Source organism: Falco peregrinus, chromosome 6, assembly GCF_023634155.1.
Source record: "Falco peregrinus isolate bFalPer1 chromosome 6, bFalPer1.pri, whole genome shotgun sequence".
Lineage (NCBI taxonomy): Eukaryota > Metazoa > Chordata > Aves > Falconiformes > Falconidae > Falco > Falco peregrinus.
The window spans coordinates 39,424,099-39,712,456 of NC_073726.1; the positions used below are offsets into that span (position 1 = coordinate 39,424,099).

Below are 288,358 nucleotides of genomic sequence, written 5' to 3' on the forward strand. Positions count from 1 at the left end.
GTTTGGTGAGGCCATGTGTTATCCACTCTGTGCTCTGCCTTCTGACATCTGGTGGCAAAATCTCTCCATTACAGTGCTCGCTCTCAGTTCTTCAGAAATCCCCCCGACACTTGTGGGTGCTTAACGCCGGTGAAAGCCAGGGCACTTGTGGATAAGGAGGTGATTCTGGTGTCTGTCAGGGAGCAGCAGACGCGTCATGAGGCTTAAAGTGGGAGAAAAACATAGATTTATGTAGCAGGTTTATCACTCTAGCAGCAGCAGCTCTCCTAGGCTATGTCTCCTGTGCAGAGTGGAGACGCCTGATATAACTTTGAACCGCTTGGAAAAGCGAATTTTTTCACTCTGAGGTCTGAGCACAACCTGCTTCCAATTGCCAAATCTGCCTGAACTGCAGCTGCTATGGATGTGTGCGCCCCAACCACTAGTAAAAATGCTCATTTTGTTCATTGAGAATACTGAGTTTTGGGGCCACAAGCGCATACAGAAACGATTGGTTCTAAAATATAGGGATACATTTTTAGAAGAGAAGTATATGCGATTAAGCATTGGTCAGAATGAAAATGTCAAAATTATTCTTATGACCATACAAGATACATGCTCAAGGATCTAGGGCTTCCTCAGTTATTGCTTACCGTCCTTACATTGTATTTGGTGTGGGTTTCAGAACATAAGCATCACCCGCATCCAAGATCAAGCCAAGATGCTTATGTTATATTTACCATGTCCCATGGGTGAGAAATAAATGGAAATTTTCACTGACTTGCTATGTGAGGCAATCTGGCAGGCAGTGAAGTTCTTCAGGCTGGCCAGAGTTAGGCAGTTGGTCCCTCGGGGCAAATGTTTTGGCATGATGAGGGATGCCAGGCAGGGCATATGTCGTGCAGGGGGTCAGGTGGTGACATTTCTGTCCATCCACATGTGGCTGTGAAGCATGGGTAACCAGATACTGATTTCACCTCAGTCAGGTGACAGTGGACTTAGTTGTAACACCAGGGAGGGGCACAGTGAACTCTTCTGAAGCAGGGCCAGGGCTGCTCGGTGCTCTGCCACCATGCAGTCCAAGCTTTGAATAAGACAAGGTTAATCTGAAGGACTGCTGGACTATCCCCTTCAAAGGAATCAGACAACAAGAGCCACAAAAAGCAGAAAAACTCAAAAGCACACATCCTTTAGCATTTCCTCCCATGTGGTTGATGAAGGAGGAAAGGCTTGAGAAGGAAGGAAGGGTTCAGTCAGTCTGACTTCCTAGCCCTGCACATCTGGAGATCTAAGTGGCGGTAATCCTCTCTAGATACATATACTTTCCTTTCATATTTATACAAAAAGCAATTACTTCTATTCAGATGATTAACTACGTAATTAATTAACTCCACATCTGTAATCTCATTGAAAGGTATAGCTACTCTAGGAAATGTAAGTTTTCACATATTTGGAGTGGGGTTTTTTTGATTCTGCATTAATCACACGCAGTTTGTCCTCAGCCAAGCCGAAATGCTCTTTGGTTCTCTTTTCTAAAGAAAAAAAAAAAAAAAGTGTTTCCTTTTGGTCTTGTTTTTGAAAATATCTTGATATCTGCAATTCAGAACATTTTAAAATTATCATATTCTATTTTTGTTGTGGTTTCCCTCTCTCCTCCCCAGTTTCAGGCCATTTTGGGATAAATACAGTAGATAATATTCTAAATAATAGTACTCCTTTTGGTCTTGACTCTTGGAAAGCTCTACTCTTGCCTGTAGTCAATGTGCAGAGAAATGATCTCAAAATACATCTTTTTGCCTTACTATTAAAACACTATTAAATGCAAAGACTGTAGCAACCTTTAGAGCATCTTTTAATGTTTTTTAATGCACATACACAAACCTAGTACATTCTTGAGTGCAATTCTCTTTTATTTTTCATCCTCTTATTAAAACATAGGTGTTTAAGATTCAGAGGAAGAAGGATTTTAAATCATAAAGTATACTGAGGGACAGAACAACTTATTCCTATTTAATGCATGGTACCCTTCACTAAAATTGCTGAAATTTGAATTATACTATTTCAAAGAGTGAGTTGTAACTATAAAACAGGTGTAGTATTATTTCTGTAGAAAAAATAACCCAGGTAAATTCAGTGTCCTTTTTTTTTCTTTTTTTTTTTTCCCCACAGCAAACACCACATATGACAACACCCTAATTTATCTCCCACCATGAGGGAACTGAGTTATTGGGCTAATAAGCTTTGACACCTTTTTTACCAGAATTTGTGATGCCTGTTTTTAAAATGACACTACACAGATTAGAAAAAGCTATATCATGAGATAATAAATGGCAGCATGAGTCTCTACAGTGAAGTCTAATCTTTCTTGTAGATGAGTTCTCAAGTCTGCCAACACATGTTGCCCTGGGTAAAGAGGTTTCAGAAAAAAGTAAGTATGATTTGCTTTGTGAAATCAGCTTGATCCCTGCTTACCTTTACTACTCTTGGTCTGCCTAACCTCTGTTTTCACAAGGTCTCTTTTTTAAAAAATGTAATTTAATTATGTAAACATAATTAATTCATTAAAATAATTCAAAGCATAATTTTGGAAATAGTTATATTTATTTTTAAATTAGATGGAAATCTCTTAGATAAGAAGGTCAGCTTTTTTCCCCATTTTATCTTTAATGTAACCTTTAATGTAAAATTGAAACAATATTAACATGCATTTAACCAGGGATAAAATATTTATTCATTTTGGAGTTCTTTGTAGCACGACCGCAAGAGCTTATGCTGTTTGATACACGGGAATATAGGAACTACCATGTTGTATCAGATTAAGACAAACGCACAAATGAGTTCTATAATACAGTAACCAAAATATAGGCCAGATGTGTGCAAACACTTTTTCTCCTGTTCGTTTCTCTCCTGATTTCTTTCTCTGGATGCCTGATTTAGTGATTGTTTCTGTTTCCTGCTCTGAGTCCCGAAGATGTAGTTGGAGGGATAGGGGTTTTTTTGTTTTTTTTGTTTGGTTTTTTTGTTTGTTTGTTTGTTTTTTTCAAATGGCTCATGTTTTTCCTGGATATGGTCTGGGGCTTTTCCCAAGCTCATGAATACTACTTACTGTACCTCCAATAAGAAACCAGCACTACACTTAATATTCTTGTAATTTACACCTTTGTTGTGAAATAGAGCCCTGTAGTCACCCCCAAATGTTTGGCCCATGGACTCTTCCTCTTGATGTAATAAAGCACAGAGCTGTTGCTTATTAAATATTTAATGTAACCAAGCAAACTACTTGTTAAAAAGAAAATTGAAGACTATTTCCAAGAGGTGGAGAGGCCAAGTATTGTTCTACATTTGATCTGAATTTTTCTGGTGAATGAAACAGAATAAGAAGAAAGGTCTGTGTATGATATTCTGTGGTATAAATTCATGAGATATATATATATATATATTCATGATATAATGTGTAAACAGCATTCATCCCAGGGTTTCTTCATCTTTGTTTAACTGTTTTGTTGGTGAGTTTGGGGGATTAAGGTATCACCTGTTATAGGGGAAGATCAATAGCGACCACTTAGGCAAAGTGGACATACAGTAGTCTGTGGACCAGGTGCATCCAAATGCCCTGAGGGAGTGGGCTGCTGTCACTGTGAGAGACCACTGTCTGTCATCTGCAGATGTTCATGGTGACAGGAGAAGGTGCCAAATAATTGGAAAATGGTAAATATGCCCATTTTCAAGATGGAAAGAAGGAGGATGTGAGGAACTACAAGTCAGTCTGCAAGAAGATTATGGAGAAAATTCTCCTGGTAGTAATTTCCACACACATAAAGGACAAGAAGGTGATGTGGAATAGTCGATATGGGTTTACTAAAGGCAAATTCTGGCTGACCAACCTCATTGCCTTCTACAATGACATGATCGGCTCTGTGGGGAAGGGGAGAGCAGTGGATGTTTTTTATCTTGACTCTAATTAGGCTCTTGATATGGTCTGCCATAATATCCTTGTAACCAAACTGGGCAGATATGGGCTGGATGGGTAGTTTATAAAATGGGTGCAAACTGGTTGAATTGCAAGGCTAAAAGAGCAGTGGCTGGTCACTAGTGACATTCCTCAGTGTTCAGTACCGGAACCCATGCTGCTTACAGTCATCACCAACAATCTGGATGACAGCAGCAAACACCTTTAGCAGGTGACACCAAAATTTGGGGAGCAGTCAATACACTGGAGGGCAAGGGTGCCACTCAGAGGGATCAAAATAGGCTGGAGAAGTCAGCTCACAGAAATTTCATAAAGTTCAACAAAGACAAATGCAAGTCTGGCACCTGGGACAGAATAACCCCATGGAGCAGTACAAATTTGGCACTGGCTATCTAGAAAATATCTTTGCAGAAAAATGCCTGTAGATGCTGGTGGAAATTGAACATGAGTCAGCAGTGCATCCTAGCAGTGGTGAAGGCAAGGCATACAAGAAGACTGAAAGCTGTGTTTGTTTAGCCCCTTTAAAGAAGGGAAAAGAGAGATCTAACTGCTATGTTCATCTGCTTATGGATGGTTACAGGGAAGATGGAACCAGAGGCTTCTTGGAAGTGCACAGCAAAGGGATGAGAGGCAATAGACACAAGAGGTGGAAAGAGGAGTTCTGAGAAATTTGGATGTAAGGAAGAAAAGCCTTCATGATGAGAATGGTCAAATGCTAGAAAAGGGCTAGAGAAGCTGGTAGTCAGAATCTTTGCCCTTGGAGATATCTGAGCAACCTGATCTAACTTCGAAGTCAGCCCACCCATGACTAGGATTTGGATCCTCAGCGCAACCAGACCTCCAGAGATCACCTTCAACACTTTTTTTCTCTGATTCTTGGCATTCTCTCCTCTTAAATGAAAAAAAAAAAATTCTTGTTCCCAAAATTACATTGAATATGGACATGTATCTGTTTTTTTTTTTCATCCTGGAAGACATCATTACTCTATGAGCAGCATTTATGTTAGCACACCTAAGAAATCCATGTCATTTCATACCTTAGGAGAATGGTGTCAAATGGTAAAACCCCCCATCATAATCACTTATGCGTTGTAGAAAAGAAAGAATGGTTGCTTCTGTTATTTTTTACAGTCAGTTTTTCCATTTTAGGTGGAAGCTCTGAAAGATCAGTGATGATTCCAGTATGCTAGCTAAAAACCCTATTTCCTTCAAAATCCAATAACCAGCATGATTTCAATAAATGACTGTGGGAGACTTATTAAAAAAACCCAGAATAACTTTGCTCCATTGCCTTTTCATTTTCAATCAGTTTTCCAAGAGTCAATTATGTTTATTTTTGTATGTCAATATCTGGAATGTACCAGAGTTTTTAAAGAACTTTAAATTTGGTGGACCAGATTCTCACCTGTGATAAAAACATGAGTGTTTATATATATAACTGTGTATCTGTATACACATTGTAAAGGAGACTTTTACGCGCTGTTGGACTGTCCCAGCTCACAGAATGTCAGGATGGTAACCCCAAATAATTTATACGAGCTGGCTTTTGGAATCTATGCTTCCTCTTCTCCAGCTTTAGGGGATGATGATAGAGGAATGTTGTAGGATGCTGCTGCACATCAGGCTCTAAGCCACTGCATATCTCCTTACATTGAGATATTCCTGATGAGCGCTGTGGTCTTTGTCCCTTATTTTAGTACCTGAAGTTCAATATCAAGAGAGATGGAAGACCCGAGTAAGAAGCTAATCTTTATGAATAAAATGAGAAACCAAGAACCTAACTGCTAAACTGAAGAATAGTGCTGCAACTGGCACTTCTAGTTAGTTTAGGTTAGTATCATGGTGGGTGATGGGAAGGGAGGAGTCTCTTGAGAAATACAAAAGAGCAGAATTATTGGTAGACATTAGCAAACTCATCGGTTCTTAGAGACAAAACCTACATGTGGCTACCAAAATATAATTTTTTTCTTTCTCTTTAGCAGCTTAGAACATGCATGCCTCTGAGTAAAATCAGTGTTTTAAAAAAGATACATACCAGATTCACAGACATGCAACTATTTAGAAACAACTTCTTATTTTCCTGATTTTTATGCTGTGCTGTTCACCTTGAAATGGAAATGCCGAAGTTTTTCCAAACACTATATCTGTTGCACGTGCCAATACCCATTTTCATATTTTATGCTTTTCTTTCAGCACATGGAAGAGTTCTACAGATTGATGAAAAGTAAGGAATAGTGACACTAACTTAAAAATGAAACAAGATGAAGGAAGAAAGAGAGAACATTCATATAATAATTCTGTTCTGTAACTGTATTGTGTTCTAAGACCACAGTATTCAGCTGGGGATTTTCCAGTCAGAAAGATATAAATACAGGCTGTGTAGGACAAAGACTGCCAATCTGGTATTTCCAGAAAACAGTAAATTTATCATATTGTGCATGTGCAGCATGTACAAATGCACCTTTGGTGATGAGTCAGGCTTACTAAGTAAACACTGTAAAACCAGCTGCACTGTATAGGTGCAATGGATCATTTCAGTTCTTCCCAGGAGTGTTGGCCAACTGTGAAAGCATGTGAAGAAGCTTCCTGAAAGCACGTCTTTCAGTATGGTGTCACACAACCTGTGTGTGAGTACTGCAGATTTGTTCAGATTTCAGATGTGCAAAGTGATTGTGTGCAGCAGCTGTAAATAATGGTATTTTCCAAGATTTGCAGAGACAAAATTCCTGGTTTCAAAAGATCTCAGATTAGCTCCTGCTTTGTCTACCTCTTTTTCTTCCATTGTTTGCATGTGACGGGTTTGTATTGCTTTAAATGGATGATAATATTTCCGTCTTCAGATGTGTTTGCCTGATTTTTCTAACAGCAGGACACCAATATGAAACTACCCAGTATCCTCTGGTCTCACAATGAATAGTCAACATGAATATAATGACACATGCAGCGAATACATGTGTATGGGCTCCTATAACTGCAAGGTGTTTGCTACATCTAAAGTGCAACAGCTGCTCTAGTTGCATTTTAGCTGCTGTAGCTGTGTTTTCAGTGTGCTTTGCTTTTAGTCCAGTAACAATACTTGTGGTCCTACACTGACCCATGCAACTGGAATGAATGGTTACCCGTTCCAGTGTGTATTCAGGATGCCATGCCATTTTGCACTGGTGGGGCAGGAACATTCAACCCCTGTGGATTCACGTTAGTTTGGGTCTGCCTCAGTGTACTGAAATTACATTGCTGGTAGCAGCAAGGTCTTGGTTGTTTCAGTTCCATCTGCATTATTTTCAGCTGTCTGCAAATGTGGAAACACTGTTACTGACCAGGGAAATTGTGATGGTATTGTGTCAGCTTCCAATGAATGAGATAAGACTGCATTTGTCTTTACAAGCAGCAGCCTTTTAATTTGGCTGCAGTCCGTATCCAGGCCTGTAGGTGTACTGCAATGCTTGCTGCAACAGCAGTTGTGACAACCACATACCAGCTGACTTTTTAACTTGCCCTTTCCATCGCAACCTCTTCATATTTCATCCTACAGCTGCATCACTGTGTGCAGGGGAGTCAACGCTAAGCCCTCCTTTCGCCTTTTTTTGACTGCATGGACCTTTAGGTCTCTATTTGCTTTGAAAAAAAACCCAATTCAAATATTCTACAGATCCTTACTTACATGGGAAAACTCTAGTATGAACAGTGCCAACGGGGGAAGTATTTCACTTCCCCTTTCTGTTTCTCAGAGTTGACTATCAACATCGTGTAAAATGTGACGACAGTAAGGACTCAACAAAAGCTTCTCTTCAGAAAGCTTGCTATTATACTAGCTGGTACAAATAAAAAATAGGCAACGGATGATTAAGTACATCGGTACTTAATGCTGCATGTGCTCATCCCCATTTAACCTAGGAGCGGACAAGGATTCTAGCAGAAAACTGAGAACTTGACTCTGATACAGCTGTAATGAATGCAGCCCTTGCTCACCTTCTCAAGCTCCCACCCCTCCACTTGGGTGCATCCCCTTCAGACAGCACCGAACCGCACTGAAACAGACGTGCGGGCCGCGCTCCCACATACCCTCACCCACCCACCCTGCCCCGTTAACCAACGGCCGTGGCAGCCGGCTGCGACCCGCCACCCGCCCGCATGCAGAGGCGGCGGCCCTCAGGGCCCGGCCCGCACTGCGCGGCGCTGCCACCCCCGGGCAGTCGCACGGGCCAAGCCGTCGGCCCCGCCACCCGGGCACCAGCCGGGGAACCGGGGCTGGGCCGAGGCCGCGGCTTCCCCGCCGCCGCCGCCGTGCGTGGCTCCCTTCTCCCTCTGGAGGGAGACACAGGCCAGCTTTTGGCTGCCGGCGCCGCCACCGCCCTCCTGCCCCTGCCCCTGCTCCAGCAGCCCCGGCCCCGCGCCCCCGGGGGCGCTGCCCGGCCCGGCCCGGGGGCTCCCTCCCCGCCCGGCACCCGGCCTCCCGCCGCAGGGCAAGCGGGGTCCCGGGACAGCGGCGGCGGCGCCACCTGCACCCCGCCGGGGCCGCCCCGGGGCCGCGGAGATGCCCCTCCGCTCCCCGGCCACGTGCGCCTGTGCGGAAACTTCGCACCCCACGCGGCGCCGCTCGGGCGGGGAGCGGAGCGGAGCGGAGCGGCGCGGAGGCGGGGGCCGCGCCGTGCTGCGGAGGCAGGAGGCGGCCCAGCCCCGGTGTGCGTGGGCCGCGGGGGAGGCGCGGGAGTTGCCGGCGGAGCCCCGCTCCTCGGTCAGACAGAGCGGCGGGCGCGGGGGCCTGGCACCGCGCACGGGGCCGGGCGGAGAGCAGCGGGCGGCCGGGCAAACGGCGGGGAGGAGGAGGGCATCCCTGCCGCCCCCCGCGCAGGGCGCGCCTGGAGCCGCCGCTGCCTGTCCCGCCGCCCGGGGCGGCCCGCGCCCCTCCGCGGTGCGGTGCGGTGCGTGTATGCTGGGCGCGGGGCGGCTGCCGCTGCTGCTGAAGGTGAAGCTCTCGCTCTCCAATTACTTTTCCCAAGAGGGAGAAGGAGGGAGCAGGAGGGGGAAGTCGTGCGGTGTGTGAGGCGCAAACCAATCAGCGATGCTCTAACGGAGGGATTGCTGCAGGACGCGCCGGCTTTTCCTCCCTTCCTCTGCCGGCGGGGCTGAATCGGGACCGCGCGCAGCTGGCGGAGGGGCGGGAGCCGCACCGGGCTGCAGGACTTCCTCACTCTCCGCTTTTCCGATACCTAATCCATACTTCGTCCTCTTAATAATATTATTATTATTTTTATTATTTGAATACTCTGTCATCGTGCACGAGAAACACTTCAAGTCTTCCCTCCCTCCCCACGTACTTCACCCTTCCTCTGGCATCCCTTAGCCGGATTCCTGCTGTATCCCCCGAGAGGCGGGGCAGACCCGGACCCCGCGGACGGCTGCCTGCCCCGGCGCGGCAGAGCCGAGCGGAGCGGAGCGGCGCTCCATGCCCCGGGCGCTGGCGGGGCGCGGGGCGTGTGCCGGCGATGCCCGGGCGGTAGGGCTGGAGCTCCCCCCCGACGGGAGGCGGCCGATCGCTAGGTGTTTCCAGCAGGGAGCGGGGCTGCAGGTAGGTGAGCGGAGCGCTCCGGGGGCGTGTGTCTGCGTGTTTGTCTGTGTCGGCGCTGGTGAGGGTGGAGGGGTGCCCGGCTGGGGGGTGCCCTCCGCGGCCGGCGGAGACCCCGCGGGACGGCGGGCGGAAAGCGGCCGCGGCGGGGCCAGGCGCAGGCTGTGCGGGGCGGCTGCTGCGGGCTGCTGCTCTCCCGCTGCCCAAAACTTGCGGAAAGCCGGGTGTGAGGGGGAGCTGCTCGGCCGCCCGGGCGCGGCTCCCGCCGGGCGCCTGGGGCAGCCGGCTCCAGCCCTGCGCCGGGCGATCCGCAAGGCTGCCCCCCCCCCCCCCCCCCCCCCATTTAATTTGGTTTCATTCAAACCAACACTTCAGCAGAGCCGTGGGGGGACAGGGGAACCCACCCATTTTTCAGCCCAGCTACTTGCACTGGAACGGTGGCCGCTTACTCGCAGAATGCCCGGGTACGGGGGGGTTTATCCTGCCTCGGAGCCCGGCCGCGCTACCGGCCGCGCTACCGGCCCCGTTACCGGCCGCCTTCAGAGAGCGGTGGAAGGAGGTGCGTGGAGTCCCTCTACGAATCCTTAAAACAAATTGCTATAAAGAGGCGGGTCATGGCTTAATTTCTGTCTGTGTGTGACGCTCCCCAGGTTGTGGTGTATATGAAACGTATCTTGTCCATCCACGTTGCTTTCTTCGCATTTCAGTGAAATCACTTACCTGCTAAATATGTGGCAGGTTCCGTGTGCCAGGGTGAGAGGGCTTTTCCCTTATTCCACCCCATTTATAGTTTTGGAAGAGAAAGTTTTAAAATAACCTCCTTTGTTGCTGTGGAGCTGTAGGATCGGACACCAGGTTTTCTATGTGAAGAATAAAGAGCTATAGCTTGCACTGCCCTGTTAGGAGTTGCTGTGCATGGCTCTTCTGAATGTTTCATTCTTACCAGGAGTTAACATCATTGCTTAAAGCATTTTAAATTATATGTGTAGTTACAGTTGTCTCTTTCCAGGTTTTGCTTGGAGATGATCAGTATTTTTTTTAGAGCACTAAGTACTTTGCTTCCACCCACCACCCCCCAGCAGACACCGGCTCAGTATTTAAAGAACTGTGCTTTGCCTCCTGCAGAACTGTCAATTTAAATAATAAACATACTCAACCCCTACCCCTGAAAGCCCTGTAAAGCATTCAGGGTCTTAGGGTCTTCGCACAGCAGTGGATACATTTAAATTGCTATTGACTAAATGATAATTGTTATCTGGTTTCTCTGTCTTACCAGTTTCAGACATTAGCATTCACCCTGCCATATGTTTAACACTTTAAAGCTACTTTATGGGCTGATCTAAGTGAAATCAACTGATAAATCAAGATTCTTCTCTGTAGTGTAGGGTAAACACTAGAAAAATAGTAGTTCAGTGGTACTGGGAATGTAGCTTAGCTGAAGTTGGGAAAGAGCATACCAAGGCATTTTTATCAGGGGTGGCAAAGGTTACATCTTCCATTATACTTTTTTTGCAACGATTGTGCAGTCATTTCATACTGATGCTTAAACTGTTTTGCGCGTGTATAATTAACAGTAGTAAAGTAATTCATATAAATGGCATTATTAGCATTTTATTTCAGAGAGCTGATACTGCTGAGGCATTAGTGAAAGCTGTCTGTTCTTTGTTTTCATAAAGTCCCCATTTCCAAAACTACAGTACTGTTATTTTCATAAATGTAAACTGCCGAAGTGCCGTAATTTCAGTGGCAAGCTTTGCTCAGTTAGCTGATAGCAAATCAGGATTACTATTCACTGGTTCCACATGTTGTTTGAACATAAGGGGGGGCTTTCATAAATGTGGTATTAATTTTAGATATGCTGCTGGTAGTGGGTGACTTTGAGATAAAATCTTGATTCCTGTCATGCTGTTTTAATCAGGGAATGATGACTAATCTGGCAGCATCTTTTATCATACTGGACATACGGGGTAACCTTTTTACCTGTCTCTTCTTACGATCTGAGGGATCTCAGCTTTATGTGTAGATGCTTGTAATGCACTTGATAATTCTTGTGGGGAATACATGAAAAACTTGTTCTGAACGGAAGTAAATAGATGTACAGACGGATATTGGGGATTGCTTTACTGGCAGGTTGCAAAGTGATGATTCATTGAATCTACCTAGATTTACCTAAAGCAAATAATACTTTACGCTGAATTGTGGCGGCAGAGAAACATGTAGCAGCCAAGAAGTTTCATGGTTTCATCACATGTGGTGACAGACTTGATAAAGAACATTTTTACAAATGTTTTTGGTGAGGAAAACATACCATGGAATTTTTCAAGCTGATCATTTTCACACTTGTATTTATTGCTGTCTGTGTTGCTACTTACCAACGTGTGTAAACAGTGCATTAGAAATACGTTGTGTTAATTATGTTGTATGTTTTACTTACTATAAATAAGTAATGGAACAATGCTAACTAGTTATCACGCTAAAGGAAATTGCTTTTTAAGACAAAAATATCACATTATCTAACACTCATCTACATAAAAATGTGATCACCATCTTGAAAAATTATTCTGAATGATACAACTGTGAGTGAGCAAGCAGTTCTATGCCCCTGTTTTAACTTCTGCGGGATTTTATTAGAAATGCTTCATTAAGTCACATTATTCTGCAGCTGTTTGTTCAGTGAAAATTAAAATAAAAATCAGGAAGTTTATCCAGCAAAGCAGTATTATTTCCTTTGTTAAGTACTGAAAGTTCAAACAAACAAAAAAAAAATCCATTAGCATCAGTGTGCCAGAAGCACTGAGTACATCCTATTTTTGTGATATATGGATGGCATTTGCTGATGCAATTCATCAATGTATTTATTAGTCAAACGTCGTCAAATAAAGAGAATAAAGTAAACAAAGACTGCATGATGATACAGAGGCTAAAGCAAGGGAAGACCATGCAAATCTAATTAGTTAGTGTTCACTGTTGTATTTACAGTCTATGTTTAAGCATCTTATTTAAATGCCCTTCTGTCATCGATTTTCTACTACAGCTCCTGATAATTCAGGTAGCAATAGCTTTTTGTTTGAAAACGTATTTTCCGTGTACCTTTTGAAATGCTGAATGGTAAAGGCATTGAGGCAAAAGTTGTGTTTGGATTAATATAACAGAAGGGTCTTACGCAGGCAGAGCTGAATGCTGAGCTGTCCCCATTCACGAGCATTTCTGTACTTTAAGAGGGGCATCCCCAACTGGTGTGGACTTTCATTGTTCCGTTGGAGTAGTTGAAGCTCTGACATTTTAAACCAGCTAGAGTTGTTCCATTTTCCTTAGATCACTGAATGTAAGTGTGCACTACAAAAGGATTTTGCTTTTTTTTTATTAGGATGAGAAAACATTTACATAGTATACTTGGCAGAATCCACTCTAAGTGCGTACCTTCACATTTGAAATACCTTTTAAAAACAGAGGCACACTCTTGGAGCTATTTGAACAGGAAATATGGCCCAGTGATTTGGTTTTGCGAGCCGTTGATACATACTTCAAAACATTCCTCTTCCTAATTCAGGTAAGATTTATAAAACTCATCAGACGTAGGACTGAATGTAGAAACAGCAACAGTAATCTTGATCATTTTTCCTGGTGACAGCTACAGAGCTATCTCCTTTTGCTCTTGGTAGAACTTCGGAAGACAGTGATTTTTGTGCATTGATTCTTTATACACCCTTGCCAGCCACTCTTGCTTACCATATGTAGTCAAGTTATTTATCAAAAAAAGAAGACAAAATAAAAATGGCCACCTAATGTGCTTTTTTACACTGCTAGTGCAAAACAGTCACATTTTTAAGGTAAACAAATCAAGGCATATTTAGAGAGCTTCTTTCATGCAGTGTGTTTTGAAAAACGCTGTGGAGAGAGAAGAGAGAAAATAGACGTGCTTTACAGTGCTAGTTGTGGCAGGACACTGCATACATAAAATGGGTCAAAGTCACTAAAAAAAGCTTTCTTAGCTCTTTCTTCTGTTCAGATACATCAGGACACTGTTTTGTAGAATGCATTGTAGCTGTAGCTATTGCTTAAAGTAACTAGAAGATGCTTTGTATGTATTTGATCCTTAGTCCTTGCGGGAGTAAGCAGTTATAGGAGTAGCTCCTGCTCCTGTATCTTTCACTGCACGGAAGAATCACTTAAATAATTTCATGTGTAAAAAGTGGGAAATAGTCGTGTGTCCCCCCCCCCCCCCCCCCCCCCCCCCTTGTTTAAAGCTTATCAGACCTTGTAATCTGTACTATGTTAATAGCTTACATTTGCCAGCAGCCTCACTTCACATCTTGCTGATCTTGTAATATGAAACTTGAACACAGGTCTCTCGGCACCAGGACAGCATTGTATGCAGCCACCTCTACTGTGAGCATCCCTCTAACAATGCCAAGAGAGCCGTAGTGCAGGGTAGCACACACTGCTTTTTTTGGACTTGCGTGTGTGCTAACCTTCTATGCTTAAATTATGAATTGGAGCTAAGGCTGTGTAAGGTGCTTTGGATTGACAAACTTCACAAGTAAATAAATGCATAAGTACAGTTCAACAAACGTATTCGATTGTATAAACAGAAAACTACTAAGAAATGGGTAAGTGTGAAACATTTGAAATAGATAACCAAGTTTTTAGTTTTGGTTGTATGCCAGCCTCTCTCTGTATGGAAGATTTCTTGCCTCTGTTGCAATATTAAGATCCAGTATTTGAAGATGACTTACTAGACTAGAAAGACCACTGGCTTGATCCAATAAAGCAATTTCCTTCTTGAAATGCAAGGAGGCAGTATTGCAGTACTGTATATTTTGACTGACTTACTAGAACCAAACTGCAATTGCTTAGTGTACTGGTTTTGCTGTATTTTTCCCTTTTAAAAGCAGCATATAATACATTTCTAAAATAAGTCTTTCAGTAACATGCAGTCTCACACTAGCTCTTTTAGATACAGGAGCACAGACCTGACAAGTCTCTCGCATTCGCAGTGATACTCTTGTATTGTGTTTCTTCCACTCCCTCACTGCTGTTTCTGCATCCCATATTGATAAGGCAGAGCTGTGGCCTCTGGTCCATCTTGCCACAAACCAGTTAGCTGTGCAGCATGTAGCCTTCTGCTCATCTCTGTCTGACATGTCATGTCATGGGATGGGCAAGAGGGTATGGTGCTGCCCGTCAGTCACCAAAAGGCTTTTCATGCTCATTTGAACATCTTTATGCAGGACAGTCTTCCTAGTTATGGGCTTTCCCTGTGGCTTCTCCCTCACCGTGTGAAACTACATGTATGAGAGAACCTGTCCCAAAGCCTCTGACGTGCAGTCTCAGGCTAGGTGCCACCTTCTGCCTCAGGACTGTGCAAATGGGAGATCTGTGAGTGCTGCATTAAAACTGTGAGCTGTACATCTCCTTTCGATTGCAACTTTTTTGGTGTTTGTTCCCATTTAAGATATCTGTTTGGCCTTTTGAGTTCTAGGCTCAACCATAATTTGTTGTTGGCTGTTATGTCATTGTACTTAATGGCACTTGCAAAGTAACACAGCTCGATGGCTCTGAGGAGAGATAATGCCTTTCTGTGGCATTTGTGTGTAGCAAACTGAAATTTGGATCTTTTTCAGTAAGGGATGAGAGTCAGTACCATCTGAAGCTTGTCTCATGGTTTACCTAAAGTGAGTTAGTAGTCTTAGTTTGGTTCTTACTGTAGAACTGTCCAAGTTAGAAAAGTCACCACTAGCAAAAATTTAGGATGTGTGCCTGCTGCATGCACAGAGAGGCAAAACCTGAGGTCTGATCACGCAAGGCGTTTCTGCTGTAAGTGTGTGGTTTCAGTGGGACTAGTCAAATTAATTATGTGCTTGAAGACTTCTGAAGCGAGCCTGAATAAATGTTGCTAACTGCTTAGAGCAATCCCTGTTGAAGGCTTGTAGGTGGGGTGCTGTTGGGATGACTGGGTTTGTGTCTGTATTCCGGGTATGAATTTAAGACCTGAGCTTTGTTTCAATGGCTTGTCAGTCCTACATCTTTTATAAACGTTCAATCCTCTTAAATTCAGGACAGAGACTATGTAACAGCAGGTAATTTTCAGAAAGATGCTACAAGTAGCTTCCCTGTATTATAGTGTTAGAAACTATAATTACAATCATGTAAATTTTCAAATGTGATGTTACTGGTGTGTCGCTAAAGTGAAATATTACTTTCTGACAAAGTATATCAGGCTATGGTACTCCTGCAAGAAATGAGGTCATGCTTAAAGTTTAATTGCAGAAAAAAGATCTGTTTTAGTACCATCACAGGAGAAGAATACCTCCTCTGGACTGTTACGTGTGTTTATTCAGCTTAAAAAACATTTTTTTTTGATCTATGTGTTGTAACAAATAAGCTGTACTTAAATAACATGGGAAGTTTTATCTTGAGGTCTGGTAACAGCAGCAAATAATGTGAGATAAGTTCTGGTTTATAAGCTTACTGGAATCAAGACAGAAGAAATACTGTATTTGTATGCTAACATAACATGCTATAAATTCAGATACGATATTATCAGCCAATATGCTTAATGTTGCCTGACACTTCTCATTATATGATCCTGCTTTTTTCTCTTCAATCTAGAATCATGAGGGCTATCCCTTGCACTGGAATTAAGGTAATACTTAAAACACATCACTGCCGAAGTGTCCAAAGCTTCATAATCAAGGCATTGCACTGATATTTGTCGAACAGATTTTCAGAGAGATATGGCCATGAGTCCAGGTGCTGGTGGAGCTTCTGATTTAGGAATTATTCCTCCCCCCCCCCCCCCCCCCCCCCCGCAGATTAATTTTCATTTGTGGTAACAAGATTTTATTATTTTCTCTTTATAAACATTATGATTTCGTTGTTCTGATTTAACCCTGGTAGGCAGCTTAGCCCCACCCAGCTGCTTGCTCACTCCTCCTCAGTGGGATGGGGGAGAGGATCAGAAAGGCAAAAGTGAGAAAACTCGTGGGTTGAGATAAATAGTTTAATAGGTAAAGCAAAAGCTATACTCACAAGCAAAGCAGAATAAGGAATATATTCACTACTTCGTATCAGCAGGCAAGTGTTTAGCCATTTCCAGGAAACCAGGGCTCCATCACGTGTAGCACCTACTTGGGAAGATAAATGCCATAGCCTCAAACATCTCCCTTCCTTCTTCTTCCGTGCAGCTTTTACTGTTGAACATGATGTTGTATGATATGGAATATCCCTTTGGTCAGCCGGCTCAGCTGTCCTGCACCCCCAGGCTTCTCACTGGTGGGGCAATGTGCGAAACAGCAAAGGCCTTGACTCTGTGTGAGCACTGTCCAGCAGTAACTAAAACATCCCTGTGCTATCAACACTGTTTTGCTCACAAATCCAAAACACAACTCACAAGCTACTATGAAGAAAACTAACTCTATCCCAGCCAAAAGTAGTACAGTCTCCATTCCTTATTTTTTATGGTTTATGTAATGTTCAGGTCCCACACTACCCAATGCATCCTTATTAATCGCCCTCCTTCCCTTCCTGCCCTTTGATATGTGCACAGATGTCATTCCCTTAGTCTATGGGTCGCCCCTGTGTAACATCCATACAATGTGCATTGAGTTAATTCAGTCCATGACTTGGGTTCTATCTGTTACGCTGGTCACTCTGGGCAGGAGAAGTGGTGTGTTGTGTGGAGTTATTTGGCACCAAAGCCAGCTCAGTTTGGGTCACTGCTGCGCTTGCACTGCTTCTTGTGAGGCTCATCCTCCACCGGTTCGGGTGGTTCCTGCTATGGTACTTCCTATTAACACGCAACTCAAATCACGGGTCACAACAATTTACATGTATATCCATTGCCGTCTGCCATAGGCCAGGCCATAGGGTTTATAACATTGCAATGAACCATTCCCCTTGCCCCTGCTCCAGCATGGACTTACCCACAGACCAGTCTCCTCAGGGGCGGTACCTGCTGTAGCGTGGACTTGGCCACAGCTGCGGTCACTTTGAGGTGTCCCTGCTCCAGTGTGGCCTTATCCATGGGCTACAATTCCTTCAGGGGTGTACCTGCTGCGTTGTGGCCTTATCCGTGGCCACTTCAAGGTCATCAATCCAAAACACAGCACCTTACGAGCTACTATGAAGAAAACTAATTGTATCGCAGTGAAAACTAGCATGTTGGTAGAAGTGGTTTTGGTTATTGTATCCCAGATTTTGTTTCACCACACAGATCAGCTTGTGGTAAAACCCTAACGAAATAAGAGAATGTAACCCTGGATAACTTTCTTCCCGTTTTAAGCTCCTTGTGCTTTATCTGTGAATCTGAGCCCACGTGCTACATCACTTCATGCTTTTCACTTTGTGCTTTTAGATTACTACGAGGTTTTAAGGGGCTTTAGCCCTCACGTTTGTGCAGGTTGGTGTGGCATGAGTCTAGTTGTGGGCATAGAAATGCACAGTTTCCTTCTACCATTCTGGTCATATTTGGATCCTCATATAATTGTTTGGGTCGCTGTTTATGTGAAAGTGTACTAGGAGAAAGTTTCAGCTTAGTTCAGCTGTTTTGAGCTTCTTTCCCTTTGAGGCTGTGTTGTAATGGTTTAGTTTTGGGGTTTTTTTAATGGTATAATTATTCTTAAATGTTTCAGAATTTATTTGGAGTTGCTTTGATTTATTGCATTATTATAAATGTGTATTTGACATCTAGTAAATACACAGTTCATGCTTTTAGAAAATGAAGCATGCTTTTAAAATCATACTCAGAACAATGGGTGCATAACAGTTACTATGTTTTCTTATTGGAAGAGAAATTAAAAAAATCATAATTATTCACCTATATTAATTCTACATAAACCCACTCTTGTGAGAAGAGTGCTGACACAGCTGTCGCTATAGCTTTGTGAAATCACCCAGTCTCTTTAATGTAACACCTTGTTCCTATTCCCACTTTAAAAACTGAACTGCCAGTAATGACACTCATATTCTCCTCTTCTTCATCATCCTCCCAGCTGCTCATAACCTAACTTTTTCTCCTCTAGCTCTCCTTGCCCTTCCTTTTCTCTTCACTGTTCACCTCATCTGCATTGGTGTCATATGATCTTTCCGAATGTCAAGTAAATGCAGACTGCAGTCAGCACTACCAAATTGCTTTCCTGCCAAAAAAGTCTCTTTTCATGTGCCATGACCCATCATCTCACAGTTAGCTGCAAGTCATTCTGATTCCCAAATTTACAATGTATTTTCTATTTAATGAGCTATTAAACTTTATGCACTTTTAAACTTCATCTTTTCTGACTAACTGCATTCCTCCTGATAATTATAGCTTTAGAAAGAAACAATTAATTTGAAACCAATTCTGCAACAGTAGTGACATTATTTAGATAGCATTCCTCCACATTCATGCTCTAAGGATTATGTCATTATAATTATGTTTGGAAACTCCTTGAGACCATTATATCAGTCCAATAGTAGCCATGTTGTAATCAATAATATAGACAAAGACTACTGCATATGCTATTTTAATAAAACACAAAATAAAAATAGATACATGGATGGATGAATAGTTAATTTTTGCTTTGACTAAATAAAACCCCAATCAGTTTGTGCTCTTTCTCCACCCCAGGAGAATGTTTTGAGTAAACTTAAGCACAAACTCAAATGTTATTCCATATGTATTGCATGGATGTGGACATTTTGGAATTGCTGTTATTCTCATGTATTCTTTTGATAATGTTAATATTAAATTTGTTAGAATAATTCTTCACATTAAGTGGTTGTCTAATAAAAAGTTGTCAAAAATTGCAGATGACTCACGATGAGTGAGTTCAACCTTTGCTGCTCACAGGTTCCATTACATCCATGTATTTATTAAACCCAATAATAACTACTAGTTCAGGCTATATAATGCTGGTTTTGTCATTGTAGTTAATTATATCTAGTTAATGGATACAAACAAAATGTCTGTGCATTCTGCCAATAGCTTAGCTTGTAGTATATCTCAATAACCTTTCCATGAACTCTAATATTTTAATTTTTCCTCTGCTACTTAGAGTTCTGCTCTAGAAAAATATGGAAATGATTGACAGCAGGAAACTTTATTCATGACCCTGCCATGGCAGTAGGTAGAAATGTACATTTTAGAAAACCTTCATTGTTCAGGTTTGAACCTAATGTTCAAGCTGTGGTAAAAGTAAGTCTCTAACAGACTTCCTTCATTTGTTGCATATCAGAACTTGTGCCTGGTTCTCACAGTTACTTTGTGGGAATAATATTGCAAATGTTCCTGGGGGAAAATTTCCTTTCACCTTTGTAGCTGAGGGTTGTGATGTTTATCCTGTGCTCTGCTGGATACTGTAAGTTAACAACTTACCTGTGCCTTATGCACCTCTGCACCCCCTTTGGAGTAAATAGCTGAGTATACAGATAAGTAGTTAAGCAGATAGCTTTCCTTCTCCCCTCATTTCTCTCGAAGCTGGAACTTTTTTTCAGCACTGCTTCAGTTCAGCTGCAATCCTTTCTGGTTTATTGGCATAGTACACATGACAGGCCTAATTCTGTCAGCTGAAATAAAATATTTCTCACTAGTGAATGATTAAGGTGATTCAAAGCCAGATTTTTAAAGCAAAACTTTTTTGATTCCCACAGAATTCCTACCTGTTAAACAAAGGTAAAAGAAAAGTCTGTGTATACCCAATCCTACCTAAACTTTACTATTTTATTGGAAAAATTAAGAAGCTATGATTTAATTCTGTGCCCACAGCTATTCTGAGTTGCATACTTCAGTCTCTCTGTGTCTTTCCTCGAGCAATCGTTGGTAATTCACGGCTTCCTTCCTGGGAGACAGTTTGTAGCTGTCTGGTTTTTTTGATTTCCATATGTATTCTGGTCTTGACCAGAAGATCTGTATGACTTTTATCTAGCACCTGGAAAAAACATCTTTCCAATTACTGGCCAAGCTGTAGTGACTTGCAGTTACTGCCTCTCCACAGATATATTTCTTCTTCTTTTTATTTACAGCCAGTACTCCCACTTGTGTATACAATACATTTACAACCCCAAAAGTTCAACAATCCTAAAAAGGTTATGAACTTATTGTATATGAATAACTGTGTGACAGTCAGAAAATTAGTGTATATCACTCTATCAACAGAAACTGTGAGATAAATGTGCATAATTTTGCTGTATATACAATGTATATACAATGTATGTGTAATACATTCCTGGTTCAGCAGTGGGCTGTGGAGTTCAGATCACAATAATGACACATTAGATTTAAAGGTACATCTTTCTCTGTTTTACCACTTTTGGGGTGGTTGTTTGTTGGCTAATTAACATTTTCTCAGTTGGCCTTTGCCAAAGCATGAGTCAGGCCTACCATAATGGTTGCAGGTATTAGAGTAGGGGTAGTTTCGGAGGTGGAGGGGGTTTTGGAGCTCTGTGCATAGCGATATGTTAGCTCCCACAATGTGATTGTTTCTAGTAGAAGTTATTGTTTGAAAATCCTTGTTCTTTACAGTCACCTGTGTCAGGAGACACCCTCGTGTCAGGAGAATTCTTGAAATTAATTCATAGTCCATGAATTGGAAGAAGTCTGCGGTTGTAGCCCACTGGAAAAGGAAATAGCATAACAGACAAACGATTTCTCTGCTTTGTTTTTATTAGCTGTTGCCGAGGTTCTCCTGGTGTGACTATGGTCTTGATAAAGACATGTAGTTTTTACCCAGTAGCTCTTTTGTGTGAAGGACAACAGACATTTTTCTGTTAAGGAACTTCACTAATGGCCGGAGTCAGAGAACAAATGGGACTAGATGCTAACAGAAGAAGGAAATGAGGAAAAAATACTGCTTCGTACTTTGATGAATGCTCTGTCATGTTCTTTCTGTTGGTTGGTGGTAGCCAACCTTTCATGTAACACTGTTACAGGAGAACTTATATAATGCTAATTCATGCAGTTGTTGAGCAGTTGTTCCTGTTTTGGAGGAAAGAAACTGTACATGGCCTCTGTCTTCTGTTCTGTTTTTATTTTGTGCTCTTTTCACATTTGTGGAAAACATTTCATTAGTGTTTCCCAGAAATGTATAACCATACATACACTGGAGAAAGGCATGAGGCCTTTTCATTCTTAACCATTGTAAATACTTTTTAGCACTGAAGAAGACAAAAACATAATTGGGGAAGAGGAGAATGATGAAGAGATTGTGCATGTCTTTCTTTTTTTTAATGTAATCAATCTTTAACTTAGGCTTCTGTCCAATAAACACTTTATTTGAAAAATGAAACTGAATCTATTGTTTCATTAGGGCTTTTGGGGATTTCCCCCCCCTTTTTTAAAATTGTGATTGATGAAATAATGTCTTTGACAAGTAACTATATAGTAACAATTAAGAACTTCTCTGTACTTAGAAATACATTCTTCTACAAAAATTGGTTAAGTTAAATGTGACTCACCCTAGTAAATAGTAATGCCAATTATTGTAATACTGGTGTAATAGGAAAGCACAACTCCTTGCTTTTCTTTTTACCAGCATAATAATTTATGGTAGCAATTTCCTCAAGTGTTTTAATTTACCAGTTAAATTTCCAATGAACTTGTCATGATTCCTGAACTAAATCTACTTTTTTCCCTTTCTTTGCCATCTGAGGGTACTTCCACCTATCTCTGAATGCTTTCATGACCATATCCCTTTATCTCTCTTTGAGCATAGCCATCATTTTGCCATTCTGTAGTACACACTGACCTTCAACACCAGGCTTCTTTGGCAGATTAACTGATCTGCAACCAGGATTGTATAAAACAGACAGAAAAAAATTAAATCCAAAGTTATTTTTGATACTAAGGCTCAAATATAGCAAAATAAAAAATGGATTTTAAAACAAGGGCTGTCCTTTCTATCTTACTTTTCAGTTCATCTCTTCCATTTGGTAGCTGAGGTTGTTTGGCTTCAGCAGTTACTGAAAGATCTGTGTAATACAGTAGTGTTTTCAGGAAAAGTTAAAGGGCTTGAGCAACAGACACCAGAAACAGGACAGAGATGCAGCTAATTTTGCAACTGCTAACAGCCCTGTCATTGATTTTGATTTTTAAAATAGCATCATATCCCTTAACGATTAACTCCATGTGTTCAGTTTCTCTGCTAGCCGTCAATACTGTAAAGCTTTCAGGCTGAGCACCGCATCCCTCCTTTTTAATTTCAGTCTTGTAGGTGATGAAGCAAGTTTAAAACCTGCTCAGATGGCCTAGATCTGTCAGAGAAAAGAGAGTCAAGCCCTTCACATACCTATTGCAGATACTCTGAAATTCACTCTATGAATCTCATGTAATAAAAGCTCTTTGGGTGGCTGATTTTGATTGAAAAGGTGAAGATGGAACCACCTTTCAGCATTTTCAATGCTAGTAAAACTTGTAGTTGGAATTTACCTTTTTACTGATATTAGCAAGTACGGAAGCTGGAGGACAGATACAATTCTGTTTTACCACCATCTTGTGTTACCCGATTAGCCTGAATATCTTTTTCCCAGCAATTAAATTTTATGATTTGGAATGATACGGCTAGATGTAACTGTAGTCTTGTATGTCTCATTATGTTTCTTTGCCTGTTCAAAAGTATGGTAGTAATTTTACTTTTTGAAGTTATTCTTTTTAATCTTGAAACCTCTGCTCAAAAATGTATTAAATCCCCTGGTGTTTGGAGAAGAGTAATAATGGTGCATCATCAAATAAAATTCCTGAACCAGCATACAGAATCTGAAAAGAACACCTTTTTAGACATCTCCCTTTTTTTCTAACCCCCCCCCCAAAACCAACAAACCCAACCCTCCCAGAAAGCACAAGCTATGCAAGATCAAAGGCAAATACACCTTTTTTTGATTCATTTTGTTGTTAGATAATGAACCTTTGCAAAGCTGCATTCAAAGTTACAATGTCCTATTTTAATGATAATAGAAACTCCTTCTTCAGAGAGTTCAGAGATGTGCAAAAGGTAAAACACTTGTGTGTCACCTTGTTGCTGCTTTGTGAAGTCTAAAGAAGAATCCATTGCTGCTTGGTTTTCACTGTTTTGTTGTTGGAAATTTAGTCATAGCCTACCAAAAAGGACAGTGGAGGCAGGATTCAGCATGAGATTGACACCTAAAATAGGTGTTCAGTTGTAACTATCTCCATGTGAGGCAGTTGCTTTAGCTTCGTAGTCAAGGGAGATCCAGGGTAGGGTTCGGGTGCATAACATAGTTTAAACACTCTAGAGTATCTTGTCTGGCTTCCAAGTGCTACTTCAGATGGGTGAAGAATCTGACCTGAATCAGATGTAAGATGCCTTGCATCGTATCTGCCAGTCCCTTGGGGATCTTAGATGGTTCTGGATTGTTATGTTCAGGCACCTGAATCCTCTTTCTTATCAATAGATGTGCAGAGTGATTCTGCTTGCTCTAAAACAGATACCTGCTTTGGGTCAGCTGAATTGTACTTCAAGTCACAGAAAGTTGGTCAAGTTGAATAACTTGCCTTAAAGGTGTGTTTTAGCTATCTGTAGTGAGTATTTTAATGTGTCAAAATTTCAAAGATACTTTGATGGGCGTTATAGCACTGTATCAGATCTGTGACATGTCAGACATCATGTTTAGTCAACTGAACAGAGTACTTAGATTTCAACGCCTACATTTAAGTGTCTTATTCTAGAACATATTGGTACCTATGTTACTGATTAACAGGAAGAATAATAGCATCATATACAACACTTATGAAATGAATTAACCTTGGAGGCCTTTTCTGCTAAACCTTTTGTTTTCATCTTTTTCTTTGTCATTTAGTGATGTAGTCTAGTGCAAAATCCTAACGTGAAAAAATACCTCAGTTCCCCATTGAAAGGCTGGATCTTCAGCTCAGAACTGAAAAAATCTCACAAGTCATGAGCCTCTTAGTCAAACTGGGTAAGCTAGATTTAATGTTTCTGATAATTCTGAGAGAAATAAATATCAGAGAATAACTAAAAAGTAGGACTGGAAAGGGAGATTCTAGCTTTCCTTCTAAATCATAAAGAGCATGACATTAATTAGATTTTATTTCTCAGGTCAACTTTTGTTGCTGAGAGCATCATCGAGAAGGGTAGTTAACTTCAGAACATGCATTTATTGGACTATGTTGTAATAAGGGGCAACGAAAGTTTCCACATGAATGAATAAGCATATACTGAATGCGTGTAGAAATCTATTTACAGTGTTTCAGAGCAATAAAACAAATGAGCATTCATGAAAGAGGCATATTCTGTATTAATTATTTTGTGACAGTGGCACTTAGCATAGCTAGTCAGGAGTGAGGTGCTGAACAAGTATAAAGCAAAAGTTTTTTCTGTCCTTTACTTTCATTCACTTGCAAGACTGACCCCTGCAAGAGAATCTTTCAGTCCTTATTGCAGCTGCCTGCCATTAGGTCTGCAACTGTAACTCAGAATATTGCCCTAGCTGTGGGAGGGGTCCATGTGCCTTGACCTGTGATAAGTGAGAAGTATATAATTTCTTACATCTGCTAGTGTTTTATCAAAATAAACAGTGAGAATGCTATAAAGATTTCCTTTGTGGTTTTGATGAACATGAACAACTTGACTGTGATTCGTAAGTTGCTTTAGTTTGGGCTCTTTGTAGAATATAGGTCTACTGGGATCAGTCCCCAAACTCCCATCGTGCTCATTGGAGCTGGATAGAATTAATCTACGGAACTGGAAGAAAAATGACGACAGAAAACTAAACAAAGCAATGCTCTGTTCTTTGTCTAATGGGAGTAAGTAATTAAGATACCTGCTTTTCTACTGCTTTGGTTATGAAACTCTTTACTCCACAATTACAGAGAATTTTAAACATAGAAGTTGTTTTGCTTGTAATTTTTGTTGTGAAGTGATTCTTAGGGTAGGCAGCAACAGCTGAAGTCACTAGGTAAACAAAATGCTTGGGCCTCAACCCTGACATCATTAGGCAGTGTACCTTCTCTCCTCATCCCATATGCCCCTCTTTTTTTCTTCCCCAGAATTCCTGGCTTCACTTCTCACTATCAGCAAAATAATTGTTGACTGTATTTTAATTTGCCAAGGGTCTTCAAAGCTCTTCACTATTCCTAGACTATGAAGAACCTGCCTTGATTCCTCCAGTATCTGTATTTGAGAAGGTCTTGTTGCAGGACACTTGTATTAGCAGAACATCAATATCTGACTAATTAGAGAATGAGTAATGCAGTTTTCTAACTTTAGAATTAATTGCAAAACACATGAATGTTAATTATGGTTGGAAAGATCCTAAGTGCCATTTTATGAAGAGTTCTTATAATTTTAATTGCAAGAAATGATGCAAATAACCAAAGACGTAACATTTGGAAAAAAGATTTCTCATGTTACTTGTAATACAGACATAAAATATTTCATGGCAGGTAGAATTGTAAGTTCCTGCAAGAATTTGAGGATTATACTTCTCTCAGTGAATAAATGTTATTCTTCTTATGTACTTACCTGCCTTCTTTTATAACCTCCCCCAAAGTAAAAAAGTTTTAAAATTTGCTTTTTAAATGCTTACACCATGAAAAAAAACCCAAACATTTTGCAATTCCTAGTACATTATTTGTGATAACTTGGATAACTGTTATTGCCGGTTTCAAAACTAGTGACCTAATCTGTCTTCAGATATTAGAGTGGATAGATACACTTAGATTGATGGGTACAGTTTAAAACCCTAGGGCCTCTCTATAACAGAAAGAATTAGCATCAGCAATCTGTACAGCTGAACTGGTGGTGAACGCTGTTTAGGTAAAAATGAGCGAAGGAGGAACTTTGTTCAGCCCTGGTTCAAAGTGACCATTACATGTAGTGGACCGGGTTTTGACCAAGCCATAGGCCTGCATATGGCGGGAATGCCCATGAGCTGTGTGGTAATGTCTCTAAAGCCAGACATCTAATGGTTAGTAACAAGGCAATACTACATCTGTTTTGGGCCTTTTTTGTTGTTTGTTTGTTCTGAGTTCATACAAATGCATATCACAAAACCCAAGTACAAACAGCTGACCAGCACTACTTGTGCAAAGTGGAACATTTCTGCTGAACCCGTTTCATTCCACTCTCTATGACCCTTAGAGGGGGTAGAAGTACTTGAAAGTTCTAACACAGTGTGCTCTAGAAGGAGCACACATGCTGTACACATGCATATATGTACTTGCTGTAAACAAACACAGACTTTGAAAAAGAACAGAAAATAAAACTGATTTATCTACTTTTTGATTATTTACATGGTGGCTTTTATAGGACCCATATTAATCAGGATACATATATACCGTGTTTGTAGTGAATATGTCAAGAATCATTCAGTTATTTCTCCATATTAAGCAGATTGCATTATTATCTTAGGTTCACTATTTGCATCACATTTGAAGCACTAACTTTGTAGCTTTTGACAGGTTTTATTTCAGTTGCTATACAGATGTATTTGTAATCAGCCCCCATTTTTGTAATGAAAAAGGAGGGAGACAACAGAACTTTGGAAAGCCCTTCTGAATTGTTTCACATTTTGTTTCCTCACAAGCCTTCCCAAATGAGTGTATTAGCATCACTTCTAGAAGAATTTTTGCTACTTTTACTTAGTTCTTCATATGGTTTCATTCTTTTTCCATAGCAGAATAGAAGAGAGCGTCAGAAGAACTCTCACTAGAATCTTGACTTTCATGCTACTTCCACTCTCAACGTAGACGAGGCAGTTTGCTTTCTGGGGAGCTCACCTGATGTTTTGTAGTGTCCAGCTGACCTGCTGGGCTGCATCAGCAGTACCGCTTAGTGCTAATGGGAATGAAACTTCAACATGAAGAGACAGCAGATTTTACCTTGGGTGATGGGTCTTTTTCAGAGCCAATAAACCCAATCTTCCTACCCCCTCCAGCCAAAGCATGTTTTGAGCAGGGGGACATTTTCAGCTGATGCATGCCCATGGTACTTTAGGTTAGGGATACAAAGTCCTTATAGCTTCCCTTGACCTCAGTTATAATATGCAGTCCTGCAGCTCCAGGTGGAAACTTTCTATAAGCACAAATTAAGATCACATGTGTAGATTTTGAGACAGCCTGCATAACTTACTGTCATTTGTTCATGTAAAAAGATTATGTGCATACAGTTCAGCCCATATGCTGAACAAACACCACTGTATTTTAATCAAGTTCCCTAGTTAAATCAAATTTAAACTACTTGTTAATGTATCTGCCCTGAGGAGTCCTGACTCAGATCTGTATGAAACCCTTCTCTACACCAAAGAAGTAGGCATTGCCAGGTCAAAATTTTGAAAAATTTCTGGAGATACAGCTTGCTACAAAGGCAGTCAGGAACTCCTGGAAGAAGGAGATGAACCTTAGTAAGGTTTGTATTCAAGTAGTCTACTCAAAGAAACTAATCCTCATCTCCAAACAATCTTCATCTAAACAATGTTTTTGCATACCTTTACTATAATGATATCTGCAGTGGGTTTTATTTACAAAGACTTCTGCAAAACATTCCTGAGAGAAAATTTGCTGATTGCCAGTAACGTGTCTGTCATGTGTTGAATTTCTTTTTTCCCCTTTCTTTCTCTTAACATTTAATTGAAATCTTTGGCTTCAAGCCAAATGTGATTTAGAACATGTTTAGGTCTTCATCACTGAGCAAGCTGTTGTAAGAACTGCATCCTCATTGCACAAAGGATGAGTTGGCATTTCTAGTTTAGATTATTTAGTTCAGTGATTGTCGATGGACCTTCACCTTTGTGCTTTAGTTAGAAAGCTTAGTTAGCCAGGAGATGCTGTCGTGTCGGCTACAAGCTTAGAATCACTGTGGAATTTGGATGCTTGGGAGAGCTGTTATAGCTTTAAGATAAAAAGATGTGGCTCTGTAGTGCAAGAATTGATACTCAATGCATTTTTAGTTGTGGCATTCACTGTTTCAAACCCTAGTGAAACAATCTTGAAGCAATAATCAGATTAGCTAATCAAAACAGAATTTGAATCACTTGTTCCCGTCTAGACAAAGCTATCAGGACAGCTGCATGGTGTTCTGAGGACCAAATCTGAGTTATCTGCAGGTGCTTTTGATTGGTCTGTAAATATGCCTAAGCTTGAGCTGCAGGCAGAAAAATTTCGGCTGATCAAACTTGTCTATTTTCCTGTAAACAGATTTTGGCTCTTGATACGTGTTGATTTTTTAAAAATTCGACAGAGGAATGACCTTGCCTATAATTACTGAAAATGCTTTATTTCCACATCATAGTTTGGAGAGCAGTTTTCAAAACTATGGAAAATAAAAGCTTGAATAGCTATGCAGTTATTGTGATGACCTGGACAATTTGTATTGGCATCTTTTAATTTTAAAGGAAAAAGTATCTCCTTTTACAAATCTTACCTCACTTAGACATTCTGTTTGATTTCATGATATTGCTTTATTGTTGATGCTTCTGTATATAGGAAAATTACCGTAGTCTGTCAGGGATATACACTGTGTGTCTCAGATCAGGTGCAGTAGAGCATTGTGGAGCCCTAGTGATCACTTACTCAAATTGGAGCACCTCATCTTGCAGGAATATTGGTAAATCAGGCTTCATTTGTTTTTTTAGGTCTGGGCTGAAGGTACTGTTTTTCACCCTTCAGTTTGAAGGACTGAAATGTCTCCAGAAACAGTACAGAGAAGTTGGGTGTGAAACTTACTCTTTGACATGGGACCAGTTAAGCTTGGAGGAAAACATGGGAGACAGCACCCTCCATTTGGCTGCTGCTTGAGGGTAGCAGACTCTTGGAAAAAGGATTGGTATTCTGAATAAACACCGAACGCGGATGAGTACTCCGGCACAGTATGCAACTCTTGTGCTCTGAAGCTGAGTAAGTGCTTTCAGAATCTTTATGTAGTCAATTAAAGTTACCCACTTCAGTTACGGTGTGTCTTTCAAAGGGCTTATGGAGAGGCAGCATTCATGAGATGGGAGTTCTGTAGAGAAAGGTCATCCTCGTGTTGTCAAAAAGTGTTTTATAGTAAACATGAGGGGCAAGCAATTGAACCTGTGCATCTTGAAAGGAGCACTAGAGAGAGGAGCATGACAACGTTGAAAAAATATAACCAATGTTTTTTAGCTCAGAGCTCAAGACCGATTTCTAGAATAAAATAGGTCCTTAATGGTTAACTTGAAATAGTAAACAAAACATTAAGGATGCCTTTGTTTTTCTGACCTTTCCTGCTTCATACATCTCAGCATAATGTTGTTTACAATGTAAATAACTAAGTATTTTAGGAACAAGAAGCAAGATCTCAAGTTCTGGAAGGAGCTGAAAAATGAAGTGAAACTTTTGGCTGCCCTTCAAAAGCTTCAGATCCACAAAATCTTAGATCAATGAGCTTAGCTCATCTAGAGACTTCTCAAAGAACGTGTTGTATGTATGGGTCTGTGGCCTAAGCATAGATGTTTTCTGAACTGTGCCTGTGAAAAATGGATCAAATACTAGATTTCATAATCTGCTTTCTTTGATTGCCTGGAATAGAAGAATGTTCATAAAAAAATCTTTCATTTCTGTTTTCAAAATAAATTGGCTGTGATTCTAGGGTGATTATTTAAATTGAGATTTTTTGGTAATGTCCTAGAAGAAGTAATACATAGCTTTTTTTTCTTTGTTTTGGATATTTTGAGGACTTCTAGATGTAACTGTCAAAAGAAAAGTAGCATGCTAATATGAATGACCAATAATAGCTAATGTTGATTAGATTTTTTTCTTGCCTGTTGAAATGCTATGGCTCACCTGCTTTGATTGTTACAGAAGGGGGAAAGAGTCCGCTTCCCTCTTGAGTGTGCTTGGGATATTTATTTACAATCCAGCGTCTATTCAAAATTGTAATTTGGGGTGTGGGAGAAGTGATTTCTGAAGTGATGGATGACATTTGTGTGTGAAGCCAAACAGATGACAGAGTGCTTTTCATTGTCACATTGAGAATCGACTGAGAGTTGTTGCAAGGGCAATATGACAGAAGTAACTCTGGCACTGTAAGTGCTGGTGATGGTGTCCAAATTCATCTAGCTGCTACTTTGGATGTGTGATGCCCAGGACTAGGGTAATGGTTTGAATAGGCAGCGCCAGCAGCTGGAGGGCACAAAAGAAGGTTAAAAACAGTCGTAGGGGAGCGGAGGGAGCAAGAAAGCTCCAGTGTCTAGTACATCAGTAGTTTTTGCTTGGAAGAGTGTTTCAAAGTCAATGAAATTTATTAGTAAATAGACTGGAAAGGGGTGGCAGACGACACAGTTTCTGTTTGCAGTGCTTTTACTCCTGAACATATAAATATGTAAGACTTGTTTTGACATGTAAATGAAAATTAGTCTAAAGTCCTAGCTGGCTGTAGAATTTGCTAGGAATTGGACGTGTGGAAGCAGAGGTATGCGTGGCTGTTCCCTTCTTCCTCCCATAGACCACTCATGTCAATGTTCAGCTGCATTGCTCGCTCCTCATGCAGAGCTGACCTTGTTCTGGCTGGCCTTGTACTTTCTCATTTCTTTGCTTGTGTCAAAGCCAGCTGGTTCTCTCTGTGGAAATTCACAACTAGGACCCTTTCAGCAGATGTCTACATGGCTTCAGCAGCTCTTTTCCTCTGCCCTTCTGTGGCATCATAAGACTTTTACCCTCACATTACAAACTGAAAGCTGGGTTACTCAACTTTCTTGAAATGTGTAGCAATTTGAAGGCTATTTATAGTTGGACTGCAGAGCATATGGAGTGTGCATAGCCAGAATATTTATGACCTCCAGATCACTGCCCTTTATTCACTCAACCTCCAGATTTATGTAAGGCATTGTAGCTTTTTATTTTTGAACAGGATCTGTCCTGGTGCATATTGCAATTATACAAGAAGTTTTTTTCCTGGAAACTGCAGGTAAGTTAGGTTGCTTTCCAGCAGCATAACTTCGCAGACGTTTTCACACCATTTATAACAAGATTATAACTGTGAGAAGGGCACTCTTTGCTCAATGTGTAAGGAAGAGTGAAGTCAGGCTTAGGAGATGGTATCACCTGCAAGATGTGATGAGAAGTCAAATAATAGCATTGTCAAGGGCGTACAGTGAATGACATCTCTATCTCTGCCAGCTTAGGTAAAAACATTTGTCAGTATGTACTTGCTACAATTCCTTATTGCAAGAGAAGTTTTGCTTCTTTAGCAAAAGGCAGGCTCAATTTATGCCAAACCAGGTGCTGAGACCTCTTAGAACACCTTGCCTGTGCCAGTGAGCAAGCAGAATTTTGCATGGCTGTTCAGCCTCTAAGAAAGGCTGGGCAGCTTACCCTGTAATGTCACGGGGACAACAGTGGTCTCAGCAAAGCTTTCTGCCTTCTACAGCTCAGATTCTGTCAACTTGTGCCATTCTAAAAGACCTCAGACTTAGGTTTGAATCTTCAGGGCTCAAAACCTCCATCAAGGCCTTTCTGACTGTTCTACTTGCAGAAGTGACGAGACTTGGAATTCTTTGTACAAATACAAAGCTGGGCCCATCTTATTTAGACCTGTGTTTCATTTCAAATAAAACTTTTGTTTAAGATTTCTTAAAGTTGGCAAGAATCTTGACAAAGCTTCATGTGGCAGTCTTTCTCTGAGTACTTGCACTCTTCTGAGAGAAAAATAGCTTTGTAAATGGACAATAAACCCATCAGCATGCTGTAGTAGTGGCTCTGATTTTTTTTGATGAGCGTATGATTTTGATGGGCATTTAGAGAGTCTTATCTGGTGTTCACTAGAAGGTATCTGGGTGGAGAAATGATCTATATTAGGGCTTTTTATGAGATCTTGTTTGCCCTGTGTAGGGATACCTTCTTAAGAGTATTTTTAAAATAGAAAAATAGACAATGGGTGAAAATTGCCCAACCTAGGTAGAAGCTAGATTCCTTTTGTATAAATTGACTGAGATTCCCAATGAAAGTTAAAAGTTAAATAAAATAAAATAAATAAATAAAAAAAGGATTAACTACTACCAGAAAGTATCAACTCTACTTAATTTCCATGCTTTTGGAATTTGTCAGTATTCTGGTAGAGAACTGGATAAAAACTTTTTCCTTTACGTTTTCCTCCAAAGTCAGAAACCTGGTTTGGACTTCACCATGAGCTTTCTTGAGAGAACAGATGTGGTGACTAAGGTGGCCTTTTGATTGTGGAAGGTGCTTAGGTTCAGGTTCACTTTACGTGATCATTCTGGAACAGGAGACTCTTTGCATAAAATTGTCAAAAAGGCATTGTGGAAGGACTTCTTCATTCCCTGGTTAGTTCCCTGCCATCTGCTTGCAGTGTTGTGAGCATCTCTAGTTATTTATTCTTTCAGGTTCACAAAAAATCCTTCCAAGGTGGTGCCCTGTGAAGGTTCTGATTTTCTTCAGGCACCTGGTAGAGCATGTTCTCTTAGCTGGGGATCTCACTCAAACTCCAGGAATTGGAAATGATGTCACGACTCCTAGATATTTGTCTTATATGCTTAGCAATGTGGGTTGTAAGGAACATATTACAACATGCTTCCAAGACTGATTAGACCAGTAAGACACACAGGTGCAACAAACTGCAAACATTAACTCAAACAAGGCAACACTGTGACCTACTGTTTCTTCACGTAACAAAACTAGAGAACAAGAACATTAATTACAAAGATGGGAGCCTCGGTGTCTGTTGGGAAGAGCCCTGAAATGTTCTTGCTCTCCAGATGAGTGTGACAGGCAGGTGGCACTTTGTAACTCATAATGTTTGGGGGGATCAAGCTTTGCAGCAGATCAGCCGTCTTCCATGCAGGACTGATCAGCTAGGGTTCAGGAAATTTTGAAGTGCCCTAGGTTGGACAGGGTGTTGACAGAGAATGAAAGAGACCCCGAAGTTCATGTGGGTAGGAAGGGAAAGGAGAAGGGAGCCAGGCTGGGTCTGGCAGGGGGGCAGGAGGCATTCTTTGCATGGTTTGTGCCTGAGCTGCAGAACTGCTTGCTGCGGGACATTGTGGACTCTTAAAAGTTTACATTGCTTCAGAAATGATCAATTCCATGAAGAAAACACCACCAAATTCTTATTTAAAACAATAATGCCCTCTCTGCCTGAGGAATTAACTGAGATGCAAATTACTAGAGGTTGAGAATGTGTTCTGGGGAAATTATCACTGCATATTTACTCTGTGAAAAGCTCTGTATAAACTTCTTACAGGGCTCCTGCTGTTTCCAACTGTTAGAAACTATTTACTGGTGATGTGCTTTCAGTCTGACCCCGTACAATGGCTCTCATGAGCAGGCAGACTAGGTTTCAAGAGTGAGAAACCTGTGAAGAGTAGATTGCCCTCTGGTAAGGGGAAGGACGCTCTCGTGTCAGGTCTCTATGGATTATTAAGTAAAGTAAAAATCCTTAGAAAATATGTGAATTGTGAATGATGTATTTTCTTGACAAGAGAGGGTGGCAAAATGCCTTTAGCTTTTTACCTAGTAAGGATGGCTCCTGGTATAATTACAGGTGACTTGGACCAAATTCACTTCCTGTAACATTTTAGCTCAAGATTTGACTCTGTAGGAGCTGTCTCATTGGAGGACCTGTGAGCTTGTGATTTGGGAGAATTTGTTTTAAAAAAGTCTTTTGTTTCTCTGATAAAGTGTGAATGTGAGGAATGGTATGGAAGCCACACATGACTTCACCACTAACTAGGATAAAAAGTGTTGTGTCTCTTTATTGATGTTTCAGTTGATTTTCTCTAGTAATAGAAGCTAATTTTGAATTATTTTGAAAGAATCATGCCAAGCATTTCTATTTAATGATGGATTTTAAACACAATGTAAGATGCCCATTTAAACTGACAAACCCTTGCTGTTTCTTCACTGTAAATGTGATCCACAATATTTATAATTTCTTCAAGACTTCACATTGATCTATTTTTTGAGATTCCATAACTGAGATCAAAACAAACTCGCATCAGAAAGTTTCAGCAGCAATAGTGGTAGAAACGTCCCACTCTAGACAGAGGTCCCACTTGAGAAATACAAGGCAGGAACCAATTTTTTAACAGAATGTTTAGGTTAATAGAAGGTTATCAGTCTCAAAAAAGGTCTCACAACCTTACACTTAAGTTTCTGTTGTGTTCAATCAAAAGTGGATGGCACAAACTTTTCTAAATACTTGCTTTTAGTGAGTGGGGTTTAAATTTTGGGTTAAGTTCTAATCTTTTTTATTATTATTATTATTATTATTGAGAAGCTCTTACTTTTTGTGATTTGCATATAGCTAGTCTAAATACACATCTAAGATTTCATTATATCTAATAAGATTCAAAAGTAAGCAGTCTTTAAATATTTTAAATGTATGCTTGAGACTTTTATTGCTGTCTTTGGGATTTAGCCATGCAGCTCTCATCGAAATCTTCCAATGGACTTGGGAAATCAGCGCCACAGTAGTGACCAGAGCATGCTGGTGTACCTGTGTGCATTTCTTATTTATGCATACCATGACAATATTACTGGAGTGGAATGACTTTTTCCTATTTCAGTCTTCAGCTATGAGTTCCCTTCAGAGCTACTTTAGGCTCAGATTTTTCTCCAGGCTTTCACTGTTTTCAGTCATGGTTTTGGTTTGTCAAACATAAGATTACCAGTGAGGTTTGTCTATAGATGTCATCACAAGAGTGCTATTTACATGTGACATTTTGCTAATCTTTTATGAGTCATTACACTTGTTTTGACTTTCTCTCTGTATAATCATTGCAGAAGAGAAAAATACCATCGAGTGTAATGTTTGCCTCACCTCTTCTACAGCCTTTACGTGCCGCCCTTAAAAAAGGGAATGATAGAAAAGATCAGTGAACTACTGTATGAAATAATGTAGCACCGGCATTTGGAGATTGTAATTTACACAGTATAACCTTTTTATTTTACATACCCTGAAATACATTTTCACCTGATTTACAGGTTCAGTGAAGTTGTAAGGAGAGGCTGCAACGTGAAATGGGATGCGAGCTGAGAAACAGATTTGGTTGGGGATAAAAAGGGATTTTTGAAAACATTAAAATGTTCTTATTTTTTAAGACAAACATCCATGTATATTTTTTCAGGAATACACAGAATGTTCTAGTGTTACAGAAACAAAATTACTTGATTTTTACTTTGAAATGAGATTTTTCTTTTGAAGTGACCTGAATTCTAAAATGATTGAATAACATGACACCAAAACTATAAAAAATGCACTTTGGAGTCAGAAGAAATTTACAAGTTTAAACAGAATTTTTGTAGTTCTTTTTTGTTTGCTGAACAGAAAACTTTTGTTTTATTTAAATTATTTTGGCCTCTTTCTTTTATTGCCTCAGCTGCAAACTCCAATGTTTGTAGAGACCTACTGAAGGATGCTATTTGATATATTATGTGGGGCTTGGCCATTTGATCTTATTTTTTGTAAATACAGTGGGATTCTTTTTCCATATGTGTGACAATCACATGTCATTCTCTTTTGGTACTTGTTCGTAGTGATGCAGTTGCTTGGGAACTAGCTTATATACCCTGGTGTTACTTTCTAAATGAGTTCTCAGGTTCTGATTACCAGCAGTCTTTTGACATCTGCTACTTTATTCCTGGAGGAGGAGGGGTCAGAAGAGTCTCTTCCTTCCCAAAGAACTGTGCTGCATGCTGAAAAAGAGAGGTTTGGGGAAAGTTCTCTTCCTGTTTCTCTTCATTCACTCTGCAGATGGGCTTGTAATATGTAATACCTTGCAGTGCACAGTAAAGTATTTCCATCAATGTCCCATTCAACAGTTATTAAAAATAAATATATAAGTCATGGTGCTGTACCGTGTTGCACACCTATGATTACTTGTCTTACCGCCTAAATTCTTCAAAGTTTCTCATACAATAAGTAAGATGTGAATAATTCAACCCTGCTATACAGTTTTCTGTTAAAAGTACTAGTAATTCAAATAAGCCCAAATTACCAAATGATGTCACTTTGTAGAATCCAGATTTTTCTTAACATTATTTTGGATTTAAGGCAAGTTCCACAAATCTTATGATCAATAATTTTACATAGTAATGTTTTTGTCTGTGATCAAGAATAGATCCTATGGGATTCCATTAGAAACAGCACCACTGGAGAAAAATGGGTTAAAAACTGATTAAATGAGAGATTCTCAAAAAATAATTTAAGATGTGCAAAATTGATTTTGTGTAATGCATTTTCATCAGTATGTCAGACACTGCTGTGTCAAAGGCCTCATAGATGTCTAACTATGCTGTATCAACTGAATTTGAAAATACTCAGCTTCTGAGGATGTATTTCTAATCTATAAGAAATGTAATTAGGAGGTTTTTAATGAGACTGAATTTAATAAAATCTACTTTCTGATTGAGGACGTGATCAAATATCTCTAAATCACTTCCAAGCAGACACACCTTACCATGGCAGTTTGAGTCCTGTAGCTGTCTCTGTTCTACGCAGAAATAATAGAGAGACCTTTTACTTTTCTTCATGCATTGCTTCAGCCTAACTTACTCCACCTTAACATGAAATAGCATCATGTACTGAAAACCTGTTATTATTTTTGGTGAGTGGCATGCTAATTTTAAACATGGCTGTAGGCGGGAGTATTTCATATGGTGTGCATTGGCTAACCTGTATTGCATGTTCCTGTCATCTGCCTGTTTTAGCAAGCCTCTTACCTAAGATTGTTTTGAGCCCGGAAGATTTATGGCAGACTCCTACATTTCCTTGTATATCGATGTTTCCTGGCATAACCTGAGCTACCACTAATTATGGATTGCTCTTCTTGTATTCTGTTTACAGAGAAAACAATCGGGGACAATTTATAAATTATGCTTATAAAATAAGCATACAAGTTACCTAAACACTTAGAGCTTCCTGTACAATTATTTTCAAACATGCGCATGAGTGTGTTTGTGAACAGATTTAGAAAAGGCTTCCACTTGGATACTTGTATTTACTGAATGACAGAATGAGATGCCTCTGTAGAGGGCGGAAAAGCAGATATATTCCTCTGCAAATTATTCAAGCTGACAGAAGAATCACTGAAGAGACAAAACCTGTCACATCTTATATGAATTTAGACTGATATCTATGTGACCCATCTGCACCCGTATCTGTATTAAATGATTCATAATACTTATAGACATTCTGTTTTTAACTAATCTGTCTTCAAAGCTTTCTGGTTCCTTGTTCTCTAAACTTGAGAAATTCTCTGAATTTTCCTTACATAATCCTAGACATTTTGAAGAGTATAAAGCTGTTGATTACAGAGGCTGTATTCAATTGCTCCTTTTGTCTACCTTCCTACCGAGGCATTGCCACCAAAACCCGAAGAAATATGGTTGTAGTTCAGTACAATAGATGAAAACTATCTGCAGACTAATGTTTTTCAATGATTGCTTCGATATTGTTGTGTCAGCATTGCTATTCTAGCATGAAAGATAATCTCATCCTTCCTGAAACTTCTGACATATTAATAAAAGCAAACCAAGGGAAAGGGAAAATGATTTACTCTTCAGAAGGCTCTATATCTTGTAAGTTCTGTTTAATTTATGGGACAGTTTACAAATAAAGATAATATGCATCTGTATAGACCAGTCAAATAGTTTTCAAGTAGTAGCCTGTACAATTTGTTTAAATACATCTACATAGAGTACTTTCTGTCACTAACGTAACCTGGTTATAGTTTCCATGGTGGGGCACAATGATTGTTAAAAATTCTCAACATCTTAAGTTGTATCTTATTATATAAGGTACGTGGTTAAGATTATTATTTTTATCTGTCCAGTTGTTTTTTCACTTTTCTCTCTCCTTAATTTTTCTGGTTTAGAATGTGGATTTGCTGCATAATCTCCTGTTTCACAAGAGTGTGGAAAGCAATTAAGAATACTTTTGGAATGGTTTGGCTCACAAAAGCCTTCCCCTGAGATAATTTCAACATGCTGAAAGCAAACTCTGATTCTTGGCAGCAGAAAGAACTGAACCTTTTAAAAAGCAGGCTCCCGGTAAGCACAATTAAGTTATTCGACCAAGCGGAGGTTGAATTTAGCCTCTCAAATAAACAACTCTGCCAGCTGCATCAGTACTGCACTGGTCCCAAATTCCCACTTCTTTGATCTGGCATGGCAAATTCATGAAGAGGAAAAGGCGAGATTCTGCATTTATTTTATAGTCTGTCAGATGGAGTATAGACTGAAGCCAACCTCTGCAGTTCCCTGTAATGTCAGGGGGACTTGTGTGGAGATCATGGGGAGAATAAAACATTGGTCCCTAAACTTATTTGTATGTATTGTTACTTGGACTTTCTGCTTCTCACTAGGCCAGTCTTCTTCCTGCCTTTTGATTTCTTTTCTCCATCTTTTTCTACTTTCTTCTGTGCTGAGACTCTTACTTTAAAATCCTCTGGTGTTGTTTCTGTCCCCTTCTGCTGGATTAGCTCCTGTGACAATATTACAGGCTGTGCCTGTGTGACAACACTTCAGAGGGAGCAGTAAGCAATGAGATGGCCCCTGTCACCAAGGCATGGTTTCAGGCTGTGTGCAGACTCAGGAAGCCCAAGCTGCCGTGGTGGATACGGTTCTGCTGATGTTTGACTGCTTATTGTATGGTCAGAGGAACGGGAACCTGGGTGACGGTGTCCCTCCAGGTACCCTGCAGCACCAAAACCAGGCAGAGGAGGATGCACAGCTGCATTGAACTGTTCCATTCCAAATTGTACAGCTTCTGCTAATACCATGATCAGTCTTTGTATGATACTCATAGAAAAAGAATATCCATAAATGAAATAAGCAGTTTGTGCATTTAGTATTTCTCATAATGCTAAATTCTCACTACATAATTCTCACTGTTTAACAATGTTAAATCCTCACACAAAGTATTATATCCAAATATGCAAAAGAATTAAGCGGCACTGATGCCTGCAAGGCTGCAAAGGTGTAGGAGAGGGTTTTGGTTCTTCCGTGGCTCCTTTCCACCTCCACAAATAGCCCTCATCTTGGACAAAAACCCTCTCCATTTTAAGTTAGCTAATTTTCAGCTAAACGAGCAGAAGGAGAGATAGAAGCTAGCTAAGAAGATGGAGAAACCAAACCTTTATTCTTAAATATAAGATTAATAAGTTACTTACTTTTGTTACTTTGCAATTTGTTTCCATGCCTGTTTCGCAGCAAACGTGCTGATTTTTCTTAGGTGCTAAGTAATAGTAAAGCTAGGTCTGAGCGAGCTGTCATACAATAAAGCTTTCCACAGAGGAGGATGTGGTAGATCTAAGCTCCTGCATACTGGGACACCTTTATACATGCCTCTTTGAGAAGAACAAAAATTCAGCAGAGTATACCTCTACAAAAGTTACACAGAACTACTGTAAGAGAGTGTGTCAGTGCAGCAGAGGACAAGTTGTCAATGAGTACTTCGGAAATCCAAAAATTGTTACTATATTTTAAAGATTTATTACTATTCCGTTGCTCCAGACAGCTATCTTATTCCTCCCACAGCTTTTCCTAGTCAACGACCATAGTGCACATCCAGAGGGTAGTTCAGAGCATCCACATTAGGTGCCTCCAGCCATCCTGCAGATGATCTATACTTTATCCTCACCAGTCTTCAGAGCTAAATCTTTTTGTTAAAGGGGACTGCTGAGAATGCCTTAAATTTTGAAGAGGATTTTCTGTGTCACCTTTGTGCCACTCTAAAATAGTGACCACATCTCTATGAGAGAATGCCCCTCATTTCATTCGTCTTTTGCGTGTGTAAGAGGAAACCTGAACCCGCCAAACTTCTGCAGAGCAACACCAAACAACGTAACTGTGAATTGAGTCTTTTTCTATAATTCTATTTAAGAATCAGTCTAAAGAAACCTTGTATTTTTTTGAGCTTTGTGGTAAATTGCATGCAGAAAATGGAAGTTATGGTGGCAGGTTCATATTTCAGATCTTTCTTGTTAGAACTTGTTATTCTAAAGAGGCCCCCTTTTTTTTCCACTTGCTACATAGATAAGGAAATGTAAGGATAAAAATCCTGGATTTTTTTTTTCTAAATTATGTCGAAAGCTGAAGTTTGCCACATATAGAAATCTTTAAGTTTTATTTTGAGTATCCAATGAATGTTTTATGCAGGATGGAATAGAGTAGCAGGCCATCTTACTCTGATGGGACATGGAAATTCATATTTAGTGGCCTTGACTGGCCAGAGCTACTGGTATTTCCATTTGATTTCTGCAGCCCATACAAAGAAGCTGACCTCATCCCCTGTTCATCTTCACAGCAGTGTGTTTCTTGTGCTCTGAATTGCTGAAATGACCGTTACAGGGATGCTTCAAGGGCATGTTGTAGAACTGGGAAGAGAAATCTGATCCTTTTTCACTAAGGACAAGGATTAAGTGAGAGTTTCAGAGAAGGGAGAACCAAGGCAGAAGATCCTTCAGATCCTAAGATGAGGTTAATGAACCTCACCAGCAAATTCAGAAGGACTTAGCAAAATATTATGAATAATCACTCCATCATAGGGGACCTCTCAATGGGAGCATGAGAGCAATCCTGTGTACTTGATCTCAAGCATCGACAGCTCACATCTGCTTACCACCTGTCCAGGAATGGGAGAGGATCTCACATTTAAACAGTGTACAGTCATGAGGGAAATGCAAAAAGATGAGTTTTGAACTGTATTTCTAGAAATCATATGGCCCACATAAAAGTACTGTAAATTGGATTATGTATGTACTTAAGTATTTTGTGTCCAAACATCGTTTTATTCCATGTATTTGTCATGGGGATAAATATTACACAGAGAAAAATGTCTGAGGTCTATTGGCTTAGACACAAGGATGCAAAGGTAACAGAGCAAATATGCTGTAATGTTGAGTTGAATATTAAAATGTTTACCTGGTTTAATTTATTTCTAGATTGTGATTATGATGGTGACTGTGGCCTAATGTCTTTTAAAAAGTCAGAATGCTCCAGATAGTAAGAAGAGGATTTGCAGTTTCCAGAATGAGTGAAAAAAAAAGTTTTTGAATTAGTGAAGATTGCCATAAAGCTTACTTTAGTTTATGTAGAAAGAGTTTCTTAATTGCTCATATGTAAGATATATAGTGGGACATACAATTCTAACATGTGTACCAATAATTCTTTAAAAATTTTGGTTGCTAATAAGTGTCATAATAAGGAAACCCAAGATGATTAATGAAGTCAAATTTGTAGTGACTAATCTTTATGAATACAACAAAAAAATGAAAGAGTAGTTTTGATCTAATCTTGGAACAGAACAGATGTGCACCTTGGTAGTGCAAATGTTCATGTGTGTTCTTCCCCTTGTAGTTGAGAAAATAACTAAAAGAGTCATTTGAAAAGGACATCAGTTTCTTTGAGGTTGGTGAATCCTTGACCTGTGGAATATCCAGATATTTTTGAGGGTTATCATTACTGTGCAGCTGAATTATCTGCATGAGTGTTTTCAAAATAGCAACAAAACTTCATTAGGAATATTTGGCAATGCATAAAATGCCAAAATGGAAGTATTTGAACACTGACAGTGTATCCTTATTTGCCTTTATTAATGCTAATTTTAACATGGATAGACATCACTCTACTTTCAAACTAATGGAAGTTACTTGCTTCTAGTTGATTAACCATCTTCTATGTTGAAAGAGATTAGAGATAGGTTATCACTTAGTCTTAGGACAATAAGATCACAGGGTAATTCAGGGAAGGGGGCCTCAGAAGTCCACTCCTGTGAAAAGCAGGGTTAGGTCTGAAGTCAGAGTTGTGCAGAGCTTTATCTAGTCTTGTCTTGAAAACATCCAGGAGATATAACCTCTCTGGACAATCTGGTCCACTGCCTGACTGCGCTCAGGGTGATTTTGTTTTTTCCTTAAATCCACTCTGAACCTCTCATTTCAGGTTATGCCTGTTGTCTCTTGTCCTTGTGCCATGAAGAGCTTGGCTCCATCTTCTTGTTAATCACCCTGTAGGGACTGGCAGGCTGCTGTTTGGTACCCCCAAAGCTTTTCTAGGCTAAGCAAGCCCTGGTCCCTCAGCTTCTTCTTGTAGGACAAGTACTCCAGTTCTGACCACTGTGGGGTCCCTCTGCTGAGCTCCCTCCAGTTTGTCCAGGTTATTCGTGTATTGGAAACAGATAGATGAGGTCTAGTGAGTGCTGAGTGGAGGATTAAGGGAGAATGATCTTTTCCCTTGATCTGCGGGCTGTGCCCCTGCTAATACAGCCCAGGAGGCTGCTGGCTCTCCCTCCTGCCCGGGCACAGGGCTGGTTCATGCTCAGTTACCCACCAGCTCTGCTCCTGCAGAGCTGCTCCCAGCCTGTCCCTCCCCGTCCTGGGCTGCAGCAGGGGAGCCTCCTTCCCTGAGGTAGCACTTGGCTTTTCTCCTTGCTGCGTTTCCCAAAGCTCTTCATGGCCCATTTCTCCGCTCCCTCTGGTCTCTCTGAAAGGCAGCTTTGCCCTCGAGCATATCGGCTGGCCTGGCCCCTCACCGTTAGGTGTCACGTGCAAACTAGATGAGCGTGCACTCGCTGTTTCCTCCAGGGCACTAATAAAAATATTAAGCAGGATAGGTCCCAGGCTACACCCCTGTAGTAATCCATTTCTTACTGGCCAGGATCCTGGAGTCCACGATTGCATGGTCACCTCAGCCACCGCTGCCACCTGCTATCACGTCCCCAGGCAGCTCTGCCTTGTCGGTGAACAGCGGATGCTGGAGAGCATCACCCTACTTGGCCCATCCAGTACCTGTATCAAGTTCTCCCTGGCACCTTCAGAAATCATGACTGCTTGTGTCTTGCCGTGATGTCCTCTCAGCAGATGCTAGGGAATCTTGAAAGCTGTATAATGAAAATCTTCCACCACTTCTTTTAATCTACTAATACAGTTTCAGAATTTCATTTGTCAGATTTTAGACAAGAAAATATTAAGGCATGCCCATTCAAGGAAATTTTCTTTATAAATCTGTAATAAATGTCCACAGATATGGTGATATGAATGTTCTGTTCAATATTTGCTTTTGTGTGCTAGGCAGTGATTGGCTCCTTGTGATTTTTGTCTTAAGATTTATGAAGGTGGGAATGACAGAAAGCTACTTTTCATGACTGAATGCTACTTCTAGTGCTTCTACAATATGCAAGAAGTTTTTTAGGATATGATTATAACAGTTATGATAGTCTGATGTTGTGTGCACTGAAGTTTATGTCATAAGATGTTCATTTAAGTGCAAGTAATAGCAAAGAATCAATGACAAATCATTTGTCTGTAAATGTAACTTTTCTCTGAAAATGAAAAATAGAAAGGAATTCTATTCAGTGGTGTAGATTAGCTTTGAGGCCTGGCCTTAGATTTTGATTTTGTTGAATGAAATTATGTTAGCCAATAATCATTACTTACAAGTTGAAACTAGAGGCCTGGGTATGGGTTGTTGGTGTGAGGAGCAGAGTGCAGGTGGGCTGAGCAGAGCAGGTATGCTGCTTCAGGAATCCTGTGCCAGCAAGTATTCTGTCTTCAGATCCTAATGCTCTCAGTTCTTGAAACCTTGGGGAACAGAATATGTCAATTCCTGCCTCAAATTCAGCAGTGAAACTAATGTTTTCCTTATGTAAACAGACTTGAATAAATTACAGATACCAGCCAAATATTGATTCTTTTAAGTCTGAGTTTCAAATTAATTTTAGTTGTCCCTGTAAAGAGCTTTATGAAAAGATTTAAAAACCGAAATGTATTAGAGCAACTAACATCGAAAATAATAAATTGAAGCTCATGATAATGTAATTGTATATTTGAGGGCAGCAAAATATACATTGGAGAGAAACTACATGATGCCAATGGCATTTCTGTTCAGAATCTCTTAAAACATAATATTATCCATAATTTTTTATTCATAAGAGGTTGTCAGGTTGTCACCATATTCCCTTGTCATTCTAAACAATTGTTGGATTCATTGCAGTTGCTAATTTGCCATTTTTTAATAGGAAGTTGTTACTGCTGGCTAATAAATGTTTCATGTTTGGAAATTTGCTTCTTTTGCTGATCTTTTCATTAAGTGAAGTGGCTACTTAAAGGAGGTTCTGAAGAACATCAGTTTTTCACAGGGTGATAGTTACATTATTAATCTTGTTAAGTTAGATAATTAAGGGTTTTGAGTGTGAAGAAGGCAAGCATTTAAGTAGTTTTCAGGGTTCTTGGATGAATATGTATCTTGCAGAAAAGCAACAGCCCCAGTGAAAGTCTGAAGAAGGCTTCTAGACCATCATGTCTTATGAAAGCAATTTACTTGATTTTATAAGAACCTATTTCATACAGTAGTGTTGTTGTAGAATCTCTTGTTCCACTATAAGCAGAACTTCGTAGCTTGCCACTAGTGGCTCTCTGAGTTGGTAGGGTGCATGTTTAATGTTTTCTTTTTCCTGAGTATAAGGGTGTTTCAGCTTTTGGGCCAAGCTAGTTCTTTCTGAGAGAGAAAAATTCAAGAGGCCAAGCTGATGACAAGCCACACTTGTACATGACACTACTTTATGTGCTAAATTGTTCGTACAGCTTCAGTATTGACTTAATTTACCCTTCACAAATATGCACTCTCTGTTAATACGTTGTTTACAATGTACTAATGTTTCCCAAAAGCCCACTGAAGTAGAGCAAATTGGCCCATTTCATTAGAACAGGATTCTAACTTTGAATAATTTTATTTCATGTCAAATAGCTTTTCAGCTCTGCATCATCAATGTAACCAGTATTTATTGTTTTGTAGAACAAGTTGTTGCTGTTTCCCATTTGTCATCTTTCTGCCTTGCTGACTCACTGTAGCCTTTATTCTGCGGTGTCAAACCATTCACACTCTCCTAAAGGGATTGCAGCCAAATGTAACAATTTACCTTTATGTTCAGTTTCCGGTCTTTTTAGGTATCTTGGGTAAGTGGAATCATGCAAAAGAGGTGGCTTCAGGATACCACCTGAATACAACTTCTGTCTTTATGCAGAGAGGAGTAAGCACTTTTTTCATATTTACTCTGTTCAAGGGAGAAGAAAATTATGTTTCATGTATTTTTACATGGCATACAGGAGCTGTGGGCACGCTGTTGCTCCAGGTGTATGGCCAACACGCTCGTAACAGGCAGTACTGTGCTTTGCAATGACTTCCAGTCTGGTTCTGTGTCTTTGCTTCCTTAGGTGATTGTTTATGGCATCATTTTAATATCTTTTGGAGGCGGTACAGACTCATCAGATCTATGTGGAGCAATTCATATGCTTAAAGCTAAGAACTTGTTTAAAGGAAATGAAGAATTATGACTTTGTTCAGGTGATGGGCTGATGTGTTCAGGCAGCTTGAGGAGACGTTTTATGCTAGCCCCGCGCTCCCTGTGCGTGTCTGATGGTACGGTGGGAAAATACGTGATGGAGATTCTACGTGTAATGAATATATTTTACCACTAGATGGTGTTGTTATATGATATTAGGTATTTGCTTTGTGCGAGGGCGTGCTGAAGGGAAGAGGATCTTTAATGCTGTTAGTCACGTGGGAAGGTGCCAATGGCTGCTTCTGAGCAAAGTGCAGATGGCCCCAGGAATAAGACTAAGCAGGTAATTAAACCATAAATTAGGATTTTTTTTCCTGTAACTTGTAGGCTTGTTTGAATAATGCAAGTCTTTGCAAGTGAGTAACCTCAGTGTGTATGCTGACAAAACACTGGAAAGTGGGGAATGTCTTCAATTGCTATCACTGTTTTCCACGATATTTTACGTGTTGTCACCCACTAAGGATTTGATTTTCATTAAACACACATCTGCTTGGCAAAGAATATTTTTTCAGGAAAGGTATGAGAAGGGAAGATACGTGTATAAGCAGGAACATGAGAAGATACCACTTTTAACCTGTACAAGGCAGTGATACTCATGTGCTACTCATCTGCCACTGAATTATAAATCCAGGGGGGAGGAATGCGTGACATCCCACCATTTGGTAATGCCATTATTATGCATCCCATTTCTTAAAGAAAAAGATAACAAGAATTACCAGCTGTGAATTGTTTGGGTTCTTAGGATGCTTTGTTCTGCAAAGTACCAAGAAAGTCTGCATGAACTGTTTTATCTCACTGTTGTGTGAAAGGCATTATTCACTTAGCTTGCGATAGGGAAGCACTTCTGAACACAGCAAAACAGACTGCTGCCTTCATTTGAAAAACTCTACACAAAAAATGGAGAAACATTCTGTAGTTTTTTTATAATGACTTTGACACTGCCTTACAGCTTTGTTTTCTTAAAAATATTGAGAGAAAGCATTTTATATTTCAGCTGGTTTGGAGTTTAAATTGCTTTTTCACATCAGGCTTTGTTTGAAAATCTGCTGATTTCCTGCTTGAGTCACAGGCAGATGTATGGCAGGATCTCAGCGCTGTGACTGACGTTTGCGCTGCTCCCATGTTGCTGCTGGGGCAGTGGTACCCTGCTGCAGTCATAGACCAGCCTCTGTTTTCCTGGGAGCTATACGAATCCACAACAAAATAAGGTACCTGCTCCAGAGTTCATATTAGTTCATGTATTTAGAAACAGCTCTCAGTACAGAAAGGTGGCGGTCAACTAATATTTTTCATTTTCATTGCTGAGCCCTCCCAGAGTCCTCCCCAGCCACCAGCAGTTCATGCTGATTTTAGGGGAGACACGTGTACAGAACTCAGTGTCATAAGGGGAAGGGAGCTTTTGATCCTTGTTTCTCAGTAATGCTCTTGTTTTTTTATTAGACTTGCAGGTGTGGCATGTTTACAATCTATGCAAAACTAAAGCCTGGCTTTTCAGCGTGCTTCCCTGGGTGGATGGCTGTGGGCTTGGGAGCAGCTGTTGGCTGCGTACGTTGATCTCCTTCTTCTTCTGGCATGTGGTGCTGCCTTGAAGGTGCCATCCTGTCTGCAGTAAGCATCTGCCAGCGGGTCAGGCGGGCACACCCCTGGTGCTTGTCCATGTCGCGCCATCCAGCCAGGATGCTCCAAGAGACGCAATCACCTCATGTGTTACAAGTGAGGTAAAAGATGATTTAAAGGACTGGGTTCCCAGCGGGTATAAACCACTGTAGTTCTTATCCCAGTGGAGGACCTGGCAGAGGAAATTTGGTATCAAGGTCAGCATAATTGCTAGGCTAAGCTGACCTGCAGATAGCAAAGTCTGAAACAGAAATGCTGCATCATGCAACGTTGCCACACAACCTGTAACAGAAATATATTTCATATAAAAAGTCATCAAGAATATTTTAAAAGCACAGGAAAGCTACCAGTGTTGTAGAATATCATCATACTCATTTCCTGCATCAGTTCCTTCTTGCATTTTCTTCCTTGTATAATTTTCCATCGACTGGATAGTGCTGCTTCTTTTTCCCTGGATTTCATTCTGCTTCATGTTTCAGTTAATTTCATGATGCTGTATATAAACATTTGAGAGCAAAAATAAAATCTACCTTTCTTTCGGTGTTTTACCAACTTTTGAGATAGCTAGTGTGTGTTTTCTTTAACAGTTTTCTGGTGTGAACCCTTGGAAACTGGTGAAGCAGTTTTGTTTTCAGTGGGGGAATCCAGTATTTGAGATTTTCTTCTACTGTTAATATCAGAGGTAGATTGTAGCTGGGGAGGAATGCCTGATCAAAGTCTTTAGCTATTTATGGCTATGTATCTGTTCTTTAAATGAGTGATTTTTGGATTGACATTTCTTTTAACTTTGTGTCTCTGATAAGAAACAGGAATAGGTAAATTTTAACCAAAATAACAACTAATATAATGAGTGATTGCACTTGTGTTTAATATAATGGTGCAATTCAGTTCTACAGAAAGACTTTCAGGAAAAAATATTGAAAGTATATTGCAAAAACCCCCGAACAAAACAAAACCCACCCAGAAAGATTTTCTTTAATCCTTTTCCCCTTCTAAACTAGGTTAGATAAACATAGTTGTACATGGTAAACATGAAACTTACGAAACTGCGACCTAAGAACATTCAACACAGGATTTCTTAATCTGCAGGAAAATGCATAGCTTTTAAACAATACTAAACTAGACAATAGTTGAAGTAATATGTCATCAGTATTATTTTAAAGGGATATATCCCAGGCATATGCAGTCCTGGTAATTATGAATCAGGTCTTCAGTGACCTTTAACATAGGCATTAAGACAAAATCCAGCAATCTCAGCGACTTGCTGGCTACCCTTATTAATTAAGGCTGGAGAGCACACTTTAACTGAAGAAAAGGAAAGCGTAATTTCCTTATTTTCCAAGATTTGGTGGCAAATGCTGGAGAAAATTATCAAGAAGGACAGCAATTGTTACAAAGGGTATTATTTGTTGAAGAGAAAACTCACTTGCAGCCAGTCTGTCTTACAGAAACAGTTGTGACCCTCTTGCACAGATTTCTTAGGGATGCTCAATATTGGATTTCTGTTTTACCATGCTCTGATGATAATGCTAAGCTGTGCATATCCAAAATATAAATTAAACCTGTTAGTAATCGTACTATAGCAATAGTCTAAAAATCTTAAATCATCAGATTGACTGGTGGAAGGACCTCAGGTATTGCCTCTGACTTCTAGTTTGATTCAAACCTTCCGTTTGCTGTTAGTATTTCATAGCTCTTTTGCTCAACCTGCCAAAAAGGAAGTTGTATTTTCCTCTGGTGTGTGTGCACTTAAAGTGTACCATGTATTCCCTCTGCAAGTTTAGCTACTGTGTTATTATAGTGATAATATCAACAGCTTTGATTTATATTCCTTTAGCAATACTACCTAACTTCTTGTTTGCTTTCTTTACTACAACTGGATACTTGGCCAAAGGCTTTAAAGGGTTTTTCTTTAATAACTTCCAATCTCTTTTTATGCTGTAGAATCTTTCTTTTGGTTGATAGTCTGTCAGTTTGGTTCTTTGTTCCAGGGCTTGTCAGTCTACATTCATCTGCATTTGCTTTTGGCAAGACCAGGGTCTTAAATGATAGAAATCTTTTCCTCTTCAATTCTTGTTTCTGTATGATGTGTTGTGGCTCCTCATCTAATAACACTTACAGACTTTGAAATCTTTCCCTTCAACACTGTTGTTCAGGTCTTTTAACAGGAGAAAAAGACAAAACGGTAAAAGAGAGGTGAAAATAAGGCATTCGATGACACATCTCTGGCTTTTGTATCATCTTTTTTCTGTATTCTTGTTAGCTTGTTTATGTTCAAAATTTGACCAAAATTCTAAAATTGATACAACCTTCTGGAAAAAAACATGCACTTTGTCCACTAGATTATCCATGTCTTTTGTTGTAAAAGGCACATCTCAGTCAGGTGTATTTTTTTGGTCATAGCTCAACATAACATGTAAGTCCCTTCCTCACTGACTAAAATGCTGGAAAGCATTTAACAGTTCTGTGGGGTGAATGGACTCGTTAAAAAGCTGAACAATTGCCTGGAGGTATTCTGGTGCCTCATTTGAAGCCTGTTTAGTTTCCTGGCAGAGACATGCTGTGGCTGCTGCAGGCGTGGGGCACTGGACTCTCCGGTCCTTGCAAAATACTCGCAAGAACAGCGCTGGCGTCCCTGTGCGGTGCCCTGCAGCCCTCCTGCTTGCGGGGACACCTGGCCGATGCTGGGTAAGAGGTTTTCAGCTTCATCAGCCTTGGCACCATTCCTCATCATGCAAAGTCTCTTCTGCCAAATGATGGGATTTTGGGGGTAATATAGCAGGGTGGGAGGCAGAAGCTAATCGGGTAGGGAGCTCAACACCTCTGATTTTCTGGGGAGGTATCAATGCTTGCTTGGGTTCTCTAATGCTTATTTTGTAGATGCAGCTCTTACTGCCAGAGCCATCCTAAACAGAAGTACAAAACCCCCCAGGTTCATTTCTCACTGTTTGGAAATGTTATCTTTCGTAACACAAGGTGTTAGAAAAGTTTGCTGAGTGACATGTCCAGTATCAAGAGCAAGACAATAATTATCCTTAGGTTCTAGGAAGGTACTTTAAACACCTGAGGACAAGAAGGGGTATAAACATCTCTTGCTAACAGGTATTTCCACTTGAATCTTTTACAGCCCTTCTGATTTCTGCCCTTTGGCCTCCTTCCATTTTGGATGGATGTCCTAGTCTCCCACCAGAGGAAGCTTCACACTGTTCCATCATACTTTTGTCAAACGATTCTCCAGATAAAATGTAACTGACATTTTTTTTCACAGCTTCTTTTTCACCTTGTCAGAACAGTCAGAGCAGTGATCAAACCATCAAGCCAGTGGCATGGAAACACACCATGCTGGCATTTTTGGCATGGCCTAGAACATCCTTTTCTAGGGAGACATGTGGAAGAGACATCTAGGGGTAGAGATTTCTTCCCATCCCTTCCTGGAGAGATGGCAAGGGACATTGAGGGGGGCTGTCTGCGAGTGGGCTGTCTAGCTTGACCATCACATAGAAGGCCTGTCACAGTTTGGGCCTCTTCCCCATATTTATCTTCTCTCACCATGCACCTCGTTGTTCACCTTGTGTCATCTGCCAGATCACCTCTTGGGGAGAGCTGCTTTCATCAGTTCTTGGTGGGAGGGTTGTGCAGAGTGTGGACAGTGCCCAGGGCCAGTTAGTTTTTTTTGATGTTGCCCGGTTTGTGCTGGGCATTGGATAAACATTGTCCGTCCTGCTTGTTGTTCTACTGCCCTGTTTAATTTCCTGTCTGTCACTCTCTGTTGTCACAGGACCACATGGACAGGACTCCAGGGGTTGTGGAGGTGGGCATGGCGCCAAGTCTGTGATGAATTCGTTGCTTTGGCTCGTGTCATCATTAGTTCAGTGTGTGGTGTGTTTTCTGCTGGATCTGTTCAGTTTGGTTGACCTAACATGTCTCATTTGTGACTTTGTCATAAAAAGGTACCTGCTCCATCTCCTTCTTGAACTCGCAGGGCTTAACCTTTATTTTTAAACTAGATTTGAAGATACTGTGTTACACAGTGGAGAGCAGAAGGGCGAGAAGGTGGCTGATAGCTTTTTAACAAACAACAGAATCAGAGAGGAAGGTTTTATCAAGGACTCTGAGTCGTGTAATCTGTCCTGGCCCAAGACAGGATTAGCTGAACACAAAGTATCCCCAGCCACGTTTGTGTAGCCTGTTCATTCATAAAAACTTGCAGTGTTTGCGTTGGCCATCTTTCCTAGGGCTTCATTAGCTTTTATCACAGAAAACATTCTTCATGCCAACAAAAAGAGGGAGGCAAACAGCAGGGTGGCTTTGGGTAGTTTAGACTGGAATCTGAAACTTTCAGGCATGAGGTGAGTACTGAGTTACTTGCTTGACTGAAAAATTATCCCCTTAGCATGAACAGAAGTCTGGAGGAGCACTGGTTGTGGCTGTAGTTGAACCTGCATGAGAACTTCTGGGTTGTGGGCTCTGGAAAAAATGGTGGGATTGCTGTGATGCCTGTGTGCCACGGCCCTGGGGGTGCACTGGGGGTTGAGCAGGGCTGACATGCTCTTCCCCCATTGCAGTCCCTGCTAGGCAGCACAGCACTGCTGCGTGCCAGGCCCTGCAGGCAGCGGTGAGGAGCGTGCCCTTTCTCAGTGGAGCTGCTCCCTCTTTCCCACCAGCCCCCATTTTGCAAAAATCAAAATGGTATAGCTGTGTCATATCACTTTCCTCCTGCCCTTCTATCTCCTGTGCTTTTCTAGGTGTCTTGAAGGGTGTGGTGTGTGTGTGTCTTCTACACGCAGAAGGAGGGCATTGCCCAGTTTTCCTTGAAGTGCCATGGTCTCTGAGTCTCCAAAGAAGTTAGCTGGGCTGGAGAAGTCCTGAAAAATGGTACACAGATTTATGCAGCACTGAAGTGCTGAATTTTGTAGGAAGGGAAGAGCTGGAGGATGAGGGTAAACAAGCTCTTCTCTCGCAGCCTGTGTTGTCAGTATATTTTTATGGAGTTGAGATTTATTCCAGTGTCAACCTCGTGTGGCTGTATGTAGTGGGGGCAGGATGCAATAGCCTGTTTAAATAAAAGCTGTTTGGCAGTGTAAAGCCACCCTTCTTTTTTTAATCCTTAATGAATGTTTTGTCTTTTCATACTACTCTTTCATTGTTAGCCTCTTTTATGCTGTTCATCTGAGTGAACCTGTGCATGTTAATTTTTCATAGGGGGAGAGAGTGGGAGATAAATATTTAGTTAGAACTTCCTTTGTTTGGCAATGTACAGAACTATGTGTCAGTTAAGAAACAAAAATATTACAGCTACCAGTCCCTTGTGAATTTTTTTATTTTTTTATTTTTTTTAGCTACAGTCTTTGCTAGCTGATTGATGTTTGTTCCTGAAAGCAGCTGGAGAAAAGCCCACCCAGCCATTAGGGTGCTTGGCATGTTGCTCGGGCACACGCTGCATCATACCCCCCCACTACCCAACAGTCTGCCCCAGAGGCAGCATCAGGGACCGCTGGGGAGGGAGGCAGAGCAAAATGTCTAATGTGGCATCCTAGGGCCACCAAGCAGTGGTTAAGGTTCCTTCTCACTGATCACATGAGGCTGTGCAGGGAGTTTCTGCAAGCTGGCAATTGCAGAAATGATTTCTTATGAGCACAGTCCTTCTGCTGGTGTACAAACACAGGCTGGGTAAAAGGAAGATGCTTAAGAATTAAGCCATACTGCAACAGAGAGCTTTCCTTGTGAGAGTAGTACAGAGGAAATGCATAAAGCAGTCAACTGACTGACTGAAGAATCTTCAAACAAGGAGAGATGTTCGTACATAATTAAGTCAAATCTGCAATGTCAAATGCAACCAGAGATTTTGATATGTGTTGTAACATACTAAGTAGAAATCTGAGATTCTGAAATAGTCTAAAGTAGGACTGCATAGTGAGACTGCATAGTGTAGACATACTGTGTTTCTCAAGACACTTGGAAATTATGGCATTTTTTTAATGTTTATTTCAGATTTTCTGCAGAGAAATGCTTTAACAGATGGTAATACATAGTCAAAGAGGAATTTAGTGAGAAAAATAAAAAATATTGAAAATAGAAGGGCTTGGTATTTTAGTAAGAAAATCTAAATACGATACCATTGGAGGAAGGTATGATTTGCTTAAAAGAGGAAAAAAAAATATATATTTAAATACAAAAGAGGAAAGAACTTCAAATTAAGATCAGCATTGTGCAAGGCAGCATTACAAGTAGAAAACTGAGAGGAGACATCCTAATCTGTTGAAGTCTAAAAGGAAAACCATTAGCAAAACTGGCATTACAGTGATCTTTTAAATTAGCTGTAGGCTTTGGCAAGTTGAATGATCAGACATGATGTTGAGAGGGAAAAATAGCAAGTTCTGACTACCCCGTGTTGGTGATTTCTCTCAGCTTCACCCCCAGAAATTATTTATCAGTAGTGTTAGAGGGTGTCCTCTGCAAATGTAACTAATTTGTTTACCCATTTGCATGATCAGAGGATCAGGTCTCATACAATGTATGTGTTCTGTGTTTGCATGCATATATAAAATAACCATTCCCTTTATATGACATTGACGTTTCTCACAGTTTTATAACGATCGTAGCTTTTATTCCTGGCAAAAAAAGCCTGCCTTGCAGAGAGTCAGACAGAATAACTGTGTCAAATAAGATTTATTTCAAGGAATATAAATGCAGCTGCCTTTACTCACACAAAAGTAAAGACTTTAAAAAAAAAAAAAAAAGGAAAAAGAAGAAAAGAAGCTTTTACAAACTCCATTTGCTTGCTTTCTCACCTGACCAGAGCTCAGAGCCAGCTAAAGACTCCCACTGATTCAAGCAGCTGCAAAGACTAAATGAAGTTTATTAGGTGAACACTTTACATTGAAGCTGGCCAGGAGGTTTGTGAAGTAATTTGAACTCTCAGTGTGTGCATGTGTAGTACTTAGGTAACAGTATTTTACCCATTATCACCTCAGAAAAAAAACACCTGGGAGTTGTGGATGTTTGCGAAGTTTATTTAGACAAGCTCTCATGGAGGGTTAGGGGCATACGTATGTCTGGATTTTCGCTTTTGTATTCTCTAGAAATCTTGGCACATTTTGAATACTTTATAAGTGTGTCTGGGATTTAGGGACACCTGATAACCCTAGCCCAGATGCCCCTGCTCCAGCTGTTGCACATCAACATTTCATAGTAGCCTCATCTGGGGCAGTGGACATAGGAACAGTCTTATTTGGAGCCTCTGAACATGTGTGCTGTGTTGTAGAGCCACACATTATATGTTTGACACTTCTGGAAGGTCTTCTGAGCCTGGACATGTGGCTTATGCATGTATAATGGTTCTGATCCCTCTCTGAAGCCTAAGGCTTAATGTGCTTGTGCTTTACAGTACACACGCATTTCAGCCTGGGCAGTTCTGTATGTAGAGATTGATTCTGTCCCCACTGGAGTCCTCAAGCATTGTTGTCAGCTTTGGGGGTCAGATTCAAGTATTGTGTTTTCCTGGATAGAAATGTGGGTTTTTTTCAGGTTAGTCTTTAATTTAGTGTGGCATGGCAGTCCTGCTAGCTGGGCACTCAAGTTAACAATAGTGTTTTTCAAGTTTGTACATTTGTTTCTATACCTGGATCATTCTTTCTGGTCAGTATCTTTCATATGCTTGATCCCCTTTCTAACATATCTCTTTTTCTGGTATTTTCTCAATTGACATAGGCGCTGCTAGTAATAAAAAGCATTCTCTTTTCCCTGCTCAGCCTGTCCTAAGTGGCCTGCATTTTTCTTGACCTGGAAAGGAAATACTGAAATAAAAGCATAGTTCTGTAATGAGTTAATGTGCTGTAGATTCATTACTATTTTTGCAGAAATTCTTCTCACTTCATTAGCTTGCTCTCCCTTTCCACCCATTTTTATAAGAATTATTATGAAGCCAGAACTTGATTAGTGCTGCCTTTGTCAATTCAAGTTATTAATGATTAGTTAATTCTCTCAAGGAATCCATTTTTACTGTGGCAGTATTCTTTTTAAGCCAGTGAATCTCATGTTCAAACATTTTTAGTACTTACTTTTCAATTATGTAGTCACAGTAAAGTAAAAAGCCGCTTAAATACTCCCTTAACGGTGACTTGTGAAACAGGAATGATTTATGTCTGATTTTCACAGCTCTTAAAATAGTTCACAATGTTACACACTGTATGTGATGCAACTCAGGAGCAAAACAAAAGAGAAATAAGTGGGATTCTAGTCTTAACTCTGAATATCACTTCTGTAGAGGAACAGAAACAAGCAACTTACTTAAAAATAAGCTCAATATTTCGTCACGAGTAGTGAAAGCGCAAAATTACTAAGGTGATTTCCTTGTTAATAATTTAAGTCTTTTCAATATTTTTTCAGCTCTTCATAGTGTTTGAAGAGACTTTTTCCTTCTAGAATTTGCAGGTAACAGTATGAATTGTATGTCTAGAATGACCTGACCTAGTATGTAAAAATAACTGTACTGTGCTAAAAATGACTGGAAATTTAAATATGAATCAATGGGTACAAGATGTAGGACAAAGTAAATAGGATAGTTGCTGGTCGGGTTGTCTTTTTCTTACATCTTTGTGGAACTACAGTCAAGAACAAATAAGTAATGTGTACTTTTTGGAAGTTTAACGCTGCACTTTGTATACTGTGTGTGGATGTTGAGAAGAAAGAAAAATAAAGCTCCCTGCAGAATGTGCATGAGAATGTGCGTCAGGTCTCCAGGGAGTGTTTGTATGGCTGTAGAACAAACTGCGTAGTCTGGAGAAGGACTAGGATTCATGTCTGAGTGGAATATTTTCTTATTAAGCCTTTGCATTGCAGTGCAGAAATACCAGGAGTGTCTCATGAGGATACTCTACAGATGAGAGCAGCTGGAAGTGTCTTTGCTCACAGCACTAGGATAGCCAGTCTCTTAAGAGAAGGTACAGCTGTATATGAAGTATAACAATGTCTGGGATAGTTTCTGTAAGACCTACTTCTTCTCAGGCAGCCTGACTGAGTTAAAAGATGTGGAGACAGAGCTCGTGATGCTTCAGAAGCTCTGTCCTCTGCCCTTTCTCTGATGACATTGAAGTCTCATCAGAGCTGAAAACTCCAACTAGGACTCTCTGGAGCCACTGCTTAAAAACACAGGGCTCTCAAGCTCCCTCAGCTGGCTTTGTGTCCTTTTTTTTTTACCTCACACAGACAAATTAAGTAAGTAATTAATTGCATGTTTTTGCTCCATACTGCTGAATTACCGGATCAGATAATGAAAGCTATATTATTTTAGATCATGTGCTTGCTGGTATTGTTAAAAGTACTTGATTTCCACATTTTTTTCAGGGCTTTTCATATCCCTTCTACAAGTTACATGCTTACAATTCCAGCTTATAATTTTTCATTAATTACTACTCAATATTAAGATTATTCTGCTGAGAACATTTGTTGGTCTGGTAAGGAGTGACTTTGTAAGTGTTCTGCAGACAGGGAGAGTATCATTACTGAATGGGCTGATATGCTGCTAATATTTCCTTTCTATCCGTTGCTTGCTGGCTGTTGATGTCAGTTTTTTTGGCTATACCAGCTAAACTAAACTAGCAGAATTCTGTACTTGCAACAGTTGAACTCCAAGTACTTATGTAATCTTCTGCACCTATTCTTCTGCATGTTTTTATGCTATTCACATGCAGTGTATCGTGTATGAAATTTCATTCATTTGACGAATGAAATGACCAAGTTTCCCACTCAAAATCTATTAGCCTGGTAGACTCTCTGTACAAGTAGTACTTTTGGTGGTAAATTTGTTATAGGATAGTGGTGATATCCAATAGGATTTTAAATTTCTGGGGTTTTATGTAAATCCATTAACTACATCTAGGCAAACTTACATTGTGGTGTCATTTTTTAACAAAATGCTGTTAAAACCACTGGAACTGGGTTGACTGTTTCTGAAGAATGGTTCTATTACTTAACTGGGCTTTGGGGATTAGATATACTGAACAGCAAATTTTTTTTCTTTTTCTTTCTTAATTCATTTCTGTTTCATGGTTAAATAGACTATGTGCTATCTGAACCAATTCAAATTTCCCAAGTATTCCCAATATGCTTTTTATCAATAGCTATGCTCTACGAAGTTATCTCTGCTTTTTAACTGCTTCATCACTTTCTTTCTAGGTGTTAGTTAGGATAAAGTTGTTCCATATTCAGAATTTTTCTTGATTCTGTCTCCTTTGTAATGGTCTTTGTTTTTTTTCCCTAATCATATTTTAAAAATAATTTCTTCTTCCCCTTTCTCAAGGATTAACTCATTTCGTTTATATTCTCTTTTAATTTCTCTTGTGGGTATTTCACAACTATGCATATCGTTGTCTGTATAAACCACCAGTTTCCATTTTCAGCAGGGTTTCTTTTTATCCTCAAACCAATCAATCTCTCTGAAGCTGAACTGGCCTTCTTGTTGAGCACATACAGAGTAAAAATCCTGTCCCTATTGAATTCAGTAGGAGTTTTGTCATTCATGTCAATGACTTCAATGCTTCACTCACAGTTAACATGCATTAGGTTTTAATTATTATGCATTTTAGGCACCTCCAGCCTTCTTCCTGCTTCGTGGCTTTTAATTACTTCCCAGTGAGCACACTATTTACTCCTCCTAATTCCACTCAGCTTGTTTTTTCAAAGCGTACTTTTTCTCATTGCTTGTCAGTACACAGGAGAAGGATGATACCTTAGGAAAATATAAAGATAGCCAAAAGGGAATTATGGTAAACATTAAGCATTCCTTTTGCAAATAATTCTGTGAAGGCAACATGCTTATTAATTTTGATGAGCTTCATGGGAAGCATGGACTTCTGCATGCCGCCCAGTAAAGGAACTGAGCCTTATGGATCACGATTATCCCATCTCCAGCACAAAGTGGTAACCTGTTTAACAATAGTCTGTGACACACCTTGTGGTCCTAAGATAAGGAACTTTAAGCTTTTTTGCCCTAGGGAACACATAGTAACAAAAAAGATTAATAGCAATTGCATATCAAAGTAAGGCAAACTGAATTTGTGGTCAGCTGCTGTTTATCAATGTGTTGATGACAATATCATGTTTACCTAAGGACTGTGGCTTTCTAGTATTTATTGGCTTGCTTCTTTTTAACCTTTTGAATACTGGTTAGAGAATTTTGCTGATTACATTCATATAAAAATGATCCGTGTCCAAAGAATTCATGGCCCCATAACCTCTGTGTATTAAATAAACCTGAATCACTCTATTGTTTGTGAAATTTCTCAGAAACATAGAATCATTTAAGTTGGAAAAGACCTTTGAGATCATCACGTCCAACCATTAGCCCAGGACTGCCAAGCCCTCAACGTACTACCTCCCTAAGCACCACATCTACATGATTTTTAGATACCTCCAGGGATGGTGATTCCACCACCTCCCTGGGCAAGCCTGTTCCAATGCTTGACCACCCTTTCACTGAATAAATTTTTCCTAATATCCAATCTAAACCTCCCCTGGTGCAAGTTGAGGCCATTTCCTCTTGTCCTGTCGCTTGTTATCTGGAAGAAGGCACTGACCCCACCTGCCTACAGCCTCCTGTAATGTCTCTCTGGAATCTCCTTTTGTCCAGACTAAACAACCCCCGTTCCCTCAGCCGCCCCTCATGAGACTTGTGCTCCAGACCCCTCACCAGCCCCGTTGCCCGTCTCTGGACACACTCCAGCGCCTCAATGTCCCTCTTGCAGTGAGGGGCCCAAAACTGAGCACAGGATTCGAGGGGTGGCCTCACCAGTGCTGAGTACAGGGGGACAGTCACTGCCCAGTCCTGCTGGCCACACTGTTTCTGACACAAGCCAGGATGCCGTTGGCCGCCTTGGCCCCCTGGGCACACTGCTGGCTCATGCCCAGCCGGCCGCCAGCCACCCCCCCAGGTCCTTTCCCACCGGGCACTTCCCAGCCACTCTGCCCCGGCCTGTAGCACTGTGTGGGGTTGTTGTGACCCAGGTGCGGGACCCGGCACTGCTCCTTGTTGAACCAAGTTCTGAAATTGCAGATTAATTAATCTAGTAAGAGAAAGAAAATGGTTTTCTATGTTTATCTGTGCATCTCATGATTTTATGGCTTATTTCTTACATGGGATAGTATCTGTCATTTTCTGCAAGTTTGTGTATTATCTTGAAGAATAAGACCTGGTCTTACTGATTTCTGCATGGTCTGACCTCCAAAGCTCCTTCTTTGCTGCATGAGACAGTACTCTGTTGGGTGATGAAAAGGACAGCAGTAATGGTGCTAAATTTCTTTGAGAAAGCTGTTCTACTACAAAACAGAACTACTGGGAATAGCAGCGCAGTGTCATGATCTGGCTTTTTGATATGACTTGCAAAATGTAACTGGTCAGTAGTATCTGTGAAGAAGCTGTATGTGCATCTGCAGGCTGCTGAAAGGGAGATCATCATACTGCACTATGTTAAGTGCGTGTGTTTCTTCCATGGTGGAATCGTGCTAAATATATGGGACCTGAAGCATCAGTATGCTTCTTAAGAAATAATGTTAAATAAAAGTACTAAGAGCAGACGAAGAGAATATGTTGCCTGTAAATGTCTAACCAGCAGTAATGGCATTGATTCGTGGTCAGGTAATAAGTATAGTAGTCCAATGAGGTTATGTTCTTTTTAGAGAACTGACCAGTTTCAAAAGGTTTTGTCAGGATCAGTCCCAGAGAATTGAAAGGTTTTCTGAAATCAGCATATATTTTTCAGACTCCAGAATACAGCAAAGTAATTCTTGAAGAAAAATTTCTTGTGCAGTGATGAAAGCAGCTATCCCCTTGTAGAAATATTGTGTCTCTCTGAAGTATTGCTGGTGAGTAGAGTTCCACTTCATGCAGCCATTCCATCATCATGGGGTGTCCTGTCCCTGTCCTGGACACATATTGGAAGTAGAGAAGAAGGTACTCTGACAGTCCAATCTAAAATTAGTTTTGAAAACAAACAGGTGACGATAGCTAGCTTAGTAGTGGGCAGGGCAAGAATGCATCCTCATTTGTTTCTTACTGTGGCTGGTGTTCCCAAGCTAATTCATTTTTTAACAGAACTAATCCGCTTTTGTCTTCTTGTCTTTGCAGAATTTGAATTTTGACAGTCTTGAGCCATACATCAATCACTTTGCCTCTTAAGTACTAAAATGTCAATGTCAATATTCTGAGATTTCATCTTTCTCTTTGATGTCTTTTCTGATTGGTAACACTAACTGAGTTCTCAGAGTTGAAGTCATTCTCGAGTAACAGCTAGAATTAGATCATTGCAGAATTTTGTAGCTACTGTTATTTTTCTGATAATTAAAGTAACATGGTTTCTTTTTTTCCCTAAAGGGGAAAGGTGACTTAGCCTCTTCATCCTTCCCTTCCAAACCTGGGAAAGATGGATTGTTTAGTTTGCTTGAGGCCTGTTTCCTGGTACTGAGACCATGGCAAAGAGGTTTGAACAAAATATTATGGCAAAGAGATTAGGGTTAGTGTTGTGGCAATTGATGCTGCTGTTTGAAAGAGGTCCAAACCTTTCAGATGACAAAAATGCCACTGCTAACAGGAGCCCTTTCATAGCTGATATAATAAGTGGACGTTCTTAATTAGATACTTCTTTTGGTAATGGTAAGAACATTTTTCTAACTCAACAGTTTACATTGAACAGTTGTCTTATCCCTCCCTCTTAGATTCTGTCTGGAATTTTGGCCATTGGCACAAGAGGAGCAGTCAAGAGAAGTTTGGATTCTGCTGCTCTGACATTTGCTCTGAACTTGCTGCTTCTTCATTTTCTTTTGTGGAAAGCAGGTGCTTTTCCATCTTCGTGCCAGCATGCAGAATTGGGATGAAACCCCCCAAAATCTTGTTTGCTTTGAATGTGATAGTTGTTTCCTAAGTGTTGCTCATCCAGCTCCTCTGTCATAGGCAAGAGTGTCTTGTAAAGGAAAAAGAAAACTCACAAAAAGAATCTGAAGCCACCAACTCAACAAAACTCCCTCTTGACAGAAAACACTAATGTACTTCTTATGTGCTTAGCTATAGCTAGGGGAAGCAATTTTGAGTCTCTGAAATTCCTGTTTGCCTCTTCTAAGGTCTTTCTGGTATCTGCTGTTGCTGTGTGTGGTGAGGCAAGCTGCAGATCCACTGTTCTGAACAGATGAGAGAAATAGAAGGAGACTTAAAAGTCTCTGGATGTTGCTTTTTGCTTTAAAGAAGTAATCTGGTCCTCCATCACCAGCTGGTGAGGGCTGTGTTCTGCATATGGGGGAGCAAGGGGGAGCTTGTAGTGCGATGTCTTGTTTTTCAAAGGCTTTGTACTCACTTTCTAGAATTTAGATAAACTTACTGCTCTGATTGTTGCCTTCTGGGACCTGAGGACTTCAGAATACTTTACAGCTAATGGACTGGCTAGAAATTATTCTTGAGAGTGGTAAGAAAATATTTTATCTATTAGAAAGAAGGAATTTGTTACACAGAGGTGAGATAGGGCAGGTATAGACCAGCTCTGTCATTTTGTCTAATCCCTTGCAATTACTGAGGCTTATTGCAATTATTTCAACAGATGTCTTGCTCAGAGGTTCCCGGAACAGCTGCCTCATAGGATCTGATGTTTGCAGAACATCTGCTGCACAGATAGTCAAAAATCATTGACCAAACAAAGTGGTTCCTACTGCTCCATAACAAATGCTAAGTCAAGACTTGCAAAGCAGTGAAAGGCCCAAAAGTGGCAATTATGATGACACGGTTAAGAAAATAAGAGAGGTTGAGGAAGTTGCTCATGTCCTGTGTCTCTGAGATGACAAGGATTTAGCCAGCTACAGTTCCTGGGTGATCTCAAGAGGCAATCACATTGTCAAGACTCCAGTGGTCCCAGCTGATTCTTCTGGAGGAAAAGTTCAGATTCCTTCTGATGTGAAATCTGGGAGTCACTTGAACTTGCAGTGAGGCAGTAGCCTCCATGCTCCTTGATCATCTCTGTTTTGCTTTTACCTGGAGGTAAACTCCAGTGCTTTGGGGGGGGGTGGGGGGGTGGGGGGGGTGGGGAATTAAGCTGTCCCTCAAAATGATTCAAAAGTCATACAAAAGTTGGACCCAGATCCCTTGATGTGCAGTGTTTTAACTTCCCACCATCTTTCTACTAATATAGCATCCATCTTCATTAGTGTGAGCTATCTGTGGTTGAAAGCTGTCAGAATTACCTAGCAGCACAATTCCATTTGAGAAATTACTAATACCAGCTCTTTTATACTGTTGTTCCAAGTCTAGATCCTTGGTAATGAAATGAGAAAAACTTGTTGGTAATGTCAGCACTTTAGTTTGCTTATTGCTTGTTTGTATTTTTTCCTGAAATTTGTGAAGCTATATGCACTAAATTCTGCTCACAGAAATGTATTTTCAGAGAAAGACTGTTTTGAAGGAAAGAGTCCCATCTAACGCCATTTCTTTGGCCAATGAGCTGGGACAATACTGCATACATATAATTCCATATACTGCATATCATTTTACATAATACTTCGTTCAGTATCCGATTTTTCTTTTGCATGGAAACAAAATAGTATATTAAAAGAAGTCTGTCCTATTTTGTTCATTAAGTTTCTGGAAGTTTAAATACATCGAGGAAGATTTCTTTGAAAGTATACACTGGGGAAGATATTTAAAATTAAAATAGGCAGTTATATGGCCAGATGCAGGCCTCTGTTAAATTCTGTTCTGTTAGCAAGAATTAATAAATCCTAAATGTTGTTTTAAAAAACTAGGATTTATTTCTGTTTGTCAAGTCAGCAAAAGAAAGTTCCCATGTTGATGCCACAGCAAATGAGATCATGTGGTAGTGAGGTGGCAGCTTCTTCCTGTACTGGATTTAGAAATGACAACAGTGATGATTAAAATATAAGACAAGGGTTTGTTCAGGTCCTCAGATGATATTCTGATATAGGAATAGGAGTTACACTGATGTAAGGCTTCTTACAAGATTTAGGCATAGCTAAAATGAGTAAAACTAATTAATTATATGTTGGCTTCCTTTTTCAGTAATGGGGGATAATCAGGTGTTTTTGCATGTTTTTCATAGTGTTTGTGATCTTGTTTCTTGTCATATTAATGCCACTCTGTAGTAGGAAGGAAACATTAATTAGTGTATAATTTACAGTAGGAAAAGCAGGGGCTTGGGTGCTTAATAAATTTTCACAGAGGATTTTATCTAGTGCTGTTTGTGGGATTTCCCAGTAGTGCATCTTAGTGTGGTATGTATGTTTTTTACTCTCATCTCAGTTGATAATAGATTAAAAGTGTCCATAAAGAAGTATTTTGGTGGTTGTAAAAGTCTGATCTAAGGTGTATGAGGCAGTGCGCAGAAGCTTTAAACGAAAAGACACCAAATTCAGAAGGGCTTTACCATTGTCCAGTTCCAGGTGGGTAAGTCACACACTTCAGTGATTTTATGGTCCCCAAAGTCACCATGTTGCCTAACTAGAATAGTAAAAACATTCCTTAGGATAATTTTTTGGCCCAGATTTTTAAGAAGGACATGGGATTTTCCCTGTCTTTCCCTTTTAAAGCATGATTCTACAACTAACCTATATGTCACTTTGTCAGTGCTTTTGCAGGAAACGGCCCCAGGTGCCACCATTGTATCTATCAACGTGAGAGAGAAATGCTTCTGGTTTCCTGTCTTCGCGACAGGTCACACAACCTGATACAACCTGGGGCCATGGTGGGCCGCTGAGCACGGACCAGCCCTGTGCCCTGGCAGCAGGGACATTCAGGAGCCTCCTGAGCTGTGTAAACAGGGGCACAGCCAGCAGAGTAAGGGAAGGGTAAGGCAAGAGTCTTGTCCTTGAAGGATGGGGATAAGTTTGTATTTTCTCAGGCTGCAGAAGCCTCTGAACCCATCCACTTCTTGCTGATACCTCCAACTATGAAGCAATATGAGTTTTCCCACTGAAACTGCAGTTTTTGGATAAAAATGGTTATGGCTCATTTGCCTTGGCAAGTTTTCTTCCATTACTGTGTATTAAACTTGCTATAGACACTTCCCAGATCACACCTCTGATAGGAGTGTGAAAGCTGTCTATGGAAGCCCTGCTTCTGTCTTGCAACTTGCATTCATTCCAATTATGAATTTTATATCCTGAATTATTTACAGTGATCAGTAGTCATTAATGGTCGGGCTACATTTTCCTAAGTATTGTCGATTTTCATCAGGAAGGACCCTCTCCGAGAAAACATGCAACATTCTTAATGTCTTCAGTGAAGGTAGTCTCCACTCTTAGTGGTTTGTCTGCATTTTTGGTTGTCAAACACTGCTCATGGCTTCAGTCCCCAAGAAATCCATGGAGCTGTTTGTTTTGCTTTGGGAGCAGAATGTCAGCATTTAGTGAGAAGAAATACAAGGTGGAAACAGTTTCATTAGAAGGTGTTAGATTTTATAGTTCCTTCCTTAAATGTGTCAGATTAATAGGAAGAAAGTGTTTTAAATGGTTGACTTTAATTAGAAGAACAAAGAAGTCTGCCAAAAACAGTAATCCATTTTTGGTGACCAAGTGTTTAAGTCATTTAGAAATTATTCCATTTATTCTTAATTATGTTCTCATTTATTGAAGTTTAATCTATTTGGAAAAATACCAGACCTAATGGTATGCTTCACAAAGCACAAATTATGTGGCAGAATATTTTAAATAATTCTTTATTTTTTAGTCTCTCCCTTTTGTATTACATTCTGCAAGGCTTTTAGCATCATTTGATACATCTGCTCACAAAGTGTCATATTGCTTTTAGATTTACCATTTGGTAAGTATTTGCATCTGTTACAAGGGGTCCTTTTTACAGTCTCTGTATCATTGCCAAGCTGAGACCTTGATCAGCAGTAAAAACACAGAGATGCTGATTAATGCTTTTGTCATCTCAAGGACTGATTACTGTAATTCACTCTTTTAGGGACTTTCATCCCATGCTGTTAGGAAATTGCAACTGACACATTATGCTACCATGAGGATTCTCTTAAAAATGAGATTATTTGGATGTATTACACTGATTATTAATGTTAAAAAAATACCTGACTTTGTTAGTAGAAAATATTCATATTAATTATTACATGTATTTGGGGGATCGTAGAGCATTACTAGTGTGAGCCTATCATGTGAGTAATCATTTTGCTGTTCTGATCTTCCCTATAGATCATCCAATTTACTGAGCTGTCCTGATGAAGTCTGTTAAGATTTTTACATTATCAAGAGAGTAAATTATCTACTGATATTCTTTAAGCTGAATTTGTGTTCTTTTTCAATCAATGTGGAAATGCTTTGTATTTACTTGAACATCTGAATTGCAGGTTTTCCTATTCCTGTTTTCAATTTGCAATGTATAATAATGGACTTGGGTGAGTCTTTCTGAAAGCTAATCAATCACAGATTAAAATTCACCAAATTACAGTCCAGATTTAATGATAATTTTCAATATTAAAATTTCATAGAAGACATAAAAAGTGTTATTTTTCTCTGGCTATTAAAATGTTTGACAGAAAAGGGAGAAATAATTATCTATCTTTTTTTTTCTTCCGAGCAAATCTCTTTTTCAGTGTTACATAGGTGAGAAAATCCTGTTTTTTAGCTGTCCTAAGCAGAATAATCAGAGTGGTTTTAGCAACATGTGTAATAGCGCTAACCTGTTTATGTATGCCAGTCAGCACTGTCTAATTAGCAACCTTATGTTAGTGAAGTCTTTTTCCCTCTAAGAGGAAGCCTGAACCTGTAAAAAGTCATTTTAAGAGGTCAGTTTCAAAGGAAGAGCAGCTTATGCTTTATATTACAATGGCTAAATGAAAGCTTTCCATTCTAACAGATTCTTGTGTACCTGTTTTTTGGTCACTTAAAAAAATAAAGGTCTACAGCAACACACAGGGTGTGGATAAGCTGAAAAATCCACTTCAGTGGTTCCGGTGGATCAAACTTATTTCTGGCAATTTAGATTTTAGCCTGGGCTTTGTAACATTTCACTTCAGTCTACTGTGGCTGCCTAAAGAAAGCATCTTCCAATGCATTCTCTTCCTATTTGAAACATATTCTGTCATATTCTTGAGCAAAGAGAATATACAGGCAGACAGGCTCCAAAAGTTGGGAGCTGAGACCTGGTTTATGCTGCATAACTATCACCTAGCCTTTTTTTTTTTTTACCTGGTTCCTCACCAGCTGAAAACGATGGCCGTTTATCAAGTCTGTTGCATGAAGAGGAAGACATTATTTGTACTGAAATGGAGAAGGAAGAGAAATGTCGGAGCTGGGTTTGTCTTTGAGACTTGGAGAAAGGGCACAGACTCAGAGCCACACACAGAAGATGAGGTGTTGCTTTGCAGGATTCTCCTCCAGCTTAAAGCTCTGAGACAAGTTAAAGGATTTTCTCCATGAGATGCTAAAGTAGCCAAGGACTCTAGAATATTTTCTTTTTGTAACCTTGTTTGCAGCCTTGTAATTAAGAAGTTGAAATGTCTTATTAAAATAAACATGCTTTATGTATAAAGCACTGTGGGTCTCAGGTAGGCTGATAGATGTGATAATTAATATGAGTTAAGCAGAATATATAGGCATTTTCATCTGCGCAGATGTATATACGCATCTTGTGAGCTTGAAGGAGCTGCCTCATCCTGTGAGAAGCTGACACACAAATCCTGAACCACCATGGTGAGTAAGGCAAAATAACTTCAAACCAGATAGGCCTCCAAACACAACTGAAGTATTTTCTTGTCTTTTATCAGACATATTTAAAACTTACTGCAGAAAGTAAAAAGGCTTCTTGGGGGGTCCTTTGACTGGGTGGTTGGTGCTTTGGTGTTTGTCTGCATTTATATTTCTGGGTTTTAAATTCTTTAGGGCGTACATCATATTCGTTTACCTTTAGCTGAATGCTGTGTGCTCTTCCTGGAGTTTAATTATGATATTTGCAAGAAGTCATCTCTTCACTAGGGAAACTACAGCTTTCAGCCAAGTTAATGTGGAGCTCAGCCTATATATGAGCTGTGGGATTTGAGCTGAGGACATCATGTTTTTGTGAATGTCAAGATGTGTTATCATAGATATATAATACAAAATATTGATCACAGATGCACCTTGGTCATTGCCTATTTTGGGAAGTTAGTGCCTTTTGATGTGTTTGTTTTGTTGTTTTCTAATTTAACAGCATTCCTGAAACCATCAGTGTTGAAATAAGCAAGTTTCCATGGCCCAACACATTGAAAAAACTATCTTTTTTTCGTTTTAACAACTGTTTAGAAGGGAAGGATTGAAAATTTAAGGAGTTTCTGCATTATAAAGTTATTTTGCCTTACCTTATAAACTATATAAGGTTAATATAAACCAACATCCTCAAGGCTTCAGTAAACATATCAGATTTCAAAACATTTATGTTGCTGAAATCTGTTAATGTTCTATCAAAATTCTGGAAGAAGTTTATTTTATACCAAATATCTGACATAGTTCTATTTATTATAAAATGTTTCTTGATGTTCTTCCTTTATTTTATAAGTGTAATCTAAGAAAAAGGTAACTTTTTAGCTCAGGTACTGTGGTAATGTAATGATATATGAGAAAGTTTTGGGTCTTTTTCCCCACATAAAAAGTTTAGATACTAAAGAGAGTATGATCCATTCCAAGTTATAATAAATTGCTGCATAGATAGATATATGCAGGATAATCATTGTAGAACTAGTGGAAACTTGCCTCCTTAAACAGGCAATTTGAAGGTCTGTTCAAATAAACTCTTCTTTCAGGCCGTATTTCTTGCTGCTGGCTAACTTGCTAAGCTTCTTAATTTCTGCTGCAGTCCATTAGGCAGCAGTGTGTGTTTCCAGTGACAAAAGCCATAGGCTTGACTCCCCGACAGTAGCAGTGTACCAGTGCATGCCATTGCCGCAAGGGCAGAGGATTGTGGCCATTAGCTCTTCTTTAGCGTGTCCAACTTTTTACTGTTAAGTCTTGGTAGAACTCCTGTATTGCAGTTTATAGCATTGAATTAAGGAGACAGGCCTTTGCTCTGACATGCTGAATCTTACCACTTTGAATACTGGAAAAAATAGGTAGGGAATTATAATGACAAAAGAGGTATGCTTGCAGCTGCGTAACTGATATAAAATTCCTCTTCAGCTTACAAGCATCAGTGGTGCTAATAAATCAGTTTTGTACTGATAGAGGTGATGTTTCCCAATGAGGAAAAGAGGTGGTGCAGTAGATAATGTGCAGCCGCCCCTTTTTAATGGAGATCCCAGTTTGTGAAGGCCGGCTGCTTGAGCTGGAGGAGCAAGTGTGGCCTGTATTTTACTTTTCCACAGTTCTCTGCCTCACTAAGAGGTTGTTCTTCTACCCCCCGAATGCAGAATGATTTTTGTAGCCATTGGTGCCTTTGTAGACTTGATAGGAGTCTGCTGTGTTTCACTCAATGTTGAGATTTATTTAGAATATATTCAGACATTTAGAAAGGTATAGCGTGCAGCCATGGGGTTCTTAAACAGCATCTCTTTCAGCGTATGTTATATGAGACTGTTTGACAGTATTCAGCAATTAGTTCTAACTAGTTCTAAAATGCAAGACCACATTTTATTCTAAAATTATACTTTTTAACCCTCATGAAAATGTAAATCACCTCTTAGGGACTGGCAAAAGCAGACAAACTGGGTCCCCCTTGGTTCCAGTGCAGTAGAGTTGGAACGGCATTCTTCAGCAAAGGGATCTCGTGTTTTGCAGTTCACTCGAAGTTGTTGAACTTCATTGTATGCAGGGCAGTCTAGCTGCTTTTGCAGATACATTAAGGATCCAACAACACAGGAGCAGTCCCTCTTTCTGTGGCTGGGTAGTTTCATTATTTATTTAGTCTTGCATTAGGGCTGACAGGGCTGTTCTCGTACTATTCTGTTTTTTGCAATATTATATTTTAATTGATACAAAGGCATCTTATTTTATAGTAAATATAGTTACCATGTTTCTCTAATGCTGTCCAAATATTCCTGTATCAAGTAAATACAGCTTTGAAGTATCTTCAAAGTTGCTTATAAATAACAAAATTGTCACTTTATTCTTATAAAAGTGTGAAATAAAAGCTACTGAAGTGTTTAAACAATTTTTAGTGTTTTCTAATATGCCAGACAATCATTTGGATCTTGGTGTCCTTGAAGTAATACTTTTTTCCTGCCATCATTTTTGCCATTTGTTATACCAGGATTTATAGTTGAACCATGGCAGCCTGAGGGCTATGAATGTCATCAGGCACTATAGATGGAGCAACGGGGTTAGGAAGCTTGCAATTTTTAATGGAGTTTTAATTTTTTCAGAGTAAAAAAAAAGCATTGACATATATAATAGGGCGGTGATTATGAGCTATTAAATGAAAATGAATATAAAATGTTCCTACTGGAACAAGGTAAGTTCTGGGTAGCATGACTCTTTCCTAGAACTAGCACTTCAGAAATTTCTCACATTCCTTTTCTAAGGTGATCATGGTACTGTCAGACCTGTCTTTATTTACCCACTTTTAAAGTTTATTTTAGAAGTTGTCGGCATGAGTATCTCTGGGAGTGTTCTTGGAGAAAAAATAAGCTAATATTTTGGGGTGTGGATCAGACATAGTATCAGAACATCCTGTTCAGTTTTCTTTCTGGAAAAGACATTCTTGAATATGTGTGTCTCGATTTTTTTTATCTTGAATAAAGCAGTTCTGGAAATGATGGGGCTTAATTCTTTTGTCAGTTGTCTTGGATTCACTAGCACTCTCTTTTGTAAAATTAATACTAATAAAAAGTGACTTAATTATCAGGACTTCCGACTGTTCAGTAATCCATTGATTAGTCATATGACAGCTTTCAAACCACTGACATGGAAAACACTGGGAGGTCAAAGAGATGTCAAGCTTCTGAGTTAGTTGGCTCATTATTAGCAAGTGTACATTAATTCATGATGATGTTTCTATAAATACCTTAACAATGAATGAAGACAATCAAGTGAAACAGGTTTTAAACAGATTAATATAACATACTGCTTTTTGAATGGAGAACAAATCCGAGACAAAGAAGATCAGCAAATCTTACCATGGACTTAATATGACTTTGGATCAAACCCATTGGGGCTCTGAAGTTGTTCCCATAGAAATCACTCTGAAACTTTTAACTGACTTTCCTGGAATCAGCAGCATCCATAGACTTTATTGTATTTTGACATATTTTTTGGATTGCCAGTATAACTGGTGCATAATTCTTAAATCTTACATCATTAAATATCTTATACCTTATGAAAGTCTATAGATCTAAAGATTAGAAAAGCTCTGCTATCAAAAATAAAAGCAGTCCAAAATGTTTTGTGGGAGGAATCCATTAAAGTTGTTATCTTCTAAATACTACAGTTTGACTCTATTGAAGCAAATATCTATAATGCAATGGATAAAATACGATTTCAGCGTATATGCTGAAATACAAACAAATAAGGAACATGCATAGCATGAGAAAATTTCAGGACTGCTTTACTTATTTGTGACTATATTTTCTAAGGGACTCATGTACCACTCACTTTCAAAACCAAACCTTATGGCTGGAGTCTCACTTTGCTTGTATCCAATGAAATCCTTCATTTGCCTTATCTCTGTATGGGGCTCACACGGAGGAACTTCTGACTTGTTAGTAGGGTTGACATCTGAGCAGGGGATATAAGAACGGTTACATTCTTTTAAAGTGCAATTTCTTCTACCCAGTGGTTAGCTTATACTTAGCTTCCATGTACTGGATAATAATCATGTTCCAAATACAGTTCTGACTGATCTTTGGTTATTTACAGTTCCTTAACACTATCAGCACATTCAAATCCTTGACCAAATGTATCTTGTAGTAAGACAATGCATCTGACTCTGTCTGAGAGACAGAAATAATCCATTTCTGTAGCCCAGGTAATCATCTGCCACAGCACATATCAGTGAATGTTCAAGAGATTGCAATAAGTTCTTGTTGTGATTTTTAATTTGTTGTTACTTACTTCACAGTGGTCAAAAGTATGAAGATAGACATTTTACATAACAAAGTCATTGCTTTGGCAAAATAAGCTAAAATTGTGCCATGAGGCAGCTGCAGAGTGTCATAAGGATGACGGGAAGAAATGTTGAATGAAATGACAGTAGGTTGATTTTTGTGATGAGGTAGTTTCTTCTGTAGTTGAGAGCATAAAGTATTCTTTGGCTAATGCACTTGACTGGGACTCAGGAATCAAGCCCAGATCCTCCAGATCAACACATTTATTGTACAGTCCTTAATGTAGGAAATCAGGACACGAGGGGGACAACTGGATCATCAGGTAAACTCCATAGTACAGCATCCTTCCTGTAAACTGATTCATCTCAAGGGGAATGCCTAATTTCCCTGTTCTTTGACTCCTCGGTTGTAAAACAGGATTAACATTTTCCATCCTTATAGGAGAAAGGAACGTGGGAGGGTATCGTTATTAAATACAGCATTATGCTCAATGGAATGATGAAAGTCAGACCAATAAACAAATTAGTAAGACCTGTTAATAAAAGGTAAGTTCAAATGAATCAAACACATATAACGTCATGTCTGACTGTCACAGTTCTACTCTCTATGCCTTTTACTGAATTACTGGATTTGGGTGGTAGTTTTAAATTAATCTGTGGGTCTTGCTATACATTGAGAATATGAGAACAGCTGTACTGTGTCAGTCCAGCCTGGGATTCCTCGCTGGATGGAGACCCTGTGGAACAGCAGAAAACCGGACAGGTTTTCAGAGTTTCCCTGACTGCTGATTGTACCTTTGCAGCAGACTGCATTTAGGGACTTTTTGAATCAGAGGTTGCATCTTTGTGTTTAATAGACTGTCATAGTTTTCTTGCATGGGTTCCTCTAACTGAAGCCGTATAAACTTTAGATATCTACATGTCCTGTGACAGTGATTTCCGTACTGTTTGCTCTGTCCGAACATTGCTATTTGTATTTAACTTTGTCTTATTTCATCTGATACTTCTTAATTAGCATTTATTACTAATTATGAAAAAACAACAAATTGCCTATTCACTTTTCCATGCCTCTGCAAACTCATTGTTTTTATATTTTAACTGTTATTTTTCATAAAATCATGTATTTAATTCCCACTTCCAGTTTCACTGGAGAGAACAGAGTGATCAGGTACTATTGAATCCTGTCCTGTTAAGCTGCACAGCTTTTTTGACACAACAGAGGAAAATGCAGTTTTAATATTTCAGTAGCTGAAAGGAGACAGTTCAAAGAGTGTAGGCAAACAATAATGAGAATGTGTTGACAGTGCATGAAATCCCTGATGTGGATTGCTTTATAAAATAAAATGATTTTTCAGGAATGCAAAGGTGGCTGTTAAAACCTCCAGTTATAAGCCCTCAGGAGGAAAAAAATCATCCTTTTGGTTTTAGCATTGCTCCCCAGCTGAAAGAGCGATGGATGATTTTTGATAAACATCCTGTGGTGCAAAGGACCATAACAGAGGCCATCTTAATGCTGGTAATCTGCACTGTTTTTTTCTGATTCTTTATTCACTCTTCATAAAAAATTAAAATAGATTAATAGAATGGGAGATTTTTAGAAGAAAGGAGTAGGATTCAGGAAACAGAATTGACAAAACTGATATTTACATGGTTGTGTAATATTTATCTGAGAAGAAATAGAGTATTACAGACCTTTCCTATGCCCCACTAAATAATGAATTGCTATCTGTAGAGTGAGCTCCCCAGTGGAAGCAATGGACTTATTTGTTTTGCACACCTGAGGCACAAACAAGGAATGAAAGTGTTCAGTTTGATTCCATGTTACAGACACAGTTCTGCGTAGGCTGTGTTGTACTGTGTGCTGTAGGAACATGAGAAAGCAGTCTGCCTTGGAAAAGTTGGGGCTAAGTCTTGTGCAATTTGTGACAAAGGAAAGGGTCTGTTTGTGGCTTGCTGCGGTCCTAGATGAGGTTTTCCAGCACTGCAGAGACCATGGCCTGTGAGAAACCTTCCTAGTGGGCTTGGGAGGGACAGTTACGTTGCTTCCTGCATTCCCAGCTACTCAGAAAGCCATCAGCCATGTGCTTTATCGTAATGAGAAACTGTTTTCTGTAAAGAATCTCAAGTCCTCCCATCAGTTGGCTGGGGGTCATGGTAAAGAGGGAATTTAAGTAAACCCCCATTCCAACCCGATTGCTTCTAGCGCTTAACAGCTGATGGATGCTTGTGCTTCCTTTCATAGAGAGAGAGCTCAAATAATGAGCTCTTCTTTACTAAAATAAATAAGCCAGATACTTGAAAGTACTTGCATGAAAAATAAATACTTGTTATTAAAATAGCTGGGAGGTGGTTGCAGTCTTTGACTTGAGCTTATATTTATGGCTGAGTTCCCTAGATGGAGAACTAAGCTGAATGACTTTCTGATCTTCTGGGGACACCTCTGGAAAAATAAAGGTGAGATGTTGGGGCCTCCTTGAAATACGGTCACACACGAGACCTCACAGTGTAGCCAACAAAACCATTCCCCAGCACTTCCAACTCCAAACAGGAAATCATTGCCTTGGAAATATTCATGAGTGTTAAGAAAGTGTTTTCAGGGGAATAGCACTGGTTTTATTGCCCTTAAAAACTGACAGCCTGTCAGAAGTGTGTAGGAACGGTATTGCAAGCATGAGTGTGTTATTTGAGTGATAGTCTCTTCGAAATAGTAGCAGTGCTACATCCTGCAAAATTCACTGCAAACCTCCAGCATTTAATGTGTGAAGATGCCATTTCCATTACGTATTCATTGTTTTGTTAGCACCTGCCTGGTTTTCGACCCCTAAATGTTGCTCAACATTATTAGGATTTAGCTGATGAAAATGGTGAGAAATTTTTGTAGTGTCATGAGTAGACAAGCTCTAAACTAGATATCTTGCTCAACATGATGTCCTTGTTCATCTGAGTTCTTTAAACAATGCTAGCCCTTCAGCAATCATCTCAGACAGACACAAATACTACAGGGAACTCAGCTCATAATATTTCTGATGTTAAAAACAAGCACATAAAGCATTTTTACCTCTTGGCGATTTGCTTTGCAGCAGACTCAGTTCACCACTGTAAAGTAGTTTTATGTTCTTTTTGTGATTTCTCAATATTTACATGTCTACTTCACCATGCATCATATTCATAACTTAATTGGAAGATTATATATTAATGGTACATGATCCACCTTTGTTAACACGGTATCTGAGTATTCCAAAATTTTACTTTATACTGTAAAAGGATTATTTATTTTACTATGCCTTCCAGTTTTATGGATGCAGTCTCCATGTAAGAAGACTGACTGAGTTCCCAAAGGACCTGTAGGAAACTTATAGTTTAGAGAACTGAGGCAGATTCTTCTAAATTTGCAGCTGTTGGCCCAACCACTGGACTCTTTTCTTTCTGTTTCTGTTTCTGAAGTGTTTGTTGCTTGAGACAAAGGAAACTGAAATGACATTGCTGTTACAGACCACTGTACTGAAATTAACTTACAGGGAAGGATTCATAACATGTGACTCAAATTATTTCTATGTTTGTATCTCTTGTTCACAAGGATGCAAATATTCTTGCTTTTGATAAAACACCACGGAAATACAAACACAGAACTATTTTCCTTTGAAGCATACAAACAACCATCAGGCATCCAGTACCTTTGAAAATGTGTGAATAGTGAACAATTAATTATTTGAAGGAAAAGGACGTTTCACAAGCTGAGAACCCAAGTGGCTGGAACTGGCAAAATCTGTTGCTGAAGAAGTACTGAGAAATCTTGGTATAGAGGAAATGGGAATTCTTTGGAAGTCTGGATTTCTGTGCATTTATTGATTGTAAGAGACTAATGTCCTTGATATCATACTTTCCCTAGAAAGATGGAGAGGCTGGGAAAAGTGTGTGCACAAGTATGAGAGAAAGATTGTTAGGTGCATCGGTACACATAATTAAAACATTGCAGCTGTTCCATTATTATTTCACCTTCAGATATAACTGTATTTTATAATACCTATTTAAATGAGGCTTATGGCTTTTAGGATCATAGAGTCATAGGTAATTCAGGTTGGAAGGGACTTTAGAAGGCCAGCCAGTTTCTCTGCAGCCTTGGCTACTGCAGGGGTTCTTCCTTCCCAGTGGCAGTGCTTTCCATTTCTCCTTGTTGAATTTCATAAAAGTGCTTCAGACTCCTGACGCCCATCTCTCCAGCCCCCACCTGGGTCTCTGAATGGCAGGGCTACCCTCCAGCATGTCACCTGGCTCTGCAGCTTGGTGTCATCTGCAGACTTGAAGAGAGTGTGCTCCATTACCTCCTCTGAGTCACTAATGAAGACATTAAGCAGGACAGGTCCAAGGACAGACACCTGCAGCTCCACTTACTGGCCTGCAGGCAGGGTATGACCCATTAACCAGGACTCTCAGAGCCATGCCATCTCAGTAGTTTTTTATCCATCTGGTTGTCCGCCCCTCCAGAGTGTAATGTCCTAACATTTATAAAGGAGTGGGAGACAGTGTTGACAGCCTTCCTAAAGTTCAGGTAAATGACAACCCCTGCTCTCCCAGCGTACATATGCAGTCATTTCCATCTTCATTCTTTATGAAACTTTAATCAGAAAACAAAACTATGATGAAGTTAATATGCACATTTGGACAGAGAGAGGACAGAAGCAGTGAAGGTGTAGCGATGGGCAGTTCCTTTTGCCAACAGACCAGCAAATTCTATTGCCTGGCTGCTTCAGTCCGGCTGGAGAAACCACATGTGGGTAACAGCACTTAGCACTTACATAGATGCTTAACTGTTGTGCAGACATTAAACATATAAGGTTAAGGGTTGTGCAAATGATAATTCATCCTTCTACTCAATGTTGTTGGCTTCCTGAAGACAGTATTGATGTTAAACAATGTCCACAGAATATATTGTTTAGTATGTGTATGTGCAGAAGACAGCAGTGGCTGTACAACTTTGTTAAGTTGTGAATCCGGCTACAACACTACTAAAGTTGTGGTGGAGCAGAGATAACCCACACTCAGAGAACTGCTTAGCTACACACTATAGAAATCATCATAAAATAGAGATAACCTGCACTTGAGGAATTGATTAACTTGTCTATAGGTGGTGTGATCTTTGAGTAGTGACATCATATATATATGATACAATATATATATATATATAGATACAATAAGTATGATACAATTCTCTTGGCATATGCTTGAGGAGATAACTTGCAATAGTAACTGCAAGATTAAAAAGACAACCCAATTAAACTCAAGGGAAAATTATAGGTTTTCTGCATTATTGAATTACCAGGAAACAACATACAGCACTTTGAACTAGAACATGGATTTCTCTTGAGCAAAAAAATTAGTCATTGTGTAAAGAGTTGTCTGTGCCACAGTATATTGGGATTTCAAAGATGGCTTTAATTCTGTACAAAGAATTTTCTTCTCAGAAAAGATGAACCCTTGAATACTTTCCAGAATGTTAAATCCTCCCAAAACAGGGTCCAGTCAAAGTACATTAATCCGACACCAAATGCCATGATATTTAACCTAAACAGACTCCTAAAAACAACATGAAAAGGAATCATCTGAAGGAAGGGATTGTGCCTGCTGATACATAGGATGATCTAAGTTGTGACCGGAAGAAGCAAGGGATGATTTCTCCTTTTACCCCCCTATCTGAGAGGCAGAAATGAATGATCCTTGCAAGAACTGGAATGAAATAAGAAGGGAAAAGTGGCATGTTGAAAGGGATCTGGTTTATAGCATCGGGATGTGGAGATCTCTGCTCAGTGAACAGCAGTGCTACCTCAGTGTCAGTCCACAGTCACTTCATGTAATCTAGAAAAAATATCTGAGATTCCCTCAAACTTGTGTGTAGCCTTCTATTATTACCCATAATTTTTATTTTTCTTTGCACCATGTCATGTGATGCCCATTTGCTGGGTTCAGGTGAGTTTTCCATTCAAAATGTCAGTTTTGTTCTGTATAAATGTGGTCCCAAGGCGGTGTGAGGTGGTTATTAAAGAGCAGTGCGGTGGCTCTGCAGGGAGAACGTGGACTTTGCCACACTCCCTTGCTAAGTACCTGTCTCTTGTATTACTCTTCACCACTGACTGTGCATTGCTATGTGTAATGATACCCTGATTTCAGTACAGGTAATGTGTTTTGAAAGGGAAAATTAAACAAAAAGTTACACTTCCGCTTAATCAGCCTGCTGTAAAATTCTGGCTCACTGGGACACAGGCATGTTAAGAGTGAGATTAAAATGTATATCCCCTGGGTAATGTGTGAGAGTGGCATTTGGAAACTCTTGTATGCTGTAAGAGTTAGTGCTTATCAGCTGGAAATGTTCTGTATGTCCTGATGAAAGCTAAATGCTGAAGTAGTGATGGGGTTTCTTTTCACTGTGTCTGAAATAAAGAAGTTCAAGAAAAAATGTAATGTGGGTTAGTGTATGTGTGGATGATGTCGTTAATTGTCTTGGTGGTGTGCAGACAGTACTTTACAGTAATTCTAGTACCACTAGTAGAATATTAATAGCATGCTGCTTTGACCTGCTATCAATCATTGTGATCAGCATATAATTTGCATAACTTCTTGCATATAACTCACTAGATTTTATGCTGCTAGAATCACAGATTAACAAAACGATTGCAATAGCATTGCTCCAGAGAAAAGGATCACATTTTTTTCCCTATTATTTTCTAAAATAATTTATTATTTTATTTTTTAGAATACTAATATTATTTTTATCAGGATTAGTAGCAAATCCTCGATGGACCATGTCAATTCTAGGTAACAGCTCCCTGTTAGTCTCTGTCATTCATATTAATTCCACTTTATTTAAATTTACTGTGACAGGTTTACTTTGTGGTCAAAGCTGTGTACTTTGACTATAACTGTTAAAATATCTAGCATAGTTAGCATTGACAGTAGACAGCTTAAATGCAATAGTTGAGAACCCAAAACTAAACGTAAAAGCTATTGATCTGATGTCAGTAGTTAAAAGTATTTGAAAAATACAGCTGTAAAGATGTATTAAAAATGTTATGAAAGCTTCTGACTTGATTGATAGCTGGCACAGCTAGAAGGAAAGGTTTCCAGGGTAAGAAGTGTATCCAGTGTGCATCTACAGTGATTCAAAGTGTGTAGGTCTTAGATCAGAGGCAAAAGACAGTCATAAAAGTTGACAAATAAGGGGGGTTGTTTCTGGCCAGGAAGAAAACTTGCTGGTTGTATGTTTTTCCCAGACAGCTCTGTTGGAGTTCCAGCACACTATTCAACCACAAGTTGATTGTTTTTCAAGTCCATTTTTATTATTTACCTTGGCTTTCTCTGAAGTAACCTCTTTGCGTAGTTCTATGCTCAGAAACAAAGACTGAACATGAGAGTTTTTAACCTTATCTGGCCTCTCAAGTTTTGGGCACACTGCAGGTCTCCGAACGCTGACCCTTTGCTTTGGAAGAGATGAGCTTCCTGCCCATGGGCTGATCCTTGGTGCACTTGGTCATGACGCTGCCTCCTGTGCCCAGACCTCATAAATAAGAATTTGGACCTGTTTTAGCTATATTTAAATTCTTTCTGTCTCTCTATTGGTCTGAGCAGCTTTTTTTTGCTTGACAGTTAGGAGTAGCTGTTCTTGCGGACGGGTTCAAACCTAAAAATAACAGAAAATGTCACCATATCCCTAGAAGCTTGATCATGAAGCATCAAACTCAAGAACAGCTTTTACACTGAGTTAAGTAGCGGTAGGGTGAAAGCTCAGTGTGTATTTATTACTTGGCTTTGACCCCATGTGTCTAGATTTTTACAGAGGAGGTTGTGGGTAGGTAATGCATAGAAATCCAGACTGCCCACAAATTTCTTTCAGCTTCAGTATGAGGGAAAATTATCACTGCCAGAGTGTTTTTCTTCCTAACTTCAAAAGAGTATAATGTACAGCAAATTTGATTTCCATTGGCCCACTGTAAAATTCCTGGTTGTGCCAGGTCACTGAATCAACTTCAAAGAATGTGTATGCTGAAGATAATCACCTGCGAAGTATTTGTTTCTTTTTAGTTGAAAGGTTACATGCATTTGCATTGACATGGCAGAGTGTAAGTTAATGCAAGCGCTGTTACAATGTCAATACTTTTTTTCTCTATTTATTTATAGATTCCAAAAGAGCTATTACAATTCTCAGTAGAGCCATCTCCTAGAGTTCGAGTGACGCTGAAGCTGTTTCGTTGTTAACAAACCTTCCTCACAGCCAGGCTTTGACATCATGAGAGATCCCAAAGAGCCTTTTTGCTTTCAATAGAAGGTGTAATATTATTTTTCAAATATTTGCTTTTTTAACGAAATTTTTCATTTAAATGGAATATTTTCCAGTATTAATATCGAAATATATATATTAAATAAAATAAAACAAAGTATTCATGTAAAGAGATATTTTTTCACGTATTACAAAAGACCTCTCCTAAAACAATGCCTCTGCATGATTCCTTGAGTTCTTGAAAGGGATTTGTTATGTCAAACTTGCTTTGCACTGGTTGATAGTAGACATTTTACAGTATAGGCAGCTATTTTTGGTGCCTGGTAATGAAGGCGATTTTATAGTAGGCCGTATGTATACTTCTGCTGCCCTTATCCTTAACTACTCCCATTTAATTGGGAGCTTGCCAGACTCTCACCTGTCAGTTTCACAGTTTCCATAACTATTATTGACTTAAGAAAAATTCTGGGAGAAAAACAAGTAGATTTAATCCCAATGTATATGTATGAACTGAAATATATGAACTATACATGAATTCAAATAGCCACTGGCTAAACATAACTTGCAAGAATATTGGATGGAAAAATGTTTCCTAGAGGGGTTTAATCTAGACTGTATGTCCCCAATAGGGTTATGTTACATGTCTGTATAAAACTGCCTGTTCTTTGAATGAAGGTTCGTCTCAGAAGCTTTAATATAATTAGGGACTAATATATGCAAGTCATAGAAATTAAAGATTGAATTTCAGTCTTAGTTCTAAAATTCTGGGATTTTTAATGAAAAACCTGTCTTGAAACTTTTTAATATACTTCCCCATATACGTATACCCCATGCAAGAAAATTAGTTCAAAGCAAGTATACTTCATCTCTAAAAATTCTGTAAAGGAAATACTCTGCATGCTATAATTTTCTGATATATATACATGAAGGGTAAATGAAAAATATTCCTCACTGAATACACCATATGGCTCTTCCAGGTATCAGCTTCTATTTCCAGGTGTTGCAGCTGTTACTCTTAGGAGACTGGGTGGTGCTGTGATGGGACTACCCTGAGACACTGAGGCACCAGGCAAATCTCAAAACTTCATACAAGCCTTTACTTAGGCTCAACAACTGGAAATCAAGCATTAGTCAAACAAATTAGCCAAGCCTTGGGTACACAGTATTGTAAGTTTAATGTTGTGTTTGGCCTTGATGACCAAAGTGTTTGGTGGTTCTCAGCTGTCTGAGGTCAAGACATGACTCAAGAGCTCTTTGGTGAGAGAAACTGAAGCTGAAATGGGTGTCTCCTTTTTTCCCCAAGCTCCACTTGCATCAATGCCATCTGGATAAACATCTTCCATGGATCAGGACAAGTCTGGTCTGAAGGATTACCTCATCTTTCTGCAGGTTCCAGGTTGTCCAGGCAGGTGTTATCCCCTAACACATGTCTGTCCTGGTCTTTCAGATGGGTGTGCATGCTTGTAGACTGTGCAGGTTATCTGATACCATCAAGTAGCTGTAGACTGACTGCTGTTATCTTAGTTTTACTATTTTTATGCAACAATGCCAAGCAGGCAGATGTTACAAAATAATTCACCTTCTAACCTAAATCAGTTAGTCTTGTGGTATGCATGGGTGCAAAGCATCACGTTTTGTCTTGATATAAGGCAGGCTTGTAATATACTGGTAGTGAAAGAAGGATTGTTTCACAGACCCTCCTGCTGCCCAGGGCTAGACTATCATGGTATATTGATGGTACTATGCTGAATTTTCACTTTCAATTGGACTTTTAGCAATCATACTAAAAAGGAAAAAGAAAGAAAAAAACATACACCAACTGATTGGGCAGTGTTTTCTTTATATGACTACAATTTTACCAGGGAATGTTAGATTAAATTTGTTTTTTTGTAAGGCATCTAGAGATGAGTACCAATGAAGGAAATAGGTGTGACAGCAGTCAGTTTAACTTCAGAACTCAAACTGTTATGTCAAGATCTGGTGCACACAGTGGATGTGAAACTTGTGCATTCAGAGTATAGTAAAATAGTTTTTCTTAGTATTAAATAAAAATTCCATGTCTTATAACTGAGCAAAAGTCTCCAGTCTGCTCCCACAGGATTCACTATTAAGCCTTAGGACTTTTTTGTCCTATTTTGAAATATTACAAATACTACAATATCTTCTTTGCTTTATAAATCAAAAAAAGGGATAAATATAAGAAAGAAATAATTACAGAGTATGCTATTTTAGAACATAAGTGTGTGGTGGTTTTAATCATTAAAAAATCAAAGAATGGGTCTGTATTTGTATCAAGATGGATTTTTCATTCAAACAACGATACATAGTTTTTAAATACAGTTCTGAATACTGTAATAGCAGAGATTAAAGTAATATAAACTTACGTTTTTTAATGTAGAATTTCACAGAATTCATACTCTGGATTTGCAGAGATCTACTTTACTGACATAATTAACTTTAATTCAGATCCAGTATTAACTGAACCAAACGTTATTAGCAACTCCTTAGAATATAAATGCTAATTTAATAAAGAATTATGGAGTTGTTTGACTTAGCATGGTCATCCTCTCTGCTGAATTTTCTCATTTGCTTTCAGTTTGCAGATTCTCATGGCACAAATCAGGAATAGGTCATGCATGGTTGCTTAGTCGTTTATTAATTTGTATTATAACCCATTTACTTTGTTAATAGGTTTGCATTTGCAAATATCATATCCCATTTTGCTGAGGAATCATCACCACAGCAATTCAAGAGTAGGTCTGTTAAGGAACCAATAGACATGAAATCCTGTGTAATCTTGCGAAACGTGTTTGTCATGTTTTGTGATCCAAGGGAATGTTTTTTGTTGTACTTTTCTTGTCTGTTGTTCTGTGAAACCTGGGCTGACTACTAGACTGTATCTTTAAAGGTGGTGCTATCATTTGTCAGGACTTTAGCTAGAGAACATTCTAAATGCAAAAGTTCTTGCTACATGTAGGCCAAATAAATTTTCTCTGCTGTTATGTCATTTCTACCAAAAAAGCAAAACAGTGTATTATCAGAAAGAAAACAGCTGTAGAGTGGAGGAATCGCTGCATTGCTTACTGTTTAAAAGCTTTCTTAAAACACCTTGCGCTGCATTGCTGAGAAATGCAGATGTTGATTTTGCATAGTAGTGAGAAGCTCGAGGTTGTTACACACCAGGTCGTATATCTTGTGGACAAACATTCACTGTGGCTTCATGATGTACAGCTGTGCGGGACTGGTGGGGCTGGTGGTGCTGCAGGGTGCTGACCCCTGTCTTGGTGCACAGTGAAGCGGGGTCCGAGGGTCCCTTCGGCTGGTACTCCTGGGCACTGGTACAGTACAGTGAAGGGCGGTAACTATCTACTTCTGAAAATGACACCCTAGTTACGCAGAGGACACAGTTACCAGTTTAAATGCTTTAGTGTATTTAGGAAGAAATCTTATTTTAACATTCAGAATTACCAGTGTTTATTAACGAGAAAAAAATATTTAATTTCCTCTTTTCTTACGACAGAGAAATAGAGTCATATTGTATGATTTGAGCTGATGTTGGTCTTCCTTAATGATTATTCACCAGCTCGTGAAAGAGGCTACGGAGTATAACAAGACCAGAGTATGCTCGCTCAGCACTTGGTCGAAGGTTTATTTGCAGTTCGTGCTGCACAGATGGGTAATAGTTTGAAAGAGCAGATGGAATTTAAGGAACAGCAAGTTCAGTGGGAAAACTACTGTATTGAAGAGATGGAAAAAACTGAATGTACCAACAGCTTGAGAGAGAAATACTGAGATCCAGCTGGTTATTACACAAATTATTTCACCCTCTCCTAGTGTATGAACTGTGAGAAAAAATGGCAAATATTTTGCAGGAATTGGCTGCTTCCTCGCTATTCTCTTTTACAAGAAGTCCTTCAAACCTAATTAAAATACACTTTTTTTGGATTGATTGATGTTTTACTGGGAGTTCATGGAAGAGAGAGACAAGGTTCTATCTAAAAAGCAAGGCAAAGCTAAAGGACATGAGTAGAGCAAAAGCAAGTGGTTGGAGATTTTAACACCAGGGTTTGTTAATCCCAAGAGAGGATTGAAAAGCCAGCCTGGCAAGAAGAGAAGGAAGGACCAGTGGGAAAGGAAACCTGCTAAACTCATCAGGTCCTGCTTGCGTTGAGTGCCTGCTTCTTGGGAGGACTTGTTTCTGTCCCAGTCCTTCAACAGCATTTTCTTTGTGCATCCACCTGGGAAAGGCAGGGCACAAAAGAAAGTCTTGCTACTCTTTCCCAAAAAGAGGAATAGGAAGAATACTCCCAGCTAGGTTTCAGCCACCTACTTCTTTCCCTGAGCTGTGTCTGCTTGTCACTCCTTTTGCATTTACCTGCTTCCCACTAATGCCAAAATTGAGTTGTGTCTGTAGCGATTTAATCTCATGCCAGTGCTAAAGTAGACTTAAGCTCTTGACTCATTTTGTTACCTGTTTATTCTAAACCTTCCAGTCTTAGCTGAACAGTACAATCTCCCATCATAGTTGTAGAATCACAGAATGGTTTAGGTTGGAAGGGACCTTAAAGAGCATCTAGTTCCAGCCTCCCTGCCATGGGCAGGGACACTTCCCACTGCACCAGGTTGCTCAAAGCACCAACCGACCTGGCCCTGAACACTTCCAGGGATAATCAAGTAACTGAGCTTTCTTCTGATTTTCACATCACAGTTTTTTAGAAAAGTTTCATTCAATAAACAAGATCTGATAAGCAAAAAAAGTAAAACTCAATGAACACATATTTTTTGGAACATTTACATATTTTATATTATTCTTTCAGCTTATTGATTTTCTAATATTTCAATAATAAGTATGCGGCAGATGTTTTTAGCTAAGTTATCAAAACAAAGAAAATTGGTTTTGAAGTACTAAATTCTGTATATATGAAATTCCAAGAATAATGTGAGATCCATCATTCAGGACAGGAAGAGAAGCCTCAGCAATAAGTTCATTCCTTCAAGCACTGATTTAAAAAGAAAGAGAAGACTAAACTTATATAATCAGATGAATTAAGACTATAATTTATCGCTGTGCTCTGATTTATCTCCTGCTGCTATAGATTGTTTCATAAGTGAAGCCACTATGATGAGCATTTAAATTCAATTTTTTTTAGGTCTGAATGTTTTTTTCCTCAAAGTTGTATGTTTCTATATATTTAAATCCTAGTTTATTAAAAAACCCAAAATAACTCAGAGCTTTCAAGGTTATTTGCTGACTATAACCAATTTTCTATGCAATTTTAATAAAAAAAAGATATATAATAATTATAAAAGCCCCAGACAAATAATTCTGCATCTAGTGTGGTAGTGGTCTATTTCAAATAAACCTTCTTCATGACAATGTTTTTGTGGAGCCCTGCTGTAGGAGTTGAGGGTCTTTCTTCATAAATTAAAGGAAATAAGTGGTACGTTGTTAATGATTTTTTTTTGTGTCTATTGGATCCAATACTTAGGAAGCAAAAACTTTTCTGGTTCCTCTCTCCCCATGAGATGGGCTATTTCATCCAGAAGCACACTGAGATTTACATTGCTAGCTTATCATTCTTTTGTTTCTTTAAATTTATAAATAGTGGTTTGGGTTTTTTCCCCCAGTTTTGAGGTAATACTATTTTTGTGGGTTTGGTCTATTGGTAGTATCAGTGTCCTAATTGATCTTTGATGAAAAAAAAAAAAGGAATATTTTAAAATATCAATTTTTCACACTGAAAAACTGGGTACCATGATTCACGGAGTGCCGTGCTAAGGGAGTTACCTGCCTTTAGTACATAGGCTGGCTTTGTCCACGCTAACCTGAGCACCTCCGTGTGGGAGCTGTGCAGACATACCTTTGTTAATAAAGACAGCTTCCTTTACTGCTTAAGAGACACAGAACTGTCTGGAGCTAAACATGGACAGCGTTAGATCCTGCTGCCTCCTACTCCCTCTAAGTGTTGCAATGGAAAATTTTCTTCCTGTACTGGTTGAAGCTGTGGCTGGTTGGTGGTTTTGGTTGCACTTCAAAAGAAGACCCGACACGGGGTTGTAGGGTTCTGATGGCTCAAAGCAGAAGTGGTTTTATGTTAAACATTATTGTGCCTTGCAGAGTAATGTACGGAGGTCCCACAGTGTGAATCTACATCAGCCTGATGTTTAGAGAACAGACACATGCAAATAACATTCTTTAGCAGAAGGTGATTGACGTGATCTCATTAGTATTAATAGATAGCACTGTCATTTATCAATTCCTGTCATTGGCTCATAAGGAAATACCAAGGAATGTCTATCTATGAGGTGACTGAAACTGGCTATTCACACTTTGGTAACAGCTGCAGCAGCAGCTTTATAAATAGAGAAGCTGGTCTCCACAAACCTCTGCTCTATGTACCTGACTTTAATCAGGGGATTGGGTTGAATGAGGATAAAAATTCCAGCAATGCTTTTACGTTGCTGGGCTTTTGGCAGGTCAGGTTCCCTGTATAGCTGGCAGGCGGTGTTAAGCAGCTTATGAAGGGAGTAGAAAGCACTGATGCTGGTTAGCCATCCGGCTTCCACCCTTGGTGCTAGGGACTACAAAGAGTCAACCTTCTCTTTTGGTTATGCAGCTCTGTTACAGAGCACAGGAGCCCAGTAGTAGATGGCATGGATGGACAGAGTTGCTCCTGTCTTGCCTGTTACAAGCACAGTACCTGTGACTGCAGTTCCCTTGCTCTATAGGAGTATTGGTCACCAGTGACGATAGGTGTCTCTTTCTGTAAGCCACACAGCCTTCCTGACTAATGCGGGTATTTATGATTATATATATATATTTTAAATGAGGAAGAGAATAACATGAGCAGTTTCTCTCCAGTTTCTAGCCTATCACTTCAGATTTTAAATAATCTTTCATTTCTTTTCATAGTCTTTAGCAATAGTGGAAGACTGACAAAAGAAAAATAGATATGAATATATGAAATATAGAGGTACATTCTTTGCCCTTTTCCCCTTGGTGGTACAATATCTCCTAGTTCAATTTCTAAAGTCCTGTTTTCACCTTGCTCTCTCTCTATCCACAAACAAAAAATAACAGTCTGTGCTTTCAGCACAGGCTCAATGTGCCCTTAATGCCCACTAGTGCAGAGGAACTAAATTTAAAAGTCATAGTTCTTATTAATTTCTTTAAGCATAGAAAGAAAAGGCCCTGACTCCCCAGATGGAGTGAACTAACAGTCAAGAGGGTGTGTGAGAAGCCTAGATGTTGGCTTGTCCTTCTCCTTTCAACCAGCTGAACAGTTTCTGTCACGTTTGGTTCAGACTTGAGGGCTATGGCGAGGAGAGGCCTCCAGCGAAGGGCATGGCAGGGCTCTTGTTTTTGAGAGCCTTCGCAAGAAGTGTTGAGATGCTGTCACTTCAGTAGTCTTGCTTTGCTAATGTCCCCCTTGAGCACTGAGTCCTTTGGGAGAGGACTTCTCCATAGGCCATTAGATTTTTCCTTTTCCTCCTGTGTTTTTCAAAGGGGTGTCAGGGAAATACTGTGTGTCTTTTTCTGTCAAATCTATTTTTAGTGTCTAGTCTTAGTAGCTCAAAACTTACACTTTTTAAATCATTCCTTGGTTTCTGTTTCTGCAGAAGAAATAAGTGCATCCTACTTGAGCTATGTGGTGTGAAGCTTCTGCCAAGGCATAGACAAAAACATTAAAAACAAAAGGGATAACTTTTGGTTCTGATCATCTCTGATACAAGTGCCAACCTTTTCCTCAGTCAAATTTTTGTAATTAAGTGTTTTAAGAAGAAGAAAGGTTATATATACTTTAAAGTAATTTGATAAATCAAGGAGGATGGAAATTCAATGGGGTTTAAGTATAGGCTTTGAGGATGTCATTAGGGATTTCACCGAGTAGTTTTAGTGGAGTACAAACAGTAGATGATGCAGTTGAAGGGGTTATATAAGGATAACTTTATATGCTGGATGTCCCTGGAAATAAGGTTTTAAAAAGTATATCAGAGATAAAATAATGAAATGTGAAAATCATAGCAAAGAATGAAGTATTTTAATGAGATCAGCAATGCATAGGTAATTATATGTAAAATAAAGTAAAATGTGTTATAAAGCACGTAACTTGTTCTTTTAAGACTAAACTCAAATCAACACATCGTTAGCAATGGAAATTAATTTTTCTGACAGTATTTACAGTGTTCTTAAGGTTCTGTGGTTCTGTCACTGAAATACTTCAAGTTTTTATCATATTCTGTTCTATGTTCTGTTATGTAAAGAATTTAAGAATATAATTTTATTTCTGCCCAGTTTTTGAAAGAAGCAATAGGTAGATGGCTCTAGTGCATTCTGCTTTGCTGCTCTTTAAAGATTTTGTGACATAAATGTTTTTGCCACCAAAGCTACAAAAGTTTTAAAATAGTCTTTGTTATTTTATTGATCTTTATGATGTTTATGAAACTTCAAATCATTGTGGTGCTTATTGATATATCATTTAAGTTCCCTTGTCTACAGGGAGTTTGATTAAACAGAGTAGTTTTCATTAATGCCAAATCCTTTATAGATTTTAACTTTCTATAATATTAGAGATTACTGGGAGATTAGCGTGCAAGAGCTCAGCTTTTCACTGTTTACAGCAGAAAATGTTGGTCCCTTTGAAACACATCTCCCTACTGATATAGTAGGTATGACATAGCTGGAAGTATTGCACTGTCCAACCTCACTGAAAAAGACTATGGGCTAAATAGTGTTTCATGAATTTATGCTGCCATTCTGGGATGGTTTGCTGTTTTTTGATAATCATGTAAGTTGTAAGAAAGTTTACGAAGTGAAGTTTACAACATAACTGATAAACTTAACACCATTATTATGATTATACGTGTCTTCTGCCAGGTACTGATTTGCCATAGCAAAGACCAGGTTCAAGGGGTTGTTAAAACACTGCACAGCCTTGTGCTTTACAAAGCTATATAACGCTGAGACCTGGGAAACTGAGTAACACTACACAAGCATTTGGTGAGACACTTCCACTTACCAAATTAAACAGGCTTACAACCAGTATTTTATTGGTTAGAAAGAAAAAGGAAATGTAACATCATACTGTCTTAGAAACCTCCAAAAGATAAAGTGAATCGTCCACTAAGGAACATGCAATAATTCTGCCTTGTCCTCCTCCGTAGTGGGGGTGGTGGCTGCCTTACTGAGCGAGCTCTGCACTGGTCTGTGGGCTTGGGAGATCCAGCTCATGGCTTTGAAGTAGCCTGAGTCAGCAAACCCAGCCTACCTTTAGTCAATGGTGAAAAAGACAACTACAGAGAATGATTCATCATCTGGCCATTTTGGAAGTGTATTTCCCCCTGATTTGACTATTTTTCTGTACTGGCTGTATTCATTTGTTCTATCTTGATTACATCTGCTATCCATTACTGACCCTTTTCTCTCTCTAGTCTTTTGGATATTTTATGTGATCTAAATCTAATTCTGCAGTGCATCTGTGCTGCTCTGTGGAAAGGGATGTATCACAGGACGAGGACCAAGTCAGTAGCCCAACAGTGAAACCCACTCGAGTAGAGAGGAGGTACTGAGGATCCAGTCCCTGCTTCTAAGGTTTACACATAAAACTATTGCTGAGTATTATGCACTGGGAGCTGAGACTGGAATCCAGAATTGGTGCTTGCTGATTATTTGCTCACTAAGGACTGTCAGGAATTTGGATGCAGGGATTTTGTAGATGGCCCCTTTTGACTTTTTTATTAAATGGTGCTTAAGGCCTATTGTTGATTCGGCCACCAGACTTTTTGGGTGATTCAGGTAGGCATTTCCCTGCAGGCTGCCTGCATTTTTAGGTAATTAATCTTCTTAAAGTCTTATGTGCCTCCATTACAACTCATAAGGAAATTAGTACATGATACAGCTTTTCCTGATCCAGTTGTGGGTGTATATTCAAAAGACATTTTCTAGAAGAACATTTAGCAACAAATACCTATTTTCATGCAAATACCTTCTGACTGATGCAATAAAAGTTATAATTCCACTCTCTAATCATTGACTTGCTCTTACAACAACAGGATTGTGCATCCAGACATGACATCTCAAGGTCAGCCAGTCTGTATTGCTAGACATAATGTATATGGTGCTTACAAAAGGGGTCCAGTTGTCCTTCCAAGTACCAAGCGCACCTGTACATCTGTTGAAGTCAGTATAGTAACTCCTAACAGCAAAGAAAAACGAATTTATCTTCAAGTGCAATCTAATTCTGCTACTCCATCTTTAAATTGTTAATTTTTATTGACTCCATTTTAATTACACAAACAAGATCCTCATGAACTTTTCTGGGGTGATTCTTTATAAAGGACTGTAAATAACATTGATTTTTTAAATCACAATCCCTGGGAAAAAAGTTTTGAAAAAATTCCTGTGAACATTATTATTTTATAAGAATGAAGAAAATCATAGCTTTTATGTAGACCAATTTATTTATAGTCAGAACCAGTTTTCCTTAATCAAAGAGCAGCTTTACTTCTTACTGCAGTTTTTAAGTGTGTTTTTGACATGAAAAATATGTTACAGGAAATAATAAACTATCTTGTTTGTTACTTTTATGGCACAGGAAAAATGCTTAGAAAAAGAAGAGTGTAGTTTACCAATTGGAGAATAAGAAAGCCAGTAATTTGTATTCACATTTCTCTGGGCAACCAAAACAAAATGGCCACATTTCTCCAACTTTGAAATGGTACAAAATCCAAATGTTTCATAAATTATGTAAAATGATAACAGCTTAGTTTTTACTAATAAATATAAATAGTCTCCCACATGCCTGATTTATTTCTTCATTCCATACCACTTAAAAATTATCATGGAAGAAAATGTTCCTAAAAATATTTTTACTGTGTAAGACCACATACCACTTGTCTGACCGTCTTGAAGTTGCTTTGGACAGGACATCACATGTGACTTAACAGGAAATTTAAAGCATGATAACTTTTGCTGTGCAAATGTAAAATTTGTGTGACCTAAATACTTAAGAGACCATTAGTAATAATAATTTTTATCACTAAAATGGTAATTCTTGCGTGTTCATAATTTATTCCTGAACATCTAAGAGCAGTTCTCAGAACCTCTGTGTCTCATTCTCTTGGAGGTGTAGTAGCGATAGTTGGCAGCTCAGTATCGTGTCATCCCACTAAAGCAAAATTTAAAAAAAATATATGTGGTAGTAGAATGGAATTAATGCTTTGGTCTGCTGAAAGATAATTGCTCAGAAGCCATGATCACACAGAGGAATATACAGTGCATGTCTCTGGTCTTTCTTGAATTGTTTCTGTTGATGTTTTATTTTCATTTACACAGAAGCAAACTCAAGTCGAAATTCTTTCAAAATGTCAAATATGTAACAAAATAGACTTTAATCATTGCTGAAGTACAACTAAGAGACAAATATGTCACAATCCATTTGCTGAATATGCAGTGTAATTCAATCTGCAGTATTTCTTCTATTTAACTCTGCACTGTGACCTCTGTGAAAACCTGTAAATGGCTCTCCTGTGTCTATGGAGATTACTTTGTACTAGCCACCTTTACAGCACTGTGTATTGCTTTTGTACCCCAATTGTTTAAAATACCTCTCCCAAAATAACACTAGAAGAAAGAAACATCTGACAAATCCTTGCCCTAGAAAGGTTAGAAACCTATATTCATTCAATTTTCCTAGCACGCCTTATCTTGACTGGACTGTGCAAATGGTTCTTTCCGACTCCAGGGTGCCAGAGTGACAAAACAATATACCGAAACTTAATCTTTTTTTCTTATTATGAAGCAGTTACAGCTATTGCACAGTTAAAGTTGAAGCTAGCTTCCATTACAAGCCTGATCTACAACTCCCATCAACCACTTGTCCCCAGAACAAGCCATTCCCTGTGAAATTTCGCGTCACATCTCATGCAGAGTTAAATGTTTCTATTGAAAACTAAGGAAAGAATACAGAAAAGGACTTTTAAAGTTACAAAGCTGATTCTCTGCTGCCGTGAACTAGTTTTAGTCATCATAAACAATGAACGTGTCATACACTATATGTGTATATATTATTAATGGGATTGCTAGCCCTGCCTATTGTCAGATTCCCTAATAAGTCCTGTCATAGGACCCCATTTTCAGTTTCTTATAGCTTTGATAAATGTTTACTGTCTTGGGATTTTATTTCAGCCCAATGGCTGTGTTTATGTGCAGAGGTATGTATAAAATGTCAACCAGCTCAATGAAGTTAGTGAGAAGACAGACACTTGTGCAGCAGATCAGCCTGTAGTTTCTGTAAAATATTAAAATATGTGGTTTTAGCTTGTAAAATGAAATGTAAATGAGACAAAAGAAATGAAAAATGAGGTCTCAAGAACCATTTAGAAGAGGGAGAAATGTACAGGGATGGTCAGGTTTGTGGGTAATGTCCTGGCAGAGAACAAGCATTGTATACTACTTGGTGAAGCTGATTGCAGATTCCAAAAGGCCCAAATACATACCTGAAGGTAAACTAGCTTCCATAAATGTTCAAAATGTTTAAAACTTGTTAATAGTTTTATGTTTAATATCACAGTTGTATAGTATGATAGTAAGTTGCAGAAAGGTGTATTTGTTACTCCCTCTCTACCTGCAGCATGCATTGGCATTGTTAAACTACTTTTTTTTTTTTTTCTATTGCTTGATCAAATTATTCTTTTAATTTGACTAGGAACCGGTTGTGTTCCAAAATGTAGCCAAATGTAAAAAAATGCTTTTTGAAATTCTTGCTCTTCTTTATCAAATAATTTTCTTTTGTAGAATAGGAGACTTACACCTTGAATTCAAAATTTTCAATATCCATGTTAATAAGCTTTACTTTTTTATAATTACAGAATCTAAATATAGAAGGGGTAGACAGATTTTAATATTTGTCAAATTTTAAAAAAATAGTTATAAAAAGTGTTAGAGCTATTCACTCGATCTTAGATGCCTTACAACATTTTTTGCTTCTTTTTGTAACTCATTAGAACGAGCCTGTTGGCTATTGTGAGGTGTTTCTTTCATGTGGGAGTTTCCCTACGTAACTGACAGTTTTGCCCTAGAATAACGCTCTTTTATTTCAGTAACATATATCTACAGAACAGGCTATAAGATGTGACAAACTGATGTTTTCTTCTGAAGCTCACAGTCTTCCCTTGGATTAGCTGCATGAGAACAGTAAAGCTCATTTTCAGTCCCGACTTAAACTCAGTAACAAAGAGCTTTTGCACTTAACCCTCTGTGCCACCTGCCTTCTCATGAACAACTTTTCCATGATGAACATATGAATAAAACTCAATTTCATTCTTTGAAATCTATTCCATGTTGAACTAGCAGAGCTCTCAACTTTTAGCTGTTCAAGAAATATCAAATATCTATCATCTTCACACTTCTAATAACGCATATAGTTATTTTGCGCTAAGGAAAGAAATAAATCACATGTTATATTGTAATACTGATGAAAACAAATAGTAGATGCTATGTCTCCCATTGTGCTTGGAACTGATATGTCATGAAAATTATCCAAATAACAATAAATACACCAAATTGGGTCTTTTGTAGAACTCAATATACAGCTATACTGTGGAAGTCTAATTACTGTGATTGATAATAGCAGCCATTTATTGCACGTCTTAGGGCAGCTGTACAATGTGTAGTGCTTGAATTTTGGCCATATTAATTCTTAAGTAGAGCTCCCCACTGATTTCTTTGCACTGTTCTATTTAAAAATTGATGGTGTGAAAGCAGTCTTACCAGGGCTGAGGTAAAACCAGAGCTCGTAACTTTGTTTAGAACTATAAGGTGTAACAGCCTGTGATCTTCTTGGGATGAGACCTCTGCCATATAAATGTCAAACTGTAGTTCCTTGCCTGGGAAATTAAGAGACCTGACTTTTTCTCCATTAACTTTACTATTCATGTACATGCCAGTAAAGTGGTATGTTCTTAACAATGAGAGCACTTTTTAAATTATTATTATTCTTTACTTTTATTGAACTAATTTATATCTTAAAAAATGTTTTGCCGTGAAAAATTCTTGTTCCATTATGAAGTCTAACTGTGAGGATGTAGTAAAAGATATGTGGGAGTATGAATCTTGATTTCCTTAGTGCATTCAGAGATCAATGTGTCTTTCTCAAGATTTCAAAAGTTTGAATTAATTCAGTATTTTCTTTTATAAATTGTAATCTTTGTTAATTTACTGTCCTGTATTTTCATTGCTATTTGTAGCAGATAGTCCCAGTGAAGCTGGTAGGTGTCTGACAGTGAAATGCAAACATTCAACAAAAGGCTTGATTTTCTTGACAGCTTCTTTAGATAATCTAAACATTTCCTTTCAGAACATGCATAACTTTAACAGTAGAGCCATGAAAGCCTCCTGGGCAAAGAATTAATTTGCAACATTGTAATAAAAAAGCAGTGTGTGTGTCAAGGGTATGCAGCTCTTTTGTTAACTGGGAAAATTTTACTGCAGTGTCTGTCTGCAGCAGTATACTCGCAGATCTGTTCTGCAGGAAAGGTGCAGTCCTCTCTTCAGAGTACAGATTTGAAGGATGTTTTTCAGACTCTCAAGGATGTGATGAAGAGGAATTTTAAAAATATCTTTCTAAAGCAGAACTCAGGGTCTTTGTTTATTTTTCACTAGATGGGGGACCTCCCATAGTCTTCAGTAAAGCATTTTCTCTAAGGGAGGCTGAAGAAGAAGGGACTGATGTAGAGTCACTGACAAATGACATAAATACAGCTGGTTCCCTCTTTGGGCTGGGAGAACATCTAGTGACTTTCTAGTCTTGCCTTTTCAGTGAAAAACGGAACATTTCCCAGTGGGATCTGGGTCAAGATTTGTGTTTGTACTGATCTGAGGTTTTAGCTACTTCAGTATTTAGACAAGATTATTTCAGTAGTGTTTTGGAAAGGAAAAATACAGGCAAGGCTGTCATTGGTTTTGGTACAGTGAAAGCTGTAATCATTGGTTTGAGAGGATCCCAATGAATCTACACAGGAAAGCAGTTCAAAGGGTAAAGCATAAATTAAAGGAAATTGCTTTGCATGTAGCTTTTCTCCATATCGCTAAGCTAGAAACAACATGTGAATCGTCTTAATTTTAAGTGATTTTTAAGCGCCTGTATGCATGGAATAGGAAGAATATAGACATATAGACATATAGATGCATATATATATATACGCATATATATATGTATATATAAATATAAATACCTTTAGTTAAGATAACAGGCTCAGTTTTGAAGAAGATGTTTGAGTTTGTAAATATGGAGTAATGGCATCTTAGTTCCTAATATGTAGGCATATAAACCATACTTTTTTCTATGAAGATATTTTGTGTGGCCTAAAATGTTTTTCATATATATCTAACAAAAAATACTTTTAAATTTATTCATCCATCAGAGTTCAGCTACTCAGTGCCAGAGGAGATTGGCCCCCAAATGTGCTCCCAAAATAAGGAGGGGTCAGTTTAGCTACCCTTTACCTGTTTTCTCTCTTTTCCTCCATGCAAAAGAAGAAATATTAATGCTGACTGAGCATTTCCACATTTAGCAAATAAAAGCCAGCTTCTATTAGTCAGCTTCATCATGCTGTGCATACGAATGTGATCAGAGTGGTGATTGCTGCTTGATCCATCTGCGTGTGTTGTGATTCATGCTAATGGAACATGCAGATGCTCTGATGAAGAGGAATGTAGTGCAAGGAATTCATTTAAAAGATACCATCCAAAAGTTTCCTGTTGTTTTTGTCCTTGAATATTTTTGTTTGACTCAAATAGTGACAACATAAAGTCAGCTCCCTAGCGGGATGAGTCAACTGACGGCAATATACCAAACCATAGTAGCAAATGAGACCACATTGTGCAAAGCCCCATCCAGCCCCCATCCAGCCTGGCCTTGAACACTTCCAGGGATGGGGCATCCACAGCTTCCTGGGCAACCCGTTCCAGTGCCTCACCACTCTCATAATGAAGTATTTCTGCCTTATAGCTAATCTAAGTCTACCCTCTTTCAGTTTAAAGTCACTAACCCTTGTCCTGTCACTGCATGGCCTTATGAAAAATCCCTCTCCAGTATTATCCTTTTAGCAATTCATCCTAATACTTATCCTATCCTATCTATCTTAATGTCTTGTAGGAAATCCTAATAAATATCTCCTAAATATTCAAGGCAGTTATTTTATATATATACATACATATATATATGTATATATATATAGAATATAACATAAATCTTGATTAACCCATTTGGGAATGCTGGTATGTCTCCAAGCAATATTAAAAGTTTTGCAACAAAATTGAAACATGCAGCTTCTGCAAACAGTTGTAGCAACACATGTGCAAAACAGCTGTGCTTGCTGGAGAGTCCTGGTGTGAGAGGGAGAAAGGCTACCCTGCTGCAAGGTAGTGCACGAGGTGCCCTAGCTGCTCTTTCCATGGTCCTGCAGAGCGTTTTGCTTTTGACATGACCCAAAGAACTGGAAAGGAACAAGCTGGAAGCTGGAAAGCCGGTTATCTAATTCTGAGCTCCTTGCATGACCACCCCTGCCAGCAGCACACAAGTGACTGCTGTTACAGCTGAAGGTCTGAAAATGCAAATTCTTTTAAATGTGAACTGTAATCATTAATTATATTGATAAATAAAAATGCCTTACTGTGTACTAGAATAAGGCCAATTTCTGTCACAGTCAATTTGATTTGACATTTTAATTCTGGAATTATTTTGCGATATTTTAATTTCAGCTGTTTTTTCTTTTTTTTTTTTTCTTAACTACTAATAATATTTTAAAATATTACACACAGAATAGAAACAAAACCAGGAACTTTATTTTTTTTTACAAGGCACACAAATTAGTGGAGGTTCCTTACCTTTATTTTATTTGATTGAATGACGGTAGTTCTTTGAGCTTATCAAAGCAGACAGTCTTTAACAAAGAAGGAGTGGGGTGGTGGAAAATTTGCACTATGCAGAGGAATGGGGAATGCTTGGCAAGAGGCGTGTTCTTGATTGACCAGGACTACTGAAAATATGACATGTATTGGAAGAATCACAACCCAAAATAATTGTGGGTTTGAATTAAAAATGAAAAGCTCTTGTGTTTTGATTCAAAATGAAATACTTTGATTTTTAAATGGTTTAAACTTATAAAAAGATATTTTTGTAGATGCATTTTGAAGTGAAATAGTCTTTAAAAAGTTACAAATTGAAGCAGAAGTTTGTTTAAAACATTTTGATTTATTCAACGTGAATTCACAAATGGGTTGGTTTTCTGCTTAGGGAATGCACTGCTAAGAAGTTTTTCTGGGAAGTTTCATGGAGCTGTAGTTACGCTACAGCACATTTTTCATCCTGTGTACAGCACATATAGCTGTCACATTCCAAAGCTCATGGTAAGAATAGACTCAGTCTAAATAAAGTGATGAGATTTTTATAGCTGCCATTAATTTTTGTGAACTCTTTTTGCAGTTGGATGGCCAAATATTTCTTTCTGTATTGATACGTGCAGACAATTGTAATAAGCTGACCAGTACAGGATACTAAAGGATGTGTGAAAATGTGTTCTTCAATCTAGGTTGTGTTATCGCCTTGGTATTTACAACTCCCAAGTATCCTTAGGATGGGAAAATGGATTGTTTAGTGAAACAGCAACAGGATTTGGAGACTTTCACCTCTAGGGCATTGATTTATGTCCCAGGCTAGGCTGGCACTGTCTGAATGGAATTATCACCTGAGAGCTTTTGTTTGGTCTATGTGAAATGAAAGTCTTAAATTTGTAATGGACAGCTGTCCAAATCACAAAAATACCAACTCGTTTTGCTTTAATTGTGGTCTTTCAAGTTTCAATAAAGAGACAAAGATTAAGTAGACGTTAACACTTCCCTCATATCCCTGGTGAGTGATCTTCTCTGTTAAGGCACTTTGTCAGGATATATCCTTGACAGTCAGATACTGCCAAATACCTGTTTAATCAGTAATGAAAAAACCTTAAAGACTCAAAAACCCCACAACACTAACTCTAAAAAGCCATAGAAAAGGTTCAGGGTGAGAATTTCTCCTGTATAGAAAACTTTTATTCCTCAAAGACTTGTGGGGCCAGCAATCAAACTCACAGTCACCTCAAATGGTTGATTATCATGTGTCTGATTTCAGTGAAGAAACAGTAAAAAGTTGCATGCATGAATCACATTTATATTTTTGTATTCGCTGCACTGCAGACTGATACAAAATAGAAGGTTCACTGGATAGAAGTAATTCATGCTGTAATATGGGGAAAGTTCTACTCCAGATTGGCCAAGCAGGATATTAAATACAAGAATATTACCTGGCCCACTGAAGAAGGGTTTGCATCTTGTACCAGCTAGTTCATAACTTACTGGAAAGAATATTAAAACTTTGTTCTGGATTTGCTGACTATGAATCCCCTTGGGGAGAGAGAAATTGAATCTGACTGGAGCACTCTGTGAGAAAGAGTAATTACTGAGTAGCTGTAGAAAAGGCTGTTCCATGAGAGGCAATGAATGCAACTTACAACATGGGAAACTGAGCTTAGATAAGATTTTTTTTTTTTCTCCAGAAGGATGATCAAACAGTGTGACATAGGTATGTAAGCAATGGGTGGTTTCAAACTTCAGATGTTTCCAAACCAAAGGATAGTCATCTAGTGATCCCTAAAGCCCAGGTGCTGCAAGAGTAGGAAGCACCCAGATTCCCCGAATATACAGCTTGAGGAAATCCGAAAGGGAATAGGCTATGTCTCCGTGGGGGCTACATAGGTTAGAACTTGTATCTGAGGGCTATGGAATGACAGAAGTATCTTCCAGGGACAAGCATTAATCAGGAAGATTCTCTGAAATACATCAAGTAAGGGAGGAGGTTCCTAAAGCATCATCTAATAAAACCAGGAGACAATAGATAATTAAAGGCTAATCATTTTTTTTTTAAGGTGTCATGGCAGCTCTAGCCCCTTCCTAATCCTTCTTGTTAAAGTACATGCCAACCTATGTACTTGTGGCCATGTAGCTGCACAGTCCCCTTCACTGTTTGCAGGAAATTAGTAAGAGTACCAGTGTGAGATCTTGTGGAAGAGGAAGGTGGATTTATTTTAAACACTGTTTTAATTCATATTCATTCTGTCACAGATTTCACTCATTCCTACTCTCACCCCCACATACTCAATAGCATTGACATAGGTCTGTTGAAGTGGTTTGGCCAACGTGACCTGGTGTGACAGAAAGGACATGAGATGCTGGCTGCAGAATCCTCATCACAGCATCTGGACCAAAACCAGTGTTTTGACCAGGCCTTTTATATCCTTCAGGATCCAGCAGTTACTATGGCATGACCTTTTGCATCAGAATTTTGCTTACTTCAATCTGTCATTAATTTTAGGCAAGTTTGCTGGATATTGTTTATGTTTCCTGATTTTAGGTATCTCAGAGTTGCAACCTATTGCCCAGCTGGGCCTGCAAGAAGAGGAGCATCTAATCTGATGTGCTGCGGTCTTGCTGTCCTCCTTCTCAAAGTGTAGAGTTTTGAATACTGAGTCATCTGTGCTGTGGTCTTAACAGAGCACAAGCCCCTGTCTTGATGGAAACATCACATCCCTGAGTGTTTCATTGCTGTTACCTGTGTCCTTGGTTGTTAGTACAGGCCTTGCTTTCACCCCTGTTCTGCTGTTTCCTCTGATGCTTTCTCATGTATATTTGCATTCCACTTCATATTTGCATTCAATATAATGTTTCAGTTCAGGGCACATCAATTTCCTTGGGCAAGAAGGCAAAATAGAGGAAAGGGTAGGAAAATCGAAATTTTTAGAGGTCTGACTTTAAATTTTATATGTGCCTCTCGTATGTGGGAAGGGATTATCACACTATGAACAATAATGGCATTTACTGAGCACAGGTCTGGGGTGAAAAGCTTAATGCTCTGCAAAGGGAATTGGTCATGAATTTGGGACATGACAGACTTCCAGTGGACATCAGTGACATTTTGTTAGTAGAATGGGAACAGAATAGCAATAATGTTTCACATTACAAACCAGAAAGGAGACCTTCTCCCTACACTTGAAAGATACTGGATTTTTTACAGTCTTTTCTCTAGTTGATTCATTTTACCAATTAAATCACATCGTATAGATGCAACTACACGATATTTACATCACCATCTCTTTTTATTGTGTAGGCTACTAAGTTGATGATTGGTTCTTTGCAATTAAGTTGTTTATTACCTCATTTGGGTATTTTTTTCTTCATCTTTCTTATTTGCCAAGCCAATAAATCGCCTTATTTTTATGAAAGCCAGCTTTTAACATAGGCTGGTTTGTTGGTATCATTAAATGACTGTTGCAGTTGTATGGAGTTATACAGTGTAGTTTCAACCTTTAGTGAGTAAAATTTACTACATTTGCAAAATTTTGTTACTGAAATCTGTTACTAGCTTCATCAGCTGGCACAGCAGTATACTAGAAAAAAAGAAACTAATTGCCTTGGAGTAGTGCAGTGATAAAGTATGTGGCATTGTCTTTTGGAGAAAACAAAGCTCGAAGGGAAATACACTATGGCTTGTGGTGCCCTTGGTTCTCTTTTCCTTTCTGGTTTCCTCCAGATTCAATGTTGAATGCTGAAGTGGTTGTTTATTTAAAAATGCCTTGAGGATCTTTTTAACTGTACAGCTTTTATAGATCTAAATGGATTTTCCCCTGCAGATTTCCTCTTCCATAGGAGTTTCCCCCTCTCCCTCCCTCCCTGCTGAAAAACCTCTTTTTAGAGGCAATGCAGGAGCTGGCAGGGCCAAGTGGGGCTAGCGAAAATGATTGCTGCAGCAACAAAATAAACTTGGCCAGGCAGCTGGGGCTCCTGTAAATTGTATTTCAGAGGCAGTAGGGTTGGGTGAGTTTCCCAGGGCACTGGTTTGCACAGGCGAGGGGCAGCTCCTTGGGCTCAGTGCTGCTGCTGCTGCCGCTGCTGCCACTCAAATACATTTGCCTCCTTATGGGGCTGTGTCCAGGCTGACACTGTCAGCCCACGGCCTGGGCTTCACTGGGACATGCTGGGAGGGAGCAGGGGGGTAAGGGAAGGGGCAGGGCTGTGATCCTATGGCTCGATTAAAGCAGGAGGGATGCACTGCTTAGCTGCTGCTTGCTGAGCAGAGGCAAGCTGCTCTGAGTGTGTGTGTGAGGGGCTGGTTAAGAAGAACTGTCACTAGGAAAACTCCAGCCAAGCTTCTGGCTACATGGCCTGCATAGAGCATGAGCAGGGCCAGCCCTTGCCTGTTTGCCAAATAGGTGCTTCCCTTACTGAGCTTACTGATAAAAGACCTTAATCTCCTCCTGGAGTTGTTGTCAGAGCATTTCCTGATTACACAGAGGTACCTTAGAATAACTGTTAATCATGTTCTGCTCTCGGGATGGGCTCTGTGCTGCTCTTGTCAGATTAAGGGGTAACAAGATGATTGCTTTCTCCCTGAGCTACTCATTGGACTCTGCTTATTGAGACTGCCATTGCCACTTCATTTGATAGCTTTAAGCAAGCCTTTGAGTCGCAGCCTGTACCCATCTTTGGTTTGCCTGGGCCAGCAGGTGCAGGGACGTCGGTTGGGGCTGGTTCTGTGGGTGCTGCTGCTGCAGCTACAGCAGGGCCAATGCCAGCCCGACAGGCACAGTGGCTGCTCCTGCTGCTCTGACCCTGCTGAAAATGAGTGATTTTGTTGGGCAGACAGCTACTGTGGGAGGTTCAGTTACTCCTCTTGGTGGTCTCCGTTATCCCTTTTAGCAAGGTGTTTAGATCCGTATTAATGCAATGAGGAGAAATGCGCGGTGCTGCCCCTGGGAAGGAGACACCCCTGCAGCAGCCCAGGCTGGGAGCTGCTCTCCGGGGTCCTGGTGGGCAGCTGAGCATGGGGCAGCCCTGTGCCCTGGCAGCAAGCATGGCCAGCAGCCTCCTGGGCTGCACAGCCAGTAGGTTGAGGGAAGGGATCATCCTCCCTTATTCAGCACTTATTAGACTTTGTCTCACTGTGTCCAGTTTTGGGCCCCCCAAAGAATGACCCAAACTGGAGTGTGTTTAGCAGAGGGTCCCCACGATGGTCAAGGCTTGAGCATTTGCCCTGTGAGGAGTGTCTGAGGGACCAGTGCTTATGCACTGCCTAGTGAAAAGGTAGCTGTTGGGGGACCTAACGACAGCTTACAGGTAGCCCTGTGGAGGTTGAGAAGATGGCACCAGGCTCTTTGGGAAACTGAGATGTAACAAGCATAAGCTGAACGTAAGGCAAACAGTTGGACTTGGTGATCTCAAAGGTCTTTTCCAACCTAAATGATTCTATGATTCTATGAAAATATTTCTTCCACTATAAGGCTGCCCAGAGCAGGTGTGCTGTCTGTCCTTGGGGGTGGGTAAAGCCCTGAGCAACCTGGTCTGAGCTCAGAGCTTTGAGCTTTGAGCAGGGGGCTGCAGCAGAGACCTCGTGCTTCCTGATGTCCCTTCCAGCCTTGCTTGACTAAAATAACCTTTCTTTTGCTGATGGAAAGGGAAGTGGGTGAAGGAGGATGAAGAGAGAAGCTGTGCTTGCATATCCCAATTTTTTGCCTAGGCCACAAGATACGGCTTTGACACAGTATTGCCATTGCCTGTGGCTTGCACTATTCTACTAGTCTGCCAGACTGATGCATTTCTGAGGGATTAACCCTGTGGCTGGTTTTGTGGAAGTCTGTTTCTCAGAGGATTATTGACAATCTAGAGGAAGCCAGGCACTAATGGACTAATACAACATGACATGATTTTTTTACTTGTATCCTGCACCAGTGTTGCAACCCTCAGGTCAAGCAGCGTTTCCAAGAGAGGACAGCTGTTGTCATGGCTGGGACTGACTGTTTCTGTGGGTTTGCCACAAAGAGGGTGGTGGTTTTTCTGTGCAAGAATTTGCCTCCAAGTCAGACTATCCTTTTGTTCTGTTATTTAATTACCTGACTGTGCTGTATTCTATTCATTATGTGAAACATTTTTGTTCTCCAATACGTTCTTTCGCATGCCTGTGGCTCAAAAACATATCTTTTACCTGATCCAATACTTAGCAGTTCCTTTAATGCTTATGGGTCATGGGACATTAGGCACCAAATAAGGGCTGTCTCTAATAGTGCAGAATGAATGGTCCCCCTGCTGCAAGGCCTCGCTTATCACTGTCATAAAAGAAGCAAAACAATATAGCACGGTGGGCACTGGCTTTTGCTGCTCAATGAAATCAGCAAGGCACTTCAAGAGGTCCTTGCCGCTGTGTCACAGGTGTTACGGACTATGTGATGAACTGCAGCTCTTTTTGCAGGGATATGTGAGTACATGGCTTTGGCACCTGTATCCTTGTGAAGCTTCAGCTGCTACCGCTAAAGGCTGGGATGAAAACACAAGAGGCTAGGAAAGGAGGTGGCTTTATTTTTTATTATATAAAATCTCTCTGCTCAGAAGCCTTTTGATTTTGATGAAAGAAGAGCTCATCACATGTAGATCACTGTCCTGAAATTCAGAAAACAAAGTAATAGGTTAGATTTATTTTGGGGGCTTTTAATTTAGTAATGTTTTTCAACCATCCTAGGAAACAGGTTATGCTATCACTTGGATTTGCACTAGAGGATACAGAGTTTATTTGCTCACGTTCCAAATGTCTAGCCTGTAGATAACTTTCTTTAATTTTAATAATCTATATACAGAGCAGAGGAAAAAGACAAAGTTAAAATTGTAAGCTTGCATCTCAGTCTCCGTTGGACCTTGTGTAGACACTGATGCAATTTTTCAGTGATAGTTGACCACATTAGCTCATAAACAAGCAGAAGTATCTAGTTATGAACTGTACTAGTGTTACCTTCAAATTGCTTTCGTACTGGTTTTGAAATCAACTTCATTTGAAAAGTTTTATCAATACACATGATGTTAAATGTGAGTGGCACTGCACACAACATTTTCCCTTTAATTTAGATTAATTTTATTTGTATGAAAGGTTGCCTTATTTCATAGTTATCTATGTAGTTGAATTTTTAATCTCTCCCATCAATTAAAGACAAACTAGTTTGTTCCTTTACTTTGAGAAAACCTGTGATTCATTATATAAACAGCAATAAGATACCTGTATCTCAGCAAAAATTCTATTTTTATAAAAATTAAATTTCAGCAGTGAAAAGGTTTGTTGGAATTGCCACTTGCTTAGAAAGATGTTCTGCTGTTACTTACTGTGCTTTTGTATACACACATTCACAAACACACATGGTGCAGTTTTCCAACGCACTAGTGTTACCTGTTAAGCTTTCACCAAACATGGGATGTGAAGTGTTAATAAAGAATGAATCTTTTACTGTTTCTTAGTATTTAAGTATAGAGCTCACTGCCTTTAGTTTTAGAGGTAAGGTTTGAAAATGTTGAACTCTTTGAACATCACCTTATCTTGGAGAAATTATGCAATTAGAAGCCTAATATAAGATTCATATTGTGTTCTAATACACAGCAAGAAATACCAAGAGTTGCTTAAGTGCTATACACATCAAAATAAGAATTAAGTATCAGATAGACAATGATATTGCAATATGAAACTCAGTTATGACTGTACTCTGGCCTATAGATTGTACATGTGATAGAAAAAATAGTATTTGCAGTTTAATCAGAAAAATAAAGATGTCACTTGAATTAAAACAAAGATTTTTGAACAAGCAAACTGAAAAGATCACATAAGACTTACATATCAAAACATTATCAGTAATGTACAAGATAGAGTAGATCAGAGTAATTTTCGATGAAACCATTTTTACTTGGAAAACATTGGTGGGACTGAACTTCAAACTGCTTGTGGGAGATAGCTTTTTGATTAGTTTCCTGGTTTAAAATGCTTTAGGAAAAGTTGCAAAATTTGCCATTTTACAAATGAAGATTTTAGTCTTAATTGAAAAAATTGTTTTGAAACATGTATTTGTTTTATAGTAATATCAGCAATGGAATGAGAATTAAAAAAAATAAATATTTTGACTTGCCAAAGTATGCTTTCTGTTGGCATTTTCAAGTTGCAAAATATTTGAAATTTTGACCTTTATTTTCCTGTCTATGAGACAGGAAAGCTGTGGAAATCATAAATATTTTTGTGTGGCAGGAAATTAGTTCCGCACTGAGTTCTGTTACAGTACATGAAAAGAGAGAGCATGCAGCTACCCTAAGGAATCCAGTGAATACACAAATACGAGTGGAGCTTGAGGCATGTGTGGCCAAGAGAGGAGATGGCCTTCCCAAACTGCTTAACCTTTCCTGTTTTAATATGCCTAGGTATCTCTTGAGCAAACATGAGAATAGGCAAATGATGATGGGAAACAACCAAGGGGAAAAAAAAGTTTTGAGTGTCAGGGGCTCCAAAATGGATTGAGCAGGCTCAGGAATAAGGCATAGAGCAGAGCATGTCTGAGAGAGCCTGCCATTTTTGGAAGACATCTGGTGGTTTGCTCAGCAAGGTTAGCTGATGAAGGATCCTTGCCATTATTTTCATCCTCCTGGTGGTGCTGATGGCCAGCATACCAGATCCAGGAGGATGAGGTAGTGTAATGAGTTTGTGGGGCCTCAGAGGGAACATAAGTGGAGACCTATGCATCCAGAGTGTCAGCAAGAGGATCTGGAGAAGCTGCAAAAGGGAGAGTGACCTGGAGCTCTTGGGGTACACGTGTGCTAGGGTCTTCCTTTTGCCAGTGAAGGCACATGAATCAGGAATCTATGAACTGCTCCACAAACAGCATGTCTGTGCCCACTGCCTTTGGAGGATTTTCCAGATGATGTCCTGGCACGCCATCACCATGGGAACAGGTCCGAGCAGAGACTGGCCCTCCTAGGGAATTACTCTGCCTGTGAAGGGGAAAACAAAGTAGGAACTTGGGATAAATCAGTGTTGTTTGGGAGATAGGAAGGGACAAATAGAAATGTAGAAAGTCAGGTATCTCCCAGTCGGGTAAGCTAGAAGATATGCCAGGAGACAAATGTATTGTAGTATAGAGAAAGTAAAGGACATAAAGAAGGTGGGGACACTGTAGCAGGGAAGGGATGAGAAATACAAGTATTACAGCCATGGCAGAACTCCCTAGACCTACTCAGTTAAGTACAGAATAATAGAAAATAAGAATCAAAAGAAGTCTGCTAATCCAAACCCCTGCTTCACCTAACCATGCATACTTAAATAATTTATGCTACTGTATTTCTGGTATGATTTCATGAGAAGCATTCAGCATCATTTTAACAAGTACTTATTGCCTCAAGGGTCTTTCTCTTTGGAGAGGCACAGAGTAACTACCTTCAAACATTGGTTTTTGCTTGTCTTGCAACAGCCTCCAAAATTATCTCTCCAAGTGAAAGTGAAATTGAAACAAACAGATATCAAATTAATTAACTAAAAATCTTGAGAAAGAATACTTGCTCAATATAATACCTAGAGAATTTAAGCTGTGATCTGAGTGAATAACTGAGAGAGCAAAGAGGATTATCATACCACAACAGAAGTGTAACTGCATGAAGAGTCTGGGGTGAATTCTGCTTAGGCAGAGTATCTCTGTTTGTTGCAAGAGAAGAACTTTCTCTACTTTCTGCTTTTTATTTTATTTTGAGTATTTCTGCTTTTTAGATTTGATCTTCATCAAATTAAATAATATTGCCTTTATAAAGAAATAGGAAATAGTACCAGGTTGCAGTGTTTAATATGCCAGAGAGATGGATCAATGGCTATTGCAATTTCCAGATTAATTTGCATTCTTCTGCTGACTTAGTCTTTGGAGGAAGGGCAGATTTGCCCTTGATTACTAGGGGGTGAACAATTCACAGTGAATAATTTATTTGACAAATAACTTATGACTTAGAATAATTTATTTCCCTAAATAAATTCATTGTATGTTGTACAGGGCTTTTAGGTGAATAATTTTCATTCTATAGATTATTCATAATTGGTTATACAATTTCCATATTTACATAAATTTGTATATTGAAAACAAGATAACAGATCAAGTTATCTCAGTCTCTTTACCCTGCTACTGAATGCCCTGCTATGGTAAAGATTTAGCAAAACTGGAAAGCTGTAAGAATCAATAGAAATTCTACAATTTGGGGCCAAATGACACAGTTTTCATTTACTACTTGCTATTACAAGTATGTACATTTGCTAGCAGACATTACTTTCAACTTGTATCTGGTCAGCATGGACAAATGGTTATTGCAAATATGGAGCTATCTGTGTGATATATTTTCTGTTTATCCATAGATGGCTTAAGTACAATGTTTACTGCTGGTATTGAACAGCTTTGCCAGTAGTTTTGGCAGCTGCTTGTAGTGGCTGAAGCAGCAGTAGAGTGATGGAGAGTAAAGACAGCTTGTGGAAGAGGAACACAGAGAACAACTGTATCTGCAAGCCTGTGTCTTAGATCAGTTTTATTCAAGACAAAATACATGGCTGGAGGCAAGCATGGACTGGTGGGTGACAATAATGGTCTAGATCTGGTATTATTAGTAGTGGCTTCCAAATTTGAGAGTAACAAAGTACTTCTTCAAGATTTTTGGAGCTCAGCATGAAGCCATATACCACTATGAGAGCTCTTAAACTATTAGTAATATGTAGTAATACTGTCCAGAATTGCTACCATTCATAGTACTGTATAGGTAGTAGTTAAAGTATAGGTAGATAGACCGTATAAGCTCCTGGGATGAATATATATATATTGATAGACAACCCAGTACTCAGGCACTGGCTCAGGCATTTGTAGATTTGAGAATGTGGGATTGCAGATTTATGGTAGCTGCTGATAAAATCGATTTTTCTCTTTACTTCTGTCCCAGACACTTGAGTTTGTTAACAGAAAGAAATAATTTTCCATTGAGCTGCAACGTCCACTGATCACAGTAAAAGACTGAGTGGTCTGATTTTATTATTTTTTTTTTTAGGGAATTCAGTTCTTTGTTTGGTGGACATTAAAGTGGTGTGATTATTGCTGCTGTCCTGGGAGGCTCAGTTGACCTTTCACTATCCTAACTGAGAGGCTCTCTTGTTACACAATTGGGTTGAGGAAGAGAGTTGTTTAACTGTTACCTGCATCCTGAGCAATGGTGCATTTGGGAGACTGTAAGGCAAATGGTGCTATTTCTTGACAAAGACAGGGTTTGCTGAACAATAGTTCCTGGAATTATGGCTGTCTGATGTATGCTACAAAATATCTGGCAGTGCAGAGAAAGCCTTTACTGCAATTTGAAAAATAATATTTGGAGACTTTCCAAGATTTACAAGTGGCCAGTGAGATACTGATGCAAAATTACAATCCCTAGGGATATCTCATCAGAGATATTTTGTATTCATGTTTTCAGAAAAAGAGATGACTTAAAAAAATCAGTAAAATTCCTTACATTTATAGTTCAGATTATTGAAAATTTCAGGGATTAGTTAATGAGTCCTTCATGGACTATATCATAAATTTGTAACACGTGCATAGATGAGGTTGTCATACATAGTCACTAGATGCCATTCACTGATGTCACCCAAATATGACTGCAGTGTGCTGCAAAGCTGAATCTTAATATTCTTTACTTTCTTGACTATTGCTTGTATTCCCAATGTTAATACAGACAAGACTAGATCGTATATAAAATGGACTCTGCAGGCTGCTCTGGAGAAACAGAAGGTCCAAAAATGTTTTTAGGTTGAATGGTTGCTGACGCTGGTGGGGTGTTGCTACAAGGGGTCTGCACAGGTTACTGATTATATTTTGGAAAGTTCCCTGCATTCAGCAGTACAGGACCTGAAAGCAGTGCTGACACAAAGCAGAAGATTGAACTGTAGTCATACAGTTTCCTTTGATTAATGACCACACTTTCTGAATTTTCATTGTTGCTTTACCTCTTTTATTTCCTCATCACTGAGACTCCTTTCTCCCCATCCTCACCTCTCTGTGCTTCAGTGTTGTCTAGCCTTGTTTCTTTGGGAATCTGAGGAGTTCACCTTTTTTCACTCCTTTTCAGTTTTTCTCTTTCTTCTCCTAAAACAGGCCAGATACTGGGAGTTTAGGCATTGAAAGAATGTCCTCAGCTTTCAGGTGTCCCTCCTGCTTTCCCTGTGATAGAAGTGCATAAGGGAACACTGCGCACTGTCCAGTGATTTCAAGGCTTTTTCAGAATGTCAGTAATTTTTTCTATCCATCTTCCCCAGAAATATCTGATAACATTAAGGGAAAATGTCCCAAAGAATCAATTCTCCTCCCCTGAAGATATTTCTTTTCTGAAGAAGCAACCAGTGATGCTACAGGGAAAGTTACTCATGAGTCTGAGAGACAGCTGTACTTTTGTTCCTGTTTAGTTGTGGTATCAACTTGAATTGACCGAATGTGCTTGGATTGGGAGCTGGACTCGATGATCCCTATGGGTCCCTTCCAACTTGAAACATTCTAGGATTCTGTATCTCTGGAGTTCTGGCTTAGCTTTGCTGCAGTTCCTGTGGAAAGCAAGAGAACTAGCAAGGAAGCAAGTCTGCTTTCTGTTTTGTTCCATGTCACTAAAATTATCCCCCCCCCCCCCTTTTTTTTTTTTAGTGTATAGTCTCAGTTTTCACTCTCTACACCCTTTTGAACCTTGTTGGTGTGAGTTACTGCTTTTTTACTTTTTTCCCCTGAACTAAAGTACCCTGAGGTGCATGGTTTGTTTTCTTATTAAGAAAAATGAGCAGTTAAGGTCACAGGTGGTTTGAGGGGAGCAGGTGAATAATTGCACTTGAAAGTCTGCCAGTGTTTTATATTTTGGACAATGTGTAGCTAATCCCTGTGGTCTCAAAGCAAAGAAGGCACATCTTTAGGAAAGCAAAGGGAAGCTTGGATGCTGATGTCATTAACCAGAACAGTTCTTCCAGCTTCCCTGCGTAGTTGGAAAAAGTATCCGTTCTGGACTGCGCGACAAGGTTAATTTACACTGTAGTGATTTAAGCACTTATAGAATAATTTCTATGACTAAAAATCCTGAATTTACTGTGAAGGAACTGTCTTGCAGCAGCTGCTGAAGTTAGATATTTGCCTCGTTACAAAGAGCACAAGAGAGCAAGCTGACTCAGCTCAATTTGTTTATTGATTAGGACTACAGTCTGTGACCAAACAGACATAAAGTTGTACTACCAATTCATCTTTCCTTTGTGATGCCTCAGTGACTGAAACAGAGAATTCTCTGCATTCAGTTTTACAAATCATATTTATATCTTGTTTATAAAATGTAGCACTACAGTTTCCAGCCTTCTTCAGCTGCTTATTTAAAAAGTGAAAGCACAAAGTATTACGTTCACAGACCATCCATGTTTGGTATCTGTTTGGCAATCTTGAAAGGGTAAATATGAAAGCACAATATGTATAAATCATCTGGCTAGTACAAAATGAAAAACTAGCCAGTTTTTTAAAACTCTGGACAAATAATGGTCATAGAAAGTTCAACTAAATTTCTTGATATGAATCCTTTAATGCTGTGGGGTTCATGTTCATAATGTGCCATCATAGTCTTATAAATATTTGAATCGTATTGAATTAAAATAAGGTTAGCAGAGAACAGCCTGAAGGACTAGTGAACATTTAAGTCATAGGAGCTAACATTGACCTGTGATTTTTTTTAGCAGATTATTAGTGGTACATTTTCTTGCATTTCAGACACAATTTGTTCCTCAGGTTTACGCCACCTCAGTTCGAACAAGAAGAAAGAAAAAGTGTGTCACTGCTTTGAGAAACTGAAATGTTAAGATAGTAAGGTAGTAAGTGTTCTTTTGGGTGGGTGGTGAAGGAGTGATTCTCATTATGGAGAGTTAGTTTGGAAACTGGCAAGTTAGCACCTTGGTAAGGCAACATTATGAGCATGTAATGCAAGAAGTGGGCATGACAGTGGGGGACAGGGAAGAGAGAGACCTATCACGGATATGTTTTCCAGGATTAGCAAATAGCCAAGTAACGACTGAACCAATAGTTCATAACAGATTTCCTCTATAGCATGATTGCCATTTTTAGCTGATAGCAGGAATGTTAGAACTTGGACAGACTACTAACTCCTAATGTAGCAGCATCCACCATGCATGAAGAGCCAGGGTTATAATGGTATGAGTCCAGAGAGGAATAATTGCTGGCAGTGACTCTTTCTTTGAACTCCTATGCTGTACGCATATGCCATTCTTTTACATTTCTAGCATCCTCTTGGATTCTCATGTGATGAAGGTGGCTTGATTTCGTAGTGATACCTTTTGACTGTTTAGATTCCTGTTGGTATTGGAGTACTGTCACCTTCTGCTGACTTGACATTTTCTCCAGTAAACTGTAGCTCGCAGCAATAGCCTGGGAAAAAATTCTTATATGTGTCCTCTTACATAGAGGCCAGTGCCATGAGCATTGCTGGTTTTAGAAGATAGCTAAAGCTAAAGCATGTAAGCTGTTCTGCATTCTTTGGTGTTGATCTGGTACTTCTAGATGTCCTGGGATTTGATCTTGCCATGCCTTTGTCTTTGGTAAAGTTTAAAAAGTCTTCTCAACTATGATATATCATCTTACTAATAAATGACTTATAAATAATGATATTGTGTATGGACTGTGGTCATTTCAATATGTAGAAACTGAAAGCATTGAGAATTTGCACCCACCGTCATGTAAGCAAACCCCATGTTTTGGCTTTTATTAAATCACTGCTTGGCCCGGTTCAAAAAGAAATAATTTTTGTTAAGTATTTTTTTGAAGTTCTTAATTGAACAGGACACCTTATGTACTTAAGTTAAGCTTCTTGCCAAGTGAAGACCAGAGGGCTTTCAAGGAGGCCTCTGGAGCACTTCCAGAGCAAATACTATTGTGAATATTTCTTTACTCTTGGATTCATAATGTAGCTTCTACTTCCCTTGAATATTCCAAGACAGCTTTACTTCCAAATATTCACACAAAAAAAGAAAAAATGGAAGGGGGTGTAATACTATTGAACTGAATTGCTAGGGTACAAAAAGACCTATAAGTAATTTTTTGTCATATCCAGTCAGCTCAGCTATTGGCCAGTGTGATTCAGCCCTTTACTTCCAAGTAGTTCTATTATTTGGCCATCATAAGAAAAAAACCCAGAAAATGTCTAACAGACATAAGATTTCTAGCTAGGAATTGGAAAAGATAAACTAAAAATTATTTATCTTATTAGCACATAATGAAATTAGACAGGGTTATTTGATCCTGTATTTTTAATTGTTTAAATGTCTTAATGCCAAAATGCATAAAACTGTGCCAGAAGATCATTCTGAGGCGGCAAAGTAAGCAAGAAGAAAACAGACATGAAAATGATCATTAAAAAATATTTAATCAGCTGTGGTGGGTTGACCTTGGCTGGATGCCAGGTGCCCACCAAGCTGCCCTATCATTTCCCTCAGCAAAACAGGGTGGCAGAAAAGAAGGTGGAAAAATGATTGTGGGTCAAGATAAAGGCAGTTAAATGAAGCAATAGCAAAAGGCATGTGTGTAGAAGCGAAGGAAACCAAAAGATGTTATTCACTACTTCCCATTAGCAGGTGATGCTCGGCCACTTCCCGGGAAGCAGGGCTTCAGTACGCATAGCAGTTGCTCCAGAACATAAATGTCACAAACAAGGAATGCCCCAACCCCCCAACCCCCAACCCCCACCGCCTTTTTCCTTCTTTCTCTTAGCTTTTGTATCTGAGCAGACATCACATGGTATGGAACACCCCACTGGTCACTTTGGCTCAGCTGCCCTGGCTGTGTCCCCTCCCAAGACCTTGCCCACCCCCCAGCCTGCTGGTGAGGGGGGATGTTGCAGAAACATCCCTGATGCTGTGTGAGCGCTGCTCAGCAGCAGCCAAAGCGCTGGGGTGTTGTCAACACCTTCTAGCCACCAATGCAAGCACAGCGCTGTGGGGGCTGCTGTGGGGCTCAGCCAGACCCAATACATCTAACTATGTAATTTTGTGAAAAATTCCTTTGGTCAAAAAATGAAATTCAAATTCACAAATAAATTTGCTTTCACAAAAATCACAGAAAATTATTTCTCACTTGCATTCTGAAGAGAGGTTTCTAGGAAGATTGTTCATCGAAGCTAGTGAAAGATTAATCTGCAATGAGATAAGAGGGGAAGGTCTTCTCTTAGACTAATAAATGGTTAAATGGGGAAAAAATAGGAATAATAATTTTTTTTCAGTAGGGAAATATCAGTGGTGGAGTCCAGAAGCATCTGTGCTAAGTCTGTCTGTTCAAGATGTTCATAAATGATCTGGAAAAAGAGGTGACTAGCAAGGTGACAAAGTGTGCTGATAGTAATCTATTCAGTGAAGTGAAAATGGAAATTAACTGAGGAGAATTGCAAAAGATTTCACAATACAGAGGGACTGTGTGATAAAGTGCCAGATGAGATTCAGTGTTGACAGTGATGCACACTGGGAGAAAAAGCTAACTTTACATACATAATGATGGGCTCTGAATGAGCTATTTCCACTCAAGGCAGAAATATTGGAATTATAATAGTTCTGTGGAAAAGTAAGCTCCATGCTTAGAAATAGCCAATGATCCAACAGTGCACAAAGGCGGCACATAGAATGAAATGAATTGCTAGGAAAGGAATAGAGAACAAAGCAGGCAACATCATTATGGCACTGTACAAATCTCTGGTCTGTCTTCATCCTTAACAATTTGTACACTTCTAGGGTTCTAGTCCTGAAAACCATATAGAAGAATTAGAAAAGGTAAAGAAAAAGAAGATGCAACTCATAAAAGGTGTGTAATGGCTTCTTTAAATACATGAAACAGTAACTTTCTATGCCCGTGTACTTCAACCTGAATGAAACATTTGACGAGCCCTGTGCTGAAGTTTTCTATAGGTAGGAAGAACTTATCACAGAATTACCATTACATGCTTTATTTTATACTGTTCCTTAGGTATAATTTTTTCATGATTGCCAGAGATAGGATATTGAGTTACGTGAATGTTTGCTCTGACCTATATATGCCCTCTTCTTTATGTCTTGTTCCTATGAAAAGAAACAAGATGAAACATTTTCTTGTGATTCCACGTTCCCTTGTCAAACTAAGAGTGGACCAGAATTTCTGGACTGAAAAAAGGTTATGCCTTTCTGTTTATCTGCCTATATATCTGCACGATAGTTATCTTAACCTTGACAGTACAATCTGTAGAATCGGTATCGTCTGTTGCATTCTTGAAAGGGAGACTTTTCTCCTCCAAGCGTGACATGATAATAACACATACTGGGGACTGAAAGCCAATGAAGTGCATGTGTAATACTATCTTTTACCCAACCTCTAGAAGACACTTTGAAATGTGGCGTTCATAGTATAAATCTACATTTCTGTTTTATTTGCCTATGACTTTACTATTGTATATTATTAGTTGCAATTTGACTAGCTCACTGTTGTATTTGAGATTTGCATTTGAGATTTCCATTCAGTTAGAAGATTCAACATGAATTAATATTGCACAAGTTGAATTAGGAAGAGGACAAAGGAGATACTCACAATCTTAATTTTCTGCAAGTACACAGTAGTCTGTACAAAGGCCTATTTTAGTGTCAGTAGTGTTTAGTTACATGAAATGAGTAACACTGTTTAATTTGTATATATTCTTAGAGGAAAGTAAAACCAGCTGTCACTGAATATTTATGACCTAGGAAAATTAAGAATTTTGCTGATGAGAGTATTTATGAGAGAAGTTGTTTGCAGTTGCAGTTTTTCTGATGCAATATACTGTTTTGGATGTAAACTATTTTGTAATAAGTTCTTGTTTAGAATAAGAAGGTCCACACATGGAATTAATCTTGTATAGTTAATATCTTGATAATAAATACCTTTTCCAGTTAATGTTTGTTTCCTAGCTTTTGAAATTAACTGTTCAATAATCTTGCCCGTATCTTGAGTAATTAGCAATACAGTGATATTCTGTATACCTTTCTGTGTGTGTCTTGCAGGTTCAGCTCCATCTCCACATTTGAAGTCTGAAACCCCAAATGGAGGGATGAAAAGGGCTAGTTTTAAATAAGCATACTGGTATAAAAGGCATCTCTGAAGTAAAAGGGAGAGAAGATAATCAGACACACATTTTCTTTCTGGAATAAAAAGTAAATAGAAATGACACACTAAGTCATGGTGTAGATGGGTGGGAGCATTAAGTCATATAAGGTATCCTCTTCGTTAAAATAAATCACAGATTTGCTAGAGGCTGACATGACATGCCTAAGTAGGGAAAGTTTTTATTATACTACATTACTGAACACCTAGCCTAAATGCTGACTGAATTCCATAGTCTGTAGGAATGCGGGATGAAATGGATCCTTCCCATTGCCTGTTGTCAAATTTCTACTTGACAATTTCACATGGATGCCTGTGTAGTTCTTGTACTAAAAGAGCAAGTAAATGAGCATTCCCTACATGAATAATCAGGGACTAGAGAATTTCTAAAAGCAAGAAAACACAATAATGGTTATAGATTTCAGTTGCTTCCAAATATGTTGTACAAAAAAAATTAAAAGTTCCACTGTACTTTTAACATGAAAAAGATGGATTGTGAGAAAGATAAAGTGTAAAGAAACTAACTGAAGGGAGCAGCAACAAGGACAAAAAATACTTGCAGGTAACCTTAATACATTTAAATAAACCATAAACTTAAGTACTAATTGGAGAATACTTTAAAAATACTGAAAACATTTTAAATGGCAACCAAAGAGAAGCTGTTAGAACTCACAGAAATGCATGTCGTATCCAAATGAGGAAAATGGAAATAAATAAAAACTTGGCAGTTTAAATATAAAATTGCAATGAATCAAGCACAAAACACTTTGAGAGAAACCTACAAATAACTCCCCTGCCCCCCCCCCCCCCCCCCAACTGGAATTGGGAACTCTGCCAGAGAATGTCAGTGATAGCTAGGTAGATAATCAAAGTCATTGAACATAATAAGGCCATTGTGCAGAAAATCTGTATTAATTTTATGCATTTATGTTCACTGCAGAGAAGGTCAGGAAAATACTTACTCCAGAGTTGCTGTTTATGGATGATAAATCTGAGGAACTGTCTCAAATTAAAGTGTCAATAAAAGATGTTTCGGAGCAAGTCAATAAAATGAATACTAACAAATCACCATGATCTAATGGCTTTCATCCAGATGCTCTAAGGAATTTAAATATAAAGTTGCAGAGCTACTAATAGTAATATGAAACCTACAATTTTAAATGAGTAGAAGGTGGAAAATGCGATGCCAATATTTAAACGGGGTCTCAGGATGATCCTGTGAATTACATACCAAGAAATCTGATTGTTGCATTAAGCAATTTGATGTAAGTTATTATAAAGAACAGAAATAGTGGACATATAGATAAAGATATGCAAGATATGCAATAAGCACCAAAATGGCTTGGAAACTAGAGGGATGTCATGAGTCAAAAGTCTAGAGTTCTTTGAATGTATCAGCAAACATCAGTAAGGGATATAGATGATGCAGATTATATAATATAGTTAAAACTGTGAAAGAGGTCATGACAAATTCCTTCAACAAAGACCCATATTGCCACCTTATTAAAAGATCGCTAGTTAGAAAGCAATGCTTTGTTCTTCTAGTGTAGTGAGGTTACAAATAACTTCCTGCAGAAGTCTGTGCTTAGCCTGTGCTTTTCAGCATATTCATAAATTTGACTTTCACAAACTCATAAATTATTCAAAACCCGAGATGAGTATTGTAGTGACAAAGTTTGCAGACAAAATAATGTCTAGTATTTAAAACAGTATCTGATGAGATTTTGATGGTAGAATACTGAGTTACCGGGTAATAAAGTGGCAAATGAAATTCAATGTCAATAAATACCAAGTGATGCATGCAGAGGAAATGGCCTTAACTACACATACAGAGTAATGACCTCAAAATTAACATTACTATTATCATTTAGCAATATTAGAATCACAGCAGATACTTTATACAGAATGTCACCTCAATGCTGAACACTGAACAAGAGAAGTAGGTGTTGAAAATTTAGAGGTAAGGTTTTGAGAACAAACACTGGAACTTCATTAAACTACTGCAGTTACATGTTGCACAGTCTTGTTTGATTACTACATGCAAGATTCACTAATTCTATCACATAAAGGTGTAGCAGAACTGGAAAGGGTACAGGGAATTTAACCAAATATGAACCAGAGGCATGAGCAGCTGTGCTATTAGAAAAAACAACATAAATTAGGACACTTTCCTTTGGAAAACAAACAGCTGCGAAGAAATGTGAAAATATGTACAAAATAATAAATTACCACTCTTGTTACACTACAACTAAGGAGCACCAACTTAATTTAGCAGTTTAAGACAAAGAAATGGAAGTGCTTTTTCCTACAACTGATAAGTAAATTCTAAAAGTCACTGCTATAGGATATTTTAAAAGGCAAACACAAAGATGGCTTCTGAAAGCGATGAAACTAAATTATGGAAAATAGGGCATTTATAGTTATTATTTTGAATGGTCTTGCTACTACATAAATCCTAGTGAGTCCCTACACTGGTGTCTGCTGAGGGAAACATTCTGTGTGAATGCTGTCCTCTGTTGGTGATTTTTCAGTAGAGGATGCTGCGCAGACTGAGCAGTTCTAAAGCTGACTTGTCTCAAAGTTCACAAATGAACATGAAGGACCTCACTCTCAACAGCTTTGTGCACCCCTCCCCATGCAGTCACTAGCACTTACGTAAAGAGCATCTAATGTACTGCCATTCTTCTTTAGAAGTGTAGTTTTTTGGCTGCTATATTGTTGTTTTTCTTCACAGTAGCTTGTAAGTTGCTGTGTTTTGGATTTGTGACCGTAATAGTGTTGGTAACACAGGGATGTTTTAGTTGTTGCTGAACAGTGCTTACACAGAGTCAAGGCTTTTGGGCTTCTCATACTGCCCCCGCCAGTGAGCAGGCTGGGTTGCACAATAATTTGGTAGGGGACACAGCCAGGACAGCAGACCCCAGGCGACCAAAGCAATGTTCCATGTCATATGACATCATGCTCAGCATATAAAGCTAGGAGAAGGAGAAAGCAGGGGATGTTCAGAGTTATGGTATTTATCTTCCCAAGTAACCGTTACGCGTGATGGAGCCCGGCTTTCCTGGGGGTGGCTGGACACCTGCCTGCCCATGGGAAGGAATGAATTCCTTATTTTGCCTTGCTTGTGCACGCAGCTTTTGCTTTACCTATGAAACTGTCTTTATCTCAACCCAGGAGTTTTCTCCCTTTCCCCCTTTCCCATCCTACTGGGGTGAGTGAGCGAGTGGCTGAGGGGAGCTGAGCTGCTGGCTCGGGTTAAACCACCACAGGCAGTTTTACAGTACTGACACACATGTAATGATGTTTCCAAACAGGAGTCTTGAGTCCAGTATCTTGTTTTCTGTAATGATTTAGGTATTTAGACACAGCGTTCATTGCATAGGAATCCCTTCAATAATGAATCCTTTTAGCATTGTGCAAATTATTTTTTAATGGTTCAATGTACTGAAGAGCAAACAAATTAATTTTAAACAAAAATATCTGACAGCATGGTATAGGTTCAGATTCAGCATGCATTTCATAATTTTACTCCAGCTAACAGAGTGTATAGAAGGCAGTGCTTTCTTGCACATTGAGAGATATCATGTATGTATTGTTTACTTATAGGGTAATATTAATACTTAATTATGTGTGAAGCAGTGACAAAGCTGGGTAATTATGCTGAAAGGACAATGTAATTATCCAGGCTCAGCTCTCTCCTCCCTTTGAGAAAAGGAAGGGAATAGAAAAACGGGAAAGTTTATAGCCTGACAGCTGTATTTTATCTGCAAGAAATTTCTTCTGTGCTTGGACTCTTTTTAAAGTTACCGAGGGACTTGGCCTTCAGTCTCCTCTGTGGAATGTAGAGGTACTTAATCTCCTGCTAAATGAAGTAACTGGAGTAACAGAAGCTGTCCAGCTGCAGTGGCATGGAGCTATATTCAGGCTGGCTGCTCCATTACATACAATGTACAGGTCTATCCCAAGCCCTGGGACTGCTAGTTCCAGAGAGACAGGTGAGACTACAGGCAAGGTAATTATCTTTTTTTTTTTTTTTTTTTTGAGTGCTGCTTCAGCAGAGCAAGGTTTTCACTGTGTTGCTTTTAAATTATAGACATCATCACCAAGAACCATATTTGTAAATACATGCCATTTACAGGGGAAATACTATGTTTAGAAACCAATTGTCTTTACGTAAAAGTATTTCATTCTTCTGTCTTTACACCTGTCCAAAGCTCTGGCATTCTGGAGCTCTCCTGGAAGGATATCTAAATTACACATTCCAAGCAAAGAAGGGATAAGAGGCATGAGAAATAATGAGTGTTCACCACTACTATGTGTGGTTTTGTCCATTAGAAGACAAATAGGCCTGCTGTATCCATGTGCAGATAGTTAGACTGATTTGAATAAGAGTTTTGTAAGGTAGATTATGTAAAAGAAATTTCCATTGATCTTACTTACAGTTTGTTTTTCCTAATAATAATTTCAGAATCAAAATTTCCAATTCATACACACTGGTGAAAGAAGATGCTTAACTTCACACCTGAAACCTAAGTGAAAGAAAAACCACATCTGCATCTGTCAGCGTCACAAATTGTGATAAAATGTTTAGGAACCAGGACTGATTTCCATGTGGGTGCTATTTTGCATTGCTTCTGTCCCTGAGTATGAGAGAACATAAATTAAGTGAATACTGTGCTTGAAAAAAACAGACCTGTTTATGGTAACAAATGAACCCCTTCTAGATAATGAAAGCAGCTGTATTTTTAAACCGTAATATTATATGGCATAAAAACTGGGAAGACTATTGCAATGCGTTTTTCTTCTTGGATTAGGTCTATATTCCTGGAAGGAGTGTCTAGTCTGTAGAACTTGCTGGTAGTGGCAACTCACTCGTGGATTTTGTCAAGGCAGAATCAGTGATACTTACTATTTTAGTGAATAAGATCAACCTTATTCTTATGGAGTAAAATACATCCTTCTTTAGGATGCTGAATATCTTTGCAAAATAAAATAAAAAAATCAACATTTAAGAGAAGCAATAGATAAATGACTGAGTCCTTTTTCTAGGAGTGTCTGCTTTGTGTCCCAGATGATATTTTCAGCTCCTGTAGGCAGATGTCCTTGAGCTACAAGCATCCGTATTGTGATCATTATTGTGGGAAATAAAAAGAAAGTGTTACCTGCCAGACTGCCTCCATTGATAGCCGTGAAAAATGGAGAAGGTTCCTGGCTGGTCTGCATATTTTCTGTGTCCTTCAGAGGGTAGGAGGGGAGGCTGACTAGATCTAACTGTGTTTCTGGAGAGAATGGATTGTGTTCCTGAAGTTTTGCATGTAGTGGTTTTGGCCTTCCAGGACAGAATGATCAAAACTAACTGAAGTGTTTGGATTTATTGCTCAGACATAGGACTGGTCCACATCCATTATTGCTCCATTGCAGTGTTATGGTTGTACAGAAAGAACAGTACTGAAAATGAGAATGCACTTTGCCCTGTGAGACCAAAGTATTGTCATGCGAATTCTCAAAACTCTGAACTGAGGCTTGAACTGAAATCTGACAGACTGATTTCCACATTGTGCCACACCATGGACAGCTTTGGTTTCTGTGTAACTATGTGAGACCCGAGTCTAGGCAGAAGGTATATTTTTGTTTTCTGTTCAGGCTGTTGAGGTAAAGATTTCACAGTTTGAACTGGAGATGGTGTATTTTATTCCAGTATCAACCTGCATGCATTTCTTTGCACTTAATTATTTAGGTAGTGCCTTTGATTATTTTCTGTCTAATTTTAATGGTGGCATTTCACGTATATTTTGCTGAAGTTGATATTTTCCTCTTTGATACTTGTTCTTTTGAATGTTTCATTCCTAAAGCAGAAGCAGCAAATTAAAAAAAAAGTCAAGGATAAAATCAAGCAGTGAATTTAAATCAAGGATATTTGCTTTTTTGACTTAACTGTTGAAATATTTTTCTCTTAAAAAGAGAGATTTTATATTTTTTTTTTGTAGGTTACAATTTTTTGAGCCAGCCACAAGTCCAAAGAACCATTCTAGGCACCTAGGAAGGAACCAGTGCATCCCTTTCCCTGATTTGCACTGCCTGTTTTGTAGTAATGGCCAAAATTTTAGGCATCTGCTTAACTTCGTGCCCAATGAATAACTTCCATGAAGCTGTTGGGAACTGTTTTTTAAAATCTGCTCAATAGGTTGGAAATTCTGTGGCAGTTCCCCCAAATATAGAAGAAACCAGCCTCTGGTATTGCTGTGCTGAAGGGCTAACAGAGCTGGCATGTCACAAACACTGCCATCCTCTACTGCCCAGCTGGGGCAGGTACCACTTGTGCAAAAGTTTAATAATACCATTTAAGATGACAATAAAGTTTGACTTTGTAAATAATGGGCTTGTGGTGTTCTGTGGTTAGCAGGCAGATGAAAGCACATCTCACTTCATCTGAAATCCATACCTGGCAGTTTTGAAGACTGCAAGTCTTTTTCAGGCAAATTATTTTGATATGCTGTTCCCTCTGGGTGTGTGTATGTAAAGACGTGCTGTAGCTGAGATGGCATTGTTCTCTGGACATACAGGTTGTGGCCGTAATCTGGCACTCGTCAGATCTCCTGACAGCTTTATGCATGGCTGTTTACATTTACAGGACCTAATGCATTCTGAACATTTAATTGGCTGTGTGGCTGTTCTGTCTTTATCATTATTTTTGTATACAGCTTTTTGTTTGACAGAATATTGCTATTCTAACTGCTAGGGAAACTAACTGGTAATAACTGATTCTATTACCAGGCAGTTCATTTGCAAAAGACCAAGAATTAACAGCTTTGCTATTTATGTGGCACACTAATTTTTCTGCAAAAGGAAATCCACATTGATGAATAATTTAAATCTCAGTCTCCCTGAAAGCCTATAATCACGTGCCCTACAGAGACTGGAGTACATTCTACTGTGAGCATTGTGCACAAGATTAGTAGCTCCGTGGTGGCAATGCTGCTGTAACAGTGTGAATTGCACTTTTAATTTGTCTTCCCTTCTGACAGAGCATCTCATTATACTTTACAAAATCTATTTTAAATGATATTTTTTATATTCTCGGTTGAAGGATATTTACATAAAAAAGGTGAAGATTAAATAAATTGTTTTAAGTCATATCAGCAAATCATTTTAATGAGAACATCCTTTCTTCTTGCATTTGGAAAAGAATGTGCATTTTATTCCCACCATGTTTAGTTCCAGTCAGTCAAAACCAGCAATGACTGGATACATTTTTTTTACAATACAGTCTAGATGTGAAATGTGTGATAAGCCCTACTTTGTGTCATAAAATTATGCAGGCACTCTAATAACTAACTTGTTAGCTATCTTGAGGCTGAAAAGCATTTCATACAAATTCTTTCATAAGACGAAAACTTGATTTTTTCACAAGCAGCACTGAGCAGAAAATTATTACTTTTTGTTAATCAGATTAAATTTTGAAGGGGCATACAAACAAGGTCCTTAGGCACACATTTTAAGTAACAACTTTATATTTCTTTCACTCCTTTTTGCCCTATTTCTTCTTTCTTAACTACATTACTGAAATTTAGGAAGCATAATAGCCGATCTCTTTAATGGCACGTCATTATCTTCCCATAGGATAATGCATACTGTTCATTTTCTCATATTATTCATTAGTCCATTGTATTTATTCTCTCCTAGTCTTTGTGTAACTATGTAATGAATCAGACTTTTACTATACGAATGAATAACATTTTGCAATATTCAAAGATCCCAATTAATATCAGTGACCTGTTAATTTGATGGTTCAGTTGTTGGTAGTAGTTCATGTTACTTGGACACTATTTGTTATAACTTGTTTATTTCTCTGGGCATCAGCTGTTAGAGTTAGTACTGTGCTAAGTACGGTGCAAAAGCCGTGGATTGACAGTCTCAAAAATATTGCAAACTCACTGAAGAGTGATTTGTTAACAGCCAATGGCTATTTATATAAGCCTTCTGTGTGACTAGGGTTATATTTATGTGAAACAATTGTATTTAATACTTTCTGTTATAAAATATATGGGGCAGGTCCTTGAAGGTAGGGGAAGGTTTAGGAGGCTGTTGCCACGACACTTTGCTTCTAGCAATTCTTTCCCTGCAGAATGTACCTCGTGGGCCATAGCTGCTGGTGTAGCTTTGGCTGAGGGCTGCCCATGCCTTGATGGGGCGGCAGGAGCTCTCCTTGCTGGGGGACAGAGCTCTGAGATCAGGTCAGGGCAGACAGGCTGCTCCCACTTACGTCCCTAGCTGTATTCCTGTGCTGTGAATGGGTTGGCAAGAGGTGGTTCTACTACTTTTTAGATTTTTTTTTTTTTATTTGCACCCAAGTTATTCTAAAATATTTATTTACAGTTATTGATTATTGGCAAGGCATGGTGTTTGGGTTCAGATCGAGATTTGAACTTCAGAGAGTGCTGGGAGATACCTGGACCTACATTTCTGATTTATTTCACCTAGTGTTCTTTTTCGTATTTCTTATTTGCCAAACTATAAAAAATGAGTTTATGTAAATTCTTTATTTTTTACATTGTTGTTTTAGGTCACTCTTCATTTTGCAGCACCCATAGATTTAGCGTGACATTTACAGTGGGATTAATTTTAAAATGAGTTTTTATTGTACATCTTTCTGAATTGTATTGCTGTAAATTACCCATATTTAAAATTAATAAGGGAAGATACGTATAATGAAAGGGTAAATAATAAAGTTGAAAATGGACACCAGTGTTTATTAAGACCTTGTGTCTCCCAGGACCTGAAGGCGTAGTCCCAGTTCCACAGATACTGGAACATGTGCTGAGTTTTAGATACAAAATGTTGTCCCATTGCAGAGTTCTAGGCTAGAGTGCTCAACACTTGGCATACCTGGTCCCTAACTGCCTACATGATCATGAGCTGATCTTCTGTGTGTATACTGAACAACAATTAGACTTCATAAAGCTATGCAAGCATTTTGGAAAAGAAGTCTCACTACAGTTTTAAAAACAACTTCCACCATCTGCTTGGGAAAAGCAGTGGGTCGGTTTCTTGTGAACTTGGCAATTAAATATGCTAAAATATAGTATTAGAAGGATAAAATGTTTGCCGTACCTATTAAGAACAAAAATGAAAATCCAGCTAAATAACACCAAAATCTCAGATGAAGAGCTGCCATCTGGTTATCAGGTAAAAGCAAAACTCTTGATACTTGTAAAACACTCCCATTGGAATAGATTTTTACTGAGGAATTTTAAAGCAACAGGAGTTAAATTCTGATTAGAAAAGCAAATTTCTTATTTCAGGTCTTTTAAAAGCTGGAAAATATTCAAGTCTGTATATTATGTGCTCTTTTATTCAGACTGTGTTTTTTTGGCTCTTACGAGAACAGCAAAAACTGCAGAAATTTCAGCAGTTCTCTGATCTTACACAGATTGAGGTCTGCACAGAGACACAGTAGACTTAGTGTTCCAGCTCTTGGAACGAAATCACAGCTTTCCTTGAGTGGAATGTCATTTCTGCTTCTTACAGTAATAAAGGAAAGCTAGCAAACATAGAATACCTTTTAAGGATATGTCAGGACTTCAGGTATTCTGGAAAATGGCACTGAGAAATAGGCTTGCCGCTAAATCTCAGTGGGGTGTTCAGTTTCCAGAGTTAGTGCCTTGGGGCATTCCATCAGGAATAATTTCAGTGGAGGACTCTGTGTATGGCAGAAGAAGAATACAGTGAACATAATGGTCACAAACACACACCCCCCCCCCAGTAGCTGGCATAGGTGTGCAGTACATTGCTCCTGCTCCTGCCGAGAGGATGTAGTTGTCATAACTGTGTGAAAGGAGGAGATGTCAGCTGTTGAATATACTCTTGCTGGGTAAGTAAAGGTCTCCATGGGTGGACTTCATCCTATCTAGCCTTAGACTAGAAAAATGCAGATCTGTCTCTCTACACTAGCTTCTCTAATTCCTTTTATAATGAATGGAGGGAAACTTGCAATTGCAGGGATGATTCAGCAGCCTTTAAGATACTGTGAAGCTGCTGTGAACCAGCCCCTCAATCTGCCTTTCCCCTCCATCAACTGTAAGAGAAATGTAGACATTTAGAGACCTAATCTCTAAATTATTTTAGCTAAAACAGGTGAATCTCAGTTTATGTGGCTAAAAATACGTTGGCTGTCTACCAAGAGCAGACTAGGGAGTGGCTGAGGATTCCGCTACCTTTTCAGCACTGTGCTTGCAGACTGTTTCCAAACTGTTCTTTCCTGGGTAATATTTAATTGCTGTGATTAATAGGACAGAGGTTACTTGTACGTAGCTCAATTTGGTGACGTGTCCTTAAGTGTTCTGAACCAGTTTACCTGAAGGTGTTCTTGCCAGTCCTAAGCTACTGATCCTTTCTGGTGGTGTGAGACTCATAGTCTTATGTCCCTTAGGGAAGGAAGTGGAGTAATCTGTTGTTAAACTCAGCTTTTCTTCTGGATGTTCAGCCCTTGAAATAAGTTTCTACAGTCTCTGAGGTGTCAGATGTGTCTGCACTTACAGCCCTGCCTTCCCTCTGACTTACAAATTCTGATATGACACTGAGATCAAACGACCTGCCCTTGCCTTGGCTGGGAGGGAGTGGCAATCTTTGCAGTCAAAATGTTGGTGCACATCGTAGTCAAGTGTGTCAGCTACTGAACTGAACAAGTGCCCTGATAATATCTCTTGTGTTTTAGAGATTATCTGCATTTTCTCGTGGGATTCAGAAATGATTTTGTTGCCCACAATCAGCAACAGATCTCATTTCTTTACTTAGAGATTATTTCTTCAGTGTTTTGGGGATTACTCTGTGGTTATCTCTTCAGTTTAGCTGAGCCAGATGTCTTATAAATACATCTAATTGCATATTTACAAACATGGCATCAGCTTACTTTAGTGAAGACACACTGAAAATTTAGATATTTTAAAAGTGACTGCTTTCATATTGTTTGATATACTGTGCATAGAAGGTCACAGCTATGAAGCTCAACTATATCTTTAATAATTAATCTTTAACAAAAAGAGAGGCTTTTAGGGGGAATAAACTTGCAAGTAATGTCTGGGTGCTTATCTCAAACCTGCAGTGTGTGTCTGCCATGTAGGTTCTATGCAGCCTGATGGACAGTAATTTTTCTCTCATGAAGTACTGAAAATTTCTGCAATTTTTATATAAAGGTGACAGGTTTGTAGTCACTGGGTCTGTTGTCAATTTATGTTAATGCTAGTCTTACACTCAATGGCACAATCAAAACAAGTAATTCCATTTCCCTAACCCAAACTACTTTCCTTCTATCTACAAATTATCTAGATAGGTTTTCAGATAAATGATAAACATACGCATCAACCAGTAAGGCACATTTAAAGATTTGTCCTAAATACCCTCTCCTTGCTAAATGGATGTACAGAAAAAAAATTATGAGCAAAATCAAGTCAAGGTATTTGCAGAAAAGTTGAAAAGTTCAGATTTATTTAAGGCATGTTAACACCGCTTATGTATTTTCATGGAGAGAAAAAGGATCTTAGAATTCAATGTTCTCTTCTTCAAATTGTGAAAATCCAGTATTTTGTCTCAAAATTAAATCTTGCCTCCCAGACAAGGGATATGTATGCAGTTAAAATTTTAACATGAGAGATACCAAAATTCTGCATGGTATGAGCATTAGAGGTTTACATTACAAGAGGTCGACTGATATGAACATAGTACCTTGCTAATGAGGAGTCTCTTAAGTCTGTGAAGAAGTCTCATTTGCTCCATGCCCTGTACACCCTGGTGGTTATTATGGTGGAAGCAGGATCAGTGCTCTACTCTTTCCTGGTTACTGATGTTCATACACTGTGAGCCATTCTGCACTGTACTGAATTAGTGGGTACATTTAAGAGGGTAGGTAGACATGCATGACTGATTTCTTTTTTAGTAAGTCTAAACACTTGGCTCACCTTACTTTGACAGCTTCTGGAAAGCCTTTATTAAAAAAAAAAAAAAGAAAAAAAGAAAAGCATAGATCTTACCTTTTATGCTACTGAAAAAAGTGCTAGAATGATGAGAAATACGGTTTCTTTCACTTTTTTTAATATAATGGCCATTATAAACTTAAATAATTTTTGTAATCGCACTGAATATTTTTCAAGAATCAGAGTCTGAAGAGACACTGAGTAGATTTTAAATCAGCATTGCGCGGCACACTAGATACATCATAGGCTCATAAATAGAGAGATGAATTATTTCCTTGATTCTTGGATTATAATGACATTTTGGTGTGATGTCTTTTTTTGATGAAGTGTAGCTAGGTGATTTTTTTTCTGATGAACTGTGAGGTAGGCAGTTGCTTTCTACTGATTCTTCTATTGATAGAAAAATAGTACTTCTGGGAATGTCAATTTGAATAATTTCTAATCATTCAGATACTTTGATTTCTTGGCATGCATTATTGAACATGTAGTTAAGGGATATTTTTCACACTTTTTTTTTTTATTGTGTAGCTCTAAGAGCTTTTATTAGTGCTTGAAGTATGCTGTGCACTGACTTTTAAACTATATCTCCAAAATTTGCTTTAGCTGTAGCCAACTAATTCATAATTCCACAGGTATTCTAGAATTCCGTAAAAAATAGGGGAAACTGCATATGGGCTTTTACAGGAACTAAGTTAGCATGTATATAGTATCATCTACTGTTTAGGGTACATTAGTCAGAAATCAGCAGCTGGAACTTAGTCTTTAGGTGTCGTTCTGAGAGATTGCAGCGGCTTCGTTCAGTACTATCTAGTGCTTTCATGGCATGCGTGTTTCCTACCTTCTTCGTTCACGCATACTCAGATACGATGGCCATAGCTGTGGTTATCTGTAGATAGTAAATTGGTCCCCAGAAGCACTGAGAAAAGGAAGTAGGACGGATAGAAGTAGGACAGCTAAAGAAACCTGCAAGGCAGATTCATCATAAAGCTCCCTGGTTACACCAAGAGACTAAAATTTTTCTCTAACTGTGCAGGGCAACTTTCCTCTTCTACTTGGAGGAATTTGAGTTCACTTTTGCATAATTATGCCATTATCTTAATGACTGCAGCATATAGTTTTCACTTCTGTCTTGCACAAGGCAGAGCTGAGCCTTTACCTGAGGTCAGTGTCATAACTACCAGAGCAGAAGGTCTTCTGAGATAAGTCTCCTGCAGTATGTCCTCACAGTACTAGTACACTACATATATATTAAATAGTCTTTCAATCAGGGAATGACTTTTTAGTGTGATGGCTGCCTCATGCAGATCATTCAGCTTTCAGTGGAATATAGGTCTTTCCTGTCTGTTTTTATGAATATTTATCAACTCCTCAAATTGGAACACCTTCAACAAAAGAACTTACAAACTTCTATAATTCAAGAACAGATTGTGACCAAAAGCTGAACATGAAGTGTGTTTCATTTCTAAAACTCCCATCTTCCAATATGTAGAAACCATATTCTGCAGTATGTCGGGACATTCACATATGACTCCAAGCTAACAAACTAAGGCACAGCTTCTAAGACAATATTTTTTTATCACTTTGTGTAGATTTTGAATAATGTGGTTTTCACAAATGGCCTTAAAGTTTCATTTCACTTGCATTGAAAAATACTGCTTTTGGGGTTATAAGAGCTCAATGTTTTGTATTTAGATAATTTTCAGAATCAAGGATTTAGATGCAGTAAGATTAAAATAAAACGTGGAAATACTGAAACAGTTTCAAGGTTGCTGGCTGTCCACCAAATTGCCTCACCAGTTACATTGCCCCATTGAAACTGTTCCCTTTGCTTCCATTCTGCCCTCTGATTTGCACTTGTTCTCCCCATATGCATTACATTGTTTTCATGGGACTGAACAAATATTATGCCTTGTGGGAATATTCTATCTCCAATTGCCAGAGTCCAAAGGATAATGTGCTGGTGGAGGCAGTGACCACTACACACCCAGGGCAATATACATGTAGATATGTACAGGGGAAAGGGCAGAAAAGGTGAGGTTCTGTGGAAGCACAGTATCTTCTCAGGACGTCATTTGATATTCATCAAATTTTCATTTGATAAAACTAGACTGCCACAGCTTCTCAAATATGGTGGATAGTGGCCTAGCCACTACATCCACCAGTTCCCTCAGGACCCGCAGATGCGTTTCATCAGGCCCCATCGACTTGCACACCTTCAGGTCCCTTAGATGGTCTTGAACCTGATCTTCTCCTACAGTGGTGGTTCTTCATTCTTCTGGTCCCTGCCTTTCCTTTCTGTGACTTGGGTGGTGTTGCTGGAGCACTTGCGGGTGAAGACTGAGGAAAAAAAGTTGAGTACTTTTTTTTTTTTTTTGAGTATGCCTTTTCCATATCTCTGATAACATGGTCTCCTATTTCCTTCCAGAGAGGGCCCATGTTTTCCCTAGTCTTTCTTTTATCACTGATGTGCCTATAGAAGCTTTTCTTGTTGCCTTTGACATCCATGGACAAATTTAGTTCTATCAGGGCTATCATATAGTGAAGCTTGCTCCAATGCTTATCCTTTGATGCTTTTTTTTTTTTCCTGTTTTTTTTTAATCAAAGATAATTGCTCAAAGAAAGAGTGACTGCCATCTGGTGGGTGGGACATTCACTTAGGAGGTGAAATATATTTTTGCTGTTGCAATGAATAATAAAGTTTTGGAGAGGCAGCATTAGCTAAAGAATCTGAGAGCACCATACACTACTGCATACTCATCACAATATTTTTCTGGAAGATGAAGGTTTATATTCATTCAGCTACCTTCAAGGACCTGCACATGCATTTTCCATATTCTGGATGAATGTCTTATACAGTATTATTAAAAGTTCCGTTGCCCTGTCCTTCATTTTGTGTATTCAGTTTGATTTATTCTTTTCCTTCTTACAGTGGTCTATGTGACGATGCAAATTTCTGCATAATTTTTAATCAATGAAACTGTATTTTCTCAGCAAGTAAGCTATAGAACTTTCTTACTGCTATAAAGAAATAAGTTCCATCTCTCTTTTAATGCATTTTATAAGCTGAAAAGAGGATGTTTAAGTTAATTTGAACTAAAATTCTTTTCCGGATTTGAACTTTCCTAAAGCACTGTTTTAATGTGGGCTCATCTTTATTTTTATTCCCTACTTTTCAGATCATTAATGCATATTTACCTATCAGCATCACTCAAGCTAAAAGACAACAATAATAAAACATACCATTTTCATTTTTAAATAGTATTTGGCAATGATCATATTAAGGGGAACAGGCCAAAATAGAAAACAATGTTATACTGAGGCTCAAAGAACATTTTTGGTGTGGGAACTCCTTCTCATACTGCCTATAGATGAGTATTTCTGAAATACAGTGATCAGAAGTGTCCCATTTATCTTTTGCCTCATGTAACAGATTTTCATTATAGCTGAACAAAGAATTGATATTTGATGAGCTTAATCTGGCTGACAGTACACTGCAGATGTACAGTGGTTTATATTTATGGGAGCAGTACGTTTTGGGCGAGTTGCTTTCCCACTACATTCCATTGTTTGTTCATGTAAATGCTATGCACATCTTGCAGTTAGTGAGATGATGCAGTTTAAAATGACTGCCAAACTTTCAGGTCATGGTGTACAGCTTAGGTTCATCAGCTCTGTTTTATCTTAGGTGAAGTATAATGAAAATACAGCATTAGAAAATTACACTGGTCTCAGTGTGCAAAGAAGTATCTTTTAGACACTTTCTTTCAATTAGATTTTGGTCCTCCTTGTTCTACTGAAGAAGCTTGAATTGCCACCATCAAACACAATATATTAGACTGGAGATTCAAGAGCAACCCAGCTACCACTGAAAATGCCTAAAAGCAATAACTTAAATTGACAGCTCTTCTTTTTTTCCAGGTGTATGCCCATGAGAATTCATCCTCATTCCTGCTATTCACAGGAGACAGAGTCTTAGCGGCATTTTTGTTTGACAGTGAAAACAAAATATGCCTTGCTGTGATACCAGCTAAACAGGAGGGTGCACCTACTATTACCTATTAAAAACCAGAAGAAAACAACAGAAGCAGACTTATTTAATACCCTTTTATTTCCACTTATCTTAATGGCTTTTTGTTAAAGATATCTGTTTGTATGGTAAGAAGTTGTCATTGTTTAGGCAGCATTTTTTAAATTCACTTGTGTGCTAACCCATTTTGAATTTGAAATTTCAATTTCATTTTTTCTGTGAAATTTCAAAATTCACATAGGAAAATGAGGGGAAATTCACCTTTCCAGAATTTTTGACTTTTAAATGCAAATTCTTTATATTCCCATTTGGGTATTTATATTAATTAGACAGGAACAACAATGGTATCAGTGAATTTCTCACAGTTAAGGTAGCCATTCAGAATAAATTTCCATACAGCATCTGTAGATAATTTGAAAAAGAAGCATAAAATAAATATGTAACCACCACTTGTTATTTCCAAACCAAAAATTTGGCAATACTCGCCAAATGTGATTGTCCAGAAACTGAGGTTCATCTTTCTCAAGTTCTTAAGGCTTTAGTACATGAAAATGGAGCCTTTGTTTTGTTGCCTTTAGAAATCAGATTTTCTCTGCAGCTACAAAGGATGATTAAAATTGCAGTTCTTATCTAATTATTGGACTCTGGTAGCTTTCAGAGAAACTAAATATCAAAGAACTCAAGAAAACTCTGGGGGAGCTGTGCTTGCTTCACTCAGGGTACTGAAATGGAGGCCCATTGTTAGTGATCACAACTGTGAATTATGCAAGGAGGAATATAAAACCAGCAAACATCCTTTCTTGCATCTGTGTCATAAGAAGAGTTTTCACCTTTTACTGGCAAGGATTATGGCAAATGTAAGGCAGATAGCTGTTCAAATGAAATAGAATTAACTGATACAGAGGGAAATACACATCGGCTCAGGCTGTGCTTTGTTTCTCTTCAACTTATGAAAGCTGCAGTGATTTCCAAAATTGAAACAACATATAATGAACTGCTGATCTCAGTATCATACATAGAGTTTTCTCAAGTCTGGCAAACACATAATCATTTCCTTTGATGGTGATAGCAGTGCTATATCTATAATAGTGACTGAAATGGTATGGAAATATTACTATATCATTTTTTTCTTTGTATGTATGTACAGTATTGTACCTGTGCTCTAGTAATTTATAATGCTCCCTTATTAAAATTAAATCATGATTTCATAGAAACAACATTCTAAACCTTCCTGTCTCACCGTTTATGTTTAGAAATTTGGGTAATTTTCTGCTGGCTTTCATTTATGGCTCTTCCTGCGTTGTACTAGTTAATTCTCACTCTTACCTGAAGACCCTTCTCAAGTCTTGCACATTTAGAGTGTGATGCTTTCTTAGCATAGGAGATACATGGAAAGCCTAAGACAGCACTAAAAGAATCGTAGTGGACTGTACTGCTCTTGTATGTTACCAAATTTAGATTGTTACTGGCAGCTTAGTTCCTAGACAGTTCCAATTACTTACTATAAAAATGGACTATAAAAAAGAAGAAAAAAGCTGTCTTTAATCATAAATACTACAAGCACAGGCTGTAACCCCTTTTGAAACAAGATGCATGGAACCCTGAACATCCTTGTGTCTAATACTGGTGCTGTTAATGCAATTCTTATGAAATTATAATGACACAACCCTCTTTAATAATGAAATACAAATGAAAGCAAACAAATTTTTTGTTTCACTGAGTATGCTTAAGAATGCAAATGCAGAATTTGTTAAGAGGCCGTTAATCCTGTTGTAAATATGGTAAAATCTGAGGATTTTCTTGGCCCAATCTGTATTAGGGGACAAAAAACCCTCTTGAGTCAGATTTAATTTACTCTAATAAACTTCTAATTTAAGGATACTTTAAATTGCTAGGCTGGAATAAAAGAATTTTAATTTAAGTATTAATATGACCTTTTTTTTTAGTAAGTCAGCTGAAATGTACTTGGGCTTGGTCTTTACCTCAAGCCCTGTCTGCTGGTGCAACATGAAGGCAGTGCCTTCCCCCTGGGCTGGGGGATATAGTGGGGTGAGCAGGGCAGGTCCTTGCTGGCCAGGGCATGGCTCACTTCCAGTCAGTAATTTCTTAGGCTTTCCCTTTTGGCCCATCATTTTCTGTTGTTCACCTAAAGAGGTCAACTTACACATCTTAAAATTGTGGTTATTGGTAGCTTGGCTACCACACTCAGGGTAAAACTGTCAATAATCCATTGCCTGCAAATGGCAGGTATGGAGCCAGTAAAGTATCCAGTTTGACAGTTTTACAATGAGTTGTACTTTCCTTTGACAGTAGTGTTGCTTGTAGATTAGGTAGTACTCAGTGTCAGAAAAGACAGCAGAGCTCTTGTCTTTAATTTTCTGCATTGAAAGACAAGGGCTTTGCTGTTTCACAAAATGGATCAGTTCACTGAGCAATTTGAAGTAATTTATTCTGCAATCTATGCTCTAAATTAGGGGGATGTACTGCAGGTAGCTGTTCCCTGATTTTGGTGCACAAGCTGTCCTTCCCTTTGCTGTGGTGGTTCAGTAGGAATAATGGCCCTAAAACGTGGATCAGAACTTGTCTGAGATCATCCTGGGTGACAGGTCCCTTTCAACATGCCAATGTGGTTTGCTGAAGATCTGAAAATGCTTTTCAGATCAGTCACAACCAAAAGGGCATTTTATCCAAGTATAAAATAATGATAATAATGATGTCCTTCCTCATTAGATTGTAGGGCTGCATCTACATTAGCAAATAGTTTATCCCTACAGATTTTTTAGACCCCAACTGTTGTTGCTGAGGGCATGATGTCCACATTATATTCATTTAGCGGAGGAGGCTGTTTTTATCCCCCAAACTGTTTGAGTGCATTAGGTACACTCTCAGGCTCATCTGCTTTGTTTCGATCTAAAAGGGATTCATATCGTGCCCTCCAGTATCATTCCATACTGTGATCCAGATCATAGTAAATGGTGACAACTCAAAAATTTGTTTGAAAAGTCCAGCTCCAAACTGAAATGCTAACAGAAATGCATCTTGTAAGAATCTCTGATTCACGGAACTAGAGGAGCAGAACACTATTTATTGATTTGTTTTGTCATTCACCCTCCTGTTGTGCCCTACTGGCTAATCCCAAGTTACATATCATGCAACAGGAAGCTGGGTATAGACTTTTAGGAAGTGCAGGTTGTGACTGGCTATTTAATGAGCTCCTGACCGTATTAAAATGCCATTACAAGGCTGGTATAGTACATGCCAAAATGAGTGCATTGTTTCCAGACGTACACTAAGATGAAACTCAGCATTGCGTGGTCAGTATGGCTATTATATAGCTGCTAGAACCCTTCAAAAGAGGATATTTGAAAAGGGGCTGGGAAATTGATTTGAGTTTTCACGGAAGACTAGGTGCTATTTAGATCCTTCAGCCATCATTAAACAAATCCTGACCTGACTTGAATCCATTCCAGTTACAATTTAAGTTAAGATGGACAACAAATATTGCATATCAATTAGTCATCAATAGCTCACCTTTCACAGTGTCTATTATGGGTTGCAGGTTCTCCCACTTGTCTCAGCTATATTGGGCACCAGTTGTTGTAGTCAGAGTCCAACTCAGCCGCACAAAGGGTGCCAATTATCACAGCACATACAGACTAATAGGTTGCAACAAGGTTTTTACCTTTGGTCAGATTCTACTGGCTGTGCTGTTTCTCCTTCCTCCAAAGACCACACCACACCACACCACACCACACCATCTGCGGCTGCTTGGTTCCCCCCCCAACTGCTGGGGTGGGGTGGTGTGGTGCAGGGTGCTGCGGTGTGGTGCGGTGTGCGGTGTGGTTCTGTAAATATCAGGGGTCAGATTAAGGACCCTGGGGGGATGTATCCAGTCTACAGGCTGTAGTTTGAGGACCCCTGGTCTACACATTCCTAGCAAACCGTCACAGGGATACTCTGAATCTTTTCCAGTATGAGCCGGTTATTAATAATTTCTTACTGTTTCAGACCCCTGGTGAGGAAACAGAGACTGAGAGGAGACTTCAAAATTGTGTGGCATATAGCATGAATCTCAAGACACCATTAGTTGTTATAGTCTATGTGACAGATTAGGTAGCATGTCAGGACCAAAAAAACACCAATATTTGATGAAATCTTGTGCATAGACAGAAAAGGTGCTGTACCTTTCTACAAGTAAGTGAAAAATTCAGATTTTTCTTCTGTGTCTATGTGGGCATACCTCTGCTGTGTACAATGCTCTGTGCCTGGATTATCTGCTAGTCTTCTTGTTCTACTTCCAGCTGGTAGCTGAAGGTTGTTTGTGAAGCCTAGCTTCCTTTCTTTAACATCTCTCAAGTCTTTTCCTATGCACTAGCTCAGGAATAGAAATGTTCATTATGTACCAGATCCATATTTTGGAAAAGCCTGGTCTAACTTTGGTCTCACTCCTTTTTTTCTGTGGAAGTGGTGCCTATGGTGGCTGTGATGAATGAGCATGTGCTAGGATTTGACATTAGAAGAGTGGAGAAATGTGTTCTGACTGTATTTCAACTAGGTTTACTCCCACTCGACAACTCTCCTGTCTTCCTAGTGTGTTATGTCAGCTCTTAGAGCTGTTTTGGTCATTACACAAGCAAGCTTCATAGTTTTCTGTGATTTGAACAAGCTGTCATTTTTTATTTACACTTGAACCCTTGCCTTGAAGTGTGGTCTAAAATGTGTGAGTCAGGTATAAAACATAGATTGGGCTCAGATCTACCTATTATTTGTCAGAAGTGCTACTATGCCTACTGACAGATATAATTGTCATGAAAATAGCAGGAGGGAACTTAAGTCTGAGTCTTGCTTCCCTGTTTATCTGCAGAGGTCTGTCACAATGTTATTTTCCAGAAGAATTCTTTGGAAGAACAAAATTTAACTTTCATTAGGGAGTCATGCAGTAGAATCTGATGGGTTCCTGTGAACATACTAAATTTCAGGTCCAGCAGGATCATGCACTATAACCATAGCACTTCATCCATATTCTTACATCCATGTAATAATCCCAGAATTAGTCCTCCAGTATTGCTTGAAAGACATTATGTTTAAGATGGTAGTCACTTGAAATGGATTTAATAATAACAGAAAAAAATAAATTCATGTATTCACACTATTGGAATACTTCTAATGGTATTTTTTCTTCTTTTTTATCTTAAAAGGCATAATAATTTTGAAAGTACATAGTTTTTGTTTTCTACATTTCGACTTATGGAAGACTCCTTCATATCTTGACAATTGTGATGCTTGCCACTTTTATGTTTCCATGATGTCAATTTTAAAACTAGGATGACAATAAGAACATTTTCAATTCAAAGCAAGTGTGATAGAAAAGAGGGTGAGTTCTAAAAAAAGTGAGGGAGTCTTAATCATAGCATATGTTCAACAATATGACTTTAATTCAATGAAGTTAGTCAAAAAGCGATTTTAGTGCTGAATAGTCCACCAATACAGTACTGTGACTTTTTGGGTCATCTCTAAATTTTGTGACAGAGAGATGGCAGTTATGCCTTGAAGATGTTGAAAAATAAGGAGGAGTAGTCATCTTAATTAGATGTGCATCAGCATGGCCGACTTTTGCATGGAGCCCAGCATGGGTTCAGGTCGTTAGTGAGGAGCCTCAGAGGTTTTTTTCACATAGGTTATCACAGAGAGAAATGCTGTGAGTTTTGGGTTTTTTTGAGGAGAATGAAATGGCTTGGAAAAAAGTACTATGCTAATGCACTTGGAAAGCACTTGCTTATAGTTTCCTTTGTGAAAAAAACTAGCACTTGACTTCCTGTACTAATGTACAAAAAGGAATCAAAACAGACCTCCTGAGTCACTGAGCTGAGCATCCTGATCCTGCCTGCTGGCCAGGTAGCATCTCATCCATTTCTTACAGATATGTTTCTTGCCCTCACTGTGTTTTTTCTCTTCCCTTGATTTCTCTGTTTCCTTTCAGCCTTTGCTTTGCTCTACAAGCTAAGCTCATGGAAACTCCTCCTGTGGTAGAGCCTTAATTCCTGTGACCATCATAGAAGACTGTAGCCATATGTTTTGTGGGTTCAGTTTTTCTTTTGTGAAGATTGTTGGCCAGAATTATATCAATTATTCTGAATGATAGTTTAAGAACATTCATACTTGTCCTTTGGTGTCTTTATTTGAAATATATAATTTGGTAATTTATAGGATTTTCTTTTTTTCACAGCCATCTCATGTCACATTGATATTGATGTGCTCTTGGTGATTAACTAAAATAAACCGGTTGTTTTTTACATGTGTAGTTTCAAATGATGAATTCCCAACTTGTAGCAGAAATGCTATTAGTCCCCGATACTCCATTTCAGTACTACTTGCTGTTACACGCCTGGATCCACCTTTCAATTCTTGTAGTAATCCACAAAGTTGTTGGCTTAGTGTGTAAGTTCCGGAGTGACACTGTAGGAAATGCTTTATCTAAATCCAGACAAATTATATCTACTTCATTTCTTTGTCTGGAAAATCACTTATCGTATCAAAAAAGCTGTCAGGTTAGTCTGGCACCATCTACCCTTGGTAACACTGCTACATTTTATCCCATGTTCTATTTACTTCTCTGTCTTTAATTTATCTTTTTCTTCAAAGCCTGTTCTAAGCTCTTGCAAACTGAAGAGGTCAGACTAATAGGTTTACACTTGCCCAGATCATTTTCGTCCTTGATTTTAAATATAGGCACTTCAGTTGCCATTTGCCATTAATATTTGATACTTTCTCTGCCTTGATAGATTTGGAGGCTTATCTCTGCCACTGCAATGGCCTTTATGAAATCACAGTATACCTGGTGATTCAGGTCTCAGTGAGACATTTTGTTCAAAGCCCATTGAACTGTTATCCTTTTTTTTTTTCACTTAAACTTTTGATTGGTTAGTGAGATATGAATAAAGAAAATTTAAATAACCATCTGCAAGAGGATCACAGGTAAGATATAAGCAAATACTACTGCCATGATGATTAGATGAAGAGATAGTACCCCCTACAAATTAAAGCTTCCTTAAGCACAGAAACTGGGAGAAAAAGAGTTTAAAGTGGCATAATAATATCAGAGAAAATGATGTGAATTGGAGCCTAAGTACCTTCTCATACTGAACAATTTACTGTGAGACCTTATTTTGCAAGGGTGTAGGACATCATTGGGCAAATTAAAGATATTAAAATATCTTGGATGCTTAAATGTTCTGTAAAGTTTCATGTTGGCACTTAAAAACACAATGAATGGCATGTGTGCGTCTAATGTTAGATTATTAGTTTTATATTTTCATAATACACAGGAGTATAGAACGTAACCCCACAAAAATTAATAACATCTTCTTTCTGTGTACTTAGTAATGTGTCAGCATCAATATTCACCAGGTGAACAATCTTTTGCTCATCCTGATGAAATGACTCAGAAAAAAATTTAATTTATAGAGTTAAATACATCCGTATTGTTTGATTTGAAGCTGGCTAGGAGGACAGTGCATTTCTTGTTTACTTTTTCTTTCCTTTCTTTATTGCTTTCAGTTAGGTGTTGCATCTGAAAATTAATGAAGGTGAAAATTGCAATCAATTGTGTCTACAAGGAGCTGGTGTTAATCTGCAAGCAGGGGAGATTAACGCTGATAGTATAGAGAGAGGGCCATTCATCAGTATCATTTGAGTTTTCAAGGCAATATCATCACAACCATACATACCATTTCAGAAGAAAAAAAGTTTTCCCTATAATCTCGCAGGGTTTCTAGCTGTGAGGTGGCACACAGCTAGGTGGCTAAAGCATTTTATACCTCTGGCAATTTAAGCGTCCATGCTTATCAGATTTTGGAAACAATAATATATATGTAAATTTCACATCCAAGTGCTTTGAGATACCGTCGGCAAATGTAATTACCTGTATGTGCATCTGTCTCGAGCTTCCCACTACTGGGAAACTAATTGCAGCATTTAAAGAAAAATGTTTTTTTTGTTTTATTGCGTATTTTCATATATTCCATAACTTTTTATTTTTCAGATAGTTGAGATATTTTCTTTGCTTGAAATTGTCTCTTCCTTTAAAAGTTTACTGGATAATCATTTTTCAAGAACTCATGCTGTGTATGTACATCTCTGTCTGGGAAAGTATGTGCTTAAATTTAACTATGTGCTTAAGTCACATTGATTTAAATAAGACAAGTATGGGCATGCATGTCAATCATATGCTTAAGTATTTTTGGGAAGAAGAATTTATTTGCCTCAGTGTCTTAAGTCTTAGCACAGTAGCCTTTCAAAAGCCCTTAAGGCATTAAGCCTAAAATTCTTCAACCTTCCACTGGTACACTTCAGCTGAAAGTAACACTGACAGCCTTCTGTATTGATCTGCCAATAATGCTTTAACTATTTGCAAATATTTCTCAATAACGAGGCTAAGCTGTTTAGGGCTACTTGTTCTGCTATTAAAAGCTCCACACTGGTAAACAACAACTTTTGGAAAAAAACCCAACAAATGCCACCCCTTTTGCTTTGCACACAGAGATGTCCCATGTGACTCCCACGTAAGACCTGCATGCTTTGCTAGGCTAAATGCCTATTCTCTTGCTTTCCTTGCCCACCTAGATCAAAGAAAGTAGCTTATGAGAACAGGTCTGAATTTTTCCCCCAGCTTCATTTCAGAATCAGAATGCACTTTGTGTCTGTTACAGGCTGTGATGTATGAAGCAGAAAGAAGATTGATTTTCACAAGCTACTTTGTACCTGAAGTAATGAGAGTGGCAAATTACTTGTTCACTGAGCAAACATGACAGGAATGTCATAGAGGGAATTTATATATATGCAAACACATGGGGGTCACATTGGTGTTACTTTTACAATGTGACCTTATCCACCAGAGGGGCATTTTTAAATCTGCATTGGGTTACACAAGAAAGGCTAAATAAAACTGCAAATACCTGCACTGCCTGGGATGTAGAAACTAACAAAACTAATAAATAATGTAAGATTCAACACAGTATGGAAAATAATGTAAATGGCTGCATTATTTCTGTACAAGAGACTTGGGGTCAGAAGTGATCTCTCCTGCTCGTTTAACATTTCTCTAAAGCAGCAAATATAATATTTGTCATAAAAGGAAAAGCAAGAGAATGTGGGACTAATTTTCTATCAGGTTTTTGTCTCTTAAACATTTCGTGAGGATTCAGTAGAGAAATAGGCTTATGCCTATTTTTATGAACACTTGCATTCACAGGGTATATGTGTTTGCAGAAGACAAATGGATCTTACTGGCACTGAAAGTTTCTACATATGTAAAGCAGGAATGAATGAATTTTGAACAGCTTCACAGAAGCTTATGTTTGTAAAGAAAAGAAAGAAAAGGAGCAACAGAGAAAAAATGCTGTTACTTCTAGGAAACAGATGAGATTTTTGTGTATAAGCTGTTAAGGGAAGAATGAGAGCTGTATTTCCTTACATTTTTTTCTCCTCAACAATAAAGATTACATGAGGTTACACTTCACTTAAAATAGGAAAGCAAGGCAATTTAGCACTGGCCGTACAATGTAAGGTAATTCCCATGTGGTTCTCCTCTATTTCTGAACTGTTGGCAAGGTGGCTGATCTCAAGCCCAGAAGCAAAGAAGGAAGAAAGTAGAAACTCAGAAGCTTATGAATGCTACATTGCTGCAGTGAAATTGAAGATACACCTCTGTGCATGGTAGTTTCAGTACAGCTGAATACTTGGGCCACATCTGTTGGAAGCGGGCTGACAGACAGGTGCAACTTATTAGTGTATTCACAGTGTGCTTCTGATGAGCCACGGTGGCCAGGGAGAAGGATTTTGACTGACAGCAGTTTGTGAAGATTCTCTGCAAGATTCAGAGGTTCCACCCTGATAAAAAAATCCTGTAATCTTTAACCTATTTTTGTCACTAATCACTAGAACAGTCTGTTCTAGAGTCCTTGATGCCAGACTGGTGATGGTCTTACGGAGTGTGCTTCAGGGAAAAAGAATCTTACAAAGCAAAAGTTACAAATTGTGTGAATTTATTAATTATGTTATGGTGTTAGGTACAGTCACATCAGAGTCCTCTCATGCTCAGCCACTGCGTGCTTGATTTATATGTGTGACATCTTTTATGTTTTATCTTGAATGTGTCCCTGGAACGACAAAAGAAGCTATCTTTCCCTTTTCTTGCCTTGAAGCACGTTGGAAAATGAACTCAAACATGGCAGCCTTTCGTGTCTTCTTGTGTGTGAAAGTGCTGAGAGCTCCCCGAGGTTATTTCCAATATGTTTGACACAGAAACTGAAGTAATTTTTTGTTAGGCATAAACTTCGTATTTTTGTGTAAAATTGATTTTCAAATGTAGGCATCTCTTGTAGCATGGCTGTTCTCGGTTTTGATCACCTTTGGCTTATGTGGCATTACTGAAGGCTGTAAGGATCACAGTGAGGGAGAAGTTCTGCAGAAAGGAAGGTAAATAGAAAAGGAAAATGTCTCACAGAGAAAAGCATTCAGGTTAACAGCTATAGTTTGTCTGTGGAGCTCTGCATCACCTCTAGTAAAAGTAGACCTCATTTCAGAGCTCATTTGTTCTGTTTAACACAACCTGTTACGTTAGTGTAGTAACAGTACAGTAATTTTATTTCCTGGATGCACTTGTCATGGATCAGGGTTGCAAGAGGCTAATAGTTACGTTTCAGAGCTGAGGTCAAACACTGTCTAGTTCCAGTGTCTTCTCAGTGTAAATGCACAAAAAATAACCAGCATCACAGTTTCTGAGTCCAGGTGATAACGCATGCACTCAGATACTGAGCATATCTCATGGCTTCTCCCTGTTATCTAGCTGTTTGCATACTTTGCTGATGAGGTGCATCCATCCCAGCTCCCAGAATTTCTTGGACTACAGACCCTTCATTTTTATTTCTAGCGGTGCATTGCTACAGTCTGGCATTTATGTGTGTAAGCAGGACTGCTGGGAGCAGGGTGCGTCGTACCTTGTTTGTTCTTATGCAGCCACTCACGTGTCCTTGGACTGACTGTCGTGAGCGGCCAGCGCACACAGCTGCATGTCTAGTGTTATACTGCATAATTAGTTTGAAACTTAACATCATCTTCCAACTTTTTCTTATTTGAGCTGCCATATGTTATGAATGCTTTACCTGTGGAGATATTTTTTTTTTTACTGCTGCTGCTGGCCTCTGAACAATTAGTCCCAAGCTAGAACTAACTTCTACTTGCACTGGCTTTTCTGCTGGTTGTGCTTATTATGGGACTGCTATAAGCAAAGTTATGATTTTTGTCCTTCTAAAGGTGAATACCACAAATAAGTAATGCAGAATAGTGTAATAGGCTTGTGGTACAGAAGTGGTGTATTGTTTTCTCATGATTGGAAAACCTGGCAATGGCATTGAGCCCAGATTTTCTGTGTCAAAGCTGAAACCCTTCCTTTACTTTGCACAACAGTCTCTTCTTTAGTCAGTGCTGGCTTATTCCTCTTTGGTGTGCTGGGCTGTGGGCAGAGGTTTGTATCTTCAGTCTGCCACCTACCCTGAGGGGCTGCTGTTCACAGGCAGATAGGTTGGTTTTCTCTCTTTCTCCCCACTGCTACTGTTTTTCCTTCATATTTGCATTTTCTGCTGTGCATTTGCTGCCAGCCTTGTGGCACAGCGAGTGAATCTGACATCAGCAGAATACAGGAAGGAACTGCAATAGATTCAACTTTGCTTAATGGTGCAAGTATCACTGGGTTTCGAGCAGTGATGGGTAGGTGAGGAAGAAAGATCTGATTTTAATGAGGGATGACTTGGCACGAGCATCATAACAGGTGCAGTGTGAGAATCCAGGAGTGAAAGAGTCAATTCATATTCTGTTCAGAGATAGCTGTGAAAGAGCATACGCTGAATGTGCATTCCAGTTTCATTTTTTTGTTCTTATTTACAGTGACAAATAATGTACTTCCCTTTAGCTTTGAGTGCTTCGTAAACCTGGAGCTGATGATGAATTTGCAGTTTACACTCCAAAGGCACTGGAATCAGTGCAAGAAGGCAGAACTTGGTGAGGTTCACAGCACACTGTGACCTCCACTGTGATTGTTAATCAGTCAGGCTTTCAGGGGCACATCCACCATCCTAGATGTAGCACTTGCCTACTTCTCTCTCTTTCCCCCTGATAAATATGATATCTGAACCTCTGGGAAACACACTGTAGATATGTGACTTCCATCAAAGGACGCCGAGTTCTGTGCTTTGAATTCAGGTTTAAAAGGGTCTGGTACGCTTCTCAGTGGGTTCTTAATTTGGGTCATAGTGATTTGTTACACAGAGCCTGGTGTGGAAACTTACAAGCGCTAACAAGATCTCATCAATCTCCTGGAGAGCAAGATTGGCAGTTTTGCGGGAAGTAGTCTGGTTACAGGTCTGAAAATCATGAGTGGAGTTGTGGGATTGGGGGGGGGGGGGGGGGGGGCGCGTTGGGGGGTTGCCTTATCAGCTTGTGGTGTTCTGCTCGAAAGCAATTTGCTCAGAGGAAAGGAGTTGCTTTGAAGAAATGGAAAGAGGTTTGGGACTTTGAACAGGCTATTGGTTAATTCTGTATAGAGCTGTCTGCCTTTCATAGAGTTGTGGTTGCCCAAGATAGTGTTGTACATGAACAGAGCAAAAGACACGCTCCTAAATTCCTTTGGGCTTCCTACGAACATAAAAGGAGACAAATGTGCAACCGTACTGAAGTGATGTAGTTTTTTCTACTCAGAAAGGCACCGTACTTCCAGGCACTACAAAATAGCAGTAATTTTGTTCAAGTGATCAAATTTGCAGCTTTTCTAGTATAAGTGATTTGAAATAGGCATCATTGTCCTATTGACCTATCAGCAGAAACACGACCATCGTGCAGAGCTGTTTCTTAGCCAGCTATCTAGGCCTCTTCTACAGAGAATGAAAAGTGAGAGAAGGTTTCATTATTATACCTCTTGCTACTCTCTGCACAACTGTAATCCTTAAGCAGTAGAGCCTACATTCCTCAACTTGTCTTTTTGGCAGGTGGAGGGGTATTTTGTCTTTGGAGGTGGTTGCTGAGAAATGTGTTACCTTGTGCTTGAACCACCACGGTGCCTTGCTGTCACAGTGAAAACATCACTGAGCAAGATGAGGGTAGGTGTGTGCAATTTCCTTTGGTGCAGTAAATCAAATCTTTTCATTACCCGAAGATAGACAGGAAAGAGACTAGTGAATCTGCCCTGTTTGAGTCCATGTTTCCAAACCATTCATGCCCTCCTAAGAGCATTTCCCTGTGGGAAGGTTGGTACATGTGCTGGAGGTCTATTCAAATCAATTACCACCTTATGACTCATGGGCGCAATCCAAAAAGAGTTGCAATCCCAAAAGTTAAAAACTCCACTATACAGTCAGATAGAACCACACTGACCATGACTGACCCCAGACACACTAGTGGAACTGCTCTGTTCATCAAAACCTGCTGAACAGCTGCGTGGATTCATCCTTCTTGCCAGCTTTGGAAGCTGCTGTGGTTATGAGCGCTGTTTGTGTGCCTTGAGAGAAATGTGGTAAGTGGAGGTGTTCAGTTCTCCTGGTACTGACCAGGGTGGAGAAATGCTGCTGAACCAGGGAGGGAGGTTATACTGATATTCTATATGATGTACCTCATTCACAGCTAAGCAGAATTTAAGACTTAAGAGTTGTCAGTCAGACACTTATAAAAACATCCTGAATTCTCCTTAAATTAAGTTGAAAAATGTTTTTTAAAGAAGTCTTAATATATAAAACACTTAATTTTGTGTATTTTTGTTTTCAGGATGAATAAGAGATACTTACAGAAGGCAACAAAAGGAAAACTGCTAATAATAATATTTGTTGTAACGCTGTGGGGGAAATTAGCATCTGGAGCAAATCATCATAAAGGTGAGAAATTCTGCTCTGTTCTACTACACTGTCATATCTGTGGCCTCTGTCAACAAATTCAGGAGTGTCCAGTCTATGCAACCTTTTTCCTTATGCATATTTGTGTCTCCTGGTATTGGTCCACTAATCAGTACCAAAGATGGAGAGTTTTAAATGGATAGACTTTCATTAATTTTGTGAGAATTTTTCAGTCACGTTTTCAGCATTCTCTGATTTTAGGTAATTTTGTAATTACGGTATTATAATATTTGCAATTATGGTACTATAAAAAAGATGTTAAAGTAAAAAAAAATCAAATAATAAATACTGCTTAGTTATCATATAGCAGGTGTGCTACAAATGAATTCCTGTAAGGAACCTTAGAAAGAAACAATTTTTAGTAACACATATGCTGCTAGTGTGTGCAGTTGCCTGTCAAGGCTAACTTCATGGGTAATGTGTGCTGAATGTGATTGTTTCATCACCAAAAAAAAGACTGTTTCTTCACAGTGTTGTTTGTCTTCTGTGCTTCATTCCTAACCCTGGACCAGTTATAGCTTGTGACAATGTTAAATCTGTTTCCTCTTGGTCATTCCAGCCCTTAAAATGTATACACACCAGCAGAAGCTGTGATGGTTTATTAAAGCTTGTAGAAAGGTTTTTTATCGTGCGTGTGTTTCTGTAAACCCCTAACGCAAGGAACAAGCTCTCTAGATTCATGTATTAATACCTTCTTATAGGCTAATGTAACTTAAAATGTGATCTGCAGTATAATATGATTTTGAAGTCCATGTCTCATCTGCATATGGTCTGTGTTGGCTCTTTATCCACTTATTTAAGATCAGAATAAACTCTTAACAACTTGGGTAAAGTAATGGTGAGAGATGAACATTACTGAGAGCTAAGGAGTTAAATACTGGGGAAGGATTCCAAGAACACCCCTCAGTTCATCGATGTTCGTGTACATTTTATAACTTCTCCTCTGATAGGATTTCATGAGCAGGTATTTTATATATCTAGCTGCTAGATATTTTTCTGCTGTGTGAAGATATCTTGCTTCAAAATACCTCACTGATTAGGACTTCAGGATGCAGAAACACTTTCTGCAAAGTCTTTTGTGAGTTGCGATTTGGCTGCAGAAAAAACAGATTCTGATGTGGTCCTGCAGGCCACCAAAGACGGATATCGTGCCAGGCAGGAATCATGCTGACACTCTTTGCTCTGCCTTTGTTCCCCCTCTGAACCAGAATATGGACTTGTGCTGTGGCTTGCCAGTTTAGTTGTCTATTGGAGAAGAGCCAAGATATTCTAGCCTAGATTCATAATTCTTTTGTCTTTGATTATCTTTCTTTAAAAATCAGAAAGCTCATCTCCAGACCATTTTGATTCCATCCACAAGGGCTGGTCAAGCTGTGTTTGCCTCAATCGAATTCCAACTTTGTAAAAGTATGCTTGTACTCTTTTTGAAAAACTCATGGGTAAAAACCTGTCACTAAGTATTCCACAGAAACAAATTATAGTTCTAAGCACTATTTGGGGAATCAGTGGTTCATAACTGAAAATGAAACAATCCTCCACCAATTTTAACTTTCCAGGTATATTCATGAAAAGGAAACCCCAGCAGAGCTATACCATTAATTATCTGGACAGTACCTGGCATTTGAGCCCCAGCCTTAGAGCAGAAATAACTTGAGAAATAATGAATTTGATGGTTTTAGATAAAAGAAATATGCACACGAGTCCCCCTGCAAAATCAGATTATCTACTGTAGGGATTATTTTTTACATTCCTGCAAGTTAACAAAAAGCTTTAATTTTTCTTTTCTTTAATTTGTCACTTTTCATGCCTTTAGCAAAATATATGAAGAAGTCTTGCAGGGAACAACAATAATAATAAGCTGAATTGAGCATTTAATTTCGAAAAACAGCTATTTTACCTTTAGATTCTTTTGGAAAGAAATAATATTCAGAAGGATTTTGGCTTGTGGATTTAGTAGGTCTGCAGATCAGGTGCACTCACTGTATATGGGGCATTATTTTACAAAGTACAAATCAGAGTTATGCAGCTCAACTACCATTGATTTCCAAGATACTGGGAGTTTAATTTCTCATTGTATCACAGAAAATCTTCCCCCTGCTCTAATAGCAGAAACTGAGCTAAGATACATGCAAGGAGAATTTGACACTTCACCTTTGCATGGAGTTTCCAAACACTAAGAAATGTGCGAGTTTCTTCAGTGATAATTATCCCTAGCATCATTAATCTTAATTTATAGAAGTCCTTACTAATATATTGACATGAAAATCCCTAATGACTTTGAAGGAGCCCCTACAATTTCAAAAATCGATAACCTACATTTAAAAAAAATCTTTACTTTTGTATTGACTTAGTCATATTATGCGTCAGTTGCACCAACTCTTAAACCCACCTCTTTTTCAGAGGGCTATTGTAAAAGAAAAGAAAAAGAAGGAAAGATCATCAATTTGTGAAAAATTGTTTAATGAGCATTCTGCTCTCCAGACAGGCTTCCATGGGGTTATAAACAGCTGACTCTGACAAGCCGTCTCTAGGCTCATTGTGCTTGTTTTGGGGATACGGCACAAATGAGAAATCCCAAGTCAGCAGCAAGAAAACCAGAGGCGGAGGCAGGGCATGGGGAAGCAGGCTCTGAGGTCCGGTTGAGCAGCCACCAGGGATACAAACTGAAATTTCACATTACAGCTTTTCAGCGTCAGGTGTATGGGCACCAGGTCTGTCCTTTCTCTTGAGAAGACTGGTTTAGAAGACACTTTTGCTCCATTTATCTTCAATGATAAGGTTTCATCAGTCCAGACAAAAAGTCCAAGAGCTAAAAGAGGTAGGCACTCACACTGTTTAAAACAACACACAAAGCTCACTTTTTTGCCGCACACAGGATTGAGTTCTCCTGTGTAGTTCCTGGGTATGCACATACTTACATTCCTTTTAGCCTGTCTTCTGGAAAGAAACAGCAACTCTGCTTTTTCATTTTACTTGGGACCCTGATACTATGGTGATGTGTGCTGTACCTGAGCACAGGCACCTGTGAATCGGCCCGCAGAACCAGATCCCTTTATGCTGCAGTTAGCTATGTGTGAGAAGACGAGAGTGGCATTATCAGTCTGCAAAAGGATGTTGTCAAGGTTATAAGTCTAAAAACTGATACACCTTTAGGGTGGCTGATAGAAATCCGTAAGGGTATTTTATTATATGACCGATCCTGATCCTCCTACTTATTGCTCGCACTTGGAAAACAAATAAACCTATGCAAACATACAGTGTTCACTGACAGATAGGGCAGGCAGGCATCAGTTCAGCATCACTGCCTGTTTGCTATTTCTGTCACAAGCAACATGAATTGATTGTGTGACCACTGTATCACGGCCCATGTTTAAGGTTTTAAGTGTTGAACTAGTCCTTTTGGGAAAGAAATACACTGACAGCCCCTTACAAGCACTCCTCTGTAGATAGCAGGCTACTGTGAGACACATTTTACCATTAAAAAAAAACTCTTTCCAAATTTGGGTTTCTGTGAGCTTTTTGCAATTATTAAGTTCTTTTTTACATTGACAATGCAATAAGATAATCTAAATAAATTAAGGGTGCTTTTGAATCTGAGCATAGTTTAACATTCCTCAAAATACAAAACAATAAACTTTATATTAATTTTAAATCCTTGGAGAAAATAAAAAGTTGTTTAAAAATATGGGTAATCATGAATGCTTGCTTGCCAGAAGGAATTTGTTATGGAACCATAAACCACTCCATGTAGATAAACAAAGTAGTTGAGTATTTTGGGACATACTAGATGAAAAGGCATGATAGTTTATTTTAATTTTAAAAATTTCACGCAGAAGCTGAACTTTTTCATTGATGCCTATCATATAGTTAAAACAAACTAAACCCTTTATTGTTTGTAATGAGGAACTGCTGCGCCTACTTGTCTGTCAATTTGCACTACTGAGGGCACATCTTGCTATTCACAAGGAGAAAATAAATCTTGGTTTCTCCTGGCAGCGGAGTAGCAGCTCTGAAGCCCAGATGAGTGGAGGAGCCGCTGAGCCTCTAAAGCTGCTAGTTAGATCACCCTTCCCAGAAGAGTCTGCCTTTCTCAACTGCCTTGCTGGGGCAGCAGCACTGCTGGCACCCACGCTGTGATGTGGATGTAGCCTGTGCTATGCATGTGCCTGGAGTTTGGGAATGGGTACGACTATGAGAAGCAAGAAACCCAGTGGCAGCAGTGGCATGCTTTCAGGTGGAGCTGATGTGTTTATATCCATGGCTGGACTTTTGATAGTGGTCATCCTCTTCCCAATTCACCAGGTCTCTTTCCTTTTGTTTTGTGAAAAGAGTACAAATAAAATGTGCAGAACAGTCCTGGAAAGCCTAAGGAACAGTCTGGAGATTTTAACTCTTTGTGAAACAGTTAGAAATGCAGCTTAATTGTAATCATTGTCCACAGGTATCTTATTTTCTTTGTATATCTCATTGTTCCTGTTTGCTCTGGAAGATCTTTAAGTCTTAGGTCAAGATTTGTCATGTTTTCTATCAGGAAAATGAACCAAAAGATGGCAAGCCCTGAACAGGGCTCAGTATAGTTTAACACGCGTCCCATGTATCTTTGAGAATGTGAACTATTTTTAGGGGAAGAAATCTCATTGTAATGAACAAATTTAATCAAGTGTGATACTGTAGGCCAGTATGGGCAGTAGCGTGCCCGGTTCGGGAGAGTGAGTATGTGGCCCTTGCAGACAGACAGGGTGGTACAAGTTTGTTCTTTGGTTTTCTAGCACTCAGCAGGGCTCTCTTAGCAAGTGCAGTAATGCTAACGCTGCACTGAATCAGCATGTGAGAGGCTTCTGGCTCTGCCTGACCCTTGGGCTGTGGAATTGATTTGTTCTGAGGAGAGATAATATAGCACTTTGTTAAAAGCCATGGTAATGGCCTATGTGCATTGCCTCGATGCCCTCATGCCTGTTTCATGCACAAAGGGTGAAATTCACTGGTGAGTTAGGACAGCTGTTTAGATGGCTTAATAAGTGATTTATGTCATATTTGTGGTTCTTTTGTATCATTAGGGAAGTTCGAGGGACTTGAGACATGATGGTGCAATGCTTTCCAAACAGCGCTGTGTATTGTGCCTTACAGATACTGTTGATCCTCTGATCCTTGGATAGATTTTCTCCTAGCCAAACTTTCTTCTTACAGCTGTCCACTAATTGAAATTCACCCAGTTGCCTGTGTGTAACTCTATTGCTATATGTATGACTCCATGTTCAGATGTCTGTACTGGTTTGTAATCCCTGGACTCCTAGGACAAAGCTTTATTATCAGAAATATCATATATTATGGATGTGGGTAAATGTACCTTGAAGTTTACTAAAGGCAAGCCTAAGTGGAGATGCTTCTGAGCACTGAGGGTTAAGACATTGTTTTTCTTGTGCTGACTGCTTGCTGTAGACCAAATGGAACTGTCTTGATTAGGCTGGGAGAAAGCCTCCAGAGCACGTGGGTGGTCAGGTAGAAAAGGAGAGAGGCTGGCTTGCAGGAAGCTTACAGCAGGAGCAAAGTCTGGGGGACAACTGACAAGACTGCTGAAGAGACAAACAGATAGCCTTTTGAGGTGATGGAAAGGAAGGGACTTAAGGAGCCAGATGTGACTGTGTTGAGGGGTTCTGGTCTGAGGGCAGACTCGGAAAGAAGAATCCGTCCTGCCAAGGGCAGATTTGCTTATAGGCTCTTTTATTTCTGTTCGGCTTTACTTAGCACCGCTGAGTTTTCTCAGTTTTAAAATATGTCTGTGTCTAGTTTATAATAAATGACTTTGAATTACTAGTCTTGCTGAAGTTTTAAGGTACTTTGTAAGAAAAGGTCTACTACAGACCTCTGACTGACTTCGGTCTCATTGCATTTGGTATGAAAAATCGTATTAAAAATTCTTGAACATTATATCAGCTGGAACACCGCAGAATATATGTAACTGATTGCACTGCTGAGAATCACGCTAGAGGCTGCAATCATTCAGAAGAGCTGGTGAAGAACTGTGCAAGTCCTTTACTGTGGTGTCTTGTGACTGCATTTAGACTGTGCAAGTTACCAACAACAATGTTCAGAAGCTTGGGTAAATACCTACAACATATTGCAGCTAAATAATGCTGTCTAGTTTACTTTATTCAGGAAAATAAGGGGGTTGCCTGTCATTTTGGTCTTTGAGATCTACATTCCTAGTGTTTGGAGTCTCAGTGTCTAGATAACTGATACATGTAAGACCTCTGAAGTATTCAAACCTTTGTCTTCCTGTAGAATTGCCTTCGTCATGAAGTTACAGTGTTTTTAGTTCCAATATACTTTTTGTCCTTTCTGTTGAGGATTTTACACTGTGTAGAAGACAGCGTTCATAATGCAGAAAGAGAGGGTGTTTGTATTCAATTTTAAAAGCAGTAAGTACATTTAGTGCAGGGGACAGAAACCAGTAAAAAGACAACCCTCCTTCCAGCTAAGTAACCACTAGACAGCCACACGCTCCCTCTTGTTCTCTTTCCTTCCTAAAGAAGTCCTATGGGAGGTAATGGCATTCTTTGGGGACATGAGGTAAGTGGTTTGAACCTCTTTGAGCTGAAGAGGGTACCAAATGCAGATATCCCAGTTCTATGATGCGGGCTTTAATATAAAGGGTAAGCAGGAGCAGTGCCATTTTTTCCTCAGTTTGTGCTTTTTTGAAATGCCTGTACCGTAACATTTGGTGAGAGATCTGGCCCTTTGGGTAAATTGTATGTGTTCAGCATGCACCTTCTGGTTGTGTGGGCCTGTCAAAGTCTATTAAGAGTTGCTCTGCATGTTCCCAGGTTCTTTACTACTGGAATTAGGTAGGAGAAAACTGTGTAATATTTAGATGAGGGAATTTTCAAGCACACAGAGGGAGGTATGTGGATACCATATATACATAAGAGGGAGGTCTTAGGAGCTACCAGGTGAGGCTGGAAGATGTTAGTGGGGTCGGTCAAAATATGAGATGGAGGCATCCACTTGTCTATTGTCAATCTGTCAATCCTGCTTCAGCAAACTTTTGTCATATATGCTCAATGTCTCAAACATGGATAATCTTATCTACTATGGAAGTTTGTCCCAGAGATAGATTCTCTTAAATGAGAATGCTTTGTGTGCAGCTTTCACTAATTTAATTCTGAGTGTAATCAATGTTTAAATATAGAAACAAAGGAAGATGATAGTTATTTTAGCAGGCACGGGAAAGAAAGATATGAGATATTCTTATCTAGCTTGGGCATTAGTTGGAAGTTTTAGTTATATCAGGATCAGAACTTGATCCCAAAATTGCTATTTGCTTGAAGATAAAATAGAGCACTCAGTCGAACACTTTCATATTGGTATCTGTCACTGCAATCTAAAATGCTAATACAATATCTGTTAGAATTCAGTAGATAACATTCCTTGGCCTTCTGGCAGGGTATAATGGAAAATAATTTTCTCTGATTGCCAATATGCCAATAGTTCTGATGCTTCACTGGGACATGGGTGCCAAAATCATGGCAATAGCAGAGTTATGCCTGTTTCTTCCCTGTGCTGCCAGCTCCATCACAGCAAATGGCTGCCTTCATTTTTGCCCCCATTCCCGCTGCCGCCTTGGTGATGGAACTTGTCTGTCCTTGAGGCAGCCATGGAGTAAGAAGTTGGGAAGTCGTAATGAGATACTATGCGTTTTCCTTTACATTGATCACTTCAAAATATTTCTGTTTGTATTTGGCAAGTATGGTTTCTTGATGTTTTTTTAAGACACATAAAAAGGGAAGTGGTTAGTAGTTCTTTATTTTGGGCCTGATCTTGTCATCCTAATGTCAAATTTTTATTAACTTTCCATGAATGAGTACCCAGGATCTTTTCCTTAGATACATTCAGAACTTGTGTTGCAGTGGTAAGGAGATGACTGCACAAAAGATTATTTTCTTGTAGAAGTTACATAGTTGATTTTACAGCTTGAAATGCCAAACTTCTTAACATTTTCAACCCTTTTATTTATTAGTGTTATCTTCCTTTAGATAGCTGGCTCACTGATCAGCTGTTTTTTTAGCTAATTTCTGTTTTGGAAGATTAAGCTTTCCTTTGCTTTTTTGTTAGGAAAATATTGTAAGATGTTAGGGCTGAAAAAACACTGATAATATGCTTGCCCTGCTGTTACTTTTTCCTATCATGAGTAAATGTTGACATTTTCCTAATACTGGAATCAGATCTACTTTTCCAGTTTTATATTTTTGGTTTCAAATTAGTCCTGCTGATTTGTTATGTAAACTAAGTAATGCAGTTTGCTAGATTCCTTTGTCCTTATACCTAGGAAAACAGTGCTTACATTTGCATGCCACAGTTTTGACTAAACCCATAAAAATAGTATGAAAGAAACAGTTAGCCCCCCTAGATGGTTGTCTTTATTCAAATACCCTTGGTTTAATAGTACCACTCTCTTGGATCTGGTGTTCAGAATTTTCCTTGTTGTTTCATTAACTTCTTAAGTGCTCAATTAATGTAGCATATAGTAGTATATTTTTGTTAGCATTTCCAGATTTAAAATATTATTTTCGAGGCTTACAGTTATATTCTGAACTTTTCATTTGCCTTAATGTATATTATGTGATAGATAACATCTGAAATAAACTTTTCCTTAGAGTAGAAAAGGAAAGCAATGGATGTTAGATGCAGCTGTGATCAGGGAGGAGGAGAAAGACTGTTTAGTGACCTGGAATCCTGGAGAAACCCAGCAGATTTTTCTTTACTGGTATGACAAGTTTGTTTTTTCCTTTTTCCTCAGAGAAACAATCATAAAATTTTATTAATATCTGGGACTATCAAACAAAAATATAATTGAAAAGATAATCTGAATACTTTACAGTTTCCCTTTCATTATGTTTTCCCAAATTCAACATGTTGAGATTGTGCCATTTTTATAGGGTCAACATCACATTATAATTAACAGTATGATCCTTAACAGTATCCAGATATGTAAAATGACTGTAATGGCATGATTAGGGCCAATTCTGTCTTCAAAGTCTAGATCTGGTTTCAGGTATGGAGGCCATGTATCCCAGTGCTAGTCTTAAAGGTTTTCTGCACTGCCCCTCAGGCTTTCCAATATACATTCCATACATACTACATACATTCCATACATGCAGTGATGACTGCCCTGTATGGTATCTACTGCACACCTCCATTATCCTGCTCAGGGGAGTTCACATATTCACATTGGGAGGTTTGTGCCTGGAAAATGACATCCCGTGTGGAGATTATTACAGCAGCATTCAGGGGATATGTTAATCTGACTTTCATCTGCATTAATTTTCTGCTGGTAATGTCTAAAGACTATGCCCTTCTCTCTTGATACTCTTCACTGAATTTACTCTATAGCGGTGTTAAGTAATTGCTTGTACAATGTCATATTTTAGAACAGCTGTTCTTTAGTCATACAAGTGGCAAGGAAACATTCAGAAACAGTCAGCTATTCTGGGGAATAGCAGCAGAAAAATCCTTCCTGTGTTTTGGGTTGCAATCTGTAAAGTTCCTTTCTGAACAAAAAGTTTTATTTCTCTACTTTGGGAGGCTGAGGGGGATTTGCCATTTTAAGGCTTATTGGGGCAGTCTTTCACTGTAGTAGGTTTTGAATCATAGACTCATAGAATCATTTAGGTTGGAAAAAACCCTTAAGATCATGGAGGCCAACCATAAAGGACTCGATGTAAATTTGTAAACAGGTCTCATCTTTTCAGAAGGTAAGGGAACTGATCTGAGCCTAAGCTGCAAAAACCAGAGGGTGCTGGCTGACAGCTGGCTGAACACAAGCCAGCAGTGTGCCCAGATGGCCAAGAAGGCCAGTAGCATCCTGGCTTGTATCTGAAACAGTGTGGCCAGCAGGACAAGGGCAGTGGTCATCCCCCTGTACTGGTGATGGGCTCAGTTTTGGGCCCCTCACTCCAGGAGGGACATCGAGGTGTTGGAGCATGTCCAGAGACGGGCAATGAGGCTGGTGAAGGCTCTGGAGCACAAGTCTGATGAGGGGCGGCTGAGGGAACTGGGGTTGTTTGGTCTTGAGAGGAGGAGACTCAGGGAGGACCTTACCGCTCTCTACAGCTGCCTGACAGGAGGCTGTAGGCAGGTGGGGGTCGGTCCCTTCTCCCAAGTAACAAGCGACAGGACAAGAGGAAATGGCCTCAAGTTGTGCCACGGGAGGTTTAGATTGGATATTAGGAAAAAATTCTTCAGTGAAAGGGGTGGCCAAGCATTGTCACAGGCTGCCCAGGGAGGTGGTGAAATCAGCATGCCTGGAGATGTTTAAAAAATGTGTAGATGTGGTGCTTAGGGACATGGTTTAGTGCTGGACTTGGCAGTCCCAGATTGTCATTGTTTAACCTCGGGCCAGTGACTAAGCACCATGCACTCGCTCACTCCCCCCACAGTGGGATGAGGGAGAGGACTGGAAGAGTAAAAGTGGGAGAACTTGTGGGTCGAGATAAAGACAGTTCAATGGGTAAAGCAAAAGCTGTGCATGCAGGCAAGGCAAAACAAGGAATTCATTCACCACTTCCCATGGGCAGGCAGGTGTTTGGCCATCCCCAGGAGAGCAGGGCTCCATCATGTGTAACGTTCACTTGGGAAGACAAACACCATAATGCCACATGTCCGTCCCCCCCGTCCCGTCCCCCATCCCGTCCCCCGTCCCCCCCCCCCCCCCCCCCCCTTCTTCTTCCTCCAGCTTATATACCAGCATGGCGTCATATGGTATAGAATATCACTTTGGCCAGTTCGGATCAGCTGTCCTGGCTGTGTCCCCTCCCCGTTTCGCTGTGCTCCTCCAGCCATTTTGCTGTCAGGGCCTAAGGAACTGAAAAGCCCTTGACTTAGTATACACATTACCCAGCAGCAACCAAACCCGTGTGCTATCAACATTGTTCCCACACGAAATCCAAAATACAGCACTGCACCTGCTACTAAGAAGAAAATTAACTCTATCCCAGCTGAAACCAGAACATGGATTAACAGTTGTACTTAAATGATCTTAAAGGCCTATTCCAGCCTAAATGACCCTATGATCCTATTCTATGATTCTAACAGCTCCAAAGAAGTGAAGCTTGCATCTGTACACATGCATGTGTGCATGCACGTGCACACAGAGATATGAGGAGAGGCTTGGATGAAAGAGAAAAAGGCAAGGTCATCACTGATGAAATAGCTTACGTGGACCATTTCAGGTTTTTTTTAGATGATTATAATTTATTTATGGGAGCTTCACAAAATACTACGTGCTCTTCAAACCTAACTGAAAACTCAGGAAATTGTCCACAACATCCAGTTTCAGGTATCTCTCTTAAGTACTCCAAAACACCCTTCAGAGCTCATTCCTATCACAAAGTGGGAACTCAGCCTTTCTGTGTAGGTGTGAATACTTCCCTGAATTCATATACCAAGGAGTTTGCAGCCCATTGGAAACCTTCTGGAATTTTTGGAAAGTCTCTTAGCAGGAGGACTGTTTGGATATTGTTTTATCTGCCTAATAATTCTTCTCCTGTATCGTGGTCATAATGTCCAAATAAAATTGTAAAGGCCTTATTTTATTTCTGCTGTTCAAATGAAGTCTCATGTTGCAATTCAGAAGCCAGTGAAATTTGGTCCGTGACAGAGTCATTTATATCTGTATATTGTTCTGCAAATATCATTCTGTTGTGTTAAAAAAGATTTGGTTGTAAAACGTGGATTTGATGTCTGCTGTGTTTCTCATAGTTGAACTAAAATATGGAGTTTTGCAGAGGGATAATGCAGAAATATTGACCTTTCCATTAAAGTGTGAAAGTACCATTTAACTGTGACCAAGAAAACCCCGCTTCTCCACACAGACGGGAGCAAAGCCATGGCATACTGGAGAATGGAGGCTGGCTTGAGGGTTTAGAAGGCAGAAAGCAGGAAAATCATAAAAGAGCAGTCTGCTTTGTGCAGCGCTCTTTTACCAGGTTGAGCAAGAATTCTGTCTGCAGTGATGAGGAGGCTGAGGCAGGAGCTGCCAAGTCTGTCTTGTTCTTTTTTTCCCCATAGATTTGTATAACTCTTGTACTCAAATTGTTCTCAAGTAAATGCAGTAGACTTAGAATTCTTTCTGCAAAATTATTCTAGCTTCAGTATCAAGTGTCCTTGAATGACTGAGATATAAAGCTGAATACGTGGGTTATTCTGGGTGAATGCAGAGCTGCAGAAAGGATATGCTTGAGAAAACTGTTCTGTTAAGACCAACACAAATCTTGGATGCGTTGTGCCATTGTATTTTTAGGTGGAAGTTCTTAGAATTGCTTCAGCTGGGCCTGTCCTCCAGGACCATGTCTGAGAGGAGAGCTAGGGCTCATAAGGAGACTGGCTGACTTGCTGGGAAGGTCAGAAATGTTCTGGATCCAGGATCTGAACCCAAGACTACGTATGTGTCTGATGAGAGGGGAGCAAGGATGAAGTGGTTAAGCCTGTAATCCAGTCTCAGTGAAGACAATGAATCGTGGAAAAGACTGAAATCATCATTAGATTCCTCCAAGGAACTGGAACACTAAGGAAAACCAAAGTTAAGTTTTCAAAAGGTGACAGCAGAAAGTATTGTACATATGAACAAGAAAATGAAAAGATTTTAAAAGTAAAATACTTATTTAAAACTTTGCTCAGTTATGTTATGTAAATTTACTACTGATAAGAAAAAAGTTTACTGGTGCTGAACTTTCATCTAAGATGCATTGGCATGTGTCAGATTAACTGTGGAAATTTTGTGAAATGCAACCCAAAAAGGTGTGCTAACTGCTAGACACCGCAGAGTGGAAAGTAAGTATATTTCCAGTGAGTGAATACCGAGAAAATAAGCATCTGGAAGAAATGGGAATTTTGGATTCTTAATTGCATCATTCATCCCAGAACATCTGCCAGAGATGTTAAGAGCAAATATAACTGTATCTGAGAGAAGATATAAGTTTAAATAAGGAAGGAGGAAGAGTAATATTGTGCCATCTTGTTACACCGCTGCATGCTGTGCATATGAAGGCTGTGTAAATCTCTCTTCTTCTAGTTTTGGTTCAAAAACACCTTAAGAGAATAAAAAAAAAAGTTTCTATGCCTATGGTTACATTCTCAGAATATGGGGAAACCCAGAAAATCTCATTTATGACAAGTAAATAATTAATATTTTGCATATTTTGTCCGTTGTCATAACAATACATGGTATACTAGGAAGCTGGGTTGCGGAACACAAAGGGCGCCCTGGAAACACCTGAGAAAAGCATTAACTTTTCATCCTACTTAGCCACTCCTGTTCACAGTATAATTTAGATGAGCACAAAGGCTTCTTTACTCTTCGCTGGCACAACAGTCTTGGAAACTGCTCTTTGGGGATTGCGGGAATTAAGTGCAGTCAGGCCCTCTGCCTAATATTAGGGAAGGAGATGGGATGGGATGGGATGTAAACAGCTAAAAAGTGGGGATTTAGGAGATTCTTCATTACAACAGTGCAAGGACAGTGCTCACCAGTCTTATCTCATGCCTTTCTTGACTTTTGAGTTTATGCCCTGCATCATTTGATGCGTTTTCTGCTTAGTGGTTTAAGGACAGTGCGTATTACCCACCCTCCTGTCACAGCATTACTGTCATTACATTGTCCTGTGTTTACAGTGAAAAACAGCTTGTATAGATGAAAATGACTGAAGAGCTTAGCTACTAGAGAGGGGTCAGGAATACTGTACCTCACAAATCTGAAACAGGTTTAATTTTTAATTTTCTTTTAAAAAATAAATACCAGAAAGGACCATTGCATATTATTGCCTGTAAAAATGCCATATTCTAGAATGACTGTTCCTTAGTTATAGAAGTACCCCAAAAATTTTCAGAATCAATGAGCTATTTTTGAAAATAGCAAAACACAAAATTATTTTATTTTAATTGTTTTGGACTAAGACCTCCATTAATAGATTAACAACATTTTCTGTTAATTTTATTGGTATTAGGAAGTTTACGTTTTTTCTGAAAGTCAGAGCAAATAAAAATTAAAATAATCTGAATGGCATGTGGAAATCATACTCTTATTTTTTGCAGTTCATGTGGTTTTTTTCATCACAGATGACATTTTACAGTCATTATTTTTTCATGTTTCTGAAAAAAACAATGCTAGTCTGTTCAGTACTATTGACAGTAAATACTGAAAGTACTTTAAAGTAATGAATTTGCTGAAGCAATTACCTTTCTCAAGAGTAGTTCTTGCTTCTGTTTTCAAATATGATTTAGTCTAATGAGCATTTTTTAACTTGGATATACAGTAAATCCTGTTAAGAACTCACATTTAAAACTATCACACTAAGCAGTGGTGTATGAAAAAAAAAAAAAAGTAAAATAATCCCTTATCAGACTGATCTTAGCTGCCAGAAAAGCTCTCCTAAAAATCTGTTCTTCTGTTCTTTTGTCCAAACAGATCTGTAGAAGTGATTATAAACTAATTTGCTCTTCTGCTGGGCACTAGGAATACAACAGTCTGCACGTAAGCAGCATTATGACCCACACTAAAATTATGAGAAAATGCCAAATTATGGCTTATCCTAATAGAGTCATTGTAGGAGAGGAGTGCTAGACTATAAAATATCACTCTATTTTTCATAACAATGATCGCTAGGGGGTAACAATTTCAATAGTTTTTAATGAAGTTTTTATGTTTGGCATTTATTTTGTACTTTATTTATTTTATGGACGAATCTCCTAGGTTCATGCCTAGTAAAAATGAATAATTAAGGAGGAGATAGATGGGACGCATGAGATTTCTTTCTTGCAGACAACCTGGAGAAAAATGTGGAAAAGTTATTTTACAGCTATGGAGTGTGATCTATAAGCTTCAGACTATTTCTCTGTCCCTTTATTAAAGCGAATTGTCTACAACAAGAAAATAAATCAGTGATGCGGTTTAAATTCAGGAAGTCTGCCCGAGTCCTCTAGGTTTTAATTTGTTTTTTCTTTGCAGGATAAAGTTCATTGTTTAAAGAAAGCTTTAAAAATCAGTCTAGATATGCCGCTGCCATAAATAGTAACATTTTTAAAAGCTCCTGAAATAATAGCTAGGGGGAGTGTTTCTCAAATGTCCTTTTGCTTCTTCCTCTGACTTTAGTGTTATATCTGAACCTGAAAGTCACTCCTCTGCTGAGTCCTGGCAAATGTCTGAGATCTTAGAGGTCAACCTTTCAGCGGAGAATAAGTCAGTGGATATATTTTAGCTTGGTTTAGTTATACACATATATTATCAGTCCTAGAGCAGCCATGGTTGTAGAGCACTGACCTCCTGTTAGGCCTGTTCCAGTGTTGTGGTCATGTCAGATTCTCCAGAGGGCAGTCTCCCAAAAGGAATGGCAAACCAGGGACCAAGTCATGTCTCCGCTAATGTAGCTCTTTCCCTTAGGGAGCAATCTACTCTTGCACGCTTAAAATTCAGGTATTACCTCCTGGGGATGCTTCTGTCTCTAGCTCTGGATTGATTATACAGGGATGTCCAGCTTAGAGTAGATGCCAAAGCTGTAGACATCAATGTATGGTGACACGTGTCTTTGCTTTTATAAGGAGCAGTGGAACCTCCACTTTCTTTATTGTTACAATAATCATATAATAAATGATGGTATAAAGATTCAGAAAGTGAATAAAAATGTCAAGATGCATTGTTACGTTAAAGTTTTGGATCCTTCTACTTAGAGATACTTTCTTGTATGTCCTTGACTGTATATGTATGTAGGTATGTATGCATCTGTATAATACTTGAAAAAAATAAGCAGGGATAAAACTACAAAACCCCAGCAAGTCTGTCCAGTTTGCAGGTTCAGACACCGCTGTGCCTTGATTTTGGGGCTCTGAACTGCTGAAATTCGGTTTCTGTTCATTCAGCCAACAACATATTTATGTAATACCTGTGTTGCTAGACTGTAGATATGACTGTACGGGAAAGGAAATGTGAATGAATGTGCCACTTGCTTGAAGAGGTGAGATAGAGGACCAGAAATAATCAGATATAATCTGTATTATGTAGTATACTTGCCAAAGTAAAAATCCAAGTGAAGAGCAGAAACAAACCACAAATATCAGAGTAGCTGTGTGTGAAATAAAAGGAAATTCAGTGTCCATGTTTACTTTTTTATTGTGGGTCTTGTTCCTCAGAAATTATAGGTGCCCAGTCGTAATATAACACCTAGGCAATGCAGCACTTTCGTGTAAAGAATGAGGTGTTAGAGCAAGGCTGTACCGCTGAAGTCAGGAAAGGCTGGCGCTGTGCTGCATCTTCAGTTTCTGATTTCCCCATTTTCTTGCTTTGTGTTACAATGCTCTGCTAACTACAGCTGCACCTGGAGGATATGTGCTAGTGTTATTCTCAAGATTTCCCTGGCCTCTGAGCTCTGTGAAGATGAAACTCCCGCTAGATTTGTGTGTGCGATCAGACAAGGTATCTCATGAATGGCGTTTTGTCAAATCCTACAGCGTATCCCCTTGCTGTTTGGCTTTTAAGGTGGTGAATTGAAGGGGAAGGTGATTCTTGTTTTGTGGCAGTCTTCCGCACGCTAAAGAACCTTACGCTTGGCTCCCTTCACAACATATCAGCACCGTGGACCTGGGCAATTATTTAATGCTCATCTTTTTTTTTTTTTTTGATGTGCATTTTAGAACTAAAGCAGTAAAAGTATTTGTCACGAGTCAGTGTAGATACTCCTAAGGAATTGTGGGAAGTTGATTATTTCCCCATAACAATTTCATCTAACCTTGAAAAGAGGCACAGCACTATGGATATTTATAAATGGCCACTGGTCTGTTGTCACTTTTGACATGTTGTTAGGCACTGGGAGACAAATACGCTGCACTACTATGCATTGTACATGGCATTCAGCTTTGCACTTGGGACTTTGAAAGAGTATAAAGTAGCTCACAGATAACAACGGCTTCTCAATCTGCTGATCTTTCATTATTTAACTAAAATTCACTCTTCAGAGCAATATGAGGGTTGAAGTTATGAGGCTCTAATGTTGACCTTTGAGAGGAAAACCCTTGTTAAAGTAGCAAAAAGATGAAAGGATGTACACAGCCAGTGTATGGATGCTATAATTTTCTGTGCACATGGTCATTTACTTATATATTAAGTGATTCCTTGCAAACTCCTATTAGCAACATTTGAATTAAAATTTGACCATTACTTTTTAATTTGCATTGCTCCCTGAGGGCCTACCCCTCTCTTTTTCTCCACTCACCCTTTCACAACGGTGAGAAAGATGTGAGACCTGTGGATGTCTCTTCAGACTGTCCCTTTGGCATGAGCAGTCTCTGGCACCAGTATGACACTTTGGAGGGTGCCTCATTCCTGGTGACTGTGGGAGCATTGCTGCAGCTCTTTTGGGAAAGGATGGGTCTGGGTGTTGAGTAGCACAGCAAGGAGGAGCTGTGGGAGCTGCAGCTGGTGAAGAATGGGAAGCTTGCCTTGAACAGCAGCCCCTTCACCAACCCTTGCAGCAGCAGCAGCAGCAGCAGCAGAGCACCGTAGCCTTCCTCCTGCTTCATGGCAGGAGGCACAGTTGCTAGGTCACTCTGTGAGTCTCACGTTCAATGCAGGAGGCTTGACTTCTCTGGGGAAATGTAAAATTAGTTTACTAATAATTTACTTACATTCTGCTCCAGGTGTGCTTTTTATGGTTCCGGAAAGCTCATGACCAAGAGTTGCCCAGCAAGCTGTGTCTCAGCAGGGGTCTAGATACACAAGGTGCCCAGCTTATTTCATGGACAGGCAGTAATGAAAAGGAATCCTGAGCTGGCCTGGCATGGCCCCTTGCATCCCTGGGTGCAATGTGTGAGCTTCCATAGAAATACAGGGCAAAATTCCAAGCATGAAGCCATGTCCTTATTTTCTGAAAAAGTCCCTGAATAATTATGAATTCTTTTCCCCACCATATCTTGGTTTTTAATAGGTTTCTCTGGAAGGTGTGAATTACATCAGATGCTTTCATTACCTGACAGTTTTTACAAAGCATGCTTCTAGGGTTCTGGGAACTGTGATGTTTTTGCAGCTTCTGACTTGGATAGCAATGAGAGTGGTATATATGTTTCCTATCAACAGCTTCTATTAACCAGAGTTCTTTCAGAAAGAAGTGCCAGGGAGTCTGCTAGGAGCATCTTAAAAGATACCTTTTCAGCAAGAAGAGATATCTGAAAGTATTATCTACTGGGAATCCTTGAGCAAAAATATTCTTGATTGCACAGCTCTGAATGGCTCTCCTGGCAGTTTCTCCTCTTTTGCTTTGCCTGTTGAAATGTGCTTTCTTTTCCTCTCTTGAAGAATAGACAGCCTCTTCCCAGGCCATCGAGTTTCAATTCATAGACTCTGTCTAGATACTTATTGATTCATCATGCCCATGGCTTAGAGACTTGCTATTTATATGGAATCAATAATGTAGAGGGAAGGTTGTAGCAGGGGAGATCACTCTAAAAGGGGATTTCACAGGACTAGACATGTGCCTTGTTAGCAGTTTTTTTCTAAAGGCCTGAGTTAAGTTCCTCCCTTGACTCTGTACTTCAAAGAGCTTGCCTGGGGCTCTACAGAAGCAAGCTGAAACTTAAAATTAAGATCTTTCTTTCAGATGGTGAGCTGTGTGCTGGGACACCTGACAGTTTCTCTTAATACATGCGGGGGAGTCTGAAGCACTGTGGGGAAGTCCTGGAAGGCAGGGGTGGAAAAGGAAAAAGAAAAAAAAAAAGTTACGTAGTCTTCAGAAAGGGTGTGCATGTGTGCCTGCAGTTTGTGGAAGGAATATTTTAAGGTATATTTGATAACTTGGTTTAATTAACAGATTAAGTAAAAATGCATTACAGAGCTGCAGAATGGAATGTGATGTATTATAAAAACACATTACAGATTTAAAGAAGCTTTAAATTAGTACAGAGATACCATTCTGTCCAGTCATGAAGATATATACAGCAAAGCAAAACAAAGCCAAGACAAACTGCCAAAGAAAGAAACTGACACACCAACTAAAACTTTATCTGTAAAAAACAAGCCAACCAGCCAAGCAAGTAAGAAAGCAAAAATCTTGGAGAGGTTTTAAAATGTGGAATTTAAAAAAATTAAATGCCTTTTATAGCTAAGATATTATATTTCTTCACATATTGATGCGATGAATCTGCACACACGTATGAATGTAAAAAAGTATTCTTACAATCTTATGGTATACATTTATTTAAATAGCTTTTCTAGATGAAAGAGTGCACAGGTGTACATAACTGCCTTTCTGTATAGAAGAGGGATATAGAATGACTCAGTATTCTGAATATTATGCTTGGAAAAATTCTGCACAATGGGAATCTTGAAGTTGGCAGAATTTTCATAAGTTCCAGAGTGTTTCTGTTATAGTGTGTATTCTAGGACTGATTAGCTTAATAGTTCTTCAATACAGATATTAAACAAGAAATGTTCATATTCAACCTGAGAAAAAAATCTTTGTGCTGGTTACTTGGAAAGTAATTGCTTTCTCTTTAGTCTTCGTTTTATGGTGGAATTTCCTAAAAATCTTCCAAATCAGTTTGGAGGGGTTTTGCATGCTTTTCTAACCTTGAAAAATCTTAGTGCAGGGTGAATAAGGGACACTAAGAATAATTCTTTAAAAATGAAAGTGGAATAAACCATTAATACTTTGATAATGGAATTCATGGCAACATTCAGGTGCTTGAATATGAATCAACCTTCTTATTACTGAGATCTATTACCTAAATAAGTTTCTGCACCTTAATAAATAAAAAAAACCCCATTAATTGTGGAAGCGAGATCACAGATAAGCAGCTAGATGTGTGTTGAGATGGAAATTGAGCACAGGGACCCAGCTGCATCCTTCTTTGGGGAAACCATGGTTGTCATTCCCTAGGTTTCAGCTGCTGTCTCTGCAGTGGCCTGTAAAGTCCACTGAGGTGCTTGAGCTATTTTCTAATAACCACGAGAAGCCTGAAGGCAGGCTGTTCAAAAGGACTATTGAATTTACCTCTCCACCTTGTTACACTAATCCTATTTCATAGAGACTCCCATACATAGCACTTTTCTTAAGACGCTGCTTCAGGTGAGGGTTGTGTGCCAGAGGATCATTCAAATATGTGGTGGTAGAAAAAAACCTTTTGTGTCTTTTTTTTTTGTTTCTGATGCGTCCCTGAGAATGCGTTAATTTGTCATCTAGTGCAGTGTGCCCTGAGACGGTTTGGGTCAACTGGAAAGAAAAGAAAATGAATAATGAGAGTCATCTAAGGAATCAGGGGAAACGTATTCCCCATAAACTGTGTAAGCTACAGTCTTCTGAAGCCCTGAGACTGAGGAAAAGATGTGGGCTTTTTTGTGTTCTGTCAGATGCTGAAGGCTGCTCTGAGACATGTGCTACCGCTTCTTGCTGAGTCGAGATATTTGGCAGGAGGCCCACAGAGAGAGTAGGAGAGAATAAAAAGTCTTTGTGCCGAATGTTCTTTTGAGTGCCTGAGAGCGGGATTGGTCTTTTTTCTCTGTGAAATCATATAATTAGTAATCTCAAACCTCAGCCTGTTAATTTACGAAATGTCTGCATGCTTTAATATATCATTTGCTCAACATGTTTGGTAACAACCTCAGAGATACTGGGGCTTTTGACTTCCCGTAGTATTTATAAACTGTGCCTTGCCCTGGGTGTTTCTCCGCCAGCTCCACACAGGCTCGTTTTGTGGATGGTGTTGGCCCACAGCTGATAGAGAGGAAACGCGGGAAGCGTTTTGCCTGCAAAAAGCAAAGCAGCTCCATTTCTGGCCCCTAGGGAAACACACAGCCTTTGCCGCCGTCAGCATCCTCTCGTCAGTGCCTCTGCTCAGCATACGGGCAGAATGGTGGAGCTGCTCCACCCTGGGCACCTGTGGCGGGAGGCGGTGAGAGACTGGGGGGCTGGAGAGACGGGGGGGCTGGAGAGACGGGGGGGCTGGAGAGACAGCGGGGCTGGAGAGACCGGGAGGCTGGAGAGACAGGGGGGTTGGCTGCTGTGGGGGAGCTGGGCTTGTCGTGAGCACCAGGCAAGCGGCAGAAAGCTCTTCTCCTCCTCTTCCAGCAGGTGAACATATAAAGAGCTGTAAGATCCTGAATGATCACTGCTTGTGATCTTGTCTCTGAACCCTCTGTGGTTTCGTGAACCTAGAGATCATCTGAATTCAAAATTGGAAGCGGGACCTAGGCAGGATAACACTCTACGCTGAGAGGTGGTCATATGAAGAAAAGGAAATTATCCTTCAGGCTACCTGAAAATTAGTTGTGTTTTGAGTTCCTCTGTCTTTGGCTAAAAGTTTGGTGTGAAGGCATCATTTGTAGCCATTGCCGTAAAAAGTCTCTGACATTTGTGAGAGAGGAGATAAGCTTATTTGACTAAGGCTGGCTCACTCCTGCCAAAGGACTGATTGAATAAAATTAGCCTCAGTAACGGCCAGGAGGATAAAATCAGATGGCTGTGAGCTCTGCAGGTCCAAGAGATCCTACATGAAGTGCTCCATCTGTGGTTTTATGTTTGTAAAGATTGTGTGGCCAGCTGGGACCGTGCCAGCTTACTATGTTATTTCACTAAGTCTTTTTCTTTCTTAGTGGAGATAACTCAGTCCTTCAGTCCATTTCAGTGCATTGGTTTCGCTAGGGGAATATGTGAGGCTTGATCTCACAGGGTCATTAGTGAGCTCTTCTCGGGGGAGTGCTTACATTGTAGTTTTCCTTGATTTTTTTCCAAAAAGGAAAAAGTCTTCCCACACAGATGGCTGTAACTGGTGGCTGGCAGACAAGCTGATGGATGAGATTTTTCTTTGGCACTGTGCAGAAAAGTATGCTTGGCAACGTGACTGTGGCAAACCATTCATTAGCTTTGTTTTTAAAGGCTACCAGAGATGCTGTATGCATAGTGTTGTCATATGAACTCTGCTTACTATCCTTCACCCAAGTGGACTCACCGGTTAATTGCATGGTAGAGGCAGCCCAAGGAGAGGAGCCGGGCTAACATCTGCAGAATAAACACTTACCAGGAATTACTCTTGTTATTTTAAAGTGTTTCTCTCAGGAGAGAAAACACCACATTGAATCCAAGAAGCCTGGGCGGGAGGGGGCTGCAGTTAGCAGGATCTTTTGGGTATGTGTTACCCACAGGTGGCACTGTAAAAATCGTCAGTCCAAGCAATCAGCTCTGCTGTTTAACAATTCACCTGAGAACCTGTCCCGAGATGCCAGAGACATCAGAGTAAAAGAGAAATGAAAAGCAATGCCGTACTTGTAAGCTAAATTGATTCTCCACTGCTGTAAGCAGAGCATGGTGGGTGATCTGTCTGTCTGGAGTTTTTCAGTGCCTATGGTGACTGAGTGACTTTTAGTAGCTATAGCTAAGGTGCAAAGCATGGAAATGTGAAAGCAGTAAGACCTCAAATTCCTATCAATAAGGTGTGTTTGTAGGGGGTTAGAAGTGTTTGCATGGGAAGGAGTTGTCCACATCATGGCATTACCCAAATCAAGCAGAAAAAAAGGTCTGCATGGCCTCTGGCATAGGATAGACTGCTTTCATTAAACAGGGCACCTTTTCTGCTTGACTCACTGCAGTGTTTTGGCATGTGCCTCTCTACAGCTATTGATCTGCTGATCTAGCAGGTAACCTACCTACTATGAGAGAGTCACGTTGACAATCTGTGTACATTTCTTAGAAGCAAATGTTGAGGGTTAAACGTGATGTTGCCAAATGCTGTGTCTGCCTTCCCTCATTTTTTTTTTTCCTTTGCAAAACATTTCTCGTGCTTGCATGTGTTACAGGTTGGTGAATACAGTAGCTGAGTAGTTGTGAAGCTGCTGCAGCTCCTTATCCCCAGGTTTTGCCAATGGTGAGGCTGAACATGTATCCTCCTTAAACACATATGGATGAACATACAGACACACAGACTCACAGACAGAGTACATACAGAGCCAACCACGCAGATCAATGCAAATGAAACAAAATGTTTTTTCTGGCACCCACATTAATGCATACAGCAATCATGCAATGGATGGCCCAGTCCTTTTCCTCTTCCCTGGCTGATTAGGATTGAAGTCTGCTAGTGGAGGGAGATACATATATATATACAAATAGGCAAAATAGATCATTCCAACAGCTGGTTTTAGACAGTCTGACTGATAACTGGTCCAAGGTGCCCTCATAGTGCCAGTTGCTTTTGCTCAGATTCATGAGCCCATGAGGTCTGTGATCCCACGCCAGCTGCAGGTAATCAGATCTCTTAATCTATGACCAACTAGTCTGACATAAATTTCCCTAGCATTCACGCATACCTGCTCACAGAAGAGAGTTCACCAACAAAAATGGTAGAAAGGGGATTTAATGAGAATGTAGGATAGATTGCAGGGTTTGAGCACGAGGCTCAGCCAGGCAAGTGTACTGATGTGTAGCTGTTTATGCTTCACTGGCCCCGCTTATCCTGTCCCCTCTTATCCTGCCCCCTTTATTGATCATGCTTGTGCCTCCCTAGTCCATCCTGACCCCGTCCTATTCCCTGTCCCTGGGCCTAAGCATCCCATGATGAGTCATATACGTTTCCACAAAATGTCTGATGTCAAATTTTACACAATCTAAAAATCCTGCTCCCCTGATGACAGATCCTAGACCCCTGTATGCAATAAGTCCCTTGAGTCTGCAAGGCTTTCTGGGGAGGTAGTTTCTTGTGTTGACTCATCTCAGTGGATTTCCCATGAGGCCAGGGGCTGATTGCTGCCCTGGATGGCGCTGGGAGCACCAGGTCAGGGTGCTCTGTTGGTGCTCATTAGCATTCTGCAGCTCCTCTGGGCCCCCAGGGTCTTTGTATTTAGCCAAGGGCTGTGCTAAGGTAAGAGTTATTTTGTACATCCTCGGTTCTAGGTATTCCTTGCTACAGAAAATTGTCTCTTTAAAAGTAAGATTTGGTATTTGCTTTTAGTTGCACACTACTTTCAAACTACATGAATGCTTTAAATGTGTGTGGCATCAATGAAATAGATAGCTAAATAAGCTTTTAAGTAGCCATGTGAAATGTAATGATAGTGCAGAATAATTTTTTTTTTCCTGCTGATTCTATGGCACAACCCTATGTGTCATCTGGAAAATAAAGCAGCAGCATGAGTGCCTTTCCTGAGATGCACCACAAATGTGGCATGCCTTGTCACCACTGAGGACACAGGGATAACTGATGTGTCTGTAATTGATTTTTCAGTTCACTGGACAAACAGGAAAAAAAAAGAAGAAAAAAAAAGAAAAATACCAAATAGTTTTTTCCCAAAATATTTTGCTTTGTTTTGACAATTTTTATGATTTAAAAAAACCCTTGGGTTTGTTACAGTAATAAAAAATATTGTAACAAAACAAAATCAAAAAAATGTCAAAACAATTTTTTTTGCTCCTCTCTAAGGACGCCTACTTTTAGGTGCAGTGTGTAACCAAATTTGACTGGATTTCAAAGGTAGTTGCACTGCTTGGAGACTGTACTTTTAGTAATTGAACTGTTCAATGAAAAACACATGACAACTGTAATGATGGTTTAAAACATGATTTAATAATCTTAATTGATCATAAGTTTCAATCACATATCTAGACTATATGTCATCATTTTTTCAATCATTGTAATAGATGCAATGTACACAATCATCAGAATAAATATCTTAGTTGCAAATCCAGATGTCCCCTTTATTGAAAAAAAATTAAAAATTAGCTCTATCATAGAAATTCTGATCCAAAACCACTGATCAGACCAAAACCATTCATTTCAAGAATTTTGAATCCAATCTTTAAAGGTCATGTTCAGTAAGGTTCCTGCCAATGTGTATCTACCAGTGCTTCGCTGGGAGTCAGTGGCTTGCTGCATGCCAGAGGTAATGAGATGATGACTGGTATGGCAGACACATCAGCTTTTCCGGATGTCTGTGCTGCCAGTTGTCCCTCTGGTGCTTGGAGCTGAAATGAAGGTGTGCTTTCTTTTGTGTTCACATAAGCAAACTGAAGCTTGTGTTCCCAAAATCTTGTCTGCTTTTTTTCCAATTACACTAATGAGTGGTCAAATCAAAGATTTTAGCTTTAATGGAAAGCTTCACATTGCTTATGTTCTTAGATCACACATCTGCAGCAATGTCACCACCATTGCTGATAGACTGTGAATAAACTAAATTCAGATTTTTCCCTACCAGCTGTTAGGTGCATATAAAAGAATATATTGGAAAATATTGAAATTAATTGAATGAAGGAACTGGACAATATATTTCTTTTTCATGTATCTTTGATGTTTAAACAGAGAAAGCTTAGATGAAAATTGTGGCTTAGCTGTGGTTGCATAAGGTTTTGTTGCTTAGATGTGGCAGCTTCTAACACTTATTAAACTATTGAAAATATGCAAAAATACTCTGTGTGTGTGCGGTTTTGTGTGTGAGAGATTTTTCTGGTTTATTTGTATCCTTCCTATCTGCAGTGACACACTGAGACTGATATGACATATTGAAATTACTGAAGTGTAGCAGAAAGATAACCTACATTTGTTTTCCATGTCAATCAGTATGAACAAAGCAAATAGACTACATGAACAAGAAAACCCACTTTTTTCCTAGTCACTTAAGAGCAGGACTGTGATTTAGAGCCCAATCTGGAAAATGGTACATTATAACCACTAATTTTATTTCTTTTCCTGATAACAATAACCCCTCCTCACACACTTGTTTGAGTATTGTGGCTTAGAATAGTGACTAATCACTCAAGGAAACAGATGAAGCAGGCTGGTATCTGCTGAAATATTGTTTGTTTTTCCTTGCAGATGATTATTAAAAGAAGTAGTTCCATTATAGTCCTTAATGCAATTACTCATGTGGATATGGTTTACATGAATGAAGACTGCTTATGTGCCTACTTTGAAAGACTGGGTCACTGTAGTATTTCATATGGGATGTCTTCCTGATTATACCCAAGATGGCAAAAAGGCCAAATTTTGTATCATATTAGATGCAATATGGATTGAAACTCGTGGCTAAGAGTGATTGAAACTCATGGCTAAGAGACATTTCCATTCCTCTCCTTATTGCTGATCTGTTGCTTCTTGTCTTTTTTTTTTTTTTTTTTTTTTTGAGGGGGAACTTTAAAAACCACGGACACAAACAAACAAAGCTTTGCACACTTTACATAGTCTGTCTGACCTCAGAGGAATTACCTGAAATAGAATAAAATAAGATACATTTATTTTGTGTAAGAGTGCAGAGCTGCAGTGTCTGTAAGCCAATATAGGAACTGGTTTCCACAGGAGGCGGTAATCGTGTTTCCATGGCTGCCTGCTCCTGATGCTTCCCTATGGCTGAAACTGCTTCTCAGTAGTCTCTGCACCCAGTTCTAGGAGCTAAACTGGTAGCGAACTATCCCTACAAAAAAAGGGGATCTTTTTCTGCTGGTCTAAATCCCTATTGTTCAGTCATCACTGTCAAATGACAGTGTTCACGCAAGCAAGGGATGAAAGAGTGAGGAAAAAGGGATGAAGGATCTTCTTTTCCTTCCAGTGGCTGTTAGTGGTTAGCTGGGTTTAGCTGTATCACCCAGTTGTGCCAGTGTCTTTGCAGAGAGCCTTCGTGATGGCTTTTTTTTCAGTTTGTACGTGGCTACTGCAATGATGGGGAACCTGCAGACGGAGTTTATTTCATCTAGCCCACGGCAACATGTTTTCTTCCTCTTTGATAATGGCCAGTGTCTGTGTGAATGCATGACCTGTGTGACTTTCAGGAAATAAAAGATTCAGATAGCTGAGCATATATGGGTGTCAGAACCGAACATGAATGTTTAAGTGGTGCGGCTAGGAAATGGTGATCATAACAAACAGTGGAATTCAGAAGATGTTCCTTGATTTGATGCTAGGTTTGTGTATAACACAGCATCTGTGCTAAATACCTTATTTTCATATTTGTGAGCTGAAAAATAATAACCTTGAACAGTAACTTGCCTTCTGACCTGGAAGAAACTTCCAACAGAAGTAGAGGAGTAGGAGCCATAACTTAGTGCCAGGTGCACTGTTCAAATATGACTGAAATTTCATTCACCTGAAGGAAAGAAATTTGAAGTTGCCATGAAGGAACAAGAACAGGTAGAATTTACATACATTTAAAGGTCTTTGCTGTGTATGTTTAAACACACTCTTTAAGTGCATTCAGTTTTATGTAAAATGAAGAATAATAATTACTTAGCTTTGTTTTCCCCAGGAAAATGGTTATGAACACTTTAGCTTTTGGTGTACCAATATCATATTGATTTATGAGATAGTTATTGATGATTTCACTACATGAAAAATGCTGTAAAAGTGCCAGGTTAATTACAGGATATACCATTAATGGGTGAGATATGGTTATGTCTGTTTTCCAAGTTATGCTCTTATAATGGTGCTATATCTTCTGGAACATAATATAAACATATATTATGTTGTGCATAATCATCAAACTTCACAGCCTGTACACATATATATCTCTGAGTCTCTTTCTTCAGTCCTTCACATTGATTTCAGGAAGGATTACTTGCATTAGCAGAGAATGCAGGACTGGGTGTTTGCAGTGGTTTTGAATAATGAATTTCTGTAGGATTCCAGAAACGACACTCAGTTCCTCAAACATTTTCTGCAAAGCAAGCAGCATACTTTAAAGTCTGTGCTAGGAGAAAAGGAAACAAAACCAAAACGTGAATCTCCTAAAGTACTATCCTCCTTTCGTGGAATGGTTCAGTGGCTTAATGAGGTTAATTTGTATTAGGTTGTGGGAAATCCTTTATCTCCTGTATAGAGGCTTTCATTTCACATGAATGTGACAGATACTGTACTTACTGCACTGGAACTTAATTATTTGATAGCATAAGGAGCTGAAATCCCTACGTTTCCTCTCAAGGAATATTCATTGCTTACTCTAGATGGTAAATAGAATCAAGAAGATGGTTGGCCTAGATTTTCAATGTTTGAAATATCTTTGTATACTTTTCTAGGTTGTTTTGGTTTTATACCTAGAAAATGTCAAAGCAGCTTTATTAATAAAGATTCCCCAAATACTATTAGTAGTATGTATGTGATTATTCTTTGTTCTCTCCTATTTTTCATGTATCTTTTCCCCCTTTGAAATGCTTTTCTGTATTGTATATGAATGTAAGTGACCATTTCATTTAATTACACTCATTTTCCATAAGAGCCCTAAAATGCCTGATTTTCTTTCCCTAATTACTACAAAACAAGTCTTTCAAAAGTTTTGTTTCAGTATGAACATTTATCTCACAGAATTTTACAGCAGCTCTCTTAACTGGCTTCCATTTCAGATGGCTGTTGGTGCACATTGTACTTTTTTTTTCTCTTAGCAGGTATATTATGGCATTTCTGTAGGCCTGATAGGGCAGTGTAAATCTATTTAATAAGAGAGCAAGGAGACAAGATTTCAGGATCAGTCATACACATCAGAATACAAATAAGGACTGAAAACTAATATAGTGAAAAATACAATATAGAGAAAAATATAGTGAAGAAAGTGGGACTAAGTTCACATCCTAGCACTAGATTTGCTTTCTTTTGTAGATTCAGTATCGGATTTTTATGTACCTTTCGTAAAATACAAATAAGTGAATTTGTGTTAGTATGTATGTGTATAAGATGTGTAATTGCCTATCAAAATAAAAATAAATGTGAACTTACAAAATCAGCATGTTTGTTCTACTATATATTATACATTTGAAATATAACCTAATAATCATAATAAAATAATAATTTTTTAACATATTCACAAATAAAAAACCTTATAACCATTTTATTGGGAAAAATGAACGTATTTATTTAAATTGTTTTATTGGCATATATACTAGTGAAATTGTTTGGAAAATAATCAAAAGTAATTTTTACAGCAGACTGTGCTGGTAGCTGTAAAAATATTTGCTCAGCATTGAAGGTATGAAAATATCAGAGACTGCAAAATTTGGGCAGATAGTATGAATTCCTTTCCTCATCCTCTGTTGAGTTAAAAATGATACATAATTTAAAAAAAAAGCATTTTTATGCAAAAAAAAAAGAGATTTCCCCCTAGATTTCTCATTTATATGTAACATTTCACTGTATGACAATATGATGGATCATGGGTTAATTGTTTGCGTTGTGTTATATCATTTCAGCTGTAGTACAGCATGATGTGGTGGAGTATAATCTAACCTGACTAACTAATATGATGCAGTGAGTGATGACAAAGATGACAGACTGTTCAGTGGACTTTGTTCTCCTGAAAATTGCATAATTGGCTGAATGAAATGTTTAGTAGTTTATGTTTTGTTGATGAAGACCCAGGGTCTAATTGCTGCCTGTGGCTTTTGCCTCTAGGCACGTTCTTGGAGTCCATAGCCTACATCAAGTCTGTGCTCCTTCTTGAAGCCTTTTGGGAGCTGATTCTGTGCAATAACAACTGAGTGGATCCAGAGATCAATGTTGGGCTCCTGAAAGCCTGTCAGTACGGCCTTTGTCTCATGGAAGCTCTCATTTATTGTTGCCGTTAGGGACATGAAAGGTAGCTGAAGCATTCGGTACATAGGCTTTGCATTAAGCATACAAAAAGTTAAAAAGCAGCAGAAATAGAGGACTTAAGGATACTGTTAAAACACGTACTGCTTTGCATAATTAATATTTATCCCTGTACAAGGTTGTAGGTTAATACCAGCTAAAAGTTCAGATTTCATTCTCTCTTCCTTCTGATGGAAACGAACTATCCCCAGAAATATCTGATCTTGTATCAGTAACCACTGAAGGTTCTGTTAAAACGACTTTTTCTGAACTCCAGATCCTTTGTTAACTGGCTGCTGAACCAGAAAGGGTAGTTTGGTTGCTCCCCCCTTACCAAATTGGCCCTCTCATAGGACTCCAGTAGCATCATTCTAGTGATCAGTTAGAGCAGCATGGGTAGGGGTGATGGGTACTGGATATGGGATAATGAAGATTATCCTGTTGCCTCCCACATTTGAAAAATTTGATTCCCCATGTTCCCAGGCTTGCTTTGCTCTGCCAGGCAGAGAGATTTAAAATGTGATTTCTTAGTAGATTTTATTTTGGGGTTTTGTTTGAGGGCTGTCCCTGTATCCTGCTGGTTCTTCTCTGTCCATCTGTAGGAAGGTTTTGGGATATCATTCCAAAAACTGCATCCACCCTGGACATAAAGTCTGGAGACAGATTCTGAAAACATATGCATGTATGGGTATTTTAACACTGATACACTTCCATTTCAAAGTTTCTCCCTTGGGGGGAAAAAAAATCTTGGTAAAGATACACAGCTGTTTATGAGAGTCCAGAAATTAATATAGTTTCTAGCTTAGTTTTGTAATGTTTCTGCTTCCTGCTTCACTGGAACAGTATGTAGCCTTCTCCAATTTTTCTTCTTTAGCCACTGTTTTCTCTCTGACATGGTTATACTACATTTGGAAAATAAATCAACTTTACATTCTAGTGTTAGTACCATTATAATTCTAGTTTCATACATAGCAGATTGCCTTATAGAGCCAAGTTCAATGCATTTCTAATTTAAAGAAAAAAAACACCCAAACAGTATGATGCTACCTCAGAATGTTATCAAATTGCTCATCTTATTTTCACAGCTCACCATGTTAAAACTGGGACGTGTGAAGTGGTGGCACTCCACAGATGTTGCAATAAGAACAAGATAGAAGAAAGATCACAGACAGTGAAGTGCTCCTGCTTCCCTGGGCAGGTAGCAGGTACCACCCGGGCAGCTCCTTCTTGTGTTGATGGTGCGACTACCTCTATTGCTTCCTTTTGTTGCATGTTCCTAGAGGGGTTTGCTTGCTTAAAGTTAGCAATGAGAACCACTCCATTAAAGTTAACTATTTAAAATAAGAGTAGGAAAGCTTCTGAATTTTGAAGGGCATGTCCAAGGTGAATAGGAGGAAGGTGGGAATAATGAATTTTTTGCTTTACTCTGTGGAAATGCCAAGCAAAATTATTAGATGGCAGTGAAAGAGACCTCTTGAGAAGTTAGATTTCATCTGACTGGCAGAGTGTCCTCAGAGCTGTATGAAATTCAGTTAATTAAAGTGTTTATGCAAAATCTACATGAGCATATAATTTTCATGTGCTGCAGTCTTACATTTTATTATATTTTTTTTTTTATCATACACTAACAAACAAGCAAACAACACAGTTCTGGCTGTTTTTTAGTCTTTTTAGAACAACACTATTTTTCCTGTTCACAGTGCAATATTAATGTTTTACTTAACAAATCTAGCATAGGCTCATATGTTTTATTTGGGAAATACTAGCTCATTTTTCACATCTCTTTCTCTGAAGGAGGTGCAGGATGGATTCACCCTTTACACGATCTCTTTACTGTTGATATGTTGTTGACTGTCAGAAAAGCTGTAAATATGTCATCACTAGGGAATAAATTTAATCAGGCTATGCTAGACTACATAGTAGATCAGGCAAAATATACTGAGTCGAAAGAAGAGGTTCTACTTAAAACTTTGAAATCTGGCTGAAGAATAAGATATGAGGGTTGGAAAGAAATGCTATGAAATTAGTTCCTGAACTGCAGTAAATTAGAATAAAACCACAGTAAAGAGGTTGACTTTGAAGCACATAGCATCTTGCACAAATTTAGATCTAATTTCTTATGAAGGTTCTGAGCTGGCTGAAAATAACAGCCCAGCTGTCAGTCAATATATTTCTAACATTCTCCTGGAAAACAGAAGAAATGTTGCAACACAATGACATATTAAAGTGTACATGCACAAGTGTTTGTTTTCCTCTCTTGTAGCTTCAATAGTGGAGCAGAAATGGTGGTGCCACATGCAACCATGTCTTGAAGGGGAGGAATGTAAAGTTCTTCCAGATCGTAAGGGATGGAGCTGTTCCTCTGGGAATAAAGTGAAAACAACTAGGGTAGGTATGATACCAACCTGACATGTTACCAACAAGTAAAAAAAAAAAAAAAAAAGTGCACAGGAAATTGCGTGCACATGGAAGACACAAGTTGAGAAGGCTAAAGGTGTGTGGGAAGAGATTCATACTGGGATTGGACTTCCTGGTCCTGCACGCTTTTCTCAGCATACTTTGCAATTGCTTGAACACGGTAAGCAGTGTGCCACACCTTCTCAGGTAAGCAGTGGAGATAGTAGAGTTGAACCCTTCTTCAACTACCAGTAATGATCAAATGTATTATAATCTGATATGTATTTCTCCCTGAAACCAGTCACACAGTCTATACACTCAGCTAGGCTCTTCATTCACAGGGTAGCAAAGTGCATTTTTATCAATAACATGGAATTACAGTGTTTCCCTGTAGAAACTGCTGAGTATGGTAAGCATTTGATGTGTCATTACAGTATGATCTTCTGGTTCTTTCCATCTTGTATGACTGGTATTTACTAAAGAATTTTGACAGAATTTCAGTGAGTTCCTTTCCTCCATTTGACACTTTTTATATTATTGATTCAAAATTACATTAACAGAAATACTTCTAACATTCATCATATACAATGCTTGAAAACAAAAGTGCTGTCATCTCTGCTTTTTAGTGGCTAAGAGAAATAGAAGAATAACAAATCATTCAGATAAATGTTAAGCACTCACTCAAACTTCCTAAAACTATAGCGTTGTATCTCTGTAGGGTCAACACAGTTCTTCATCAACATAAAACAGATTAAAATGCACTCTGCAGATACACGTGCATGCATGTAAACATAAACACCTTCACCCCTACACTCCACCACACATACTGATGACCAGTTTTGCTTTTAAGTATTTAGTGATTGTAGTGTCAGACCATAATTTGCTAGGGTGATGTTTACTTTACACAGGTATTTGAGTGTCCATGTCATTTGACAGAAATCTTCCTTGAATAGGCACTAAATTGCTGGGACACCTTGGTTGTAGTGAAATATAGTGTGTGCTAACTGAATTATATTCCTTCTGTTCCACAAAAAGCTCTACATGTCTCAGTTTCTGTATGTACATGTCTTTAAAATGTTTTTACATTCTTTGAAGGAAGGACACTTCCTAAATGTTTGATACACAATTCCACTCCTAAATCCTCTTTCAAATGTGTTTTTTTCTGAAGCTGACCTTGCTTCAATGCTGCCCACACTTTGTACATGCCAATGCAAGTCTGATGATATACATGTAAAATGTGTGTGTGTTTGCAATGTAAATGGAAGGAATTAGATAGAAATTAGTAATAGTAATAGAAATAGAAAAATAATTATGTGTGTCTGTGTGTTTTTAAGTTTGTCCTGGCTACTTCTGCATGGCACTGTTAGTCTTAAAGAATGCGTGCTGTTTTGTATTAACTGTGAGTGTTTATTTGCAAGTAAAAACGTGGGTCTGGATTACCTTTCTGTAGGAAAAAAGAGGTCACAAAACAGGGAGATATCAATTGGAATTGCCTTGAGGAGATTTCTTTGAAACCAGGTGGCAGGTGAATGAAGGTCTTTATCTTTCCAGATGCAGGGGGCTGAGATTTTAACAGACATCATTCTGATGCCCAGAAAAATATACATTGCTTTTGGAAATGTGAAGGATTCTATGTGCTAAGAGAGCAGCTTATTATCAAAAAGCAAGTACTTTTCCCTAATATGTAGTGACTGCAATATTTTTGTAGCTCCTCTTTCTGCTCCCTGAAGTGTATATAAATAAAAGGAAAAATTCTAAAGTGCTCTGTGTCTTCAAAATGCCATTTTTGTGAGAAACATAAAAAGAACTGTACAAAGAGTCAGTATTAAGAAGTCATGAATAATAAGTTTCTGATTGTCGAATGAAATAACCCTTATGTGATTATCATGTATAATGTAAAAGCATAAAGAAACAAAGGGAACTGAACAGCTTGGGTGATTTAAGTCTGTTGCAGAAAAGCCTTGTGAAGGCTTTCCTGAAAGGCCTAAGGAACTCTATATTCAACTCTAAACATTTTGTGTAAGTTTGCCTCCTTCATATACAAAAAGCCTAACCAACTGACTACTGAAGTGCGCTCTTCTCTTCTACAGGATACCCAGTTCAAAAGCAGCATCTGTGTTTACACATCTCGAGCTGTGATTAGTTAAGCGTTATGTTAGAGATAAAACCAGTGAAGGAGGGAGGTATTTTGCTTGTCCACCTCTGTTAGCATATTTAATTACACTATTGAAAGAAACGATGATAGCAACTTCTTAATAGTTATGGTATCAGTCACTAAGCAAAAGGCCAAGTGAATAATGGCAGAAAAGGAATTGATTTTTAAAAATGTGGTCTACTTGAGGTTTTGCATTTTTTTTTCAGATATGGCAATCTAGTAAAGTAACACATGAATAATGAATTAGAAATAGCATGAATATTGTGGTACTCAGAATTAAAATGTGAAGAAAACAGGTGGAAATTATTTATCTTCATAATGCAAAACCAGGTATTATGGAAATGTTAGACTCTTTTTCCTAGTTTGTCTGCATATTAGTGGGAGAGGGCTGACATTAGGAGTTCACCATGGAGGAGGAATGAGTATGGTGGGGGAAGTGTGTATAAATAAACTAAGTCCTGAGTTAACTTGTGCTGGTTTAGAATTGATTGTTATGGGTCTGTGTAGCCTGCAGGAGGGGAAGGGGAGAAAAGGCAATGACAATTTAGCTAAAACAGTAATTTCTTTGACTTCATATAAGAAGTGCGTGTTTTGCCTTCCTGAGCATTACACCACAACAAAAGGATGTTCAGAAACACATAGGAGCATTATAAAATTAGCTGAGATTAGCACATAGCTGAGATCTAGCAGGCACGTTGTGGCATTCTCCTCCAGACTGAGAAACTTGTGAGAGGAAGGAATTGATTTTTTTTTTTCTATCTGACTAGCTTCAATGTTCTGATAAATAAATAAACACACAAAAAAAATTGCCACATTGCCCTCTTTAAATGATGACAAAAGTGTTACAAAAGGAGAAAATCCAAAGATTTTTTTTTTACCTTTGAAATATTTTTTCTTCTTACAGCCTTTTTCTGATATAACTGTTTTCATTCAAAAAGCTCTCTTGGTTGTGTTCCCTTTTCTTTTTGCAAAATAAGGAAAATGTCTGTTTAAAACACAGGAATTTTCCCACCAGTTGAAAACTAAAAAATATAGCAGTATTATGTATAAAATTTACAATGACATTTTAAAAATGCTGTGAGTTTATATTAAACAAAGGAGTCCATTAAAAAGACTAGAAAACAACATTTTGCAGTCAGATAATTGCTGATGAGAAATAATTTCACATTTCTTTCAGTTATGGGGTGTATTCCGTACCAGAGGTCTCTGGATAGGGTTTTTTTTAGGGGCAGATCTAGATGCCGGGCTTTCCTTGTATTTTTAAGAACAGTACATTGCCCTCTGTCTTTATAATAGAGACTGACTTTAAACAAAAGCACCAGAAGCTGCATGTAACCTATATGAAAGTGCACGCTGCAATGCCTCCTGTGGTCCCAGTTCCCCAGGCATCCACCCTGAGACTAGCTTGGAGCTCCTGGGCAGCCCATAAACCCATGTGTATTTCCAGCAGATACTAGAGCAGAGGAACACGGGTAAAGTCATGCATTCTGGGTCTCATCTTGAGATCCTGGAGCTGTGACATGACTGAAGAAGTGCACACTTGTGCCAGGGAGAGGGGAATGTCCCTGGGCTGATATTTTATGAAGATGTAGGGAAATATGCATTGATATTTTTCATGTGAAATGGAATAGAATAGACTATACCCTTTAGAAGGAACCTACAGCAATCACCTAGTCCAACTGCCTGACCAGTTGTGGTCATCTAACCCTGGCTGGACACCAGCTGCCCACCAAAGCTGCTCTATCACTCCCCGCCTCAAATGGACAGAGGAGAGAAAATATAACAAAAAGCTCACGAGTTGAGATAAGGACAGGGACATCACTCACTAACTACCATCATGGGTGAAACAGACTTGGGGAAATTAGTTTAATTTATTACCATTCAAATCAGAGGAAGTTAATGAGAAATAAACCCAAAACTTAAAAAAAACCACCTTCCCCCCGCCTCCCTTCTTCCCAGGCTCAACTTCACTCCTGATTTCTCGACCTCCTCCCCCTGAACAGTGCAAGGTGATGGGGAATGGGGGTTACGGTCAGTTCATCTCACATCTCTGCTGCTCCCTCCCCCTCACACTCTTCCCCTGCTCCAGCATGTGTCCCTCCCACAGGGCACAGCCCTTCAGGCGCGGGCTGCTCCAGCCTGGGTCCCCCGTGGGGTCACAAGCCCTGCCAGCAGACCTGCTTCAATATGGGCTTCCCACAGGGTCACAGCCTCCTTTGGGCATCCACAGCCCCCTTCGGGCACCCCTCTGCTGCGGCATGGGGTCCCCAGGGGCTGCAGGTGGGGATCTGCCCCACCGTTACCCTCCATGGGCTGAGGGGCACAGCCTGCCTCACCAGGGGCTTCCCCAGGGGCTGCTGGGGAACCTCTGCTCCGGGCCTGGAGCCCCCCCTGCCCCTCCGCCTGCACCGGCCTGGGGGGCTGCAGGGGTGCTCCGCTCACACAGCCTCACGCCTCGCCTGCTGCAGTTGTGCAGGGTTTTTTTCCTTTTCTTAAATATGTTATCCCAGAGGTGTTACCACTGATGGACTCGGATCTTGGAGACAGCTGGCATTGGCTCTATCAGACGTGGGGGAAGCTTCTAGTAGCTTCTCAAGGAATCCACCCTGTATCAAAACCTTGCCACGCAAACCCACTACACCAATTCAGGGCTGACCAAATTAAAGTATGTTAATAAGGGCATTGACCAAATGACTCTTAAACACTGAGGGCTTGGGGCATCGACTGCCTCTCTAGGAAGCCTCTTCAAGTGTTTGATCACCCTCTTGGTGAAGAAATGCTTCCTAATATCCAGTCTAACCTGCCGTGGCACAGCTTTGAACCATTGGCAGTAATGAAATCGTACCTTGTCCTTAAGCTTTTAGTTTTATTTGGTAGAACTGCTTGTGGAATGAGGCATAGTTTAACGCTAAGTACTAAGTTCTGGTTAAAATATATGTAGTGGAATTTACTTGACTTTTCTTGGGTTAGGACTGTCTAGATGAGGTGGCTAGCTTAAGTTCTAGGCTGTCTTTTTAGTATTGGAGAGAATTACTCAATTCCAGAGGGCAATTAATTTTATCCCAAAGTAAGTCAGATTAATTATCTTCTGGAGGTGCTTAAGTCTCCCTAATAACTCTAAAGGAGAGCTATGATGACTAGCTTAGTGCCTAACATTCACTTAATGTTGAAAAGGAAGAAGCTGGCTTGGAGACTTTAGTCTTTTTGATGTGGTTTTCAGTAGGAAGATGATAAAAAAAGCCCTCCATTCTTTGTCAGTTAGGGAAGCTTTGGACTTTGACCACTATCAAATGCAATATAGTGTAAGAGAAGCTTCAAAATGTTAATGTTCTGAAGATACACAGTGATGATCAAAATCAGTGAATTATACTATGATAAGCAACATGTCCAGTACCTATTATTCAGCAAAAATTGCAACCAGTGCATGTCTGTGTACAGTTGACTTGTTGGTATAATACTACTAATAATACTAATACTAATAATATAAATTAATGAAAAAGTTTAGATGTAATGCATAGCAAGTATTGATTATTAACCTCTGAAAATCTCTAGAAGCTGAAGGTGAACGTTTTCCTATAAACAAGTGAAAGTAGTATTTTCAGACAGGTCATGAATGGCCATATTTTGGAAATGAGCATCCAGTTTCTAGAATAGCTAAGCACCCACACTTTTATAAGGGGCAGAAGGAACTGCAATTGTTGCTCTGAAAACTGGCTATTATTTTTAATATGTTGATAAAAGCACGCTGCAGAACAGAAAGAAATCAATATCTAATATATTACTATGTAACTGTATGCCAAACTAATATTAGAAATAGAGTACTGCAAAAAAAATATTACAAGGACAGAGAGAAATAAAAGAGAAATATTACAGGGCCAAAAAGAAATCCATATTGAGTATATTTATCTACATTCCAAATCCAAATCTGCTTTCCAAATCAATACCAGAGATAGACGACTAGTGTGAAAAGAACAGAAATATTGCCAGGATGGAGAGAAATCCATACTGAGAGTGTTTATCTACATTCCAAAACAATATTGGAGAGAGCCTGAAGTCAGATATTTGTAATATTCCATTTAATCTAATTTTACATTATGGCATCCAGAGCTTAAAAGAAACTGGAAATTGAATAACATCCTTGGAAGAGGAGAAAGTGTACCATCCAAACACACCAACTGGCTGCATGTGAAGCCAAATGTTGTTCACTACATGCATTCAACCATGAATCAATGTAGTTCTGTTGCTATCTATAAATACTGCTTACATTTTCTATCTCATCTTTCTCACTCGCAGATGCTGGACTGTTTCTAAATTAATTACAGCTGCTGAAAGGAGAGGCAGTAATTTTATTTATATTTGAATTTATAAAATATGCTGTTCATAAGCCTTTCAGCACAGAGTGAAAGGACCTTTGTTAGGTACCTGTGCATACTAATACTTTGCAGCAGGCTACTGAGATTCCCAGTATCTGGAGGCAGCGTTAGTGGTGACTCTACTACTACCAGTGCTGTCATAACCACTGCTTGAGTAAGACAACATAATACAAGAGAGCTAAAATGTGTCCCTGGATATGAGAAGAAAATGGCATTTTTCTTGTAGCTGAGCCTGACATCAGTGTTAGCAATGCAGCTATGTTAGTTCATCTGTGCTTCTCCGGGTGAGCAGCAGATGCACAGGCTCTTCAGCAGCAGCAGAGGGTGGGAAATGGAATAAGTACTGCTGGTTTTTTTCTGCCAGAGTTGAAAAGAAATATTGCCATTGCGGTAGCCTCTTCCCTCATGTCTTTCCTCCTTTTCCTCCTCCAGGCTTTTAAAAAACAGCAGTAGTAATGACACATAATTAGAAAAAGCAGAAATTCATCATATAAATATTGTGTATAGGTTTTTCTAGGATGTTTCCGATAGGCCAGACATGTGGTAGTTGTGGTCAGTCAGTGCTAATAAGGCAACGTATTTCTCACATGACATTTTTTCAGTGTAAAACTGCTACTAACTTCCATCACATGAAACAATTTCCTTTTTACTTTGAACACTGTGAAATATTAAATACTTACAGGGTAAATCAATGATCTGTCATGTTTTAGTAGTAAAATAATGACAGGAATTGCTTTTCCTAGTATTATTTAAGGGGCTGTATGAGTAAAGTAAAAAACAACATCACTGTGAAACTGTTCTATTCCCCTGCCTCACTTCAGAGCCTCTGTCTACAGACTCCTCACCTTCTACCTTAATTTCAGATGAAGATTTACAGAAATAATACAGTGACTAGGAATACCTCGTGGTTCATAAAAAGGATGTGATTACAATATAAGTAAGTGCACAAACTGTGGCAAAATATTACCCATGGAAAAGAGTGATTGTACTTGTGACAGCCTCCTTGTTGCTATGGTATCTCTTTCCATGCCTTTGGCTAATCTGTCACCAGGAGAAATCTGCAGCTGTCTCAGCATGTTTCTCATTGCTAACTTAGAGACCCAACTGTATCTAATCTGTTATTAAAATAGCAATAAGTGGTACGTACACATTTTCCTAAAAATACATACAAGTTTCAGAGGGCAAATGAGCTGGTAATGGAAATAGGTTGATATTTTCTGGGGTCACGTTGGGTTTTTGTATAAGTCAGTAATTATTTTTTTGATCTGGCATCACAATTATGTCATACTGAAGCTCTGGGTTTTTTGTAGGTCACCTAAACACTAATCTTTTGGGACACATGGACATTTAGATGAAAATATTTAGCACTGCAGCCAACATATGTTACAAGGAATCATCAGTATTCAGGGCTGTGCAATTCACTGATTTTCTGAAAAATAGCTGCTATATACTTTATTTACTTCTTTAATGTGAAGTTGGCATGCCTAGTACTACCCTGTTTAAAAGTTCCTGTTACAAGTCTACATTTGACATGAGTTTAGGCCTACAGCTTGATGATGTCCATTTGTAGGTCACAGAAATCTAGACAAGTCATAGTCCTTTCCGCAGAGGCTAATGTACTTGAAAAATACCCACAAAACACAAGTTATGGTGGAAATGACTAAAGGAAGAAGTGCTGTGGAGTGAAATGTTATAAGCAGAGCCATAGGCTGAATGGTCAGAAAACTTGTTGGGCAGGTGAAGATAATCCAAACATTCAACCCCAAGACATCTTTGGTCTCAAATTTTATTTTGTTCTGTTCTGACTTTGAGTCCTATGGATACTGATATTAAGAACTAAAACTGAGGAATATCAAAAGAGAGAATGGGTTAACGGCAATATTCATAGGCACAGCTCTTTTGGAAGGAGTGAGCCTGTTAATGCCTTATTTGAAAGAAAATAATTTCTAAAAACAGAATAGCATTTTTTGCCTAGAAGGTTTGCAATTTTTCCTTGTATTTTTTCAGTCCCTTGCTGCAACTCCTTGTGAATACACTGAGTCTTGTCTTTAGCTATCTGGAAGGGTTACTCTTATTTTTTATTTTTTTTTTTTGGTGAGTAGACACACTGTACAAATCATGAGAAATGAAATCTTTTGCAATCCCTTCATCACACTTGCAGACTGTTAGTAATATATGTTATGGTTTATACATTTTTATGAGGGAATAGTTTTTTCTAAGGTAAGACTGCAGCTAGCATCCACTGTAAAGCATCATTTTAGCTTCTGCAGAACCTGAAAATTGACAGAATTACTTGAAAATAAAAGGAAAATATTTCTGCAATATTTTTAAAAAATGCAATCGGTTTTCAGTTAATGTGGTTAATTAACTAATCAGTGATTTTTGCAAGTATTATTTTCTTCCACATGGGATTCCTCCACTCCATCAGTACAGCCAAGAGGTTTTCTGCCTTTGTCCCAAAAGATTCAACTTGTGATGTATTTTCCTTTCTTTTCTCCCCCCCCTCCCCCCCTCCCCCCCCCAATTTTTCCTTTGCTGGCATGTTTGAGATATTGACCTCATGTCTGAAGAATAATTTTCTGCCTCTGTGATGGAAAATAAGAATGAGTTCTGAAGGCTGTATGTAAATTACTGGTTTTCTCCACTTCTCCACAAAGTGGAAAATTCCTGACACTGAATCAAAGACATTTCCATTCATTTGCAGCTCCATTCTGCCAGTCTCTTTGCCCTTTCGCAGCTGTGCAAGAAAGGCTCTTTGAATATCTGGCAGTCCTTTTTAATTTTCCTGGAAAATCTTTTGTCAGCTTCTACTACCTCACAAGTTCCCATATAGGAAGATGATATTCAGATGCCAGCATCATATGAGTCATGCTGGCATGCTCTAAAACTACTGTTTCTTTCTTGTCTCACCCTCCTTTCAAGTCTGTAAGGGATTCTTTGGATCATTTCTGCAGCCAGAAATGATACATTTCAGCTCAGAGAGACTGGAGTGTTCTGAAACCTCGCATTACCTACTACCTAGATAGCTGCAGGCAGAACTCATGCCTCTTTCCACGGGTATTTGGCACAGGCTTCACAAACTGTGCATCACTGCTTAGTTGCAGAGCTCATATTGAGGAAGTGGAAAAGCAGCCCCCAACTGTCCAAAAAGTATTACTTTCAATTTTCCAAAATTCCATAGTTTTCTTGAGGTATTTCCTTACTCATTAGGAATGGTTATAGAAAACTTCAGTACCGCCCTGTTGCAGCTCTGCTTTTCTGCCTTCTAATAGGGAAGGAAGGAAATGGATAATAATCAATATCAAGCAGAGAAAGTCAGTCTTACAAAGCATTATGCACAGTCACCACTGGAAGAGTGAACGACTCTCAAACCAGTTGAAATCCTATTACTCAGATGTTATTCCCTTGCAGAGCCAAGTGAGCATGGTTGTAAACCTTACTTATTTCTCCATAAGAATAAAGAACATAGTCCTGTCCTATCTAAGAACTGTTCAAAATGAAGAATAAAAATATATTTCAGGCAAGACTAAGTAGAAGACTGAGGACTAAATTAAAAAAGGACCAACACAAAATTAATTTCCGTAAGAATATCCTAATTATTCATTATTTTTTTTTTCATAGCTTGTATTTTACTCCTTCTTCCACCTTGGTGAGCACCAGGTTAATCTTAGGGAAGACACTACTGCTGTGTATGGAGAAAAGACTCCAAAGGACTTTATATGTTCTATAAAATGAATTTTGAGGGTTTTTTTCTACTGATTTATTAGCATACACAGGTGATTCCTTCTCAGACCTCACAGTCCTGGCTATCAATCATCCCCTTCCATATCTACAGTGACAAATGTCATAGAGCTCTGAAGTAGAGATTCTGAGTGAAGCTGCAAGATGGCCAGTTCACCACGACTTATTTGTGTGATGTGGCCTGTAGAATTATATTGGCAAGACCTCTAAAACCAGAAGTGAACACGGTGAAGTGTGTCTCCAGTTTATGAAGATAGATATGATCTCAAGGAAACAATGGATTGTGTCTAACTAACGTGTACCTACAAACTCAGTAGTAATAGAAGAATCTTAACAGAGCAGCATATTTTAAGAAGTCCAAAACAGATTTGCCTATTCCTGTTCAAGAATGCCAGAAAAGATCTTACTGATGCCAGCCACAAGAACAACAGCTTGTCCCTGCATCTTGAATTCAAGCTTTGTGGCTCAGGAACATGTCCCTACCAAAAGAAGACCAAAGGACTTTACCTCTTCTTGTGCTATTACCAATTCAGGCAAATTCACTGAAAAATCAGAGCAGCTGTTCTTACTAGTATTCCAAGATCCCTCTGTCCTGCCTCCTTGTCATCTTTTCAGAGTGACCTTGGAAAATGAGAGCATAGGGAATTTATCATCTTCAAGGCATCATTCTAATTCCAGTTAATAATTACTGTTCAACATTTTCAAAGTATGAAAAAGGAACACGAGACTTTTTTCCTACAATGGAACTTGACAAGTTTGAAGCTGATTACTTGCAAAGCCAATTTCTTTTTGGAGGGTCATTCAAGAAATTACCAGAGTCCTTTTCCTCTCTCTTGACCTTAAAGCACATCATAGGTACTCACATTCCTGAAATTTGAAGACAATAACCTCTTCAGAGCCTTTTGGTGTTTCCTTCATTACTTGAGATTTTATAATACCAGTGTCTAATTGTGATTAGCTACTCTGATTCATTCATACACCTTGTCTTTGGTCACATACTAGTCAGAAGATAATGAGAAGATGCAGGTATGAAGACAACTGGCCAGGTTCTTTGGGAAAGACAAATTCAATCCAATACCAAAGCAGGTTCTTAGTTAAATTTCTGGAGCTCATGTATCAAGGTGATCCCCAGTACAGAGGAGTTATAGGAATTTGTCACTTTCACCTGGAAATCTCCATAACACTCAAGCATGAAGCCATTTATAATCAGTTCAGGAATGGTGCTAGTTACGTGCATCAGTTTATTGTGATTTCAGGGCACATGCTGGGAAAAAGCATCAAAGCCATCATTTTTTTGGAATTAATACCAGTGTGTTATGCTATCTTCTTCCAAGAATGCCACAGGAACTTCTGACCATTACATGTAAAAAGTGCAAGAGGATGATGGTGAAATTTTGTCATCTACATGCAACTTCAAGCATGGGTGGTGGATATGCTCTCTGTTTTGTGTTCAATTTATTTGCTTAATTGACAGTACTAGTTGCTCTTTTCCCTTCTTTTTTCTGATGACCAAGACAACTACAACTATTAGTTGGGAATCAGCAGCCATAATCTTGACTACTTTTTAGTGAACCAGACTTTTGTGTATTTTTCCCTGGACAATGAAAAATCCTTTTAATTGTTCATCAATGACAGCTTTTAATTGAAAAGCCCTTGAGTCTTCCTATTCCCTGGATCTGTTAAGGCTTGAGACGGAGTGACAGGGATTTTTCTGAAATCCCCCAAATCTGCCACCTTTCTTCTGTTTCTTATTTGTATTAGACTGATGGCGTGATGGGTACTTATACTGGAGAAAATTAAAATTATATGCCCTTAAAATAATTTTTTGTTCTCTGAATGGGTACCCACTACTCTGTCAGCACCCTGGACTTTGGCTAAAATTTCCCCAAGCACGGGAAAGTCTTTTCTTCATGTGGAGATTCTAAGTGGATAAAAAGAGAGAGGAAAATGATCGAAGGGTTTCAAGTTGATGACTGATTCACTGTTTTTGAACTTTTTTTTTTCCTGCCTGGATATTGCTCTGCTGTTTTCTAACTTGTTTTTTAGTTGTCTTATATTCCCTCAGCTGACAGTATTCCTGGAGCCAAATGTGAGTGCACTACCTCAAAATGCCAGCAGTGGAAGTTGGTAAGCAAGTGGGGAAAAATCACCAGAGGGATCTCTGAAGCTTGGGACAAAGGCAGAAAACACATCAGTACTGCACTAGCAAAGCAGCAGGTACCCTCATAGAGAAGATAAAATTACAGGTAAGGAAATAATTTATATTTCTCTTTTGACCTTGTCCAAATGGATTGTTACTCTCCATTCAAAATCCCAGAACAAATAACACACCATAAACATCTGGAACAAAAAAAAATACATCAAATGTAATTAATTTAGACTACCTGATTTTTTAGTGGGATAATTTGAAGTTCAATCTTTCCCTATTTCTGGAAAAATATATTAAAAGATGAAAACCTTTTATAGCTATTGGGCAATTTAAATCCTCAACCTAGTTTTAAAACAAGGCTGGGGGGTTTGTTTGGTTGGTTTTTTTATTTTTAGAATATTAAACACAGGAAACTGTTTGTTCCAGGTTTTCCTTTTCAGTCAAGGAGAACAGTAGGCTTTTCTTTAGGTAAGTGAGGTCAGGTAAAGTCAAAGACAGGAGGACAATGTTCCTATCCCTCCTTCTCCATTTACTGTCTCACAGTTTGAAGGGTAGCATGACTCCTTTTATTATGCTTCAGTTTCCTTGTCTGTTAAAAGGAAGGAGGTTGTTTTTAGCTCCCACTTGATAGGATGACTAGATTGAATCAGTGGTGTAAGAAGAAAATTACATTTATTTAACTAATTGTCTTGCAGTCTTTTATGCCGCCATGCTGCAGTCCCACTATGGAGTTGTGATCACCACAAAAACCTCAAGAGGATATATCCTTGTCTGTATTTCTACAGTTATTATCTGTTACAGAAAGTAAAATAAGTTTTATGTATAAGTCTTCTTTTAATATAAAACTGTTGCCTGTAAATGAAAAATTGTTAAAACAATTCTACCATAAATTAAATCTCTCTGCTGAGTTACAGAAACACGGAGAAAGTTTAGGTATGTGCATTGTAGTGGCATTACCTTTTGGAAGAGAATAATAATCAAGTACATTTGAAAGACCAACAAATTAGGTTTACCCTTGACATAACTCATATGTCTTCATCAGAAATACACTATGATAATTGCCCCAGTGAGTTGTATCAATTAAGTTTATTTTGCAGACTATCAAGATCAAGGAGACATGAATACAGAGTCATACACATTTTTTTAATAGTATTTAAAAGTGTAGATATTTTATTAAAGCAACAAGTTATTGAAGTTATGAGTTTAATCTTGTAATGTATATTTCTAATGAACTGCAGCATATAATTTAATTTTAAAGCCTAAAAAAAAAAAAAAAAAGGAGAATAATAATCTAAGAATCATTTAAAGAGATTTAGGTGATCTTTTGAGGTACTGTGCAACCCTATCTGGAAACAATCATTATTAGCAGATCCAAAAACTATCTCAAATATCTAGATAAGGAAGTAGCTGTCTGAATTTAATTTTGTTTTCTGAAATATGTCATCTGTTATTTTATGGTATTTCCTGTAACCTACTAATCATAGAAATGATTGTAGGTAGAGTTCTCTGCAGAATGCTCACACTTTTCAAACTTTAAACATTTGTTTGGTTTTAGGGTTTTTTTGTTGTGTTTTTTTTTTTTTTTGTTTGTTTGTTTGGGTTTGTTTGGTTGGTTGGTTTGGTTGTTTTTTTTTTCCTTTAAACATATATGGGAAGAACACACTCAGATCTTTCATTTAGAAGGAGTCATATTCTTACTTCATCGTTCTTTTCTGTACCACAGGTTTATCCTGGGGCTTATTTTCAAAGAACTTTTCAATTGCTGTGTTATCATAGTTAAGGATTGCTGATACACTTGCCAAAATGGGATTTATCTATTGGTTTCTGTTGCTTTTTGGTGAAAACTCAATGAGTTTGTATTTGAGTATGTTTAAACCTTTTCCTTTGGGGTTACTGTTATTGCTTGTGGGTTGTTTTTGAGACCATGCTTTTTTGCTGAGAGAAGTTGCTCTGATTCTGAAATATGTTTTTTCCTGTCATTTTGTACTGTTCCTTGTAAGTTAAAGAAAATTACATCTATCCCAGTTTTGTTTTCTGTAAATAATTCCGTAACAGTGTAGTACTTGACATGTGTTTGTTTCTTAGGCAAACGTGTAAAACTCCTCAAGTCCGAATGGAGAAGTAGAGAAAGGAGGTTTCTGCTGTGCCTGATGACAATTTTTGTTTTTTCCACACACACAAAATATTCTGGCTCCATGTTGGAGCACTAGTTGTGATGAATCCTAGTCTTGGTCGGATTCTAAGGAAGGGCCAGAACGTTCGTTGAGGAATAAAGAGTCAAACCACTCCAGAAAATGTGTTCCAGCCCTGGTTTATTACTCACAGAGCAGCAGGTGTGTACAAATACAGGTTTACACAGTATTAACAGGAATTGTTTTACCGTACTCCTCATTGTAGTTGCTTAGTTTGCTGCAGATGTCCAGGAATCATGGCTTATTTGGGCAGAGCTTCAGGAGGGTGATTGGAGAGACTCTGCATTGCACTCCTAAGCAGCCTCAGTGTGTCAGTCAGGTGCTTCTGGGAGCCTTAAAACATCTTTCTTCACTCAGTCTCCTTTCAAAGGTAGAGCCAGTTGATGAACTGAAGTTACTCACTATCATGGGAAAGCAGCAGATGCGCTGGAGAAGAGCAGAGCACTTAGAAAGGAAGTATGTCTTGATACATTGTTAGGTGTTGCTTTGTAGTTGAAACCCCAGCATCCCATACGGGATTGCTTAACATTCAGAAAAAGTTGGGAAAGGGCTATTTCCACTATATTCCTAAAATATGCTAAATGTTGTCTGTTTAATCTTAAAATCATGTTTAAGATGAAGAACTCTGACATTTTCAGGAATGTATGCTGTGCTCTAAAGTATTTTTCATTTACCTATTTTTTTAGTCCTAACTTCAAGATTATTTGAGCAAGTGGAAAGCTCAATATACTTGTGAAATGTTTCCAATACCTTTTAATTTTAATTACAATTTTTAACACTGATTGTCTAGGTCTTCACTTTAACACCAAAAATGTCCTGCTGGAATCATTAAGAGCAGTGGGAAAACAAGAAATACAGAATTATACTTCAAAAGGAATTGTTTGAAATGAGTTTTCAACACATTTGTTTCTTTCTAGTGGAAAGTCCAAACACAAGAATTATCACAAATGAAATTCTGATTAGTTACAGTGTGATGAAAGTATGAAAGAATTAAAAGTGTTAGAGTCTGGTGGTTATCAAAGACATGGGAAACTTGTGAGCCATTTAAGTGTACTGGGAAATGTTCTGTTTAATTAATAAAATGAGCTAGAGATGTTTGCTGAAGGACAGCCCTGAGGATCTAGAATTCTAAATTGCTCCATCACAGGCTTGGGAACATGTTTAGACTAACACTTTTCATACTGCAGTGCCTAAAATAAAAGGAAAAATTTGAAGTTCTTGAGTCTTGATATCAAAACTTAGGTAGAGCCGAAGTTTTATGAGTAGGAATGAAACTTGAAAATTTGAAAAAAAGTCTATCAATATGTAACCTCTGAAGGTAAATGAATCCATATAGTTATCATCTGTTTTCCAGACTGCTCACAAATCACTCAACTTTTTCCTTCTGTCATTAGCCCAAGTCAAATAGTCTGTGACACTGAAACAAGGGCCTGTTTCCTAACTCACAGGTATCTGCTGCAGTTACTTTAGCAAGTGTACCCTTGACATATGGTTGAATCACCTTGACATTTCTTAGACTTCTGAAAAGGTTCCTTGTGCTCCCAGAAAGTTATTTAGCATAAACACCCAAATCCATGCCTCTCTACTGTGAAGTGCGTATGCATATAGGAGCCCTATTGCAAAAAGGGCCTTAACAGCTCTTTTCGTCCAGCTTCCCCACTTTAGAAAATAAATTACTGGATCCTCAAGCTGTGAGGAAATATTGAGCCTGTCCTTTGTTAATGTTTGCAAAGTACTTGTGAATATCACTGGTACAAGGTATTAGATCAGAAGCACCTTCCAAGTACAAGTTGAACTGTTTCAGTGAATAAGCATGCACAAGTGGCAATGCAAACTGTCATTTGCTTTCATAAGCCATGTATCAGTTTGCATGGCAAACACACTGTATGGATTTTGAAGGTCCAGGAAATAGCATGCTTCCATCTGTTCAAAAGATTCATTTCCAACCTCGGCCTCATTTTTAGAGGGCATAAGTGGAAAAAATGCATTGGCAGATGTTTGTTTCTGGTTGTATGGGCCCTTCTGTTTCTGCATTCTAATATTCATATTAGGTTTTCGCTACCAAAATAGAAGTATTTATGTCATGGAAAAATATGACTGATACAGCCCCCTTCAAGACCATTCCTTATTAGGAAATGTTTGCTAAAGAATCACTTTGTTGACCATGTTTTATTACTTCTTTTTGTGATCTGTTTACATACAGTATAAGAAAGAATATAAAAATAAGGACACAAAATGGATGGAAATGTACTGCATTCAAATAAGGGCTGTCTTGGTACGAGATGTCTCCGTGTCCTGGAGGACAGTCCATAGCTAGCCATTTCTTGGGCCTCTTTCTTCAAGCATTTATTTATGGGATTCTTGTAGCATTCCCTGTATTTACCTTATCTCATGTTGGTCATTTAATATACTTGTGAGACCCTTTTTATATTTGCTAGAAATCCCCACACCATTTTTGTTTCCCATATGCCTTTAATATCTTACAGAAGAATGACAGGGGTGCCAAGATGGCTCTTCTTTGTCTCATGAAATTCCACTTGGCTCAGGGTCAGCTATTAGTTGCTTTAAAAAGAAATAAAAATTTCCTTTCTCTATCTTATATATCTCGGGGGGGGGGGGGGGGGGGGAATCCACCAAAAACAACCCCCCCAAAAGATAACTCGATGATTCTTGAGTATGCTCTGATGACACAGGCTATTACCACACACACAATCCTATACAGTTGATGAAACAGTTCTAATTAAAGAAAACCTAAACAACCCAGTATTAAGTTCTTTCTATTTCTTGTGTTTATTTATATGCTTTGGTGAAAACCTGGAGCAAGGGTCCATCATCTTGCTGAATCATCTGTGGAGGGAAGAAACACTGGCTTAAAAATTTGCCCCTTTCTACATTTGCATTGATACATAGTCCCAATGACATTATAACAGACTTCCCTCCAGCACTCCTTCCCTAGTAAATTCTGTTTACTGTACACGATGGAAAAGAAATAGAATTGGAGTTGCAAGGGCACCTGTAGAAAGGCAAGGTGCTAACTTTTGAGTGCTTGACTTTGCAAACTCAAGAGTCTGTTTCTAATATGGATTTTGTATATGGTTTGCAATAAACATAGAAAAAAATTGAAACAGCTGCCAGTCAAAAAATAGTAATGTACAAAGTTGTGTTATGAAATGTTCTAGCACACACTTATTTCAGTATACTGCATATTGTTACCGATTTTCTTCTAATACTATTAAGTAATAATTAATTACATGCCTTACTGGCATATTTAAACTATTCTGTAGTTAGCAATTAATTAGTGATACATTTGTTTCTCTGAAGAAACAGAAGATTTGTACTATACCTATTTGTGATCCTGTGACTTTGATGCTTAGGTGCACAAAAGTAGGGAAAAGCACTTTACTATCCAGGGAATATTAACTCAGCCATTCTTTACATCCTATAGTCTTGATTTTCCTCCTCTGCTCTTCTAAGGCAGAAGGAAATCTTGAGTAGAAGTATCAGGCTGTGTTTTTATTGGGAATCTGTTCTTATGGAATGGTTGGTATTAGCTGCTGTATTCATCAGCTGTGGGAATTTTTTTGAGCTGGTGGCTTTTCTAATGCACTGCCTTTGAGGTCTTTGAATTTCTGGTCCATTCTGAGTTACCCTGGCAAAAATGGTCTACCCAAAAACTGAATCTGTTTTGAACATTTACTAAGCAGAAGAAACATGGAAAACTTCACTTGTATTTAATTATATATTGTTGTTTTAAAATAAAACAAGTGAGTTCACATACAATTAGAGCCAATTTACAGCAGCCACTCACTAATTCAAATTGAAAAGCCTGCAACTGTGGAGTAATTATACTTTAATTGCATGTTTTGTACAAGAAAGTGAAGAGAGTCTAATGCATTGTATTTATGATGCAACAACCATGTGAAAAAATATACTAGCATAAAGGGAGTCACTGTATTCCAAGAATGAACAAATTAATTCAAATCTACGTGTAGGATGCTATAGGTTTTATGTCATTTTTTTAAAATATGTATTGTTAAACAGCAGCAAAGTTAATTTGTCTAATATAAATTATTAATTGAAAAAAATATTAGACTTGATGTGCACCCTTTCAATGTGTTACTGTTCTCTTAGGATTTTAAGGATCTGACAAATTGTGCTATCAGTCCCCCTTTTCCTATAAAGACGTTTGGCACCATACCTTGCTTCCCAGCCAGTCAAACCAAATAGCTTTTAATACATCCAAAATTAAGCATTTCTGGGAATACCATCACTAGATATTACCTAAAATTTCATTGCTTCGTTATGAAACTGCCTTTAGCATCTGAGAGGTCTATTCTCTCCCTGATGTCTATGGATATATAACTTCCATTAATGTTAATGTCTGGTCTGTGCTCACACATAACCAGTATTACCTTCCTACATAGAGGCAAATGTAGTCCCCTGTGTGTGTTACTCAGAGTAGCATTATGTGACCTGGAAGTTAACAGAAAAAAAGGAAAAGAAGAAAAATACAATAAGAATGTGGGCAGGTGGAATAATCAAACTTTTGGTAATGGAAAGCAGTTAAAAACTCCACTCATGTAATCATAAATCAGGAGTATGCAGCTTGACTTCCTATGCAGTCTGTATAAACAAAATGACCTTTGTATATTATTAGCCTTCTGTTATAGAGCAGAGATTTGAATGACTATCTGATTTTTTTCTTCTTTATATTATCTGTTTATTCTATGTAACAGTATATGTTGCTTTTATACAGTTATTTTCACAATACGGTTTTAGAGCTAGGTGAGGGTGGCGGGGCTGGGGGTGTAGTAGGTAGTCCTGCAGTTTATGGTTTTGCTGAGCTTCTTTGTGACTGAAGAGCACACATTTACACTTCCAAACAGACATGTAACTGAGCAGTCATATACGTGTGAAAATACTCTTTTTGCTAGATGCAGTTTATCACCTTAGCCCCTGTATTGGCAGAGCTGGATGTAATAGAAATAACAGATCACAGAATGGTTGATGCTGGAAGGGACCTCTGGAAGGCCAAACCCTGTGCTCAAGCAGAGCCACCTAGAGGTGGTTGCCCAGGACCATATGGCTGTAGAACATCTTCAAGGATGTAGACTCCACAGCCTCCCTGGGCAACCTGTGCCACTGCTCAGTCACCCTCACAGTAAGAAAGTGTTTTCTGAGAGGGAGCCTCCTGTGTTTCAATTTGTACTCATTGCCTCTTGTCCTGTCACTGGGCACCACTTGAAAAAAAGCGTGGCTTCATCTTCTTCGCGCCTTCCCTTCAGGTATTTGCACACATTGATGAGATCATCTCTGAGCCTCCCCTTCTGCAGGCTGAGCAGTCCCAGCTGTCTCAGCCTTTCCTCTTACGAAGATGCTCCAGTCCCCTATTTGCCTCTGTGGCCCTTTACTGGACTGTCTCCAGTAGCTCTATGTTTCTGTTGTGCTGGGGAGCCCAAAACTGGACACACTAACTGCAGGTGTGGCCTCACCAGTACTGAGCAAAGGTGACGGATCACCTCCCACAGCTTGTCGACAATGCTTTGTTTAGTGCAGCCCAGGCCACTAGCCGCCTTTGCAGCAAGGACACGTTGCTGGATCACGATCAACTTGGTCTCTCAAAAGTCAGCTGGCACTCTCTCTTTTTAATAGCAAAGGTCTAGTCTATGGGTATGTAGGCAGAATAGGGAATTCAGCCAAGTTCCAGTGCCTGTACCTGTCCAGTTGTACCTCTGAGAAAACTCTCCTCTTGATTCTGCTTTGGTTTTGGTCTACCCTGTCGTTTGGAAAAGTAAGAAGCTTTGACCCTGCCTCTACATGGCCTCTTTGGGAGTCTCACATCCTTTTATCTGTCTTCAGTGTGCTTTGTATCAGGTTGGTTTGGGGTTTTTTTTATCTTAAATAAGGCTATTAAAATCCTGTGGATAGGATGAGATGTGCGTTTCACATTACGTAGCTCATTGACACCTGGGTCCATGAGCAGGATTCCAGCTTCTTACAATAAAGCAAAAAATAAATAACAGTAAGATGCTGTGTCAGCCTTTTGAGCTTTGGAGCAGGGCATAGAAATATGTTGCCTGACTTTGAAATTAATTCTTCATTATTTTTTCAGGCAATCTTCCACTATAGAAGAGGCCACATGAGGCTGTTTCCAACAGCAAGAACAAAACAAAATAAGAGCAGTGTAATAAATAAACCCATGTATCATAAAAATAGCAAAGCACAATTTTATTATTGCCTTCTTAAATGCAGTTCCTGGAAACAGCTTGGTGGAGAAGGCAAACTGAAGTAATGAACTCCATGAACAGAGCTTTTAATATTCTGCTTTATGGTAGTGCTTCTGCAGAGCTGACGAGAGCTGTATGCAAACAGCTTTGCTGAGGGCAAGAAAATGTTTCATCATTAAGGAGCACGACCCTTCTCTCTGTGATCAAAATGAAAAGCATATGCCCCTTGATGTCGTGAAGTGTTACTGTGACCATTCCAGTGGGTTGTTCTTCAAGTGTTGGCTTGTCATCCCCTGACACAACTTGATATTTAAATGTTACATTATCATTAATTGTATGCACTGACACAGCAGAAATATTCCTCAAAGTTATGTTTCTTTGATATGATGGATTATTATTTCTTTCTTCTAATGTTTAACATCCAAATCAGAAATGGGGAAGGTCCAATTACTGTGAAATGCTTTGTCTCCTGCTCTTTCTCGGTGGTCCTTCTGTTCCGCTCTTGTTTTGTTAGGCTGGGTGAAACTGCTCTAAGTGGATTCCTTTGTAGTTATTTTATATCTTGTGAATAACAGGATGTATTTCTCTCTTGTTTATGTATGCATGATTTTTGTCCTGTTTCTCAGCTAAATGATTATTGCTTTCTAAGATGCATTTAGCCCTTAAGTGAACATTGCCTTTTCCAACCTAAATGATTCTATGGTTCCGTGATTGTGTTTTAAGTAGCACGCAAAGAACAGAGGAGTACATCTCCAATATCAGTCACTGTTATACTCAATGGCTAACATTTTAAAAGCATAATTGTTGCCATACAGAGGTTCTGACATTGAGAAGGATGAACAGAATACAGAAGTTTTCCTTGAAACCAATGCTTTTGACATTTGTGGGTTGGTAGTTTGTGACCTTCAGATTGTTTTATTATATTCTAAAGCATGGTCACATTTCAATTTCTCCTTCTCAAGTCCAATTCCAACAAGGCACTTAAACACACAATTTAATTTGGGGAGCAATCCCATCTAATACCACTGGGAATTATTCACTTATTTAAGAACAATTGAAAAAGCTTTGCTGCACAGAGATCTTATATTTTAGTCTCAGTTTCCAGCACTTCAGAAGCAGATTCTCTATGTACAGTTTTGATTTTCTGATTTTCTTTTTCTTTACAGGTAACCCGATAGCTAAAGACAAATCAAGTCAGTCTCAAGGCTGATAACATTAAATACAACACATAGGAATTTCATTCCTCCAGGCAGTACCTGAAGTGAAATTTTATACTGCTGGGGTGTATCCTTCAGAATCAATTGTTTCAATGAGAACCTGGCTTGTAATCAGCAACAGCCTTGAGATCAAAACTACTGGAAAGTTATTTTGAACTTCTGTGTCACAAAGATTTCAACTGATTGAACTGTGTACACTTGTAAAATTGCACTTGCTGAGGAATTTGCAGCTGTAATCACAAGAGCTGATATTCAAAAGGTGCAGAAAAGCAGCAATCTTTCAGATTCTCAATTCCAGACCAGTGGCTTTTCATCTTGATGAAGTCAACCTCCAAAACGTATTGGTTCCTTCTCTCTAAAATGATCCCTGGTCCACCATTCAGATTGCTGGTGGGACTGCACGCTGCTTTAATTAGATTTCTGTTGCAGAAATTGTCCTCTGGCATGGCGCAGTTTTAGACATTTTTATTTGTATTCTAATCTTGGAGCTCTCAAAGGTACATATTTCAACATCTTGAAGTTGCTTTTGTTATAGGAATGAAAATATATATCCATTGTTAATAATTATTGTTGACAAGTAATAGTTATCTGAATACATCAGTCATATTAGAATGCATAGTCAGGTTGACATGTTTCCCTAAGGCTAGCCAACTACTGCAGCTCTTTGGCAGTTACAAAAGTAGTGGTCAAAACTCAATTACCACTTCCATTATAAGACATTTTATACCTTTAAGATACACATTTGCATTTAGTTTGAAAGAGATGGGTGTTCCTGATATGTATTTTACTTTCCCAACCTTTAATTCATTGAAATTCATGGTAAGCAGTCAATGACAGTATTTCATCCCTTTTTATAAAGGTAGGCAGGGATGTAAATGAGTTTTGCAATTATGAAATTGGATGGTAATCATTTGGAATTTTTGTCTTTTTATTAAAAAATAAAATCTCTTGCTTGAACCTAAGTACTGTTGGATGCTTATGTAGATGTCTGCTCAGTCTGTTTGCTATAAAGGAAAAAAGTCCTAGTGCCCTCCCTGATTTACAGTTTGTGGGTATTTTGCTTGCTTACAGTCATCCAATTCAGATATGGTCCTTGCCAAGATCATATTTATTTTTTAAATTTTTTGTTTCAGTAGCAATTTTTGAACTTTGTGATGTGCTGTTACATGAAAAAAATCCTCAATATTTAAAGGCCTTAAGCATCTATGAGCTTTTTTCTAAGTTATTACAGAATGTATAATTTTATACTCCATTTAATGTATATTGTACCATCTGTAATATTGATACAACTGGCAATTCCTTGTAGTGACACTGCATAAGCATGCTGACTGGAGAGGGTGACGGAGTTGTGTATGCTTTGGTGCATTGAAATGAAAACCACACACACTTAATGGTAGTCAAAAATATATAGGGGCAAGCTTATTTAAAAGTCCTGTGTGGCTAACAGAGTCCTAGAAAAAGAAGGAAATTATTTTATCATCACAAGCCATTGACAGGCTTGGTAGTTATATATTAAGTTCCATGATGGATGAACACCTTGGAGTGCTCTGCCTGTCACAGTAGCCCCTGCTGTTCCAAACCCATTTCATTACCTCTGCTGTATTATTGCACAGGAGAGCTTAAATAAAATAAATGACTGTTGGGAATAAAATTGAGAAGTATATTCTATCATTCTGCTGAGAAATAATAAAAAATGTTGGCAGGGAAAGATATTCTTTTCTGATTAAAATTTAATTAGGATAAACTGTATTAGCAGCAACTAGGTATCTCAGTATTTTAGGATAGGTTAATATTGTATGGATTTATGCTAACAGGTGCAGGACAGAAGGTTAGCATCTTAAAGAGGTTGTCTGGGACAGTGCAAAGTGTAAATGTGCTGTTTTGTAAAATCTGAACATGGCCCCTCTTTGGTCAAAAATCTACATCATGCTTCTCAATATTTGTTTTCTTTGTTTCTTTGTTCTTAAACCAACACTGAAAATACTGTATTATATACAAGTGTAACACATGCATATCAATAAGTGAAAATAAATGGATTTTCAAATATACTGAATAGATTATCTGCAGTAGATTAATGTTGTTAATATTCATGGCAAGTGAATAAAATTGTAATACAAAATAGAGTTCCCTGTATGGATGTGCGCTTTAGAGACCTGTTTACCCATGGAACAAAAAAATTTTTTTTTTCCCAGTGAATAAGAATCTTAAAGGTTATATTCTTTTTTTATTTCTTCAGTAGACCTGGGAATATCTCCTTCTGCTTTGAAAGCTGTTTTTCCAAGGAAACTATTACTTGGCACAAATGTTCTAGCATTGTCATGTGAAATTCTGGTGGGCATACTGTTTTCAGGCCAAACAGAATAAAAATGGGGTCTTTTCTTCACAAAATGGAAACCCTGAAAAATTCTTGTTTAGACCTTTTCAGGAGCAACAGAACATCGTAGACATTACTGAAAAGGTAATGTTTCAGGTTAAATTGTTTATACTGTATTAAACTGTTTAAAAGGGGAAAAAAAAAAGCAAAAAGAAAAGCCAGTTCAACTATGAACTCACTTGTGTATCTTAAAACAAGCTAGGAACCACAGTTAGCTGTCCATACTGCCAGTTTCAGTGCTGCCTTTGAAAATGGAGTACAGCAGATGAGATCAGCTATGGGCATTCATGTTGTAGGCCTGTGAAGATGAATCCTGCTTCAATTACTCCTTCAGTCCTTATATACTGCTTCCCAGATTATCGAAATATCCAGCTTCATCTGATCACAAAGATGATCAGGCATTATGATCAGAGGGAAATCCATGTTACCCTTTCAGTTCACTAGTCATGAAGAATTCTGAACTGCAGGAGAATATGAGTTCCTATTCTGCAGTTCCATGTGGCAGCACAAGGATGGGGAAAGAAAACTCACTGCTTTGTTCAAGCCTTTCAAACTGAAATGTATTGCTTCAGTTCAACAAAACATAAAGGAAATCCAGATATGAGTCTTACTGAAAAAAAAAAAATATTCCAAATCAGATCTAATAAATCTAAAATAGAGCTTAGAAACTTTCAATACTCTATCTTGATTGTATCTGGCTTATTGGTCATAAGTGAGTGCTAAGCCTTCGAAACAGCATTGCTGCAGATACCACTGTTACTACCTTTAAATATGCCTGCTATCCTGTATCTTTTAGTTCTTGGCTTCTCCAGCCCTGCTCCAGAATGTTACTGGTGTAGTGTTTCAGTACTTCGCCAAGTGAATGCAGCTCTGTTTCATGTCGAATCAATATGCTTTGAAACTGGAGACAAAACTGCAGTTTAGTTTTGCAGACAGTAGATTAGTTTTGAAACTAAAAATCTACTATAAAGCATGTTATTTTCTTAGGTTTAATAAAAATATATTCAGGGGATTTTTGCTCATTATAATTGTACAGCTGGCATTTATAGTTTCCAGGTAATGCAAGGCTGTCTATAATAACAAAACAAAAGATGTGATTGGCATCCTTTTCTATTGATTTACTGCCTCCTCCTCCATGCCTTGAATTTTACACATCTGTTGTTAACAAAGATATTGGCAAGGAACAGGAGCACAGTTTTGGTTTGTAAGAGAAGTGTTGCCTTAATCTCTAGTTTCTTTTTGTCTATAGATAGCTCTGTATAAAATGTCACACATGAACAACCTGATGGCATTAAATGATTTCTCACGGTTTCAGTGGTATTAAACTGAATAATAAGAATTACCTAGTCAGTTAGTCTTTATAATGCATTTTGTACCCTGAGAAACTTTTCTGTTTATTCCTTTATAAAATGAGAAAAGATTTCCAAATTACATCTTTGTTCTTGTTTCTGTAAGAGGTTTTGCAGCTTTCTGATACCACTTTACAGTCAGTCATTGCAAATATTTTAGCAAAAATTTCTTCCATGGCTGTTGCTTTGCATCTTCTGTATTCATCTGCCCTGCTTATGTGGTGATTACAAGAGGTTGTATATTAAAAGGCTGGATTTCCCACAATTTTGTTTTGACAGGTGATGACAAGTGTTTCCAACATCTCTTAATCCAAAACTAACTTAAGACCATCTGGTAGGGTGGACCACTGACGGTGGCAGCTGGAAACTGTTGTATAAGGGAATTACTGTTCTTTCTCATCCTGTTGTTAGCAGGATGCCAGCCTAGGCAAAAACACTGTAGTATGATTTCATCACCAGACATGTAGGTTCTGGGGATGTGGGTCCTGCATAGGACCACTGGGGTACAGTCAGGATCCCAAAGCTGTGGCTGTGGTGGTGACAGCAGGTACTCAAACCTGTTCTCTGACGTGGTGGAGAGGTCTGTCTCATGTGTCTAATATTTGCTCCAAAGCCAAAGTGCAGAAATGGCAAGGTGCCTTGGTGATTCAGTGGGGTTTGGATAAGGCTTTTTTGCTCAGAAAATTCTGAATGAGCAGCTTCATTAGAGTTCACATGCCTGGCCCTATTCAGGTTAACAGTTAAAGAACCTTCCCTCTATTTTCAATCCTTCCTTGCTACGACACAGGTAATTTAGTGTGGCAATAGGGAGTGAAATCCAGGTCTTCCTTGATGATAGATTTTCTTGATTAAATATCACCAATCACATCAATATTAGCCATGACTGAAAGACTTGAAATCTATCTGGTTTTCAGTTCTGAAAAACAGCTTATTGCCCAACTAAGTTAAAGAAATAATTTGTATAATAATTATTGCTGATATGTAAGCCTAAATGTAGAAGATTTATATTATCTCTTTAAATTATGTTTATATTAATAATTGTAAAATTATGTTTATATCGTCTACCACCACAGGGCCATTCTTTTTTTTCCCCTATAACACTGAGGTAACCCAAAGACCCTGTAGTTTGGGATTTATGGCTTTGCTTTCACTGCTTCAACTGCACAGCTGGGAAAACAACAAAATACTTACGCTGAGACGTTGTTCTTGAATCTGATGAATAGGTGGTGTTGCAAGTTTATCCCAATATCATCATATTGGTTGAATCACTTGATCTCTTTTCTCCTTATTGTCATAACAAACGTGACAAAAATGTAACTTGATTTCTGCAGCCTTATGTCTTAGTATTTAGATCTGATAACCAGAACTTGCAAAATGTATGCTAGTTGTTTTAGTTGCTAAGTCTCCATATAAAGGAGATTTTTGAATCTGTTTGTCTTTTTGTCATTAATTCTGGATGCCTTGACAATATTTGGGTGTAAAGAATATAATCCTTATTACCTGTTTAGAGTTTGGGCTTCTTTGTTCTTTTTACTTTTTGGTCATTTTCTCTTTTCCTGGCATCCGGTCAGTTCTTATGAATCTTCAGTAGTGATAAGAAAAGTTTTTTAATAAATAGTGTCCTGGAACTGAACACAAGCTTTGTAGTTCTTGGAGAGAAGACAGAGATGATGTGTCTATGATTTTATTTTAAAATGGTTTCCATCTTAAACTATTCTGTCTGAATAGAGGCATTTTTTTTCCTAACTATAAATGGTCTGTGTTTCAATATGCTCTCTGATCATAAAGCTGATGAAACGGTCCTCTCTGTGTGGCAGATTACCTCAGCAGAATTTACAAATGGAAGATGATGATTTTGCTAATGTCCATGGGCAGGTAGACAGAATTTGGTCCCAGATGCTCTGCCTAATGTTCATGGCAAAAGCGACTCAAAAACAATGCCTCCATATGCTGGAATTGCTGGAATTATTTCTCAGGCATATTCCCTTGTCATTCCTCATATGTAGAACTCATTAGGTTCCTAGTGGGAGAACATATGGAGAGGAGAGATGATGGAAAACATTGTAAAACAGATTGTGTATTAAAATTTATATTATAAAAGACCTCTGCACACAGGCAAACAGTGGAGAAAGTTCAAACTCTTTCTTCTCACTTTATAAGAAATCAACATTTATGGAGCTGTTATCTCAGTGCATTCAAAGACACTTATAGATGATGGGTTAAAGCATGGCTTTAGGGATTGTAGTGGGGATTTTGCTGCTAATTTGAGGTCAAGTCTGTATTTTCTACATTATTTTTTCCAAATATTTAGTTGAACTATAGCTGTGAAAGATTTTTTCAATAATAGGAATGACCAGAAGTCAAAATTCCACCCAGACAAATCTGTTGGCAGGAACAGGCTTTTGGCTGTTGGGTTTGTGGTTTCAGTGTCGATTACTTTTACGAATATCTTGGTTGTGTTTCACAAAAAATAGTGATAAAGTTTCTTTCACCCAGCTCAGCTGACTGATGGATGGGGATCATACCCAGTGCATAGCTCTTTTAATGATTGCTGAATATTATTAATGAATTCTTTATCCTTAGAGTTCAAGCAAAAAATAATACAACATGAATTCAAATTATTATATGCTGATATTTGTGATCCTTTTTTGATTACTTTTATGACTCTTTCCTAGTTTATGGTAATATTTTTCTCTTCTTAATTTTACTCAATACTGGCCATGTAGCTGGTTTTGACAGGGAGCACTTGCGGTACTATAGGGAGTCCCGGAGATAGAGGTGGGCACTAGCAGAAGTTACCCAGTAGATGGGTGGGAGGCGGGTAGGCTGATGCCTGGGAACAGCACAACTTTACTGCAATGTCTGGTGAAATATGGCCTGTCACCTAGAGAAACGCTTCTGCTGACATTGTTGCCCAGCTCCTGAAGAAACAATTCTGACAAGATATCTCTTATTGCATAGTGCTAAATCAAATACCTAAACAAATATTGGAAGGACACACAAACAGTTTGGACATCTCTTACAGTGTGGCTCCACAGGCCTTAAAAATGTTTGATATGTCCACAGGATGTTTCCATCTAGGTCATTTTCTTTCGAACAAGAGACACAAAATAGCTGTTCAGGGAGCATTTGCGGTAGAGTTGTGTTTGTACTTGCTGGCAAATATCCCTGCTTAAAGCCAAGATCTGGTGTCATGTCTTGAGAGAAGAACTCCAAAAATTCAGACCTGACCTTTCTCCATTACTACTGGAACTGGACTGTATTACTACACCATTCCTCTAAGGCAGAGTTGCACTGTATGCTGCCCTGCACCTTTCAGAGCAGAATAGTTCTCTGACAAGACTTAGCAGGAAGCAAAACATGCATTACCATACATGCTTTTGTCTTATACTGACAACCCTGACTGTTCTATGTATTTTTTCTGACAGGTACAGGATAAATTTTTATTATTAGGTGAAGGTTTAAATTTATTATTTTGCACCAGTCTGAACAATGCACTTAAAAGATGTATTTTGCAGCTTCTCATTTGTTCATCCTATTACAATTTATTAATCATATTACTATTTATTCATTTGTGCTATATATGTATTAGCCTCTCTGTCAGCTACTGGTGGCACCATTTAGAATAGTATCATCGGTTAGTGACTTTTTAGACTCTGCGGGAAAATGCTCTTTGGGTTGTAAGTCTTTCATTAACATGTTGTACTTTTTTCATTCTGTCAGTACCAACATTAAAAACTAGATGATGAAGTAGTAAAAGAGACTTGAAGATGTACTGATTTAATTAATCTCAGACAAACAGCTAGATCTTGCTCAGTGAAGGAAGTTACAACTCCTATGTGTAAGATTGTGTTCTGTCATTCAGAATATCCAGCCTTCTGCTCTGATTCAAATTTGATTATACAGAAATTTGTGCAGTAGTAATATTAATATAAAAGATTGATAGCTACTTGAAAGACGGATCCTTAAGTATTGATGTGTGCAATGAGGTATCCAGGATAATCTAAATTCAGGGCTTTGCCTGATGTTCCTAATAGATAAGGAAAGTTGCAAGTATTTTCTCTATTTTTATGTCTTTGGAAGGCAACATAGATACATCAGAAGACTGCAAGCTGAAGTGCTGACTGGACTTCAGTTAATGATGTGTTTATTGCCCCAGTCCATATAGCTTGGATCTTACCTTTCATTTCTGTTAAAGCATGTAACATAACGACCTTAAACCAATCAATTTCTGCAATTAGCAGTTCTGAAAGGAAACACAAAAGGAAGTACAAGGCAGATTGTGCTCTGGTTAGCTCCATTGTCTTTAGTAAAATTATTCTCTGGGTAAATCTGGTCTTAAGGATTTCAGCTAAATAATTTAGAAAATTAAGCTGCTGTTAATTTGAACAACTAGATAGAAGGGCATATGAAACTTCAAGGGCTTAGGTAAGAACAAAATACAGAAGACAATAAATTTGGATCTTTACAGTTTCACCAGATACCATATAGCTGTACAATTGTGCTAATTATATCGTGGACTCATCTCCAACTGAGAAATTTGTGAAATTCAGTCTTGCTTTTAGTCCTGCCATAAAACTGATATGAAAGGCAATTTATGAAAGACGTGGCAAAACACATTTTCCTCTCAAAGCTCTGGTGCAAGATCTCTACTCCATGCCTGTGCTCCTTAAGTCCTGGAAACAGAGCTTTCTGAGAACTTTGCTGGTGACTGAAGGTTCTTACGGACTGCTCCTCGGGTTTAAATTTCACACTGACTACCTGTGCCAGCTGTTCTAAAAACTTTATCATTAGTTCAGACTCCTGCCCATCCTCTCTTTGTTGTTGGTCAGTATAGTAAAAAACATGCTTTGTAAATATTGTCTTTAAATGTCACATATTTCATCATCTGCAGCATTCCAAACTGGCATTTCTTACTTTGTCTCAAACTCGGTAATTATTAAAATATCCTGAATAGTCATAAAAGCAGCCGACTCATTCACAATAAAGAACTGTGATGCCTTAAGCTACTTTTTACCAGCCAGAGTATTGTCAAGGTGACCTTTCCTGCTGTTTCGATTGCATAGCCTAGCCATTATTTAACTATTAGAATGATGGAAAGCTTGCACTTTGGTATTTGAGTGGCAACATTTCTAGACACAGGAACCTGAAAGAATGGAACATATGAGAGGCTATAATTAATGTGTCAAATTAAGGATTTAAGGATAAGCAGCCAAAGAAAGACTAAACCTGGTGGAGCAGAGCAGCTGCAGTCTAGTCTTGAAAACTAAAAATCCATTTGCAATGCTTTCTAGAATCCTAATATCTCCTGCTAGTGTCAAGTCATTAACAGTAGCTCATTTTTCCTGCACTGTGTCTTGACCATCCATCATTATTGAAATGTACAGGAAAATGCAGCCTCTGGAATGCTATTAAAATTTGTCTGAAATATAAACATTAGTGAGGTTAATGCTGTATTATATTTTTACCTTCTATTTAAGAAAGAGAAAATTATTTTTGATTTGTTTTAAAATTTCTGTGTATCTATTTAAGCAATAGAGTTAGAAAATACTGAACACCTGAAAGCTCTTTTTTGTGTGTATAGAAGTAATGAGTGCTAAAAAAGTTTTAAGCTGTACAAAAGCCCTCTCGGGACTAATATAATAGGCCAGAAATAGTGATACACTAATTCTTATCTACCTGGGACATACCCATTGTGTAGAAAGGAAAGGTAAGCTAATAGGACGTGTTGTACATCACTATAATTTCTGGTACGTATGTCTGTATATGTTTTCACTATAGGACAAAGGATTTTGTATGGTGTAAGGACAACATAAAGCGATCAATGCAGCAAAGCAACTCAAAAAAGGACGTGAAAACCCCATCTTCTGGGGAGTTAAGGGGTAAAAAACGGGAAACAGTTATCTTTGTTAGCGAAAATGCAAATTGAGGAAATTAATTTTTCTTTTTTTAAGTGAATTGAAAAGAAAAAAAAGTTAGTATACTTCCTCAACAATAATTGAGAAATAATAATCATTTGCCTTCTAGGAAAGGTGGTTTTTGTTGGTTGGTTTTTTTTAATTTTAACTCTGTTCATTACTATCTTAAAATGTAATTGTTTCATGACTGTATGGTTAAAGTATTCTGTCTACATGAAGCTTGACTTACGTTGACAGAAAGCAAGATCGTTAGAAAGATGTGACTGTTGAAAAACCTTTCATCTTCACAATGCTATTGGAGGAGGATGAACAACACAGGCTGTGGAAGCTGTGGTAAAAAGCAGAACAGAGAAAGGTTTCTTTTTCCATCAGCAGTTAGGTGATTTATATACATGACTCTCATTAACATTAATGGGAGTTATCTGCCTCATTTTTTATGAGCCTGATGTGAAGTTAATGGCAGTCATCCCATTGTCTCTAGTGGGCTGTGGATCAACCACTAAGTGCACAAATGAGTTCGGTTGAAATATTGGTGCTTGTAGGCTTAGAATTTCAACATGCTTCATTCACAGTTACAACAAAAAATGCCGTGTGAATGGCTAAGAGTGTGAGCTGAGGAGTTTAATATTGCAGAGTGTGCTGATCTGTGTGCACTTTGGGGCATCCACACAACAGACTGCAGGCATGCTTGAGCCAACTCACAATGAGCCACTTTGAGCAGGAGCAGTAACCTGCCCAGCAGCATGAGCTGATTTACTTTTCAAAGATCTGAGCAGGAGTAGGTGTAATGGGGTCTGTGGTCTGGACCATGTGATGGGGGAGTTGCAGTGCCATGCGATGCTGTACTCCCATCAATAATACGGTAATATGCAACCCTGCTTTTCTGAAATCTACTCTGGGATCTGTCTCTGTGCTGTGTTCTCCTCTATGTTTGTTTTGTTTTGCTTTGGTTTGTTTTTTAGTAGAGGAGTTATATTTTCTTTGCAATAAACTTTTCATTGGCTAAATATGCTCTGCAGTTTTAACAAAACTAGACTGCGCTGCTTTTTCTTCTGTGGGAAGCGAAGGAGTCCTGATATTACCAGCAGAACTTGAAATACTTCTGTTCACATCCATGTTCCTTACAATGAGCCAACCACCACAAGGACAGATGACCAGTCTTGCCATCAGTGAAGAACGTTTCTGACCCCACACAGACTAACTAGTACAAGATAGGTTGCCTTTGGACTGGGAACGTCTCTTATGGTGACTCACGTTCATGCTAAAGTATTCCCAGCAGTGCAAAGTTTCTCTTTGTCACAATGTCATGTAGTTGTATGCATGAAAAACTGGCCTCCAGAAGAACTTGTACTTTGAAGCTGAGCTTCTGAGAATACCAGGGGAAGCTAGATCCTGAGGTCTTTAAGACACAAAGGATTTCTCCTCCCAGTCTACCAGACATGGCCACTGATGGTCCAAATTCCAGGCCCAAACTGTAGCAAGGCAGGGCATGTACTTTGAATATACAAGTATACACACAATACAATACAGATCAGCACAGCCAAGAGACTGGTGCCTGTGTCGCCACCTCCATGAACACATACAGAGCATGCATGTAGTCACATGCAACACGGGCCGCCCGAGCCCTTCCTCCTCTCTGGCTGATCAGGATTGAAATTTGCCAATCTCCTGGTGTCCCAGTTGCCAGGTGCTACAACATCTGAGGTCCGTTGGATCTTCAGAAGCTATGGAAGAGGCATGCGACTGTCCCATCTGACTTGGCAGTGAAGTGGCAGTCCTTCACCATGGCAGTGAAAATCCAGGCCTCTCAGCTTAATCCGTCTGGACCCAAAAAATGGCCTAATCCAAGTGTCCTAAGTGCACCTGTATAGCTTGCTGCAGCTGAAAGGTGCCACAAAATGCAGTTAATTTCCACCTCAGGCTGAGATTTTCCTGTGGTCTTTCTATCTCTACAACATCATGAAATATCAGTGATTGAAGACGGATTGGATTTCCCCCAGCTCTGGGTTCCTCACAAAGTTTCAAAATATAAACAGAGAGAATCGGGCAACGTGCTGTATGATATTGGTAATCCATCACACTGGGAACCAGCAAGTTCCTAAACATGGGATTTACTGGCTGCATTCATTTTAGGGAATGCACATCTTGAGTAACTGTAGGAGGAACAGGACAAGTACTCCCCACTTGTTCAGCTCTGATACGGCTCCACAGTGTGCATAAGAGAAAAGTAGATGTAGGGAAGAAAACAGAGATCACTGCCATTCAGTTTGCCTGTAGGAAGTTTTAAAATGCTATTTACAAGCTGTACTTTAGTTTTAATTAACTTTTTTTTCCTTTTTATTTTTCTTTTTAGATTAAGCGTTGTTTTTTAATTTTAGAAAGTATATTCGTACTTGTTAGCAATCAGCAGGTTGGATGGCACTGCTCTAGAATTTTTTTATTGCATATATTTGTAAGTTTAATAAATTTCTGCATTTGTATTAAGGACTTGTTTTCTGCTTAATTGTAAGAAAATGGAAAACCACAGCAATGCCAAACGTTTTTTTTAAAGTATCAAAAATCAGCAAGCAATCTACACAAGCCAATTAAATAGCATTCTGTGTCCCTGAAGTAGAAAGCATAGAGGCTTGCACTTAAATTGATACTCTCTTTGACAAAGAAATCAACCCTTATATAGTCAAACCCATAAAATTTTTCAGATGCAATATACTAAGTGCAGATTAGCAGTCTCATCACCACAGAAATGAAAATAAATTAAGCACACAGTCCTTTAAAAACCTGATAACATATCAATACAGCAGGTTTTAATTTTTTTCCATTAAAATATATGCATTTGCAATTGACGACTGATCTAAATCACCATGTGCCCCACAGATGTAAGCATTCACAGAGGTACCAGAGTTTTCTTGCCTGCATTCACCCTGGGACTGTGCTGCTTCTAGGATGCTTTCTAGGTGCTGTGATAGTGCTGTGGATTACACTGCAGTATGTGAGGCATATTCCACAAGAAAAATTGCTATCCTTGGTGATGCAGATGCTTCTTTGGTGCCTGAGAGTTGATGCAGCCCCTCTGAAAGGTGGCTTGGTATAGAACCACAGAACCACAGAAGCATAGAATCATTTAGGTTAGAAAAATACCTTTAAGATAGATCAAGTCCAGCTGTTAACCCTGGACCACCAAGTCCAGCACTAAAACATGTCCCTAAGCACCACATCTACAGGTTTTTAAAACATCTCCAGGCATGGTGATTCCACCACCTCCCTGGGCAGCTTGTTCCAATGCTTGGCCACCCTTTCACTGAAAATTTTTTCCTAATATCCAATCTAAACCTCCCCTGGCACAACTTGAGGCCATTTCCTCTTGTCCTGTTGCTTGTTACTTGGGAGAAGAGACTGATCCCCACCTGCCTACAGCCTCCTGTCAGGCAGCTGTAGAGAGCGATAATATCCCCCCTGAGCCTCCTTTTCTTCAAGATAAAAACCTGCAGTTCCCTCCACTGCTCCTCATCAGACTTGTGCTCCAGCACACTTGTTGCCCGTCTCTGGCAACCTCAACGTCCCTCTTGCAGTGAAGGGCCCAAAACTGAACGCAGGATTCGAGGTGCGGCCTCACCAGTGCTGAGTACAGGGGGACAGTCACTGCCCAGTCCTGCTGGCCACACTGTTTCTGACACAAGCCAGGATGCTGTTGGCATTCTTGGCCACCTGGGCACACCACTGCCTTGTGTTCAGCTGGCTGCCAACCAGGGCCTTTAGGGCCTTTTCCACCAGGCAGCTTCCCAGCCACTCTGCCCCAAGCCTGTAGCACTGCGTGGGGTTGCTGTGACCCAGGTTTGGGACCCGGCATTGAGCTTTGTTGAACCTCATACAGTTGGCTTCGGCCCATCAATCCAGCCTGTCCAGATCCCTCTGCAGAGTCTTCCTGCCCTCAAACACATAAAAACCCCTGCCCAGCTTGCTGTCATCTGCAAACGTACTGAGGGTGGACTCAATCCCCTCATCCAGATCATCAATAAAGATACTAAACAGCATTACCCCCAGCACTGATCCTGGGGGAACACCACTTTTGACCGATCACCAGCTGGTTGTAACTCCATTTACTACCACTCTTTGGGCTCGGCCAGCCAGCCAGCTTTTAACCCAGCATAGAGTGCACCTGTCCAAGCTATGAGCAGCCAATTTCTCCAGAAAGCTGTGGGAGATGGTGTCAAAGGCTTTAGTAAGGTCCAGGTAGACAACACCCACAGCCTTTCCCTCATCCACTAGGCAGGTCATCTTTTCACAGAAGGACATCAGGTTAGTTAAGCAGGACTCGCCTTTCATAAATCCTGGCTGGACCTGATCCTCTCGTTGCCCTGTAGTTGCCTGGATTCTCCTTCCTGCCCTTCTTACAGATGGGAATCACATTGGCTAACCTCAGGTCTTCTGGAACCTCTACAGTTTGCCAGAACTGTTGATAAATGATGGAGAGGGGCTTGATAAACTCCTCCATCAGCTCCCTCAGTGCCCTCGAGTAGATGCCATCCAGTCCCATAGACGTGTGTGTCTAAGTGGAGCAGCAGGTCACTGACCGCTTCCTCCTGGACTGTGAGGACTTCATTCTGCTCCTCCTCATCCCTGTCCTCCAGCTCAGGGGGCTGAGTACCCAGAAGGAAGCTGGTCATGCTATTAAAGACTGAGGCAAAGAAAGCATGAAGTACCTCAGCCTTTTCCTCATCCATTGTGGCAATGTTTGCCGCTGCATCCAATAAAGGATGAAGAATTATCCTTGGCCTTTCTTTTGTTTATAGAAACACTTTTTTGTTATCTTTTATGGCAGTGGCCAGCCTGAGATCCAGCTGGGCTTTCACCTCTCTAATCTCCACCCTTTCATAACTGCACAACAACATTATAGTCCTATAGAATTGCCTACCCCTTCTTCTAAGGGTTGTAGATTCTCATTTTTTTTCCCTGAGTTCCAGCCAAAGCTCTCTGCTTAGCCAGGCTGGTCTTCCCAGCTAGCTCATCTTTCAGCACACGAGGATGGCCTGCTTCTGCACCTTTAAATCTATCTTCTTGAAGAATGTCCAGTCTTCCTGGACCCCTTTGCTTTTCAGAACTATCTCCCAAGGGACTATCAACCAGCCTCTTAAACAGGCCAAAGTCGGCCCTCCAGAAGTCCAAGGCAGCAGTTCTGCTGATCCCCCTCCTTACTTCTCTGAGACTCAAGAACTCGATCATCTCATGATTGCTATCAAGATGTTCTCCCATCACCACATCACCCACCAGTCCTTCCCTGTTTGTAAACAGCAGGACCAGTGGGGCATCTCCCCTGGTTGGCTCCCTGACCAGCTGATATGATTAATGATTGGAGTGTACTTACAGAAAGCTCTTCCAATGGATCCTGCCTTTGACTTCACAGCAGAGACACAGAACTGATGAGTGTGCTCAGCCAACAAAAATCCCTATCACACTAGGACAAGTCCTTCTCCGCTGTGTATTATGTAGCTATTCTTTGCACAGTTGAATACATCACTAGTAAACCTGGGATGGCCTCAAAGTATTCTTGTGTGAGAGGTGAGAATCAGTAGGGATATTTGAATGCAGGTACTCATTGCTATGTGCTTTTTAGCCAAATTTATGAGGATGGGCTAGAACTAATTTGCTCATTGTCTGTGTGCTGGGTGTAGTTCCAGTAAGCCTTTCCTGGGCCAGAGAAAAGCCTACTATAGAGCTAATAAGGATTACAAATTAGACTAATTCCTTGCAGTCTGGCTCTGAATCAGAAAGTGGTTTCCATTTAATGGGGATTTTTTTTTCCCCAGTGGATCTTGACGAATCTGTTCACTCACTTCATTTCTATTGGATGAGTGTTTGTATTTCAAAGTCATCATCATTAATATCTTTTCCTGGCAGCTTTATCACAAAGAGTAAGAGTAGAATGATCATGAAGTCTTCGGTCTTCACTTTCAAGATGACCCTTTATTGCAGGGTGGAAGCACGCGGTGCGATCTGTGGACAGTATTTTTACAGCCCTAAATTTCACTTATCCCTTTAGTGGATTGGCAGGCTTTTTAGATTCCAGGACTGTTAATAATTAGCTGTATAACCAAAAGCATTAAAGCAAGTTTTGCTTAAAACCCTCAGCAAACAAATGGGGATTTTTTTATGGTTACATCACCACTACAATTTACCCTTCATGAAAGCATAAGAACGAGGCTCAAAGGGGATTCATTTGCCCCCACGATGTTTAATCTTCTCATTCCACAAGATGAAGTGAACTGATGTAATCTAATGTATGTTAATGGAAAATACTAGCTAAAGATATTAACAATTATCACATCTCAGCAACAAACAAAGTATGTGCCATTATTTGATCCACTTGTATTAAACATAAATTTAAGATGAGCTAAGATTAGCCTCCAGAAAAGTGTGAAATTGTTTAATTTGGCAGGATTTGAAACACAAGCAGCAGATTCTGATTAGAAGTTAATATACAAAGTCTGGAAACCAGTGCAGAAAATAGATTTATATCAACATCCAGCTGTATTTAGTGTTCTGTATGTGCATCTTCTAATATTTTTAACTCCCTGTTTTGTATTTTTCTTTAAAAATTAAATTGTACTAATATATAATATGTAGTAATATATAATATACTTTCTTGAAAGAAAGTAAATAAGAATCACTCATTGACAGACAAACATAAAGACATTCCATACTATTGTAAGAAAGTTCTGTACCATTATAACCATCTTACCAAGATGGCAGCTAAGAAGACAAGGAAGAGTCCATACACAACTTTTACATGACTTTCTAAGTAAAGTAGTAAGTTTATCCTTTCCTGGTTCATGTATGTCCACCAGTAACAAATGCTGTGTCAACAGCTGTGTACCTCTTAAGGGCCATGGACATAATTTAAGTGGAAAGAACAATCTTGTTCTCAGGACAGCTTTAGAAAGTGTAGATCTCCCATGCCCCAAAACCCTCCTTAACTCTATTTCACTTTTAACATATTTACTCTTCAATAGTTTCATGTCCTCACAGAGAAAGCATGACATTTGAGCATCCCACCAGCTGCTGCATGTTCAGCATTGTGAGAATTTTTGCCAGTGTTATGAATGACTGCTTTTAAAGGGCATCAATTTCTCGCCTGAGTAGAAATCAGAATCTTGTACACAGTAAATTTTCTTGTTGTTCTTGTCAATACTCATAATGCAATATTTATGGAAGGGACATCGTTTTGTCAGCAATTGTTCTGATTGCTTCCAATTCTTGCATTATTGTGTATCTTTTACATTCTTTTGCACATTGACAGAAAATTTCAAGGTAGGGGTGAAGGAACTTGGATGAAAACTATGAACCATTCACAAGAAGTATGGTATGATTAACCAAATAAAACAGAGACAGCAGGAGAAGGGTTGTAGCTATATTTGAGCTTTACGCATGTGAGCAAAGTGTACAGCTTTTCATGTTTGTTTCCTATTGCTAGTTAAACAGTTCCCAAGCAGCATCTCCAGTTTATATTTATTAGCTGACTCTATGCACTGTTTCAGCACCATTACTGTCAACTTTCTTTCCTACCCATTACACTAAATAGGATGCCATGGGAGGTGGCAATTCCACCTTTACCATCTTTCTGCCAATGGAAAGCTCCTTGACAGGCATATTTCTCACCAGTTATCGGTGATATTCTTCATGCTGCTTGAATAGGGGAAAGTAGGTTTAGTTGACAGAAAAGTCCATCCCAGAAGGTCACAATGAATTGAAAAAAATAATGCAAACATGAACTTTGCAGCAACACTCTTAGAGCAACCTAGAAAAGCAAGTACTTCAGGAGTCTTCTCATAGAAAATTGTCAAGAGAGGAGCTGTTGGTACAGGTCCAAGATCTGTTGCCTCATCCCTGCAGGCTAAGGAGGCTGACAGCTCTTCTGAGTGGATGCTCCTCCCTAAACTTACCCTCTTCTTGTGTCATAGTTTGATGACATTTATACTGACAGATGTCACAAAATGACATTCAAAGATAATTTGGCATCAGGCTCAATAGACTCTGGTTTGAACTCACAATTTCTTCAGGTAAAAACACCCCAAACTTCTATGCCAGGCATCTATCCACAGTTGTAACTGATAGCCCGCAGAAGGAGATATCCGTAGATATGATATGTTTACGAATTTTCAGAACCTGCCCACCGCCTTGGCTGCTTTCAGATTATGTGATGAACTTTTTGATCTGCAAAGTTTTTTAGAATCACAGATTTACAGGATAATTCAGGCTGGAAGAAACCTCAGGAAGTCTCTAGCGTAATCTCTAACACAAAGCAGGATCATCTCTGAGATCAGACCAGGTTACTCAGGGCTTCATCTAAACTAGTCTTAAAAATCTCCAAGGCTGCAGACTGCACAACTTTTAAAATACACCTTTCACTGGTATTTTTGGAAGGAGTCTAATTAGAGAAAAGTGTTGTTATTGTATCTTTATGCAGGGAAGATTAGTATAGAGAAAGTTTCTGACAAAATGGACTTGACATCTTTTCCCTATTCTATTGCTCAATACGTCCATACCTATTACTCTTTCCTTTTGTTTGCCTTCCTCTTGTGCAGGCTTCTCCTCCATTACATACAAAATGTTGCAAAGGGCCATGGCATGAGGCATGCATAAATTGCCAAACATCTGGCAGGCTTTCTTTGTTGTGAACTGTAGGGCATCTCCCGTGTTGCATAAATATCACACAGTCCCACGGTTCCTTTTCAAGTCATGGTTGAGAATTTTATTTTTCTTTATGTTGTTTTGCCAATCCCGATTAAATATTTGGGTAACTGGGATGAAAAACATTCCCAAACACTGGTTTGAGCTTCTGCCTACTGTGTGTTTTGGCAGACTTTATTAAAAAATTAACATGTCCATGTTATTGCACATTGTTGCATTTGCAGTTTTGACAACTTTGTGATACAGTAGTAGTGAACAAGCATGTACTAAATTCATAACTGTTCTCAGTGGGATACATGTTTTCTATTTTTTCAAAACCAAACCAAGTCCATAAATCTTCATCTGGTTTTTTTTTTCTGCTTTTATTGAAGAACTTTCTTCCATCAGTTCAGAATTTGCCTCAATTTTCTGCAGATTCCCCTGCTTTCATAATTATGAAAGGACTTCTGTCATGCCTAATTGACTACCTCCTTCCCACCTCTGAACATGATTCCCAGCCACTGACTGCCTTGTTGCTAGGTTGTGTGATAAAAGCCAGTCTGCACACCCAAAAAGGAGCACAGAGGGTGAGACCATAGCAGGGTTGGCTGTTGGGGACCATGGGAGTCCTGGCCAGATTGGGGGATGTGTGTGTCTGTGTCAGTCTGTGTGTGTCTGTGTAGACCAGGGTATCCAGGGGTGAGTTACTGGTCAGAATTGGTGTCTGAGCCCACATGTTGGAAGGGTCCACACTGCACATGCATGCATCTGTCTCTCTCTGTATATGTTTACATATGTACACATAGACATAGATATTCTCAGCAGTGTTTTTCCATTCTGCTCATCCAGAGAGGGGAGAAGGATGAGGCCACTGGTGCTGCCTGTGTTTATGTGAGTGCTGTGCGTATTATCTGCATGGCCAGCTGCATATATTTGTATATATGTGGTGCATACAGATGCTCTGTATCTGCTTACTAGGAGGTCCTGCTCAGGCTTGCTACTGGCTGGACCAAGGATGTGGAGCTGCAGCAGCCTCCCTTGGGCTGCCTAATCTGGCCTGATTTCTTCTGACATTCTCCCTTTTAGTCTGGGCTTTAGGCTTGGGAGCTGGTAACATCACATTGTTTCAAGAGCTTTCTCCCTCCTTCATTGCAATGATATGTTTCAAATTCTCCTAAAACCTGGAGCTTGCTGTATTGGTGACCATGAATAGGATAACCTCTTATATAAGAAAATAAAATCTGATTCAGGAGCATTTGTAATCTCTGCCTTCTTTACCACCATTAGCCCCCCTCCCCACTAGATGCAATTACCTTACTGCTTTTCTCTTCCTGTTTATCTATCCATCTATTTGTGATTCCTTAGCAAATAATTAAGACCTTGTGCTGCCATGTCAGATTGAAGCCTAAAGAGAAAACAAAAAATACCAGAAAAACAAAATTCACTGCTAAAACCCCTAAGTAATTTTCCAGTTCTTATTCATGTGTTATAGTGAGCCATCACTCTGTCCTAATCAGATGTCAGGAAGGTAGAAAGAACCGTGTCTGCAAGGGAACTATGCTGTGAAATCTGGAGACACTCTCTCCAGCAACGGAAAACCAAAACTGAAGAGGAAGCACAAGCTTACCTTAGTCTCTGAAGAGAAACACCATTATCTGACTGAACAGCCAGTTTTGTAGGTTGTTCGTGTCTAGTGCTGTTTGCTCTGCAAATGTTCCAACATTTATTTGATTCTCACCTGAAGAAGAAAGTGAAGGCTCTCTTTTATATTCTCCCTACTCAAATAAAAGTTCAATGCCACATCCAGGCCGTGGCATACAGGGTGATGTAATGTGGTGCAATTCCTCCAGCTTCATCTTCCAATGCAAACAAGGGAGTATGAGCTTCCAGCCGATATCACTTACTGAGCCAGTTGATAAGATGATAATGGTTCTCACCATGTACCTCAAGTGTTGTAAGAAACTTTGCTGTGCTCAAGTGCTGCAAATGAGCTAAGTTTCTTCTGTAAAAATACATAATTTGTTTATGATACTAGAGGAGCAAGGTTGTGTCAAAGAAGCAGAAATCAGCTGAGAAGTGTCATTTCAACTGTTATCATTTTGGAGCCGATTTAGGATGGCTTCCAGATAACAGGCTGTATTTTTATCTGTATCTTGCATATTTTAAGGATTATGCATATTATCAAGTATCTGGTCCTAAAAATGACAGATCAATTTATGGTCATAAATATCCCAATTAATAAATCATGCAGTGAACTAAATCTAGTCAGTAATGTCTAGTTGGGCTTTTTCAAAGGCAGATTAATTTACATACTACAGGCACAGTATTAATAAGGAAAGCTGAAAGAAATCAGGATTTAGGTGGGGAAGATGGGACAATTGGCTTGTCAAAGTAAACAGGCTGTTTCAGTTTTAATCCACGCAGCTATTGATTTGCTGGTAATATGGAAGAACTTAGTCTAGATTTTTTTTTTTTTTTAAGTGACAAGGGGAAGAAACATACTCGGGAGGAGTCAGCTAAGCCATGAAGATTGTGACAAATCATGGAGTGACAATGATGAATTGGATCTTGCCTTCCCTTTTGACTTTTCCAGGCTAAAAATACTCTGTTCTTTCAAACTGTTTTTATAGTTTGTGTTTTCTAAACCATTTCATTGTTATTGCTGTCTTCTGCATTTTCTTTTGCATCTTTCTGAAAGCACGCTGCTGAAAATGACTCCAGTGGATGCCACGCCAGAGCCTTGTACAGCAGAATGGTTGCCTTCTGTTTCTTATATGCCATACTCCTAGTACATCCCTCTCTGCAACAGCAGCACACTGTTGACTTCTGTCCAGTTTTCAGTCCTTACATACCCCAGGTCCTTTTTTGCAGAGTAGCTACCTAGTCACTCGCTTCTCATGTTATATTGTGCACTTGGGTTTCCTGTAGTACTTCATAGGTGTTGTTATTGAATTTTGCCATATTGACCTCAACCCATTTCACTAATTTATCAAGATTATTTTGAATTCCAAACCTACTCTCCAAAGTGTTTGCAGCCCCTCCCAGCTTAATTGCTCACAAATGTTACAAGGAGCTCTTCCACTATTCATGTTCAGGAAAACGCTGACTAGAATTATATGTAGTGCAGCCTTACATTGTCCCCACTTAATGTAATTTTCCAGTGTGAGGCAACTTAGTGATAATTGCCTTAAAAATAGCTATTTTGCCTGCTATGCAACTGTGTTCAGGCAGAACCAAAATGCCAAACAGTGATCATTCTCATTAACTCTTTCAGTGCAGACCATTTCCTCCTGCCTTTTCTCCTGAGAGTGACTGTGCCAAAAGCACTCCCCAGCTCCATAGGCAGCTGGGCTCGTGCTTCAGCTGTTTACTGCAGGAAAGACAGCCAGAAAAGACAAACAGGTTAGTCATTGACAGGGTTTTGTCTCAAGAAAGGGGTAGTGGATGGTTAATGTTACTTCATTGTTTTTAGGAACTTATAAATTGATTATTTAATCATTTGCATCAGTATCATTCTGCATAACAAAGTTATGTTTACTGAGCTTTAATTCCCCAGGTGTTTATTTTTCCTTCTCTTAAAGGTAAGATCAATATTTATCCTTCTCCATCCCTTTCAGATTTCATCTATTCTCCATGAAGTCTAGAAGATAATCACTAACAATTCAAGGATTGCTTTGCTCTACAATAAATTTTCTCAAGCCTTGTGACTTGAATATATATAATTTTCCTGAATACCTAAATATTCTCTGCTATATCCTTATTCTAGTCTGGCCTTTATTCACATCACTGTGTTGTTAATGGCAATCTTGTGAAGCGTCAGATCACTATTAAACTTTTTGTGAATAAGGAAGTGAAAAACCCTGAGACATTTGTGCCTTTACTGTCATCTGTTAATAGATCACCTTCTTCATAAAGCTCAAGACATTTTACTTTGCTTTGCCATGCCCTCTAAGGATTTTATATCTTTGTTGTTGTTCTTTGTTTTTTTAACTATCTTTTGCTAGCTTATTATCAATTGCTGGATTTTACACATTTCCACTTACCCACTCCTGGTCTTGTTTGTTTGTGTTTCTCTACTACTTTCTTACTCACCCTAAGCATTTTTTCCCTGTTTATATTTTGGACAATCCTTTCTTGTTTCCAAAATACTCAGAGAGGTCCCTGTGAGCCCAAGTCAGTCTTACCGCATCTCCTTTTTAGAATTGTTTAACTTCAATATTGCTTGGTTTTGCACTGGTTGCAGCCCCAAAAGTAATCTTCCCCATTATCTCATTGCCCAGGACCTGATTTACCAAATACTGGGTTTATTTGTCTACTTCTTTTTTAGGCTTATTGTCAATAATTTCCTACTCTTAATCCTTTACTGAGAAATCATGTATTCTAAAGAAATGAAAGCTAGTGTTGCAGGGGGTGGGGTTTTTTTTTGTTGTTTTTTTTTTTTAAAGTATTCCTGCTGGGGCATCATGCTACTGAACAGGATTAATCTGCCATGGTATTTTGTGATACCAAACATTAAAGAGAGAGATGATATTCTACAATGTTATAGTCAGCCAAAAAGTGCAAATTCTGCATTATGAGGAACGGTCTGGAAAGGGTCTAATAATAAAAATGACATTCTATTCACATGTTAGCTTTTTTGGAGTATATATTAGGAAGAACGTTATTTTACCTCTTATTGAAATGCAACCATTCTAGAGTGGGAAGAATGCAAAAATACCATGCATTATAAGACTGAAAGCAGTAGAGCCATTATCAGGAGGGATGAAATCCCTTTTGTGGAAAAATATTATTTTCAATTTGCAGATTATTATCTTTGAAACTGACCAGGAGTTCAGCTCCTCCTTCTGAAAAAGGATATTATTTATTGATAACGCATATTAGAAAATGAGGTTTGCGTTCAAATGTACCATAATTATTATATGTTGTAAGCAGTGTAATTTCTAAATGTAGATTAAGAATTCGTAATTGACTCTGTAAATAGGGGTATTATTGCTGACAGGGAAGATGTGAGCTCCTGGAGAACTTGCAGTGCTTCCTTTTGGGAATGGAATTGAAGAATTAAGAGAGGACCATGTAGCTTATGGCACTCCACGTACCTTAGGATCTGACCAGGCTCTCTGTCTCACTGTGCTGGAAATTCAGATATGAGTAAACGGCATTAACATCATTTATATAGAGAGGTAAGAATTTATTGCTAATCCAGTTATTGTTTTAACAGTCTAATAGTCCAAATGAACGCAGAGGGCCTTCACAATAGTATTCTTAAAATTTTTATACTAAGCCTTCCTAGTATGTCCCCCTCGTTCCTTGGTGTTGTGCTCACCCTTCCAATGTTCCTCTGGGTCCAAGGCTGACCCTTCAGTACTTTTGAAGAGGAATAAAGGGAGGTCTATAACAAGTCATCAGACTCCTGAGGTCTTTGTCAGAAGGAGTGTGATGTTCATGATATGGGTTTCTTCCTCAGTCCTGCATCTGCTTGGATTTATTTTTATATGTTTTCTTCACACAGATGTCTTATATGTTGCTTATTTTAATTGTTTCCAGATTATTCAGTTTTTCTATTTGTTTTTTTCTTTGCAACTGGTGTCACATTACTCATGAGGCTGCACTTGTATAGTGACCACTTGTTGACCATTGTAATTGGTATTTACGGTCAGATCATCTTTTGAATTTTTTCTCTAGAGTCCTAGATCAATCCACATAGAGTAACTGCTTGTTATTATGAGGTAAAACTAAGTTAAAGCAAATTTTGACAATAGTTACCTCGCTCCTAGATGATTGATATCATGGCTAAGCCATGCCCAGACAAGCCCTGGCAAGACCCAGCACTGTAAGGGCAATACAGATCCTGTGGCCTTTTTTCAATAATGGCAAAATTGTATATACTGTATATACTCCCTATATCAACAAAGGGAATGTGGTGTGACTATACTCCTAGCTTGACCCAGTTAAGTGCTGTTAAATGAATCTGTGTCACCATTTCTGTTCTTTTATGTCTTAGATGTGATCCACCATTTATGTTTTGTCTAATAACCTTTCTATTCCTCAATTTCCTCAGTTTAAAATGCAAATAATGCTGTTTCCTGGACTGTAATGTGTAAAGTAATTCAATAGCCCTTGAGGATGTGTGTCCTATTAACTACTAATATTATGAAATTTTTAGTGTAAGGAAGGTCCTAAAATAAGTTTGTTACCTCTGTTTTAGACAGCTTATTTATTTGGTACTATATTTAGAGGCATTAATGTAACCTTTCCCTTTCCAGCAGTTATTTCTGTTTAAGGTACCAAGAGAACTCATGGAGCTCTGGGAGACACAGCATACATTGCAGCTGACTGATTTTATTTGGGTGTTCTGAAACAGGTAATAATAACAGAGCAAATCTGTTGAATTACTTTGTCATACTGTATTAATTTATCTTGGGTAATGGAACCACAAATTGTGGTATGAGCTATAATTTTTTTGGCAGCTATAAAATGCGTTTTATCTAAATATTCAGCAAAGAAAAGATGAGAAACCCTTAAATCCTCATCTACTGTAGAATTAGTTATTACTTCTCACCTTGCCTTTGGCCATGAAAATCAACCAAGAGTTGGATGGGCACTATTACATTGCTACAGCATATATTTCTGCTGAAATGTTTTTTTGTACCCTTCAATGGTACCATCTGAACAGTTTTGCAAACATGCTACTGGCAAACATTGGGTTCATGAGCTGTAGTGAGATCAAGCAATAACAATTTATCCCAACATGGCAGCAAGAAAATCATATTTAAGGGAAGGAAAAGGAAAAGAGAAACCATGAGAAAGTGGAACAGGGGAGGGCACAGGCTCATGGAGAGTCCTCTGTGCCCAGGGAGGACCGTGTAAAACAACTGTCTCTGCGGTGACTCTTTTCTTGCGTGCTTCTGTAGGGAGAGGAGGGGCCTTGTGACCTGATCTGTGTTTCAGGTGGAGAGGTCCACCAGTGAATATCTAAGGGCCAAGTGCTTCACTTTGTGTTTAGTTCTGCATCTGTTTTTCCTTCTGATTACTGATAAACCCAGAAAGGAGGGACTTCCACGTCAATAGCTGGAGGGCTAAGTTTCCTACCATGAGTGTAGAGTACCTTCCAGATGCTGCAGACTCAGTTCTGCATTAAGATAAAACCTTTATATCCCTTTAAAGCTTCAGGAGAGGAAACCCGTTAGCCCATGAAACAATTTACAGTTAGTATGCAATTGGATTGGGAGCAAAAAATGACTGATTTTATTCATTAAGGCAACCATAAGAAATGCTGTCATATTCTCTATAGAAGCAAAAGTCTCCCAGACCTCTAATGCTTCCAAATTAGTCCGACTTAGGAGACACATAGTTGTACATGCTTGTATGTTAAATTATTTACTATATTCATGTTTACCAGGTATATTAATTTGTTGTTATATCTGTAGTACTATACAGTTTCTAAATGATTGTATGGAATGATTCTGTTCAATGTGGCATGTATACAAGTACAGCAATTTTTCTGAAAACAAACATCAACATTTTTAAGAAAAGAAGCAACCGGAGAAGGGAACAAGAGGAAGTTTTAAAAAGTGCTTGAAATCAGACATGAAAAACGCCACCTACGTAGCTACAAAAGCTGGTTGAAACACTGTGTGCACTCCTTCCATCTCTTCCCAGCCTCCCCTGATCATGAAGGCAGTACTACCGATTCATTAAAAGAGAAGGGCTTAGCCTCTAGTTTCACACTGGTAGTTTGTTAAAAGGAAGGGCTCAGCTAGTGTTCTTACACTAGTGTTTAATGAGCTGATATGTCTCTAATCAGAGGAGAGAAAGGTACCAAATGTACCCGTAATGTTACATGAGTGAGTTATTAGCCTTTTTTAACTACTGTGTTTGGTACGTTGGAGTAGAATCAATGAGATGACATACACTTAGCAATAGGGCATTTATATGTAAAGCGATCCTGAAATATAATTGGTAATAAAAGATCTATTAATGTCTTATAATATGTTAACAGGCTCTTAACAATGAGTTGGTGAATGATGTAAGTAGAAGGTAATAATTAGAGAAGTCAGAGGTCAGAACATTATTAGCAGCCATATGCATGGATTGGGGGACACTGCCACCACCCCCGTCCCAAAGCCTAACTGTTTGCAGCAGACCTACACATGCTAACTGAGGGTGAGATGGAAATGCCATGTCATGTCGTGGGCAATTTTAAAGGGCATTTCCTATTTTATTCTCTACTTTCTGTAGTAATATAGCTGGAAATCTTAGCAGATGCTGCAGGTTTTGGCAGCAGCAAAATACATTTCAAAAATATTCACTAAAGAGAGGATGAGAAATGCTGAATCCTCATTTAATGAGGGGTTTGTTATCATTTCTCATTTTGTCTTTGGCTATGAAAATCTTTCAAGAATAAGATGGCTATTACTACTTCATACATTTCTGCCATAACTCTTTAATAAAACTCTTTTTTACCTTGTGGTGGGTTATACAAAGCTCATATCAATGAACACAGAGTTAATAAGCGTTAACTCACTGTAACAGTGAGTGGCATCAAACCGAGATGGAGGCTCTAAAACAGGAGGATATGACACAGCTGGTAAGAGACTAGGTAACAGTCCCTAAATCCGGGGGGGGGGGAGCATCTGGCTAACAGAAATCTCTCTTGGAGACTGGTTTCTGGTGTTTCTTCACTGTCTGGGTGATAGATCAATTATTTGAGAATATTAGGTCAACTGGAGACCGTGCCAGTTTTGTTTTCAGTTCTAACAATTTATTGTGTGATTTCAAAATTTCTGCTACCAACTTTCCAAGGAAGTTGATAGAAGCAGAGAAGTTGTTATGGGAGAAGCTAAAGTGATATAACTCTTGTAGGTTAACCTGCACGTGGGGCTGTGATATTTTAGCAGGCTCTTGTTGTATCTGTATGCGCAAGGGTGACTAAAAAGCATCTAGCAAACCTCACTGTTACCACCACCTTCATCCACAATGTCCAGAAGCCTAAAGCAGAGGGCCACAGGTGGTATATTCACTCCTCAAAAGCAACCAGTTACACCCCAAACTGCCTCTGAAACTAGGATTGCTGGCGACCCTTGATTAAAACCAGAGTGCAGAGGAAGGTTTACTGCTGCCTGTCGAACACACCATACAGATTTTAGCTGAGAAAAGAATACATTTTTCTGCTTTCTGAATTTCTCTTGACCTTCCTAACTTCTGTCTGGAAAACATTTAGGACAGAACTAAATGAAGCTTCATAGATGTCAAGCTATATTTCCCCTTTTGCTGCCAGGGGAATCCTTCTGGTTTAACAGGTCAAAAATTAATGCCCTAATTGGAAACACTTGTCACACAATTGCAGCCAGGAACAAAAAACAAGTTCCTTGCCAATGTTGTTAGCTAGTGGAGATGGCTAATAAAAGCAAGTACAGCAGCATTAGTAACTTCCCCAAGCCACAATTTAGAGTGTACTCTTCTGGGACACTCTTAGTTCTTGTCAGGCTGGGACAGAAGGCTTAATAGGGGGGAACATATTGCAAAAATAATCCACTTGACTTTCACTAAGCCACTAAAGCAGTCAGCCATAAATGAATGTTTTTTGAAATGCTGTCATATTTATAGTAACATGCCACACATTTAAGTAGCAGAAGAGTCATAAAGCAATCTCAGACATAAGAGTTTTGAAGCAGGGACTAAATTAGGCTTAACTAAATTATCTCCTCCTATAATTTTTACATGACTCCCCATGAACGCTTCTTTTGTCCAAGGAATTTATCTCAATCTCAGGATTGTATGAACTCACCTACCTAAACACAACCTTCCAAAGACAGTTCAGGAATGGTACAATATCATTTCACAAACAATTATGTTGAATGTATTTCCTAGCCCTGTGAACACAGAAAAATTCTGAATATGCAAGACCTAAAAGCCCTTCATCCATATAATCCTGTTGGTGAAGATTTGCAGGTTTAGGAGTTCCTTTTGAGTGCCAAGTGGATATCACCTTTAGGAAAACTAAGAAGAGGAACTGTCTCTGGATGCAGGCAAATTAATTTGAAAGTCCCTGCTATTGCAGTCTACCAAGTGATAGATTTAATTAACTCTACAGTTTTCTGCTATAGCACTCTACTGTGTGATATGCCTTTTAAATATTTTTTTTCTTTCCACCCTAAATTTAGTCACGGTCACTTTATACTCATTTGTTATCCCTCTGTTCTGCTAATGCATATCATTACAGTCTCTGTCAGGCTAGGCTAAACAAATCTCTTTTTCCCTCGACATTCTAGTGACCATGCTCTGCAACAGTTCCAGTTTGAATGTATCTTTCTTAAGCATGGCTGATTACAATTATATTGAGAATCCAGATTTCTCATTTTAATTTAGTTTCCCTAATTAAAATTTAACTGGCTTAATAGATCTAATCTTCTACAGGGTAATAATTTGGAGTCCTCCAAAATTTAGGTAACCCAACCTGAGAAACAGATCTTAAACATCTTGTCTTCAGAAAGCTACAGGGATTTGTTTTCTGATCTCTTTAAATGGCGTCAGTTTGAGTACTCAATGACCCTCAGTTCCTGATACTCTAAATTGTTGTATCTATTTAAATATTTATAAAATTGATACATGTCTACCTCATTAGTAAAGTGTTTATTAATATATTGTCTTCTGGATAAATGATGGAATTTATAGTTTGTTATTAACACGATATATCTTGGATCTTGGAAATGGCAAATAAAAAAAATGGAACACCATGTTTTGGAATGGTATTAACTGGTTGATTTACTGCCTTAAAATCAAAGCAGTGCATTCTAGCACAATACACTGTCACTGAAATAAAAGCATTCTACTTTTTCTTACCTGAAACAGAATGGTGTCTCTTGGTCAGTTTGGCTTTAATTTTGTTGAACCATGGGGACATAGCTGAGTGGTAAACTAAAGATTTAACTCTTATTCTGCAGAGACTGATATCTTTAAAACCATGGCTGGGATGAATAAAGACTGTGTGAAAATGAGGAAAAAGGGAGCTGGACCAGTGTGTTATACAGAAGACAGGGTTTTGATCCAGGAAGGTGCTTGCTCTGTGACCATTGACTCAGTACTTGTGAACACTTAACAGTGGTGGCAGACATTGCTGATGCCACTCCTGCTCACTCAGTCATGTTCCTTTGCATGTCTGGGTGTGATACCTCTGTTCTGAGCATGCACATCCTCCAGATGGTGCTTGGATCCTGTTCTTAAAGGGTAAGACATGGAATGACTGTGCTTGCACTGGGACAGTCAGCTTAGTGTGTTCCTCACTGGACAAGGCTGAGAGAAGGTGCAGGCTCATGTTGTGCTGGCCAGGGGACACAAGAATTACTTGTGTGCAAGGAGTGGATTTTGGAGTCTCAGGTCTGAATTAAGGAAAGGAAAGAGGCGTTTCCCTGGGGCAGGGTGTGCTTGTGTCCAGTTTCTAGACATGGGTGTAGTCATGAGCTCTGAGCTGTCTCAGTTTCATCAGCAGAGGATAGATAGAATTATGATCTCTCTTTCTTTATATTTATGTATAGTAAAAAAAAAAATAAATCCCAAACAGTTAATATATTATTTAATTGTCATTTATCAATAATTCACTTTTCTGTTTCCTCCCCTGGGATTGTTAGTTGCACCTATTAGACCACATGTTAGATTACACCATAAAATTCATCCTTACATCAACACTTCATACTCTTCTCTCATGTTGTTTCTGAATTCTACCTTAGTATCTGCAGTAGAACAGAGGAGATTCTCTCTTAGTATCTGCACCCAGACTAAATGGGAGAAAGTTATGACAAAATCTAAATGTGGCCTTTTAAGTAAAATAAGCCCCATAGAATAAGAAGCAAATCCATTGTACTGAGCTTGCATGGCAAGGTTTTGTTAGCGGGGGACGGGGACGATGATGATGGGACACATGGGCACTACAGGGGTGGCTTCTGCAAGAAGATACCAGAAGTTTCCCCCATGTCCCCCAGAGCCAATGCCAGCTGGCTCCGAGATTAACCTGCCACTGGCCAAGGCTGAGCCTATCAGTGATGGTGGTAGCACCTCTAGGAGAGCATATTAAGAAGGGGGGGGGGGGGGCAAAAAATAAAAAAAAAAACCATCAAAAAAAGCCAGCAGGAGAGGAGAGAGAGAATTTGTAAGAGCAACAACTCTGCAGACAGCTGGGTCAGTGCAGACGGAGGGGCAGGGGGGGCTCCAGGTGCCAGAGCAGAGGTTCCCCGGCAGCCCCTGGGGAAGCCCCTGGTGAGGCAGGCTGTGCCCCTCAGCCCGTGGAGGGTAATGATGGGGCAGATCTTTACCTGCAGCCCGTGGGGACCCCATGCTGGAGCAGGTGGATGCCCAAAGGAGGCTGTGACCTGTGGGAAACCCATGCGGGGGCAGGTTTGCTGGCAGGACTTGTGACCCCATGGAAGGGACCCACACTGGATCAGTTTGTGAAGAACTGCAGCTCATGGGATAGACTCATGTTGGAGAAGTTCATGGAGAACGATCTCCCATAGGAGGGTCCCCACAATGGAGCAGGGGAAGAGTGTGAAGAGGAAGAAGCAGCACAGACAACATGTGATGAACTGACCACAACCCCCACTCCCCATTCCTCTGCACTGCCCTGAGAGAGGACATAGAGAATATGGGAGTTAAGTTAAGCCTGGGAAGAAAGGGAGGGATGGAGGGAAGGTGTTTTTTCTGATTTGAATGGTAATAAATTAAACTAATTTCCCCAAGTCGACTCTGTTTTGCCTGTAACAGTAATTAGTGAGTGATCTCTCCCTGTTCTTATCTTGACCCATGAGCTTTTTGTTATGTTTTCTCTCCCTTGCCTGGTTAAGGAGGGGAGTGATAGAGAGGTTTTGGTGGGCAGCTGGCATCTAGCCAGGGTCAAACCACCATATGCATACGGCTTTATTTGTGGGGGGAAAAAAGCTAAATAGGGAAGAAAAATATTGCCTCTTCTTTGTATGCAATTAGTCTAATACTGTCTCCCTTCTGAGCAGATGAAATCCTAGAACATACAACTGCAATGGTAATGACCACTCTGAGCCATCCAAACCAAGTAAATCACTTGCTGTCCTCCATTATTTCAAATTAAATATCTCTGGAGAAGGTGCCTCTGACAAGTGGGTGCAAAAACCCAATTGACAAATTCTTGGAAGAGAGTTATGTTGTACACTGGCAAACCTGCTGACCATTATACCATCTCCAGAAGCAAGAAAACCATCTCAGGAGATATTTTTCTTTGTAATGAACTGTAAACAGGCTGGATTTATAGATTTTTGATGCAACAGAGTTTTATTTACCCTTTTAAAACAATTTTCCTTGAAAGTTGTCTCTTCAGATGTAGAAGGAGCACCATATATTCTTTGAAGAATTGACAAATCAATAAGAAAAAGAAAAGCAGGTACCTTTGCTATGTGATTTAAAAATCATCAAAACTGATATTGTAGGAAAGAATGAGACACAGCAGTAGGATGTGTTTTGAAATAGCAAGAAGTTTCCCATTGAAAGGGGTTTAGCAAAATTGGTTATTACGGGTGAGACAATGAAGAGATTACTCTTCATTGTTTCAGTCAAATTGACTGGATTAAATAGAGTTGAGGAAGGCATGATGCTTCACTGAACTCTCCTCTTCTATTTCACACCTACGGAGGCATATTTTACAAAATAGGAAAAAGGAAAACCAGTCCTTTTCCTTTCCTTCTTTCACATGGCCTCAGAGTTTTCAGACTGGGAGACGATGATGTTCCTCCTTGTGCTCAGGCTGGGTTTGGCTGAAATACTATTAATTCATAAGCCTGAAATTCACTGGATGTTTTCCACAGAGATGTGTCCGTTGCAGTCTGTGATCTGTGGTGAATTAAGCTATGTGCTTAGTAAATGCCTGATGGTGAGCAAAGCTGGTGGGAGATGATAAACGCAGCACTTCAGCTGATATTGACAAAGTCAGACTGAGTCAGTCACTGCCAGTGTCTTTTCTGTAAAAATACATATCCACCAGCCTCGGCACAGTAGTGCCAGTGCCTATGCCTTTGGAAGGGAATGTGAACTGGTCCGTTGTCTTCCTCATTGTGCTAAATGACTGAGTACGTTGTGTTTCATCATTCAGCAGCACTCATGTCTTGTCACTTCCCCGTGCAGGGGCCTGATTTCAGTGACAGGGTAGGAAGGAACCTTTCTCCCTAATTCAGAGTTCTGAGAAAGAGCCTCATGCCTTGCAGAATTGAGACTCATGTTTTTGAAAACTGATAATCGCTGGATAACAGCTGGGGAAAGAAGCCACTTTATTATGTTGCTTGATAAACTATGCATGTATTAACTGCTTGCTTTCGTGTTTCATTAATGTCACCGGCTTTTGTACCCAAATGGATAAGTCTTTTTCACCACAGTTCAGAAAATTTCTGCTGGGATTAATTTCACAGTAGTCCTTTTCCCAGAAAAAAATTCTTTTTCCCCCTTTTAGAAGTCTAGTTTAGGACGAGCCTTACTCTGTGGCTCTTCAGATTGGTTGTAGGAACAGCAAGGCAAATGGCCCTAACAGACTGGATGGCCCATATTTCCTCTTTTGAGTTTGAAAGAAATGCTGTTTCACTCCCCTTTTCCCCTCAATTTTGTAAAAGTGAAGAAGAAAAATGGACAAGAGAAATTTAGGTTATACGGTTGTTGGGTAAAAGTCGTGTGCTGCTGATTCCTACAAGAGGATGTAACAGCACGTGTGAGTATGGGGACTTACAGGAAACCTTGTGCTGTTCTGAAATGCTGGAGGAATTACACCTACAACTTGCCCTCCCTGTTTCTTTCACTGAAGATACAGCCACAATGATACAGAGATAAGGACCACCTAGCTTCAGACAAGTCTAAAGGACCTATTTTAGGTGTGACTTGGAATGTGACTTGAAGGGCTTACCCTCAGCTGGTCAAAATCAGAAGCTGGCTCGCCCAAGGAGATACTGAATAGGGTGATGTGGAACTGAAAAGAACCATTCTGTCCTCTGGTGGAAACAAAGCCACACAGCTAGACAAAAAGCCAAAATGGTGTCAAATCAGCAGAGTGCTTTCCAAGTTGCCACACAACAGTCTTGCCAGAAAAGTCATCAAACTCAAAACGGAGAGGGGAAAGCCTCTGTGTTTCAACAGATCCACGTTTGCTGAAAAATGCCGTGTTCAACACGGTGGATGTTAACTTGCTCTGACCTTACTGTTTGTACTGGGTTTCATACAATCACCAAGCATGTTTTGTAGTAAGCCAGGATCAAAGACAGAAACATATTAGAGACTGGGAACCTCCTTCTCCAAAGTGGTGCTGTGAAAGATATGACAATTTGTTAGGAGTTAGGGTGCAACCTGGAAGACCTTGATCTAGGGCTGTGGAACAGTCACCACTGTGGGAAGGAGGTTCACACAGGGAAGGTGGGGTGGGCCAGGACATGAGGACTTCTGCTGTGGCAACTTTTTTTGCCACGTCTACCACATGCTCCCTTGGAGGAACAGCGTGTATGGCATTACAGCTTCAGCATCACAGCCATGTAGGAGATCTTTCTGCACAGGGACTGATTCTCCAAGGCTGTAAGTGTATATAAAGTCTGTTTGCTATAACACTTTTAAAAAATGGAACTGGTTTAGAAACTGCCTTTTCATGTTCCCTCTCCCTTGTGAAACTCCAGGTGCTTCATCTCTTTTGAGAAACAGCAATAAACCTGAACTCCCTCTGCTGCCTGTCTGTAGCAGTCTGTTGGTTTCCAATGACATACATAATAATAAACTATTTAAAGCAGTTCTCCAAAGGACAGTAATGGAATGATTGTTTGGTACATGCCTATCATTTCTTTGAGTATATTCCTCTGTGCATGTCAACATTTTATTTTATCACTTAATTAAAAAATCAAGTAGTAGGTGTTTGCTACTTTAATCCACATCAGACACATTTATGCTTTTTGCTGCATTTACGTGCAAAAGAACATTCTTGTTTGAATGAAGCTTAAGCTTTGTCAGCCTGTGTAATCGAACAGTCTATATTACACATTGGTGTCTTCAAAAATGTAATGGAAAGATACTCTGTTGTCACTCACCTGTACTGTTCTAGTAGTGCAAACAGAGTAACAACTAAATAACAAGAACAAAATTCTGTAACTATTAATGCTAACAGAATAGAGATAAAGTGCAGTTCAGTTTGAAATGGAAAACACTAATTATTAAAGGCAAGTAATTTTCTCTTATGATGTATTGCTAGACTTTTTATTCTTGTTCTTTTCTTTGAGTTTACTAAACTGACAAAAAATTACAACTTTATGGGCGTGGACCTGTGTAAGTATTGATAGCAGGGAAGCAGACTACAAATAAAGCACTCTTCTAGAAGGAAATAAAACTTAATGTTTCAGTCAGTCTTAATACCATTTTTTCCAGATTTCGGATTTTTCAGTTACATTTATAATGGCCTGGTAACATGTTACCTAACACTGAATTTTGTTAAGTTATGGAATGATTCCTCCTAGGGGCTATCACAAGTCAAATGAAGCACGTGACTGGGAAAAGCCAACATAGATTCACCAAGGGCAAGTCGTGCTTAAAAAACCTGATCACCTTCTATGACAAAGTACCCTGCTCAGCTGATGTGGGTGGACTGAGTGGTGAGCATTGTCTACCTGGATTTCTCCAAGGCTTTCGATACTGTTTCCCACAGCCTTCTCCTTGAGAAACCGATGTGTCACAGTCTAGACAAGTGGCCTGTGTGGTGGGTGGGGAGCTGGCTGACAGGCCACACCGAGGGTGGAGGTAAATAGCTTCTCTTCAAACTGGCAACTGGACACAAGCAGGGTCCCCCAGGGATTGAAACTGAGCCTAATGTTTAGTATCTTCATAAGTGATCTGGGTGATGGGATCAAGTGTATCCTGATGATGTTTTCTAATGATAGCAAACTGAGTGAGGAAGTGGACACTTTGGAAGGGAGAGCCACCCTGCAGGAAGACCTGCATAGACTGGAAGAGTGGGCTAACAAGAACCTTATGAAGTTCAACAAGGACAAGTGTAAGGTGTTTCACCTGGGATAACATAATCCTGGAGTGCAGCACAGGCTGGGATCTACCTGGCTGGGGAGCAGCTCTGTGGAAAGGGACCTGGGAGTCCTGATGGACAACAATCTCAATATGAGTGAACAGTGTGCTGCTGTGGAAAAGAAAGCCAACAGGGTGGTGGGTTGCACCAACAAGGGTGTCACCAGCAGAGATAAAGAAGCCATTATCTCACTCTACTCAGTGCTTGTCAGGCCACACCTGGAATACTGTGTTCAGTTTTGGTCCTCACTAGGCAGAAAAGATGTGGACAGGCTGGAGAGGGTCTAGAGAAGTGCCACAAAGATGACCAAAGGACTGGGAAGCCTGCCATATGAGGAAAGGCTGAAAGACTTGGATTTGTTCAGCTTTAAGAAATGAAGATTTATGGGAGACCTTGTCACCATATTCCAGTATTTAAAGGGTGGCTACAAGGAAGATGAAGACTCTCTTTTTACAGGAGTCACATAGAAAAGATGAGTGGTAATAAGCACAAGTTACTCCTGGGGAAATTCCTGTTGGACACAGGATGAAAATTTTTCACAATGAGAACAATCAGATGTTGGAATAATCTCCCCAGGGAACTTGTAGATTCCTCAACATTGAACACTTCAAAGATTCAGCTGGACAAGGTGCTGGGCTATCTTGTCTAGACTATGATTTTGCCAAGAAAGGTTGGACCAGATGAACCCTGAGGTCCCTTCCAACCTGGTACTCTATGCTTCTATGAATTATAATCTTCACATAAAGTTTAATGAAAATATGGTAACTTTAATTAGAAACAACTTTGTTATTATGCATATAAGTTTGTTATGCCTTCTAGTAATTTTGCCTTTATAATTTTCACTATACTTTTTATGTTAAAGCGACAGTATAAAAAATATTTTGGGTATACTGGCCAAATAATTTAGGCTTTCAAATCTTGTTTTTCAAAAATAGGTAGTATTTTATACTGCTTTCAAAAAAATGTGACTATGTTTATACTGATGACACATGAGACTCATGAAGTGCTATCCTTTGATTTCCAGATTGCATTAAGCTAAAATTGCCTTGGACAGACTTCTCACCTGGTCTTCCTTCTCTTCTACTTCTCTCTTAAGAAAGACCGGGGATGGTTCCCTCTCTTCCTGTGCTCTATAACCTCAGGAATTACAGAGTAAGAAGCAAGTAGAAAACACTTTCATGCCAGTATCTTATAATTGTTTATGGGGAGCTCAAATTTGGCATACTAGCCCTAGAAGAGATGTGAATTCAGGGAAGAACAGGCAAAAAAATGTAAGGGTATGTGGAAGGAGAAAGTATCTACTACCTTGAGGGTATCTGGTCAAGGACGTTTTCAACACAAAAAGGAATGATAAGGAAAGGAGGAAGCTATGAAAAGAATATAGACTCAAACCTGAAGGATGAAAATAAGGGAGACAAAGAGAAGAACAAACCTCCTCAGACACACTAATTGATGGGCTATGCAGAACCTGCGGGCAAACTGGCACTTTGCGTTCCATAAGGATGCAAACCTGAGCATCCAGCCTGTTGAGGGGGAAGAAGTGTTGGTGGGACTGTACAGACTGATGGGGGAACGAGCAGGAGAAGGGAACTGGGGAAGAACAAAGAGGAAATAGACAGTAAGGGGTGTGAAAGGGCTGGTTGCCTGTAAAACAGGGCTAATCAGTACATTTGTCTGACAGAGTCTGCAGATCATCGCAGTCTGTGCAGTCTCCTTATTAAATCCTTTCTTAACTATCTCTCTGTGTAATCTCACTTGCTATCCCATGTGTCCTGCCAGGAGTAGGTGCCAATTACTTGGGGATCAATGTGAGCGGATTTGGTGCCAGCAGTTGGAGTCTGACTGGGGGTGTGGGTCTGTGGTGTCAGCTGCTGGAGCAAGTGAGGTCTCAGCATCAGCTGCTGCAGCAGGTGCTGGGTCTCTGCCTCTTGTCACTGGGGTGGTAAGAGTATGTACTCAAAAAAACCCAGCTACTGGGGGTGACTAGCATGAGTGAGGTGAGTGAGGAGCTCAGTGCTGGCAACTGGAGAGGGACAGTGGTCACAGCTTGTGTCTGATGCCGGGTGTTGGGGGAACCAGTATCTGCATCTTCCCCAAACCATGTGTGTGTGTGTCTGGTTTATGTGTCATTCACCAGCAAATCTGAGGCTGGAGCAGCCCGGGAGCATGGGGACCTTGATCTAGGTGAGGGGATCAGGCAGGCAAGAGGATCTGTGCTGGTGTTCAGGGAACCTGCAAATCTGTGTATGTGTGTGACTCCAGATAGTGCCGTGTTTGTGTCTTCAGTAGTCTGTTGGCAGGGTGCGTGCGTGCATGTGTGTGTGTCAAACCCTGGGTCCTCAAGCATACAGGGCTGGGGTCCAGTAGTCAGAAAGGAGGAGTCCTGGACCAGAACTGCTGGAGAATCATGTCTACTCCTAACATCCCTTAATAAGAACCACAAACAAGCTTCTAAATAAAGAGAAAACAGGACAACTCCAGCTTGGAAGAGGTATACTGTGGAGAATTATAAAACCATAAATGATTTGGAGAAGGTAAATAGGGGCTGATAACTTCACCATACAAGAAGCAAGGAGCAAACAGTTGGGCCTCGTGAAGATAGAATCTTCATTCACATAATTCATAATAAAATTATTGCATTTTTTGTCACAAGAAGCTGTGGAGGCCAGGAGTGAAAATGGATTCAAAGGCAGATTAGACAAGCTCACGGAAGGCAGTTCCCTTGGTAGCTATTAAATGTGATGGCCAGATGCAATGTCCAGCTCATGAAATCCCTAAGCACTCATTTCTGGGAGCTGTGAGGCTATGCTTGGATCACGCTATTCCTACTCCTATTACAATCTTTCCCAAAGCGTCTATTAGCACACTACTATTGGAAGACGGACTGACCTGGTTTGGCAGTTTTTATGCCCTTTTATTACTGAGGCCTGAGCAAGCTGGCAGTTCTGAATTAATCTTGACTCGCCCTGAGTATTGCTATAAAAGCTTCAAATATAATCCTCCAATACTGAGAACAGATACGTCCTCCAGGTCTTTTGCCAGGGGATAATGTTTACCTGGTTTGTGACAGCCTGTGTTTAAACTTGTTCATTCACCATGTGCTGTATCTAATTGTTGAACATATTCCTTTAAAAGGCTGTGATTTAGGAGAAGAGAGGAAGGCTGCCTTTTTCCTTTGTCAGGTGGAGTTCTCTCAGGGCAGAAGATGAGACCCCTTTTCTGAGCAGCTGGATATGGAGGTGAGGAGAGGGAACTGGCAGAGAGAAGGGTGTCCAGTGGAAGCCAGACTGCCGGGTTACTAAGAAGTGAGATAAATTGAAGCACAGTCAAAACTGTGATGGGGAGTAGGGTTTTCCCCATGGACCTAAGGAGAATCATAAAATAGTTTGGGTTGGAAGACACCTATAAATGTCATCTAGTCCAACCCCCCTGCAATAAGTAGGGACATCTTCAACAGGATCAGATGGCTGAGAGCCCTGGCCAACCTGACCTTGAATGTTTCCAGGGATGTGGCAATGTATTGTAGAATGGGGAATGTATAGTTGAATGTAGAATTGAGGAACATATCATAGAAAGCAACTGCAGATTGCTGGGATGAGAACAAAGCTGATCTATGAAGCACACAGGATCAAGGAGGTTTAGTTATTTTTTCCTCACTCAGCAGATAAGCATTATTCTATATGAAGTGTTAATTTTTTCCAATTTAAATTCAAGTAAAATCCACCGTTTGAGATTCAGATTTGGTGAGGAACCTAGGTTTGCTTACTTCAGTGCTAATGCGTAGGAAACTCATCTCAAAGCTTTGGCTCTCGTGGAGTCCTGTCACGTGGTCCAATGTAATTTGGATACTGTAGAAAAAGATTTGCTGAAAGAAGTGAACCTAGACCATAGTGAATATGGCATTTATTAAATCTACTGTTGACTGAGCTAATTTTCTTTCTGCTGGCTTGAGCTTCACCCATAGCACCACCCTTTTATGGTAACTGACTGTTCAAAGTGCATTACAGTTAAACTATGAATGACGGGCTTTCTGTGTTGGCATAATATCATTTAGTTCAGCTTTGCAGGCAAATTCCAACATTACAGGGCTGTTTGGAATCAATTTTTCCTCTTTGTAGTCTTGATTTGCAGCAAGGATGGGACTAGAAATATATCTCTTTTGTACTTAGCAGCAACTTAAAGTAGGACAAATATCTCTAGAAGGTTGATTTTGGAAAAGGAGGAGAAAGACAACATGTTTGTGCATTTGTTGAATGCTGCCTGCAATTACAGGAAATCATTCTTATATTAGGGAGTCAGTTTAGTTTAGGAGACCTTTTCTTAGATTAGTCTGTATGCATATGAAATGTAGTGATGGTCAACTGAGACTTACAGCAGAGAGGTAGGAGAGAAAACAACAGCTACAAATGGAACAAGCCAGAATCATTGGAGGAATGAACCTTAGGAAAAGGCAGATTTCTGGACAGCAAGTCCCACATAAGATTTTAAAACAATGGAAGCAAGAACTGCATCAGTTTGCAGAACTGACCATAGAAAATAAATGCAGGGGGGGGTGGGGGGGTGGGGGGGGGTGGGGTGCGGAAAGCAAGTTATAGTTTCCAGGTTTAATGTTGCTGTTGTGGGAAAGACTGATAACAGTATGTATTGGAATGAGACTGTAAAGAGATTCACTTATTTTAATCTAAAACCAGGAAGTAGAATAATGAATTAATGCATTAGAGAACTAAGCATTCTGGCATATCTAACTGCTGCTCTGAAACACCCCACTCTGTAAATCCCTAATTAGAGATGGGCTGGATTGTGGAAACTTGATTCTAGCTTATGCAAGAAACTAGAGGATGAGAACTAAACTTGTGGAACTGACCCCAAATAGCAAGGTTTTCAAAATCCTCAGGGAAATCACTAGTCAGGAGTGGAGACCCTTGAGTCTGTTGAAAGAAACCTCAGATCTGGAGCAGAGACAGACTGTAATGGTGTTCTTTTCATAAAAGAAGAATGCTGAGATTACAATAATATTGCCAGGATTATAAAATACAATTATTATTATTATTATTATTATTATTACAATTAACCCAGCTTCATTCCTCTACAAACAATAGTGGGGTTTTTTTTGCTGGAATTCTATAGCTACGGGGTGATGTGATGGATCCAAAGGCTCGTGAAATACACGTAAGGCGGGTGAATGCTTCTGGCCTTTATGCTGTGTTCACATGGCTCTAGATCTGAATTTTATAAGCCCTACTGAGAAGCTGAACTATGTGGGCTTGGTGAACATCCTTTAATTTGGGAATATTTGCACTGAGCTCTGCTGCATGGTGCAAACACATCCAGTAGCATTCTGGGCAGTGAAAAAATTTTTGTAGAGGAAGTAATTTAAACCTTGCAGAAAACAAGCTACTAATTAGAAGACAAAGGCATAGAAATTCATGAGAACACAATTGAGCTTATTTTTAATTAATGGCAAGAATATTTTATTTTGAAATATGATGGCTTGTTTACCATGCAAAATTTTCGGACCAAGATTCAACATCTTTCTAAAAGTACAGTCACTAGCTTGCCTGGGGTTATTGACTTGATGCAGGAAAGGGTGGGTGGAATCCAGCGGCATATATTATGCAGGTCAGATTACATTAGCCTATTAGTGTCTGTTGGCTTTAATATCCTTGAATCTATAGAACTTTGTGCAGTCAAGTAGGTAACAATGCTGACATTTTAAATTGACATCTTCAGATTTCAGAGTTGGAAAAAACAGGGCAGTTCATCTGCATGTTTTCTGTTTTTTTTAACAAACATGAAGGTCAGAAAGTTTTCTTCTCAAATATAAAATCTTTGATTATAGAGCAAGAGGTCCTTGTAGAGAGGAGGAGGGATTCTTACCCTGGTATTGTTAAGTCCAATATGAAAAAATCCATCCTATTTTTTGGGGGAAGACTTTTATAAGAGTATAATGGCTTGTCAGCTGTACAAAAGTTATTATATATTATCAATAAACTCTGTTGTGCCTTTGGTCTATTAGGGTTTTGTAGCAAGCTAACTCCATCTTGGAATGGTATATGCCATTCAATGCAGCCCTGAATTGGTAGAGGGTCTGCAAATACGGGGCTCCTAGCCAAAATGCACATGGCCCGGTGTAACAGTACCTCCCTGACCTTTGGTGAACCGTGGTAAGGATATGGCAACATAAATCAGAGGTAAAATCATTCCAGTCAACCCAGTGTGAATGTAAGTTGCAAGGGTTTGGCAGTTAAAAGCAGACCTGAGTGGCCTGTCTAACATATCCGTCTGTAGTGTGTTGATGGCAACAGGACCCAGTGTGCCTCAGCCAGGCTAGCAGGGTGGGTTGTGTAGGGCTGTGCTTCTTGGGTGTGGCAATTAAACAATATAAAGCATTACAGGCATCCACCGCTGTTTGGCATAGCTATGGCGTGGCCTGCCATCGTTCCCTACAGCAAACAAGAAGCAGGGCAGTTCCCCTGGGTACTCCAACTGCATTTGCTCTTGAATGAAGGGAATGCTGTATTCATCCACCAAAAACACCTGTCTTTTACAATAATAAAAAAAAAATATCTGTGCTCCCTGTTTCTTCATCTTATTAAAAATTATTGTATTCATTGAAGTGTAATTTAATCCCTTAAACCATGGTATAAGTGAGTAGTGTCAGAAGTAGACATATTTGTTTTACTTGATTTTCAGCACAGTTGAGTCAGCTGTAAAGCTATTATGATAACAAATTGGTGATGTTGCTATACCTCATAGGTATCAGCGGCAGGTGGATACTGGAACATTGTGTCTGTGTGTTTGTAGATATATACATTTAATGGATCATTATTTTTATAGAGGTAAACCCTTCAGTGCCCCTAGAACACAGATGTATGTGTAACTAAGTTATGCTAATGAAACTTTAAGGTGTGTTATCAGGAAGCCACAGCCTGAAGGCCACTGAAGAGAAATGGGATTATAACATAGGCCTACAGAAGTACAAGAGCAGGATGATAGCAAGAGCTTTAGAAGTGCAAGCATAGACAGATAACAGAGTTCCCCGGGCTATAAACACAAATCACAGTCAACTACGGGTCACTAAAGGAAAGTAACCTTGGGAACTGGGTAAAACTGGTTCTAAGGACTAAAAAAAAAAACAAAACAAAACAGAGCACAGAAGTCTCTACAGACCATTACAAAATGAAACTCAGGTATAACATGGAATTAAAGCAAATGGTTTGTGTTAACAAACATAAAAATAACCCTATGCAAACTCAGGAGTGACAAAGAACACAAGCACCAGACCTCCCCCCAGCCCCAAATCTCCTATCATTTTCATACTGGTGAAGAACTTGAGATGCTGACGGATCACTGGAAACCCTTTCACCTTCTTGAGACAGACCTGTACTATCAACTCTAAAATCATGAGGAACTTGGGAAAGGTTGAGCATAACACCAGAAAAGGAGATCTCTGAAAGTTTGCTTACATAATTTTTTCTGTATTATTACCAGGAATGAGCTGTGAAAATTGTTGTAAGTATATGGATCTTGGATTAGATTGCCAGTACCTTAGTTAGACCAACAAACAATAAAATCTTCATTCTGCATATAAAGTATGTCTTTTTAGCTTACTGAATTACATGGGATTCTTAGTCTTGTACTCACGTGTGTGACGACCCCTGATTTATATACAATAAATATCACACAGTGTTAAACTTTGACACTAACATTTTCAAGTTTTCATTCTGAATGAGAAAGACTATTCTAAACGGGGAAGGAAGAAAAATACAGAGAAAGAGTAGAATTGGGAAAATGAAAAAAGGAACACAATTGTTAACCAATTCACCATTGGAAAACTCACTCAGTTTGGTTTAAATCAGGGAACTAAGAGACTTTTCAAGCGTAGAGTTTACATTACTCTAAGAGTACTATATGGTATACCTTCTCAAAGTGTTTCTTGTACCTCTTGGTACAAGTATGAAAAATATTGTGCTTGCTTTAGAGCCCTTGTGTACATTTGAACACAGTAGACCATGATTGAAAGTGATTGAATTAGCATGGCTTAATGAGTCAGCTGAGCCTCAGCAGACGAGTGAGCCTCTTGTTACAGGCACCTGTTGTGCCTGTGAAATAAAACCTGCTCAGTTTAGTTATTTTCTTGGTGGATGTGGTTAGGAGCAGAGGAGAAAGGAAGGATTGAAAGATGTTAAGCTTTTCAAAAAATAGTTTCACTTTGACATTTCTATGCATTTATTTTCTTTGAATATTTCCTTATTTCACTTGGAGTATGACTGTTTAGTTGTTATAGTAGTATAATGAAGTCTGCTAATTTTGTTTGCATCTTAAACTATAATGAAAAGTTTAAGGCACTTAGTCATGCAATGTAGTTGGTATAAATGTCTTCACTTTATCTTGAAAGTTTTCAGCAGAATGTGATATTAGTTTCTAAATAGGAAGCATTTTAATTTACCTTGAAATGTCTATGCAATGGTTGCACAATATTAATAATTCTCTGGCAACTCATAATAAAATGCATATTTTATCATTTTAGTGTACCAAAGCTGTGTCTTCTTACCAGAAATTCTTGCTTATTACAATAAACATGCAACAGTTTTATTATCCAATGTACCATTTCTGAGATAGCATGAGAAGTTGAAACAATGTAACAAAAGCATATTCCATCACTTTAAAATTTGTTAAATTCTATGCAAAAAGAATAGGAAAAGAAATTTCTAGAACTGTGTCCATAGACTAGTTAATGGATAATTTGGGGACAGAAGGAAAAAAAATATTTTTTTTTCTGATAGAGCAGTCTTGAGTCAGCATGATGAATTTGTGGCCTTTTTGGTGAGGCAGTCTGTAGCACAGGTCTCTGCACTTAGATGTGAAATAGTGGTGGGGACAAGTGATGGAGGAGGTGAAGTTTCATGTTTGTGGAAGACTAATACAGATTTTTAGGCTAATAATTTCCAAAATGCATGTAAGGGGCTAAAGAGGCAGGTAGGCTACTTAAATTATTTTTTTAGAGTGTGTAAGCTGAAGTCTGTTGATCTTAAAGGGAATCACTACATATTTACAAATCTAGTGCCTTTGCTAGACATTCAGTTTCTTCCACTTTCCCTGAAGATTTTCTGCCTTGCTGCCTTTCCTTGATTTGTCATTGAAGATATGGTGAAATTGCTTGGTGTGGATGGATTTAGATATGAGGTAAGAAGCAACCAACTCTCTTTCTTGGCAAAGGTAAGATGGTCTCCAACAATTTGTTTTCTAAACTTCAAAAAGGGTTTCCAATAAAACACAGCCTGAAAGATCTTTCTTTTAAAAACTTAACCCCCAACTTCCTAGTCTGCCTAATTTGACCTTAATACCATTTCTCTACCCATTTAGCTTCCTTTAGGCATTTTCTCTTAATCAATCAATGGATATTTCATGCTCTAAGTCTTTCCTGTTAAATTATTCTCTCCACACTCTCAATTATTTTCATGCTTTTGGTACCCTCAGTTTTCCAATGTCTGTTGGGCTGTGCTTCTTAGAATTGAATACATTAGTTTAAATTCTACTAGCTTTGTAGAAACAAATTATTTTTTCTTTGCTGTAAGTCAAGATACTTCTGTACATGTAGGTCAAAGTCATAGTGTCCTTTCTGTGCAACTTGCTGTTGTGTAATTCACAGTTTATTCTCCTGAAATAATATGGGTGTTTTAGTTTCTTTTCTCATGTTTTGAAAAACAGCTTCATCTTGTTTCTTCATCTTCTACCTATTCAGCTGAGCCCAAGGAAATTCTATACTGTATTTCTTTGCCTTTGCTGTGGAAAGGTCATTTGCTACACTTCCCAATTTATTATCATCCGTTACTTTAACTATTGTGCTGTTTAACATACTCCTGATTGTTAATGAAGATTAATCTATTACACCTTTTCCATCTTTAATGCTGATGATCAATTTTATGTTAAAAGAGTACAAAGCCAACAATTACAGACCTTGCAAAACACTCTAATGTTTATTCCATTGATATTTATTATATTATTACTACTCTTCTGCTTGTGTTTTCTTCATTTGTTTTTCTGATGGTGACCTGTTTATTTCCAGTCCAGACTGATTGAACATCAATAGATAGCCCAAAAATATTAGTGAAAATTTTGTAAAATTCAGAATTGCCTCCGCATGCTTGTATCCCGTAACATATTAATTTGATCCAGCATAATAGACTTCTAATGAAGCCAGGGTATTTCTTCCTTGTTGTTTAGTTAATGTCTGGAATACAAACATTTTTTGGCTTACCTACTTCATTTTCTCAACCAGAAGTGAAGTTTGTGAGGCAATAGCTGTCAGGCTCGTGTATTCATTTTTGAACACTGGTTCTGTATTAGCTGTGTCTCAGATTATCTACCACCTGCATGTTGCTACACATGTCCTCCAAGACCTTCTGGCAGGACAGGGAATTCATTTACTAACTGTGTGTCTCATGTATTTGCTAATTTGACTGCCTCGCCATTTTCTTGTATTCCTCTTCCTGCCCTTTTTTTGTAGATATGCTTATTACAAAGTTGTCAGTTTTCTTTTACTAAGTAAATCAAGAAAGATACTTAGAGGGTATCTCAGCCTTTCTACTGTGAAGTATAGTTTTTGATTCCCTCATCCTGACAGCACTTTAGAGCATGTTGGTGATGTTGGTTCACAGCACTGACTTCCCTTGTGGTCATAAACCACTATTCTGGGGTGTTTTCTTCACAGGTTCATCCTCTCCCTTGTGAAGCTTTCCCCTTGCAGACCTCTTTCTCAAGAAAATTACAATGTACTGACTATATGTGCCAGGTAAGCTGACAAACAGCTAAGCTAGCCTAAACTCCCTGTTGGGCCTAGGATATAAGAAATGAGAAGATCTTGCTCCTAAGCAGCCTGCTGCACACTGTGAACCCAGAGGAGGAAGGACAGACACAAGTAGTTTTCTGCCTTTGCTATGAGAATCAGATATAACAGAAGGTACTCAAAAATACTTTGAAGCGACACTTTGCTGAATTCATCCAGCCCATGCTGCGACTTCTGATGATGTCCATTTTCAGCAGACATTTAGTAGCCAAGGTTTCTGAGCTGGATGCCTGTTGTTGTTGGCGTGGCATGCAAGTCATCACATATGCTGTCTAGGCTGTCTTGTCTAGGCATTTTTTATAGCCTTTGGATAGGGGAAAAAACAGCTCTTTAACAGTACTATTCAAACCAGGACTTTATCTGAGATGTTCTGTTTGGAAAAGCCTGTTTTATTTTATAATGGACATGGAGCCTAGTGGCTACAGTAGATGGTGTGGATATCCTGCTATATCTCTAGCAAACCTCATATTTTACAATATTCCTAGACTCACAATGAATTAATGGGATTTAGAAACACAATATAAGATTAGCTCTCAGATGCAGTGTCATAAGTAGCTTCAGCTTATGAAGAAGTGTAAGCATTCACCAGCTGTGGGAAGGCCTTGAGTTAAAAATAATCCAGAGAACAGAAAATGTTAGTTACATCTACAGATGGAATCATATCCAAAACAAAAGGATTAAGTTCTTAACACAGAATAATCCAGTAACTTTAAAGATAAACCCAGAAAGACTGGTTTAATCAAATGTCACGTTGATGCTGGAAATAAAGATTGTTGCTGAAATACCTTAGAGAGCTTCATCTGTTGGGGAAAAAAGTTATACGAGATCAATGAAATCAAATGCTAAAAGAGGGCATTGTCCCTGCTGCCTGTTGTCCATGGGCATCTCCACACTTATTAGTACATTTTCTCTGGTGAGCAGTTTTATATGGACTACGGGAAATTAAACAGTGCCTCTCAGAGATCAATATCTACTGTCTGATATTGATGACTCATTAGTTTTTTGAAGTGAAGCTAGGTCCATTAGCACCTAAAACATGTGTAGGGATAACAGTCTTGCAGGTGTTTTGGAACCTAAGTTGAAAATCACCATTCTGTAGTAGAAGGATGCTGTATCATTTCCAAGTTGTGTCCTTTAGTTCACCTGCAATATTGCTGAGATTAGGCAGTCATGTTATGGCAGCTTTAATTTTCAAAATGTATGTTTCTATTTAGATGACTTAACAGAAGCATTGTCTATTTTCCAAAAGAATCCACAACAGCAGCTTTTGCAAGATTTAGAAACATTTACTAGAATATGAAAAGCAGGGATTACTTTTATATTAGAGAAATGTCAATTACACTTCTTTTTTGAAATAGTAGGTAAGGATTAATAAGAGATTTTTGCAAATGCTGAAGTGGGACTGCAAACACGATCTGATAGTCAATTACAAGAAATTAGGTCATTTTGAGGAACCATCAAGTACCACTGAAACTACATGCCTGACTGTTCTGTTAAAGCTTCCCCTTCAATCAGCTCACAAGATGTGCCTTTCGAACAGATTCAGATATGCTAATAAGCATTTCAGCTTAAAAGTGTTTGTCAGCAGTTTTAAAATATTCACAATTCAACTAATTGAAATTGCTTTCCTAAGGTTTAGCAGCATGCTTGGGAGCATCTGTCACAAAGCTTTCCTATAAAGGATCACACAGTGTGGTAGCTTAGTTCCTATGTCAGGTGATAAAGCAATACAATAAATAGTATAAGATGATTTCACATTAATTATTGCTGTTGAACACTACTTTCTATAGAAACAGTTACTCTGGTATTCAGCAACAGAAAGTGTCCTCGAAGTAATGGTCCAGCTCCTGCACTGTTGTAATCTTGCAGACACTCACTGACTGCAAATTCATGTGAGGTCCAGTGTAGTTCATACAGTCCTAAAGGTGTGATACAGTGAGAGTCCAGATGGTTAAACATATTCAGAACTGTATTTTTAAGAAGGGTTTTCTCCACAGTATTGTCTACCACAGTATCTAACTGCACATTTATTACTTTCAATAGGGAACTAGAGCAATACCTTAATTTTCCAAAAATCTGGAATTTCTTGGAATTATCTGTAGATGAAAACGATATTTTTAGCTACTTCATGTTTATTTATGAATTGGGTGACCGAGTTAAGAGTTGTAATCTAATTTATATTTCTAGAACCCCCCAAAATAGGCACTATAAAGTGAACTGGACCAATGGCAACTGACTGTAGAAGCAGAAGAAATGTGTGCTTTAATAATCAAGCATAGTGGAGTAAGTAAAGACTAAATGTCTTCCATTGGGCTGAAACCCTGGAAAGGGAGTGCCATTTTAATTGCTAATGATGCCCTGGTGTAAGGTAGTGTAAAAATATAGTGTAGCTGGTGGACTCTGAAATAAACGAGTGAAGAGCAAATCACTCCCATTCCAGTGTGGGTATCCTCCCTCCAGATAGGAGAGGCAGTACAGGCATTTGTCTCTCTCTCTCTTTTAAATCTGATCCTCACAGATAGTGTACTGGGTCTGGCTGCAGAGTCCATTTTCTTACAGCAGCTGTTATGGTGCTGTTTTGGATTGGTGATTAAAACACACCTGTTTTTTGACTATTGCTGAAAAGTACTTGCACGGCATTGAGGCTTTCTCTTTTTTTCTCCCTGCCACCGCCCACCCTGGTGAGTAGCTGTGGGTGGGCAAGAAGCTGAGAGGGGACACAGCGGGGTCAGCTGACCCAAACAGCTGAAAAAGATATTCCCTACCATAAAAGGTCATGCTCAGTAGTAAAATTGGTAGGAAGAAAAAAATGTGGGTTTTGTCTTCTAGTTGTTGTTTGGAGACTATCTGGACTTGGTCTGCTTGTGGGGTGTGTATAGTGATTGCCTTTGTATAATTCCCCCTCCCCCTTTTCTTCACTTGCTAAACTGTCGTTATCTCAGTTCATGAGTTTTCTTGCTCTTCTTATTGTGTTCTCATCCTGCTGGGGGCAGGAAGCGAGTGAGCAACTGTGTGGGTGCTTAGCTGCTGGCTGGGGTCAACCCACCACAGAAAGCAGGCTGCAATGTTATTGGAAACACCACTCCATGACCCAATTCCTAGTAAGGCTGCTAGTAAAATGGGAAATAGCTAAAGAAATGTGCTGGAGTTGTTCCTGCCTCACCAGTCTCAAACTATTCCAACTTCTAATCATGCTCTTTGCCTCTGCTGTTTGTTCAGCACAGCACAGGTCTGGTTCTGAAAACTGCAATCAATTATTTTCAGTTGTCTAAGCTCTGTTAAAATTAACCTGCGTCAGAATACTGGTCTAGAATTCAGATATTTTCATGCAGTTCCTTGGTGAGAGCAGGCAAAATCAGGAAGGTGAATGGTCCCTACTGGGCTCAGCACAGGAAAATTTGACTTTCACTCTCATGGTGCCACTAGTCTGTATTGACCAAGTATAATGCATTTTCAGCCCAGATATCAAACATGGTAGCAGGTGCAGGGCTGAAGAGCATGTCACTCTACGCTCTTTGAGAAGCTGTTATCTTCATGTATAGGCTGGAGCTTCTGCATTGTGTTTTTTTAGGGGAAGAACAGAGGTGGAGTGGGGGTGGTAACACAAAGAATTGAGAAGGGCTGATAAAGGTAGCTAAGATAGGAGCAGTGATTGGGGGATCTCTAGCTTCAGGTGCCATACGTTCAAAGATGTGTAAGAACTAAAAGATTAAAGCAGTTTTGTTTCTTAAAGCATGCAAGCAATACCTTTATGGACTCAGTTAATCATCCAGAGAAGGCACAGGTCACCTTTGGTGTGCCATCCATGTCCAAAACAGGAGGATCTAGTAAGTAAGCAAGGTAAAAAAATAATCTCAGTGTTCTTTTGTAACACAACCTTCTATGTTTCAGAAGTAATCTGATCTCTACCAGAGCAGCAATAGCTAAGCCTTGTATCTAGTTAGCAATATAGTTATTTAACCCCACGAATCTCCTGTGGCTTCTTAAAAAAAAAAAACAAAACCAACCCTTTTATTCCAGCCGTGCTATTTTTCTCTGCTACAGTAACTCTTGAGAAAGCTGTATAGTGTAAAACTGTATTCAGTCTATCTTACCAGCAAATCACTTTCACACTTGGTCAGGTCTCTTTGGACTGGTTGTCTGCGTTTATGCTCCTGTACAGAGCATCCTCAATTTGGCCTCGAGGCAAACCAGCAAATCATATGCTGACAGCATCAGTCTTGAGATCTGTGATGGGCTGTTCCTGCTTGTCTTCTGAAATGAAATCCTAGGTGCATCCAGCATGCTGCAATCACATCTGCTATGGGGAGGGCCCCAGCAGCTGCTGTGGAGGCTGAAGAGGGAAATGCTGGCACATCTGCCTGCATCTGCCACAAGGTATGATGGGGCGTTCAGGCTGCAGGATCTAAACTGAGTGGAACCTGCTTCCCCTAGGTCTGGATCTACCTCAGGAGCAGCATGAGAATGAGTGCTAATGAGTAGTATGGTTGTAGCTACCTTGCAGGTTTCTCTGCACTTCAAAGTTTTTCTGGCACAGACTTTAGCTGATGGTAGACCCAGTATCATGGGCAAGCACTGTTCCTCCAGGATCACTTACCTTTTTGCAAGGAGAGTTTAGTGAGCAACTGAGATAATTTGTTGACCAGTGGATAAGTCAATCATTATTATTTCCTCTTGGCAATCCTACACCTGTAGCATATTTACCTGGTGTATTTTCTAATGTCACTATTTAAGTAGTTTGTAAGCTAGTTTCTAGGCAGTATCCCCCGGACGGGGAAATACTGATTCTGTGCCCATATAAACTGTGGTGCCACTTAAAATATAGCCATATCAGCAAAAATCTGTTGACTTTAGATTAACCTTAGATAGCTCTGTGATGTCTTTGCAGACTTAACAGATCAACAGCTCTAAGAGATAAAAAAACCCCATCAAATCTTAAAGCCAGCAAGTTCAGACTGGGGTAGATCACTATAATGGATTCCACATGTGTCTGCTGTTGAGAGCCAAGCACAAACTCAATAGCAACTTGCCACCATGACAGGCATGACTATGCATAGCCAGCTCACTCAGATGGAACTCTTTATTTTACCCCTATTAACTTGATGAAACAGAGGTACTTTTGTTGACATATACAGTACTGAGGTAGCATTGCAACACAAGGATTTAAGTTTCAAGTGGTATAGTTGCTACTCTTTATCTGTTGATTTTACATATCCTGGACAAAACTAAAGGTAATCTCTCCAGAGTGGTAAAAATGCTGTCTGTTAAAAGTGGCAAAGACAAGGAAAAAGTACCATTCTTTCAGAGGGGGATTCTAGTCAAGGAGTTCTTTCTGCACTGAGGCACAATCTCCTAGCTAAGAAAAAAATACTCTATTACCTAACCAATTGCACATGTTATCACTTGTTGTTACAGGGACTGCAGAGGAAGAAAAGATAAACCAGCTGTACATTATACTTGTGAGCAACTTTTTTTTTTTTTTATCTAATCATAAACCACATGCCCCAGTGTGATGTTACCCTGTCCAAAGACTGTCTGAAGAGTTCTTTATAGGCATGTTACATGAGGGCTTTTCTTGTTTATTTTGTACGTGTTTGGGGAATCGTATTCAGACTTTTGAAGATGGATTTTTTTTATGTCTTGGTGCATACCAGAGAGTCTTTTTTTTTTCCTTTAAATTTAGCACTAGTTTTCATTAACAGTGTCACTCACATGTCCCATTAATATGTGGATTTATTATTCTCAGGTGCTTCTTGTGTGAGGATTTATTTCAATGTTTCTGGGAGCTCAGAATAGCTGTGTAGGTGCACTAGAATCTGCTGCAGAAGCAGGTGAAGTGCTTTGAAGTGCTTTCAAATATATATTTTCTGATTGTTTTTCCCTCTGTCTCTTTCTGCTCTCTTCCACCCTATTTGGCTCGAATTCCAATTTTTTGCTCACCTTGAGCAGTGCTTGGATCTCTACTTGATATTTGTTGGCCTGTTCCAGGCACAGGTCTTCATTGTGAGCTGTGGTCTGAGTATTTTCTTTTCTATTGCAACACCTACACATTTTGTTTAGGTTTTTGTGCCTTTTTATTTTAATAGGCTAATAGATGTCGTCTATATGAAAGGTGCTAAAAGTATCTCAGAATAAGGCTTTGTGTAACTCTGTTGAGTAGGGGAACATTTGAAAGTGCTCACCTTTAATATGTAACATACTGTAGCTGTAACACAGGACTAGTATGCTCTTCAACACGACTCTTTGTAGTCTTGTACCTACATACAAGGTAGATGTATCTTTCTGTGAACACCAAATCCTTATGCATGAGCTCACCTTGAAATGTGCGGATTGCTTGGCCCTTTTTGCTCTGAGTTAATACACCAAACTGCCTTGTGGTTTCTGAGATGTTACCTGAACCTCAACCTGCTTGTTTCTGCTTTATGCACTGTTTACTAGCTGATCTTGATTACATTTTCATGTCATCTATTCTAATAAATTGAGGCTGTCCAATCAACCTGTTCTTAACTGGACTGAGAAACATATCAGGTTGTGGTTAATCTTTGATGTAGACAATGTGGGTCCCTAACTTTGAAAGTGGTAGGAGACCTGCACCTACACAAAAAGGTGCTTCCAAATGGCAGAATTAGAGGATGAGCTGGCTTGCCTCTCTGTAGAGGGAAGGTGCTAATCACTCGTGAGGGATTAAAATTTGAGATTGAGACACTTGAGTTTTATGGGTATACAGGTCAGTGAGGTCCACACTTCTGTTATGGCAAATAGGCACACAGTCCATTCAACCAGTGGAGCCTGGGGAGATATTTAGATCAACTGATGCTAAATATGAACTTTATGATAAGCTGAATTGTTCCACTGACTGTATTGGTTATGGTGGGAGTTTAGACATTAATATTCATATCTCTTACTTTGAAGTTATCTCAGCATTTAGATGTGTTCTAATTGCCTAAATACAGATGTCTTAGTACCATTAGAGATGGCCCCATGGTGATCAAAGCATCCACACAAGTCTGCCATATAGAATGTAACATCTACAGAAGACTCTTGTCCTCAGGAGTGGCAGCCGGAGGCCTGCCAGTGCACATTAATGCATCTGAATTGCCACCAGACATCTGTGTTGAGGCATCCAAATCCTATTCTTTGTCTGTCTATCAAGACCCAAGTGGTGGAAATGGCAAGGCTTCCTGGTGCCAGCTTGAACTGCAAAGAACTGGGGTGTGCATTGTTTTCAGTACAGCGTAGTTCTCTGATCTTCTGCTACAAAGAGAATATATTCTTCAGACTGCAGGAAATCAATCCAGAGAGGGTCTGAGCTGAGCATGGTTTTGAGAGTGACTTGATTAATAGGGCAGGATATTCTAAGACATGTGTCGTGACCAAATGGAAAGTGCAGTAAGTGGTTTTCCATTTTTTAAGTTTTGCTTATCTGGGACTTCAGCAGCATTGGTGGCCATATTACCAGTATCGGTCTATAGCATGTTGTGCAGAGAAATGCACAACATTTGAGTTGGATGCATCACTATTTTGTGTTGTAGGAAACAGAAATCAGAGAAAGAGGGAGGAAGCTAGAAGTTCTCTACAAACTTCCACATGTCAACTGCCTGATACGCTACATTGTATGTCTCTTTCCCCACAGAGCTGTCCAGCAAGGAATATTTACTTTTCAAAGGGATTTTCTTTTGTTCTGTTTGTTTTGTATTCACTCAGAATTAGAGCAAATACAAAAAAATTCAGTCTCAAACCTTTGAAGTTTTCTGCCCTGCAGCTGGGAAATGGCTGGTTTTTTTCAGTGTTGAGGCCAACGTCATGCCATTTTCCAGGGAAGCTCTGTGGTCTGAGGAGCTTCCAAGGAGCTCTGCACATTTCGAAATTTTTTGGGGTTTTGACTCATCCAGAGCAGATAGGAGGCAGGTATTAGAGCCTTCTGGCTTGGGACATATTGGACAGAGCATGTATTTGCTAAAGCTGAAATTCTGAAGCAATTTCTAGATTATTAGTGTCTTTACAGCAGACCTCAGTGTCAGAAAGCCACCACTTCCACACAACTTAGCTTTGTAGCATAAATGGTAAGTGCAGACAATGTTACCTTGAAACCTTGCCTTCAGTGCAACGAAAATTACTTGTTACCAAGACATTTAGAAAAACATATTTTGGCCTTGGTGAACCTAATATTTTTATAAAAGTTTTTCTCCTTTAAAATTTCCAGGTACTTCTATCCCCAGAGCAATACAGGTTTTCTCCATTCTAATTCTGCATTGCCTGTAATTGTAAGAAAAAAACCTGACAATTATTTATTACAGTGGAAAACAGTCATTACAGCAGAAGAAAATTGTAACAGAAAGGTAACATCACATTTTTTTAAAATGATTTTCATTTTCCTAGGCAGGCTTTGAAGGTGAGTGCTGCTTCTTCCTACCTGCTCCAAAAAATAACACTAAAAAAGATTTTAGACTTTTTTTTTTTTTCCCCTCTGCTGTAACCCTGGTATAGTCCAAGAAAAAGATGGGTTGAAGAGTGTGTGTGAGGATTTATGCATGTCAAAGATTGTCTTGTCATACCAGAGTAAACATTTTCTGTGTTACCTTTCAAAAGCTTAAGATACTGAGTATTTGAATCGCTAATGCACAGTAAAATTTTACTGTTGCCATAAGTAAAGCCTGTCAGATATTTGAGTCCCAGATGCTTTCTTCATTCAACAAAGTGATGTGGTGGCAGTTCATGTCAGTTGACTCAGTGCTTGGAACCATCAGTGGCATTGGGATCAAATATGCTAAACGTGACAAGCAGATCCCCTTGTGAATAGCAACTGAAAGTAGAAATTGTATTAAAATAAACCCCTAATGCTATTTTCAGATTAAAATGAATTTTTTTGTTATCCTTTCTGCTGCTTTTATAATCTTTGCTCCCAGAAGAGTAAATTAAGGGCAGTGGCCTAAATAACAGAAGAAACTTGATGGTTTACTTTCAGGGGGCCCAACCTCTGCTACCCAAAACAAGCTGAATTTCTGGGAGACTGTCTGCCTTCCCTGTAATGAGTGAGACCGGCTTTCATGAACATGTAATTTCTTTTAAGCTTAAAGCTTCCCAGAGCAGGAGTTTAGATGCCGTTTTTTAGTATGTTTTCTACCTCAGGAACCAGACAACTGAGGGCACAAAATCTCTGCTGGATAGAAATAACATGACGTTCAAGAAATCCCCTTGTGCTTATAATCCTTGGTCTTCCCATCCCCCTTGAACCATCCCATTCACCAACTTACAAACACAAGCTGTGCCACTGATGCTTTCTTTTCCCTTACTGTACCCATGGGCATGATTTCTATGACATTTTTGACATTGTAGAACCCTAACAGCTGTAACATCCCAGTGTTTGGAAAGCCCTCAAAATGTGTAGTGCCAATGCCTAATGTGCACCCTGTGCAGGTGCCTGTCTAGGAGTACGAGACTGATATCTACAGTGTTTATCCTGGTTATTCCTTAGGCCCAAGAACAGTAACTGGTGCTGCCCAGACGAAGGTCCTTGCTGGTAGGCTCCGTGCAGCTGCACAGTTCTACGTTGCCCCTGCTCAAGGCATTTCTGCTCAGACAAGACTCATGAGCTGTGGCAGTATGTGGCTGCAGGAGGGGACAATGAACAAGTGATAGTGTGAAAGGTCACTAGTTTTTCTGTGGGGAGAGCTTGGCACAGTAGGGAAGGGAAAAGGGTATGGAGGAGAAAGGCATATTAGAGAAGTGCAATCAGTTAACAGAGGGCTAAAGCAATTGAAGCTATTGGTATAATGTTTGGAGATTTCCTTGACCAGCTTAGAACTTAACACATGGTTTGCCTCAGGAGTAAGAAATTTTAAATGTTTCTTTTGCAATGTCTTTTATCAGCTAAGCACAATGCTGGTTACAACCGTTGCAGGGCTGGTGTAGGATGCCCCACAGGATGCTCTGGGGCACTGGCTATATTTCAAGTCACCAGAGACTTCAGAATGCCCGGAGGTCCCATCAAAAATAGGCCAACTGTGACCCAAGGCAATCCCTGTGTAAGAGAAATTATAAAGAACCACAGACACAGATTGTAAAAAAAATAAAATAAAATAATATATATATATATAATTTACCAGTTGCCAAGGATGGAGAATAAACAGTACAGTCCATAGTGAATATTTCTGCTGCTGCCGACAGGTTAGACAAGAAAATATTTTGCTGTAGCTTTCAAGACTCTAAAGCCATTTCAGAAGGGAGCCAGAGGACAGACAGGGTATGCTTAGCTGGTAGTAAATTATCTGTTTATTTCCTTGGCAAAAATGTTGGTATGTAAATCTCAATAGGACAGACACGCAGGGTCTGCCTAAGCTCTTCTAGCTCTCCTAAGATAGTAAGCCTTTTATGCATAATCTAACTAATCTGTTTTCAACTTTGTAGATTCTGACTTCCTGATCATACATCTAGTTGTTATCTGAAAGAGCCTCCTGTGTACCACATATGATGCATATCCAAATTGAAAATCTGACAGCTTTTCTTAACCCTTCCCCACCCCCCCCCCCCCCACCCCCCCCCCCGGCCTATTCATGCTTTTGTCTCCGTTTTAGGGAGTATCTAGTATTTGGTTTTTGAATAATCCATTTACCTTTCAAAGTACTTTAGAGAGAGAGAAAAGGAGTACTACAGGGTTTCAAAACTATAGTGACAAGAAGAGAGGAAAGGGCTGTGTTTCCAGCTGATACCTGGCACTTCATTGTGTTTAGAAATGTTTGCTGCTCTATGCTGTTTGACTGACACCACCAAGGAAACAGTATTTTTTAATTGCTGACTGCCTGTCCTAGTTTTGTGCTGATGTAAACCACTGCCACTAATTATCTTATTACAAGAAAGGGTTTTTATTCTCTCTCTGTCCAAATCCCTCCCTAATTAAGACCCTGGCCTTGTTAAAATCCACCCTACATCATTTATTTCCCTTATTAGTACCTTGCTGTCCCCTCTTTTCTTCTGCAGTGTTCTTGTATCTTTTGTGTTCATGTTGACAATATCTTAGGTTATAAATTGTTTCGGGGGCAGAGAGAGTAGTTTCTGGACTTTTTTTTTCTTTTTTTTTTTTTTTTTTATTTGTTTTTTTTCCGCGAGGATGCTGAAAAGGTTGCTTTTCAGGGCTGCAAGGACTTCCAAATATGGAAGATTTTCACAAATATGACTCTATGACTGACAACTGTAATAAAAATAATCAAATGCAAAAAAGTCTAGTTCCATATGAACTGATTTTATTTTTACTTCTCAGAAAGTAACATCTGGAAAGAATTGTTTCAGGAAAAATGCAGGAAAATGTCATGTGTCTTTTAGGAGTTTTGAACGAAGTCAGCAATGAACATGAAAGAATGAAATATATTTAAATAACCAGTAAGGAGATAAAGGTCCTACTTTTTATACACAATAAAACACTAGTCAGGACAATACTTTCTTGGTATTGAGCAAATATTGGTTAGTACCTGATGGTACTTTCATCACATAAATGTGCAGTACTTGAAACACTGATTTAGCAGGTTCTCCTGAAGGATGAGGATGACCCAGCCTGTAACAAGACTCCAATACATTTCTGAAAAGGTAGTACAAACTAAAAGTTTCTGTAACTTTGTAAAGAAAACACTGTTAGGGCTGTCTTTGTAGAGGTGGGAAATGAACAGAACTCTTTGCTGGTCAGTGAGGCATATATCATCTTCAGTGTAAAGAAATAATGGATTATGACTACTTTTACTTTTCACTGTAAGTGTTGTACAGAAGTCAATCTATGATGTGCTAGTAATTCCAAGTATAGTTTCTCCCCTTTGGAGTTATATGGGGGCAGATCACCATCTGATTTAAATAATTTTCAATTTTCATCATATTAATCTGAGTGTATTTGGTTTACGTGGCAATGTTTTAGTAGCAGGTGAGTTGCAGGGTGGCTTCTGTGAGAAGACACCAGGAGCTGCCCCCATGTCAGCCTGAGCCACTTACAGCTGGCTCCAAAACAGACCCATTGCTGGACAAGGCTGAGCCTGTCAGCGATGCTGGTGGCATTTCTGTGATGACATATCTAAGAAAGGAAATAGTAAAAAACCACCATGCAGCAGCTGTGAGAGGAGTGAGAAAATGCAAAAAAACCCCAACCCTGAAGACACCAAGGTCAGAGAAAAAGAAGGGAGGTGAGGTGCTCCAGGCACTAGAGTGGAGATTCCCCTGCAGCCCATGGAGAAGACCATGGTGAAACAGCTCATGGAGGCCCACAGGGTAGCAGATATCTTACCTGCAGCCCATGGAGGACCCCATGCCGGTGCTGCCATGGTATAAGCTGTTCCCACAGTGCGGTACCTGTAATCAGGACTTGTAAACACAGGTAAGTTTGCTTGATGGAGCACAGTGTTTTGAAATACTTTATTTTTGTTTATTTATTTTTAACAATCGGTATTATCTTTTTGATCATTTACTCAAGACTTTAACTAACTTTCTCTTGCTGGAACTCAGGCACTGAGAATATTATGGGGGTGACATGAGAAAATATTCATAGCACCAGTGTTTCATATGAGGTTCTCTAGGGGACGATGAAGACTGTTGGAGAGTTAATGCATCTTTCGGGGGGGGGAGGGGGGGGGAGAAGAAAAGATTATTTGAGTATCAGAAGCCAAATAGAAGCATAATGTAGGATTTTTTCTTGTTTTCAAGATAAGTATCTTTTACACAGAAATGGTTGATCAGCCTTAAATGTGATGTACTTAGTCTCAAAGGGGTTAAAGTGACCAGTAGGAACTAACAAAGATGCACAACTTGGCAAGGATGTGTGATATGTATATACAGTGGCATTTGCCTCTTGCTAATCACTTGGGTATGTGAAAAGTTTAATTACTCATGTCATTTCTTGTCCTGTGCTCTGATCCTCCTGATCCTCTTTTGTGAGGAACAAGGATGATTGGGCTAGTAAAAACAATTCCCAGTGGTTGGGTAACCAACCAAAGCCAAATGTTGGCTTTTTCTTTCTGCACAGGGAGGTCAGTAATGACTCTTGAGTAGCCTCTCATGATTAGGACATATCAAGTTTTACTTTTAGTGTGAATTTTATTGCTTTGATGGTGTGCCTTCCAAATTATGTTGAGTACTCATTCAGTTGTTCCTTTTTTTAACTAACATTTTGAATGTTTTTTTTCATTGGTTAAGTTTCTCCAACAGAGAAACTTGAAATAAAGTGTTAAACCAGTCACAGGGTAGTAGTATGTTTCTCAATGTTGGTAGTAACAGGATTAAGCTATCAGCAACACAAGTCATTTCTGATGGGGCAGAAAACTTCACTGAATAGAGGGAAAATTTATTACCTTATTGGTAAAAAGCTTTATTTGAACCTAGTATGAAAGAACGCTGAGTGGTGTGTTCATCTCATTTTTGAACATTTTGGTAAAGAATTTTTCAGGAAATTATTATAGATCTGTATTTTGCAACAAAAAGGTTAAAAACGTGCTCCCCTTATTTTTGAGCTAGGTTTACATGATGGTGGGATGAAAAGGCTGGTAATGCAAGTTTTGCTTGTGGAACAGGAAGAAAGGAAATTAGTATCAGAAAATATGGCCTTTAGTCTTTTCAGTTGGATTTTGAAGATCATTATTTTTGATGTTAAGTTTTTTTGAAATTAGCATTTTATTATTATATAGCTACTTTTAACTCTCCAACCATCTGTGACTAATTTCCTTTTGTCAAAAAAACCCTCTGCTAACATCTGTTTATATGCAATTACAATGGCAAGCATGTAGAACATTACCTCAAACAATATTTGGCTAAAAGCTTGGGACTCTGGAATGATACTAAAATTAACTTGCAATTTATTATGCTTAGACATGGGTTAAGAAAAGCATATTGAGTAAACAGTGTGTCTGTTGACGCACTCTTAAATCTATAAAAGCACATTACTATCTTATTTTAGTTTTAGCCCTTTTAGATACTTGTTAGGGTAAAAAAGAATAGTAGTATGCAAAATTGTTCTTAGTTATTCTAATTCAAAGAATAGTATGCAAAATTGATCTTGGTTATTCTAAGTTAAAGAATTTTCCAAAACTTAAAAGCTGCTTGAACTTCTGATTAATTTCTTTAAATATTCAGGCTTATTTTGGTAAATATTTTAGTAAACTAGGAAAAAACCCTCAAAAGGGAAAATATATAGTGACTGTAGAATAGAAAACAATTTTTCATAGTTCTACAAAAATGGCTTATTTTGTATGAAAGGATTTCTCTTTCAAGGTATAAAATTTTAAAATTAATGAAACGTCTATGCTAACATACAGAAATTATAAACTGGAAGTGGCCCATGAGTTATTCTCCAAAGTGACTAAACTAGAAACATTTTTTTTCCCCCCATAATTTCGGTTTGCATAGCCTAAACTGTAAAACATAACCATGGTAAAAATTTCTTATCAATGACTTTTAATTAGAATATTCCTTTGAATAAATTCTGAAAGGTGACTATGTATGTTCTTTCTCACACAATATAGTATACAAAGTGTCAAAAAAAAAAAAAGAAAGAAAAACAAAGAAAAAGTATTTCTGCTGTTATGGAAGAGGGCAAAAATAGATACTGCTGGGGATTTTCTTGCATGTCAATGTACATCCTAGGTAGCAATGGAGTGTGACTAAGGTGTGGAGATTCTTTCTAGTAACACTGGCACTTTACATTTTATTGGTGACAGACAGAGTCTGCTGTGAATACGTGGCATGGATGCAGGTATGAGACAATGAAGATGGCAACGTTAGCTCACGAGATAGAAATTCAGTAATTAACTCCTTGTTCTTTAACTTTGCCATGGTTTTGGATTTTTTAATCACTCTGCTGTTTCAGCTGTCACAAATCGCTTTTATCTGTGCTTGGCAAGACTATAATGATACAATACTTAATTTTTACCTTAATTTAGAAAAGGAGTTTGGATTCAATCTATAACTAGGTGATTGGTAGCTTGTGAAATTACACTGTGATCAAGTCAGTGCAGTCATCAAAGAATACTTACTCTCAGTTTAATAAATCTGCTGTACTGAAAAATGTTGTCAACTTTAATGTAATTTTTCATCTGCATAATATATTCTGCCATCTGATCATCTGCGTTTTGTTTATTCATTCAAAACCCAGCTTTTAGTTCATTCCACAAAGATCAAGAATATTGACATAGGTGTTTGTTCTTCAACCCTATAACTGGACAGAGTAGTGATTTTTGTAGTTGTTCCTTCTGAAAATGTCAGCGATCAAAGTGCCTATAAGTAGACATTTTACATTTTGTTCTTAATCATGAGGGAAAGAATAAAAGAAACTATCCTTAATCTCTGTATTAACTTTCAGAGACAAAACCCTACATTTTGCTTTATGATTTCTCAGGTCTTCTGTACAAGCATTCCTTCAAATGTCTCCCACGAGTGTGTACTGCAAAGGATTTCACCCTGAGAGGTAAAAAAGTACTAAATCTGTTGTACAGTAGCTGAGATTTGGGGGTATCATACCTACACGTCTGATTATCTTTTCTCACAGAAGAATAATTCTGGCTGGATTTGAGACAGGAAAGAAGGACAGCTAGGATGACAAGAGAACAGACAACAGATATCTTCTGAAAGGAGAATGAGAGAACATATTCCCCTTTCCATTTCTTAACATAGCAAGAGAGACTTGAAAGGGATATAAATACTTTCTATCAAAACATCAAGGGAGTTCAGCAGTTCTTCCTTCCAGTACTGAACTAATGTACAACATTTGCCCCAGGTTCAATGGAGTTTAACATTTAGGTTGAAAATTAGAAGTTTCTAATCAAAAGTTTAATGAGGTTCTGGAAGAGACCTTGAAAGAAGAACTGAGCACAAATGAAACCTTAGCTTATGTTAAAATGGAGCTTTGATGGAAGAGACTATATAAGGCAGTTGCTCTCACTCGGGGATTGTACCGTCAAAAGCATGCTGATGGCAGAGATCTATGTGAGATGCCCTATAGGGTCTCACCAAGAGGTATGCTGTCTTGTGGAGGGTTCATGGGAAATTGCTGTTCATAAATAATAAATAATAAATTGCTGTTCATAATTAGTTTCTATGATAGCTCTTCAGTGACTGCTATAGGAAGTAGCTGAACAGCTGTAGAGATGGATGTTTTGCATCCTGCTTGCATCCTTTTGCTTAGTATTAAAAGGTGCCAATACTGTCAGATAAAGACTCGTCATAAAGGCAGCGTGTATGTGGGCATACTTAATTATTTCCATTTTACTGTGAGTGAGACTTTCTTGTGAGTCACTGAACTTTGGACCAGATGTGCATGCAAACAATTCTTTTGTCTTCTGCCCTGATCAATTTCAGTCTGATCACGTTAAATAAATCTTGAATTGGAGGAGGGCAGGGAGGGGGAAATTCAAGCCAGTTCCCCTAGTGAATGACACTTAGCACTTAATCCTTAAAGTGCTGATAAGGCTTTCTTCCCTTGAGCCCTCTCTAGGATGCTTAAAAATAAAGCAGCTGCATGAAAAATGCTGTTAGGTTATTTCATCTCTGTTTAGTGCCTTTTGGTGTTTTTAAAAACAAAATAAATATTTGAATTTACAAGTGCTGATCTGGGATTTTTGGAGTCTTGTTTTTCAGTGCTAGACAATTTCTACTGATATTTCAAAATCCTTTGCAACTCCATCTGAAGAATTACTGTTTAGGAGCCTTAAGCCTCTTAAAGGCTGCATGGCAATAGGATATGAAAAGATTTGTATTTTATGTTTTAGTACCAAATAAAATCACTGGAAATTTCCATTGATTTTTTTTTTTTTTTCAGATGAAGGTCTCACTCTCTGTAGGATTTAATTCAAATCATCCCCTTCCATTTCCTCTGTTTCCTCGTCTTTTCTTTCAACTTATGTCTTTTCCATTCTTCTAGTTTGTGATCATTTTTTTGAAAATGGTTAATACCAAGAGTGATACAAATCCTTCTTAAAGAATTCCACTCAGTGATTTTATTAAAGATCTGATTGTTTCAAACTGAAGTATATCTCTAACCTCCACTATTGCAAGGGGCTATCATGACTGATCTATATTCTTGTTAAGTTGTGTTACCTCCTTTCATTGACTGGTATAGCATTCTGTAAGTAATTTCGAATATGGAGTAGTTCTAAATATACTTCTATCAAATCTGCATTAGTTGTCGCCAAAATCAGGAATATGAATCTCCTTAACAACAGCACAACATTAAGAAGCAGGTATTCTTTATTACGGCACTGGGTACACGGGGGATCGCTCCACCTAATGTGCATAATTTCCTTCTCTCAGGTAGTTCTTTTTATGCAGTACATGTATACATATTCAACATATTTTACAGAAAAGACATACATATTAAAGAAATTAATCAAAACTAGTTATAATATTTGCCCCCCCCCCCTCATGCATGCCCAGTTGCCCAAAGAGGGGTCTTCGGTGGTCTCGAGGGTCTGCAAATTTGTCCACTCCTTTATACAGTTGGCTAGAGTTCTCCTTTGTAGTGCCCATATAGGGTCTTAAACCAGGTCATCTCAGTATCTTGCTTTTTCTCAGCCTTAAATCACTGGCCTTGGGCTGGTTTTCCTTCATCCTTCAGGGTTACCCCTTTGTTAGAACCTGAATTTATTGCTTACAAGTATACAAAGATTAGTTTCAAACAATCGAGGTGCCTTAACACTAACTTTTCAGACTTAGGGTGTATGACTATTTCTAAGTTCTTAAGATTAAACCTTAACCCTTCTGTAGCATAGTGAGGCACCAAAAGAGAATACTGCCTTCTAAGGATGTGGTCACAGTAGGTCATAGGGGAACATAGGCATCTTTCCCAGGTAGAATTTCTTCCTTGGCTACTCTAAAGATAGTACTTCCTATGCCAGGGTTTCTTACTCACCATTAGAGGCAAAAGAAGAAATTAGTCTACTGAACTTAGTAGGATTATGTGCACATGTCTTAAAACACAATAAATGCAAGAGTCTGCAATGAAAGAAGGCTGAGCTGAATTACATTGTATTTGCCACAAACTAGGAGCGTGCATGTCAGCAGCGTAATATATGATAATGTATTCAGCTACAAGACCTGAGCCCTGATATTGTGCATTCATATGAAAGGAATGAATTTTTTAGCACTGTGCATTTTCTGTGTGTATCCGTCCTTGCTATTTGCTATATCACACTCATAATGAAAATATCTAAATGTACTTGGTTTCTCAAAACATAATATTAATGTAAATGGTCAACCCTCAAAATACATCTGATATTACAGATACAAGAAGAATTGGGCGAATGCTCGCTATACCTATAATTGCTCTTAAAACCAGAGAATATAAAAGGAGATTGTAATTAATTTGGTTAAATCTTGTAGAATTTTAGATGGACTAAAACCTGTGTCTGTTTCTACACTGAAACAAATAAATGGGAACCTCTATCCTTTAAAAGAAGTCCAGCTACATAGTGAAAATGTGTAATGGATAACTATCATTAAGCTAATATTTTCTTTCACTAAAATTGTTCAGTCGTGATATCAGCTTTTTCATGCGCATCAGCAAAGGACAGATCTACATAGAACTTCAGTGTAACACTGATGTGCAAGAATATAGCCTAAGGAAAAAGGCCCTGCTGCAGCAGTAGATATGCTTGCGTACATTGTTCGAGTTTAAACTCTAGTAACTTCTGTGCTGAGTCAGAGCCTTAGAAATCAATAGAAGTATCTACCAGCTTCTATAAACTGACACAGTCTAGTTCTTTGCACAGTTCTGCAGACCTAATTAGACATGGATTGAATTGCAGTGGTGTCTTTATCCCCATTCACTTGCAACACCTACCTCTGTGTGGTGCCCTTTGCGCTCTCCTCTCATATCCTGCTCTGACCGTACCCTGAATGGGTGTGCGGGCTTGGTCTAGGGAAGAAATCTCCAGAAATTTAGGGATGTAAGGAAGCTGAAGAAAAAGCGGACTGTACCTGGATGGGTTTAGTGATAAATCAGGTTCCTATGCTATATCAAGAGCCTGTTTGCTAATTTTTTGAATTGGGTAAGAAAAGATTTCAGATCTGAAAGTGTCTGTATACCCTCATGAACTTTCAATGTACTCTTACATATTAAAGTCGATATCTTTTTTAATTGTTTCTGAGTGCATATTATGTACATAAAGCCACATATAAAATCAATCTTTCGATTTCTTGATGTGAATGAATGTTTCCTCTCCTTCCTCTGATATTTGTAGATCTTTTTTTCTCTGTGTTATTTATTGTAGGAGAGAGATTGTCCATTAAGGCTTCCTAGGCCAATTCAAAAGCTGTTATTTAGACTCCTGATTCCATTAGTGCTTACATCAGTTAAAGTGCCTAGAAGATCATGATGAACAGCACTCCCCAGACCTGCCCTCTGTTCTTTGAAAAACTACTACGCGTACTCTGGTTTTTCCACCTCTGATGATAATTTTAGGTAGAGGATAAAATGGATGAAAGAGTTGAAGCAGTGGGATGAGATAACATTGGCTGAATTGTGTAATGCTGTACAGGCAGGTCTGTTCAGCTACAGAAGGGCCTATATCCTCACTTGATAAAGTGCTATGCCAGTGCATTTTTCAGAAAGCTATGGTGTGTAGGCAGAATAAATGGAACTCAAATGTGGCGAAAAGGATTGTGCACGTATATGAAAATGCAATTACTTTCCATGAATGTGGCAAGAGAAAGTAAAATACTGTGTGTTACACAAAGTCAATAGAACTAGTTTTTAGTGAGCTTATACTTTCTTTATTTCACTCATGCTGGAAGGAGAGGTTGACTTTAGATCTGATGTCCCTATACATCACCAAAATATCTCTCTGATTAAAAAAAAAAAAAAGTTTTCAGTGTCTAATTACATTCATTAGATCTGTTGTTCTACCTGATTGCACTTTTAATATTGAAAAAATCAGAAGTCCTACTGAGTTCATTGTGGCTTCTGATTAGAAAGCTCTAATTAAAAAGGAGGCAATATCATGAGATTTTGGTGACCAATTATACAGTTTGAATACTGAGTTCCAGTACTAAGTTCTACTGAACACCAAACAATATTCTCAGTCATCAGCTCCTAAGTTCTGTAAGACTGTGTACTTATTGCTCTCTGCAGTTTCCGCCCTTGACCTATTTGAGACTGACCACTAACCCTAAAAAATGCTCTTGCCAAAAATGCCTAAAGATACCTTTACAGGTATGGCAATTTAGAATATGATACTGAGATCACCCCCTAATGATGTGACCAATGCTATCTCATTTTTTCCTGTGATATCCCTGCCTGTCTACATTAATTTGTATCTCTTATATTTAGGTTGATGCAAAGACAGTGACTGTCTTTTTGGTCTCTTTTTCACAGTGTGTAACAGAAAATAGAAGTACCCTGAATTATGGTAAAATAAATTACAATTATTAAGAATTAGGTGATACTTTTCAGTGGTGAGGAAATCGTATGATTTATGATCGATTTTGGAACCTTTAGGACTGCAAGGCATTTTAAATTTAAAACATTATCTTTTTCTCCCTATGTTTTCTGATAAAGTGTACTCCTGCAGGTTGTTTTTTTCTTAAATTCCACTCATTGTTCTTGTGTTTTTTCTTTAATGAGAAAATTGTGCTAGTTTCATCCAGAACCTGAACTTAACTATATATTACTAACATCACATTGGAGGTCACAAATGACTTCAGATAGGTATACTCCAGTGGGTTATTAAACTGAAATGTCCTCAGAATATTTTGTTCCTGCACACATCACTGGGTTGTCCCTATAGGTTAGTAACATCCTGTGAGTGAAGACCTGGTGAGTACTCAGCTTGCTGTTCTATGTGCAAGGGACAAACATCAAACCTTGTCTCTGAATCTTCCTTGGAATTGCACTCTGTTGGGCTGAAAGATTTGCACTGTGAATAAATATTAGGTGTTAAATTATTCCTAGGACCCATTGTATCTAGATGTAGCTTCTTATTTTAAGATTGCCTTACCTATTGACATGAGGAAAAACTACATTTGACATGTGACACAGAGTAGATCACTAACTAGAGGGTTCTATTGCCCTACATGTATTTGTTGCAATTACACCTGAAGAATCACAGGAGCAGAACAGAATTCCTCCCTTTGGTTTTATGAAGCAGCATAATTTCACTATTCAGTTATCATTAACATGATTCTTGGGGGAAAAAAATCCATAAAAAGCTCTATCTATTAGGTTTTTTAGACAGTAAAGAAAATAGCACTAAAAAACATCTACAGTGAGAATCCATAAGCTCTTAATGATGTGATGTTTTCAGGACTGATACTAATTTCAGTATTCCAGTTTCTTTTTCACAGGAATGAATATCATTATGAACTCTCTGGGACTGGTGTTATATAGATAGTACCTTGCCTACACAGTGTGCATACTTTTGCATTTGAATATTCTTTACTCGGCTTTTTTGAAAAATGAAATATTTAACAGAATCAATTCATTTTAGTTCAGATATGCCAGTCAGAAGGATGCAGATGTAATCAACATTTCCTGTCTCCCTCTTCCTTCCCTCCCTTTCCAAAGAGGAGCAATGTGCTGTAGTCAGCCTGATCATAGCTCACTGGGGTCTGACCACTTAGGGGAGTAAGAGTCTGTCTTGCCTGCTAATCCCTCCCTGAGCATTGCGGTGGAACTGTATTGCCAAAGTGCTATTATCTCCTTTGCTGAACAAACCCGTGTATGAACCCCATTCTACATGTCGCTATCCTACTGGAGTTTCTGTTGAAAAAAATGAAATTGATATGGTAATTTAACAGGAAACTGAAATGTCTGAGAAAAGTTGAAAAAGGTCTATCCAGACATGCCTTACTTTGCAATGAAATAGTGGCAGATTTCAAAAAAGGATTCTCTCTCTCTTAGAATGCAAATAAACACTGCTTTCCCTTACAGCCCCCTGTCTAGCTATGGAATAATAATTCTAGACAAAAGGTGTATATTGTCACCTGTGACATTTTAGCTTTATTATACGCTTATTTTTTTCCATAAATTATAAAATTCTTCAATTATGATTACATGTGTGCAGTGTTGAATCAGTTATTAATCAAATTCCCTCAAACAGTCACTTATGAGAGCAGGTACCAGTGCAATATGGAAAAGGGCATGATGAAGAGAGTATCTGCAGTCTAAAAGGCACCCTTTAGCATGATGCCATTTTAAACAGGGTGTTAACAGAGGTAATGTGGGTGTGTATATTAAGGACTGTGGCAGAAACTGAGTTCATAAAAGCTTTGATGAGCTGGCTTAAAGGTTGAAGAAGATATAATAAGCCAAACTGACAACAGAACATCTTTATGCTGCTGCTTCTTTTAACTGTAGTATAAGAGAGAAGTGGAAGGGAAGAAAGAAGAAACAAGGTAGGATGGGAGGTGGGGGGGGAAAGAGCTAATGAACTCCCCCAAACCATACTGAATATTTGAGATACTCCAGCATGACACTTCAGATACTCAGCTGCATTGATAGAATCTTCATCTGTTGAGGAAGTAAAAATTGAAAGTGTGATTCCAAAACAGTATTAGACCTCTGCTAAGGGTCTTGATTTGGTGGGTGACCTCCCACTGAGAGAAGGGAAACATTTTTAAAGCAATCTGTTTAACTTCAGCATGATTTCACTGGTTTTCATAGGCTATGTAGCTGCCACTGTGTACTTTACCAGATGCAGTGGTTATAGTCCCAGATGTCTGCTACTTGGAGGATCCCCCTAACAAAAAGATGTCAGCCTGTAAAATGGCCAGCCTGTGTTTTTAGTTGCTTTGCATCATCAGTGTATGGGAGGGCACGCAATACTGGTCAGAATATAAAAAGAGTGATTATATGTGCTTTTTTAAAAAACCAGCTGTTTCAATGAAAAACTTTTCCATTAGCTCTGTATTTTGTTCAGCGTGATAAAGATTACACACTGATCTTAACTCAATTTAGTGCTTTAGAGGATTTAAATTTCTTTCTGTTTGTCTGTGATATAGTCAGACAGTAACCATCTAGAAAACCTTTGCTATTTCTTTCATAAGGGGCTTCTGGTTTGGTCCGTATGGGTTTGCTGGTAAGGAATTTATTTAAACCCTATCTCTGTGGTTCTATTACACCAATTATCATGTTCATTGATGTAGTGGCATATCTTACATCTTGTATATGATAAGCAATTAAGAGGTGGCTCTGTTGACACACTAGTTAATCGGTGAGTTTGGGTTCCATCATTCTGCTTTGTATGCACAGGAAAATCCTTTTTATGAGATAAAGCAGACAGATTAGCATCTTTGAAATTATTTATTTATCTATTGATGAGGGATTTGCACGCTATGTTTCCCAACATCCTCCTAACAATATGTTTCAAACTCCATTTGTAGGGACTTGTTCTCAAAGTATGTATCTAAGCACTTCAAATCCATAAGTCTTTAGCTAAAATTTTTCAAAAAGATTAACAATCAATGATGAAAAGTTCTGTTCTGTGGTGTTTGTTTCATGCAGAATAACCAGATTCAAATGTAATTTAGTTATTTAAATATCTTCACAAGGGAGTTAAGAGCTTAAATACCTTTTGCAGATCTGAAACTGAACAGAGGCTATAATCATAATTTTATATAGTCAAATAATCCCCTGTTTTTTACATTATGATATATATATAAACATAGCATAATATCTTAAATCAATATCTCTACAAAAAAATCCAGTAAGAGAAAACTGTATTGTGTGTCTGTGTGCTTGCTTTTACTTGTATGTAGGCTTAGTACATATATTCATCAGAATTAATAGCATTTTCATCCCAACCTGCTACAAACTGGAACAAGGTGATTGTCAACACCCTTTAATGAAATTCAGTCCTGGTGTTAGGATCAGTCCTGAGCCTATGTAAGCCCTCCAGCAACTTTTAAGTGGGGGATCAGACCTCTGCTCTTAACTCCCTTAGCAGAATGGAGCTGAGTGCCAAATCACCCTGCAGACTTGGGAGAGCTTCCCAATGAAAGGAGGAGTAGCTGTTTAGTGGAGAAAGCAAAATATGCTTGAGTATAGAGACTACTGGTTGCCAAGAAAACTTAATCCACTTCACTGTCAATATAACGATGCTGGAATGACTCTGCTAAGACTTCATGGCTTGAAAATTTATTTTCAGGCAAGCAGAGGACTTGAGCTGTGTGTCCTCATTTCAGTTTTGCAGAGGCAGGCAGGGTGGGTTCAGCTGTCAGATATTAAAGGAGACCTTCAATATTTCCGCTTTTCTTCACTGATCAGAAAATAAACACCCTAATACAAAGTAGTTTATCTTCACCTTTATGTTTATCCTGTAGCAGATCACACTGTAAAATTTGTGTGGTAAGCTAGTTGTTTTCATTTTGAATAAAATTTTAATCTTAGAGTACATGCTTTTCTGTGGTTACGTGTACTTGTCTCAGTCCATGTAAATACCTCATGCAGGGTTAGGCTGAGGTGTTCTAAGGCTTTTCACTGCAGCCCTCCTATCTTCCTGGAAGACCAATAGACTTCTGCTGTCTGAGGTGTGAATAAGGTACTGATTCTGAGGGGATCAAAGCCTCTAGGGTGCTTCATAAATTAGGAAAACTTAAATGAATCAACAAAGTTTTTATAGCTGGAAGACCTCAGAAAAGAAGTTATTCATTTTCCATGAGAGCTGTTCTAAAGCAATAAGATCAATGCCAATCTTAATAGAAAATCTAAGGACTGTGAGTGAAATTATGGTTCACTGTCACCAGCAGAGCCAGGAATTGACTTGTGTGACCAGCTTGATGATAACACTCAACTGCTAAAATTTGATTTAATCTGCAGTTTGGGATTATCATAGGAGTTTATAATCCCCAGTGACCTCCTTAGTAATGTCTGATATAATTATGATTTATTTCATTGTGGCCGTCATTACTGGTGAATCATTTATGCTTCATACAAAACATTGCCTGAGTTCTTTCAAGCTGCTGTGCAAGTTGCTTAAGAAGCTTGCACATAAGGTACCTGAATATCAAAGTTCAGGTGTGTAAACTTGGGCTAACAAGTTTCATTAAGCATGTTTTTAGGTCTGCATGGCTTGATTATTTGGCATATCTCTCTTACATCATTCCTGTAACTGTACCTCACAACTCCAGTTACAAACAGTATTAACTGGGATGCTGGCATTTTCCATGCTGCCAGACAAATGAATGTTTAAGGAGATGTAGATACCCCAAGTCACCTGAAAATTAATTAACTGGTGTTTTCTATTCCACTGAAGTGCTATAACACCAATCTTATGAACAAAAACGCATTTACAAACAAGGCTACAAATTAGTGTTATTTCTTCTTAAACTGAGAGGAGCCTCTTTACAAGGCAGACACATGCTAGGGAAGCAGAAGGAATACTACTCTTAAAGTGCAGTGATGAGTTGCCTGGCCATTGAGAAAGCATGAAAGACCGTGGAGAACCTCAGTTTTTGCTTTAGTTTAATTAAAGTACACATTTAAGCCTGGAACACAGGTGTTTTCCTCAACTGGAAGTTTATTACTTTTGTTGGATAATCCTTTTCAGCGTTTACTTCAGTCATTAAATAATTGAAAATAATGAATGGTTGGTTTCTGTCTGGTTGTGCTTCTAGCCCAGGCTTCACGGTCCTGTGTGCTGTCTAATCAGTGGTACACATTGTTACATTTGTTACTAGCTATCCTGCCTGAATAACTGAATTTGAGAGACCAACATACTCTTGAATCAAACTAACGGTTTGTGGCTACTGGGTGCTAGGGGCAGAGGTCAACTCTGTGCAGCTGATCTTAGAAAATCCATGAGTACTTTAGGAGTCTTTGAGGCAGTATAAGCAGCAGACCGTGCCACAGGAAGGAAACTGGATCTGGGACTGCATACATGAAAGTAATTTTTATCAACGTATGTGTGTGTCTCTTTCTCTGTATAGATACATTACCTTCTGTTCTCATTTTTTCTCAACATTGACTTTGATTTTAATTTGTCTCTGAATTTATTCACATTCACCATAAACCTGTCAGCTAAAGAGCTAAAATAGCCCAGACAGGGAAGAAGAATGTACCAAATGACTGATATATCCAATTAAGGCTTCTCTGTGGAGCTATGAGATACTCAAAATATAATGCTGGTAATCATTCCACAGGGCAGAACATAGTTATATGAAATATTATTTTAATAAATGAATTCATCTAGGGAACAGTTGAAGTACGGGAAAACTTTTTGTTGTCAATAGGAAATAAGGTTGAAAAACATAATTCCTATTTAATACATCCTCATAGATTCCTTGCTGGGCTTAAAATAACAGCTATTATATTATTTCTTCCATGAACTTAATTTTCCCATGAGTTGTTGCTTTCCTTTTCTCTTGCTCTGCAGCTTTTAATTTACGTGGAAAACAGGTGAAACTTCACAGTTTTCTCATGCTCCTTTCAAGCTAGGCATGTTCTGTCCTTGCACTCTGTATGAGGAATGTCTTGAAGATCTCAGGTAATTTATTAAGTATTCTTCAGTCTTTGGTAGGTGTGTGTGATACAGATAAGTGCATATAGAGCTGCTACTGTGAAGAATGAGGCAGATGTCTGTGCCATTGGCTTGCAATTGCCAATTAAATGGTGTGGAGAGGGTGACATTTAATTTCTGTGTTGCAGAGGAATTACACTTTGAAAAATTATTTATTTTGGTTCTTAAAGAAAATCAGTCTTTCCAGCAGTAAAAAACTTTTGAGACATTGGGAAACACGTTAGAAAAAAAGGATCACCTGGATTTTCCTTTTAACAAAAAAAAAAAAAAAAAAGAGAGAGAGAGAAAAACAAAAAGAAAAAAAGGAACTTCTTGTGAACTTTTGGGACATTGGGAAACACATTAGAAAAAAGGATCACCTGGATTTTCCTTTTAACAAAAAAAAAAAAAAACCAGAAAAAAAAACAAAAAGAAAAAAAGGAACTTCTTGTGTTATGCCTAAGCAGCTACCACATCCCCAGCTGTAGGTGTGCATGGAGCTGGGAACCTTTATACGCTGAGGAAGACAGTTTGCAGGCTGCAGCCGGGATTATTGTGTGCTGACTGAGTGCAGGAGCCCGGGTCTCTAGAAGCGTGCACAAAGCGCAGGTCTCTGGAGGTGTTCAGACAAAGCTGAGGGCTGCCATGTGTCACTCACCTGCGGTGCTCTAGCTGAACATGGCTGGATGTGCGGCTAGTTCCCAGCTAATGGTATGAAAGTTGCAGAGCTCCTATTTGTGATAGGAAACCTGCAAGTCATAAAGTCTTGGAGCTCTGAGGCAATCCTCTTGTCAAGACTGTGGACATAAGTGATCAGGCTTTTGAGTGCCTTGCTAGTTAATCTGTTTGGAGCTCATTTTTCAGCACCCAAAACACTAAGGGGACTTCAGTTCAGAAGACCACGCTAAAGAAAGTCTGAAGTAAAGCAGCCTGAAATGCCTTAGTGCAGACCTCAGTCCATCAGTACCGGTGATGCTGATTTAGGCAAAAATACAATTCATATTTGAGCCAGCTGAGTTTTACTATTATATTCCTTTGGTAGAAGGAATTCCTTGGTAAACACCACCACTCTGAAGTACCTCTTGCAGAGTGTCAGAATTAAACAGTATTTTGTGATAGCAGTTTTAAGCGATTATTGCAGGAGTAAATATTTCAGATCCAAGTGCTAACTGAGCACAGGGACTACAGGGAAACCATTTGTTGGTGACAGGAGGATTTGAGGTTGTGATTTTTCCCTTTTAACTTTAGCAATATAAAGATCAGTCAGATGTGTGATCTCAACCAATAGTCCCATCTCACAGATGAAGTTGCATGAAGTTTTGACGTTTAAGCAGAGGATTGGACTAGATGATCTCCAGGGGTCCTGTCCAACCCTGACTGTTCTCTGATTCTGTGATTCATCCTTATTTATAGCCTAATTGTCAACTTCCAGTTCAAACCGATGTAGATGTACAGCTTCTGTTGAAATTGACACAGATATTTATGTTAAAAAAAAAATAATTAATAACATAGGAAATAGAAGTGGTATTTAACACAAAGGATTACAATTTCCACTATGAATATCTTCTTGGATAATTGTTCTTCAGATCTTCTAACGACAGATTTACTACCCCATGGAAAAAGTTAAGAGTAGAATAAAGGTTGTTTGATAGGGGATGGCCACTGAAAGAATCTCTTTACAATTGGCTGTTGCTGGTAGCCTTCTCTTTCTGTCATGAAGGAACACCTTTCCCTTTTTCCTTAAATTTCATTCTTAATCCTTAATCCTGAGGACACACATTTACAAATAGTACTTACAAACAAGTGGGTTTAAGCAGTGAAATTGTTCTTTTCTTGTTTTTCTAATATCCTTATGGAATTCCATATTAATTGGACATTAGGTATTTTATTGTCATTTGTTATGTGCTGGCATGTCTTTAAGAAGATTATTTCTCTGAATGGATATTTGCTTTCTTTACCCTCTCTAACTGTACTATCCATGGTAATGTACTTCTCTGTTTTCTCCCTATCCATGCACTTAGTTTCAATTTAATGTCAAAAAGAGAAATAAAAAGTACATGAAGCTGATGGTGGCTGCCCTTTTCAATAATTTAGAATATAATGATTAGATAATATTTCACGACTTCGGTTATCAAAGCACTCTGACATTCAAGGTGTTGGTGAAAAATCCTTCCACCTGCCCATGTCGCCCCTGTCTCGCCCCACCACTGCCTACCACTCCTTCTGCACTTACTGTTAGAAATGTGACAGACCTAAACTGCAAATGCTGTTACCACATTTTTATCTGAGTATACAACATTTGCAATTCTGACTTAGAAATTGGAACTGCTATTGCTTGCCTGGGTAGCTCTTGAGTGTTTGTGTAAAAACAGTTTAAGATTTTTAAAAAAGCTTAAAAAAAAATCTTTATAAAGCCTTTGCAAGATACGTGTCTGGTTTTGAGGTTGTATTTAAATATAATCTATTTAATGCAGCGTACTACATGACTATAAGGTAAGAGTTGAAATTCCACTACTCTAAATTCTTTGTTTATAAAATATCCATTTGTTGCACTTCCAGGGAAACAGGAAATGGGACCTCCATTTCCTTTGAAGGATATTTATGTAGTCATTTCTAAACTATGTTTTCTGACCATTATTTTCGTCATTTGGATGCCACGTTGGTTGCACAGTATGAGTACTGCTTCCCTTATTTCACTGGCAGAATGTCTTTGTTTCACAAATATTCATGCAGACCAAGGACTTATTGGTATCACAACTTAGATGAGAAACTTTTAAATCTGTAATAACAAATGTAACTTCTCTTCATTGCCTTTCCTCCCTGAAGGCACATACAAATCTTGACTTTCATACTAACATTTAACTATAAGAACAAATTCCTTGGTATATGCCCAGAATCATTGCCACTGATGAAGGTGTTTAGCAAAGACAAGGAGAAAGAAATTAATCTCAAATTAACCTTTCTTGCTATAAACACAAAATTAGATAAGTAAATCTGTTTCTGGATCTAGAACCTTTGGACACCTTGTTTTTCTTCCATCTCTGATCCCCAAAGTTTCTTCTTTTATTGTTCATTTTGTTATCCCAACTTCTATTTATCCTTTTTTTACAAAGTTATACTCCTCTGTTCTGTTCTGTCTTCTCTATCTGCAGATATGCAATTTTTTCCTATTACATTGATTTTGGAATTCAGACAATAATGTTCTCTGATGAAAAAAAACCCACCACTATTAGTTATTGAAAAGTGATAAGGCAAAATGACAGGCAGTTACTGTTACGAGCATGGGAATCTTAAATGAGTCACATTATGAGCAGGAGAATCTTTCTTTCTTGAGGCACTCCTTGCAAACTGTTCTCAGATGTCTGTAGGGGTGCATTTTTTGGTAAAAGAATAAAATGAAGATGACATGTGGAATAGCAATAATTTATTTTTTATTTTAGAGCAAGATAAAAATGTAATCAATAGCTATGAGCATGTGAAAAAAGAAGTAAGAAAGCTGATCCAGATTTGAATTAGATTTGTTCTACTGCAATATTAATATTGTGTTTATACACAGCTCTTACTGTAAAGTTGTAGTCTGACTTCTCATCCAAGCTTTTAATCTTCTTTTTTTATGACTTTATTCCTTCAATTGTCAGATTTATATTTTTGCTTTAATTTTCCCTGTTAATCACTTTCATGTTCATTCTTTGTACTTTAAATTCTATCTTCCCATCTTCTAGACTGTTTTCTCTTTTTGCTTCTTACATTTACTAACCTCCCTATTTTGTCCACGGTATTCAGTATATTATATCTATACAAAGGTCCTTTTGTGTTCTGTGTCAATTTTGCTCAAGATTAGAAGCTGTTCCTTTCTTGCAGTGATTCCTGAATAAACTGAACACATTAGTGCAATCATTTGGAAAAAAAAAAACAACAACCAACAACCACAAAACCAACACAACAATAAAAAAACCCCAAGTACTGAAAATAAAGGAGATCTTAACTTCAATCAGAACTGTGCCTGAGCCCCTAATTTACAGTCAATATGATGTGGTAGAATGATTTCCTGTACTTCTTTTAGAATGGCCTTTGACTTTCCACTACCCATGGATAATGACTCTCTATAACCATAAATTGATACTTATAGGCTGGAGATCTCAGAATACAGAATAGATTTCTCAATGCATATCTGAAGTGGATACGATCTGAAAGCTTATATCAGTCTCTGAAGTGGCTGAGAAAATGCACATTAGCAGTACATGAGCATTAGGTTTAGTGCCTAATAAATTTGGGCCTTCTAGATACGAAGAAAGTTGTATTTTGATGATCTGCCCTTAAAGTCATCAGCGTGGTCTTGAAGAACTAATTTTTGGTAAGCACAGCTGTTCCCATCAGGTGCCATGTTCTTTCAGCTAATGCATCCAGCATGTCCAAGCAAGGGTGGCTACCACTGAATGCCTCTTGCTCCTGTATTTTTTAATGTTCACCATTATGGTTTCTCTACCAAAGAAGTGAATATGAAACAAAGAGCACTGAGAAATGCTTTTTCATGAAAAATGTGCTTTTGGGAACGTTTCCACTGCTTTTGTTTGCCTGAGGGCTCATATGGAGAAGGGAGTAAGACAATGTTAGAGACAAGTACCTGCCACAAGTTCAATTCTGGTGTGGGCTTACAAGTTGGAGGTGATGTTCAGAACTGAAGCATGAGGAAGACACATGCTTGTATGGCTATAAAAGGTTGCAAGTGTCTCAGAAATTTATTTAGACTAAACTTTTAGTTTCATCTTTCTCTACAGGAACCTCGTGTAACCCCTGCCTGTCTGATTCCTATGCTTCAGTGCCCGCTAACTATTTTGAAGCTCTTTGGTCTGATATAACTCCAATAGTTTCATCATGGAGTTGCACAAAGAACAGCTGTCAATTAATTTCATCCATCGCCTTGTGCAGGTAACAGGCACCCTGGGAAAAGGAGTTCAATGAGCAACAGCAGCTATGCTTCCTTCTGATTGTTGTGGAGGCCACAGGGGAAGCACAGATGCTGCCCTTGGAGCTCTTCAGATTTAGTGATCTTGATGAAATAGAACCAGAACAGTTTAAAACTGATGTTCTTTAGATTTTGAGTGCTTACCAAAGAACTAGGCAATATTTTTTTTTAATAAAATCTATATAAATGTAAGTTAAGCTCTGTGAAGAAGCCTCCTCTTCACATTTATCGTGGCTTCTTCTATTACAGAAAGAAAGAAAAAAAGTGTTGGTTTTGTTTGTTTGTTTGTTTTAAGTAAACAATACAAAAGTTAGGAATGAAGTCCCTATTGGAAAACTCAGTAGTTCTGTATTTTCTTTTTTCTATTGAACCCTGAAGTACCACCCCTTTAATTTCATTTTAAAAGCTGCTATATGCTTGGGAGCTGCACTATTCCTTCACAGCTCCTTCCCTGGAAAAGTCACCATTCCTCAGTTCCTTTCCTACATAGGCTGCTCTCTCATAAATAAGCAGAACCCTCACTGTTTAGTATTTTACTTCTATGTCTATATTAGGGTCAAGGAGATATCTCAGAAGAGATTAGAACATTCTCATGACATAAAATGGCAATCAACTAAAGGTCTCTATATCAAAAAAAATAATAAGTGATCATGAACTGAAACAAATAGATTATTTTAGCTCATCTGTTCATAGCAATTATATTAATGACATGAAATATGCATGCTATTAACAGTTTCCGTAATGCATCAAAAACTTCATGTGAGTTTGATGTTTGACCAAATTTACCAGCCATTGGTCACTATATAATTTCTAATACCGAGAGCATTATGACTTACATGTTTTTTGTACTTATAAATAGGTAGATATGACAAACCTAAAAAGAATGTAATGTCTTTGCACTACAGGTAGTATTAAGAGACAACTAACTCCTCTAAATATTCCTAGAGAACACTCTGTCTGAAAAAGACTGTAACATTTATTTATTATTTAATAGATAATTTCAGTTGCAGATTGTTAATCAGAGTTGTAGTTATAAGATATACTATTAGGCTTATTCTGTTTGGGGTTATATACAAAAAGACCTAGATGAGAGCAGAATCTGTTAATCAATGAATTTCATGGTTTTTTTCTTTTTTTCAAGTTGATTTGTTCTTCCTTGTTACAGGCAGCTGTCATAACAAATGGTCTGTGAACACTTGGACACTGAGAGTACTGAGGTTTCCCAAAATTAAGGCTTTGGAGGCCAAAACCAGAACAACACAAAATCTACTGGTTTTGAGTGTGGAAGTCACTTTTCATTATCCAAGTGTAACAGGAGGCTGTCTGCATAAGAGAATCATGTGTCCTTTAATCAGGAACTTCATTCAGGTTTTTGTAGATCACAAGAGTCTTGTGTTACGTCCCTGTAAAGGCTTGGTATTCTGCATGTTTGTAGTGACACTGTTGTGGTACCTATATTCTCAAAGGACATCTGTGTTGATGTTGGTTGGGATTCTCAATGCTGCTGGACACTGGAGTCTTGGATCACTTCAAGGAACTGCAAAATTCAGGTTACAAATTCCAAGCAGCTGATTTCAAAGTTGGGTATGCTTAGCTGTGCTAGGGAATTAAGCCTTTCATCTGGTCCTCTGAAATCAGCACTTCACCAAGGCAAGGCACTGTTTCCCCAGTTTTGATGATGCAAAGTTTTATTTAATGTATTTAATTTCTTTTCTGATCTCAAAGAAATATGCATAGTTTTGTAAATTGTGGTTACTGGACTATGAAGTGGAAAAAACACAAAGTACATTCCTTCTAAAAAACAGTGCTATTTTGTGAAGAGTTTTAGATGTAAAAACACATCACCCACTTGGTTCTCATGTGAGATATCTGCTGTGCTCTGATTACTAGTGTATTTAGACTATAAAGTCTATGCTATTGTAAGATACTTCCTATTCAGGTACAGCTCTGGTGCTAAGGATACTATACAAGGGCTACAAGAGCTATATAGATTCCCCTCCCCCAACCCCCTAAAAAAAGGAAAAAAAAGATGTGGTGGGTAAAGGATCAGGAGGAGTAAGAGAACCTGCAGTGAACCAACTGTATGACACAAAGCAAGATAGAACTTTTTTTTTTTCCTATTTTTCTAAAATAAGAAATATATTTCATAAAAAAACCCTTGGTCATTTTTAACCCTGAAAAGTTGTAAGTATTATATGTTATTAATTTTGCCAATATGCAATTAATGTTAAATACTTTAAAGGGTTTTTTAATGTGTAATTAAACTGTGATGTTTCTAACTTCTTCTGCATATCATAGATTTCATGTTTTTCAACATAATCATGTGTCTCTTAAGGGTATTCACCTTCAGTAACTTTGGGTTGATTTCTACACTGAAATGGCTTCAGAAATGCAATACCATATGGGCCATAAATCTCTAGGGAGGTGACACATTCCAAGTCAATATTATGCATGCAAAACATTTACACAATTGAACAAAATGATTCCTTTGGTCCTGTTATGGCATCTTAAAAACAATTTACTGCAGATCTACACAGCTGGCCAAAGCACCTCTAAAGCCAAGGTTGTTAGCTGAGTCAATAATTTCTATTTTAAAAAGTCATTAAATAAAAGCTATCAGAGCTTTCAAGGCAATTAGATTTTATCCCCGGAATGCAAGTTCTACAGGAGATTTTGTGCAGTACAATGTCTCATAATAGTTAGCAGTACTGATTTTGATTTATTACCATAGAAAAATGTGTGCTTTGAGTAAGAACTATCCCAATCCTTGAACAAACTCAGTGCTGGTTTCATCAGTGGTTAATGATTCACATAACTACTGAGCTGAGTGTTACAAAAAGATTCTTCCCTGGCTTTGCTGAAGAACAAGCTAACTAATGCACATGAAGTGTATGACATTTAATATAAATGGATGTCTGCAGTGGGAGGGAAGGTAATACCTAATCCCCTCTTCTTGGAAAAGCTGAGAAAAACCAAAAGAAAAGAGATCCAAAACTGAGATGAATATGTATTAGCTTATCTTACTGTATTGGAGCTGAAGGGATCCCCAATCAGTTAATGAAATTGAACCTACAGTTTGTATTTTTTTATAGATAGAAACTGCTACTGCTAATCAAAGTTGTATCTGTAGTTATTGTCACCACTTTTACAAGCCTAAAATAGCAGCACCTGATATTTTATTCAAAAAGATAGGTGTTCTTAAGGGTAAATGGTCTTCCCCTTCTGTAACTGATGAATTTAGTAGATTTGTTTCTCGAGTTATAAGTATTCCTGGTTTGTTATAGATTATATAATTATACTGGGAGGTCAACCCTGACCGAAATATTCAATTTATAGATGTTAGCATCTCACCAGCTTCAGTGATAGACTAAAGACCTTGAACAGAATGAACTAATTTACAGAATGTATAGAATTTACAATATATTTGTGAACTACATTGTGTAATTTATAATCATCCTTACCCAAAGCTATGCTTCTCTTACAGTTTTCAAGTTTTCAGTGGTTTGAAGTATGTAATTAGAATTACACAGCTTAAAATCATGGCTCTTGTGCACCTGCCGACTTTGTATTTACATTTTTCTTGGCCAAGCCTTCTTGTTTTATTGAGCTCTTAAAAACTCTACAAATCCCTAAGGAAAAAATCCTTTTTAAACACTATTTTCCAGCCATCTTGTTTCATTCAGGTCAAAATTTCTAAGTGTGTTATTTCATCTGGGGACAGTATGAAGCATATTTAAGTTAGTTAGAAATATTGTTTACTTTAGAAAAAAACTAGACATGAACAGTGGAAAATATTTCATTTTCTTTCTGTAGCTATTTGCATCAAGAAATTGATGGGTGCTAGAGATGCAGTCATGTACCCTACAGTCTTTACAAGAACACTCGTGGAACATATAGGATAATGTTCAGAGGATTTCAGAGAGCTCACAAATGTCAACAATATTCATCTTCAGTAAATCCACCTTTGGCAAAAGTGTGGTGACATTATTCTCCTTCTTGGAGAACGACAGAAAACCTAGGCTATTACACCAATGTTTTTTAAGAATTTTGGAAAGAAACTGGATTTTTCCATAAGTGACAACATTTTGAATTATAAAGCTTTGAAAAGAAGAAGGCTTGACCATTTAGCCACACATAAAATTTCAGTTTTGGTTAATGGGTCACAAATAGAAGTTCCCAAGTGAAAGGAGATATTATTTTTTCTTCAGAAACAATGATTAAATATGTATTGAGATATCAAACCAGACATAATGGAAACCGTGAGAAATCATACCAGTTTACTTTTTTAGTTCTGTAATGCAGTATGAGATATTCTTGCATGACAGTTCTCAAGTTATTTCTGTGGTTTAGTAAGGAAATCTTTAAGTTCTAATAGCCTATACAGATTTCATTTATTTACTTCTATACAAGGCAACATAATCCTGAATTTGTAACTTAGTCCCACAAAGGAAAGGAGACTCTTATTATCCCATAGAGTCTATGATATTATCATGGAGTGGGGGATGCTGTATGTAACCGTTTTGTTAGGTTTTACGACGGGGTGGCTCATGTTAATATAGTTAGGCATAAACACAATTATCTACAGTACTGGGGGCTCAATTTAATTTATGAAACAGTGGACATCATCTCTAGGTCTGTGTAATGAATATATTTTTCTAATTATTTTTGCAGAAAATAGAAAGATATAAAGGGAGAAATCAGCTTAGAGTCAACCAAAAGAATAAAAGGACTAATGACATAAAAAGTGACTTGTATATTAGCTACTGTTCTTTTCCTTCCCCATCATTCTTCATCTGAATTTAACAATTTTTGTTTGTCCTGCTTATGTTAAACGTAACCCCTTTTCTTTCCTTTCACCTTTAGCAATTTGTAGCTTGTCATTTTGAAGTAGCATTTTTTATTTAAAAATTGTATTTTGAAAATAGCCAGGAAAGAAATTCAGATATTTTTAAAATTGTTATTTTACTTGGGAAACATAATAAAAAATCAGCATTTAAACTTTTCTATTCATCCTATTCTGTGACTTCCTTTCAGTCAAAACCACTAGAGAGATATAATACAAATAAGTAAACAGCTTTGATTATCCTGAAAATGTTTTTACTAGCAAACCAGTAATTTTCTTCCTTCCCATCCCTAATGATGTCTGTATGATTTTTACACAATTACTTCTCCCTGAAAAGAACTCTTTGCCATCCTGAGCATGAGTCCTAGAAATACTGTATACTGGAGCATCCTTCCTATGAGGAAAGGCTGAGAGAGCTGCAACAGTTCAGCCTGAAGAAGAGAAGGAAAGCTCGAGGGGGATGTCTTCAATGTGTACAAATATCTGAAGAAAAGTTACAAAGCCAGGCCCTTTTCAGGGGACCCCAGTGACAGAGCCAGAGGCAATGGGCACAAACTGAAACACAGACTCTGAACATAAAAAGTTTTCACTGTGAAGGTGACTGAGTATTGATGCAGATTGCCAAGAGGTTCTGTGGAATCTCCATCCTTGGAGATACTAAAAAACCTGTCTGGATCTGGTCCTCATTAGCCTGCTTCTGGTGACCCTGCTTCAGCAGGGGCATTAGCTGATGACCTCCAGAGGTCCCTTCCAACATCCACTATACTGTGATTCTGTGAAAAGGCATAAATTGACATTACTGTATCTGATTTTCCTGTTTAGTTCTTAGGAGTATTAGTCAATTCAAAGTCTTAGCAGCATAGAAAAATCTTTGTGTCTGTACGTCTGTGTGTACGCTGATATTGACAATAATTTCATTTAACACAAATAAAAGATGAAATTAGCTCAGAGCTAACAGGAAATAAAGAAAAAAACTACACTTTTTGGCATTGTATGTTCAAACTATTCATGCACAGATGACACATTGCTTTTTACTATAGCTGATGCTATGATACGATAGCTGAAACATTTGTGGGATTGAGACTGCATGCATAGATAAAAGAGTCATATAGAGGAATAGGTGTTGAGGATGAATCACCCATTTACTTAAAAAATATGAAATGTGATCAGAGCTGTCACACATCTGAACACAAGACAAATTTCAAGAATTGAAATACGGGGCACTGTCTGATTTGTTGAAGAAAATAATCAAGAAATTCCATAAACTGACTTATTTATAAAGAGGTGACTTCTCAGGCAAAAGCTGTGTTACTGGTCATGGGATTATTGCATGATCAAGGACTACTGGACCGTACACAAAGGTAAGTCCAAGAAACATTGCCTTCATACATACTGTGCTTTGGAAGACTATAAATAAATTACTATCCTGTGTAGATTTTGTCTTTGCAGCATTGTCTAATTATTTCGGCAAAATCTGTATTCACATGGTGGCAGAGTTATGCTGAATGTCAAAAGTCAAATAATATACTGAAACATTTTAAAAAACAAGGAAAGTCCTACTCAGAATCATGCATATTTAAGATATCTTGTGCTGAGAGGCTGTGCTGAGTTTCTCTGTGGAACAAGTGTATAGTTTATAAATGAGTATTTACCACTCATGTCTTTCTTTCTTTCATGTTGAATTTAAATATTACTGAGGTTTAATATACTGCCACTGCATTTCTTGAAAGAACTGCAAAGATCTTTCAAGTAGCAAATACTAACACATCAACAACCAAAACAGGATCATGCAGTCATGAAGAATATTTTCTAAAAACCCATTTGTATACATGCCACTTCTTAATATATCTTCACTTTTTATGGTGTCTTCAAAATCATGCTTTGGAGCACAGTTACCACCTCAGCTCTTTTTTCTTTATATCCTCAAAGTTGCAATTGATTTATATCATTTCCTTATGTAACATACTAATAGAAATGAAATGCAATTTTTAAAGATTTTTTTCAGTTAAATCACATCACAGTTCAAGATATGAGTGAGAACTCTATTAGCTTGTATGCAAATTTGGTTTAACTCAGCTTACCTGCTTACTATTACTTCATGTAAACTCAAAGACCTACATTAAAAGTGGCTCTCTGAGGAGGGAATAGTAGGAAATGAAAGACAGAGATTCAGTACTTCCAGTGTGATTATTAGGTGCTTAGAAAAATCAGTGGGTGAATTAACCATGGAAAAATTCACACTTTTAAATCTCTAGCTTGACTTTTTCCCGTATCCAGAGAATCAGCTCAAGCCTCTTACATTCAACTCCTGCCCCAAAAACCCACAGCACACCTAACCCAAGGTGACTAAAGCTTCTGCTGTAGGTGAAGCCGAAGGGCAGACCGCAGCTTCCCAGGAAGACATGCTGGTAGAAGTAGAAGCATGCAGCAAGTGTAGCACTAAACCCGGAGGGTTTGAATGCTTGTCTGTAATAACTGGCTTTGAAAGAACTGCAAGGAGCAGTGGGCAAGCCCCAGCATGTTGGTTTGGGGTTTAACCCTTTTATTTGTGCATACTTTTTTGCTGTTGAATAGTGTCCTCTGATTTCAGTCCCTTGATGTGCTGAATACCAAACCACAGAGGCTCAGGAGTTCCACAGCTTTCGTGCTCTGTGCAGTTGTGCCCTGCTCTTGGTGGTGGCTCTGATGCCTTTTAGGCAGTAAAGATCTCAACAGTTAGTAGACTTTGACCACATTTGTGTGTGCACATATGTAACGCAACAGATGATTGAGAGAGCAACATTGCACAAACAGCAAGAGTCTTTGCAAGATATGGCAATATTCAAGATACTATCTTGTGTAATCAAGATAATACTAACAAGATGAAAATACTTAATTGGGAAATGCTGGAAAATGGAAAGAAAAGGTAATTATTTTTCCAGAAACCTTGTAACTTTCTCCTATATGTCCTTATCATGCTCAATACAAATTGCCATATGCTTGTCTCTGTAAGCTTAGGAAAAGCCAGCAAAACCCTTTCTGAGGGCTGATACACAGGTGCTACACAGGTGCATAAATGTGTGAGAACTCTTACATTTTAAGATATATTTCAGGGTAAAAAGCAACCCTGCCTCAATCCCTGAGGAAAATGTCTCCATGTTGTAATTTTGAATACCTTCTAACAAGCTGGCATGAGCCTTTCAGTTCCCACTTGTTGCACACTGGGCATAGATCTCCCTTGAGCTGTGCTGCTTGTCACATGAAAGGAGTGGGTGGGTGGGTGGAAATCCTCTCAGCCCCGGATCTTTGGTCTGTCTATCAGTGCCCCAGGAAAGCCGAGACCCTTGTGCCCGACCAGCCCGTCAGTGTCCCATTACAGGGACCCTTCACTGAACAGTCCCACTGGATCAGAGGATGATTTGACTGCCTTGTTCAGGGAAACACGTCAACAGCATTAGGGGACCCCTCAGAGGGTCTCCCCACTTTGTTTAAATGTGTTACCTGCTGCAGGCAACTGCTAGCGCCCGCAAAGGGCTCACACTAACAGTTTATGGACTAACACTCTTATTATAAAATTGTGACAAGTTAAGATTCGTGATTGCCTGTGATAGGGACTGTTTGCAAAAACAATCTGGAAATGATATACAGCCAAACTATATACAACTAAATTATAATCACTAATACCAGCTAGCATGAGTTAGTTATTTAGCATGCATAAGACAAAGTTCTTACCCAATAGGCATCTCTATGGGGGAGAAGACAGGTTCAGCTCTTCAACTGATCCCAGAAGTTACAATGGAGTCTTCTTCAGCTTCTCCCCTCATTCATTCACTTTTTATACTTTTCTTTACTCTCAGGCAGAGATTGAGTGATTCTAGTCATACGTCCTTTATTATTGATTGGTGTAAACTTCTCTCACTTTCATTTAAAAACATAGTTGATAAGAAATAGAAAGCACATGCTCGGTGAGGGGTGGTCATGCCTTGGAGATGGGTAGCTTTGGGGTGGAGGTGTGCGTTAGTATTATAACGAGATTATAATGAGCAAGATTCAGCTAAGGAGAATAGTTGCGCCACGGTTGTTGGCCCAACAATGGACATCTTCTCATATGTTTTCCATTTGACAGCTGCTATGCAGCTTATCAGCTGTATGGTACCACCAAGTTCCCAATCCTGCAGGAAGTACAACAGAGCCTGGACACGGGTTCTCCACACTGCTCCGCCCTCCAGTGCTCTGCTAGGATAGCATCTTGTGCTGCCTAGGGAACCATGGTGGAGTAGAGTCTCTGCATGCCACCCATCCGAAAGTGGCAACTGTATTTTTCCCTTAAAAGGTTGTTATAATACTACAACATCTATTAGGTCTCAATTTTCTATGATTTCCCCCCTCCAAACAATTTCCCCACACTGCTGCAGCAAGTCACTCTAAGACAGTATGCAAAGGAAATATTTTAATGACAGTTCTGAGGTTCTGGTGAGGCTGGGCCCCCTATCCCCGCAAGACAAGAGCAGCACCTCCTAATGTGGGAGCAGTAACATCTTCCTGGGTGGCAGGATGAACATCTGGGAATGTAAGAGCCACAGCTATCCTGGTGGGGGCATCTTACACTTCTGAGTCAGAACTGTGCTGGGAGAAAGATGACAGATGCTCTTGTGATAGTCCCTGAGCTGCTTAAAGCAGCTGAAGTTTAAAACTTACTAAGCTCTTTCTTAAAAGTCTTAAGATTTTGTTGTTCTTGCTCCTTCTATTGAAAGTTTTTTCTCAAAGTCTTACTCTTTTGATGATTAGGATCTTTCTTCTAATTTCTATCCTGAAGCTGGATAGCGTATATTTATTTGTGTTAGTTAGCTTACGTATTTGCATATCTTTTTCACCTTTCATATTGCAGCATTAAAAGAGCCAAGCACTTCTGTCACCCTCTGGGAAAAAGTGTATCTTCTCACTGCAAACATGTGTTACAAGAATAAAGTTGAAAAATAAACATAAAAATATGATGATTAAATAAAAACACGTCTAAAAATTAGATTTCCTTTTTTCGCTGGTACATGGTTATTGTCTGTTTGAAGTAGTAGTACTTAAGATTCCATGAATTAAATACAATGATTTCTTAAAGGCTACGCTGAAATCTGCTTGGGTGAAATAATAACCTTGACCTTACAATCTGTGCTTAATGAAACTTCCTCTTAATGCCAGTATAGATGAACCTGGGCCATTGGGGTACAATGGGTCCAGTGCAATCTTTAGCTTGTAAACTTGTGGCTCAATGCAGGGACAAGTGATACCAAGTTGAAGCATCAAAATGGAAAACAGAAGCACACTGTCACCAGCACATTCCCCTTGACAGATAGCAAGATACTATTTCATAGCTCCAGAAGCCTGCTAGTTTAACCTGCGAAAGACTGAATTTGTAATGTTTTAGTTACTGATCTAGTACCAAAATAACAGCTCTTCTTAAGAGGACAGGTAATCACACTGAACTAAGCCTGGACATTTAGGTAAAAGATATGTTGGCACTATTGGAATATTTATTTCATCAAGTACTGAAATCTACAGGGGTAGAAATACAAAGTAGACCTTGCATTTGTCAAGGCACTCTTTTTGTCTTCTAAACCTGTTCAGGGAACATAAAACTAATTCCAATACAGACTTTTGATAGGTCAGGTCTTCTTGGAAAAGCCTTGATGTGTTGAGGTACAAGAAACATCTCTAAAAGTAAAACAACTTTAAATTTAAACTCTGAAAAATTAAGATAAATACTTACTACCCGCCAATTTAAAACACAGGAAGAAAATCCATTCTTTCATATACCAGTTAAGAGCACAAGAATATTTGAAAATTGTCTATCATAAAGAAAAGCTTCCAGTTTTCCTAGGAAAAAAAAAAACATTATCGTAAAAAAAAAAAAAATGGAGAAAGAAATATATATAGATAAGAAATGAAACTGAATGACAATCCATCTTTCCCTTTTCTTTTTCAGGAGTTTGGACATAAAATAAGAATTTTTAAAAAATCAGCAAAGTTTGAATTTCTATTTCCTAAAAGAAATTATAGTAGTAAGCAGTTTTCTTAGCCAAACTAATCATACAGAACATGTAAAGCATGAGGGTGAATGAAAATAAATGATTGGCCAGCCACGGGACAGAATGACTACTTCTTTTTGCAGTATACTTGCTGACTTTGAGTGTGGGAGTGAAAGCAGAGCTACTTAGAATAGAAAACAGAAAAAAAAGTGAGTAGCACATCCGAAAAGCAAAGCTCTGAGAACTTGACACAAGAAGAACTGAAGATCTGGTTCACAGAGTGAATCAAATTGTAGGTCAGTCAGAATTTTTAACAAATCTGTGAACTTGGGGATAGCTTTTGTTAACAAAGAATCTCTAAGAACTGCATCTGCTGGAGAAGGAAGTAGTGACTCGGGAGCTAAAGCAAGTCAGTTTATTTTCAAAAGAGAATGCATTTTTAAAGAACACTTTTTGAGGAAAGCAGACTGAAGACATGGAAGTGAAAGAAAGTATAGTAAAACTGAGCATAGCTCATCAAAGACAACTAATGTCTGAATAACAGGGTATCCTTTGATTAAAATAAATAGTTTCTTAGACAAAGGGAAGTAGTAAATCTCATTTATCTGCTTGTCACTAAAAATTTTTATCTGTGTCTTTACTGGAAAATGTTAGTCAAATTAAAATAGGAACTCAGGATAATGTTATGTGGTGGAGAAGAAGAAGCACATGCTGTGATGAAAGGTTAAATCTCAGACTGGAGAAAAGTTACCAGTAGACTACTTTAAGAATTGGTCTTTGGATCAATCCTGATCAATATTTTCACAGCTGTACTAAAATTAAAAATGTTCTTACATTACCTGATCTAAAAACATTTGGCTCAATAATGCTAAAAAAAGGGGAAAAAAAATCCCAAAATTGCCAAGGACCTGATGTTTATATAGGAGTTTAAGCATGCACTGAGGGAGTCAAATAAAAGGTAATGTCTAAACATGTAACTCTAACCTTGCAAATGTGTGTAGTTTTGGTACCTAACCCCAGAAATGCTGTAAGTACCTTATTATTTGATTTTGGGATCTTAGCATTCCCTAGAGTGCCCTCATTTTAGTTGTGCTGAGCAGCTGTGTGCCCACTTTGTGAAAGAAGCGCTAAGTAAACATGCAGTAGTTCCTTTACTGAAACATTTCCACCTCATGTGTGCTAATG

General features: G+C 38.9%; 1 protein-coding gene across 2 annotated transcripts; it reads left to right on the plus strand.

Annotated features, from left to right (window-relative positions):
- The first annotated feature begins 8,733 nt into the window (after window positions 1-8,733).
- Window positions 8,734-200,765, plus strand: TAFA2 (TAFA chemokine like family member 2). 2 transcript variants are annotated; one of them, XR_008747908.1, is made up of 6 exons: window positions 8,734-9,518; window positions 144,565-144,671; window positions 175,343-175,495; window positions 176,521-176,645; window positions 191,158-191,405; window positions 198,658-200,765. XR_008747908.1 is itself a non-coding variant. In XM_055809031.1 (5 exons), exons 2-5 carry the CDS (start codon window positions 144,566-144,568, stop codon window positions 198,667-198,669), a joined length of 396 nt encoding a protein of 131 aa, XP_055665006.1. In that variant the 5' UTR covers window positions 8,734-9,518; window position 144,565; the 3' UTR covers window positions 198,670-200,765. The 2 variants fall into 2 exon arrangements, 1 of the variants encoding a protein (XP_055665006.1); XM_055809031.1 differs by lacking the exon at window positions 191,158-191,405.
- Window positions 200,766-288,358: the final 87,593 nt, after the last annotated feature.

Excerpts from the sequence above, each read along its gene's own strand:
- TAFA2 (XM_055809031.1), top strand. The coding sequence starts at position 144,566 with ATGAATAAGAGATACTTACAGAAGGCAACAAAAGGAAAACTGCTAATA. Across the intron at positions 144,672-175,342 it reads TGGAGCAAATCATCATAAAG|CTCACCATGTTAAAACTGGG; the intron begins GTGAGAAATTCT and ends TTATTTTCACAG. Across the intron at positions 175,496-176,520 it reads AGCTCCTTCTTGTGTTGATG|CTTCAATAGTGGAGCAGAAA; the intron begins GTGCGACTACCT and ends CCTCTCTTGTAG.